This window comes from Acartia tonsa, chromosome 10 (assembly GCF_053477335.1).
Source record: "Acartia tonsa isolate MP-2025a chromosome 10, ASM5347733v1, whole genome shotgun sequence".
NCBI classification, from domain to species: Eukaryota; Metazoa; Arthropoda; class Copepoda; order Calanoida; family Acartiidae; genus Acartia; species Acartia tonsa.
Window position 1 is genome coordinate 43,694,042 of NC_137269.1, and position 288,358 is coordinate 43,982,399.

Here is a 288,358-nt window from a genome sequence, read left to right on the forward strand (position 1 = left end):
CTTTGCCCCAAGAGGTTTAATCAAACCAATTTGTAGTGGGTCTTACTTGAGATACTTGTAAAATAAGCAGAATGGCATTTTCGTGATCCTAAACGAGTGGACAGATTTTTATGAAATTAGTACCATTTTAAAGCGTTAATTTTTCTCTATTGATTTTTCTTTTATTTGAATTTTTAAGCCCACAAATGACGGATCTCGAGTTTTAATTATGAAACATTTGTACTTATTATATTCTGTTAAAATCTTGTGATATCTCATATGAGGCCATATTTTTCCAAGAAATTAATATACATATAATGCTCCGCATTTATATGTATATTTGACCTTTCTATCATCTACGCGTGTAGGTTTTAGGCGATATTTAACTTATGTACTTTTGTAGAAGAGAGCTCCAGTTATCCAGGGATTTGGCATCCTCAATGCATCACGGAGATTTCCCCTGCACAACTGAACGTGACTAAACGGGAAACTCAACATACACTCCGGCCTGCTGATATATCCTACGCAGACCTACGTGTATCCCTTGCCATCCCTGTATGATCAGAAACGCCCCCTCAATACTTCAATACTCTCTGTAATTTTCCTATATGTATATTGATATAATATGTATTCATTAATTTTGTGTAAACTATACTTGTCTATTGAAAATACATCAGTTCCGCACAAACAGTTGTTAGTAGAGTATCAACTCCAATTTGTGGGCAGCTAATCCTAGCTGCAATTAATTATCCAGAAACATATAAAATCCCCTGTGGGTACTTGCGTGTAGTATTCGTTATTTAACTTAGCGGAGACGTACAAACGAAGGGAACGAGTTGCTTCGCTCTTGAATCGCTTCAGCCACAACGTTACCATTCCAACGTGAAGTGCCGCCACACCGCTCGAGGCGGGCTTTAATAGTTTTTAAAAAAGCTATCTATTACGTCCGATCCGTTACAGTCAAACTGGTGACAGCTGTGCTTGGATAAACCGCAGTGCTCAACAGGAGATTTACGAGGAAATTACCCCGAGGAACTACGGTAATTTCGGACGATTGTGTACATCCAGACGAGTTTTATGAGAACTGAGATCAGAAAGGACGAAGACCCCTGTGTTTGGAGACCAGTGTGGGACCATTCTGACGTCTGGGACATCAACTTGGTAAAGTTTTCTTTAAATTTTGAAGAAATTCCGTTAAGTTTCAAAGATGGCGCAAGCTCAGCAGGCTGCTGATCTAGAACAGTTGAATTTACAGCGTGCCATTCAAGAGGCACAGGCAGAAGGAGCGCCGAATGAGAACGCTCAACTCATTGCGCTAGGCAATACCTGGTTGGAGAACCAGCGCCGGAAGCTTAACAAGCAGAATTTTCCCCGGTTTTGCAACCGAGCCGGAGAAGATTGGGACGGCCACAAGACAAAGATGGCCAATGCGTTTAGAATTGCCCGTCATCACCCATCGGATCAAGAGGGCAGGAAAGGCCAATACATCATGAGTCTCGACGGAGAAGCGTTCCAGATGGCCCGAGAAGTCGCCGACAACCAAGATGCGCTCACCCTTGAGCAGGTAATGGATAGGCTGGATGCCATATTCCTAGCACCATCAGATTCAGACATCAACAAGGACGCGTATAAGCAGTTGTCACAGGGCAAGAACGAGATTCCGCAGACGTACCTTGCCAAGAAAGAGCAGATGTGGTTGAAGGCCTACTCCCCAGACAACCGTGATCCAGGTCAATTCCGAAAAGAGGTAACCCTTGGTCTACGCCATCGAGAGGTACGGAAAAGAGTTTTCTGTCAGCTACCTAGCATTACCAGCATGGGTGTCCTACGGAATGTCATTATGAACGAGATTGCCACGCAGCGCCAACTTATTCACCATGGAGATGCTGAAGATACCTCCATGGATGGCCTCGCCACGTCCAACCGTGTCATCTATCGCAACGACGGCACCGAGGATATGGAGGTCAACGCTGTCGGAGATGGAACCAGTAGCGTCAAGTGCTACAATTGTAACCAGACTGGCCATTATTCGCGTAATTGCCCCAAGAAGAAACAGCAAGCGAGTAAGGGTACGGGCGGTGCCACCAAAGACAAACCGAAAGGCAATTGTCGGAGGTGTGGCACGCCTGGCCATTGGCAGAAGACGTGTACTATTCCTGAGGACAAGCTGGCGAACGTGCGCAAGAGAAACCAGGAGAAGAACGCCAACAGCGGCGGACGTGGCCGACAATATCAAGATCGTGGCCGCCACGCTGTGCGAGAGATGCGTACCAACGAACCTGGAGACGCCGACAGTGGCGTAGGAGATGATGACCAGGCGCAGTTCTATGGAGATGTCAACTGTCTGGAAGCAGTTGGCCACAGAAACAAGACTTCAAAAAATGTGAGAGAGGGCTCCCGTCGGTAGGTCGGAGTCCCTCAGCAGCTGTAGACCCTACCACCCTCAATCAGATGCAAGGACGGAGAGGCGCCCGGGCCATGGTTAAGATCAGCCTGCGTGCAGAGGGACCGACTGTGCGGACCTATGGTCTCATCGATACCGGTAACAAGTTGCACGAAGGAGTCGCCGTAAATGAGGAGTTAGCCCGGAAACTACAGTTGCCGATCGTTCCTTGCGAGTTATCCGTGGGAACAGCGGCGAATGGCGGCGATATGGACGTCATCGGCCGTGTGTACAACATCAGCGTCATCTTGGGAGACGACTGTCCTAGCTACATTCGAGAGGCCTTGGTCATACCTGAGCTTCGCACCCCCATCAATCTTGGGTGCAAGTGGGTCGAGGAGATTCGTGGAGTTCTAGATTACTCATCACCGGTGCAGGCGGCGTTGGTTGTGAAGCAGACGAGAGTTCCGCTTGTGCAGTCCATCGACTACGAGGTTCCAAGTACCTCAGAAGACGAAGAGCGGTCTGGAAAACCGCCGGGGGAGCACTCGCCCCCCAATCCTCAGATAAGTGTTTCATTACGAGCCTTCGAGGAGCTGAATGCAGAAATAAGTAGCTATAGTAGTGCCTTAAATGTTTGTACACCCACTTTTAAAGATTTATGTAAAGCAGAAGATAATTTTGCGAATGGTAATGTGCACCATTCACGTGAGTTTTTAGCACTTAAACCGGATTCCGTCGAATCATATGTTGCGCAACTTTCTTTTAAGCACAAAGCAAAAGCAGATTTTGAGCGCAAAAACGTTTGGACACGTAATGTCAAGGGACCGCTTCGTAATTCCCAAGGGCCGGCCGTTCGTTTGAAAACCGTCGCAGTAGGTAAGCGGCCGCGTCCTGTCCGTTTGTCCGTCCAAGCGACTAGGATTCTCGCGCCAGAGTCAGTGTCTGTCGTTAATTTTCTTCCTAGCCGAGAACTCCGACCGCAAGCGATTGTCATGGTAGAAGAGACCGTTTTAGATGATAGTCCAGTGCGTGTGTTGGAAGGAGTATACCGAGCCCAGCAAAATGGGATAGTCCGCATCCCTGTCGTCAATTTGCAGGAGGCGCCGTGCATTGCATCGGCCGGGTGTGTGTTCACCGCCGAGATTTGTGAGGACAGCAGTATGGTAATCAACACCGAAAGCTTGGTGTTGAGAGAGCCCCATGAAGTTATTCAGTCAATGTCCGAGAGCAAGACGAGCGACGCCACCAAGCCCATGACGAAGGAGCAGATGGAGAACCCCACGTTCAAGGAAGTTTGGGAGGACCTGGAGATGGAGGACAACGAGCTACTGAACGAGCACCCCGACGTCAAGAAGCAAGTCAAGGAGCTCATTTATGAATACAGAGACATATTCAGTCGAGAGGCCCCTGGGCACACAGACCTGGTAACAATGAAGTTGAAGCTCAAGCCAGGGACGGAGCCCATCAGGCAGAGATACAGGGAGTTGAACCCTAAGATGTTGAAGGATCTGGAGGCACAGATGGCCGACTGGCTCAACCAAGGAGTGATCGAGCCGAGTTCATCGCCATGGGCGAGCCCCCTTGTTCCCGTGCGCAAGAAGGATGGAAAGATCAGATGGGCAGTGGACTTCCGCAGGTTAAACAGTTGCTTAGAGCAAGATAGTTACCCGCTGCCGAGGATACAAACCCTATTGGACCGCGCAGGAGGACATCGTGTATATTCAACATTAGATGCCACAGCCGCCTACTTCAACATCTCCATCGATCCAGCATCCAGGGAGCTGACGGCTTTTGCCACGCCAACGGGTTTGTGGCAATTCCGCCGCATGCCCTTCGGCATCAGCACAGCACCAGCGGTGTACAGCAGATTCATCAGTACCGCCATGAACCCGCTGGGAAGCGAGGTAGCGCAATGCTACCTCGATGATGTAATATCTTATAACCTGAGAGTTGCGGATCATGTACCACAGATGCGACAGGTTTTTGAGGCCCACCGCAAGGCTGGAATCAAGCTGAAGGCCAAGAAGAGCAAGTTGTTCCAGAAGAAGATCCAGTATCTTGGCCACATGCTGAGTCATGAGGGTATCGGTATGGTGCCAGGGTATGTGGAGCGTATCAAGAACTGGCCGCCGCCCTCAACTGTCGCCGAGTTGAATAGTGTCCTTGGTTTTTACGGGTACTACCGGACCTTCATACCGGAGTACGCCGACTTGACGTGTGAGATGAATGCACAGAAGAAAGCCACGAAGCTAGAGTGGACCCCAGGGATGGATGAGCAGTTCCAGCAGTTGAAGGACAAGTTCCAGAATGCCCCCATCCGCGCTGTGCCTGATTTTGAAGCGGATACCCCATTTCAACTGACCACCGACTACTCCGGAAGAGCAATCAGTGCGATCCTGAGTCAGGTTCAGAATGGCGCCGAAAGGTTGATCGCCGCCATGGGACGTAAGACGACTGGCGCGGAGCAGAGATATCCCTCATGGAAAGGAGAAGCCTCCGCAGTCATCTATGGCATCAGAAAGTTTCGGACAATCCTGAGCTTCAAGCCGTTCCAAATTAATACGGATAACAGCGCCCTCAAGCAGTTGAAGTCACTGAAGAAGAACACTGGCATGATGGCCAGGTGGACTGAGGAGCTGGCTGGTTACGAATTCCGTGTGATTCATCGGCCGGGGAGACTCAATACCAACGCCGACGCGTTAAGCCGGCGTACCGATGCTGACATGCCAGACCCCACAGCCGAGGAAGAGGCTGAGCAGGAAGAGTACGTCGGAGCTGTAGATGATCCTGCCGACGAGCTTCCTGACCGCAGAGAACGGTACCGAGACCGAGTGTACCGACACCAATTAGACGACCCTATTTTAGAAAAGGTTCGTAGATGGATTGGCGTTGACCGGCGTGCACCAGACAAGGCAACCCTGCGTGGAGAAAGTAGGGACGTGCACCGGCTGGCTGAGATTTTTGACACTCTGCGCATTGCAGAAGATGGAGTTATTGAGCAGGAGATCAACACCTTCACCGGGAAGCGACGCAGAATCATGGTCCCTTTGTCCCTGAGAGAAGAGGTGTTCACTCACTGCCACAGAACTACCACAGGAGCGCATTTTGGCATGCACTCCACCATATCGAAGTTTTTGAGGAATTTTTATTATGTGGGACATCAAGCAGACATCCGCCTGAGGATCGCCGTCTGTCACGACTGCGTTCAGAAGAACATCAAGGCCAACATCAAGATAGGAGCGCACGTACCCATCCAAAACGGGTACCCGCTCCAGACGATCTACATGGATGTGGTAGGCAAGTTCGATACGACCACAGAAGGATACAATTTTATCCTGACACTACAGGACGGATGGTCACGCTTCGTTCAGGCGTACCCCTTGAAACAGAAGACCGCCGACGAGGTCGCCACGACGATTATGGACAAATTCATTTGTACCTTTGGATGCCCGCAGGCATTCCACAGTGACCAGGGAAAGGAGTTCTGCAACACCATCATGAAGAAACTCTTGCAGAAGCTTGGTGTTAAGCACGAGCTAGGCCCTGTGGCGAACCCCCAGAGCAACCTTATAGAGAGGTGGCACCGGACCATGGAAGAGACGCTGAGAACCGTGATCCAAGGACGGGAGACTCTATGGCCAGAGTACTTACCTGGAGTTGTCCTGGCGTACAACACGAGGATCCACAGCAGCACCGGCGTGACCCCCTTTCTTGCCTTCCAGGGTAGAGAGGCTACTCTACCCGCGGATTTGATTTTGCGGTTACCAAACCCTGACGATGACAAGGATATTCCCACAGCCGTGAGAAATTTATTGGACAGATACACGACCATGTATGAAGCCATGGCGAAGAGTCAAGCAAGCACCATTCGAAGAAATGCTTTGCAGTATCACGGAAATCGCAAATTTCGAGTAGGCGATAAAGTTTTCTATTTGGCACCCAACCATGGTAAAGCAAAGAAGAAGATGACCAAACATTGGAGTGGACCATACTTAATTACCGAGAAGTGTGCCGACGTTTTATACAAGATTCAGACAATACCAGCAGGAGAAAAGGAGGACTTGGTTGTGCATGTTGGTCGGTTAAAACCATATTACCCCCCAGCAATGACAGATGGAGACCCAACTTCTCCCCCAGAACCATTTGAAGAAGACGGAGATGAGGCAGGGGAGCAAATTCCCTTGAATCCAGAAAGGCAGGCGAAGCCGCCTAATCCAAGAGTTGATTTCTCAAATGGGGATGACAGCGATGACGAGGGAGGACCCCCCAATAGACCGGGAGGAGCACCACCACCACCGCCCAACATTGACCCCCTCAACCTTCCCCTACCGGATACACCACCGCCCAGATCACCAGCGATGCAGCGCACACCGCGCAGAGAGCAGAGTGAGAAGAGAGGGAGAGAGAGAGATCAATCTTGCGAACCGTCCGGTTCGGGCACTCAACGGAGAGATGCCAAGCGAACCCCCGATAGAGAGAGAAGCCCGAGAAGAAGCTCGCCCCCACAGACACCGCGCCGAGATAGAGAGCGCGAGCGAGCTACGTACACATACCCTTCCGCACCCCGGGTAGAGAAGCGCGCTCTGAGCGACAATGAAGAGCCGTCCACGGACTCACCCGAAAAAGGGGAGAGGGTTAAATCCGGAGGAAAGAAGCAGAGGAGTGGGACACTTTGGCAACAGCAAGTGGAAGAGAGCAAAGAGGTGCTAGACAGCTCGGACGAGGATATGGACCCGCCTGCAGTGGCTACACTTGCGCGGACAATCAGGATCCCCGTCAAACGCGGAGCAAAGCTGCCGTACAAGGGTACGAAAGAGAGTGCGGGCCATGACATATACTGCCCCGCCCACACAATCCTTCCCCCTGGACAACAAACTTGCGTCCCTCTCAAGCTACACACCCGTGTACCCCCCGGATATTTTCTTAAACTCTTTGGCCGTTCAAGCATAGAACGGGAGGGAGTAATTTTACTGGCAGGATTAGTGGACAGCGACTACACCGGCGAGATACAAGCAGTCTTCTGGAACTTGAGTACCGAAGCAGTGGAGTTCAACAAGAATCAACGAGTGTGTCAAGCGGTGATCCTAGAGACTCGCGAGGTGGAATTTTATCATGTCGATAATCTTCCTCCCACTGATCGCGGTGCTAACGGCTTCGGTAGCACCAACCAGTGAGGCATATTCATTAGACATAGTAGATTGCACAAACCCTTCCACCATCAAGAAATTCAACAAGGAAACAATATGCAGAGCAGAGGAACCTACACAAGAAGTTCCAGTGAAGGAGCGCTACACAATTCTACAGAGGCCAACCCTGACTAAGGTACACGGATACTCCTGCGAAGTGAGGGTATCCTTGTACCATTTCAAGTGCGGAGTTTGGGGCCACCTCAAGTTACAACAGGTACCCCAGACTATGAGGCACGAGGAAATTACTGCAGAAAATTGCCGCCGCATGTCACTGGTTCAGGAATATCAAATTTCTGGCTACGGTGACCCGATCAAAGTGAAACTTAACCGCCCAACCTACGTTTCGGCAACCCTAGCCGGATCCCTGAAGATGGAAGATGATAAGATCACCTGCATTGGGCAGACCATCCGCATGGGCGACACCATCCACTACAACACCCTGAAGTTAGCTGAGTACCAGATTCTACTTAAAGAAGAAACTTTTCTGGTTAGCAACAACAAGGTAGAGAGTGAAACGGATCATCTATCTCTACCATGTCCATATCATAAAGGGGAGTGCATCACTGGCGCTGCGACATTCGTCTGGAACATCAACGACAGTTCCTGCACTCTACAGATGGTCAATACCATCAACCCCCTCACCACCATGGACACCTACCTAGTGGACCATCAGCAACAAGTTTTACTCAACACTACAGGCGCAATGAAATTAATGCATTGCCCCTTTAATGTCATCACCACGGACCACGACGGCATCTACCTGGGCAAGACCAGCGAACTCAGCAGACTCGCCACCATCGACCCCGGACAAATAGATGTAAACCTTCAAGCTGCAGTACATTTAAATTATTTAGCCTACAGTATGCGCCAGACCTTCAGCCAACTAGATGTAACACTACGGAAGACCATATGCGAAACCCATTACCATGGAAAGTCAGACCAACCAGTGCTGCTACATGAGCAGACTTACGGACTCTTGAAGGGAGACCTGTTGATGACCTTCCAGTGCACCAAGAGGACTCAGAAGATCAAGGACGACATCAACTGCTATCAGGATATACCTTTAGACCCTGATGGCTATGCAGATGCTGCAACTAAACATTATAAGTTGCATTCTACAAGGGTAACGTGTTCAGCGACTTTCCCCCTAACTGTCAAGTCTAAGGAAGGCTGGATTCAACTGACTCCCGCCATCATCAAGACGCAGGCCCCCATGGAGATGACCATCGACACCCCTCTAGTTAACTGGACGGATTTCAGCCACGGAGGAATCTACACGGAAAGAGAGAGAGCTGAATGGTTACACACCCTCACCTTCCCCTCCTACACCGAGGCAAGCCTGAAGGAGATCACCTACGGACTATGCATTGGAGATGGAAATTGTAACCAACTTTCCACCAACAACCTACCCCTGTATACCCTTGAGAACCTAGTGCCGGACATGGAACGCAAACTTGATTTGTGGAGCAGCGTCAAGAGCTGGCTCCATGAATATGGCGACCTAATGGCATTCGCATGCCTGGTCATCCTAGGGCTAAAATTTATAACTGATCTGATATGCATTATCCTCACATTTCTACGTGTAGGACCTGGAGCCGCCATCGCCTTAATTGCCCACCTTTATCTTTATAACAAGCATTCCTACCAGAAGCTTATGAGAAAGAAGAAGGCCGATACCAGAACTGAGAGGCGAGAACCTACGACAACAGCAGAGACAACGTCGCTATTACCAACGACATCAACCCCGAAGATCCAGATGACAGAGATACAGCCCATCATGTTAGATCCTGCATCCTTGCCATCATACAACACTGCGACTAAAACATCTAGGCTATCAACCTTAATACCATGACATCGCGATAGGTAATATTGGCCGACCAGTCTATTGTCTTTGCCAATTTGAGCGTTATGTTATCTGGCACGCCTGTTCGCCAGATAAAAAGGGGAGAAAATGTAGTGGGTCTTACTTGAGATACTTGTAAAATAAGCAGAATGGCATTTTCGTGATCCTAAACGAGTGGACAGATTTTTATGAAATTAGTACCATTTTAAAGCGTTAATTTTTCTCTATTGATTTTTCTTTTATTTGAATTTTTAAGCCCACAAATGACGGATCTCGAGTTTTAATTATGAAACATTTGTACTTATTATATTCTGTTAAAATCTTGTGATATCTCATATGAGGCCATATTTTTCCAAGAAATTAATATACATATAATGCTCCGCATTTATATGTATATTTGACCTTTCTATCATCTACGCGTGTAGGTTTTAGGCGATATTTAACTTATGTACTTTTGTAGAAGAGAGCTCCAGTTATCCAGGGATTTGGCATCCTCAATGCATCACGGAGATTTCCCCTGCACAACTGAACGTGACTAAACGGGAAACTCAACATACACTCCGGCCTGCTGATATATCCTACGCAGACCTACGTGTATCCCTTGCCATCCCTGTATGATCAGAAACGCCCCCTCAATACTTCAATACTCTCTGTAATTTTCCTATATGTATATTGATATAATATGTATTCATTAATTTTGTGTAAACTATACTTGTCTATTGAAAATACATCAGTTCCGCACAAACAGTTGTTAGTAGAGTATCAACTCCAATTTGTGGGCAGCTAATCCTAGCTGCAATTAATTATCCAGAAACATATAAAATCCCCTGTGGGTACTTGCGTGTAGTATTCGTTATTTAACTTAGCGGAGACGTACAAACGAAGGGAACGAGTTGCTTCGCTCTTGAATCGCTTCAGCCACAACGTTACCATTCCAACGTGAAGTGCCGCCACACCGCTCGAGGCGGGCTTTAATAGTTTTTAAAAAAGCTATCTATTACGTCCGATCCGTTACACAATTAATCATATTTTAGATTTAAAAGAAAAAAAGAAAATTTTTATTTTTTTGGGGGGGTATTTTTTATTTTTGGGGGGGTTGGGGGTGTCCCACCCCCCAAGAAAATAGTTATAAACCTTCCCCGGACCTATGAGAAGCTACCCTGTAAAGGAGAACCCGATCGGTTCAGCGGTTAGCGAGATCCTTCACTACAAACAAACAGACAAACAAACACACAAACAAACAAACAGACAGACATCGTTCTACTTTGTATTATATAGATATGGAAAAAAATATACTATAAATATACTATATTTTTTTGTTTTGGAGTGGTCGCCCTGCATAAGTAAGATACTAGAAAAGACTAGAGCTCTGTATCTAAAATGGCTTAGCTGTAGTACTCCGGCAAAGTGAAACGTGGCAGATTTAGAGATGTCAAAAACGTCCAAAATCGTGAAAATTTCTTGGTTCTCGACGTTAGAGACCCATATGGAACTTAAAAACTCATTTTAGACTATGGATTGCGCTGACAACCCTAGCTGAATCTTCATGCCATTTCTAAAAAGGTATAGAACATCGTTCAAGCTCAACTGTGGTCCAAATGTGAGCCTCTATGTCAAAGGGTAGCTTGAAAGTTGGGTGAATTTGGATCCTGCGGTAACTCACGTTCCTAAGGAAATGGGGCCTCCCTTCAGCCCAATCTTAATTCAATGGACTTTTTGGCCTGGTGCTACTTTGAAGCATGCATCTATAGACGTGCCAATACCACAAAGACCTCCCTCATTGCCACTATCAAGGAGAACTTTGCCAGCTTGGACAGGTACATTTTGACTTGCCTGCCGGCGGTTGAGGAGGCGGTGATAGAGACTGGCAGCCATTTTTTAAAAATAATCTAATAGTCATATACCTATTCTGCTTCCAAGTTTTTAAAATCTTTAAAATTGACGATTTTATGTTCATTTGTTCGCAAATTAGAAAAAGTCCGGTTATATGTGGTGCACTCTTTATGTTTAAGAAGTTATACAACAAATTAACTTACAATTTTGTTGACTTTTATACATTCATATTCTTATAATTCAGTTCTATGCTGTACTTTTATGGATGTTGCCATCCTTGTTAAATTAAATTTGTTAAAAGCTTTAATAGGGTAGTATCAAATTTAAAATCAATAAGAATATTTTTAAATCTTTTATTTAAACATTATATATGAAACCTAAAACTGAACTCCAACCTCTTATCTTAGGAGTATATTTAACAACAAAAAATAACCTAAGAAAAAATTCAGTTTTAGGCTACTAGGTTTACAAGAAAGTGACTTAATCACAGATTAATAGACACATTGTATAGATAGGTTTTAGGATGAAATTTTCATTTGTAACATGGTTTTCATCATCCTTGTTACATTTTAAAATTTCAACCATGCATATTATTAAGAATACAGATTACATGAAAAAATAGTTAAAAACCAGCAAGGCAGAGGATTTCAACAGCAGCTTGTCAATAGTATCAACATTAAGTATAATAAAGTATAAATTTGATCATTCAGATTGTTTTTGGGTCCAATAAGCTCATTTCAGGTCCTTATTCTTCATCCTTAATATAAAAAGATAACATAAGTAAATAACAGAGACTTTGGAGCTATTTTGGATGCTAATGGGCAGTTTGTTTGTAAATATAAACCCCACATTGACTTATCATTGGAATTTTAGAATTACTAGGCATAAACATACTCTGGAATGGGTAAGAACTAAAATTGCATCAAAAAAGACTGCTAGAGTAAATGCCCCTAAAACGCCGTTTCTGTTCATCATTTGATCTAATTTACAAACTTGATTGAACTACCATAATAAATATGGAAAGTCAATGTCTTCTTATCTAACCTGTTCATGCTCAAAATCAGCTGATTTCTTGCCTCTGACTGCCCAAAAGTCGTCGTCCTTCTTACCTCTGACAGCCCAAAAGTCATCGTCCTTCTTACCACGAACAGCCCAGAATCCTTTGTCTTTCTTGATCATTAGATCCTTCAACATGGCATCGTCACCGTCCAAATCAATGGTTGTATCTGCTGACCGCTTGTAAGTGTTAAACAGACCGTTAGGCTTGAGACCTCCCCGCTTAATTGCTGTAAACAGTCCATTGGGCTTGAAAACTCTTTTCAGGACAAAAAGACCATTGGGCTTCAGTGACCTTTTGTTTGCCAGATTAAAAAGGCTGTTGGGCTTAAACTGAGACCTCTTGCCAGCAATATTAAACAGGCTGTTAGGCTTGAAATTTCCTCCTCTCTTGCCAAATAAACCATTTGGCTTCAGAGTAAACCTTTTGTGGGATAAAGCAAACAGACCATTTGGCTTAAGACTGCGTTTCATTAAGGTTGTAAACATTCCATTAGGCTTCATGATTGCTCGCTTACCAGCCCCACCCAGGGTGTTGAAAAGACCATTAGGCTTAATAAACCCACGCTTGTCCTGATGCATGTGTTGATCATCCAACTCTGGGTGGTAAGCATCGTGTTGGAGCATAATGTAGTACAGCATCTCCAAGGCCTCGTGTTCATCTACATCATTCACAGATTGGATCTCCTGAACAAGAGCAATTATCTGTAACACAAACCTCATTTAAAGAAGAATGTTGTATATTTTTTTAATTAAGGTAAGACCGTAACGTTCAGCTCTTGTAATTAATTTAGACATGTTATAATTGGCCTATCGATTTCAAACTTTGCAAGATGATTTTTATAACAGCTAGGTACAATTTTGAAAGTATAGCAACTATATAATTGTTACCAGAAAGTTTGTACATTCATTTAAAACATGATGATTTTGAAACCAAAAGCTTATGATATAATTATCCTATTCATCTGATTTTTGAGTATTGATTCTTAGCGAGGCATCTATAAAATAGATCCTAAAAATGCAAGTATGTCCACTAACTGAATCCTGTATTTATGCAATCTGTAACAATTTTATGTTCAATTTTGTTTGCACTTGCGAATTAATGTTTTTTTTTATAAAGTTATTGTTTGTTTATGGATGTTGTCATTGCAAGATAGCAAACTGCCATTTTATCAAATTGTTTGGGTCATGTGAAGTAAACGATGTTGCGGGTTTCGTCATATATTCACAGTAGTTTTTCTCCTATTTTTAGTCTCTGTGGGGGTCTAACCCTGTGGGGCAATCACTTAAGATAACCTTTCAAAACCTACTGTGAAAATACGACGAAACCTGCAACTTCGTTCCATCACATGATCAAATTGTTTTGATTACCTGAATCAGATTCTTCATGGCCACATAGTAGAGTTGTTCCTCTTGTGAGAGGTCCATCTGTTCAGCCTCGTCCAGCACAGAGAGGTCATGTTCCACCATGTCATCTACACTCTGCATGGGCTCTCCAATGTTGACAGATCTTTTACCTCTAACAGCCCAGAAGCCTTCCTTGTCGCCCCTAAACAAAATTATCATTATCAGGGACAAGAAAGGTTAATCAATGGATATAGAATACGTGGATAATTACATAGTCATTAAATAATTTGTCATCAATTTGTTGCTAAATTGGACCTCATTTAAAGGTCAGCTCATTCATCCAGAAGGTAAAGGGGGGTGGATGGGGTTATCATTATTTTATTTTTAAGTATCCCTTTATTAGAGTACAAGAAAATCTGGTGCAACATCCAAGTATTTATACATCAATTGGTTCAGATTTGGAAATAGTTTTTAGAAATTTATAAAATCATAGATTTTAAACTTTTGTATAGACAGATAAAATATTTTTTGAAGGATGTATTTTTTAAATTCCAAGTCTATTCTCTGCAAGTGTTTTGTCATATTTTTTCTGTTTCTATTTCCAAACTATTCTAATCTATGCTTTCTTTTGTTCTTGAGATAATTGCATTTTTTTAATGTAAAGTAAACAGTTAATTAGTATAATAAAAGTTTAATAAGGAGAAACAAAAATAGTTTTATAAAAACTAATCTTCATAAACTGTTTTACAACATATTTAAAATTTAGTTTTTGTTACATTAAATACAAAGTATTTAATTACCTAAATAAAGTTATCCTAAAAACATATTAGGACTTTGAAATTTTTAAAGGCAATTAGTGTATTTTTGACCTTACCAAAATAATTAATTATCAGAAATAAAGTTTATCAATGTCGTGCTTTTAGTTTTAGTCTATTTCGTTATCTTACCCTAGAGGTGAGGGGGAAAGCAACTAGTTTATAAAAATAGATGACTCTTTTGAAAAATTATATAAAGGACCACCCTCAACGTCACAAAAAATGGTTTTTGATATTATAGCCCCCATAGTGCCTATATGAAAAATTAAAGACCATTTTTCCATACAATTTGGGGTCGGAGATTCCGAATCTGGCGTCCATTTTTATATAGCTGACCTCCTTCATGCCGAAAAACGGCGCCAAAGTTGACTACCCTTCGAAAAATCCGCGAATGACAATTTTAGCAAAATAAAAATCCACCAAATTATTTTGATCATAAGATAGATAGATAGTTAGATTTAAATAAACATAATTAACTTTTTTCTTTCTTAAACGTTGAGAGAGAGAGAGAGTGAGAAAAGGAGATAGAAAGAAAGAAAAAAGGAGACAATTATAAAGGGAGAGAAAGAAAAGTTTTTTTTTGATAAAATGTATAATATGATATATAAAGATAGAGAGGGAAAGGGAAAGAAAAGGTAAGAGAGAGATGGAGAGAGAAAAGGAGAAAGAAAGAGAGAGGAGAGAGAAAAGAGAAAGAAAGACAAAGAGAGAGAGAGAGAGAGAGAAAAGGAGAGAGAGAGAGAGAAAGAGAGAGATAGAGAGAGAAAGAGATAGAGAAAGGAAGAGAGAGAGAGAGATGGAGAGAGAAGAGAGAAGGAGAGAGAAAGAGAGAGAGAGAGAAAGAATGAAAGTGAGAGGAATAGAATGAAAGAGAGAGAGAGCGAATGAGAGAAAAAGAGAAAGTGAAAGAAAAAGATAAGGTAAGAAACACATAGAGATAGAGTATAGGAGAAAGAGAGAGAGACAGAGAGACAGAGAAAGAGAGAGAGAAGAGAGAGAGAGATAGAGAGAGAGAGACAGACGGAGACAGAGAGAGAGAGAGAGAAAGAAAGCGAGTAAAGGAGAAAGAAAGATAAGAAAAGAGAAAGAGAGATAAGGAGAGAGAGAGAAGATGAAAAAGAGAGCGAATGAGAGAAAAAAAGAGAGAAAAAATAATACATAAAGTGAGAGAGAAAGAGTGAGATAGATAAAGAAAAAAGAGAGAGAGAAAGAGAAGGAGAGAGAGATAATGAGATGGAGAGAAAAAGAGATAATACGAGGGAGAGAAAGATAAAGAAAACGTAATAAAAAGATCAAATAAAAGGGATCTAAAGGGACAAGACAATGGCTAATATATTGAAATACATTCCCAATGATGATAAACTTCTGTAGATTACAATCAGTGGTTGTAATGTTTTTTTACATGCGGATAAATATCCTATTAATCTGATTTTTGAATAATGATGTCTATGACAACAAAGTACAATATCATAAGCGAGGAAACTTTTTAATCAAGTTTTTTTTACCCCCCCCAAAGTTTTTACCCCGGGGGTAAAATTTGCTTGGGGGGGGGTAATTACCCCCCCTGAAATCTGTTGGCAGGGGTAAATTTAGTTTACCCCCCCCAAATTTACCCCCTGGGTAAAATTTTTGGGGGGGGTAATTTAAATTTTATTAAATATATAGTATTAAAAATGCGCGCGAAGCGCACAAAATTTTTTTTTATTAGAGATTTTTTATTTTGGGGGGGGGGGTAAATACCCCCTTCTAAATGGTTGGGGGTGCCTACGGCACCCCCAGGGTAGTGGTAAATTTTGAATGGGGGGGGGGTAATCGCCCCATTACCCCCCCCCCTTGGACGCCTATGGTGCTAGATCATTTCTAGATTTTCGTGAATTTCTCTATTCCTTTTCATGATTAACTTAAGTTACAAACAGAAAAATATCATTGAATGGACAAACAGACAAAGTGAGTTATGGGGCAGATGTTCAGTTCTTTAAAAATTAAAAAATAAAAGTAAATCACGAAACCTTAAAAAATAATGTTTGCTTTGAAGTATGACCGACAGACAGACTGACAAAACAATGTATTGATTAGATGTGCATATGCCATTAAAATCTTCACTTAAAATTTGAGATGTCTATCTTCAATAGCAACCGAGAAAATTTTATTTCACATGACGGACAGACAGACAGAAAAAGCTTAAAGAACCTGGATCGATATACCCAGCAATACTTGTTGATATTCTATAGATATGCAATTTCAAGAGTTTATATTTACTTAAATAAAATCAGTTGTGGCTGATATAATATTGTCATTTATAACATTAAAACTACATATTTATGTTTACAAGATAACAACATATTTTTTTTTGGAGCGAAGCTACTCTACAATTCCAAATGTCTGTCCGTCTGTCTGCCTGTTCATCCGACATGAAGTGATTTTTTCGGCTTTTCAAGATTTTGTTTGTGCTTCGCTACTTATGGATGTTGTCATCCTTGTTACTAAGTAGATCCTAAACCTGGATATATTATTACTTGTAATCACCAGATCGTTAAATATTTTTTTCTAATACAAAACTCCCCAACCCAATGAAGAAAATAAGATATAGTTCATTAATTTATGTCAATAGTAAGTGGGTTAAATTAAGCAATATTTTTGTCCTATTAAAAGATCACCCAGTAATAACATCTTAACCGATATGGTTCTACTTTACATTGTAGGTTTATAACTATTTTGGGGGAGGGAACATCACCCTCAGAAGAGAAATTGCCACTAGAATAAATTACCACCCACCCCCCAATTATTTTTTAAATTATCTATTAAAAACTTAATTTATAACAGGGGGTGATCGACTTTAATCCTTCATCCACCTCAAGTGCCCCCAGATGCATAGAGGCGTAGTCGCTAGTATTTTCTATTATATAAGTAGTAAGGTTATTTGTCTGTAGCGAAGGATATCGCTAACCGCTGAACCGATATGGTTCTCCTTTACAGTGATGCTTCTTATATGTCCAAGGAGTGTTTATAACTATTTTGGGGTGGTTATCTACATCCTCCTAAGAGAAATAGTTCCTAGGAAAAATAATACCCCCCCCCCCAAAAAAAAAAAAAAAAATTATATTTTTTACTTTGTCTGAAGTCAATTAACGTTAAAATTACTAGTCTGTATAGATTGTACTTTACAGGGAAGCTTTACAAATATCTTTGGGTAGTTTTAGGCTATTTTCCTGTCCTTCTACCAGAGGCTGGGGTTGAAGCAATTAGTAGTAGTAATTATAATATCAACTTATTTATTTAAACCTTTTAAAGGATTCCTGTAGCTATGAATACAGTTTAATATAAAATACGGGAATAAAATGTTTCTCTCCGCTGGCTAGTATACTATAATCCCAATCACCTCCTATGACTTTATCTCATCTCTTTCCATAACCATGGAGGAAGGTATTGACTTATTTCTGAGAACTATATATTAGCAACCTAAGTTGACGACAAAATTCCTCTGTAACAATAGACATGTATTCTATATCCATTTCTGTAGCAGATAGGCAGAAGGGATAAGACAATGGAATAAATTAATGTACAACGTCATAAATAAATATACAGACACCTCCCCCCCTCCCCAATTATTAAACATATAATTTCCCTGTCGGTAGATTAAAATTTAAATCAATCATAATTTCTAACAGTACCTCAAGCTTTTGTGCCAATGAACAAGATAATTATTTAAAAGAACTTTTGGTACCAGTAAATTTTCCGCTGTATGTCTCCTCCATTCCTAGCTGTCACTTTACAATGCCACACATTTTGTTAAGCATTTATGGATGTTATCATCCTTGTTCACTAAATATTTTACCTGAGTTGATTCTCAATATATTTCAATTCCCAGAACTTATGAGAAGATACCCTGTAAAGGAGAACCATAACGGTTCAGCGTTTAGCGAGATCCTTCAGTACAGACAGACAAACAGACAGACAAACATACAGACAAACATACAGACAAACAGACAAACAAACTGACAAACAGACAGACAAACAGATAGACAACAAAAACAGACAAACAAGACAGACAAACTTTATTATCAGTCTCTTCCTGTTCTCTCTCTCTCTCTCTCTCTCTCTCTCTCTCTCTCTCTCTCTCTCTCTCTCTCTCTCTCTATCATCTCTCTCTCTCTCTCTCTCTCTCTCTCTCTCTCTCTCTCTCTCTCTCTATCATCTCTCTCTCTCTCTCTCTCTCTCTCTCTCTCTCTCTCTCTCTCTCTCTCTGTCCCTCTCTCGCTCTCTCTCTCTGTCTTTCTTTCTCTCTTTCTCTCCTTCTCACTCTTTCTCTCTTCTTCTCTCTCTTTCTTTCTTTCTCTAATTCTCTCTTAGTCTCTCTCTTTCTCTCTCTCTTTTCTCTCTCTCTTCTCTCTCTCTTCTCTCTCTCTTCTTCTCTCTGTCTCTCTCTTTCTCTCCTTCTCTCTGTCTCTGTCTCTCTCTCTGTCTTTCTTTATCCTTTTTCTCTCTCTCTCTCTCTGTCTTTCTTTCTCTTTTTCTCTTTCTCTTCTCTCTGTCTCTCTGTCTCTGTCTCTCTGTCCCTCTCTCGCTCTCTCTCTCTGTCTTTCTTTCTCTCTCTCTCTCCTTCTCACTCTTTCTCTCTTCTTCTCTCTCTCTCTTTCTTTCTTTCTCTAATTCTCTCTTGGTCTCTCTCTTTCTCTCTCCCTCTCTTTCTCCTTTTCTATCTCTCTCTCCCTCTCTCTCTCTCTTTCTCCTTTTCTCTCTCTCTCTCTCTCCCTCTTTCTCCTTTCTCTCTCCCTCTCCCTCTTTCTCCTTTGCTCTCTCTCTCTCTCTCCCGATCTCTCTCTCGTTGTCTTTCTTTCTCTTTTCTCTCTCCTCTCTCTTTCTTTCTCCTTTTCTCTCTCCCTCTCTCTCTCTCTATCTTTATATATTATATTATACATTTTATCAAAAAAAAACTTTTCTTTCTCTCCCTTTATAATTGTCTCCTTTTTTCTTTCTTTCTATCTCCTTTTCTCACTCTCTCTCAGTCTCAACGTTTAAGAAAGAAAAAAGTTAATTATGTTTATTTAAATCTAACTATCTATCTATCTTATGATCAAAATAATTTGGTAGATTTTTTTTTGCTAAAATTGTCATTCGCGGATTTTTCGAAGGGTAGTCAACTTTGGCGCCGTTTTTCGGCATGAAGGAGGTCAGCTACATAAAAATGGACGCCAGATTCGGAATCTCCGACCCCAAATTGTATGGAATAATGGTCTTTAATTTTTCATATAGGCACTATGGGGGCTATAATATCAAAAACCATTTTTTGTGACGTTGAGGGTGGTCCTTTAAGACAAGATTTAAAACTTAAAACCCTTTGAATAATTTTATTTCTAATATTGATTAGAAACTGATTAATATCCGGTGGATTAGAACTGGTTCTCAGCCATACTAAAAAATTATGTATAGGTAGCATCGTATTATATCCAGTTTTCTACGAATATAAAAATGTACAATCTCGAGTGAAAAAAACTCGTTTTAATCTTATGATTGTACTTTTTTATATCCACTGAAAGCTGTTTATAATAAGATGCGATAAAAAACTATTCCGAGCATATGAAACAATACCTGAGGGGCCTCTTGTTTGTGAAGCCCAGAGCATCCCACCAATTTGGTTCATCCTAAACATTAACAATTTTAGATCATAGATCAAGAAAACAAAGTAGCTGGTTTCGTCATATTTTCAAAGGATTGCCGCCATTGGTCAATAACGGCCTCTCATTGGCTAATTTTTTTTGTTACGTCATATTTTTTGCACCAATTCCCACAGCATCTTTTCAAAGTAGCTTTACATAGTGTCTAAAAAAACGGCCATGTGACGTCATAAAAATGTGGGAGATGTGAGGAGAAGTGGGAAAGAAAACCCCTAAAAAAGAGATGGATAATCCCTCATTTTAATGACGTCACATGGCTTATTTTTTTAGACACTTCAAGAATTTGATTGTTAATGATTGCCCCGCAGGGGCAAGAAATAGGAGAAAACTACTAGAATACGACGCAACCCGCTACTTTATTTCCTTTCCATAATCCAGAATTTTTCAGATAAGAATGATATTATCCACAAATATTTTAGTAACAAAGCTGCTCTATAATTCACTATGTACGTCAATTAACCCGCGACCGTGGCTCAACACGTAGCGCATCCGCTCGTCGTCGGGAAGGTGATAGGTTCGAATCTCGGTCCGACACCGCGTCATAACTAAAGACGTTAAAAATTGTTCCCACTGCTACTATGTCAGATGCGCGACGTAAATAGTTAGAGTGGGGGGAATGCCTTGGCCCAAAACAGGCGCAACTCGCTACCGTGCACAGTTGGGACTTCTCAGACAAAGGTCGTGCATCTCAGAGAGTTGGTTGTCTGATGGGTGAATGGACGCTTTACACCGCAATCATTGCAATTGCAAGTATGTTCCAAGGTGCGTGGAGATATAGGTCTAGTACCCGAAGCGACACCTAGCCCCCTAGAGTCTTAACTCTTTTTTTATGTACGTCAGTAGTGTTTTTGGGTAAATATGATTTTTAGAGCTACTATTGAAAATATACAGCTGAAATTTTAGGTTATCATTCTCTGTACCAATCAGCATCCAGTTTAAAATCGGTCTGTCTTTTAAGCTTCAAAAGACAGTGAAACGTTATGTTTTGAAGGTTTCACGAATTAAGATAGTTTCTTTTTCATGACAACTAAAGCTTTGCTACTTATTGATGTTGCCATGCTTGTTTTTTTGTCAATTGTCAATAACATTTGTAAAAATTCTTCGCATAGCAGTACAACCAAGAAATCTAATGTGATAAGACAATGGCCGATAAAAGGATGTACAACCCCAATGATAATACACAAAATTACCTGTGGGGCAGTATGAGGCTGTTCTTGTCCTATACTATACTGGATACATAAACATAATAGTACACCCAACAAACTATTAACCATATCTGAACAAGAATAAATTAATTATTGCGTAGCTGGACAAAGTGTCTCTAAAACCAGCCATGTGCCGTCATAAAAATGAGGGAGATGAGAGGAGAAGGGGAAAGTAAACACCTAAAAAAGAGATGGATAATCCCTCATTTATACAAGGCAGATTTTTTTTAGACACTTGGTCTCGCTACATTATTGTTTTGTAATTTATAATTTTCTAAAAATTTTCACACAAAAAAATCTGGATCATGGAAAGAAAACGAAGTAGCGGGTTTCGTTGTATTTTAACAGTAGCTTTTAATAGGTATGGTAAGGTTAGGTAAATGTTAATGATTCTCCCGTAGGGGCTAGAAATAGGAGTAAAGCTACTGTGAATATAAAACGAAATCCGCTACTTCGTTTTCTTTCCATGATCCAAAAACCTGCCAATCAATAAAACTAGCTGTTTTCAGGATCTTACTAGACAATGGACACACAGACATTCAATTACATTACTATAGCACTTACGGCTACGCCACTAGAGGCCTCTAGGGAAATTTGAGGGAATTGAGCTGTGGGAAAGTCGACAATTCACTTTAAATTTTAGTTTTGAAAAGGAAAACGATTTTTTGGGAGGGGGGTTTATTTTTCTAGTGGCAATTTACCTTAGTAGGGTAGAGATACTCTTCCCTCAAATAGTTGTAAACCTTTCCTAAACCTATAGGAAGCTTCACTTTAAAGAAGAACAGTATCGGTTTAGTGGTTAGCAAGATCCTTCGCAACAAACAAAAAAGCTACGACTTTATATGATAGGATTTAAATCAATGTGTAAATTATTAGCTACCCATAGATGTTTTCTGTACCACTTACCTTGAAAGTCTGTCCGTCAAAACCGCTGGGACGGCATATTTAAACATTTTCCTATTCTATTCTATACATACACGGGGGGGGGGGGGGGGCAGAGGTTAGCCTTAATTAAGAGCAGTTGGGTAGATTTGTGCTGGGTAACGGAGGGTTGGTTGGTTTCAGATATTTGGAGAATAGAAATAGAAGAGTAGAAGAATATTCTGAACCCTTTTTTCGTCAAATCTAAGAGAGAACATTCCTAGCAGACAAAAGTATTGTTTACTTTCGACTCAAGCTGATGTGGATTCTTAAAAAATGATAGACTCGCTATTCAATAGTGAGGCAAAATTATTTTTGTAAAAAATCATCCAAAAGCACATTAAAAATCTACAAAAATTAAACAAAATCATATGTTAATAACCCTCTTAAGATTTTATTTCATTTTTGTAAATTTTTTTATTCGATTTTGGAGGATTTTTCACAAAAATAATTTTGCCTCACCAGCGAGTTGCCAGCCTAACTTTTTTTTAGGAATCCAACTTTGTTTCAAGCTTTCAAATTGTAAACGAAATTTTTGGGCAATTAATTCTGATTCCGCAAAGCTTTCTACTAAGAAAATATACTGTTAACAGCTGACTTTTATGTATGTATGAAATGAAAAAAAACATGCCTTCGTAGGAAAATGTGTACATAATTTCAACCAATGAGATCCAATGTAAATTCCGATGCGATTCTCCTATTGGCTCAATCAGACATTCCCTCTCTTTCTTAGTACCTTTATTATTTGGAGGAACAGAAACAATTGGGGAGATAAAAAGTTTATCCAGGGATCTAAAGGGATAACATTGGCCGTTAAATTGATGTTCATTAGCAATGATGATACAAATTGTAGATTACAATTAGTGGTTGAAACGTTTGGACACTTAACTCAATCAACCAATAAAAATTCAAGAAAAGTCAAAAAGTTGTAAAGCTAACGAATAAGAAATCGTTATTATGAAACTTTGGGGACCAGTGTAATAATCAGCGTCCCTCTCTGCTTTGTCGGTTATGGTTTACGAAGGGACAATATAATATAATATATATCCCTTTCATAACCACTTCCCCCTGGTTACATCTTAAAACCAGATTTATCCCGGCCTAAGTTCACCCTGACAAGGTATTTTAACTTTTGGAAATTTTAACTTGATTATTTTTTAAGGAATAATTTATTCAACAATCCCCATAAAATTAGCTTAAATAAAAGGGAATTACTTTTTATTTTATTACTTTAGGTCAGGTTAGGTAAAGTTATATTTAGCAGGGCTAGACAAAGGAAAAAATAAACCACCTCTGTTACTTAATAATAATTTTATAAGTAAGGGGTTGAGTTGGGTGGAAGGGGGCCCTTTGTGGTAAAACGCCAATCTTTTTAAAAGCGTCTGTAACAGAAAGCTTTTTTCGTTTATTTAGGCATGTTAGAATTTTCCTGTCGATTTCAACTTTGCCTGGTAATTCCTGTAGCAGTTAGGTACGATTTAGAAAGAGTAGCAACCCAGTAATCGTTACCAGAATGTACGTAGGTCCATTTTAAACATGTTGATTTTTAACTTTTTAACATCAAATTTTTATGTGATACAATTTTCCGATTGATCTGATTTTTGAAATACTGATTCCTAGGACAACCAAGTACAATGTTATAAGCGAAGCATCTCTATAATTAAGATCTAAAAATGTAGGTAAGTCCTTAAACATTATCCTGTATTTAATCAGTTTTCAACGAATTTATTTACAATTTTTTCGACTTTTATACATTCATATTCTGATTTTTCAACTCTACATGTGATAATGTTTGTTTGTCCTACCGTTTCAAAGCTTCGCTTTTATGGATGTTGTCATCCTTGTTTTTTTTATAAATTTGCTGTACAAATTTAAGTATTTTTTATATGTTTGTGGGTCTTAAAATTAACTTTAAATTTCTCTCATGTTTTTTATCACGCGCCTGACATACAGAATAATATTTAATATTTTACATCTGAAAATGACTAACAAACATTAATTAGTTGTTCAAACTTTAGCAGAATACACAAAATGACAAGAACATTTAAATTAAAAGCAAAACAAAGAAATAAATTTATTTTGTATTTTTTGATAAATTAAAAGTTATGAAAAGTATTTTGATGTGTGGCTGTTTATGAAAACAAGGATGACAACATCCATAAGCGAAGCTCTGAAACAGTAGGATAAACGAACATTAACACTTGTAGTGTGTCAAAACTGAATTAGCAGAATATATTTATGCATAAGTCTAAACAAAATTGTAAGTAACTTTGTTGCAAAACTTCTCAAATACAGGATACTGTTTAAGGACATACTTACGATTTTAGAACATGATTATAGAGATGATTTGCCTATAACATTGTACCTTGTCACCTTGTGGTAATAGGAATCAGTATAGTATCCCAAAAATCATACGAATATTTATAAAAAAAAATTATATCGTTTATAACCTTGCTTAACCTAATCTTTATTTATTCAATTGTAACATGTTTTTTTCTTTTTGAATACTAAAAAATATACGCTGCTTTTTTGAAATGATGTTTTAATAGGGGGAAGAGTTGGTAAATTTCTAGCTCCTGCGTGTGGCTCTGACCCCCGCGGGGCCAATATCCTAACTGCTGCGAGGCAATCATAAACATTTAGTTAACCTAACTTAAAGTAAACTATCAAAAGCTACTGTGAAAATACGACAAAACCTGCTACTTCGTTCTCTTTCCATGATCTAACAAATCTAATCATATGATTTTTTTCAGAGTTTTTTTTTTAATGGATCAAGTTTGTTATATTATACCCTAATTCCCTGAATAGTTGTACGTCAGAACCTTAGACTGTACGTCGCAATTGATGGGGGGGGGGGGGTAATCATCCCCACAACTCTAAGATCCATACAGGTATCTATAAATAACTACCCTTAAACCTAACTCTATAATTGACATGTATACAGGGATGGAACAATGGACGTTTAACAAATATTTCCCAGAAGTTCTGACTCTTAAAAATTATACATCGTTTGGTTCTAGGGAGAAAATAGAGTTGTTGATTAATTTTAGTGCTATTGTCTACTCCATTCCTCCGTGATAATTGAGCAAAAATGAATTGTTTGAATTAGTGTCGGGATAATTGACAGATATTGATATAATTTATCCAGGAGAGATAGATTAGTTCCCAGGGATATAAAGGGATAAGACAATGGCCAATAAGTTGATATACAACACCAATGATGATACTCCAATTTGGACACTCAACTTAACGAACCAACCAATCAAAATTCACTATAGTCCCCAAAGTTATTAACCCAACGAATAAGAAAACGTTATCTTAAACATTGGGGACTAGTGTAAACAGCCCAATGTCCCCTCCCTCCCTGATTAGTTCCAATTAGAGGCTATTTTTAAGGTATTTATTTATCTTTACCACGGGAGCATTTTTTCACGGATAGGAACAGAAAATCATCTATTTTGATCAGGGCTCGGCAGCCGCGCGTCAGCCATATTAGTAGGAAAAGGTTGGTTTAAATACCGCCTACCTTACTTAATTATAGTCCAATCATAAACGATTAAAATTGATCAAAATCAGATCTCGCCAGCCGCGCGTCAGCCGCCTGTACGCCTCAAGGAAATCAACCTTTTCCATTTAGAAAATTAAAATTAGCTGAAAGTCTAAACCTGACCTAGATATTATAATACCTATTTTCAAAAAAAAATCCAAGCATCCAAACGGGTTTAAGGGGCGAAGTCGTTAGTATATAATAAAATAAAATAAAAATAATATTATGCATTATCTTTAGCTAATAACTCCTCCATAATTTTGGAACACTTAAGATAATTTTGGTGTTACGACCAACACCTAAAGACGTTTGTCTTTTATTAATTATTCAATTTATTAGATAGCTTTAATCAAAATATGTAACTTTTAGTTGGTACACTTTTAGACACTAAAGATTTAAATAGAAATTTGAGCATCTTCTTCCTTAAAATCTTAGATTTTCAAAAGGCTAAGGTATGATAGACACACGAATTTCATTTTTTTGGGGTGGGGTGGGGCAAAATTAACTCTCGTTGACTGTAAAACATATTGTAACAATTATTTAAATGGGTTGATTTAAATTGATGAAAATCTATCCATGTTCTATAGCTTGGTTAAATGCTGAATGAATGGTTTTAAAAAGCCTTATTTCCCTAGTCAATTAATAATTGTTTCTCGCATCGTATTATAAACAGCTTTTGCGGGTATAAAAATCTACAACCATAAGATTAAAACCCGAGATGCCAAAGTCACGGGCTAAAAAACTTGTTATGATCTTATGACTACATTTTTATATACGTAGAAAACTGGATATAATATGATGCTATACATAATTTTTCAGTATGGCTGAGAACAACGAGCTGTAGACACTCGAGTTTTTTGTCAGAAGCTTAGGATCTCAATAACTACTGAACCGATTGGGTTCTCCTTTTTAGGTAATCATGACGTAGGTTATGCGATAAATTTAGGCTATTTCATTTTCAGATTTAAGTCTTAGGATGGTTTTAAGCTATTTTTTCTAGCTCCTCTATGCCCCTTCGAATACAGAGCCCCTACATGCGTAGTCGCTGGTGAATTTTCATTAAAAAAAAAAATTAAATTATTTAGGCCAACTTCTGCTGCGCTACTTATAATTGAACTTTTTATAGGTCTTAACGGACAGACAAACATCTTACTACTTAGTATTATAGAAAATTTTATGAAGGGTAAAAACTAAAACAAAGATGTAAAAGTTTTTGGTCTGACAAAATTTGATATCAGTATTTATAGTAGAGATTATGGTTGAAACTTTTTAATAGCCAAGATACTCTGGAATTTAAAATGTCCGCCTGTCCGTTTGAATAAAACAGTAAGGAAGAAATGTAATTTCTCTCAGCTGCTTTGGAATATTGAATTTTTATTATTGGAATTTTTTGCGAAGTTTTTAATTATCAATGAGCATAAAGTATAAACAAAGGGAGGGAGGGGACAATGGGCTGTTTATTACACTAGTCCCTAGATTTTCTTCGTTGGCCTAACAACTTTGGGAACTTTATCAAATTTGATTATTAGTTTTTTAAGTTTTGGGTCCAAACGTTACAACCATTAATTGTAATATATAGAAGGGGTAATTTTGTGTATCATTATTGGAGATGTTCATCAATTTATCTGCTATTATCTTATCCCTTTAGATCCCTGATAAACAATTTATCTTTTCCATCCGCCATGTTGGGAAACGAAAAAGTTTTTCACTTCATGTAGATATTTGAATTACATTGAATTATTTAATCCTTATTTCATAAATAAAAAATATACGTTCATAATAGAGTAAATCTAAGAAAACTGTACCTATTTTAAGAGAATTCGATTGTGGCGACACTTCCTTTGTGTTAAAATATCAAAACTAAAATTTTAATCATATTAACCCTTTGGTGATGGTAATGTGAAAAAAATATAATTGAAAAAATCTTTTTAAAATCATTTAAATTAATAAATATTTACTTCTTTCTTTTAGATAGTAATGGCGGGGGATGAAAATTGATTTATTGAGAAATAGATAAATAGATATGTACTTATAGAAAACTAGCTAATAGCGATATAGTTATATTGAGCCAACACTAGTATTGTAATAGAAATCAGTACTCTAAAAATCAGATCAATCGGATGGTTGTATCACTTTAAAAATTGTTGTTACAAAAGTTAAAAATCAGCATATTTAAAATGGATATTTATAGAGCTGCTACGCTTTCTGAATCGCACCTAACTATTACAGGAATCATCATACAAAGTTTCAAATCGATAGGATAATTCAACATGCCTAGATTAACGTAAAAAGCTATCCGTTACGTACGGACGCACAGACCAACCTTAATTATAGAAAAGCTTCGCTTTTAATAAGAATATGTCCATAAATAGTTCAGCAGTAAAAATATTTGGTTGTAGATTGGACATTTCATCACAAACATTAAGTGTTCTTTAATGCAAGTATAAGGTATAACCAACATGTTAAATAAATCTAAAATAATATTTTGAGAGCAAATTGAGAGGTCGTCAATTTACGATGTGTTGCCCCCCAACGACAGCTGAAAAAACACGTTTAGGTTTCATGATTGTTTTCCGAGTTAATTTCTTTGTTGGTATAACATTGATACATTAGCTCGATTTTTTATTAAATATTCTTGTGCTGTGCAGCAAATCTTGCTTGTAAATGACGCAGATATTTCACAGATGAAGGCACTCTAAAATAATGGATATAGGAATACGTGGATATACTGTCAGGGGAAATTTTTCATCAATTTTGCTTGTTAATATGACCCTCAATAATTGGTCAGTTTGTTCATTCAGCAGAAGAGCAGAGGATAGGGTAAAGGGGGTATCGTTGTTTTAGCCAACTGCGACCATTAGAGTAAATGAAAATCTGATGCAACATCCAAGTAATAATATATAGATTTTTAAATTTATTTTATTAGCTTAAAGAATACAGAAGAACAGAAAGATGAATTCATTAAATTATGACGTTTAAATTTAAATCTTCTTATATCAGAAAGGCGTAGTATTTTCTTATTTTTGGTTAAATTAATTTAAATCAGGCCTTGTATGAATATGGCAACACAGGGTTTAGAAATAATTTGTTAAAAATTGAAAATAAGCGGGAGGGGGGGGGGGGGGGCTCAAGTGGTTTCATAGACAAAGAAATATCTTTGAATAAAATGAACGATAACTATCAATATGAAAAATATTTCAGTAATGAAATCTTTAAAAATCATCTTACTTAACTTTGACATTCCGATTTCTACATACACTAATTTAAATCGACAGAAGGGGTAATTTGTGTATCATCATTGGGTATGTACATCAATTTATCAGCCATTGTCTTTATCCCTTTAGATCCCTGGATCACATTACCTATGAATTGTACTATGTAGCAAAGGCGTGCAAGGTTGGGGGTAATTGGGTGTTTATTTGATACCTCCCATTTTACCCCCTATTTTTTTTATAGAATTCCATGACATTACCCCTTCAAAGCTTTAAAATCCAGGGATCTAAAGGGATAAGACAATGGCCAATAAATTGATGTACTTCCGTAATAATGATGCACAAAATTACCCCTTCTGCAGATAACAATTAGTAATTGAAACCTTTGAACACTGAACTTAATGAACCAACCAATTAAAATTCAATAAAAAGTCTCCAAAGTTGTTAAGCCAACGAAAAAGAAACGTTATTATAAAACTTTGGGGACTAGTGTAATAAACGGCCTAATGTCTCCATCCTCCCTGTTTAAAATCTCTCTTTTAACCCCCTCAAAATAAAAAGCTTAGACATCTTTGCTATATGTAGTATGATTTTAATTTTCTATATTGAAGTAGGGATTATTGTTTAAAATATTGATATAGAAATAATATCGAATATGGAATAAAGAACTAGAAAATCTATAATCTTTTTAAAAGCGAAGCTTTTCTATTATTAGGGTCGGTCCGTCAGTCCATAACGGTTAGCACTTTACATTAATTTAGACATATTAGAATTGTCCTATCGATTTCAAACTTTGCATGATTATTTCAATAATGTGTAGGTAAGTATGTATGTCCTTAAACAGTATCTTGTATTTAAGAAGTTTTGCAACAAATTTAGGTACAATTTTGTTGAAAGCTATACATTTATATTTTGCTCATTCAGTTCTGACAGTCTACAAGAGTTAATGTTCGTTTGTCCTACCGTTTCAGAGCTTCGCTTTAATGGATGTTGTCATCCCTGTTTAAGAATATTTAAATCATATCAATAGATATGTAAAAATTTTTGTTCCTTAAGAATTTTCAAACTATTTGATAATAGCTTACAAGTGGCTGCTTGAACACTTATATCCCATCCAATATTTTTTTTAATGTTGAAAATAATGTGGAGGGGGAGTTCTTTCCGTGCTCTAACCTAGCGGGACTACTCAATAATCAATATGACCAAACCTGACATGATATAATAATCAAACTAACAAAAAACTTCCCTCCTCCCCTTATCTTTAATTTATTTCAATATAATGTGAGGGGAAGGTTATTAATGCTCAAAAAGGTATAAATAGCCCTCAAATACGGACGCATAAACATATTTTATTATTAAAAAGTAGTTGTACTAAAAAACAATGAAAATGACAATGAAAAATAGAGAAATACAGATCCTTGAGGGCTTTTTCAGTAAGTTATAGACTTTGGCATTTTCGTAGACAAAATAATGATTTAGAGAGTTTTTTTGTTTAACTCATTTATATGAACTTTGAAATTCAAGGCTGGGTCCAGAAAAATACCCAAAAATTTTATAGCTGGAATATCACTTTCATGGTTGACAAAGTCAATTCTATGTCTAAGTAAAGGGTTAGGGTAAAGGGTATTTGGTTCATTATCATCAAAATAGAGATTGATTTCATTCCAAGGAATAAGAGAGGGGGTAGGATAAAATATAGTGAATTTTGTTTTGTTGGGATGTAATGACATTTGATTAGCCCTGCAATTATATAATATAATATTTATAGAATGTATTGTACATGAAACTAATTTTTAATTGTTTTTTATTGAAAATTTATGTTTGTTTAAAACTTCATACTATTGGAACTTTAAATTATATTATTTTACATAAAAAAAGAAAATAATTTAAATAACAACAAAATATATTTAAAATTCATATTTTCTTCAACTTAACCTTTAAAATTTGAAGATAAAAAATATGAAATATTGAAGTAAAACATTAAGGATTGATAATATTTTTTAAAGGAATAAAAAACATTAAATGTCGCAATATTGGCTAAAAATATTCTGAATTATTTATACTTTAAATAAAACCAATGTTTTTCTAACAAAGTTCTAAAATTAAATAAGAAATGGAAAAAAATGTAGGAATCTATTCTCTCTTCTCAAAAATGTATCTATTCTTATAATAAAAGTAACAGGATGTCTATCTGTTTGTCTGTATGTTTGCACTGAAGAATCTCGCTAATCGCTATACCTATGTGGTTCTCCTTTACAGGATAGTTTTTATAGGTCCTGGGAAGGTTTTTAACTATTTTGGAGGAGGGTACCACCACCCTCCTAAGAGAAATCGCCAATAGAAAATAATTCCCCCTCCCCTCAAAAAAAAATAAAATACTACTATTATCTTTTTAACTCTCATTGGTCGGAAACTGGACCCTTGACTTTGAAAAAAGCCAAAATTCTAAAATATACTTTATTAGTACAAAATGAAGGTGTTCAGTCCGATTCCAGAAATAATCCTGTAGTTCCAAATCCTCCATATCTCCAGCAATTTTTACTGGATTCTTACCTTGAATACTAAATTTGAATACTTGACAATAACTACTTTGATGAATGGGTATAAAATGAATGTTTAGGCAAATGTTATGTACAGTAAGATTTTTTAAAACCAATAACAGTACAGATATTTTTCTCTCTTTCCAGTATAGATTCCAAACTGATTGATATCCAATGGTTTAGAACCGTTTCTCAGGCAATTTGAAAAATCATTAATAGCATCGTATTAAAGACAATTTTCCACGAATATTAAAAGAAAAATCTTATTATCATATTTTTTAGATCCATTCCTAGCGAGGAATTTTTTTACGAGATAATTTCAGGAATTTTTCTAAGTATTTAAAGCTGATATTTGTAGATGAATAAAAATTATTGCCCTATCGTATAAAAATGTGTATATGATATAACTAAAAATATAGCTGAGGTGGATTCTCAAAAAAATTTGCCCCACTAATCGCTTATTGGGGCAAAATTGTTTTCGTGAAAAATCCACCAAAATCACATCAAAAATCTACAAAAATTAAACAAAATCATATGTTAATAACCCTTCTATGATTTTGTTTAATTTTTGTAGATTTTTAATGTGATTTTGGTGGATTTTTCACGAAAACAATTTTGCCCCACTAAGCGATTAGTGGTGCAATTTTTTTTTAAAGAATCCACCTCTGGATTGATCCTTCAATGTGCTCTCTTATGTACAATAGGAATCTAGAACTACTAAATTTATTCTAATATCTATACTAACAAATGATATACCAGTCTTATAAAAAGGTTTCCCTATATCTAAATAGTTAAACTTATCTTTTAAGTTAATCTATCTTCGCAAAGATTTTTTGCAAAAAGTTTAAGCAACTTTACTAAATATCTGATATTGCTAATCATGGTAGAATCTTCAGATTTATATAAAACTTTCATCTATTTTTTAATTAGGTGAAAATGTTTGGTCATTACGGGTTGTTTATACTACTAATGGTTTCTTTGTAAGTATGTTATTATTTTTAGATTGTTTATTTGAAAAGTTAAAACTTAAATATAAGAGGAGATGTACATTTCAGGAAGGGTAGGGACATTGAGCTGTTTATTACACTAGTCCCCAAAGTTTTATAATGATTATTTCATTTTCGTTGCCCTAAAATCTTTGGGATTTAATTTTTGATTGGTTTGTTCATTAAATTGAGTGTCAAAACGTTTCAACGACTAATAATAATCTAATTTTGTCTATAATGATTTGGGGTGTACATTAATTTATCGGCCATTGTCTTATCCCTGGGTAAATTTGTATTAACTGCACGTTTTTTAAAATTTGAAGTATTGATTTTATATTGTCATTTAAAAATGAAATTGAAATTGTAAAGGAATAAATATAAGTGCTTTAATACAAAGAACCTGTTGAGCATTTACAACTTCCCCCTCCACCCAATATTTTAAACATAAATTAAATATAAGGTAAGGGGTAGTTTTATTTCTATCCCCCCCCCCCCCCCAACTTTTTTTCAATCATGATCAATAAGCGCCTAATTATGAGCAGTTTGACATCACAAAAGCATTTGATAGTTGCATAAATAAACTAAATTTTAACACATTATTTAATTAGGTAATAAAATTTAAATAGATAGTTTTACATTATTATACAGTTAGCGATATTCTTACAAATTTGAAAAATTTAGGTTTTATAACGTTGATGGTAGTCCAATAGACGTTTATTTCCTAAACAAAGGATTTGACCTAAGGTAGGTGGAGTTGGTATTTTTATTCATTAAATCTACTGTTACTACTCGGTCTCTGTATAATGCTTGCTTACATGTAACACGTTTATTGGTCAGTTAGTTCATCCAGTAGGAGGGGAGGGGAAAGGGTAAAAAGATTCTTTTCCCAGTAGCTTTTCTCCTTTTTCTATCCCTTGCGGGGGCTCTAACTCTGCGTGGCCTATTTCATAACCCTGCGGGCAATCTTTAACATTTACCTAAATTAAAATACCCTATCAAACCTGCTACTTCGTCTTTTTTTTCCATGATCCAAAATTCTTATTTCATATGTATTATTAAATGGTTTTCTTACATTATATTCTACTTATTTAGAACTCAAAAGAATTATGACAATCCTGTGCTCGAATGTGTAAGAACTGATTATGGACAGTCCTTTAAGTTTCAACCAGCTATGACAATTTGTAACAGGTAAATTTCTATATGACAGTCCTTTTATTTTCAACCAGCTACTTTCAACTTTTTAAACAGGTATTTCTACTATGACAATTTCCAACAGGTATATATTTATATTGACAGACAGTTTAAAACCTTCATCTGACCATTACTATTTGTAACAGTTAAATTTTTAAATGGATAGTCCTTTTAGCCTTAACCATCAAAGTTTGCAACAGATTTTTTTTATATGGAGAGTCCTTCAGATCAAAATAATTAATTTTCATACGAACAGTCCTATGATTTGAGTTCAACAAGACTATCTACATTTGTTTAATTTTTATATGGACAGTCCTTTCTGTTCAAATTAGAATAAACATTTGCAGCAGTTAAATTTTGTGTGAACAATCCTTTTAATATAAATCTATGACTATTTGTAAAAGATAAATTTCATATGGACAGTTCTTTCAGTCTAAATTAACTAAGAGTAAGACTTTTCAAAAAAGATAAATTTTCTTATGGACAGTTCTTTTGATTAAGCATATTTAATTTTAATTTCATTGATTTTAGGGCACTACCTTTGGTGTATCAGAAACCATCACATAGATATGCCACCGGCTTTTCATTAGGTAAAAATTACATATACAATTGAGAAAAAAAATAGAATATTTTGGGATAATTAAATCTCCGCTTTTAGTCAGAGTTACCCCCCCCCCCCTCCCCCACCCCCCAGATGAGACTTAGCCATAAGTGGATTGAATTATAGCTGATTTTACATTATATTCTTTTTATCAAATACATTATTACAGGTCGCCTTAAAAAGGATAAGACAAACTTCGAGGTAAATACTTTTTTTGTTAGAAACGCGAGACATAGAGCAAATATCAAAATCTTTAAATTGAATTGAATTTAAACAAGGATGACAACATTCAAATGTAGCGAAGCATAAATTAATTATTGATAAGAACACGGACAAGGAGATTTCATGAGAATTTGTTGAAATCAATAATAGATTTTCAGATAAAAATAATCATGAAACCTCTCTCAAGTTTTTATATTTTGTATGATCATTGACAAACTGACAGTCAAAGTAAATTACACACTGGATTCTCAGGACAACTAAAAATTTTATTTTGATATTACTATTCTTAATTATTTTGAAAATCGAGCCTTCTATCTTAAAAAGCAGCCGAGAAAATCACAATATATCGTTACGGACTGACGGACGGACTTACAAATAGTATATTATACACTAACTTCATTACTAAGAAACATATTTCTAAAAAATATATATTTAAATTTAAACTTTAACTTTAAACATTACAATATCAATTACTGATTATATGTTGTATGTGATGCGCTGTTTATGGACATTAATTGTGCTTGTTAAGGAAGCAATTGTGTATGGAATGTGGAAAACTGGACCTTGGATTGGATATGGATCTAAGTAATATTTACACCAAAGACAATAATGTCCAAAAGAAGCGCTATAACAACAAGCTAACATTGTTTTTTGATTGTACAAAATCGACATGGAGCAATATATAGCTGGTTGCATTTTTGCCATAGAAAAAAATAAGTCCACACTTGTTTTACTTATTTGAAAGTTATTTTATCCAAAAATTACTGTTCATTTTTTTATTTTTCAAATATTTAAATAACAGCTTGGTATAATGGATGTAATAAAACTTGTTTTAGTGGATCTGACGTCCTGGATTGGTTGGCCCTGGGTACACATGCCCTGAACCTACAGACTTGGGAGCATTCTTGTGTCAGCATTAACATGTCCTCCGGCATAGTCAAGGTAAACAGTAGGGTAGGGCTGGATTCCGGATATCCGGCTGATTTCTAATACCGGATATCCTGAAATGGGTACAAATTCACTGAACCTACAGACCTGGGAGCATTCCTGTATCAGCATTAACATGTCCTCTGGTATAGTCAAGGTAAACAGTAGGGTTGGGCTGATTTCTAATACTGGATATCCTGAAATGGGTACACATTCACTGAACCTACAAACTTGGGAGCATTCTTGTGTCAGTATTAACATGTCCTTGGGAATTGTGAAGGTAAACAGTAGGGTTGGGTCGGATAACGGATATCCGGCTGATTACTAATACTGGATATCCGGTCTTGGGTCCACATTCACTGAACCTACAAACATGGGAGCATTCTTGTATCAGGATTAACATGTCCTTGGGAATTGTGAAGGTAAACAGTAGGGTTGGGTCGGATACCAGATATACGGCTTATTTCTAATACTGGATACCGGGTCATGGGTACACATTCACTGAACCTACAAACTTGGGAGCATTCATGTGTCAGTATTAACATGTCCTCCGGTATTGTCAAGGTAAACAGTAGGGTTGGGCCAGATATCCGGCTGATTTCTAATACCTGATATCTGGCCATGGGTACAAATTCACTGAACCTTCAAACTTGGAAGCATTCTTGTGTCAGCATTAACATGTCCTCCGGTATGGTCAAGGTAAACAGTAGGGTTGGGTCGGATATCCGGCTGATTACTAATACTGGATACCCAGTCTTGGGTACACATTTACTGAACCTACAAACTTGGGAGCATTCTTGTGTCAGCATTAACATATCCTCCGGTATAGTCAAGGTAAACAGTTGGGTTGGGCCCGATAATGAATATCCGGCTGATTACTAATACTGGATACCCGGCCATGGGTACACATTACAGAACCTACAAACTTGGGAGCATTCTTGTGTCAACATTAACATGTCCTCCGGTATTTTCAAGGTAAACAGTAGGGTTGGGCCGGATATCCGGCCATGGGTACAAATTCACTGAAACTACAAACTTGGGAGAATTCCTGTGTCAGTATTAACATGTCCTCTTGTAAAGTACAGGTAAACACCCAGCTGTTATATTTTACATTGAAATTCCAAGCTTCAGATGAAAACGTTGTCCGATACAGACAATAAATTACATTGTAGACAAATTTCCGATAAGAATATCGATCATACCAAACAATTATATTTTTTATTTTAATATTCGTAAAAAATTGTCTGTAATATGATGCTGTACATGATTTTTCAAAGCGACTGAGAACCGGATTCAATATTAATCGGTTTCCAAGCAATACTTGAAAATAGTTTTTTCTGTTAAGTTGGCACAAAACGGAGAGATAGTGTTCACTGGTTATGATGAAAAAGCTCAGACACTGTATCAAAGACTCAGTGAAAGGTAAACTATTATTCAGGATCTAATGGGATAAGACAATGGCCGATAAATTGATGTACATCCCCCAATGATAATAAACTAAATTACTGTTTCTGTAGATTACAATTAGTGGTTGAGGCGTTTGGACACTTAACTTTTAAACCGACCAATTAAAAAAATTCTATATTACAAAGTAGAACGATGTGCATCCGTTTTTCATCTTGCTGTGCTATCTGGGAATATATCTACTTGTCATATAAAGGCAAGGACGTTTTAAGAACAATTAATGTAAATTATTTCATTAACTTCCCCATTCCCTTCTTAGTATGTTGACAAAAAATGTCTGATTTCATTATTCAGGTGGATACCATTTTAGCATCTAGCGGCTCTGTATTCAAAGATTTAAAAAATAGTCTAAAACTATGATAAGACTCAAATAAAAATTAAATAGCCTAAAATCGGTTCCTATATAAATCGATTCAGAAGTAAATAAAATCTTAAGTTTCAGAAAAAGCTTCGGGGTTAACTAAACTGGATTCAATCTAATAATTTTTCATTTTAATATCCACGGTAAGGTGTCCATAATACGATGCGATAAATAACTGTTTTTCAATTTTCTAGTTTCAATGTTGCATCGCCCAGTTGTATTTGGAGACCTGATGGTTCTGGTTACATGTCTATTTATGGAAAGGTATGTGTGTGCTTTACCTTAAAGTACCTAAGTACCTAACAGACAAAAAAAGCCCTCCCTCCTTACTTTTTTTCTTCAAAAGAATTATGATGATAGGATATGTGCTCAAAACACATCTGAGAGAAGAGGCATGGTATTTTACATACCAAAATTTAAAACATTTTTGAGGGTTTAATATATCTGACCCCCCCCCCCCCCCCCAATAAAAAAAGGGAGATATGTAACTAAGTTTTTCTAAGATCGACTTCGACTATACCATTGAACATTGTAAAACTTGTTTAATTCATGTGTAGGTTACTGATTTCAATGTATATGGAAGAATATTAACAGATCAAGAGATGGTAGAAATAACAGGTTAAAGAGAAGCTACCTATAAAAAATGACGTCATACGATAAAAATTACCAATGATAGGCCAACAAACATACTAGATTACCAATGGCAGGCCGGCATACATTTTCATTGACTAATGTTAGACCAGTATGATGTCATTTTTATAGGTACTATAGGCACTTCGTTAAAAAGCTTACAACTTTTAAATAAGGGAAATTCCTTAAAATATAGGTATGCCATGCAGATATCAATCTCTTTTGATAAGTATACCAGACAATGTATATTTTTGAAGTTTACCATTGACATCAGAGACAATTTGTAATGTCAAATTTACATGTAAAATCATATTATGTTTGTGATTTAACCTCTTATATCTTGGAAATTCCTGAAAAAAGAGAACATTTGCATCCAATAATCTAAACAATAATTGCATATTAGAGAGAGAATGAGAAAAAGATAAATTTATAACTATTACAGACTATACAGACAGGCAAGTTTTTTTTAGTGTGGTTTCATAGTTGTTAAGGGGGTAATTTAATGCATTTATTAAAAATTTTGAGTGGAGTAAAATAAGAGATTTTAAAGTTTAAGTGGGGTAAACACACCTATATAAACCCCCTCCTCCCCTAACGTCTATTTAGACAGGGTAATAATTTTTATTTTCACGCACCTTGCTTGTAGCTAGTATTCATGTATAGGATGTAATAGAAGAATACCAGGAGACATCCTAGAATAGGATACTACTAAGTATTCATGTATAGGATGTAAGAGAAGAATACCAGGAGATATCCTAGACTAGGACACTACTAAGTATTCATGTATAGGATGTAAGACAATAATACCAGGAAATATCCTAGACTGGGACACTACTAAGTATTCATGTATAGGATGTAAGAGAAGAATACCAGGAGACATCCTAGACTAGGACACTACTAAGTATTCATGTATAGGATGTAAGACAATAATACCAGGAAATATCCTAGACTGGGACACTACTAAGTATTCATGTATAGGATGTAAGAGAAGAATACCAGGAGACATCCTAGACTGGGACACTACTAAGTATTCATGTATAGGATGTAAGACAATAATACCAGGAAATATCCTAGACTGGGACACTACTAAGTATTCATGTATAGGATGTAAGAGAAGAATACCAGGAGACATCCTAGACTGGGACACTACTAAGTATTCATGTATAGGATGTAAGAGAAGAATACCAGGAGATATCCTAGACTGGGACACTACTAAGTATTCATGTATAGGATGTAAGAAAAGAATACCAGGAGACATCCTAGACTGGGACACTACTAAGAATTCATGTATAGGATGTAAGAAAAGAATACCAGGAGACATCCTAGACTGGGACACTACTAAGTATTCATGTATAGGATGTAAGAGAAGAATACCAGGAGACATCCTAGACTGGGACACTACTAAGTATTCATGTATAGGATGTAAGAGAAGAATACCAGGAGATATCCTAGACTGGGACACTACTAAGTATTCATGTATAGGATGTAAGAAAAGAATACCAGGAGACATCCTAGACTGGGACACTACTAAGAATTCATGTATAGGATGTAAGAAAAGAATACCAGGAGACATCCTAGACTGGGACACTACTAAGTATTCATGTATAGGATGTAAGAGAAGAATATAAGGAGACATCCTAGACTGGGACACTACTAAGTATTCATGTATAGGATGTAAGAGAAGAATACCAGGAGACATCCTAGACTGGGACACTACTAAGTATTCATGTATAGGATGTAAGAAAAGAATACCAGGAGACATCCTAGACTGGGACACTACTAAGTATTCATGTATAGGATGTAAGAGAAGAATACCAGGAGACATCCTAGACTGGGACACTACTAAGTATTCATGTATAGGATGTAAGAGAAGAATACCAGGAGATATCCTTAGACTGGGACACTACTAAGTATTCATGTATAGGATGTAAGAGAAGAATACCAGGAGACATCCTAGACTGGGACACTACTAAGTATTCATGTATAGGATGTAAGAGAAGAATATAAGGAGACATCCTAGACTGGGACACTACTAAGTATTCATGTATAGGATGTAAGAGAAGAATACCAGGAGACATCCTAGACTGGGACACTACTAAGTATTCATGTATAGGATGTAAGAAAAGAATACCAGGAGACATCCTAGACTGGGACACTACTAAGTATTCATGTATAGGATGTAAGAGAAGAATACCAGGAGACATCCTAGACTGGGACACTACTAAGTATTCATGTATAGGATGTAAGAAAAGAATACCAGGAGACATCCTAGACTGGGACACTACTAAGTATTCATGTATAGGATGTAAGAGAAGAATATAAGGAGACATCCTAGACTGGGACACTACTAAGTATTCATGTATAGGATGTAAGACAATAATACCAGGAAATATCCTAGACTGGGACACTACTAAGTATTCATGTATAGGATGTAAGAAAAGAATACCAGGAGACATCCTAGACTGGGACACTACTAAGTATTCATGTATAGGATGTAAGAGAAGAATACCAGGAGACATCCTAGACTGGGACACTACTAAGTATTCATGTATAGGATGTAAGAGAAGAATACCAGGAGATATCCTAGACTGGGACACTACTAAGTATTCATGTATAGGATGTAAGAGAAGAATACCAGGAGACATCCTAGACTGGGACACTACTAAGTATTCATGTATAGGATGTAAGAGAAGAATACCAGGAGATATCCTAGACTAGGACACTACTAAGTATTCATGTATAGGATGTAAGACAATAATACCAGGAAATATCCTAGACTGGGACACTACTAAGTATTCATGTATAGGATGTAAGAGAAGAATACCAGGAGACATCCTAGACTAGGACACTACTAAGTATTCATGTATAGGATGTAAGACAATAATACCAGGAAATATCCTAGACTGGGACACTACTAAGTATTCATGTATAGGATGTAAGAGAAGAATACCAGGAGACATCCTAGACTGGGACACTACTAAGTATTCATGTATAGGATGTAAGACAATAATACCAGGAAATATCCTAGACTGGGACACTACTAAGTATTCATGTATAGGATGTAAGAGAAGAATACCAGGAGACATCCTAGACTGGGACACTACTAAGTATTCATGTATAGGATGTAAGAGAAGAATACCAGGAGATATCCTAGACTGGGACACTACTAAGTATTCATGTATAGGATGTAAGAAAAGAATACCAGGAGACATCCTAGACTGGGACACTACTAAGAATTCATGTATAGGATGTAAGAAAAGAATACCAGGAGACATCCTAGACTGGGACACTACTAAGTATTCATGTATAGGATGTAAGAGAAGAATATAAGGAGACATCCTAGACTGGGACACTACTAAGTATTCATGTATAGGATGTAAGAGAAGAATACCAGGAGACATCCTAGACTGGGACACTACTAAGTATTCATGTATAGGATGTAAGAAAAGAATACCAGGAGACATCCTAGACTGGGACACTACTAAGTATTCATGTATAGGATGTAAGAGAAGAATATAAGGAGACATCCTAGACTGGGACACTACTAAGTATTCATGTATAGGATGTAAGAGAAGAATACCAGGAGACATCCTAGACTGGGACACTACTAAGTATTCATGTATAGGATGTAAGAAAAGAATACCAGGAGACATCCTAGACTGGGACACTACTAAGTATTCATGTATAGGATGTAAGAGAAGAATACCAGGAGACATCCTAGACTGGGACACTACTAAGTATTCATGTATAGGATGTAAGAGAAGAATACCAGGAGATATCCTAGACTAGGACACTACTAAGTATTCATGTATAGGATGTAAGAGAAGAATACCAGGAGACATCCTAGACTGGGACACTACTAAGTATTCATGTATAGGATGTAAGAAAAGAATACCAGGAGACATCCTAGACTGGGACACTACTAAGTATTCATGTATAGGATGTAAGAGAAGAATACCAGGAGACATCCTAGACTGGGACACTACTAAGTATTCATGTATAGGATGTAAGAGAAGAATACCAGGAGACATCCTAGACTGGGACACTACTAAGTATTCATGTATAGGATGTAAGAGAAGAATACCAGGAGATATCCTAGACTGGGACACTACTAAGTGGATTTGGGAGGTCAACAAAATTTCGAAAAAAGAGGTATATCAAATTGTTTATAGCAGCGAAGCTACTCTATTGTTCGTCTGTTTATCTGTAAGAAATATAATGGGGCAAACATGAAATTCTCGCCTGCTGTTAAAGATAGACGGCTAAAAACTTTTTCTGTAAATTGTCTTCTTACCAATGAGCATCCAAAATATAATTTACTTGACGGTTTTCGGTTATGATACAAAAGACCATTTCATATTTCTTTTATTTGCATATATCTATTATTAGGTTCTTGACTTTGAAAGAGAAGTTTGTCCCATAAGAAATACAAGTATTCATCTTATTCCCCTGGCGAGGGTATATCACCCATTTATAGACAATGTTTGCAAGTAAGTTTGTCCCATAAAGAGATGGATTTAGACATTTTTTATGACGTCACATGTGACACTTTCCGTATCTTCAATGCATACAAGTATTCACCTCATACCCCTAGCGAGTGTATATCAATCATTTATAGACAATGTTTGCAAGTAAGTTTTATATTTTAAATTAAAAAATTAAGGCAGTGGGGGGTCATGCTCGCCAGGATTTTGAGGGAAACCACAAAATGTTTTTATTTCATTTTAAAGGAACAGCATATAGTGAGTTTATATATATTTTTAAAAGCGAAGCTTTTCTATAATTAGGGTCGGTCCGTCCGTACGTCCGTCCGTCCGTCCGTCCGTACGTCCGTACGTCCGTACGTCCGTAACGGATAGCTTTTTTCGTTAATTTAGGCATGTTAGAATTGTCCTATCGATTTCAAATTTTGCAAGGTGATTCCTTTAGAAGTTAGGTACGATTTAGAAAGCGTAGCAACTCTATAATCATTACCAAAATGTCCGTACGTCCATTTTAAACATGTTGATTTTTTTACTTTTTTAACAACAAATTTTTATGTTTTCTAATCATCCGATTGATCTGATTTTTGGTATATTGATTCCTGGGACAATAAAGTATAATGTTATAAGCGAAGCAACTCTATAATCAAGTCCTAAATATGTAAGTATGTCCATAAACATTATCCTGTATAAAGCAATTTTTCAACAAATTTACTTACAATTTTGCTTCAAATCTTTTACATTTATATTCTGATTATTCAGTTTTGACACTATATAAGTGTTCATGTCCGTTTGTCCTACCGTTTCAGTGCTTCGCTTTTATGGATGTTGTCATCCTTGTTTCTACATATATGTATACATACTTAATAATGTGATATTTTGCATTTAAGAAAACTTACTGGCCGACCTGCAACGTATGATAACAAGGAAGAATTTGACCAAATAGTCAGACACCTATCTGCTCCAAAAATAAGGTATATCTTTTTTCTTAACAAGCTAAAGCGAAGCTATAAAGAAGTAAGGCTTTTTTTTGTCTAAATCTTAAGATTTCTTTAATTGAGTTCTTAATTTGAGGAAAGCTTTACATAGGTCCTGTGATGGTTTTGGAATATTTAAATATAAACCCAGCCAAGTCGCTACTAAAGAACAGAAAGCAATTTGCAAGCAGGCAAAAACAGTCCCCACTACTTAAGCGAGGAAGTTGTCTTATTATACATGTAATACTTACAAATACAACTATTCCACACCCTAGGAGCGCAGCAGGCAATATTTATTTTAAATATAATTCAAGGGGGTCAGCAGAATGCATAACAGCCTTAGAAGACAACCAATTTGTTTTGAAGTAAGTCCTCTTTTTAAAGCAGAGCTTTTCTATAATTAAGCCCAGTCCGTCCTTCTTTTCGTTCAGTTAGTATGCATGTAAGTATGTCTTACTACCCCCCCCCCCTCTCTCCAAACGAAAATTGGGTGTGCCTATGAAATAGATTTTTTGGGGGGAGAGGGTAAAATCTAATATATTTCCAAAATTTGTTTGGAAGGTTATAAGGACATTGGGCTGTTTATTACACTAGTCGCCAATGTTTTATAATAACGTTTACATATTCATAGGCTTAACAACAATATTGATTGGTTGGTTCATTAAGATGAGGGTCCGAACATTTCAACCACTAATTGTAACATACAGAGGGTTAGTTTTGTGTATCATTATTGGGGATGTTATTGTTCATCAATTATACGACCATTGTCTTTAGATCCTTTTATTATTAATGTTTATGTCTAGGAGCTGGCTAGGCTCAACAGATGAGACAGAAGAAGGTGTATGGAGACATTGGCATAATAACCAAACTGTAATATTTTTTCTCTTAATTGCATCGTATTAGAGACAGTTTTTATAGGATAGTAAAATTAAAAAGCATAGGATTAATTCCAATTTTGTTGGCCTAGCAAAACAGGGGTTATTGTATGGTTATATGATTTTCAGTATGGCCTGGAACATTTTATTAATCCATAATTGAATCAGATCCTGATTCATACTGCTATTCTATAAACTTAAATTTTGTTAGAAAATTGGTGAAATGGTTATGCAATTATTTAAGAATTATGTCAATGAAAAATAAATAAATCTTTCTCAAAATATTTATGGAATTTATTAATTAAAGTTAAAATTAAAACTTTATCCTTTATTAATATTATGGCAGGTGTCCTATCTCCCCTGGTTACCTTCTCGCCCCTGGGTTGGAGCTACTAAATATAATTGTTTGACTACAGGTATCAAAAACTGATAATAATACTGTATTAAAGTTTATTATATCAAATTATAATCTTGGAAATATTAGACTTAAAAAGTTAAACTTGTTATGCCAGCTTGTAACTTTGGGGGATAATATTAAATATTAAATCTTGATTGCTATAAGTTTTTGTCAATAATTTTAATCTATGCTAAAGTTAATTTTGATTTTAATAATTAGTTTTGTTATAGACCATTGTCCCATCAGTCAGTAGTTTTTACACACTCCTTTGTATAGGGGTTTGAGTGACTTTTTATTTTTAATAACTTTTTTTTTAGAAATCTTGTTCAATGCTACAAATGATACACAAGTAGTCGTCAGGTTGTATAACAATATTTATATTTATTTATGTATAGCAGTTTTAAATCCATCTAGTTATGTAATCATTGATAAATTTCGAGCCTTAACCGTACACATATACAAACAGGGCTAGGGAAGTTTAGCTCAATAGAAAACTTGTTGCGTGCTTATTGACTTTTAAACTGTACACCCATTGCAACTACCTCCTATACAAAAAAATTTAGGTAAGTTTAGCTTAATAGAAAACTTGTTGCGTGATTACTAAAGGAGTAATTTTGTTGTGTATTTTCTCTAAAGTTACCGTTTAGTCAAATGCGCTTATTAAGTCAAACTGTTCTTAATTGTGACCATATGTAAATATATATATGTAATTGTCATAATTAAAAAACAGTAACACACAGAAAATACGCGAAAGAAATTATTTTTTGTATTTTGGTAGTGGTAATATTGCTGACGAGGAGTGTGCTACAAATCGTGTCTGTGGATTATGTCATGTTGATTCCTCGGTAAGGTAAGGTATATTTCAATTTTAAGCGGCTACGGTACTCCTTAATGCTCTAATGATTTTAAAGTAGGACCCACATCCTATTAGTCTTTTATAAGGATAACCCATTTAACAGGAAGGGAGGGGATATTGAGCTGTTAATTACACTAGTTTCCAAAGTTTTATAATAATGTTTTCTTATTCGTTTTCTTAACAACTATAGGAACTTTTACCGAAGTTAGATTATTTGGTTTAAAATGTTGAGTGTTCAAACGTTTCAACCAATAATTTTTATGTATAGAAGGGGAAATTTTAAGTGCCATCATTAGGGATGTACATTAATTTATCGGCCATTGTCTTATCCCTATATAAAAGTACTTTAGCTGTCGTCAGATGTTTTTTTTTTAATTTTTTCATAAATGCCTTTAGGAATTTTTAAAAATAATCTTTACTAAAAAGATATTTTTCAAAGATATGCGTCTGAACCAATATTCAAATTTTCCAATTAAGAATCATAATTAGGATTGCAAACTGCTTAGTGGCTACATCTAGATCTATTTAAATACGTGCGGCTCAATTTTATTATCTGGCCATTTTGTTTTTGTTGTTTTCAGGAAAGTTTATGTTCGAGGATTGTGTTCTGAAAGTATATTTGATACCATCTATTATCTCAATATTGGGGATAAAGGAGAAATTTTATATTTTGGTGAACTCTCTTCTATCGTCTTTTATGATAAGGTATTTGTTGCGCGATCTAGTGAAATGCGAATATGCAATTTATAGTAAAACACTAAACAATTAAGAAAAATAAAACCAATTCAAAATTTAGATAATTTATTACAGTAAAAAATATATATGAAATCACAAAATGAAATAGTATAGATGGTATAAATATAGATAAGATAAATAAAGATAAAATTCCCCTTCCAGGACTGGTTTTGAACTCCAGGTGTGTTAAAACTAAAAATAAACCAATTAAAATGCTAAAAAATGACTATTGTGATAAAATATAAAACATTGACCAGTAAAATCTTTAGGATGAAACCATAAAATAAGATAAAAACTGGACTAAAACTGGCATAAGACTTAAACATGCTTAATGACCAGATAAAAGAATAATATAATATCACTAAAAAGATGCGCCAGAATAGCAAGTGAAAATAGGTTAAAATTAGATAAAAACAATATTAGAGTCAAAATAAAAATCTGCATAAAATGGAACAAAATCCTACCTACAGATGCCTGATTTGGGTAAAAGAAACTAGAACACTAGACACTGGACTGCACTGTAAATCTCAGGAACGGCAGATACACTATGCCTAGGTTGCTAAATTATAAAAAGTAAAATTGTTCTAGATTATTCTATGTACTTAATATAAAAGAAAGATAAATAAAAATACATTAAGCAATCAAATCCATTTAATTACAACGAATATTGAATGTTTAATGCATATAAAAGAGATAAAATGATTAAAGTACATAAAATAACTAAAACTATAAAATAAAAGTAAAATAATAATTAAAATAAGATTAAAAGAGCTTGATCTCAATTGAAATCGATCAAGGAATAAAAAAAAATAAAGTAAAAGAAATAATCAACATGACATGATATAGTCAAGTGACTAAAATGATAAAAAGAAGAGAAGTGATCAAAATGACCAAGAATGATCAAGTGATTAAAAGCAAGTAAATCAATAAAAGAAGTGATCAAATTGACCAAGAATGATCAACTGATAAAGTATTCAATGGTACATTACTATTTATAGGCGAAAGAAATGTTATTGTTTTGAATTTAAAACTAGTTTTGATAATAAAGTTATTTACTGTACATGTGTACAGCGGTTTTCAAAGTTTAATTAAAATAATAAAATGATAAAATTAGATTAAAATATGATTAAAATAACCCATATAAATAGATAAAAAGTCGTTGGTATTTTAAAATAATAATTAAGAGAAAAAGGAATATCATATAAAAAAAATAGTTGAACTCTTTGTATAATTTAACATAAGTTGAGCTCTTTGTATAATTATAATAAGAAATAAGGTATTTTGATGAATTTCGGCAAATATAAAGACTATTGAATTTAATTCCAATGAAATAATAAAATTAAGCAATATTTATTTTGCATATCTTATTTTTTCACACAACATTGGCCCCAAAAAGGGATGCAAAATATATTGCTTTACCTGTTCTTTTCAGCAGATATAGCATCAGACGAATCCATAACATCAGAGAGCAAGTTCATCATGCATAAACTAACCATTGACAACAGTAATTTCAATATGAGGAATGGCAAACCTATCAAGACTATCTTGAAGATTAAGAGCAGCCAAGATAAATGAATAGAAACACATAAATCAATCAATTAAGGCAGTAATATCAATAAAAAGATCAGCAATACAATCAGGAGTGTTTCAGAGAATTTGATTAAGACATGACAAATAGAATGAAACAAAGAACACAAACAAGATTTAAGAGAATATACAACACATATCAATGAGAGTAAAGAACTAAAATGTTGATATAAACCTACAGTTGAATATTCAATTAATAAAAACTATAATTTTCAAGGCAAACCTAACAAATCTATTTCCTTGATAAGACTTGTTTATGCTAAAAAATAATTTTAAGTAAGAGAAAATACACATTTAAAAAAACATTTGATTAACTCCTATTATTCTTTGAATTTAAGAGTCAAATAAAATACTAAACAAAAGTAACAATTGCTTTGGTTAAATTCATTTTGAAACATTATATCACTCACTTCCTATAAATTTTGGGTAAATACAACAAGTATGTAAAACATATTACTTTAAATTGACATCCTTATGTTTGTGAACACATTTATTTTTATATCAATACCTTAAAATCCAAATCTTATTGATATAAATCCTTCTTTTCAGTAATAAGAATTAAGTATGAACAAGGGACTTTTAAAAATGACACAACAAGATAAGAACATTTCTGACATTAAAAGAGAAAATATCCAAAGTCTAAATATATGTACTATTTTATTTTATATTTTGAAATTGTTACATTTTTTTGACAATTCAAGGATAAAATAAATATCCAATGTCAAGGATAAAAGTAATATCCTTATTCATTTTTTCATTATTTGATTAAATCTTTTCGACACTTAAAGGATAAAATAAATATCCAATGTCAAGGATAAAAGTAATACCCTTTTAAATTAATATTGTTCATTATTAGTATTTATATGTTGACAACTTTGGAATAGGAAATTTAATATCTTTGCTCTGAATTAAAGAAATGTTCAAAAATATTGTAAAACCATAGAAAGCAAATTATTTCAATTAACTAAATTTCATACTTTAATTAAGATAAGTATTGTCTAAGGCAATCAATCTAACCCATCAAAATAAAATAAATATATTCACATTTTAAATATTTGTAAAGGAAAGCATTAAGTATGATAAATTATACTTATATAAGATATTAACACTGGGCTAGTTTAAGCAAAAATATGATAAAATGATTTGAAATTTAAAAAAAAAACATTCTCATTTTCTGTATTTATTATGACAGAACTGAAAAAAGAGCATTAAGAGAAAGGAATTAATATTGGTATGAAAATGATACCTATATAAGATATTAACACTGAGTTAGAATAAAAAAAATGTTAAAATAGATTTGAATATTAATTAGTTACAAATAAACATTTTCATTATCTGTGCTTATTATGACAGAACTAAAAAAATGAGTATAAATTGGTGCAGTTGCAATAGCAACATGATCAGGACAAGTAAGCTTCTCAATACCACTTTCTGACTTAAGTGAGGAAGCATAATCAAATTAGATATCATTCATTACTTGATATTCTATGCGCAGAATATTTTGAAAACAGAAATCTTTTTTTTTGGAAAAAAATCAAATAAAAAGTAATTAATTTGTTTTATTAAGTAAGCAAGACATTTTTAATGCAATCATTCTAACTTATTGAATGAGGTATAGAATGTAAAAATTATATTAATATTTGATTTGTCAGAGATAAGAATGATAATCTATGCTATTACAAGCTTTAGCTTATTAATACAATTTTTAAAAACTTTATTAGCAATATCTAAAAATGTGTTTGATAATTGTGCTGAATATGATAGAAAATAACCATGACATCAGATTACTGATATCAAGATCTTGAAATAATTTTAGCTTCTCATTAGCTTTAACAAAATCACTTTCTATTTTGATAAGTGAATTAAATAGACATCATTATTCATTTCTTGACATTCCACATGATCAATATTTTTGATAATATATAGATAATGTTGAATATTCTCCAAACCTTTTGTAAGGAGACTATTTGCAGTAAAACACATTTTACTGAATTTCAAAATGAAAAGGCAAATATTCTCATTTGCTAAGAGATTCGAGTCTGTAATTACAGACTTACCACTGGCCTCAAAGGAAGAGCAAAACAATAGACAATTAGTTCTATCTCTTATGAAGATAATTTCTGTATTTACATCTCCATTATCAATCAAAGGAAAGTCAAAATTGTTTACATGTGATTGATTTTCCAATTTTGAATCAATTTCCTTATTACTTTTTTCATGAGCAGAACCAATAATACAAGCAAAATCATTTTCAAGTACAACATTGCATGAAGAGTATAGAGAAATATCTAAACTAGCATTTAAAGAAGCTTCACTATCAGCAGAATCATTTTCAAGTACAACATTGCATGAATAGTATAGAGAAATATCTAAACTAGCATTTGAAGAAGCTTCACTATCAGCAGAATCATTTTCAAGTACAACATTGCATGAAGAGTATAGAGAAATATCTAAACTAGCATTTGAAGAAGCTGCACTATCAGCAGAATCATTTTCAAGTACAAAATTGCATGAAGAGTTTAGAGGAATATCTAAACTAGCATTTGAAGAAGCTTCACTATAATCATGGGAAATAATAAACAAATCATCATTTTTACTTTGGTCAGATATTTGGGGAATAAGACCCTCAAATATGTAATCATCAGAATTATTTGGTACATCAGAGGATTCTTGAATATTATTTGAATCAATATGTTTGCAATCAGAAGCAAAAAGTGGATCATTATTTAGACATTCAGAAGAAATAAAACCTGACTCATCTATCATGCAATCAAATGGGTAATCATTACCACAATTAGAAGTATTAATAGTACAATCAACTATCTTAGTAGCATTTGTATCATTTAAATCTAAATTATTGGCTGGTGTATTAATACCAGTATCAGCCTTATCACTAACTTCCTCAATATTTAGCATATCAACAAGCATTTTAAAATTACTTTTTAAAGAAGCCTTAACATCAATATGTATTGATTTATATATGTTATCATGGTCATCATATTGACGTGCTAGAGTAGTAAGTTGTATGGAAATATTTAGTAATTCTTCAAGGTCAGATTCACAAATTTTATCATACTTTTCATTAGCAATCATATCATTTATGAATTTTATGTGTACATTTAATTTTTCCTTTAACTTAAGAACAATGGTATGCGTCTTAAATGGAAATTGTCTGTTCATACCCCTACTGGGATCAGTAATAGAAGCTTTAATTGTATATGCTTCAATTTTACTTTTCATAAGTGTAAGGAAATGAGAAATTCCTTTTGAAAATTCATAATTTAATGACTGTAATACATCCATTTTGAATATTAGATTTTTCTTAATGTATATTTGTCAAACTATAAAATTGCATTTTATTTAAAAATTTACACAAAGGATAATAGTAACTGTAGTTTTAATGTTGTAAGATCATAAACGATCTGTAGTTTTAATGTTGCGCGATCTAGTGAAATGCGAATATGCAATTTATAGTAAAACACTAAACAATTAAGAAAAATAAAACCAATTCAAAATTTAGATAATTTATTACAGTAAAAAATATATATGAAATCACAAAATGAAATAGTATAGATGGTATAAATATAGATAAGATAAATAAAGATAAAATTCCCCTTCCAGGACTGGTTTTGAACTCCAGGTGTGTTAAAACTAAAAATAAACCAATTAAAATGCTAAAAAATGACTATTGTGATAAAATATAAAACATTGACCAGTAAAATCTTTAGGATGAAACCATAAAATAAGATAAAAACTGGACTAAAACTGGCATAAGACTTAAACATGCTTAATGACCAGATAAAAGAATAATATAATATCACTAAAAAGATGCGCCAGAATAGCAAGTGAAAATAGGTTAAAATTAGATAAAAACAATATTAGAGTCAAAATAAAAATCTGCATAAAATGGAACAAAATCCTACCTACAGATGCCTGATTTGGGTAAAAGAAACTAGAACACTAGACACTGGACTGCACTGTAAATCTCAGGAACGGCAGATACACTATGCCTAGGTTGCTAAATTATAAAAAGTAAAATTGTTCTAGATTATTCTATGTACTTAATATAAAAGAAAGATAAATAAAAATACATTAAGCAATCAAATCCATTTAATTACAACGAATATTGAATGTTTAATGCATATAAAAGAGATAAAATGATTAAAGTACATAAAATAACTAAAACTATAAAATAAAAGTAAAATAATAATTAAAATAAGATTAAAAGAGCTTGATCTCAATTGAAATCGATCAAGGAATAAAAAAAAATAAAGTAAAAGAAATAATCAACATGACATGATATAGTCAAGTGACTAAAATGATAAAAAGAAGAGAAGTGATCAAAATGACCAAGAATGATCAAGTGATTAAAAGCAAGTAAATCAATAAAAGAAGTGATCAAATTGACCAAGAATGATCAACTGATAAAGTATTCAATGGTACATTACTATTTATAGGCGAAAGAAATGTTATTGTTTTGAATTTAAAACTAGTTTTGATAATAAAGTTATTTACTGTACATGTGTACAGCGGTTTTCAAAGTTTAATTAAAATAATAAAATGATAAAATTAGATTAAAATATGATTAAAATAACCCATATAAATAGATAAAAAGTCGTTGGTATTTTAAAATAATAATTAAGAGAAAAAGGAATATCATATAAAAAAAATAGTTGAACTCTTTGTATAATTTAACATAAGTTGAGCTCTTTGTATAATTATAATAAGAAATAAGGTATTTTGATGAATTTCGGCAAATATAAAGACTATTGAATTTAATTCCAATGAAATAATAAAATTAAGCAATATTTATTTTGCATATCTTATTTTTTCACACAACAGTATTTATTATTTAATGTTAAACTGCGTCTGTTGGTTCATCATTGCATTAATTTAAAATCTCATGTAAAATGTTCCTTTAACGAATATCTCCAAAAAATTATGAACTTTAAAGGCTACCAAAGGCCAAATAGAAGATCGAATAGATTATGCTCGCACAAAAATTAAACCGACAAAAAAAGGCTTACAAATAATCTGGAATAGTCCATACTCGATTATGCACAGTTGTCTCGCGATGCTCATAAATGCGCCAAAATGACTTAAATGTGCGTTTTCATCAATAATGCTTTCCCTTCGCATCATTGGTTATATTATGTATTATTTATAGGCCTTCTTATGCTACTTAACACAGTGTGTAGACATTGCATGTAAGTTTAACCGTTTGGCATCTAGCAGCCTTTAAAGTTTGTAGATTTTTTGAGGTAATCGTTACCAGGAACTGCACTAGATTGTACTTACTGTAAATACCGGCAAGCTGTTTAAAAATTAGGTGGATGAAATCACTCATATTTTTAATATAAAAATTTAAAAGGAGAGAAGTGGTTATTTTATAAATACTAGCTTATTTTTTTTATGTCAGAGTAGATTAGGTTATATTAGATACTAGGTAAACCCTGCATATGCCACTCATTATTTTCAATTTACTTTAAAAATAAAGGGGGAGTTGGTATCAGTCCTCAACAGGCACTTTAAGAGAAAGCACTAATGTCCCATGTTTTGTCAGGTTAGTGATAGCTGGCATTGGTATGACCGAAAGGATAATACTAGCGTGGCTGTGTCGGTATCCCCTAGGGACTCTCTACTTCTGGGCGTCAATAACTTTCAATTCAAGTAAGAAATTCTTTTTAAACATAGAGATACTCTAGAGACATAGTCTCTAAATCATCCAATAGGATACCAGTAAAGGTACATTCCAGATATGTCATTGGTTGAGACTTTTTACAGATTTTGGTATAATTTTTTACTTACTGAGCTATGATAAGCATCATGTGTTTCTCAGCTGCTATTTAAAATAGGTGGATAAAAATTTTCCATAGGCTTACTATGATCTGACCACTAAGCATCGTCAATAATTCAGCTTATACCAACACATGCTACATGCATGATTTTTCACATGATGACTAACAACCGGTTCTAGTACAGTGAATATAAATTGGATTCGAAGCCATATGATTATCATTTATTTTCTTCAGAGGTGTAACTCAGGACAAATGTTTCAAAGAGGGGGATTCAACAGTGAAGAAAATTAAGTTCACAACATGTTTTCATAATCAGTTTACTTGTGATGACGGGGAGTGCATTGATATTGAACAAAGGTAAAATAGTTATTTATTGCATCGTATTATAGTCAGCTTTCCACGGATATTAAAATAAAAAATTATACGATTGAAACCAGTTTTGTTAGCCCAAGAGGCTGAAGGCCAGGGTTTACAAAAGTTATATTAATTTTATGATTCTTATTTTCATATTCATGGAAAATTGTTTGTGATATGAGGCTATACATGATTTTTTAGTAGTAGATTCTAAAATTATTAAAATGTATACTGGCATTGGTAATTTAGTCGGTGTATTGTATCATTGGTCATTTGTATTGTATGATGTAATTTTTTTTAATAGGCACTATTAATATCCTGACAGAATATTTGAAATTTTGTATTTTATCAAAAACAAAGGGGTTTGGTGTTCAAAGGGAAAAGATATCCATTTCCAGCTCAACTTCAAACCTTAAATATTTTCTGCAAGTATTATAAAAATAAATACTATTTTTGTTAACCTTCGGCCTCTTGGAGCTAACAGAACTAGTTTAATCATAAATATTTTCATTTCAATATCTGTGTAAAGCTGTCTATAATATGATGAGATAAATAATTATTCCAGATGTTCTGAATATTTTCTTTGAAACAGAATATTTATTTGCAGGTGTGACCAGACATCGAATTGCAGAGATGAATCAGATGAAGATAATTGCAGGAATAGTTACCATAATTTATATAGATAGATATTATTAAAACTAACATGAATTGATTTTGACGAAAAATCTATTCCCACAAAATTACTATCCCTACGAAATTACTACCCTTGACCATAGATATGTAATTAAACATAACAATACAAAAGGATAATATTATTTCACATATTTACATAATTTAGGCATGGTTTGGTACTTTCATAACCTGGCTTAATATCCACTCTTAATATTCTATCGTAACTATTTGCAATCAGGATGATTTACCAAAAGGATAACTACAAGAAAACTATACCTCCTTTCAGGTATATACAGGGTGTCCCAAATTAACTTTTTTAAAACACTTATAACTCTCTGCTTTTTAAAATTCTTGTCAAAATTACACTGAGCAAAGGAATGCTAACATGTATATCTGTTGAAACTTCTTGACTACATTTGCATTATTATAAAGCATAATGAAGCAAAAATTATCCATGGTAGTCACACTGCTTTTTAGCATGTTTTTTTTTATTTTCTTTACATTTTTCGCCATAACTTTGTTTTTTTGTTTTTCGAATTTTGTGTTTATCAATGAAAGGACAGGTACCTTATTTTAATTTCAAAAGGTATCAGTTTTTATGAAAACCATTTTTGTTAATTTTAGTTATGATGAAGATTTGGACAGCACAATTCCTGTGAAAGTGAATATTTCTGTGTCAATCAAAGATATTCTTAAAATTGAAGAGATTAATCATGTTTTCACTGTGAAGGTATTATGTATTTACTTTACTTTATTCACCCTTCAATCCCTGAAGGCAATACAAAAAATTAGCAATAGGATAATCATGGTACTAATAGTATCACTGTCCACCATTACTATATAAACACCCCCTAAATTTTTTATTAAGAATTTTCCCTTTCTCTCCCGTACATAGGGCCCTAGTAATTTCATTCAAATATACATTCCTTGCCATGGTAATCTATAATACAAAGTAGCTTGATGTCTGTCCGTCCGTCCGTCTGTCCGTCTGTCTGTCCGTCCGTTTGAAGCTTAAGATCTCGGTAACCACTGAACCGATTGGATTCTACTATTCAGGGTATATACCTATCGGTCCTGTGGTGGTTTTAAGCTATTTTCTTGGGGGGTGGGACACCCCAAACCCCCCCAAAAATGAAAATTTCCCCCTAAAAAATTTTTTTTCGTATTTTTTTCTAATTTTAATGTTTTTTAAGTTTTTGTATAATTTTATATATGTTTTAAATTTTTTATATCTTTTTATATTGTTTTAATTTTTTTTATACTTTTTTATATTTTTAATTTTTTTTCTTCTTTTTAAATTTCTTTTCTTCTTTTAAACTTTGTTTTTTCAAATTCAAAAAGATTGTGAAACCTTCCTTCTCGTATAGGGGCGAAGCCCCAAAAAGGCTAATGGCAAAGAAATTTTTAAAAACATGTAAAAAGAGAAAAAATTCGAAGGGTTTAGAAAATATAAATTAGTATAAATAAATATAAACAGTTATAACAAGTTATAAAGAGTTATAAAAAGTTATAAAATACAGAAAATATCTAAAAAATGTTTAAAAAAATTTTTAATTCTCCCCTGAACCTTTAGGGAAAAAGAGGCTAGGGGCGAAGCCGCTAGTGGTTAGAAATAATACATGACTTCTTACACTATTAAATAAACTAAATAAAATTTTTTTCTTTAACTCCTGCCTTTCTTCCTTTCCAGTAGAAAAAACATATGACAAAGGTAAAAAAATCATCAGATAAACAGAAAATGATAAGTTACATGATTAGCCTTAGCAACTTTAGCCCAAGCTAACCTTGTCCGCATAGCTAGTCTGGCAAATGTAATGATCGAAGCAGCTTTTTATGTATTGAAAATATGTGGACAAATGTTCTAGCGTTTGGCCGAACTATGCCAATTGACGTCATATTTCTTTCAGTATGCTATGATAATGGAATGGTATGATGCTAGACTTACTTACTATAATCTAAAGACAGTCAGGTAAAAAATCTTAAGAAGCAAATCTACCAAGCAATTTATTCTATCTATTTATTCGTCTTATTTGTCTGTCTATCATGATAATTTACAGAAACTTGATTTAACTGTCCCCATCTCAAAGTAGGTAAATGTGGCAAACTGTCTTCAATATACATATGTATTTTTTTAATGGATCTCTGTCTGTCTGTGCGTGTGTGTGTGTACTAAAGGATCTCGCTAACCGCTAAAACCGATATGATTCTTCTTTACAATGTAGCTTCTCATAGGCCCTGGGAAGGTTTATAACAATTTTGGATTTATTTTTCGGTGAGGGAAGGGGGAATTTTTTACCTTTTCTTTTTAAAACTGAAAGGAAAAATCTTCAATTTAAGCAGATTTACTAAGCAGTAAGCAACTTATTTTTCTAATAACTTTCTATTCTCAAATAACTATAAATATTGTATTGTTGTTATTGCTGTACTAGTTGCTAATGGACATAATTGTACTTGGTATAAAGATGCCTTTTTAAATAATCTGCTATTGGATATACATAAATATTAATCATTTGTTTGTTTACAGATCTGCAAATTCTTTGGCAACCACAGAGATTGAGAGGATTTGGATTCCTTTCATTGTCTTTGAAAATACAGAAGACAATGAAGCAACAGTGTAAAGTTTTTTTCCGGTGTTGTTGACCAATTTCTCCCCCCCCCCCTAACTGTTGAATTTTTTTGTATGCATAGAACACCCCCTCCATTTTTTCAGTTTATGTTGAAAGTATGATGAGGGTGGCAGTGCTCAACAGTCATTTCTGAGAGACCACCTTTTTTAATTATCTTTTGGATGAACGTGATTATATCATATTTTTTTTTGTCAGTAATAGTTAGGATTGGTGCATTTTTTAAGGTGCAAATCTAAATTTTTTACTCTCATATTCAATTGTGACTCAATTGTAAGTTATTTTATTGGATTTTTGCTGCTGCTCCCAAAATAAAGTACTGAAACCCTCCCCTTTTATTATTTGAAATAAACTAAAACTTAAATTTAGGGAATAGTTTTTTTTTTAAATGGCTAACCCCTGCAAGGGGCGAAATAAACCACTGCGGTGCTACCCATTACCCAATATAACCTAACCTAATTTTTAGTTCATTTTAAAAAAATTATGTAATGTAATAATAGTATTTGATATTTTTGCAAGTGGAAGTAAGAAAACTGAAGTTACAATTACAAGAGAAGGAGATTTTGAAATTAGCCCAAAAGAAATTGCCGAAGAGATAAACATGTTTAAAGGTATTTCTAAAATTAATATTTATCCATAATAAGTAACTGGACAAAGTATCTAAAAAAATCAGCCATGTGACGTCATAAAAATGAGGATTTATCCATCTCTTTATTAGGGTTTTCTTTCCAACTTCTTCTCTCATCTCCCTCATTTCTATGACGTCACATGGCTATTTTAGAGACACTTTGTCCAGTTACCATAATAGGACAATGGACATAGGATATACGTGGATATATTGACAGTTTGTAGTCAAATTTAGGTTGCTAATATGTACTTCATCTATTGGTCAGTTCGTTTATCCAGTATAAGGGGAGGTGATAGGGTAAAAGTGGTGTCGTTATTTTAGCCAGTTGTTGCAAGTATCACTTTATCAGAGTACAAGAAACTCTGGTGCAACATCCATTAATAATATATCGATTAATAAGATACCATTTAGCTGTATAAAAGTTTCGGGTATAGTCCCTTTCGTGGAAATTCCTCTTAAGGGGCGTTTCGTAGTATTTTCACAGTAGCTTTTTCCCTATTTAACTTAACCTAACCTAAAATACCCTATAAAACTAATGTGAAAATACGACGAAACGCCCCTTAAGAGGCGTTGCCACGAAAGGGGCTATACCCAAGTTTCTCTAGATTAAGTAAATAAGAGTTGTACACCAAAACTTTTACATAAAAGTAATTCTATTAGAGGAAAATACCAAAATTATAGTAAACTCCATAGAGAAAGTATATAAGAGTTTTACACTATAATTTTTGATTTGTAGGAAAAGACAATAGAATAAGATTCCAAGAGGTGTAAGTACACCCAAACTTTCACATTAGAGTTATTATATTAGAGGTGTACACCTAAACTTTACTTCAGAGTAATTATATTAGAAGCATATACTAACATTATAAGTAAAGTCCGTAGAGTAAGTATATAAGAGTTTAACACTAAACTTTTTTATTTGTAAATAAAGACAATAGAGTAAGTATATAAGAAATGTACACCATAACTTTACATTAAAGTTATTATTATACAGAAGCATACATAGATTATAAGTAAAGTCCATAGAGTAAGTATATAAGAGGTGTAAAAAAAACTTTAATTTCAGGAAAAGACAATAGAGTAAGTTTCCAAGAGGTGTACACCAAAACATTCAAATGCGAATATCAGCTTCAACTTTATCCTTTTGATACGCAGGTAATAATAAAGGACAAGGACGTCTATGCTTTTTTTATTTGGGGGGGGGGGGGTAAGCAATTGAAAAATTAATTTTTTTTTTTGGGGGGGGGGTTATCTTTATATCATAGAGACAAGGACGTCAAAGCTTTTTTATTTGGGAGGAGGGGTGGGGGAAATAATAATCAAATTAGTTTAAAACTTGAAGTGAAAAATTGCAAAAGCTTATACTCTGTAACTTGCTAATTATGGATGTTGTCAAACTTGTTAATAAAGAGGGTAATTTCTTTCATGTATTTTCCGTAAAGATGTGTGTTAGTGTTTAGTCAAATGCGCTTATTAGGTCAAACTGTTCTTAATTTTGTCCGAATGTATATACGTATGTATATGTTCATAAATAAGAACAGTTAAACTCAATTTGTGCATTTTACCAAACGCTAACACACAACTTTACGAAAAAATACGCGAAAAAAATGACCCTATTTTAGGCATTATTATTATTTAGACTTGTAGTATGAATATGATGGTTCGAGAGTTGGAAAGATCAGATATGAAAATAATTCCAGGAATTCCATTTTTTTTTAATTAGTTCATGGTTCCCACTAAAAGTAATGCTGCTACAAGGGCCTTGCATAAGCCCTGTGCAGGGGTATTCTAAACCTCACTTAACAGTAGATATAGAATATACTTGGATATTATGAAAGGGGGAAAAAGTCTTGAATTTAGGTTGCTAACATGGAGGACATTAATTATTGGTCAGTGGAAATGTTATGGGGTAAAATAGTAGATTTTTTTAGGGGGGGGGGGGTATTATTTTAGGAAACTACAATTGTGGGAGGTTTGACCTCGCTCCCCAACCCCCTCTGTTACCTCCCACCGCAAGGGGCGTAGCCTCTAGTGGCAAATAAGATGGCAATAAATTTGCAGATACAATTCTGATGGAGGGGAAGACTGTACTGACACAGTACATTGTACCCTACTGGTCACTCAGCTATATTAATGAAAGTAAGTTTATGTTCTTGTTTAATTTGAATTAAATAATGAAATAATTTTAATTTATATGTTTAAAGGGCGGTTTCTCCAAAAGTGCCAATTCCAACACAACCCCACCCACCTTATTTTCGTTAGTTTCTTATGATTCTTACGAGCGTCTACGCCCCTAGAGGACGATTTCTCTATACCTTCCCAGGACCTAAGAGAAGCTACCTTACTTTATTATTAGGATTACACAGGGGTGGAGCAACTAAAAAAATAAACCATTTTTCCTTACTGTATGATAAGGGGGGGGGGGTGGGGGTCGGTGTTTAATTAGTAACTTTGGGGAAACCGCTATTTTTGTTTGCTAAGGCAACCCAGACCAGGGTATCAACGTGAAAATCATCCTAAAGCGAAGATTAATCAACGAGCTGATGACAACGTACCTGCCAACCACTCTAATCCTCATCATTGTCTATGCAACCAACTTCTTCAAGCCATTTTTCTTTGAGGCCGTGGTTACGGTCAACCTGACCTCGCTGCTTGTATTGACCACGTTGTTTATCAGCGTGTCAGGTTAGTTTTTATTCAGGGATCTTAAGGGATAAGACAATGGCCGATAAATTGATGTACATCACCATTGGTAACACACAAAATTCCTCTTTTGTAGATCACAATTAGTGGTTGAAACGTTTGGACACTGTTCTTAACAAACCAACCAATCAAGATGCTGTGAGTATTGGTGCAAAAAATATGACGTAACAAAAAAAATTAGCCAATGAGAGGCCGTTATTGACCAATGGTAAAATTTATAGTGGACTCTCATTGGCTAATTTTTTTTGTTACGTCATATTTTTTGCACCAATACTCACAGCATCACCAATCAAAATTCAACAAAAGTCCCCAAGGTTGTTTAGACAACAAATAAGAAAACGTTATCTAAACAGCCCATTGCCCCCTTCCCTTCCTGGGATGGAGAGGACATATTATTCTGGTCTCCAAAGTTTTCTAGAAACATTTCCTTAAATAATACCAATGTTCAAACTTTTACACCAACAATTCTTTGGGATGTACACTGTACATGAATGCATCGTTTATTGTACTTCTACTTAAGACTCAAGCATTTATTTAAACATGAAGAAAATTTTGAATTTTTTTATTACTGGTTATTTACCTCAAAATGCCTAGGCGGGCACAGAGCCCCCTCCCTTATTTTAACTGAGCGGGGGATTTGTACTTCTAAGAAAAATACGATTGTCTCTAACAAAAACTATTTTATAGGCTCCCTGCCACCGACAGCTTACGTAAAAATGATAGACTTTTGGCTCATCTTTGCTCAAAGCATTCCATTCTTTGAGGTAAAGTTTTATTTATTTTGATTTTAATATCTACTTGGCACAGTATAAATAAATTTATTGTTCTGCAAGCTGCACAATTTAAATTTAAAAGAGGATGAAAACATCCATAAAGCTCTGAAACAATAGGACAAACGAACATCAACAATTATAGAGTGTCAGAATATAAATATTTAAGTAAAATTGTAAGAAATTCTTTTTGCAAAACTTATTAAATACAGGATACCGTAAAAGGAAGTACTTTTATTTTTAGGATTTGATTATAGAGATGATTATAATATTGTACCTTGTTGTCCTAGGAATAATTATTCCAAAAATCGATGAATAGGATAATCATATCAAATAAAATTTGTTCGTTCTGTTATAGAGATCATCTAAAAGGGCTAACCTTTACTGAAAGACGTTTGGTCTTACCGACCGTAATTATAGTATGTTTTTTTTTGCACACCCGTTATTTAGGTGTTACTGCACACCCTGATGGACTCGCAAAGGAAGGAGGGAGATAGAGATATTAATCATCATGGACAAACTATTAAGGTCAGTTTTGGGTCATTAATCAGCAACCCTTTCTTTCCCCATTAATTACAGTTAAGATATTACAAGTAATAATTGGAAGGAAAATTTTGAGGGGTGGGTCTTTTTCTTCTAGGGGAGATTTCTCCTCGGAGGTTGGTGGTACCCTCCCCAAAAATAGTAATAAACCACCTTAGGACCAATGAATAGCTTCATTGCAAAGGAGAAACAAATCGATATACATTCTGTTACTCAAAAAAATGTCAAGTAAATGAAAAAGGGGAAAAGGGAAGACGTATAAACATATATAAGTTTGATTTTTTTTTATATATCTTTAGAAAAAAAGATTTTTATCAAGTTATAGTTAATAGGCTAAAAATAATATTTTTTCTTATAGGTTGGATCAAATAATAGCCAAGAAAATATGCAAGACAATTTTGGATATTCCGCGGTAAAGTATTAATCATAAATTAAATACAAAAAAATTGTAAATACATATAATATATATGTAGGACTAGGGGCTTTTATCTTACTAGTTAGACCTAATTAAACCTTATTATTTCATTAAATATTTTACTTAACTCATGAAATTTTTTTCTCATATCTAAAATTAATTAAAATTCCCTAAAAATACTCCAAATTATTTGATTAAGCTCAGTTTTAAATAAGCTAAAAATTTTGGAGTTTTTTTTCATTGTTCTAAAATTTCTTTAACAAAATATCTCATATACTAGTTATATAATGTCGTCGGAAAAGTGACAGGAAAAAATAATGGTTTCTTCAAGAAGGTAAATATTTACTGAGGAAAGTGCTAAAAATAAATCAAGGATTAAATCTTAGCTTACTATACCTAACCTAACCATACCTTACTTATGGCAGGGAGGAGGGCCAATAAATTCATAAAAATAGATGTAAAACCAGACAACTACCTGGACCACTAATGGGGACCTTTTTGTCTGCTAACAAATTGCGTTCTGCTCTTTTGTAGCAAAAAGGCTGTTCACGATGCTATTAGTTGATTTTCAAAGACTGAGGGCCATTAGTATTGTAAATTACACAGCAACCTTGGGGTATAAACTTTATGAACTTTTATTGAATCTTGATTGGGTGGTACAAACCTTCAATTTCTAAACCTATTTATCAATGTTTTTAATCTTCAGAAAGTGTAATAATTTTGTTCCTCATAATTGGGGGTTAATATAAACTTATCGTCCAATGCCAATAGAAAGATTTGATATTGCTCAGGATGGGAAGATAGGAGTCAGTGATCGTGCCTTTGTGGATTCTAAACTTATTGCAAGGTAAAATTGTGCTTTCCCTAAAAAGTGCCTTTCGAGCAATGTATCCCACCCCCATAATTTTTGAAGACAAGGTAGGAGAGAGGGATGCTAGGTTTTTCCTTTGGCTAATCCCTGCAGGAGGCCCTAAGACAACCCAGTACCCAATATAACCTAACCTAACCTGAAGTTATGTAATAAGTGTAGGGGGGGGGGGGGCGGGGGGGGGGGCTGTTTCGATGCTCTTTATAATACAAAATGGGTATTTTTTTTTACGTATTTTCCATAAATATAATTTTTTAGTTAAATGCTCTTATTTAGAACAGTTTGACTTAATAAAAGCATTTAATAAAGGTTACAACCAAATTCACTCAAAAAAATTACCCACTTTAATCTGTTTTACTTTACCTGCACAGGAATGAAGAGTTAGAAGTAGAGGCAAGGAGAGAGTTCTATAATAACACAGATAATGACGAATATTGGCTAAGGATTGGGGAGATAACAGGTAAAAAGTGACATTATTGTTATCTTCTAAAAAAGAAATGTTAGCAGACAAACACCTTTGTTTATTTTTGCAATATACGACCCATTGATATAAGCGAAAGATTTTTTTGCCAATATAATTTCTAGAAAGCTAACTTTATCCTAAGGAAGTCAACTATTCATAGCTAACTTTTTATATGTTTTGTCATGTTCATCATAAACTAGGAAATAAATTTTTACATGATATAATTTACCCTAGAATAGGATTATTTTAAGAAATGCGACTGTAAATAGCTGACTTATTATGCGAACAAACTGAAAAAATTCTGCCCTTTCCCACCAAAATCTGGACACAATTTCAACCAATACCATGGCCCTGTTGTTACTCCACTGTTATGCTATTGGCTGATTAAGAGAATATTTACATAATTTGTATATTATATTTTTTTCAGCAAAGATAATGATTCCTTGCGTTGTGTTGACCTTCTCAGCTATCTACTGGTCATATGGACTTACTCAATATCTTACTAATTAATTGTGAACAAAATAAAACAGAAATAAAATAATATTAAAGGATTTTTTGTTGGTTAAATTAGAGTTAGTGTTATAAATACATGGTAAAACATCCATAAAAGCAAATCTCTAAAACGGTAGGACAAATTAAAATTAAATTTAAAATACAGAAAACTGTTTAAGGACATACTTACAGTGCCTTGTTGTTAAAGGAGTCAGTATTCCAAGAATCAGGAAATAGGGTAATTTTATCCTTTTAAAAAGGTTAAAAATCAACATTTTTAAACGTACTGACATTCTTGTAACAATTATAGAGTGATCATCATGCGAAGTTTGAAATCGATAGGACAATTCTAAAACATATGTTTTGAATATCGCCTGATTACATATAAAAAGTACTATTACCAATGACTAATAAATGCATAAAATTCAATTAATATCTGTTTTAACCTTTAGTATGTACATAGATATTTAGTATAATAGCTATTCTATAACTATGTAACGTATGTCGGAATGTACGAGCATGTAAATATTATTAAACACAAGACATACAGGAACGTCCAAGGGGGCGGGGTTAAGTGATGTTCCCCCCGCAAAAAAGCTTGGATTTCCTTGAACACATATTTATGAATTTAATAGATAAAGCAAATTCCTGCCAATTACTCGGTAAAGAAACTTTGTTATTACTGAGCTAAAACATTATTTTATTACTGCATAAAGTGTTTATTGTTGTGCTTCTTATGGAAAACATATATTCTTGTTCAGTCAGTATTGGTATTAACGTTAAGTGTTTGTTCTTCGGTTCAATTAATAAGAAAATTAATATTAAATGTTGACTTTTGTGTGTTAAATTCAGGCCTTTACAACCGCGACAAGCGAACTGTGCGGATCTAGTGCAATTCACGGTAAAATGTTCTTGGGATTGATAATCTCAAAAAGCATTGGATCTTGGCTATTACAGATTATTTGTAGGCCTTCTCATGCCGCTCACAATAATATGCGTGAATATACTGTACATTAAGCCATTATTGGCAGCCAGTTGCCCTATTCTGCAGCCGCCGTGGCTACATATATCGGTTGGTGGTGTCTGAAAATTGAAAATAATAAAAACCAAGCTGCCTTTTTTTCTGCAGCCGTTTTCAAACGCTGACCAAAGCTGCCATGAAAAATACGCGTCTGTTGAGCATTGATATACTGTACACTCTGATATTAGTCGAAATAATTTTCAGGTTCTTTCCCTCAAAGTTGCTGACAAGCACTGAAAACCCCCTATATTAGCAAAATGAGGGAGGAGGTTGATATTATTTCTCGATCATCAGGGTACTTTGTGTATAAGCTCCTTTTTATACAACACAATACCTAACAAAAAATAATTTATTTTTATTTTAAATAAAAAATAAGGGGGGGAGGTATCAGTGCTTACTAAGGTACTTTGTGAGAAACCGCCTTTTTATGCAACAAACGTACTTGCTCAAATTTCCACATTTATGACGTTTTATTTACACAACCAGTAAAATCAGGTAAAAATTCAACCCATTACAAGAATTTTTTTGTTCCATAAATTTTCATATACAATTATAAAAAAGATAATTTTTGTCTGTCTGTCTGTTTAATTGTGCCAAAACATTTCGCCGTTAGATCAATTGCATTGAACTTTTGATAAATAGAAGGGTTTTTATTTAGTGTATCATCGCCCTCCCAAAACTAAAAAAATATATTTTTATAATTACTATTCCCCCATTTTCTTCTATAATTGCATCAAGGAAGACTTTTAAGGATGATTATTTTTACTACCCCATATAACGATTTTTAGTAGCGAAGCTACTCTATAATTCACCATCGTCATCATGCAAAATAAAACAAGGTTTCATGTTTATTTTATCCAATAAATCTATTCTTGATTTTAGTAAAAACCTTTTAAATCTACGTATTCCAATCGACGATTTTTTGTGCTTCGCTACTTATGAATGTTGTCATCCTTGTTTTAAATAAAAGGGGTGGTAGTCTTATGTATTTATTCCTTACTCCTGTGGGGGGCTCTAACCCTGTGGGGCTACCCTGTACCATTATACAATCAAACCTAACCTAAGATAAAACAATAACACTGTTTTTTTTTAGTAGCGAAGCTACTCTATAATTCACTTTGTCCGTCAGTCCGTCCGTCCGTAACGCTATGGGGGAAATGGGATTTACTCAGCTCCTATAAAAGATAGAAGGCTGAATTTTTTGACAACATTCCAATTATTAAGGAGCACAATTAACTATAAAACATCAATTGCAGTCGGACGGCTTTTTAGCAGGTTTTAGGCTTTTTTTTATTTTTCACATTTTTCCTCATATCTTTGGTGTTTATGGTCCTATTTTCAAAATTTTTTCAGGTAGAGATATCAAAATTAAATTTTCCGTCGTTTGGAGAACCAACAATGTCGGCCAGACTGCCTTTTTGCAGGTTTTTGGCTATTTTTATATTTTTTACACTTTCCCTCATATCTTTGGTGTTTATGGTCCGATTTTCAAAATTTTTTCAGTTAAAGATATCAAAATTAAATTTCCCGTCATTTGAAGAAATCAACAATGACGGTCAGACTGCATTTTTGCTGTTTTTTGGCTATTTTTTTATATTTTTTACATTTTCCCCCATATCTTTGGTGTTTATAAATCGATTTCCAAATTTTTTTTAGATAAAGATATCAAAATTTAATATCTCGTCGTTTGAAGAAAACAACAATGACCGTCAGTTCCATCCACGAATTTTTGTGCTTCGCTACTTATGGATGTTGTCATCTTTGTTTAATTCTAGTTTTTTTTTAAAATCCATAAATAAACCAAAAATAATTAGTCATGTTTCTCAACTTGCTCTGATATTAACGTTGTGACAGAGCGACGTACAGAATTCCCATGTTATAGTTTAGCTAGCTTCGCTTCTAAGGAGGAAAATTAGAAATTATTTCCAGTATTGCTTAAAAACCGATAAATATCTGCGGGATTATAACTGGTTCTGTGCCATACTAAAAAATTATGTATTGTATCGAATTGCACCTCGGGGCAAACAAAACTTATTTTAATCTTATTATTTTTCCTTTTACAGGTCGCTGAAAGCTGTCTATAATACGATGCGATAAATAACTATTTAAAAGATGCTTTAAAAACAAAATGATATATAAAAATCATAATTTTAAACATAATAATAAATAATTTGATTTGTAAATCAACTGCATGAAGTATATAAAGGTGGTGGAGTATGCTTTGTTTGAATGATGAAAATCCCTGACTATAGTATTGTGTTGGATCGATTACCCCAGGTTAAGGTTGGACAAGTATTACCAAGTAAAACTTAGTTTAGTGTGTCCCACTGCCTGGGACAGAGGAGAAGTTATTCCCTCTTTTTATATTATGAAGTTTAACCTTTTATATACATAGATAGATATTGTTAAACATTATTATATTGGTTTATTTGCAAATATTATAATAATTAATAAACTGTGTTTTAGTATTATTTTAATAATAGTACTTAGTGTAATGATATTTGTTTTTTTTATTACTTTGTTGTATTATTTAAGTAGAGCAAATGATTTTATTACTTGTTTGTCTTGAAATAACTTAATTCTCAAGTATGGCTTCGAAACCGATTAATATCCACTGATTTAGAAGTCATACTGAAAATTCATGTATCGTATCGTATTACAGACAATTTTCAACAACAATTAAAATGATAATCATAAAATTAATACCAGTTTTTTTCAGCCCGGGTCTTTGGCCACTCAGAGCTAACATTTTTTTTTTACATATCCGCGGAAAGCTGTCTAAAATACGATGGGATAAATAACTATTATTATAAGACGACGGAAGTCTACATACACCCTCCTTAAAAAGCATGTTTTGTGCTATTTTGTAGAAGGTTAAAATCATCCCTTTGAAAATTTTAATGGTTGAAAGTAATTTTATACTTTTCCGTGGTTTCGCCATTTTAAAATCCTAACATAAAACTAATCCTCATATAAAACTAACAGGAAGTTTAGTGTCTGTCTTTTGAAGCTTATGATCTCGCTAACCGCTGGATCGATATGATTCTACTTATTTTATAACAATTTCATTGAAAATCACCCCTGGAAAAAAGTCCCTTCACAAAATTTCCCTCCCCCTCCTTACCTTTTCTTGAGTACCCCTAGAGGTTTCTATGGGGCGTATCCCCTAGTAAATAGATTGTACTGCATTTTTATCTGCATTTTTTTTATAGAAATTTCAAAAATGATAATAAAATAGAAAATAAAATACAACAAGTGATTTTCAAAACTGGTAAAAAGTTAATAACCTAACTTTTCCTAAAGTGTACAATAAAACGGCTTGGAAATGTGAACGCCTCATATTTTAGTTTTAAATAAGTAGTAATTAGTGATTTATTATTTAGTTTTTTAATAGAAAAAAATACAAAAATTAACCAATAGAATTAAATTTTAATCAAAAATTAAAATGAGCTGCGAAAGGAATCTTGCAGAGGAAGAAAATTCTCCTACAGAAGGAATGGTTTTCATATTTCAACAAATTTCATCACACGAATAAATAAATAGGAATAGATGTATAATCCAATCATCTACCTGCCCCAAGTGACAGAGACCCTTTTCGTCTGCTGGCAAATTGATTTTTGTTTTTTGAAACTTGGCTGTGTTTATATTTCCGACGTTATTAGCTTATTTCAAAGACCCAACACAAAATCTGGACAGGGTTCCTGCCCTAAGGGTAGAGTTACACAAAGCTAATGTCCCCTCTTTTGTACTTTGATCATATAAAGCAGGAATTTTTTTTCCATTTTTTGTGATGCGATTTTTTAGGGGGATTCATATTTTTTTTTTTTTGGAAGGGGGGGGGGGGGGGTTGAAGTCACCCTCATTTTTAATTTTAATACCAAAATAATTTTTTTTTTTGGGGGGGGGTAATTTTTTTCCAGGGGCGACTTCTCTTCCCATGATTTATGCAAAGCTACATTGTAAAGAAGGACCATATCGGTTCAGCCGTAAGCGAGATCCTTACAAACAAACATACACAGATCCTGTTACTTTTATTGTAAAAGGATATGAAATATGAGCCAATTATTTACGTTTCTGCAGGCATTTTACCATCAATCAAAGCAAAAGGGTGGACCAAAATAGCAAAGAAAATTGAAAAGAAGGGTTCAGGTATGCATTTTACAGTTTTAAAATAAATTCGTGTATTCAAAATATAATACCGGCCTTTATTTGATTATATTATTGTTTGTTTGAAATAAAGTAAGCAGGGTGTGTCAGCCGCCATTAAGCTTCAGGAAACTCAACCTTTAAGAACCTTTAAAAATCAATTGGAAGTCTAAACCTTACCAAAATATGTCAAACCCTTTTCAAAAAATTTTTTTTTAAAGCATTCAAACGGGTTTAAATTTGTGACTTTGCAGCTGCCGAGCCCTTATTTTAAGTCTGCTGGTATTTAAGCAATTCTTATTTATAGAATAAGTAGCCCCAGCGGGTGTGGGGTTCTTTGCTCGCTAAGCATATTGAGGGGAAAGTACAAAAATGAATGACCAGACATAAAATACAATTTTTTTAAATGTTAAAATTTATTGCATGTACTTCATCGTTAATTTTGACAAGACATTATAGTTAACAAAAAAATAAATGCTAATAAAACAATGTACTTTAAAATTAATTTTTAAAAGCAGACGACATATGTATATGTATGCTATTTTTGTGTAAAATGTGTAAAATCTGACAATAATCTTTTTTTTAATTATGGCAGCAGCCAGCGACCAAATGGCAAACATTAGTTAGAGCAGGTTTTACCAAAAGTAGTAATAATCGCTTCGTTTTGGGGTATTCTCAGGGAAGAAGGTGATATAAGACTCTAGTTATTTTGGTCCCCAAAAGTTAAAGCTTTGAAGGGTTAAATCTTTATAATTTTAACCCACAAAAGGGATAGTTTATCATGATCGAGGGTGTTCTTCTGTACATTACTTTATTGGCCAATGTCTTCTCATCGAAAGAATTTTGTCAGGCCAGTTTAAGTTTTATTTATATTTGGACGCTAGCAGCAGTCAAATTTGTAAAAAAAAATTAATTTATATTTTTTATACTTTATAACCTATTTTTATAAAGTTTAAGCTAAAGTCACAAATTAGATTGATGCCTTAAAATTAACTTATTCGAGTAAAATAATGCAAATATATCGTCATACAAGTATGTATATGATTTTTATTTTTATGGGTTATTTGAAATAATTTATTTTGTGATTCTAGCTTAAAATTATGATAAATGTACAACTTAAAAATATAATTATTTCAGCATATTTTCGTAAATTGGGTAGGTCAATTTTTAGAATAGACTCTCACAATTTACTTACATTAGTAGATTTAGACTTAGATTGGAGCTTTCACGTCAAGTGCCCGTTGAGCATTGATAACCACCCCTTTAACTCTGCAGAGGGTCCTACTCCTGAGGGGTGCCCGTTCCTGCGATTCCATAACCTTGCGAGAGCTACCCAATACAACTTAACTAGAAAACAAATGAAAAATAACACCCTCTTATATTTTGAATTTAAAAAAAGGTTGGGGGTTATCATTGTTCAACGAGGTACTTTGTGGTAAAGCACCTTTAGATTTAACTAGTGGTTTTTACTTGTTTTAAACGGGCAGATTTTTGGTGATTTTGTTAAATTTCCATACCTAATGTTATAGTGCATTTATATTCTTCCTTTCAGGGACGTCCAAATGACGGGGAGGGTAAAGAGTGTTTGACTCCAACCCGACCCCCCCCCCCCCCCCCGTCAGGATTTTTGTACATAGACCCTTCCCCCCCTCAAAAAACTGATTGCAATAAATTGATGACATAAATTAATTAAAATCACTGTTTTTCAGTCACTGTAATGTTTTTAGTTAGACTGCCATATAGTTTTATAGATTTTGTAGCTAGATCTGAAATAAAGCAGCAACAAAGCTACTCTATAACTTAATTTGTCTTGTCAATACGTCCGTAACGATATTGGGAAAATTACACTTACTTAGTTGTTTTTTCAGATACACATTTATTTTTTTTCGAAAAGATTTCATTCAGTTTTCTGCACTACTTATTAACAATGAACATAATTATTCATTTAGTCACATTATGCACTTTCAAATTTAAATTTTAATATTTATATATATAAATTTGAATCGACGTAGTTTTCAGATAAATTAGCGCTAACAACAGCATGTCAGTCTTTATCACTTAGATAAAAACCTATCATCGACATCATTGAAATGTAACTAAATGTCAACAAATACTTCCAGGTTTAACAGGCTGGTTTAATTTTTGTTTCCCTGTTACAAATGCAATTATGATTATGTTTTTCTAGTAAAGTTATTATAAAGTTTTCAATGTAAATTCTAAAAAAAGTGGTAAAATCATAACTATAAATGTTTTAGTAGCGAAGATACTTAATAATTTCCTTGTTTAGTCGGTCTGTGCATCTGAAAAGTATTTTTTAAAGATTTTTAAAGGGAGGGGTCAATGGGGTGTTTATTACAAACTCCCCAATGTTTAATATTTATTCTTATTCGTTGGCCAAAAAACTTTAGGGAATTTTAATTAATTTTGATTGGTTAGTTCATTAATTTGAGTGTTCTTACGTTTCAACCACTAATTTTAATCTACAAAAGAGGTTTTTTTGTGTATCATCATTGGGGATGTACAGCATTTTCTTATCCTTTTAGATCTCTGGTCAAAACTTGTCCACTAGTTGTTGGAAAATTTATGTTATTTTATTAAAATTTAAAATTAGTATCAATATTATAATTTTTTATTTTAATATTCGTAGAAAATTGTTTTTAATACGACGCTACACATAATTTTTTTAGTATCGCTGAAATCCAGTAATAATCCAGCGGATATTAACTGGTTCAGAAGCCATAATATAAAATGTATTCAACTGTGCAAGGCAAAACTAAAAGTCTAAATTGTTTTAATCTCCAATTTTATCGCAATATTTTGTATTTTAATAGAAATTATTGTCCTTGTTATTTTGAAAAGCAATTAAAGCTGCGAGTTTTGTTTTGCAGTTTTTTTAATGCAAATTAAAAATAGCATTTTACTTGCACTTCATCTTGTAGTTAAACAAAAAGTTATTCACCCTTTTCTAGAAGCGTAGCTATTCACTAACTTGTGCTTTCTTTTTGTCTGTACGTCTACCATAAGCACGTCTGTTAAATATAAATAAAAAGGATGATAATATCCATAATAGCGAAGCACAAATAATTATGGAATGGACAAACAGACAAAGCGAGTAAAAGATGTTCATAGGAAAAGGGAATATGCAAAATCAAAAAAATCACGAAATTTTAAAAGAATAAAGTTTACATAATTTAAAGCGTAACCTACTGAAAGACGGACAAAAACAATGTATAGATTATATATGTGTGTAATCATGTATGTGCATATGTCATAGGAATCTTCACTGAAAAATTTCAGCTGCCTATGTTTAATAGTATCCGAGAAAATCACATTTCTCCCATACCGTTACGGACTGACAGACTGAATGACTGAGTGTCGTAAAGACAAAGTGATTTATAGAGTGCCTTCGCTCTAAAAAATGAGCTATTGGTAATGGGTATTTCAGATTACTTCTTGACTTGATAAAAAACACAAGTCTTTTGATCCCTAAAACTGAGTCAAAGCGTGAATTAAATATTAAATTAATTTAATAATTTTTTTATTTTGTTTAATTGTAAAATTGTGATTATCTTGTTATTGCTGCGCTAAAAATCTTTCTAAATGTCCTTGTTTTTTTTATGCATATTCTAGCCCACCTTAAAGCATTACTTTAATGGATTTAAGATTACATGGATGTTACACCAGATTATCATGTATTCTAATAAAGTGAACCTTGTAGCAGGCTTAAATAATGAATCCCCCTATACACCCACATTACCCCATCCCTTCCCCTCCCAACGAACTGACAAATAATTGATGTCTATGTTAGAGACAATTTTTCCCGTGTCATAATATCCACGTGTATTCTATATCCATTATTACTTTACCTCCTCTCTTATATATCCACTAGCGGCTTCGCCCCTAGCCTCTAGGGGCTTCGCCCTATATAGTTTTGGGAAGTCAACCCTCCTTAATAGAAATATTCAAAAAATTATTCTTTGTTTAATTACTCTGTGGTAAAATTAAACCCAGGTTGTGCGCTTTAAGCACAAAAATTTTAATTTGTACAAATTAAACCCAGGTTGTTTGCCGTATACACAAAAATTTCAACTCGTAAAAATTAGACCTAGGTTGTTCGCATACACAAAAATTAAAATTAAAAAAAAATATTTTGATTTTTTTTTGGGGGGGGGGATTCATGGGGGCTTTGCCCCATGTTGCAGTGGGGTTCCCCCACCCCAATTACTGGTTTTTGTTTTAAAAAAATTAAAAAAATAAAAATTTTGGAAGTGGGGATTTTTTATTTTTGGGGGGGTTGGGGTGTCCCACCCCCCAAGAAAATAGCTTAAAACCACCAGAGGACCAGTAGGTATATTCCCAGAAGGGTAGAGCCCAATTTGATCAGCAGTTACTGAGATTTTACAAAAAATGTAATAAAAAAAATTTTGGGGGTTGGATTTTTTTTATTTTTGGGGGGGTTGGGGGTGTCCCACCCCCCAAGAAAATAGCCTAAAACCACCACAGGACCAGTAGGTATATTCCCTGAAGAGTAGAATCCGATCGGTTCAGTGGTTACCGAGATCTTAAGGGACAGACAGACAGACGGACAGACAGACGGACAGACGGTCAGACGGACAGACGGACAGACATCAAGCTACTTTGTATTATAGATACAAAATCTTAGAATGGGAATAAGAATGTTAAAAGACTAATTTAAAAACGAAGCTTTCTTATAAATGGAGTCTTCGTTCCGTAACGTTTAGCACTTTTCGTTTATTTAGACCTGTTAGAGTTGATATAATTATCATATTTATCTGGTTTTTGATTTCTAGGACAACATAGGACAATTTATATCCGAAGCGTCTCTATAATCACATCCTAAAAATATAAGTATTTCCTTAATCATTATCTTGTATTTAAGCAGTTTTGCAACAAATTTAGTCACAATTTTGTTTAGACTTTCTACATTAACTACTTTTATATTCTGCTTATTCAGTTCTGACACTGTACAAGTCTTAATGTTCGTTTGTCCTACCATTACAGAGTTTTTATGGATGTTATCATCCATGTTTAAGTAAAGGGATTTAAAAGAGGTAGATTATGACGTGTCTGTATCATCAAAATCTCAATAACCACTTGACAAACCTTGAAACTTTATATTTGCCAGTATGGCTACGAAGCCGATTAATATCCGCAGGCTTAGAACCGATTGTCATACGGATAAATCATGTATTGCATTTTACTAAAGACAATTTTCCATGAATATTAAAATAGAAATGATAAAATCATTACCAGTTTTGTTAGGCCGGGCATTCGGCCAAACTTTGAATTTCAGAATTTCTGAATTTGTCGCTCATTTTCATTTAGCGTTGTGTCATCTGAACTCTTTCTACATATATATGTGAGAGTAGTGTTTGTTAATTGTATTTTCAGGCAGGGATCTAAAGGGATAAGACAATGGCCGATAAATTGATGTACATTTCCAATGATGCTACACAAAATTACACCATCTATAGATAACAATTAGTGGATTGATAATCTCAAAAAGCATTGGATCTTGGCTATTACAGATTATTTGTAGGCCTTCTCATGCCGCTCACAATAATATGCGTGAATATACTGTACATTAAGCCATTATTGGCAGCCAGTTGCCCTATTCTGCAGCCGCCGTGGCTACATATATCGGTTGGTGGTGTCTGAAAATTGAAAATAATAAAAACCAAGCTGCCTTTTTTTCTGCAGCCGTTTTCAAACGCTGACCAAAGCTGCCATGAAAAATACGCGTCTGTTGAGCATTGATATACTGTACACTCTGATATTAGTCGAAATAATTTTCAGGTTCTTTCCCTCAAAGTTGCTGACAAGCACTGAAAACCCCCTATATTAGCAAAATGAGGGAGGAGGTTGATATTATTTCTCGATCATCAGGGTACTTTGTGTATAAGCTCCTTTTTATACAACACAATACCTAACAAAAAATAATTTATTTTTATTTTAAATAAAAAATAAGGGGGGGAGGTATCAGTGCTTACTAAGGTACTTTGTGAGAAACCGCCTTTTTATGCAACAAACGTACTTGCTCAAATTTCCACATTTATGACGTTTTATTTACACAACCAGTAAAATCAGGTAAAAATTCAACCCATTACAAGAATTTTTTTGTTCCATAAATTTTCATATACAATTATAAAAAAGATAATTTTTGTCTGTCTGTCTGTTTAATTGTGCCAAAACATTTCGCCGTTAGATCAATTGCATTGAACTTTTGATAAATAGAAGGGTTTTTATTTAGTGTATCATCGCCCTCCCAAAACTAAAAAAATATATTTTTATAATTACTATTCCCCCATTTTCTTCTATAATTGCATCAAGGAAGACTTTTAAGGATGATTATTTTTACTACCCCATATAACGATTTTTAGTAGCGAAGCTACTCTATAATTCACCATCGTCATCATGCAAAATAAAACAAGGTTTCATGTTTATTTTATCCAATAAATCTATTCTTGATTTTAGTAAAAACCTTTTAAATCTACGTATTCCAATCGACGATTTTTTGTGCTTCGCTACTTATGAATGTTGTCATCCTTGTTTTAAATAAAAGGGGTGGTAGTCTTATGTATTTATTCCTTACTCCTGTGGGGGGCTCTAACCCTGTGGGGCTACCCTGTACCATTATACAATCAAACCTAACCTAAGATAAAACAATAACACTGTTTTTTTTTAGTAGCGAAGCTACTCTATAATTCACTTTGTCCGTCAGTCCGTCCGTCCGTAACGCTATGGGGGAAATGGGATTTACTCAGCTCCTATAAAAGATAGAAGGCTGAATTTTTTGACAACATTCCAATTATTAAGGAGCACAATTAACTATAAAACATCAATTGCAGTCGGACGGCTTTTTAGCAGGTTTTAGGCTTTTTTTTATTTTTCACATTTTTCCTCATATCTTTGGTGTTTATGGTCCTATTTTCAAAATTTTTTCAGGTAGAGATATCAAAATTAAATTTTCCGTCGTTTGGAGAACCAACAATGTCGGCCAGACTGCCTTTTTGCAGGTTTTTGGCTATTTTTATATTTTTTACACTTTCCCTCATATCTTTGGTGTTTATGGTCCGATTTTCAAAATTTTTTCAGTTAAAGATATCAAAATTAAATTTCCCGTCATTTGAAGAAATCAACAATGACGGTCAGACTGCATTTTTGCTGTTTTTTGGCTATTTTTTTATATTTTTTACATTTTCCCCCATATCTTTGGTGTTTATAAATCGATTTCCAAATTTTTTTTAGATAAAGATATCAAAATTTAATATCTCGTCGTTTGAAGAAAACAACAATGACCGTCAGTTCCATCCACGAATTTTTGTGCTTCGCTACTTATGGATGTTGTCATCTTTGTTTAATTCTAGTTTTTTTTTTAAAATCCATAAATAAACCAAAAATAATTAGTCATGTTTCTCAACTTGCTCTGATATTAACGTTGTGACAGAGCGACGTACAGAATTCCCATGTTATAGTTTAGCTAGCTTCGCTTCTAAGGAGGAAAATTAGAAATTATTTCCAGTATTGCTTAAAAACCGATAAATATCTGCGGGATTATAACTGGTTCTGTGCCATACTAAAAAATTATGTATTGTATCGAATTGCACCTCGGGGCAAACAAAACTTATTTTAATCTTATTATTTTTCCTTTTACAGGTCGCTGAAAGCTGTCTATAATACGATGCGATAAATAACTATTTAAAAGATGCTTTAAAAACAAAATGATATATAAAAATCATAATTTTAAACATAATAATAAATAATTTGATTTGTAAATCAACTGCATGAAGTATATAAAGGTGGTGGAGTATGCTTTGTTTGAATGATGAAAATCCCTGACTATAGTATTGTGTTGGATCGATTACCCCAGGTTAAGGTTGGACAAGTATTACCAAGTAAAACTTAGTTTAGTGTGTCCCACTGCCTGGGACAGAGGAGAAGTTATTCCCTCTTTTTATATTATGAAGTTTAACCTTTTATATACATAGATAGATATTGTTAAACATTATTATATTGGTTTATTTGCAAATATTATAATAATTAATAAACTGTGTTTTAGTATTATTTTAATAATAGTACTTAGTGTAATGATATTTGTTTTTTTTATTACTTTGTTGTATTATTTAAGTAGAGCAAATGATTTTATTACTTGTTTGTCTTGAAATAACTTAATTCTCAAGTATGGCTTCGAAACCGATTAATATCCACTGATTTAGAAGTCATACTGAAAATTCATGTATCGTATCGTATTACAGACAATTTTCAACAACAATTAAAATGATAATCATAAAATTAATACCAGTTTTTTTCAGCCCGGGTCTTTGGCCACTCAGAGCTAACATTTTTTTTTTACATATCCGCGGAAAGCTGTCTAAAATACGATGGGATAAATAACTATTATTATAAGACGACGGAAGTCTACATACACCCTCCTTAAAAAGCATGTTTTGTGCTATTTTGTAGAAGGTTAAAATCATCCCTTTGAAAATTTTAATGGTTGAAAGTAATTTTATACTTTTCCGTGGTTTCGCCATTTTAAAATCCTAACATAAAACTAATCCTCATATAAAACTAACAGGAAGTTTAGTGTCTGTCTTTTGAAGCTTATGATCTCGCTAACCGCTGGATCGATATGATTCTACTTATTTTATAACAATTTCATTGAAAATCACCCCTGGAAAAAAGTCCCTTCACAAAATTTCCCTCCCCCTCCTTACCTTTTCTTGAGTACCCCTAGAGGTTTCTATGGGGCGTATCCCCTAGTAAATAGATTGTACTGCATTTTTATCTGCATTTTTTTTATAGAAATTTCAAAAATGATAATAAAATAGAAAATAAAATACAACAAGTGATTTTCAAAACTGGTAAAAAGTTAATAACCTAACTTTTCCTAAAGTGTACAATAAAACGGCTTGGAAATGTGAACGCCTCATATTTTAGTTTTAAATAAGTAGTAATTAGTGATTTATTATTTAGTTTTTTAATAGAAAAAAATACAAAAATTAACCAATAGAATTAAATTTTAATCAAAAATTAAAATGAGCTGCGAAAGGAATCTTGCAGAGGAAGAAAATTCTCCTACAGAAGGAATGGTTTTCATATTTCAACAAATTTCATCACACGAATAAATAAATAGGAATAGATGTATAATCCAATCATCTACCTGCCCCAAGTGACAGAGACCCTTTTCGTCTGCTGGCAAATTGATTTTTGTTTTTTGAAACTTGGCTGTGTTTATATTTCCGACGTTATTAGCTTATTTCAAAGACCCAACACAAAATCTGGACAGGGTTCCTGCCCTAAGGGTAGAGTTACACAAAGCTAATGTCCCCTCTTTTGTACTTTGATCATATAAAGCAGGAATTTTTTTTCCATTTTTTGTGATGCGATTTTTTAGGGGGATTCATATTTTTTTTTTTTTGGAAGGGGGGGGGGGGGGTTGAAGTCACCCTCATTTTTAATTTTAATACCAAAATAATTTTTTTTTTTGGGGGGGGGTAATTTTTTTCCAGGGGCGACTTCTCTTCCCATGATTTATGCAAAGCTACATTGTAAAGAAGGACCATATCGGTTCAGCCGTAAGCGAGATCCTTACAAACAAACATACACAGATCCTGTTACTTTTATTGTAAAAGGATATGAAATATGAGCCAATTATTTACGTTTCTGCAGGCATTTTACCATCAATCAAAGCAAAAGGGTGGACCAAAATAGCAAAGAAAATTGAAAAGAAGGGTTCAGGTATGCATTTTACAGTTTTAAAATAAATTCGTGTATTCAAAATATAATACCGGCCTTTATTTGATTATATTATTGTTTGTTTGAAATAAAGTAAGCAGGGTGTGTCAGCCGCCATTAAGCTTCAGGAAACTCAACCTTTAAGAACCTTTAAAAATCAATTGGAAGTCTAAACCTTACCAAAATATGTCAAACCCTTTTCAAAAAATTTTTTTTTAAAGCATTCAAACGGGTTTAAATTTGTGACTTTGCAGCTGCCGAGCCCTTATTTTAAGTCTGCTGGTATTTAAGCAATTCTTATTTATAGAATAAGTAGCCCCAGCGGGTGTGGGGTTCTTTGCTCGCTAAGCATATTGAGGGGAAAGTACAAAAATGAATGACCAGACATAAAATACAATTTTTTTAAATGTTAAAATTTATTGCATGTACTTCATCGTTAATTTTGACAAGACATTATAGTTAACAAAAAAATAAATGCTAATAAAACAATGTACTTTAAAATTAATTTTTAAAAGCAGACGACATATGTATATGTATGCTATTTTTGTGTAAAATGTGTAAAATCTGACAATAATCTTTTTTTTAATTATGGCAGCAGCCAGCGACCAAATGGCAAACATTAGTTAGAGCAGGTTTTACCAAAAGTAGTAATAATCGCTTCGTTTTGGGGTATTCTCAGGGAAGAAGGTGATATAAGACTCTAGTTATTTTGGTCCCCAAAAGTTAAAGCTTTGAAGGGTTAAATCTTTATAATTTTAACCCACAAAAGGGATAGTTTATCATGATCGAGGGTGTTCTTCTGTACATTACTTTATTGGCCAATGTCTTCTCATCGAAAGAATTTTGTCAGGCCAGTTTAAGTTTTATTTATATTTGGACGCTAGCAGCAGTCAAATTTGTAAAAAAAAATTAATTTATATTTTTTATACTTTATAACCTATTTTTATAAAGTTTAAGCTAAAGTCACAAATTAGATTGATGCCTTAAAATTAACTTATTCGAGTAAAATAATGCAAATATATCGTCATACAAGTATGTATATGATTTTTATTTTTATGGGTTATTTGAAATAATTTATTTTGTGATTCTAGCTTAAAATTATGATAAATGTACAACTTAAAAATATAATTATTTCAGCATATTTTCGTAAATTGGGTAGGTCAATTTTTAGAATAGACTCTCACAATTTACTTACATTAGTAGATTTAGACTTAGATTGGAGCTTTCACGTCAAGTGCCCGTTGAGCATTGATAACCACCCCTTTAACTCTGCAGAGGGTCCTACTCCTGAGGGGTGCCCGTTCCTGCGATTCCATAACCTTGCGAGAGCTACCCAATACAACTTAACTAGAAAACAAATGAAAAATAACACCCTCTTATATTTTGAATTTAAAAAAAGGTTGGGGGTTATCATTGTTCAACGAGGTACTTTGTGGTAAAGCACCTTTAGATTTAACTAGTGGTTTTTACTTGTTTTAAACGGGCAGATTTTTGGTGATTTTGTTAAATTTCCATACCTAATGTTATAGTGCATTTATATTCTTCCTTTCAGGGACGTCCAAATGACGGGGAGGGTAAAGAGTGTTTGACTCCAACCCGACCCCCCCCCCCCCCCGTCAGGATTTTTGTACATAGACCCTTCCCCCCCTCAAAAAACTGATTGCAATAAATTGATGACATAAATTAATTAAAATCACTGTTTTTCAGTCACTGTAATGTTTTTAGTTAGACTGCCATATAGTTTTATAGATTTTGTAGCTAGATCTGAAATAAAGCAGCAACAAAGCTACTCTATAACTTAATTTGTCTTGTCAATACGTCCGTAACGATATTGGGAAAATTACACTTACTTAGTTGTTTTTTCAGTTTTTTTTTCGTGAAGATTTCCTTCAGTTTTCTTCATTACTTATAAACAATGAACATAATTAATCATTTAGTCACATTATGCACTTTCAAATTTTAATTTTAATTTTTATGTATATAAATTTGAATCGACGTAGTCATCCGATTTATTAGCGTTTACAACAGCATGTCAGTCCTTATCACTTAGATAAAAACCTATCATCGACATCATTGAAATGTAACTAAATGTCAACAAATACGTCCAGGTTTAACAGGCTGGTTTAATTTTTGTTTCCCTGTTACAAATGCAATTATGATTATGTTTTTCTAGTAAAGTTATTATAAAGTTTTCAATGTAAATTCTAAAAAAAAGTGGTAAAATCATAACTATAAATGTTTTAGTAGCGAAGCTACTTAATAATTTCCTTGTTTAGTCGGTCTGTCCATCTGCAAGTGATATTTTTTGTTTCCCTTTCTTAGTTTATTCGTCTGAGTCATAACTCAAAGGGAGGGGACTGTTGGCTGTTTATTACACTAGCTCCCAATGTTTTATGATAACGTTTTCTTATTCGTTGGCCAAAAAACTTTTAATTTTGATTATTTTTGATTCAACCACTAATTGTAATTTTACGAAAGGGGTATTTTTGTGTATCATCATTGGGGATGTACAGCATTTTCTTATCCCTTTAGATCCCTGGTCAAAACTTGTCCACTAGTTGTTGGAAAATTTATGTTATCTAATTAAAATTTAAAATTAGTATCAATATTTTGATTTTTCATTTTAATATTCGTAGAAAATTGTTTTTAATACGACGCTACACATAATTTTTTCAGTATCGCTGAAATCCAGTTATAATCCAGCGGATATTAACTGGTTTAGAAGCCATAATATAAAATGTATTCAACTGTTGCAAGGCCAAACTAAAAGTCTAAATTGTTTTAATCTCTAATTTTAGCGCAATATTTTGTATTTTAATATAAATTATTGTCCTTGTTATTTTGAAAAGCAATTAAAGCTGCGAGTTTTGTTTTGCAGTTTTTTTTAATGCAAATTAAAAATAGCATTTTACTTGCACTTCATCTTGTAGTTAAACAAAAAGTTATTCACCCTTTTCTAGAAGCGTAGCTATTCACTAACTTGTGCTTTCTTTTGTCTGTACGTCTACCATAAGCACGTCTGTTGAATATAAATAAAAAGGATGACAATATCCATAATAGCGAAGCACAAAAAATTATGGAATAGACAAACAGACAAAGCGAGTAAAAGATGTTCATAGAAAAAGACAATATGCAAAATCAAGAAAATCACGAAATTTTAAAAGAATAAAGTTTACATAATTTAAAGCGTAACCTACTGAAAGACGGACAAAACAATGTATTGATTATATGTACAGCATATGTCATAGGAATCTTCACTAAAAAATTTCAGCTGCCTATCTTTAATAGTATCCGAGAAAATCACATTTCTCCCATACTGTTACGGACTGAGAGACTGAATGACTGAGTGTCGGAAAGACAAAGTGATTTATAGAGTGCCTTCGCTCTAAAAAATGAGCTATGGGTAATGGGTATTTCAGATTACTTCTTGACTTGATATAAAACACAAGTCTTTTGATCCCTAAAACTGAGTCAAAGCGTGAATTAAAATCTTAATAATTTTTTTATTTTGATTAATTGAAAAATTGGGAATATCTTGTTATTGCTGCGCTACAAATCCTTCTAAATGTCCTTGTTTTTTTTATGCATATACTAGCCCACCTTAAAGCATTACTTTAATGGAGTTAAGATTACATGGATGTTACACCAGATTATCATGTATTCTAATAAAGTGAACCTTGTAGTAGGCTAAAACAATGAATCCCCCTATACAACCACATTACCCCATCCCTTCCCCTCCCAACGAACTGACAAATAATTAATGTCTATGTTAGCGACAATTTTTATCCAGACATAATATCCACGTGTGTTCTATATCCATTATTACTTTACCTCCTCTCCTATATATCCATACAAAATCTTAGAATGGGAATAAGAATGTTAAAAGACTAATTTAAAAACGAAGCTTTCTTATAAATGGAGTCGTAACGATTAGCACTTTTCGTTAATTTAGACCTGTTAGAGTTGATATAATTATCCTATTTATCTGCTTTTTGATTTCTAGGACAACATAGGACAATTTATATCCGAAGCGTCTCTATAATTATGTCCTAAAAATGTAAGTATTTCCTTAATCATTATCTTGTATTGTTTAGACTTTCTACATTTAATACTTTTATATTCTGCTTATTCAGTTCTGACACTGAACAGGTTTTAATGTTAGTTTGTCCTACCATTACAGAGTTTCGCTTTTATGGATGTTATCATCCATGTTTAAAAGAGGTAGATTATGACGTGTCTGTGTCATTAAAATCTCAATAACCACTAGAAAAACCTTGAAACTTTTTATTTATGGCTTCGAAACCGATTGATATCCGCAGGCTTAGAACCGATTGTCATACGGATAAATAATTTATTGCATCGTACTAAAGACAATTTTCCATGAATATTAAAATATAAATTATAAAATCAAAACCTGTTTTGTTAGCCCGGGCATTCGGCCAAACTTTGAATTTCTGAATTCGTCGCTCATTTTCATTTAGCGTTGTGTCATCTGAACTCTTTCTACATATAAACATATGTGAGAGTAGCGTATGTTAGTTGTATTTTAAGGCAGGGATCTAAAGGGATAAGACAATGACCGATAAATTGATGTACATTCCCAATGATGCTACACAAAATTACACCTTATATATAACAATAAGATAACAATTAGTGGTTGAAATTTTAGGACACTCAACTTAATGAACCAACCCATCAAAATTCATAAGTTTTTAAGTCAACGAATAAGAAAACGATATTATAAAACTTTGGGGACTAGTGTAATAAACAGCTTATTGTCCCCTTCCTTCCTGGTTTTAAAGGTGCATAAAGTGAAAAATGTTGCGCTGTTTATCTAAAACAACAAATAAACCTGTTTCCTTACTCATTAAAAATAAAAATATTTATTTAAAACAGCGTAAAGTGCCTACAAAAATGACGTCATACAATACAAAGTACCAATGATAGGCCATTATAAATTGTAATTGACCAATGGTAAAATTTATACTGGCCTCTAATTGGTAACTTGTATTGTATGACGTCAGATTTTGGCGGCACTATACGCTGTTTCTATTTATTTCAGTTAACATATTAAAAATGATAGGAACAGAATATTTATACATAGATATATTATTTATATAGTTCTTTTTTATGCAAAACATTTTGCTATAATTAAACTGAAAAAAGTTAGCGGATTTTTAAGAGCATCTCTAATAGTATGTGTGTGCGTTACACATTGTTACATGCATGGTTAAAAACTATAGCAATCGATATATTATTACTTGGATGTTGCACCAGATTTTCATGTAATTGATAAAGTAATACTCCTAGCTGGCTATAATAATGATATCCTTATCTACCCTCTACCCTCTTACTGGGTGAAAGAACTGACTTATAAATGAGGTCCATATTAGCAACCTATATTGACGACAAATTTTTACCTGTCAATATATCCACGTATACTATATCCATTACTATAGCACATAGTACAAGGAGGGACGGGTCAATAGCAATTAAAAAGTAATCTACATAATTTTCATAAGGTAGCACGTAAAGCCAAAACTTTAAAATTCGGAAGAAGATTACTTTTTTTCTCAATTGTCCTTTCCCTGTATCAATGCGAGTACGGTGTTTCAAACAGGGCCTAAACTTCACGTTCACATTGCAAATAATTTGGCTAAATCGTAGAGGCTGCATTGCTATTATTTTATAAGTGTTTTGAAGGTTTTGCATACGAATAAGATGTATGATTGTCAGTTTGTCTCTCATGATATTTCGTACTGTTGAACTTCAACTTCTTATTGGTCTTGGTTACGTTTTCGTTTTTTGCAGTAAGTAGTAACTAGCCAACAAATTAACAAATTAATCGCCAATAGATTAACTTGAAATATTCTAAGACTAAATTCTAGGGCCAATTTCTCTTCGAAGAGTGATTGTTCGCTCCTTCAAGATAGTAATAAAACTTCCCTGGACCTATGAGAAGCTATATTGTAAAGAAGAACCATATCGGTTCAGCGATTAGCAATATTCGTCGGTACAGACAGGCACACACAAACAGACATCTTGTTACTTTTACAAAAGGAGGGAAAAGTGAGACAAATATTGGTATGCTTCTAGCCATGCATGAAACTTAGGTATTTTTCAGGGTTCTAAAGAGATAAGACAAATTGATATACATCCCAATTGAAAATTCACAAAATTCCCCCTTTTTTTGACAATCTTTTAATAAATCAACCAATAATAATTTAATAAAAGTCAGGCAACGATCAAGAAAAATGTTATTAAGATACTTTGGGGACTAGTATAACAAACAGCCCAATGTCCCCTCTCTCCCTGGTTATTTTAACCCATGACTCAAAAAGAATTCCTTTGATAAAGACAAATAATGACCAATATATGGAACTAATCATTTGTTTTCTATTCAATTATTAGAGTAAAACACTAATGAGAGAAAGGGTTAAATAACTGTATTTTCCTATAGCAATGACATTGTGCCGACTCTCAATTGGGTCTTTGAAAATCAGCCAATGGTTATATTAACACAGTCAAGTAGCAGAAAACAATTTGCTAGCAGACGAAAAGGGTCATTGAAAAGGGGGAGGAGGTATTTATCTGTATAAACATCTATACTATAGATCTGTAATTAGAATAAAAGTACAAGCTTTTAAAATGGATTAAATGTACACATTGCCAGTGTCAATAATTGCTCCTCAGACTAATTTGTTCCCTTTAGCTTTGCAATAAGTTTTAAAATTCCTCTATACAATGACAGAGAGGGAGGGAGGGGACATTGGATTTAATAACGTTTTTTTATTTGTTGGCTTAACAACATTGGAGACTTTTATTGAATTTTGATAAATTGGTTCATTAAGTTGAGTGTATAAATGTTTCAACCACTAATTATTAATTGACTTTGTGTATCATCACAGGGGGATGTGCATCAATTTATCGGCAATTGTCTTATCCCTCTAATTCCCTGATGCAATGTAGTAAAGATACATTCCTTTTATTTGTTTGAAAATTGTCAATAGTTATTTATCGCATCGTATTATAGATAGACAGCTTTCCGCGGCTTCTCGGGGATAACTTACCTGTGCAGAATAGGTAAAAATAAGGACAATTTTGTTCATAAGTAGCGGAGCAACAAAAAAATGAATTCTATGAAAATTAAGCTATTTTTACTAAATTGTGAATACTGCAAAAGTGTGTGTGTATGTTTGTGTATCAGTATGTAGGGGTAGTGTACATGCGGATCATTCCGGCAGTGTGTAATGATAATGGATATATTATTACTTGAATATCACACTAGATTTAAAGTTCTCTAAAATGTGAAATACGCAGCGGGCTAAAATAACTCTCTTTACCCCCATCCTACTGGATGTACGAACTTACAACAAACATGTTATCAAGTCAAATTTACGACAAATTTTCCCTGTCATGATATCCACATATATTCTACATCCATTGTTATAATGTAAAAATAAAGATGTACTTTGTAAACTAAGAAATGACTCGAGCCCAAATAGTAAGGAATGTACTAGCGGACGGAAAGTAGTTATAGAGCAGCTGGCCTATTAAAAACAAGTTGGTATATTAGGTAAAATCTAATGCATATTCAATATACATTATGCATATATATATATGTACATCATATATCTACTCAAAGACTTTAATCATTTGTACTTTGCCTTAAAACACAGGGATCTAAAGGGATAAGACAACGGACGATAAATTAATGTACATCCTCAATAATAATAACCCCTTCAGTATTGGTGGCTATAACGTTTGAACACTCAACTTAATGAAACAACAAATCAAAATTTATTTACGTCCCTAAAGTTGTTGAGCCAGGGAACAAAAAAGCTACTATAAAACTTTGGGGACTAGTAAAAAAACAGCCCATTGTCCCTTCTTTTCTGATTAAAACTATTCTTAGAATTCTCGCGTTTAAATAAAACTTTCATATTGAATATGATCTCTTATTAATCTCATGTATGTAATGTTAATTATTTATAAAATGTCTGTGTGTTTGTTTGTACTAAAAGATCTCGCTAACAACTGAACCGATTTGGTTCAATCTCAAAAGAAGCTTTTGTTAAAGTCAGGAAAACGTTGACCCTTCCCTCACCCCCAATCACCAAATGATATGTTTTGAAAAACTAAAATTTTACAGGCCCTAGGGGGACAGCCTCCCCTCTCATTCATCCTCTTTTCAAGACATACACGCTAGTACTTCTTGAAATTGATTATTGTATATAGACACTATCGGATTCACCCCTAGCCCATAGCTAATGAACCCAATGTTTTGTATTTTGATTTTCAAAAAAGTAATTTTTTTTTGGGGGGGGGGGGGCACACAGGACCAATGTATATTTTCTTGAGAGTAGAGCCAAATCGGTTCAGTGGTTAAAGATATCTTAAGCTTCAGACAGACAGACATTGTTCTATTTTGTATTATATAAAGACAGACTTTTTGAAATTATATAATAGTAAAGTAATTATGATATAACCATGCACATATTGTTGTATATATGCACAATGTATGCAGGGATCAAAAGGGATAAGACAATGGCCAAAAATTTGATGCACTGTACATCCTAATTGTTGATACTAAAAATTACCCCTTCTTTAGATTACAATTGGTGGTTGAAACGTATGGACACTCAACTTAATGAACAAAGTTTTTGGGCCAACGAATAGTAAAACGTTAGAAAAAATTTGGGGACTAGTGTAATAAACAGCCCTATGTCCGCTCCTTCCATGCTATGTATGTATGTTTGTATGTATATGATACTTTGTTATCATGCAATGGGAATATTTTTATGCTCTTCGGGAATAAAAGGACAATCAAATCAATTAAAAAATGGAAGAATTTTACTCTTTACATATCCTCTATTTGTAAATCTGGCAAAGTACTTTTAGCTTAACCACTTTTTTTTATAAAATACATTTGTTGATAAAATTTTCCCAAAGTATAAAAAAAAAATTCTAATCAATTTACGGCTTCAGGACAAACGCAGTAGTGACAAACTTTGGAGTGTCTAAAACATAGAGTTAATTACGTATTTCTTTGCAGGTTAGGTTAGGTAAAGATATTAATATACAAATTAGCCCCCGTTGGGGTTAGATATGCAAAACCTATTAGATAGTTTTAAATAGGTTAGGTTAGGTTAAGTGTCCACTCCGACGTTTGTCACTTCTGCGTTTGTCCTAGGACCAAATTGACCTAACCCTTTACCTATGGTGTTGACACTCTTTCTTTGTGTGTGCTCTTTGCTGTGTTTTTCTTTTTTGTCCGTCTGTCCGTCCGTCTGTCCGCTCTCATGCACACAACAACACTTTTCCTTTTCCATGCCTTTTTTAAAAGGTGCCACAGTGACATAGGATTAATCCAGCAAAATTAAAAATAGCATTGTTCAAATTGCATTTTTGGGGATTTTAAAAAGAAGTAGTTTTTTGCACATTTTCTGTAAAGTTGTGTGCAATTATTTAGTCAATTGCTCTTATTAAGTCAAACTGTTCTTAATTATGACCAAATGTATATATACATGAAATGGTCATAATAAAGAACAGTTTAACTTAGTAAGAGCATTTGACTAAAAGGTTAAACCCATCTTACATAGAAAATACGCGAAAAAATGACCCCCTTTTATTAAAATACAATTATATGTAAAATAAAGATTTTTAGTAATACTTCTCAAAGTTTGATATTAAATGAACTAAATAAGTTGTCAGCTAAGCAAACTTTTGTTAGTCGAAGTCATAGAGGGAGAAGACATTGGGCTATTTATTAAATTAATCACCAAAGTGTTATAATAACATTTTCTTATTCGTTTTCATAAAAAGCTTAGGGGACTTTTATTAAATTTTAATTGGTTGGTTAATCAAGTTGAGCATCCAAACATTTCAACCACTAATTGTAATCTACAAAAGGCTTTATTTTGTGTTTCTTTCATTTGGGATGTGAATCAATTAATCGGCCATTGTCTTATCCCTTTAGATCCCTGAGTCTAAGTCTAATTGCTTTTTTCAATTTTTATATTTGACCTAATGCTATTTTAATTTTGCTAGGCTGACCCCAAACTTATTGTATAGTTACAAATATACACATAAACATATATTATATATACACACAAATAAACATATACAATATATATATTATATACTTTGTAAATATACTCTATAGTGTTCAGTTTCTATGCAAACTGGTGCGGGAGCTATGAAAGTGAAAATACGAAGAAACTGTGATAAGAAAGGTGTGTGTGTTTATGTGTGTGTGTGTGTGTGTGTGTGTTTGTGGGGCTAGCTGTGTGTGTCAAATTTTTGACATGAAAAAAATATCAACAATCTTGTGATCAATACACAAATATTTGTTAGCAGCGCAGCTACTCTATACCTAGGGGTTTGTCCAACCGCCTATCCGAACATAAAAAGACACTTTCTATAGCTAGAACTTTCTTGTTTATTGGCAAAATTAAAATTGTACAGTGGTAAAATTTTAAGGATTTAGTGATTGATTGGATTAATATACCTGCTGAAAATTACTGCCAATTTTATGGGACATAAAGGGATAAGACAATGGCCGATAAATTGATGTACATCCCTAATGATGATACACAAAGTTACTCCTTCTGTATATTTTAATTAGTGGTGGAAATGTTTGGACACCCAACTTAATGCACCAACCAATTAAAATCCATTAAACGTCCCAAAAGTTGTTAAGCAAAGGAATAAGGAAACGTTACTATAACACCTTGGGGACTAGTGTAATGAACAGCCCATTGCCCCCCATCCCTCTGATTAAAACTATCCTTAAAACTAATAAGAAAACATTATTTAAAACTTTGGGGAGTAGAGAAATAAAGAGCCCAATGTCCCCTCCCTCCCTGGCCAATTTTTCCTTGAATTTATATTTATTGGTTTTTACAGATGCTTTACAAATGGAAATAATCGTCCTTGTATATTTTGATGTTTTAATAAGAGCCAGAGAGGGAGAGGATAATAGACTGTAAATTACACTAGTACCCAAAGTTTTATAAGCACAATAAATTGTTCATTGGCTAAAATCTTTGGATACTTTTATTGAATTTTTATTGGTTGGTTACAAACTATTAGTGGACAAACAAAAAATTTTAATCTACTGAACGGGTAATTTTGTTTATCATTGGGTACGTACATAAATTTTTCGCCAATTGTCTTATCCCTTAAGATCCCTAAATAAAAATATTCTTCTATTTACTTTGTTTGTTTGTCTCTAGTTTGTGCTTTTATCCTCCCATTTCAAATGTTTGGATCTACTGCAGTTCACGGTAAAATATTGCTGGTAACGAATATTGCCAAAAATCTATGAATTTTAAAGGCTGCTAGCTGCCAAACGGCTGAACGTACAGATCATGCCTGCACACTGTTTTAAGCGGCATAAGAAAGCCTACAACTAATCTAAAATAGCCATAAATCAATAATGCATAATTATCTCACAGTGCAGAGAAATGCACAAAAAAGGCCTTATTTACGCGTTTTTTCTTCAGTGAAGCTTTCCCTGTGCATCATTGGATCTTTGCTATCAGATTATTTGTAGGCCTTCTTATATCGCTCAAAATGGTGTGCGTGTATGATCTGTAGGTTCAGCTGTTTGGCAGCTATCAGCCTTTAAAATTCATAGATTTTTGGCAATATTCGTTACCAGCAATATTTTACCGTGAACTACAGTAGATCCAAATGTTTTCTTGTTCTTAAAGCTTTTAAGATGAAAATGTTAAAACAGCTTTCTTAAGTTTAGTTTTAAACACTGCATGATTGAAATTGATAAAATTGCTTTTAGCAACTATAAAAATATAAAAAATTTTCATTTCTCATTTATGTGCTTTTGAATTTGAGAATGTGTGATTTAATTTTCAATAAAAAAATCCGCAATGTAACTAGTGGCTTTGTCCCTTTCATTCAGAGATTTGTGGGACCCTCTCCAACACCACTTACCGATAGCCTAAAACCTTCCTTGAACCATTGTTAAACTTTCTCCACAAAAATGTTTAAAGTTAAGTTCGGTTTAGTCGTTTAAAAGATCTTTTACGACATATACACACAACTTACTACTTAATATCATGATTTATTGCTATCCTATGAAAAAAGTATTCTTGTTAATTTTAAGAAAGTACTTTTTGTATTAACTTAAACATTTTGTCTTAAAGATCGAATCCAAAATTCGTTCGAGGTTAATTTTGAATAAAAAATTTAAAATTGAGATTATTGTTATAATTTATAAGGCAGTCTATTTATTTTTTTTCATTAATGTACTTTTTTACATATTAATTTGTTTTGAAGTATATACAATACATATATACTAGCGTCTATGCCCCTAGAATCTAAGGGCTCTATCGAAGAGATATGGAATTGTAGAAAAATAGCCTGATACCATCTCTGGACCTATATGAAGCTTCACTGTAAAGGAGAACCATATCGGTTAAGCGGTTAGCGAGATCCTTCGCTACAGATAAAAAAGCTTACCACGTTGTTTAAAAACCCAAGGGACTTTTAATGAATTTTAATTAGTTAATTCATTAAGTTGAGTAATTAAACGTTTCAACTACTAATTGTAATCTACAGTAGGGGTAATTTTGTGTAACAAAATTAGAGATATATATATATTATTTATCAGCCTTTGTCTTACTTTTTTGGATTCCTGCATTTCTCAAGTCAAAGACATTCTTTTGTTGCGCTAATTATGAACCAAATTCTCCTTGTTTTAGAGTGCATATTGTTAAAAAGTTATTTCTTCTATAGACCAAATAATAACAATAAAAATAATGTGGTTAATAATTAGATCCGTAGTAACTTGGTTGTGTATGCATGTAGTAAAAATATATTCTCTGTTCTCAGTGAAAAGCGCAGGCAGGCCTAGAAAATGTCCTTTGCTAAAAGTACATTTGTTTTGCTAATTTATTTTTTCTTTGAGTAATGCTTTTCTATAGTTAGAATGCGTTTGTTTGTTCATAACAAATTGTTCTGTTTATTTTAAGACATTGTGATATAAACTTTACACTTGGAATGAGGATTCCTGTAACAAATACAGTAATCCTATTATTGATACCAAAAATTTTCTTAGATTTTTTTATGTATTTTTTTTGTCATATAGCTAAGAAATCTTAAAAGTTATTTTTCACAACCCGGGTTTGTAAAATTGTTATTTCTGGCACAATAAGGAATAATGCACCAAGAAAGTAGACCAATATGTTCATGGACGTTCAAGCTTTTTTATTTTGAGGGGGGTAAAATAAGGAGTTTTAAATGTTTGAGGAAGAAAAAAGATGAATTTTAAAATTTTTTAGGGGTGCTTGATAGGTTTGAGGGTGGCAAATACCCCTTAACCTCCCTCCCCCTCTTGAACGTCGATGCATATATCCGTAAAAGCAATCCTGAATTTTATTCGAATTTTTGACAGATTTTTGTGTTTTTTTTTATGTGTTGAATCTCAATAATAGGCTGTCACCCGTCTATATTGTTTATTGAGCTTCGCTTTTATGGATATTGTCATCCTTGTTTTTGTTATTTTTAAGTGCTTCTTTAATTTTGAGAAAATTAGCACTAAACACTTAAAACGTTTACATTAGATAGTCTTGAACATTTTTACAAAATTTTTACTGCTTTTCATATTTTTTATCATGTACATTTTTTGTTTTTGTATAATATCTAAATAAGTTTAATAAAATGTAGAAATAAGTCTCCCAAAATTAAACAAAGCTTATGGAAGAAGAAAAAACATCGGGCTGTCTATTACACTAGTCCCTAAAGTTTTAATTTAGAGTTTTCTTGTTCGTTGGCTTAATATCTTTGGGGACTTTTATTGAATTTTGATTGGTTTGTTCATTAAGCTAAGTGTCTAAACTAATTGTAATCTACAGAAGGGGTAATAAAGTGTAAAGTGTACATTAATTTGTCGGCCATTGTCTTATCCCTTTAATACCCTGGACAATTTACAATTGTCACATAAGAGTCACCACAAACGTCTTTTTTTATTTTATCAAACAAGTAATTGATATCAAAATGTCAGAAACCTACATTTGATTTATGTCTTTGCATTACTAAGTCAGTAGGTATTTTGTACAAAAAAAAATTTTTTTCTGTACTTTTGAAGACAAATAATTATGAATTAATAATTCCCCAGGGTAAAATTTCCCTGAAAGTTTTTGGAAAGGTAGTAGAGCATTGTTCGCGGGCATAGACAAATTTTGTAAAAAAAGAAAACAAATTTATCAATTTTACATCAAACTAAAATTATACTTATCCCACCTTATTTAACCTTAGGGTTCTAAAGGGATGAGGCAATGACCGATAAATTGATGTGCAACCCCAATTATGATACACAAAATCACACCTTCTGTAGATTAGAATTAGTGGTCAAAACGTTTGAACACTCAACTTAATGAACTATTCATTTCAAATTCAATAAAAGTCCCTAAAGTTGTTAAGCCAATGAATATGAAAACGTTATTATAAAACTTTGGGGACTAGAAAAACAGTCCAATGTCCCCTCCCTCCCTAACATTGGAGTGTTTAGTACACGATTCCTTAAAGTTTTATAATAACATTTTCTTATTCCTTGACTTGGGGTACTATTGAACTTTGAATGGTTGGTTCATTAAGTTGAGTGTCCACACGTTTCAAACACTTATTTTTGTCTACAGCAATGGTATCTGTAATTAATTATTTGATTGATGTGTTCTAAATATATATTATTTTCCGTAAGACTAGTCCCTATCTCTGGGGAAAAAATAAAACTTTCCATTAATTGCCTTCCTTGCTTATTTTACATTAGTATAATGGATTTAATATTACTTGGATCTTACACCAAATTTAAAATTCTCTTATAAAGTAAAATTTGCAGCAGGCTAAGAAAACAATTTCCACTTCCAACCCCTTAACCACATACCTTTCACTCCTACTGGATGAACGAACTGACCAATAATTCATAATAGGGGAGGTTTACATTTCATCACTCTAAAAGATATGGCGTTAAGGAAAAATATTAACCTCCCCCCCCCCAAAAAAAAAGGGAAAAGATGAAGATTAAAAAAAATGATTCTAGAAAAATCTCTGATATCAAATATATACCTTTTTGGTTTAAAAAATGTCTACTACTTTTTTCAAAACGAAGCTTTTCTATAATTATATCTTTCCTTACGTCCGTCCGTATATAATTAACAGTTAGCTCTTTTCGTTAATCTAAGCATGTAAGAATTGTTCTATCGACTTCAAACTTTGCATGATGATTCCTGTTAGTTCTAACACTCTTCAAGTGTTTATGTTCGTTTGTCATACCACATAATTGTAGAGATTTTATGGATGTTGTCAATGTCATTTTTGTTTTCTAATATGAATAAATATTTGACAAGTTATATCAGCTTGATAGATTTGATGTTTCTTTACAAAATAAGGATTGATGGTTATTCCCCTTTTTGACAGCTAAGCTTTTTATATTCTCGGGGCGTGTCCGTCAGTAGCTATAAGTTATTTATTTTTAATAGTTCAAATGGTAGTTCCTTGAACGAATAGGCATATTATCATTTGTTTAGCATCTTTATAATCAAGACTTTAAATATAATATTTAAGGGTTTAAGCAATTTACAATAGATCTTTAAAAAATTCTTTATTACTAGCTTTACTAAAATATACTTACAATTTTGTTTAGACTTTTTACATTTATATTCTGCTTATTTAGTTCAGTTGTTAATGTTCCTTTGTCCTATTGTTTCAGAACTTTTATGGATGTTGTCATTCTTGTTTATTAATGTTTATCAACAAAGCGTGTTCAGTTAATTTGAAAGCTTGTTAAAAATGTGTCTTTTTTATGATTGGGAGGTTGAAATAATATTCCCCCCTCACATCAAACCCCATAAATGATTTTTTGAAATATTTTTTTCTTCAAATAGATCACCTTACAAAGCAACTCATTAACAATGTTGACAACATTCATAAAAGCGAAGCTCTAAGATCAGAAGGAAGGACAAATGAACAATAACACTTGTAGACCATAGAGTGTCAAAACTTAAAACTCAGAAAATTAATTTGTAAGTCTAAACAAAATTGTACATTTGTTGCAAAGTTGAGCAAATACAGTCAAATGATAGTTTCTAGAACTTGATTATTGAGATGCCTCACTTAAATATTGTGTCTTGTTGTCCCAGAATCATTATTCCAAAAATCAGATGAACAGAATAATAATATCTAAACTTGTCTAACTTAACAAAAAGAGCTTACCGTTACGTACAGACGGACCGACCATAATTATGGAAAAGCTTCGCATTCAAAAAGATTAAAAAGGAAAGGATATAAAAAAAGTATTTTCGTTCTTTCAACTTTTTTATACCTTTGTCAAATAAATATAAAATTTTAGTAAAACTTATTTTGTTTAAATCAAAATAGTCTGGAAAAAGACAGATCTATAATTAGCAAGTATAAATGGTTTTTATAATGCAAAATTTAATGTTAACATAAAAAGAAAATAGTTTAGAATTTTAGTTGATAGAGTTTTTCTCTTTTTTCGTATATTTTTGTGTTATTTTTTTTCTTTATAACACTGTATATCTTTTACAATCTTTAGCTTTTTCAATTACCTCCAAAACTTTAAAAATTTTACCTGTCAGTTGTATTTATTTGCATTTCTTAAATGAGCCTCAGCCATTCAAATAATTCAAATGTTACTTTAAATCTCTCAATAACCGTTCGCTACCATTGGACATTGTCATCCTTGTCTTGTATCAGTAGGAAAGCGGAGTGAGCGGACACTATTCTCTAATTGTTTTATAATGACGTTTTTTCATTCGTTGGCTCAACAACTTTGGGGAATATTATTGAATATTGATTAGTTGGTTCATCAAGTTGATTTATAAACATTTTAATTGTAATCTACAGAAGTGGTAATTTGTGTATCATCTATGGGGATGTATATCAATTCATCATCTATTGTCTTATTCCTTTAGATCCCTGGTAAGAAAGACAAAACGGCAATAAGAAAGAAAATTGCCAAACAATTGATGAACATAAGCAGAAATTCTACAGTTTCCATTTAAAATATTTTACAGTATGACTTCGAAACCAATTATTATCTGCTGGAGTAGAACCGGTTCTTAACTATACTAAAAAATTATGTATAGCATAGTATTACAAATTAATTATTACAACGTGTATTAAAAGAATATCCACTGAAAGCTGTCTATAATACGATGCGATAAATAACTATTATTGCAGAACACAGTAAAAGTGTCGGACTGATTATGACGTAAAGAAAAATTAGCCAATGAGAGACCATTGTTGACCAATGGTAAAATTTATAGTGGCCTCTCATTAGCTAATTTTTTTTACGTCATAATCAGTCCGACACTTTTACTGTGTTCATTATTGCATCTAAATTGATTTAAATTACTGATCACAAATCTCTGCTTTTGGTTCTAGACTTGTTGATTACCTCAAACAAATAGAGATAATACAGATTTGCACTGGTATATTTTTTTCCATTTTTTTCGCATAAAAAATTCAGCTATAAAAGGCGTATTTCTAGATAAAGTTTGTTTTAAAAAATAACTTTTTCACTCGTATTACTTGAATAGATCGTATATAACAAAATTAAACAAAGATTTGTCTGCTAGAATTTCTTCTTTTAGTATGACGGATTATGGGGTCGATTTGATCATCTAGAGAATAGATAGAGGCCTCTAGGGGCATGTTGAAAGTTTTCTTTTCAATTTATGTTAGGATTAACTGTTTGTCAAAATATATTTTTTCAACGCTAAATATTTTTTTTGCGATTTCTCTTGGGAAGAGTGGTGGTACCCTCTTTCAAACTAGTTGTAAACCTTCCCTGGGCCTACAAGAAGCTACACTGTAAGGGATAATCATATCGGTTCAAGATCCTTCGGTACAGACAAGCAAACACCTGTTACATTATAATGAGTTATAATAATTTTGATTCTTTCATATTTGTGATAAAATTTGTCTCTGTTCTATAAGAGTCTGACCAAAGCTCTAAAAATCTTATATAATATGTCTATTGTATTATATAATTGTTACAATATTATATTTTTCTGATTTTTTTCATACTTTTTCAAACAAAAATGATTGATACTATCCCCAGTTTTTAAAAAGAGCGTAGCTACTCTTTAATTACGTATGTCTATACGTCCCTAATAGTACGTTTAGAAATTATGTGAGCTCAATTGAGATCTATTTAGCTTCTATGTTAGATAGGGATTTGAAATTTTTTCGTAGATTCTCATAACATACGTATTTGTGGTGTAAATGTGAGATTTTGTTTTAGCCTTTGGTTGTATTTAGGACTCTAAAGGGATAAGACAATGGACGATAAATTGATGTACATTCCTAATGATGATACACAAAATTACCCCTTCAATAGATTATAATTAGTGGTTGATTTGTTTGAAATGTTAAAAATAGAATATTACAGTATAACTTAATAAAAATCTAGTATTTAAAAAATAGATGAAACTAAGCCGACTAGGTTGTGCTAAATCACTAAGCTGGAGAAGGAATAGGGGGGGGGGGGGGGCACGACCCACCTGAATTCTTAAATTAAAAAATGCAGCAGCTACAAGTTGTGATATAAAATAGAGACATTTATGATTGATTTCTAACAAGGTTAAGTGGGTTTCATCGAGCGTATTATTAAAGTACATTAATCATTTTTGCAGTATGATTATTTTTCTTTTTTCATTGCATTTCAAAACAATTAATGGTTAAGGCGCGCAAACAATTCCTTAGAATAAAATGTTAATTGTTTAATTTCAAAAAACAAAATAATTATTAGCAGTTAGGTTACTCTATAAGCCTTCTGTCCGTAGGTTGATAATTAAATGCTTCAAAAAATGGAGGGGAATTTCTGAAGGAAAGCAGCTATTCTTGTTTTCATATTATAATTCTTTAAATTTAAGTTCTTATAAAATGTAATAAAAAGGACATGGTTGAAATTATTTGGAAAATTTGTCTGATATTTACGTTGCCATTTAAACCAACACAAGCATAATTGATAGTAATAGTATACTAAATATTCAATATAAGGCTTTTTTAATAATATAAAATAAATAAGATTCAAGACACACAAGCACGCAACGAATTTAGTAGAATAAAATTGCCTAAACTTTTCCAGTATGGCTTCGAAGCAGAGTAATATCCAGTGGATTAGAACCGGTTCTAAACCACACTGAAAAATCATGTATCGTATCGTATTATATCCAATTTTCTACGAATATTATAATGTACAATAATAATATTAAAACCAGTTTTGTTAGCCCGTGCCTTCGGAATCTCGGGGTTAACAATACTAGTTTTGATCTTGTAATTGTACATTTTTGTATCCGCGGAAAGCTGTTTATAATACGATGCGATAATTAACTATTAATACCTTTATAATTTTCTTTATTTCAAACACACTTCGCTACCATTAGTTAGACGTTCTTGTTCATTAGATAATAATTATTTATCGCCTAGTATTTTAGACAGCTTTCCGCCGATATGAAAATGTATAATAATAAGAATGAAATTAGCTTTTTTTTGCCAGAGATGCCGTAGGCACGGGCTAACAAAAAAAGTTTTAATATTATGATTTTATATTTTTATATTTGTAGACAACTGGATTTAATACGATTTTTTTAGTATGACTTAGAACCGGTTGTAATTCGGTTGAAATTAAGATAAAGAGTAATAGTCAGTGTTGCTTTGATTCGTAGGCAACTTCAAACAAAAGTTTCAGCTTGGTCCAGTTATAAATAGATTTTAATTTTGCAAAAAAAAATGCGAGGGGAAAAGGATAGTGGATTTGGTCTTAAAAGATTCAGTTTTTCCATTTTTCTATCAACAATAATTTTCAATTTATAAAAGACTAGTGGCTATGCCCCTAGAGTCTATTAGTGGTACTTGAAGGGGGGGGGGGGGGGGGTTTAATATATTAATTTTTAGCAAAACCTAACATAAAAAAGGCTTTTAATATTAACGCAGAATTTTTGCATATACAATCTTCAAATAGATAAAAAAATTTATCCTATATGGGAGGTCAATTTCATGGCGAACCAATTTGAATGGCGGAATAATTTGTTGCAAATTGATTTTAAAGTGTTATATCCCTTTCATCCCTGGACAAAAAGTACTCAACAAACTGAAACAACTCAGCTTTTAAACTTTTTTATAAACAATTTTTGCAAAAAATTTATTTTTTAATTACAAGTTTTAACTTAAGAATATTCATAAAGCACTATAAAAAACCACTTTCCAGTATGGCTTCGAATCCTATTAATATCCGCTGTATTTGAACCGGTCCTCAACCATCCTGAAAAATTATGTATAGCATCTTATGAATAAAAATCATAAAATTAATACCAGTTTTTGTTAGATCGGGCTTTAGGTCGGGTCTAATAAAACTGGTTTTAATCATAAATATTTTTAGTTCAATATCCGCGGAAAGCTGTCTATAATACGATGAAATAAATAGATAACTATTCTTAATCTTTATGAATGCTTTATTCTTATAAATAGATATAATTCTAAATATAAGTCTTTAGAATTTTGATGTTTAATTTTGTATTAGAATATTTTTAGATATTTTTTGGATCTTGGAAAGAAAACGAAGAAGCGGGTTTAGTCATATTTTCACAGTAGCTTCTCTCATATTTCAAGCCCCTGTGAGGCAATCAATTACATTTACCTAACCTAACCTAAAATAGCCTTTAAAAATCTACTGTGAAAATATGACGAAATCCTCTTCTTTTTCTTTCCATGAGCTTAGTTTTTATATAATTTTTTTGTGGTTCGATATATCTTTTTAGAAGTATGTATATCGATACAGCGATTATTAAAAAATTCTCATATAAATCATTTTTTTAGATCGAGATAGATTAGCGTCAGCAATAAACGAGTTTACAGTCAGATGGCCAATAGAATCACAGGTAGGATGGAGGCATTCGTCGCGTAAAAGATATGGTGAATTTTTCAACAAGTATTGGTGATTTGCCATTTAACATTGTAAAATTGTATGCTTAGAAAATTACACATTTTCAGACAACCATCCCTTTTATTGTACAAACCTTGTATTGAAGTTACAATTGTTCAAATACATTCTCACTACTCTTAATACAAGTGCCATGTATCAGACAAAGCAGCCGGTAGTCAAAATCCAAACCAAATACTTCCCGGCTAGCAAGCAGGTTCATAATCATACAATTTGAACAGTAATCGTCAAATGCTTTGTTAAGTTCAAACCTACACTAAATTAGAAATTTAGGATCTACTGCAGTTCACGGTAAAATATTGCTGGTAACGAATAATGCCAAAAATCTATGAAGTTTAAAGGCTGCTAGCTGTCAAACGGCGGAACGTAAAGATCATACCCGCACACCATTTTAAGCGGTAAGGATGAAAAAATGCTTAAAATAGGCCTTTTTCGCGCATTTTTCTGCACTGCGAGATAATTATGCATTATTGATTTAAGGCTATTCCAAATTATTTGTAGGCCTTCTTATGCCGCTTAAAACAGTGAGCGGGCAATATCTGTACGTTCCAGACAGAATAAAGCATATCAAAGGACTGTACACATTATATTTAGGTTATTCCAGACAGAAATAAGCATATCAAAGGACTGTACATATTATATTTAGGTTATTCTAGACAGAATTAAGCATATCAAAGGATTGTACATACTATGTTTATGTTATTCCAGGAAGAATAAAGCATATAAAAGGACTGTACATATTATATTTAAGTTATTCCATACATAATAAATCATATCAAAGTACTGTACATATTATATTTAGTTTATTCCAGACAGAATAAAGCATATCAAAGGACTGTACATATTATATTTATATTATTCCAGACAGAATAAAGCATATCAAAGGACTGTACATATTATATTCAGATTATACCTGACAGAATTAAGCATATCAAAGGACTGTATACATTATATTTAGGTTATTCCAGGCAGAATAAAGCATATCAAAGGACTGTATACATTATATTTAGGTTATTCCAGGCAGAATAAAGCATATCAAAGGTCTGTACATATTATATTTAGGTTATTCCTGACAGAATAAAGCATATCAAAGGACTGTACATATTATATTCAGATTATACCATACAGAATAAGGCATATCAAAGGACTGTACATATTATATTTAGTTTATTCCAGACAGAATAAAGCATATCAAAGGACTGTACATATTATATTTAGTTTATTCCAGACAGAATAAAGCATATCAAAGGACTGTACATATTATATTCAGATTATACCATACAGAATAAAGCATATCAAAGGACTGTACATATTATATTTAGTTTATTCCAGACAGAATAAAGCATATCAAAGGACTGTACATATTATATTCAGATTATACCATACAGAATAAAGCATATCAAAGGACTGTACATATTATATTTAGTTTATTCCAGACAGAATAAAGCATATCAAAGGACTGTACATATTATATTTAGATTATTACAGACAGAATTTAGCATATCATAGGACTGTACATATTATATTTAGGTTATTCCAGACAGAATAAAGCATATCAAAGGACTGCCAACGACACCTGAAATTTTCTATGAAATAAACGGTAACTTTTATTTTTATCTTTAATTTAACATCTGTTTAACAATGTAATGCGTTTAAAAAGTGACTTTATTTTGGACACCTGCCATACTTGGAAAGTGTTAGGTAATAAGAAGCTCCTATGAGAGCATGTAAAGTAATTGAACGTGGAGCTTGAGCTGGCCTTAGTGGCTATATAAAAGTGTCTCACTCTCGTCCTACTCCAAGACTACTTAGGTCTAAACACAAAGAAACTATAGCGAAGCTCTTTATAGTGCCTATAAAATAATGACGTCATACAATACAAATGACCAATGATAGGTTAATTTTTAGGCAATATAAAAAACTTCAACTAAATCTACACAAGATTAAAAGTAAACTGAACAAAAACTAACAAACATTACTTGATTCAAATCAATTAAAATCGTTGTTCAGTGCAAAGTTATCAGTTCAACAAACTGACTTTAAAAAAGATTTGATTATATTATTTCATTACTTTACAGGGTACAAACTTTACTGCAAACTATCAATGCTTGGGATAGGAATTCAGCAGTTTTAATTATCCTTATCATATTAAAGGAAGTAGTAAGGTTTTTTAGCTACGATTGAGTTATCTTTTTAAAAAGCTTCACATAGGTACTGTGTTTGTTTTAGGCTATTTATTTTCATATTTAAATCTTTCTATGCTTGTTTTAAGCTATTTTATAGCTCTTCTCTATCCTTTCTAATACATGTAAGGGGCGTAGCCGCTAGTTTGTTTATGAATTTCTGAGCTTGATCTTGATCGTTTTAGGGGTGCACTGAATCGGGGCGATTCAGAGGTAAACCGGAGGTGCGCTGATGGTGCGCCACAGCCACTGCTATAAAACATGGATCTTTAAAAGGTTTTCGGCGCGGTGTTGCTAGATCGCTGGCGACACTCAATATACGAGCCAGGACAACTTTGTTACTTAAGCCGGGTCAGTATGGTATTTTATATAAAACAAAATATAATTTATTTTAAAAATAACTATAAAAATGTTTTCACGATAGTTTTGCCAAAAATATTAAAATAATTTTAAAAAATATTTATTTATTAACCCTTACAGATCGGGCCCCAATTCCCACCTTAATAGATCGGGGGGGGGGGGGGGGGGGCTCTTTGAGCCCCCCCCTCTATCTCGGCTCCTGGTACAGATAAAGACGTAAAATTTTTTTCTGGTGGTTCATGTGTATTTTTAGAGAAAATTACTTTTTCTAGTCATAGCAGTCAGACCGCTCTTTAGCCGCTTTTTAGCGGCCAGCCGCTAAATTTTAAAACAGCTGTAGAGAGGCCAATTTTGCAGCTAGGATGACCAAATTTTAGGACGAACTTTTATTTTTCATAACAAAAAAAATACTTTTTCTGATCATCACCAAAAAACGGCAAATAACGGAAACCGCCATTTTCGGCGGTTACGGCGATAAAACGGCGGTTGGCGGCGCAAAAAATGTTTTTATCTGTTTATTGTTGCTCAAGGATTTACCAAAAAAAATTATAGGTCTCTAGCTGTAATAGAAGCCACGATATTCATGATATATGTCTGTAGTAAAAGCCAGACAAAAATCGGTCATAAAGTCGGTCAGGGAGCGGTCAAACGGTCATAACACCACTTTTCTCAGATGGTCATTGATATCTAAGTATTCACCAAAAAAATTTTGGGTTTCTACCTTATACACAAAAGTCATAATGTAGAAATTAAGATTTATTTAGAATTTTTTCTAATTTTTTTTTCTACCCAACCGACTTTGACCGGACACCACGACCGACACAGACCAGATATCCTAATAAAATCAACTCTTGCCGACGTATAATTACTAAACTTAAAAAGTCATGAAGTTACAGCTCTCCATCTTACCTACAAAAAAAATGAGATTGAAAAAACTAAAGGGGGGGGGCTCTCTGAGCCCCCCCCCCCCCCGATCTGTAAGGGTTAAATACAGTTCACCCCAGTTTGGCCCGGCAATGGTACTCGATGATTCGCCCATGCCATTTCGATTTAAAGATTCATATATAATAATCCAATGGTGCGCTGAACTGGATTGCCCAGATTCAGCGCACCTCTAAACAATTTTAAGATCCAGCTCTGTAGAAAAAAATAGTAAAAAATAATCGCAAAGACGGTTTGACAATCAAGCATAATGTTTATTGTAACTATTGTAAAGTGGTTAAATTATTGAATATTCTCACAAACATATCATAATTGAAAGTTATTAAATTTCTAATTTCTATCTTTGTACCTTGGAATGATTGAAACTGAGGTTATTTCCTTGATTCCATGATTGAACCACAAAGTCCCCCATCCCCATTACTATTAACTTTCAAATTGAAGTGACCAGTAAACTCTGATTTCTTAAACACCGAACCCCAAACCCCCTCATTTTTAGCATTTTTTCCCCTAGCCACTGCACTGCAGGTGATTCTAACCTACGGGAAACTGTCCCTGCTATATAACCGTTACTTAACCTAAACCTGCCAAAAAATAAGCATAACATACGATTTTTATATTATACAACTAAAAATGGATCATGGATAATAGCGGGTTTCGTCGTATTTTCACAGTAGATTTTGATTAGAGCCCCCCACAGGGGCTAGAAATAGGAGAAAAGCTACCTTGAAAATACGACGAAACCCGCTACTTTGTTTTCTTTCCATGATCTAGGAAACTGCCAATGGAATGTTTCTAGCCGTTTCTTTGCGGGGTTAAAGCCAAGTCAACCAACTGCTAAACCTAATAAAAAAGCTTTATTATTACGGTTTTATCTTTAAAAAGAGTTGTTTAAGGTCCAGATTCAGTAAAAAGTAAATGATCAAGTTTCTACAAGGAAAGAATAAAGTTTTTTGACAATAAAATGCACAACTTTACAATTTTTCAATGTAAATATTAATCAGTAAAACATTTTACAAAAGTACAATTTGAACTTGGTAATTTTCAGAAAGAGAGAGTTGACAATGGGCTGTTATTACACTAGTCCCAAAAGTTTTATGATAATGTTATTTTTTGAGACTTTAGTGAATTTTGATTGGTTGATTCATTAAGTTGATTGTTCAAACGTTTCAACCATTAATTTTCATAAGGGGTAAAATTGTGTTTCATCATTGAGGATGTACATCAATATATCGGCCATTTTCTTATTCCTTTAGATCCCTGGTTATTTAAAAGGTTTGGCAGACTCAGCCGCAGCTGCAGATACATTCTGTAAATAAAACAGCCAACAAAAAACAGAAAAACTGCTGCAGCAAGCTAGTCGCTCCAATTTTAACAAAGCAGCCAAAGCAGCAAAACTGGCAGAAATAATTGAATCATGTTATGTTTTTGTGTTTCTAGTAATTATATTATTATTTCAATATTTATTATTGAAAAAAATTAAGTTTAAATAAAAATTAATACCATTTGCAAAACTTGTATACTATTATAACAGAAGGGAAGCTATCTTAAAAGGGATAGTGATATAAGCGGTGGCCTGCACAGAGTAATGTTAGGTTGATGAAAAGGGGAGCGTAGGACTTCCTTATTTCAGTTTTTAGGGGGTGTAAACACCCCTCTACAATACAATTTTGCACGCTAATGGATGTCAGTAAACCATTTGAAATATTCCTTATTTCATCCCTTATTATGTAGTACCATTCCTGTTTCGGTTCAAAATCAAATGATTACTTTTGATTCTTCAACATAAATAAAAAAATGCAAAATAATTCTGAAATTCTAGTTTCTTCAGAAATCCCAAATAAAAAAAATGTATTTTATATGGTTTCAGGAATAGGTTGAAGGGTAAAAATAAATTTTCTATATATGAAATAAAAAATATTAAATTTAACAAATGGATTTAGCCTTCTATTTAGAATAATAGTTGAGATATTCTTGTTTCTACGATAACGTTTCTTTCTGACGGACGTACATATTAACATATTGATATTTCTATTTATAGAGTTGCTTTGTTACTTAAAAAATATATATATAGTGTTTCTACCAATGCAATGACTTAAGTTAATTCTGGTAATTTCGAAAACGCAAACATAATTTTTTTGGTACGATATTAAATAAATTGAAAGGTGGGGGGGGGGGGGGGTAGAACTTAGTAATTTAAGAAGATCAACAATTATCTTGTATTGACCTATCACTGTCATCCTTCATTCTTATTCAGGACGGGAGCCGAAGCCACGACCAATAGGAGATGAACATGGACATACCGTCTACCTTTACAAAATCATCAGGAAACATAAATTATCTGAATATAAAATATATAAGTATAGATGTATATCCTAGACAACCACCTGGCCCAAATGGTGGGGACCTTTTTCGTCTGCTAGCAGAAGATGATTAAAGTCCCTCAACAGATACTGACGTCATACGATAAAATAACCAATAAGAGGTCAGCATAAATTTTACCATTGGTCAATTACAGTGTATACTTTCCTCTCATTGGCTATTCTATCGTATGCCGTCATAATCTGTTGAGGGACTTTAATCATCATCCTGCTAGCAAATTGCTTTCTGTTCTTTGGTAGCGTCTTGGCTGTGTTGATATTTCCGACGCTATTGGTTGATATACAAAGGCTTAATTGAAAGTCGGCACAGGAACCCCAACCTGTGATCTGAATGACGTTATGACAAGGAAATAAACATTTCTTAAAATAGATTGTGAAAAATCCATAAATAGCAAGAAAAAAACAAGATAGTTGGTTTTAAATAACATATAATTTACGTGGAAACTCTAGTAATGTATTTCTAAATGGTTTCCATGAAATAAGATAGGGTGACGTACGTAAGATACGTTCAGAATATTCGGAACAATCCATTTTTTTGTTAGTGGACCATAAATGGATATAGAATATACTGACATAAGAAAAATTTTTGAGGTTGCTATTATAGACCTCATTAATTAATCAGTTCATTTTTCCAGTAGAATGGGATAATAGGGGGTAAAGGGGGTGGATGGGGGGGGGGGTATCGTTATTTTAGCCAGCTGTGAGTAACACTTTATTGGAGTACTAGCGGCTACGCCCCTAGAGGCCTCTAGTGGCACTTTAAATGTTTTTGTTTGTTAAAGTTAATTTTTATGACGATACCTCTTTATTTGACGTTGAAGTCTCCCCTAATTTTTTTAAAATTTCGATTTTTTGTCATTTCTCTTGGGAGGGTGGTGGTACCCTCCCCCAAAATAGTTATAAACCTTCCCGGGACTTATGAGAAGCTACCCTGTTAAGGAGAACCCGATCGGTTCAGCGGTTAGCGAGATCCTTCGGTACACACAGACACACAGACAGACACACAGACAGACACACAGACATCCTGTTACTTTAGTATAAGGATTTGAAAATCTTGTGCAAGATCCAAGTAATTATATTTCTATTGGACCATATAAACCTGCTTCTTTTCGCAGTTTTAAAAGGATATTTATTAGTACCTACTTATAAGTTAGGATACTTAAGGCAAATTAGTAGACGTTTCCCGTGAAGGTTAAAGATCCCTGCAGGGTTAAAAGAATTTTTTGAAAACATTTAGAGGGAGTAGGGTATGGGGGGATGGGTGGATTACAGACACTATGTAAGGTATTCTACTAAATGTTTACTTATATATTTGTTCTCGGAAATGTACTGGTAAACCACCGAGGGATTTCCTATTTAGTGGGTAATATGTACCTCCCCCCCCCCCCACAATCTTTATATATATAACACAAGGATGACAACATCCATAAGTAAAGAAGCTCTTGATGTAGAATAAAAGACCTAGACTGACGGACAAAAACTAATTTATATATTTCAATGATCATTGATAAATTACTGTTACCCGGGGATGGAGGTGACATTGGGCTTTTTATTACACTAGTCTTTATGATAACTTTTTCTAATTTGTTGGCGTACCCCCTTTTGGGACTTTTATGGAATTTTGATTGGTTGGTTTATTTAGATAAGTGTCCAAACGTTTCAACCAATAATTGTAAATTATAGAAAGGGTAATTTTGTGTATCATCGGGGATGTTTATAAAGGTAAAGGTAAGTTGCGGGTTAAATCCGTAAAAGTGTGTGTTTTAAGGCTTAACAAGGATGACAACATCCATAAAAGCGAAGCACTTAAACAGTAGGACAAACGGACATTAACACTTATATAGTGTCAGAACTGAATAATCATAATATAAATGTATAAGAGTCAAAGCAAAATTGTAAGTAAAATGTGTTGAAAAACTGCTTGATTCAGGATAATGTTTATGGACAAACTTACATTTCTAGGACTTGATTATAGAGTTGCTTCGCTTATTACATTATACTTTGTTGTCCCAGGAATCAATATACCAAAAATCAGATCAATCGGATGATTAGATCACATAAAAATTTGTTGTTAAAAAAGTAAAAAAATCAACATGTTTAAAATGGACGTACGGACATTTTGGTGATGATTATAGAGTTGCTACGCTTTCTAAATCGTACCTAACTATTAAAGGAATCACCATGCAAAATTTGAAATCGATAGGACAATTCTAACATGCCTAAATTAACGAAAAAAGCTATCCGTTACGGACGTACGGACGTACGGACGTACGGACGGACGGACGGACGGACGTACGGACGTACGGACGGACCGACCCTAATTATAGAAAAGCTTCGCTTTTAAAAATAGTAGTAGAACGATAATTTTCACTATGTGTATTTCTTATTGAAAAGAACTATAGACAACAATTTTATTAAAAAGTTAACATAAATTTTTATCGCTCTACTACTGTTTTTAACTTAAAACACATAACCTTTACGGATTTTACCCGCAACCTACCTATCGGCCATTGTCTTTTTCCTTTAGGTCCCTGACTGTTACTAAGCAATTTCTAAGGTCAGCTGAATTTGAGTTTCCGATTGTGTACATAGCACCCTCATCCTATCTCAATATTTACTACTAGCTAAAAAAGCTTCAAACTTCCAAAAAAAGATAATCAAAATTTTAAAGATTAAAATTTTGAATGTATATTGTATAATGTATAAATCGTTTATACATTATATCGTTTTTCCCTTTGACCGGAGTAGCTGAAAATAGCTTTTGCAATAGTTTGGTTGGTTATCTGCTGTACAACTTCGGAAATTAGAGAAGAAATGGTCAATCAATTTTCAGTTGATCATTTCTAATGTTGTCATCCTAGTTAAACTAAATGTACACATTATCTAACCTAAGAAATATTTAAGTTTAAAAGGTTAAACAAGGGTAAATACATGCATAAAAACAGAGTTTAACAAATCAATTATCAATAGTTTGAAAGCTTTTAAAGTTATTTAATGTTAATATTTATAAATTTGAGAAAATACGAACGTACATTTAGACGTAGTTATAGAGATACTATGCTTGTAATAGTATTACCAATAGTCTTAGGATTCACCAGTGCAATAATCTGGGTAACAGTACAGTTATTTCATGTTAAAATTGTATCAAAACATATAAAAAATACAGAATGGACGTACTTACTTATTGTCAAACACTATAAGTGTGGAACAGCTTCGCTTTAAAAAAAAAACAAGGATGACAACATCAATAAAAGCGAAGCTCTGAAACGGTAGGACAAAAGGGCATTAACAGTTGTATAGTGTCAGAATAATCAGAATAAATGAATAAGAGTCAAAGCAAAATTGTGAGTAAATTTGTTGAAAAACTTTTTCATACAGGATAATGTTTATAACATACTTACATTTTAAAGACTTGATTATAGAGTTGCTTTTATTGAACTATGTTGTCCCAGGAATCGGTATACCAAAAATCAGAACAATCAGATAACTAGATCACATAAAAATTTGTTGTTAAAAAAGTAAAAAATCAGCATGTTTAAAATGCTCTTACGGACATTCTGGTAACGATTATAGAATTGCTACGCTTTCTAAATCGTACCTAATTACTACAGGAATCACCATGCAAAGTTTAAAATCGATAGGACAATTCTAACATGCTCAAATTAACGAAAAAAGCTATCCGTCTCGGACGGACGTACAGACCGACCCTAATTATAGAAAAACTTTGCTATCAAAAAGTGCAATGTTAGGTAATTAGAGATTTATTTATATCAATTGAAATTCCCTCTTTGTTGTATTTATTTATTGTTGTTTCACATTCTTTTTATAGACAAATGTATGCGATAGAATAAGATTGACTTTTTCGTTTTGTACTCTACACTTGCGGTTGTGCCGAATGGGACTAGGAAGTAAAAAATATCCTAAAACCATCCCAAGTCTCACGTAAAAAATAAATATCTTAAATCATACTGGAACCTACCTAAAAATGTAAAATGTGTTCAGTAGTAATCTAAATCTTAAGCTATAGACAAAAAAACTTACTACTTAATATACTAGGACTAGCGGCTACGCCCCTAGATACCTCTAGGGACACTTGATGAGGGGAGAGTCGAAATTGATAACCTAATTTCTTATTTTAGATTTTAAAAGAAAAAGTAATTTTTTTTTTTTTTTGGGGGGGGGAAGGGAAATTTTTTTCTAGGGGCGATTTCTCTTGGGCTGGTGGTGGTACCCTTCCCCAAAATAGTTATAAACCTTCCCAGGACCTTTAGAAGCTACCCTGTAAAGGAGAACCTGATAGGTTCAGCGGTTAGCGAGATTCTTCGGTACAAACACACAGACATCCTGTTACTTTATTATAATTATTGAGGTGCCCAGTATTGTATAGCCTAAAACTAAGGGCGCTGAACGATAATTTGATGTACATCCCCAATGATGATAAACAAAATTACTACCTAAATTACCCAAAGTGATTAAGCTTAAGATAACATTGTTATAAAACTTTGGGTACCAGGTAATTTTACAGTCCAATGTCACCTCCCTCCCTGAGTTTTCGTAATGTTTTTAGTAAAGTGTGTGTGTGTCACCTTGTATGCAGGGAGGGAGGGGACATTGGGCTTTTTATTACAAAAGTCCCCAACAAATTGTTTCTTATTCGTTGGAAACTTCTGTGGAAACGTTTCAACTATTAATTGTAATCTACAGAATGCGTAATTTTGTAGATGTACATCAATTAATCGGCCATTGTCTTTTCCCTTTAGATGCCTGCCCTGTATGCGCACAAGTAAATAGAAAAAAATTGCGTTTTTTTGTCCAGGGATAAAGGATAATTAACGCCCTAAATTATAATTAAATGGCATTGTTACCAGGGAGACTGTGAATTATACTGATACCCAAAATTTATTGGTTAAAAATGTTGGGGACAATTATCAAACAAATTAACCCAACATGTTTAAGATGTGTTTTAGTCAACGACGGGACACCGGAAAGTGTCATGTGTGACGTCATGAAAATACGTCTAAAAAGGAAGGATAAGAGGAGAAGTGATAAAGAAAAAACATAAAAAAAGATATGGATAATATACGTATTTTTATGACGTCACACATGCCCCTTTCATAGAATCTCTAGATAACATAGACCATGATTACACTCACTAGCATGTTAAAGAGGGTTCAACACTCCCCTTAAAATTGAAACTGGGAAAAACCTGCCTTCCCCTGTTTTCACCTTCTATGGTGAATTGCTGTGCACATCACTGTTTACAAACTACAGAGTTTATACTGCGTAGAAACTGTTAAGTTTATTAATTTTAGATCTAGTCAGGGATAAGGGATAGGAAACCTGGCCATTAATTAGGTCCCGGCCTAGATTCTAAAAGGATATTGCAACTATTATTAATTACTATCAAACTGGCGGACGCTCCCAAGTAGCTATAGCTCTAAACCAATAAGAATCGGCCTGTTTTTGTCAACCAATCACCAATTGGGGGAAGTTTTAGAAGCAGACAATCTTAGAAAAAATAATGATTCGTCTGCTATTAAAAAATAAATATAAATGGTGTTAGATCACATTAGCTTAATCTGCTTAGAGTTAAACATTAAAAAAGGGCCATATAGAAAAAACAAAAATAACGGGATTATTTTTTAGGAAGTGCGTAGCTAAGAATATTCAATTGGCAGTTTATAAATGAAGTGTTGTATTTCAAATTTTAAAAATTCTATACGGAATGGATAAAACACATTAACCTTAATTTTTGTACTATTAGTCAATTTGAACACAGTACAAATCTATAATTACCTAATAGTATCCATAGAAGTTGATAGAATGTTACCCATTGCTTATTTATTAATTTATTCATTTTCGATTTTAATTAGCAATGATATTTTCAAATAAAATGTTTACTCATAAATAAAATTAAAAATAACACAACCTAAAATCTGTCAGCGACAAACCCAATGATAGCTTTCTGAAAAATTCAAATTACTAGAGTAAAAGATAAAAAAAATTATGGGAGAAAAAAAATCAAAACATAATTTTAACAAACGCCATTTATATATTGGGTAAAAAAAATATATTTTTACTTGAGGCTAGCTACCTGAATTTATTCTATTATCTTCTTTGAACTTATTTAGCTATTTCATTATTCTAGTTGATAGTTAATTGTCAATACTAACTACTGCAGCATCCCGAAACTGGTTTTTTAGGCCTAGTTGGAAAATAGGCCTGGAATAATATTTTCTTACGTTTCCCATCCCTTATCCCTGGATCTAGTGCAGTTCACGGTAAAATTGCCTGGTATCGATTACTCCATTAGAGTAAAACACTAGAGGGAGAAAGGGTTAAATAACTGAATCTCCCCATCGCAACCGCCTTGTCCAAATTTTCTATTGGGTTATTGAAAATTGTCGCTTATATTAGCACAGCCAAGAAGCAGAAAATAATTTGGAAGCAGACGAAAGAGGTCTTTGAAAAAGGAAGGGAGGTAGTTTTCTTTATATACATCTATACTATAGATCTGTTATTACTCCAAATAATCTGGAATAGCCATAATAGGTTCGAGATAATCGATCCCAGGAACAGTTTACCTTAAACTGTACTAGATCCTCATTCCCAATTCCTTTTTCCTTTAACCCTGAGAGTTATTTCTTTATTTACCTTGTTTAAAATAGATTTTCTAATAATGCAACAATAAAGTTAAAACAGGAATAACTATATCCATAATTAGCGTAGCAACAACAAGGTAAGAGAGAGAGAGAGGGGACAATGGTCTAGTTATTACACTAGTCCCCAAAGTTTTATAATAACATTTTCTTATTCGTTGGCTTAATACATTGTGAACTTTAGGGAATTTGATTGTTTTTTTTTATTAAGATAAGTATTCAAACGTTTCAACTACTAATTTCAATTTAAAGTAGGGGTAATTATCAGTATCATCATTGGGGATGTAGTGATAGGAAAAGTAGAAAAAATATCCTAAATAATCCCCCAAGAATATGATTGTATAAAATTTGAAACAAAATTGAAAGCAAATTTGTTGAAAAACTGCTTACTTACCTGATAATGTTTAAGTACATATACATATACTTACATTTTTATGACTTGATTACAGAGAGATGATTCGCCTGTAACTTGTATATTGTTGTCCTATTCCATAAAATAAAAATAATCAAAAAAAAATGTTAAACCCAAGGGTAAAAAAATCATGTAGTCTATGTTTTTTTCAAGATTTTCATTGTATCTTAATATTTTTAGGTGTGTTTTTTTTCAATATTACTCAAGATTTTTTTAATGTTTTTATTTCAATGTGTAATTTTTCTCCCACTGAAGCTGCTAACCCTAAATTTTAAAGGTTTATGTTAAGTTGGTTTGATTTGTGATTTGTTTGATTAAATTGCAAAGCCAAAGTGAATAAAGGTTGAATAACAAAAGTACAAAAAACTGTTTTCAATGGCATTGTGATATAGTTAAGAATAGGTACAGATATTCACCGATTTAAATTTACTAAAATCTCGCAATGTTTGTTATTATTTTTTCATTTTAATAAAGCAGCTGCTCTTTTTTTAAATTTTGCTCGGCTGGGGCTGAAAAGGTTGCTCATCTGACGGTACGGACTATGTTGAATTTTAGAATCTCTCGGAAGAATTAATAGCATAAATAAGTAGCTAAGCAAAATACACAATGAAATGGACCAACGGAAAGTTGTAGAGCAGCTGTTCAGTTCTTCTAAAGACCGACAGACAGACAAACAAAACAACGTATAGATTAGATCTTTATATGTCATATGAATCTTCTCCAAAAAATTCAGCTGTCTATCTTTAATTTCAGCCGAGAAAACCACATTTCTCCCATGACGGAGGGTCAGAAAAAAGTAAATTGTGGATTAGCTTTGCCAAAAAAACAGTGCCTTGGAATATAAAAATCAAATAAATACTAAATATTAGTCTCCAATCCTTGATTATTACGAAGTATTGTAATAAAATTCAAACCAAAGAAAGAGGGGAAGGCTGTAAAAATGAGAAACTAAAAAAGAGTTAAGGCAAAAGGAAAAGTGTGCTTGCAAAAATGCAAAAAAAATACACTTAAAAAATTTATATTTTTCAAATCTGGTGTTGTGATGCTTGGTTAGTGATGAAGAGCATGTCATATTCAGTGATTTATTGACATTTCATTTCAGCAAGATATTTTTACTGTGCTTACAATACCTTTTTTTATTCTTTTTTGTGTGTAAATTTTGGTGTAATGAAGTAACACCAAAGTAAAGTAAAAGTAAACAGAAGCAATGTCGTCAAAACAATCAAATTAAAAGTGGGGAGAAAATTAAACAGAAAAAGAAAGGGGTGGGAGGGGGGGGGGGAGTTGGGCAATAAAGAAAAATGGATTAAACTTCTAGGTTATTTCTTTTTAAAAAAGTATTCTGTCATTTTCCATTAAAATTGTGGACCTGAGTTAAATTAAAAAAAACGCAATGATATTTTTGTCTAAAAACTAAATTAAAGCTAATTGCTTTGATTTCTAAAACAGACTTATTAATTTTTTTGGTTTTCTGTATATTTACCATTTTAGCCATTTTCTGGCGGTTTTGCAAGGTGATCTCTAAGTAATAATAATAGAAAAAGAATGGATATATTATTACTTGGATCTTACATCAGATTTTCTCATAAAGTGAAACATGCAGCGGTCTAAAATAACGATTCCCCTCTTCCACGCTCCTTTACCCGATTCCCTCTCCTCCTACGGGATGAACGGACTGAATAATTGAGTTCCATGGTAGCAACCTAAATTGACGACAATTTTTCCCCTGTCTTAATATCCACGTATATTTTATATCCATTATGCTAAGAAAGTCAAGGTAATTTCAAAACTACTTCATGACTGTCTCAAGGTGATAAAAATAGAATAGTTTTGTAGCAAAGTATCCTCAACAATTCTTCTTATCAGTCTGACCGTTTGACAGTTTGAATGTAATGCCATTAATAGCTACCGGGGATCTAAAGGAATAAGACAATGACTTATAAATCAATTTACATCCCCAATGACGACACAAAATTATCCCTTCCTTACACTAAAATGTAAAATTAACCGATATGGTTCTCCTTTACAGTGAATCTTTTTCTAGGTCCAGAAAAGATTTTTTATCTATTTTTGAGGAGGATATCTCTGTACTCCCAGTAAAAAGACCCTCCAAGAATTTTTTTTTACCTTTTCTTTTTAATACTCAAATTGAATATGGTTGGGGGTCAACTTTTCCCCCTCCTACCTTTAGTATTTTTTATAAAGAACCATTTCAACAATAAAATCAGATTTTGAAGTACTATGCTTCGCTACTTCTAATATTAATTGTTCTTATTTGTTTGTTCTTGTTGACAACTAGGTAAAACTTTATTAACAGAAGTCATGGAACTCTTAGGACAGAAAAAAAAACAAGGATGACAACATCCATAAGTTAAGAGCAGATGTTCAGTTTTCATAACAAAGAAAAGAAAGAGAAAAAGGAAATCACAAAATCTTAAGGATTAAGTCTTTTGAACTTGACTGAAAGACAAACGGAAAAAATGTATAGAAAGTTGCAATTGCGCATATGTCATGGGAATCTTCATGATAAATTTTAGTTGTATATTTTCAATTGTAGCTGAGAAAATCATTTTCCCTCATAGCGTTGCGGACTAACTGACTAAAGGACAGATAAAGTGAATTATAGAGTTAGGCACCCAGGATATATGACATTAAAATTTCTGTTTTGTGTCTTATAGGCCGCGATATTTTTGTATTTAACGTACTGAAAAGTTTATTTTTTGAAAAAAGAAACACTAATGATATTAATTATAATTTTTCATGATAATTATAGCAACAAAAAATCAAGGAATTGCCAAAACTTATGTAATCAAACAGTATTAACAAAAAGTGTCATTGATAATTACTTTTCCAGTATGGCCTCGAAACCAATCAATATCCGCATCGTATTACAGACAATTTTTCACAAATATTGAAATAAAAATCGTAATATCAATTCCAGTTTTGTTTTTGGCAAACAAGACTCGTCTTAATCTTATAATTTTTCATTTTAATATCCGTAGAAAACTCATTTAATAGTCAACATTAGTTAAAAGTTTAAACAAAAAAATCCGTAAAATTCTATCCCACAATTTCTTAGGATGCTTAAATTGGACATACATAAAAACAGATTAAATCCAGTTTTGTAAGCCCCGAGGGGCTATAGGACCGAGTTATGAAAACTGGCAGGGGCGTCCAAGCTTTTTTTTGGAGGGGGGATAATCACCACTATACCCCCCCCCCCTTGGACGTTCTCGAAACTGGTATTAATTTTATGATTTTCTACAATACGTAGCTATACATGATTTTTCAGAGAACCGGTTCTCATCTAGCGGATATTAACCGGTTTCGAAGCCATACTGGAATAGTTATTTCTTTCATCGTATTATAAACGGCTTTCCGCGGAAATAGAATGTACAATTATAAGATTAAAACCAGTTTTTTAGCCCCGTGGTGCCGAAGGCACGGGCTAAAAAAACTGGTTTTAATATTATGATTGTACATTTTTATATTCGTAGAAAGCTGGATATAATACGATGATAGACATAGTTTTTTCGTATGGATGAGAACCGGTTCCTATCCACCGGATTCGAATTAATACGAGAAAATCCCTTCCTTTGTTTCCGACCAAGGAAATAAAAAAGAATAGAAATAAGATAGATTTAAGTAGTAAGTTTTTTTTTGTCTCCAGCTAACCGCTAAACCTTCTTTGCAGTGAATCTTTTTATAGGTCCAGGGAGGGTTTTTAACTATTTTGGGGAAAAGTATCTCCACCAAACATTGAGGAGGGGGTCTCTTTTCACCTACTGCCTTAAGTGCCCCTAGAGTTTTCTAGGGGCGTAGCCATTAATACACTATAAAGATGCCATGCATCTCATACATTAAATGAAAAAGGTTGATAACTGTTTTTGTTTTTGAACTTTAATGCTTTTGATTACGGATTAGCTATATTTAAATTGAATTGAAAAAATAAATGTTTACACTTCTCAAAAGGTCAAATATTTCACACCCATTCTTTGAAGAAAAAAGTTAAAGAAAAAGAAGGGTGGGGAATAATGAATACACTTTTTAAGCCAGGACCTTATTGTTCGTATATCGAATCGAAAATTTACTATTTTTATAAACTTTACAGAATTTGAGAAATTGTATGTTAAGCAGTTCTGTATAATTTCCACGAAAAAATACATTAGAATTGACCCCTGTATTGCTGGCTCTGGCCTTCAACCCTGCGGGTCTAAAGTGTTGAAATATTTGAAGATAATTTATGTTTTTTGTTGGATGTAGTCCTGGCCCCTGCCTTACAAAATCTGTTCCAGGTAAAAGTTTTGTTATCATACACCATCCCCCCCGCCCTAATTAAAAAAGCGTTTCCATATCGCTATTTTACAGAAATATTTGTTATTTTAGAATGTTGCAATGTTCTTTTTACATACTTAAAGACTTTCTGTGGTAGATGTTAGTTGTTAGTAGTAATAACAAATCAATTATAGGATAAAGGGAGCATATCATTGTGACAGAAGAGATTCATTCCAAATTTCAGCCTTAAAATCTCAAACTTCAAGTATTAGAATGCAAATAAATGTCAGGGAACTTAAGGGATAAGACAATGGATGATACATTTATGTAAATCTCAAATAATGATAAATAAATTAGAAATTAACCCAAGCCATCAAGATTTTCAAAAGGTACCCAAAGTTTTAAAGTCAACAAATGAGGGAACATGGATACATTAAAATTAATAAAGTCGAATGTCCCCTCCCTCCCTATAATGATTTAAATTTACCCTAAGAAAGGAGAATAGTTATTTCACGCAACGTATTATAAACGGCTTTCCGTGGATATAGAATGTAAAATTATAAGATTAAAACTAGTTTTTTTTTAGACCCGAGGTGCCGAAGGCACTTTTCTAAAAAAACTGGTTTTAATCTTATGATTGTACATTTTTATATTCGTAGAAAGCTGGATATAATACGATGCTAGACATAGTTTTTTCGTATGGATGAGAACCGGTTCCTATCCACCGGATTCGAATGAATACGAAAAATGTTTTTATCCTCAAAACTGATGAATGTGTTATCAATAGTATTTTCTACTAATGTACAACAATATAAATACATCAATAATAGATATACATGGATATATTGACAGGGGAAAATTTGTCGTCAATTAATGTTTCTAACATGCATCTCATTTATTGGTCAGTTCGTTCAGTCAGAAGGAGGGGATGGGGTAAAGTTGTTGCATACGGGGGTATTGTTATTCTAGCCTGTTGCAAGTATCACTTTTTTAGAGTACATGAAAATCTGGTGCAACATCCAAGTAATAATATATCGAGTACATATATTCAGTTCTTAAGATATTTACGTCAATAGAAGATTGTATTTATTTGAAAATAAGAGGACCAATGCATATACGATATGACTCCAGGGATATAAAGGGATAAGACAAAGGGGGTAAATTAATGTAAATCTCTAATGATGATACACAAAATTATCCCTAGTGTAGATTACAATCAGTGGATGAAACGTTTAAACACTCAACTTAATGAACCAAAAATCAAAAGTTGTTGAGGAAACGCATAAAAAAACGTTATTATAAAACTTTGGGGACTAGTGTAATAAATAACCCAATGTCTCCTTTCCTGATTTGACTCTCGGCCTAAAAAAATGTTTAACAGAAGGTGTAAATCAATTTATGATCCCTAATCTTATCTCCGAAGATCTTTCATTAAACTAGAATAATAAAAAAAAATAATCTTAGAGAATTCATAAATCCGTATATTATATATACCTGATAAATACGTATACGTTCATGGTAATATTCATTTCTTTAAAAATACAGATATACACTTTCCAGAACCGTTCTTTTAGATTATAGACGACTTACTGTATATCATAGAGGAAGGGGACATTGGGCTGTTTATTACACTAGTCCCCTAAGTTTTATATTTTTTTATTCGCTGCCTTAACATCTTTGAGGACTTTTGCTGAATTTTAATTGGTTGGTTCATTAATTAATTTTTAATCTTTTTCCAGTATCGCTTCGAAACTGATTAATATCCGGTGGATTAGAACTGGTTCTCAGCCACACTGAAAAAACATATGTCGTATCGTATTTTATTCAGTTTTCTACAAATATAAATGATTAAAACGTGTTTTTCAAACCTGTGCCTTCGGCATCTCAGGGCTAAAAATCCGCGGAGAGTTGTTTATAATACGATGCGATAAATAACTATTCTTTTTTTCCAATCATGAAAATGAGAAGGTCGCCATTACAAAAATCAAATCCCAAGTTTCTTTAGAAATACTTGGTAAATAAGATTATGATAAAAAAATATGAATAATTTTCATTGAAATAAAGCCTCAGGATCTAAAGGCAGATAAATTGATTTATATCCACAATGAGGATACACAAAATTACCTCTTCTGTAGATTACAATCAGTGATTAAAATGTTTGTACATACAACTAATGGACCAACCAATCAAAATTCAATAAAAGTTCCCAAAGTTTTTAGGCCAACAAAGAAAACGTTGTTTTAAGACTTTGGGGACTAGTGTAATAAACAGTCGAATGTCCCCTCCCTCCCTGATAAAGCCTAGTACATTTTGTCGTCATAAGTCTTGCTGTCAGCTAAATATCGTATTTTTATTTTCTTTGAGTATTTTGTCATTTGATAAATTAATATTCATTTTTTTAAAGGTAGAATAATAAATGTATAACCCAGACAACTAACTGGTTCCAGTGGTGGAGACCTTGTCTGCATGCTAGTAATTTGCTATCTGCTTCTTTGTAGCGGCCTTGCTGTGTTAATATTTCCGACTCTATTGGCTGATATTTAAAGATCTAATTGAAAGTCGGCACAATAATTTAACCTATTTCTCCTCTATTCATTTATTTTAATGGTAAAATAAAGACTTAAATTTACATTATGGTCGAAACATGATTAAAAATTATCCGCTTGATATAATCATGAGAATTTAATGAAGTTTATTTTTTTAATGAAGAAATTATGCATACCGATAAAGATTATGCAATTAAAGGGGTTCTTGAAAGCTGACTCAACTAACCGAGAATAGATTCAAAGTTTAATAACCATCGTACATTGTATTTTAATAATAGCTATGTGACCTCCACTAGTTTATCAGAAGATTGAGAGGATATAATGTTATTTCTCGCATCGTATTATAAACGGCTTTCCGCGGATATAAGATGTACAATTATAAGATTAAAACCATTTTTTTAGCCCCAAGATGCCGAAGGTTTTAATCTTATGATTGTACATTTTTATATTCGTAGAAAGCAATTTATAATACGATGCTAGACATAGTTTTTCGCATGGATGAGAACCGGTTCTAATCCACCGGATGAGAATGAATACGAGAAAAACAAAACTTTTTTCCCCCTAAAATAATTTAAGTCAAAACTTGAATTACAATTTGAAAGAATATAAACTTATTAGCCACTGTCCTCTGCATGTACCCTTGGAATGAAGGACAATAATTTGTTCTATCAATGAATTGGTATAAAAATATTTACTCCATCTCCTCTTACTAAGATTGTAACATGAACACTTTACCAGAGAGTGAGGGGACATTGGGTAGTTTATTACACTAGTCCCGAAAGTTTTATAATAATGTTTTCTTATTTGTTGGCTTAACAATTTGCTGACTTTTGATGTATTGTGTCATTAAGTTGAGTGTTCAAACGTTTCAACCACTGATTGTAATCTATTGAAGAAAATATTCTGTGTATTATCATAGGTGATGATTTGAAGATTCCATAAAATGGAGAACTTAATCAGTTCAGTGGATAGTTGGATCTTAATGGACAAATAAAAAATATTACTACGATAATTGCTAAATGTCAGGGATTTAAAGGGATAAGACAATGTCCGATAAATTAATGTAAATCTTCATTAATTGTATAAAAAAATTACCCCTTCTGTAGATTACAATTGATGAAAGGATACTAAACTTAATGAATCTATTAATCAAATTCAGTCAAAGTCCCCAAAGTTATTAAACTAACGAATAAGAAAACGTTATTATAAAACTTTGGGGACTAGACTAAAGTCTGGGTGTTGAAACCTTACCAATGAATACGTCATTGCCATACAATTTGACGTTCTTCCCTTTCCAGCAAATCAAAATCACATAAATTAGCATCTGAATGATTAACTTAATATATATTACTTAAAAAAACTTACCTTTTTTATTGTTATTTTTGATGATATGTAGCACTTTTCGGCTAGGGTTTTCTTTAAAATATTTATTTGCATTCGTAATAATTTTGGGAAAACAAACGAACACCCTAAATTTTCTCGATAAATAGTTTTTCAAATATCAAAAGAAAAACGATGAATTATTGTCAATCGGGCCTGTAAGGGAGAGTGCATCTCAATAATCATTATTGCATCAAAATGTTTTGTTTTTGTGCATTTCTTGGTTAATTTGTAATTTACAAACAATATGTTTTTAGTAATATTTTTATAAAACAAGGATGACAACATCTATAAGAGCGAAAGGGAAGGTTATACGAACATTAAAACTTGTAGAACATTTTTAGGACTTGATTATAGAGATCCTTCGCTCCTGTCTTTGTACTATATTGTATTTCAAAAATAATGAAGAGACTAATTATATCACATAAAAAATGTTGTAATTTCATTTTATTTGCCTGAACTTAAACTTAATTTTATTCTACTTTTTATTGTTGATTCAATAATAGTTATTCATCGAATTGTATCATAAACAGCTTTCTGCGGATATAAAAATAAAAAAATAAAAGCTGAAAACCAGTTTTGTTACCCCAAAGGGACCAGAGTCCCAGGCTATCAAAACTGGTATTAATTTTATAATCTCATCTTAATATTCGTGGATAATTGGCTGTGGATATTAATCGGTTTAGAAGGCTTACTTGAAACATTATACCTTCTATTCTTTATGCCAACTTTATCTAGATATCGAATTTTTGTTCGGAAATTTTCCAAAACATGAATCACAGCTAAAGTATTTGTTGGTATTTAGTTATAAAAATAAGGATAACAACATTCATAAAACCAGAAATACAAAATAAGCTAGACGGGTAATACTGAACTCCGACAGTTTATTTTTTTTTTGGGAGGGGGGGGGGGGGTAGTGTAACCACCAAGTAAAATTACAGTTAAAAATTTCATGGGGCAAAGTTGAAGATAAATAATTTTGATTATTTATGGCCTAATTATTTAAATTATAATAAAACTTGAGTACCCAAAAATATGAATAAACGGACAATTTGAGTTATAGAGAATATGTTAAGTCGTCATAACAAAATCCAGTTGTCCAGTGACAAATCTTAATATCTTTCTAAAATAAATCCCCCATATCAATACGGACGGACAAACAAAATGAATAATATAGTAGCTTCGCTGATGAAAATAATGAATATTTACATGCCATGAAGAAATTATGATAAAATTATATAAATAGAATTAACCAAAATTGCCAAATTACCAAAGAAAATCAATGGGAATTTTTGCAGTAAAAAGTTAAGTACTAGCAAGGTTTTTTAAACATATAACAGTTAAGGGCATGGAACCATTTAAATATACAGTATGACCCTCGAAAAAGTATTTTTAAGCATCTGCAGCCCTTATTTCTCAATGAATAATTAAAAAATGCATATGTCCTTGTTCTCCATAGTATTCCACGTAAGTAGATATAATAATATTTTTTTTACCTCCATTAACACCGGAGATTTTTAGAGCTAAAGTTTTGAAAAAGTGACTGAGAAAAAGAATTTTTTTTTGTTTCTCTTATTTTTTGGATGGTTATATTATGTTTTTCTGGCAAATGAATAATGAGACACAAAGAAAAACAAGTTAACTAAATATTTCTTTTTTATTCCACAAAAAAATTTAAATTTTTAATGGCAAAAAATACTACTGAATGAATTGATTATTTGCAAATTTTAAGTTATTTATTAACCCTTATTTATAGAAAAGGATTAATTATGACAGTTGCTCCGCCTACTTTTCTGACATCTCAATTATTTAATAGGGGGTAAATTAAGCTTTTTAGACTAAAAAATCATTATGTTTTATTTTTATTTTCTTTATAACTTTTTTGTTATTAAAGTTAGGATTGTGAAACAAAAACAATTTTCCTGCTATATTCATAGAGATTTATTTGTTTTTTTAATCTTAAACAATTTTGCCTAATAAGTAAGTTTTTCAAAATATCATTAAACTAAAAAGACTCAAAAAATATGTGTAAAAAAATGCTTTTAACTCAAAAACTAAATTTTTTATTTCATTTTTGTATAAAGTTTCTGCTAGTAACAAAAATAAAAGGATTTCTAGCTTAATTTTGCTAAAAAAATCGTTTCATGTTAAAAGTTACTTTTTCCTCAGTCACTTTTTCAAAACTTTAGCACTAAAAATCTCCGGTGTTAATGGAGGTAAAAAAAATATTTTTATATCTACTTACGTGGAATACTATGGAGAACAAGGACATATCCATTTTTTAATAATTCATTGAGAAATAAGGGCTGCAGATGCTTAAAAATACTTTTTCGAGGGTCATACTGTATATATATATATATATATATATGTACATAATCTAAGATTATAGCATTGGTCCTGATTGGAGTCTTAAAAGAAGGGAATATGACGTCAACCGGTTCAGTTCGGCCAAACGTTGTAAAATTTGTCCTCTTTTTTGGAGACACCATAAGCTGCTTCTCAAAAACTCTGATGAAAATAATGAAGGCAGAATTTTACACATAAACATTGATTAATTATTCCAGTATGGCTTCGAAACCGATCAATATCTGGTGGATAAGAACAAGTTCTCAGACACACTAAAAAATTATATATAGCATCGTATTATAATATTTAAATGTACAATCATAATGCCCGTGTCTTCGACATCTCAAGATAAAAAAAACTGGTTTTAATCTTATAATTATATATTTTTATCTGCGGAAAGCTGTTTATAATAGAATGCGATAAATAATTTTTCCTTTAAATTTGTAGGCGGTTCTGCTCCAGAAGACATCATCCAAGTTAAGGAAGAAAATACACTTTTATTTGAAAGCAGGTAAAATTCATAATTTTTAAGTTTACACAACATTAAGTAGAGAGGGGACATTGGGCTGTTTATTTTTCTAGTGCCCAAAGTTTTATAATTTGGTAGTCTGGTAAGCCGAGCGTTCTCGGCCCACGGGGTAACGAGTTCGGATTCAATGAGCCCTAGCCTTTAATTATTCTACCAAACAAACAAGCAGGATTCAATCATACAGAAATTATATATTTAAACTGAATAATATTTACAAGTTATGTTTACTATATATATACAACAAAATATAACAATGGTTAGGTTTGAAGGGGGTGTGGGGCGCTAGGGCTTAGCGCCCGACGGTAGACAGACTGTGGGGGCAGCGGTGGTAAAAGGGGAGGCAGCGCCTCCCGATTATATAAGCGCGTGAGGGACTCGTGATAGTTGCATGTTTGAGTCCCCTCCCCACATTTAGGCAGGCTAGTTTGACCGCTGGGTGCGGGGTCAACAGCGGTCATGAGATGGATGGTGATATAATAGGATTAGTGCAGGGGGTTTGTTATCATAAGTCACAGCGAAGCAACTCTGTAAACGGCCTGTCCGTCTGGGTGTCGTATTACCACAACCTCCCCTTCAAGGGTTGCGTGGCTCCTGAGCCACCAGGCCTTGAACCTGGGGATACGACAGCCTATGCCTGCGCCGGACAGGCAGTTCTTGGGGTACAGCTCGATGGAGGACAGCTCGGGCTACACAGGCTCCCTGGGACACTCGTTGCTCGGTCTGACTGTGGTTGGTAATCAGCATTGTCAGCTCCTGGTTGGCTTCTAGGCATGGGTTGGCGACGGCCAAGCCTCGCCGCTGGAAATTTTGCCTCGTCTGCAGGATCAGTTCCGTCGCGGCTGGTAGCTGGACACGGAGGCCTAGGCAGACTCTGGTGGTTCCTAAGGGTGGAATGGTGATGGCAAAGGGTGCATAGAACTCCATGGGGGCGCCTGCTTGATTCAGGTTGCTTGGTCTCCTAGCTCCTACCCGGATGGGGATGGCTGTCATCAGCAGGGGGCACATGGCTTCTTCTTCTTCTTCTGGGGCGGCCTCTTCCATCGCAGTGGCTGGCTCTTCTCCTACAGGCTCGCTGCTGGCTGGCAGGTTCTCCATGTCCGCGTCAGGGTTCCAGATGGCATCTCTGAGTGGCTCTGGAGCGGGCGGCGGCGGCGGTGGTTCGTTGGGCTGCTCCTGCAGGTTCTCCTCCACTGGGTCACGATCTTGGCCGCTAGGCTGTGGGGCGGCTGCGGCTGGCTGGTGCACTGGGAGCTCTCCTGGGTTGCTAGCTGCGGGCGCCGCCGCTCCAACTGGCAGCTCGGTGGCATCCTCGTCGCCGTCCATGTCAACTTGGATGTCTTCTGGGATCTGGTGGGCAGTCACATCTCCAGTATATTTGCGCAGTCGGCCTACATGCGCGGTAACTTCTGAGATCCTGGCTACTGGAGAGGCAGGTTTAATGACATAATGGACTTCTGTAGCTTTCCTCACTACTTTCCAGGGGCCAGTCCATCTCTTGGTAATCTTGGCTGCCTTCCCTGGCACCAGGCGGGGGGCCAGGTACCAGACCAAGTCCCCAACCTCATACTTGGCCGTGCCTTCGTAAGCTGCCGCGCTCCTCCTGATGGCTCCCTCCTCCTTCTGCTGGATGGCATCATACACTGCATAGTAGCGCTGCAAGAGAGCTTGGACGTTGGCTGGAACTGAAGCATATTCGGTCTCTGGCAGCCGTAGCACCATGTCCACCGGGAGTTTGGCCTCTCTCCCAAAGAAGGCCAGGAACGGGGTCACGCCAGTGGATCTGCAGGCCTTGGTGTTGTAGGCAAAGGCGATGGCAGGCAGGTGTGGCTCCCAGTTGTTATCGTCTCTGTCTAGGAACAGGCGCATGCCTGTGTTGAGCGTCCTATGAAACCTCTCCACTCGGTTGGACTGCGGGTTGTAGGGTGGTGGATGTGTCAGGCCAATCTCAAGCCTGGAGGCCAGTTCCTGGAATACCTGGCCGGTAAATTCCATTCCATTGTCGGAATGGATCTTCAGGGGGCATCCGAACGTGGCCAGGTGGCGGTGCAACAGGGCTTCAGCCACCGTGAGGGTGCGCTTGTTGGGGATGGCGTAGAGGCTGACAAACCGGCTGAATCCATCTTGGCAGGTGAGGATGTAGCGGTTCCCAGCTGGGGTCTCTGGCAGTGGCCCCACCAGGTCGATGAATAGGACTTGCTGTGGATACCCCTGGCGGGAGGGCACGTGGATCCCCTGCTTCAGCCTCTCCTTGGTAACTTTCTGGACACACTCAGGGCAGGTTTGTACCATCAGGCGGACGTCACGGGCCAGGTTGGGCCACCAGAAGTGCATGGCAACGCGGGCGATAGTTGCGTCCATCCCAAAGTGCCCAGCCATGGGGGTCCCATGGGCTAGAAAGAACGCGTCCTGCTGGAGGGCTGAAGGCAGCAGGTATCTTGTCCTCTCTCCTGTCAGAGTCTGGTCAGTGGTGGTGAGGCAGCCGTGCTCGTCAAGCCCCAGGGCTGGGAAGCGGCTGGCGTACTGCTGCTCGTCTCGTTCCTTGCCACGCAGCTCAGCCTTGGTTGGGGCTTTGCCATCAGCCACCCATTGGCGGACACGGAGCAGGAGGGGGTCCTGTGTCTGGGCCTCCAATACTCTAGCTGAATCCAGTCGGGCGGCAGGAGGCCGGCTAGCTGCGGCCTCCCCTAGCTGGCAAAGGTTGTGGATATACTCAGCCTGTTCTGCTAATTCTTCGGCGCTAGCCGTTGGCATGTTGGCATCTTCCCGGCGGCTGAGGGCGTCGGCGTTGGTATTCTGGGTGCCAGGCCTGTGGCAGACGGTAAAGTCTAAGGCCGCTAGCTCCTCCTGCCAGCGGGCCACCATCCCTGTGGATGTGTTCAGTGATTTCATCTGTAGCAAGGCAGAGGAATCAGTGTTGATCTGGAAGCTGCGGTAGGACAAGATGCCGTGGAATTTTCGGATCCCATACATAATGGCGGCCATCTCTCCCTTCCAGGACGGGTAGCGCGTCTCAGGGTCGGTTGTCTTGCGCCCCACGGCGGCAATCAGCCTCTCCTTGCCCTCCTGGCATTGACTCAGTATGGCAGAGATGGCGCGGCTGCTGAAATCTGTGGTGAGCTGGAACACCGCTGGCAAATCAAACCTGGGCGGCGCTCGGATGGGGGCCTTGCGGAACTTGTCCTTGAGTTGCAGCAGCTGGGCTTCCATCTCAGGCGTCCAGGTTAGGGCCTTGGCCGTCTTCTGCCGATTCATCTCGTAGGTGAGGTCTGCATACTCTGGAATGAACAGGCGGTAGTATCCAAAGAACCCCAGCAACGCCAGCAAATCCTTGGGGGTGCTAGGGGCTGGCCAGTCCAAGATACGGTCAATATAGTCCTCTTGCATGGCTATCCCCTCACGGCTGAGGGTGTGGCCCAGATAATCCACCTTGGATCGGAACAACTTGGTCTTGGCTGGCTTGAGGCGGATCCCTCCCCTACGGTGGGCTTCCAAGACCTCTCGGAGCCTGGCCAGGTGGGCCCAGGTATCCTGGTGGAAGGTCAGGACGTCGTCAAGGTATGACTGGAGGTTGGCTGTGCCTAGTGGGTTTAGGACCCCTGCAATAAACCTGGAATAGACAGACGGTGCCGTAGCCAGGCCAAAGGGCATCCTTTTCCATTGATACAAGCCCCTGGGGGTGGTGAAGGCGGTGCAGGGCCGGCTGTCCTCGGACACACGGATGGTGTAGTATGCGGCCACCGCGTCTAAAGCACTGTAGACACGGTGCCCGCCAGCTCGTTCCACCAACTGCTGGATCCTAGGCAGGGGGTAGCTGTCCAGCTCCAGACACTTGTTGAGGGCTCTGTAGTCGACGGCCCAGCGGGTGCTCCCGTCCTTCTTCTTGATGGGCACCAGGGGGCTGCTCCAGGCGGAGTCTGACGGCTCTATAACTCCCTCCTGTAGCCAGGTGTCCAGTTGTTTCTCCAGTTCAGCCTCTTGCCGCGGGTTCAGATCCCTAAATCTCTGGCGGATCGGCTGGGTCCCTGGCTTGAGGCGCAGCTGCAACTCAACCACATCTGTGCAGCCGGGGGTAGAATTGGAGAAGACGTCCCTGTACTCTGACAACATAGTCCAGACCTCCTTCTTGAGCAAGGGGTCCTTGCGTAGGAACTCATTGTCTTCCATCTCCAGGGCCTCCCACAACTCCTGCATGTCTATAGGCTCAGCAGGTTCTTGGAACGAGTGGAGACGCGGGGGAGGCGTATCAGATACCTCTAAAATGTCAGGTTTGACCAGCTCCCCTGCCACTGGGAGGCCAGCATCCAGCAAGAGGGGCACCTCCCCCTCATTGACCACCAGTACTCTAAACACAGTGGCAGAGCCAGGCCTGTGGGCATACAGGCCCTCTGGAATAACAAGATCCTCCCCAAACCTCTGTTCTGGGGCAGCTAGTTGAATGGCATCCTTGGTGCGATGACCTACTAGCTCAACAGGGACCGCCATAACACCGCGGCCAGGCAGGACCACCCGCTTGGCTGTGCGGAGCTGGGGTGGCTGGCCATCAGTTGGAGTGACAGCGCTTAGCCTATACGTGGCTGGTGCGGGGTCAGCTTTGGCTCCGGGACCCACCGGCCGCGACTTGACGGGCTCGGCTTCTGGAGGGGCTGACGTGTCGGAGCCAGGTGTGGCTCCGGGGGCGTCCGGCCACGATTTGACGGGCTCGGCGCTGGGAGAGGCCAAAGTGCTGGGTCCAGCTTTGGCTCCGTGGGCGTCCGGCCGCGACTTGACGGGCACGGCGCCGGGAGAGGCTGGGGCCTGAGAGTTGAGTGTGGCTCCGGGTACATCAGACCGCGACTTGACGGGTCTGGACTCGGGCTTGGCTGGTGGACTGGCTGGAGGTCCCAGGTAGAGGGGGCCAGGTGGACACGGCTGGCCGTTGATAAAGGTGTCGGCGGAGAAGATTGGTTCTGGAGGGCTGGCAATCTCAGGAAACGTTGTTGGCAGGCTCTCCCTTGGCACCTTGGGCACTGGGGGCAACCCCATGGCTAGCAGGTTAGCTCCCTTGTGTGCGTTGAGCTCAGCGTCCACCCAGTGTGTGCCTTTCTCAACCACACGCGGCTGCTCAGGCAGGGGGCCTGGCAGAGGCCCCTCATAGCTTAGCTCTCTCTCGGCTGTCTCCCGGTCAATGGGGACGCCACGGAGTGGGATAAACTCCCCACGCACCCACAAGCAAGGTGGTTGCATGTCGAAACAGAGCCTAGTTCCGAACTCCTTGAGAAAATACCCTCCTAGGTTCAGAGGGTGTGAGAGATTCCGGACCACAGTCACGTGGTATAGATGGAGTATAAGAGTGTGTGAGACTGCCATATATAACTCTTTTAATTTTCCGATTACCTGGAGGGGCTGGCCTTCCTCATTAGCAGTCAGGATCTGGGTGTTGTCCGGAATCAACATGCGTTGCACGCCCATCGCGTGCATGAGGTGCTCAGAAATTACAGCAGACCCTGGTACACGGTTGCCAGAATCAATCATGGCATCAACCTGTACATGCTGGGCAGGGTCAGGAGTAGGAAACCTCACCCTGACATGGCAGGGGAAGTGGAGGTCCTGCCCTTGAGACAAGGGGGCCTCTCGTTCGGCTGGGGTTGGCAGAAACTTTGGTGGTGGCCGCACCGCAGCTATGGTGGTATCGCTTACCATGGTGGCTTAGACTGTAGCTTCGAATCACTAGAGCTTATTAATTATCACTTGGTCAACAATTTTATATTTATTTTTTTATCACTTGGTTGACATTTATACACACTTATGTGTTGTTATCACTGGGAGCTCTAGGTGTGATTCTGGAAGCACTGGCAGCAGGGAATGTCCGTCCTGCAAGGTTCAGAGGGGTGACGGCGGTAGGGAATGACCCGTCCTACAGCGCCGCTGGTTCGAATCCCGAAAATGGCGGCAGGGAATGGCCCGTCCTGCAGCGCCTCGGGTTCGAATCCTGGGAGGCAGCGGCAGGGAATGTCCCGTCCTGCCGTGCCTGTGGCTCAAAATCTGCTATCCGTCGCAGTGGTAGGGCTTACTTGTGTGCTGAAGCTTCGCAGCCACACATTGCCTTCTTAGGGAGACCAGCACCCAGCTGTCTGTCTCGTAGGTTTGGCCTGGGTGTCCTGGGGCTTGTCCCAGCTACACTTGCCACTGTGGGCTAGAATTGAATCAAGACAAAAGTAAGTGCCGAGCCCTGGGACCTATGTATGGTGAAAATAGACATATAACCATGATGATTCCAGGTAAAACCAAAATATTTCAGCGGGGTCTTTTTGTTTTATTTCAATTTTAAGTTCTGAAAAAAAATTGAAAAAAATATGAAAATCTTTAATAAAAAACAAACAAAAACTGTTTTTCTAAATTTTTTTTCACTAAAAGATACAAACAACTTATATTCATACTATAAGCTTTAAAAAAATCAAAATTTTTAAATTTAGGACTGCCTTTCCAAGGTTAGAAGAAAAATCCTAACAACGAATTCTAACATATTTCTGATCAACATAGCAATAAAACATCTTTTGCTAAATCTTTAACATCAAAATTAAATAGCACTTACTAAAGACTTTTTTTCATTTAAACTTATACTTTTTACATTATTTAACTTTTAAGATTGTGTTTTTTTAAAAGAAAGGTTGCGTGATTTTTTTTCTCATAATTAATTTATCTTAATATGCTGCATTATAAGTGACTGACATTGTAGGCTGTGATGGCTTAGAAAACTCAATACCAGTTTTGTTAGCCCAGGCTATCGGCCCCTCGGGGCCTACAAAACTAGTTTTAATCTTTTTATTTTTATTTTACTATCTGCTAAAAGCTGTCTATAATCCCATACAATAAATAACTATTAAACATACCAATTAAAGTGAAACAGGGATCTTAAGGGATAAGACAAAGGATGATAAATTGATTACTCCTTCTGTAGATTAATATTATTGGTTAAAAAGTTTGGACTTTGCATGTTTGAACCATCAAATCATTAATCAATTCATAAATTATCAATAAAACATACCAAGACTAATAGTATAAACCAAACAATCAAGATGAAAAATAAAGTTCCCAAAGTTTTTAAACCAATGAATGAGAAAATATTTATAAAGAACTTTGGGTACCAGCAAATTTTACATTCCAATGTCCCCTTGATCCATATTAAATCTACCATTTCATAAATTGAAGGATTTATTTATCAGTATAATTTAATTGTAAACAACAAAACAACAGGGAAGAAGGGGACATAAGAACTGTAAAGATTCTTAGAAATAGGAAAAGTTTTCTTTTGTGTGGACACTGCTAGTTTGAACCATCCAATTAAGATTTAATAAAAGACCAGTTAACTAATTAGATAACGTGTCTATAAAAACTTTTGGTACCAGTATAATTTATAGTCACATGCCATACCCGGCGAGGGTGAGGTAATGAAGAGTAGCTCACTATGACAGCGGGTCAAGGTATAATATACTTAAGCGTGGAGCTTAATAGCCCTAGTGGCTAAACAAAAGTGTTTCATCCTTCTTCATTACTACTTAGGTCCAAACACTAAGAAACAATGGCTACACAAACAAATAAACAGTCACATTTTTCCTCCCTTCTTGCCGATTTGCATGTATTTATCATATATAAAATCAATTATTAATCATACATTGGGAGGTAAAGGGCTTTGGACTGTTTATAACACTAGTCTAAAAAGTTCTATAATAATAATTTATTATTCGTTGGCTTATATTTTAGTAAAAATATTTTGTTTTGTTTATTCTAGGTTTTTTTAAAATGAAACTTATATGGAATGTGTCCCAGAAATAGAGAGGACAATTGACTGTTTAATACACTAGTCTCCAAACTTTATAAAGACATTTCTTATTCTTTGACTTAACAACTATGGGTACTTTTGAATAGTTTTGTTTTTGTCTGTTTTCAGGGGAAATTTAATTTGTATAGCAGCTATTCAAGACAGACGGCTGCATTTTTTGTGAAGATTCCCTAAACAATTTACTTTGTATATCAGTCAAGGTCTATAAATATTAAAATTATAAAATACGCAAGAAAGGTTTCAGGATTTAAAGAAATTCTTTTTAAACTGCTTGTCCATATTCCCATCTCATCCATGTTATTGATGTTGTCATCCTTGTTTCTTTCTTTCAGGGATCTTAAGGGATAAGACAAAGGACAATAAAGTGATACATGTAGATTTCCACAAATTATGACAAGGAAACTAACCATTTCTTATGTAAAATTAAATTATTGGTTGATTGTATGTTTGTAGAATACTAGTTTGAAACCATACCATCAATTTTAGTAAAAGTACACAAATTTTTTTGAGCTAACGTGGGTACTGGTGTGATTTACATCCCAATGTCCCCTCCCTCTTATAATTAGCAAAATAAATTTTAAAACGGCATTCTGCTTTTCAAAACAGGATATTTAAATAATTTGTATGATAGAACAAAAGATACTAAAACTCTAGACAAAAAGTAACAGGATGTCTTTCTGTCTATATATAAGTGTATGTTTAACAAAGGAGGGAGGGAGTGAACTGGACATAGAATTGTAAATCATATCCAAAGTTTTATAAACACATTTTCTCATCCTTTTGATAATTTATGAATTGATTAATGATTTGATGGTTCAAACATGCAAAGTCCAAACTTTTAACCAATAATATTAATCTACAGAAGGAGTAATCAATTTATCATCCTTTGTCTTATCCCTTAAGATCCCTGTTTCACTTTAATTGGTATGTTTAATAGTTATTTATTGTATGGGATTATAGACAGCTTTTAGCAGATAGTAAAATAAAAATAAAAAGATTAAAACTAGTTTTGTAGGCCCCGAGGGGCCGATGGCCTGGCTAACAAAACTGGTATTGAGTTTTCTAAGCCATCACAGCCTACAATGCCAGTCACTTATAATGCAGCATATTAAGATAAATTAATTATGAGAAAAAAATCACGCAACCTTTCTTTTAAAAAAACACAATCTTAAAAGTTAAATAATGTAAAAAGTATAAGTTTAAATGAAAAAAAGTCTTTAGTAAGTGCTATTTAATTTTGATGTTAAAGATTTAGCAAAAGACGTTTTATTGCTATGTTGATCAGAAATATGTTAGAATTCGTTGTTAGGATTTTTCTTCTAACCTTGGAAAGGCAGTCCTAAATTTGAAAATTTTGATTTTTTTAAAGCTTATAGTATGAATATAAGTTGTTTGTATCTTTTAGTGAAAAAAAATTTAGAAAAACAGTTTTTGTTTGTTTTTTATTAAAGATTTTCATATTTTTTTCAATTTTTTTTCAGAACTTTAAATTGAAATAAAACAAAAAGACCCCGCTGAAATATTTTAGTTTTACCTGGAATCATCATGGTTTTATGTCTATTTTCACCATACATAGGTCCCTTGGCTCGGCACTTACTTTTGTCTTGATTCAATTCTAGCCCACAGTGTTGCCAATTTAGACTCAGTTCTGTAGCCGTCTGAGCTAAATTATCCGATTGCCGTGGCTGCGCACCTAGCGCTACTCCTACACGACACGGAAAAAGCGTCTTAACTGGCGCTTTTAGCAGGCTAAATCTGCTTGCCGTAGGCCAGAGGCCCACATATTGCGTTCAAAATGATGGAAATTCGACCTAAAAAGGCCGTCTCACGGGTCAGTTGGCGGCTGATTGTCCCCTTACTTGCCAAAGGGTCCAATCAGAGGTAGAATAGGCTAGTTTCTGTAAGGCTCGATTGAAACACGCTGACACCAAGTTCTGGTAAGCCGAGCGTTCTCGGCCCACGGGGTAACGAGTTCGGATTCAATGAGCCCTAGCCTTTAATTATTCTACCAAACAAACAAGCAGGATTCAATCATACAGAAATTATATATTTAAACTGAATAATATTTACAAGTTATGTTTACTATGTATATACAACAAAATATAACAATGGTTAGGTTTGAAGGGGGTGTGGGGCGCTAGGGCTTAGCGCCCGACGGTAGACAGACTGTGGGGGCAGCGGTGGTAAAAGGGGAGGCAGCGCCTCCCGATTATATAAGCGCGTGAGGGACTCGTGATAGTTGCATGTTTGAGTCCCCTCCCCACATTTAGGCAGGCTAGTTTGACCGCTGGGTGCGGGGTCAACAGCGGTCATGAGATGGATGGTGATATAATAGGATTAGTGCAGGGGGTTTGTTATCATAAGTCACAGCGAAGCAACTCTGTAAACGGCCTGTCCGTCTGGGTGTCGTATTACCACAGTAGCACGTTGGCTCATCAATTTTAGGGACTTTTATTGAATTTGGATTTGCTTATTTTATACCCACTGAATTTTTAAAAAATTACCCCCCTTAGCTGTTTTAACAACCCCCATCTTGTGGGCAGAATTAAGTTTTTTTAAGGGAAAAAGCTTGTCTATAATTCGAAATGGCCACCTGTCTAAAACATTTTTTTGGAAATGAGATTTTCTCAGTATCTATTTAAGATTGACTGTCAAAATTTGTTGTGAATATTCCGGAATAAACCTATGAGCATCCAGTATATTGTTTACTCTGTCCGTTGGTCTGTCATTCATGCTACATCAGATAGATATATTTTAGATTATAAAAGTTTTGTTATTTTCTTCAAATTATCTTTCTGTGTGTCTTTTTCTCACTACTTAAATTATGCTCTATAACTCTCTTTGTCCATTTGTATATCAATGACTTTTGTGCTTCGCTACTTATGGATATTTGCAATAGACATGATTATCCTTGTTTATTTAAGGTTTGAATCTGGAAACTTAGAACGAGCTGTCAAAATTACAGATACTTATTACGAACTACATCTTAGGTAAATACAATATTTTCCAAACCGATTAGTATCCGCTGGAATTAGAACCGTTACTACAAATAATTTTGAAAAAAAAATAATCAAAATAATAAAACTAATACTAGTTTTTTACATTGAATAAAGTGTTCAATGCGAACATAATTATAGTCATATTAAATTATGATTATATTGATAAAATAACTACACAATTTTTTTTACAGGTTTAGTTTATCATTTTTATCCCAAAAGGTTTGTACCTTTGGGTATAGTCCCTTTCGTAACATCGCACCTTATGGGGCGATTATTCGTATTTTTCACAGTAGCTTTTCTCCTATTTCTAGCCCCTCCGGGGGGCTCTAACCCTGCGGGGCCAATTACCTAACTCTGTGGGGGCAATCACCTAACCCAATATAACCTAACCTAACCTAAAATAACCTATAAAAAGCCATTTTAAAAATACGACGAATGATACGAAAGGGACTATTCCCGTACAATAATAAAAGTAAAAACAAGGAAAAAATGAACTAAAACTAAAAGTATGTAGACAGAAATTGACTTTTATGTTAAAGGAAAGTTAAAGAAAAACAACTTTTTTGATCGAGGTATAACTATTTATTCTTAAAAAATATTTGTTCAAATTATGACAAAATTGTGACATTTGATTATTTCTCTCTCTTTCTTTCTCTCATTTTCTCTTTCTTTCTTTCTCTCTCTCTCTCTCTTTTTTTTTCTCTCTCCTTTTTTCTGTCTCTCTGTCTCTAACTCTCTAACTGCCTCTTTCTCTTTCTCTTTTTTTTTCTCTCTCCTTTTTTCTGTCTCTCTGTCTCTAACTCTCTAACTGCCTCTTTCTCTTTCTCTCTCTCATTTTCTTTTTGTCTCTCTTTTTTTCTGTCTCTCTGTCTCTAACTCCTCCCTGCCTCTTTCTCTCTCTCATTTTCTTTTTGTCTGTCTCTTTCTGTCTTTTTCTGTCTATGTCTGTCTGTATCTGTCTCTGTCTGTCTCTGTCTGTCTCTGTCTGTCTCTGTCTGTCTCTGTCTGTCTCTGTCTGTCTCTGTCTAGCTCTGTCTAGCTCTGTCTAACTCTGTCTGTCTCTGTCTGTCTCTGTCTGTCTCTGTCTGTCTCTGTCTGTCTCTGTCTGTCTCTGTCTGTCTCTGTCTGTCTCTGTCTGTCTCTGTCTGTCTCTGTCTGTCTCTGTCTGTCTCTGTCTGTCTCTGTCTGTCTCTGTCTGTCTCTGTCTGTCTCTGTCTGTCTCTCTTTTCCAATCTTACAAACAGGCTCCGCAGATTTTTAAAAATCGTGATTGGTTGTTACAAACTAGCAGTTTCCTAACTTTTCTACAAATAATTTTAATTATTTATTATCACAATTATGAGTCTTTATAATTTTATTATCAATTGTCTTATCCCCCAAGATCACTGAAATAAATGCAGTTTCAAGTGCAATTTTACTTTCTTAAAATGCAAGTTTATAAAAGAAAAGGATTTTAACGAGAAACAAGGAAGAAATTTTCCACAATTGAAAGAGAAAATAATAGTTATTTATTTCATCGTGTTATAGAAAGCTTTCCGCGGATAAAAAAAATATATGATAAAAACTAGTTTTGTTAGCCCCGAGGGCCCGAAGTCCCATGCTAAAAAATGGATTATTTGTCTGAAATATGATACGATACATGCTTGTTTAGTTTGACTCAGAACCGGTTCTCATCCAGCGGATATTAATCGGTTACGAAGACATACAATGTTATATATGTCGACATAAACCATTGATACAGAAGATGGATACAAACTAACAATAATGAATGTAGAATATATTTACGTGGATATTATGACAAGGGAAAAGTTGTCGTCAATTTAGGTTGTTATTTCCCCTGGCACTTATAGGTCCGTTCGTTCAAGTGAAGGGGTTAGGGTAAAGTGGGGGATGGGAAAATCGTTTTTTAGCCCGCTACAAGATTCACTTTATTAGAGTACATGATAATTGGGTGTAAGATCCAAGTAATAATAAATCTATTCTATCAGATTTGACAGATATAATTGTAGAGATGCAACGCAACTATACAAAATGTCAGGTGAACTGAAAATAGTTGCCGAATGTGTACGCAGTTTCCTGGGTGTTTCCTCATCCTAGCTCAATATTTACTACTAGCTACAAATCTTCAAACTTCCCTTAAAAAAATCTAAATTTGAATTATAAACGATTTATACATTATACATTTGAATTTTTAAAATTTTGATTTTTTTTTAAGTTTGAAGCTTTTTTAGCTAGTAGTAAATATTGAGCTAGGATGAGGAAACACTCAGGAAACTGCGTACACATTCGGCAACTATTTTCAGTTCATCAAATGTCAATGTTGAAAAATAATGGAGGGGGCGTCATTTTCACAGAATAAAGGAAACAAAATGATTAATTCTCAGAGAGGGAAGTGACTAGTCCCCAAAGTTTTATAATAATGTTTTCTTATTCCTTAACACCTTTGGTTTATACTTTTATTGAATTATGTTTTTTTGGTTTATTGTGTTGATTGTGTCTAAACGTTTTAGCCATTCATTGTAACGTACAAAAGGTATAAATTAGTGTATCATCTTTAGGAATGTACATCAATTTATCGGCAATTGTCATATCCCTTTAGAATTTAGATCCCTGTTAATTCTATTTATCTAAGGTGATAGTAAACCGGCTTTCAAGGATGAAAACATGCATAAAAGCAAATCTCTAAATTAAGACTTTAAAAAGTTAAAAAATAGCGTATGTACGAACTTTCTGGTAACGATTATAGAGTTACTACACTTTCTAAATTGTACCTAACTCTTAGAGGAATCACCATGCAAAGTTTAAAATCGACAAGGACAATTTTAACATGCCTTGTAGGCATAAAGATAGAAATTGCGAACCTGTAAATTAAAAGTAAATAATTAATTGGAACTTGTAAAATACTTCTTTTATTTTTTTTAAACCTAAATTTTTTTACAAAATAAATAATTTTGTTTCAGGAATGATTATTACACATCTCGCCACTGCCAATGGTTTTACTTTCAAGTTCAGGTACCTTTTTAAATACATATATGTAGAGTAGTTGCGCTTCAAATAATTTGTCCCCTATATAAATTGTGATTGTCGGGAGGAAGACGACATTGGCCAGTAAATTAACAGGGTGGGAGGGAACATTAGTCTGTTTATTACACTAGTCCCCAAAGTTTTATAATTATGTTTTCTTATTCGTTGGTTTAACAACTTTGGGGGCTATAATCATTTTGGATTGGTTGGTTCATTCAGTTAAGAGTCAAACGTTTCAACCACTAATTGTAATCTTAAATTGAAGGGGTAATTTGGTGTTTTATTCCTGGGGATGTACATCAATAATAGGACTTTGTCTATCCCTTTAGATCCCTAGTGAATTACACAGGCAGGTACACAAAGTTATGTGAAAAATGAAAAACTTTAGGCACTTTTACTGATTGGTTTGTACAAACTAGCAGTGTTTAAACTTTCCCACTAATAATTATAATCTAATTTTTTTTTCAAATTGGTGGTGCTTTATGTTTATAAATTTATTTAAAATACGAAATTAGGTCTTTAAAACAATTAAGTTTAAAGACCCGCAGGGTTTAGTAGGCTTGGTTGTACATTTTTAGGTTTCAGTGAAAGCAAACATTTTAATTAGGAAAGTCCCTGGTAATCTTTTTTTCTTTACTTTATTTGTTTTTACTATAGGATATAATCGTCCTTTTTTATTATAAAACTTGATTTTTTTTATTTCCAGTATGTCCTCGAAACTGATTAATATCCGCTGGATTAGGACCGGTTATAATACATACGGAAAAATTATGTAGAGCATCGTGTTACATACATTTTTCCACGAAAAATTTAATTGATCTTAAAGTTAACACCCGTTTATTAGCCCTTTACTTCGGCCCTTAGAAGACTTATTTTAATCCTTTAATGTTTCATTTTGATATCCGCGGAAAGCTGTCTATGATACAATGCGATAAATTACTGTTATATAATTTTATTTCAGAATATGAAAACAGATATAAAATATCGGTTCTCAATTGTAAACTTTACAAAGCCCGACTCCCTCTACACTTGTGGTATGAAGCCTGTCCTGTACTCAAAGATAGAGGCTAACCGTCATTTTGTCAGCTGGACCAGGGTGGGAGATTCTATACGATACTACAGGTAGTTTATTCAGGGATCTAGAGGGATAAGACAATGGCCGATATACTGATATACATTCCCATTGATTATACACAAAATTACCCCTTCTGTTGATCCCACTTAGTGGTTGAAACGTTTGTACAATCAACTAAATGAACCAACGAATCAAAATTCAATAAAAACTAAATTTGATAGGATTTTAATCCGACCAATTGATGTTAAATTGAAGTTAAATGATCTAAATTGGAAACTATTTTTTCAACATACATTCGATTCATTTTCTCTTTTTTAAAGCGGTCTTTTCTGTAACTATGGTTAGCTCTTCTCGTTAAATTAAACAGGTTATAATTATCAAGCCGAAAAAATGTAAGTATGTCCTTAAAAAGTATAATATACTTAAAATATAGTTTCGACTTATGCATTAATATTCTGCTTATTTAGTTCTGACACTATACAAGAGTTATTGTTCGTTTATCCTTCCTTTTGATTTAAGAGCTTCGCTTTCATGGATGTTGTCATTCTTGTTCTCTTACAATTGCAGCAACTCTTAAAAAGGTCTGAATGTTAAATTTTTTTAGAAATGAGGCCTCTGGGGAAGATGATGATGACCCAACTACCTACACACTCACATTCACTATTTCATTTCCACATGTTAAAGATACATGCTACATAGCCCATTGTTTTCCATACAGGTAAAGTAACAAATTTATTAAAAATATAATACTAGTGTCTACGCCCATAGAGGCCTCTAGGGGCACTTGAGGTGGGTGGGAGATGGTTTAATTCGACCTCCCATTTTCCATTTCTCATGAGAGGGTGGTGTTACTCTCCCTAAAAATAGGTATATACCATTTCGGTCCAGCTGTTATCAAGAGCCTTTGGTACAGACACACAGATAGACATCCTGTTACTGTTATATAAGGATTTCGCTTGAAAATAAATATAAAGATCTGAATCAACAAAGTTTTTTCATTGAATGATATCTTAAATTTACTTTGATGATATACGTATTAAGTGTTTTGTGTATCTATGACGTCAGAAAACCAACTTGTAAAAGTATCTTTTTAACTGTATACAATTTTATTGACATCATTTTAGAATTAAAGTTTAAAACAATTTAATCCTTCTTTTTGCATTGCGATTTTTAATTTCGTTACTCCAATTCTGTGCCTTTTTCTGCTTGTCCCCTCTATTTTCTAACTAGTGAAGTTACTTTTTTCCCTAACTAGCGACTGAACCACTAGCTTCTAGTGGCTATGTATTTAGAGGGGTAGAAGTAGGCAGAAAATGGCCAAAAATAAACCCAAGTCTTAAAAATAATAATAGAATAGCCTAAATCCATCCTTGGACCCAAGGGAAGCTTTCCTTTAAAGGGCAACTCAATCAGTTTAAAAAACCTTATCACTTTATATAATAGGACGAGGATTCAAAATTGGTTTGTCTTGGATTTTGGTTTTAATAAAATTCAAAAGGTTTCATAGGTTGTACAATGTACATATGTTCTCACTTCTTTGAGAGAAAAACATCAATGCCCATTGCTGTGGTTTTTTTTATTAGCTTGTTATTGCTGCGCTACTATCGACAGATATTACCCTCTTTTTCTAATTTATAAGTGTAAAAAGTAAATAAGGTTAAGGTTATTACACAAACAGCATAAAAACTGAAAATATTGGTTGCATTAATCAGTTGGGAGGTTGAAAACCAATGCCTGAAGTTTCAAATGTTTTTCTATAGGATTAATTAATAACCTAATATTCAGTGAGAGAGAGGGTACAATGGGCTGTTTAATACACAAGTTCCCAAAGTTTTCTTATTCGTTGGCTCAACAACTTCAGGGACTTATTTTTATTTGTTGGGTAATTAAGTTTAGTGTTTAAATGTTTCAACCAATAATTTTAATCTTCAGAAGGGGTAATTTTTTGATTGTCAATTTATCGGCCTTTGTCTTATCCCTGTAAATCCTTGCTTACATTAGATGATTAGACACATCAAAATATAGTATTCTATTAAATGCTATGTTAAATTCAAACCTACATAAATTGTTAAATATTTCCGATATTTTTTTTACTTGGATGTAGCACCAGATTTGCATGTACTCCGATAAAGGCCCGGGCCATCATAACTTTATTTTAATATTTGTATAAAAGTATGCTATACTTGATTTTTCATTATTGCTGAGAACCGGCTCAAGTCTAGTGGATATTAATCGGTTTCAAAGCCATACTGAAAAATTATGTATAGACATCTAGTTTTCTACACAAATGAAAATGTACAATCATAAGATTAAAATCAGTTTTATATCTGTGGAAGCTGTAAATAATACGATGCGATAAATAACTATTCCATCCTTCCTACTGTTAATTTATAGTTATCCGAGTAATAACCAAAGTAGGACATCAAATATTAATTATAGACTTTTCAGTAGAAAAAATACAAAAACTAATTTCATTAAAACAAACAATTCTAAATTCATTTTAAAATGACATTTCTTTTTAGTTGTGCGGGCGATCTATAAATAATGTCTGTAGGTATTATTGAGTCACGATTTTTTACTGTTTTTTACAAATATTTTTAAGAGCGAAACTTATTATCCGATTGGAACACTGATTCCTAGGATAACAAGGTACAATGTTATAAGCGAAGCACTCTAAAATCAAGTCCTAAAAACGTCAGTATGTCTTTAAACAGTATCATGCATTTAATCAGTTTTGCAACAAATTTACTTGCAATTTTGTACACATAAGCTTATACATTAATATTCAGTTTATTCAGTTCTGACTTTCTACTAGTGTTAATGTTCGTTTGTCCTTCCATTTTTGAGCTTTGATTTTATGGATGTTGTCATCCTTGTTTTCTTATGAACGGGTGTCACTAAAAATTTAACTTTTAGTTAGGATATTTTGACTTGGTACGATGATACTTATAGACATTTGGATATTTCCTTGATTTTTTTAAAAATTAAAAAATCTTTACATAAACTTTAAGATTTTAATTTTATTTTTCTATTTTATTCTCCGCGGAAAGCTGTCTATAAATACTATAAAATACATAAAACATTTTTTAAAAATTTAGATTTATGATTTCAAAAATATGAATTCGTACTATTCGAAAAGTAGACATTCTAAAATTAGGACTTTTTAAGTTTAAGAAAGTTTGATTAAACTTATTTCTTCTTTGCATCATTACATATATATCTCATTACATTTTTAGAAAAGATTTATAAAAAAAAGGGGGTTTGTACCCCCTCTAGATTCGATTTCAATTAAAGAAGTTTAAAAATATTTCAAAAAATTCATTACTATATATTTGTGCTGTTAAAATCAGTTGAGAAAATCACGAAAACATGAAAATCTAGGAATCGATCTAGCACCCCAAATAAAAAACAGATGGACAAAACAATGTGTAGATTAGATGGGCATATGTTATAAGAATCTTTAGTAAAAATTTCAGGAGCCGAAAAAATCATTTATCCCCCACTTTGTCTCAGACGGATGGAAAGACGAAAGAACGGGCATTTCAAATTATAGAGTTGCTTTGCTACTAAAAAAGAAAAGGAAGTTGTTATTATTTTATATGTTCTTGTCATGTACTTGGCCATAACTCATATGCAAAATGCATACCAAACAGACCTTTTCAACTCAAGATACTGAACCAGATTCTTCATACAAGCCCAAGTAATCAGTTTTTATCTTTTTCCTGATTTTATGGTATCCATACACATAAAAATTTACATTCAAATTAGCATATCTTATTCATTACATTCAAATTATCATTATGTTAACAGTTATCGAAATCTTAAGATAGAGACAAAACAAGTATGACAACATCCATAAAAACGAAGCACTGAAACGGTAGGACAAACGGACATTAACACTTATATAGTGTCAGAACTGAATAATCAGAATATAAATGTATAAGAGTTGAAGCAAAATTGTAAGTAAATTGGTTGAAAACTGCTTGATTCAGGATAATGTTTATGGACATACTTACATTTTTATGACTTGATAATATAGTTGCTTCGCTTATAACATTATACTTTGTTGTCCCAGGAATCAGCATACCAAAAATCAGATCAATCGGAAGATTAGATCACATAAAAATTTGTTGTTAAAAAAGTAAAAAAAATCAATATGTTTAAAATGGATGTACGGACATTCTTGTAATGATTATAGAGTTGCTATGCTTTATAAATCGTACCTAATTACTAAAGGAATCACCATGCAAAGTTTGAAATCGATATGACATCTCTAACATGCCTAAATTAACGAAAAAAGCTATCCGTTTGTGAAGGACATAAGGACGGACATACCCTAATTATAGAAAAGCTTCGCTTTTAAAAATACTGTCAGAATTGCATTACAACATATTTACTGTTATTAAAAACGAAGCTTTTCTATAATTATGGTCCGTCCGTACGTCCGTCAGTAAAAGTTAGATTTGAAGGTGGAAATGTTAGCTTTTTTAGTGGAACGGTTAGCTTTTTTCTGTTAATTTAGAATTTTCCTATCGATTTCAAACTTTGCAAGGTTATTCCTGTAGTGTTTAGATACGACTTAGAAAGTGTAGCTACTCTAAAATCGTTACCAGAATTTCCGAACGCCCAATTTAAACTGTTGATTTTTAAAAATTTTAAAACAACATATTCTTATGTGATAAAATTATACGATTGAACTGAATTTTAGAATACTGATTCCTAGGACAACAAAGTACATTGTTATAAGCGATGCATCTTTTTATCAAGTCCTAAAAATGTAATTATGTCCTTAAACATTAACTTGTAATTAAACAGTTTTTAAAAAATTTACTCATAATTTTGTTTAGACTTCAATAAATTTATATTCTGATTATTCAGTTCTGAAACTTTACAATTAATAATGTTCGTTTGTCCTACGGTTTCATAGCTTGGTTTTATGGATGTTTTCATCCTTGTTTATATAGAAACAATAAGCAATTTAACACTCGAATTTTGTATGAAAGACACAATAGTATAAGTTATCAAACACATAAACAATAGATTGTTGAAGAAATTAGGCATTTAATTGATTATATCAAAGGAAAGTTATTAATAAGTATAGTCTAATTAGTTAAAAACTGAATAGTTCATTTTACATTAAATAGTTTTACTATTACGTAAATTTGTTGCAAAATACAACATACTGTTTAAGGACATTCCTACATTTTTAGGACTTTATTATAAATGTGCCTCGTTTATAACGTTGTACCTTGTTGTAGTATTTATTACAAAAAGGTTTAAAACTTTTTTGTAGAATTGCTATGCTTTCTTAATCGTACCTTACTACTAAAGGAATAACCATGCCAAGTATGAAATCAATAGGACAATTATAAAAGGCCTAAATTAATGATAAGAGCTATCCGTTATGGACAGACAGACCAACCCTTAATAAAGAAAAGCTTTACTATTAAAATCAAGCATCAGAAAAAGTATTGTTTTTTAAATTATAATTATAGATCTACAACGACCAAAATCTTTGATCTATGTAGATTATGATCACATTTGAAAAAGGTTTTGCCCTGTCTTAAATAAGATACAAAATTAAATAAAAAAATTTTCAATTGCTAAATAATCTTTAATACACCAGACATTAATTTGATGTTAAATTAAAATATACTATATATATCTCTATATAACAAAAATAGCGATTGTGCCCCTAGCATCTAGTTGGTCTGTTTTCTAAGGGGTAAGGCATAAAATCATCCAGAGACTTAAATCTAAAAATCAAATAGCCTGAACCCATCCTGGGTCCTATGTACGTGAAGCTTTCCTAGAGTGTAGAACTAAATCAGCTATCGAAATCTTAAGCTACAGATAAAATACATACTGTTTACATACAAAACATATCAGATGATCATTATCAAATTTTTGTCAACTTTAATGCAATTAAAATTAAAAAACATTTACTTTACCTAGTAACTATTAAGTAAATATAAAATGGTAAATGAAGTGTATTCAAGTATATCTTTTAAAGTAATGTTTTTAAATGAACCTTTCGTGTCATATATTAACCTACTTACTGTTTCATTATATCAAAATTTTATCCATATAAAATTTAAAATGGTTTAGAACAGAAAAGATAGACTTTTGTGTAATAAACGGCTAAGTATATAATCAATTAGGATTAGTGCTTTTTATATGACTTTTTATATCACTAATAATGCATAAAATAACCACTGTTATACATCCTAAATGTAAAGTGTTGAATTGTCTATAAAAATATTGTTTTAAAGCCTCAACAAATATGACAAAATTATATTTACAAGCTTTAAACTATAAACTGATTTTTGATTAAAGGTTATTTTAAAGTCAAATAATCACATATTTTTATTAAAAATCTTTGAAATACTATAGACACGAAGAAGGAGCAGATACAATTTAGGTGAAACCAGTTTTGATTCAGCAAACGTGTATATTTATAGGATCCATTGACCGCTTGATGCGTGTTGGTTTTAAATCCGCTAAACTGTTGAGGAAAAGCGTGTAGCTTAAATCGTCGAAATATTTTATCAAATTTTCGTCGCCTGTATCTATTATATAACAAAATATACACAAAGGTTTTTTGTATGTTAAATATCTCTTTTTAAGTTTGACAAAAACGGGGCCATCTAGATAATTATATATTATGTTTATTCAACCAAGTTTAGAACCAAAAACTTATTCACATTTAAATGTGTTCTTTTTTCCCTCTTTCAAAAATCCTTAACACGTCCTTGAGCTCATTATAAAAGTTTTTCTTTCTAAAAATACTAAATCTATGACGACATGAACATAATCAAATAATCTATGAATAGATATTTTTATATTTAAAGAAAGGGTAGCAACTCTATGTCATGGACAAATCTTTAACTAAATAGAGATGAGTATTGCAGACAGCTTTCCGCGGGTATTAAAATGAGATATCATTAATTTTATGATTTTATTCTATTATTCGTGGATAATTGTTTGTAATATGATGCTAAAGATGATTTTTCAGTATGGCAAAGAACCGGTCCTAATACAGTGAATATTATAATAGCTATATTCGGATTCAAAAGGGAGGAGGTGTTTACCCATTATGCCCCCCCCCCCCCCCTCTAGACTCCTTTGATTCCAACGATAACTTTTACGATCAAATATAATAAACAGATAGTGTATAATAAACAATTATATGACCAAACACAATTTAACAAGGATGACAACATCCATAAAAGCGAAGCACTGAAATGGTATGACAAACAGACATTAACACTTGTATAGTGTCAGAACTGAATAATCAGAATATAAATATATAAGATTCGAAGCAAAATTGTAAGTAAATTTCAGGGATCGGAAGCCTAACGTAAGCCGCGCATAAGCCTCAGTTTTAAACCTGCTTGTGAGCAGAAAAAAAAATTTAAGAAAGAAGGATTGTCTGCTAAAGAGCCGTTTTATACATCCAGCTGAATTTTATGGTGATAAAATCACGATTTCACTGAGGCTTACACGCGGCTTACGTGAGGCTTCCGATCCCTGGTAAATTTGTTAAAAAACTGCTTGTACAAAATAATGTTTATGGACATACTTACATTTTTAGGACTTGATTATAGAGTTGCTTTTCTTATAATATTGTACTTTGTTGTTCCAGGAATCAGTATACCAAAAATCAGATTAAACGGATAATTAGATCACATAATCATTTGTTGTTAAAAAAGAAAATAAATATTTTTAAAATGGCCGTACGGACATTCTGGTAATGATTATAGAGTTGCTACGCTTTCTAAATCGTACCTAACTACTACATGAATCATCATTCAAAGTTTGAAATCGATAGGACAATTCTAACATGCCTAAATTAACGAATAAAAGTAAATCTATCTCGGACGGACGTACGGACGGATCAACCCTAATTATAGAAAAGCTTCGCTTTAAAAACATATGTGAAAAAGGACTTTTATAATAATTTTTATCTTATTTTTTTAGATATTCTGATTTAATAGAAGATTTAGTTAATATACAGGAATGGTTTAATATATCTTGAATTAAAACAAAGAAAAAATTAAAGCAAATTAAATAAAATTCTGGACACAAATTCTTAATATTAACTAGCTAGATGTAAAACCTATAATGTCAAGGTGCATAATTATAATCCTTACATTCAATTCATTTTTCAGATAAAGGAAGGTGAGAGGGGGTTCTGTGCTCGCATTACACTTAGAGGGATAGGGTTTAGAAGGCATAAACTAACAGTTTGAGAGAAAGAATAAATATGATTATGTTATTAACCAAAAAACTGCAGAACAACGAGCAGCGGTCACTAGTGTGCCAGCAACGAGTTTTGTGCAGAACTTTAGCCGGCAACGCTGTCCATATTCTTACTGTTACAAACCCAGCACCTGAGGTAAGTTAGAGTTGGCAACCGAGTGTGTCAGCAACGTGTTTTTTGTGCAGAACTTTAGCTGGCAACGCTGTCCATATTCTCACTGTAACAAACCCATAACCTTTATGGCAAAGTATTTTAATATAATCTTTTTTTTTGCAGGAAGACCTAAAGAATAGAAATATAATAGTTTTAACTGGTCGAGTTCATCCCGGGGAATCTCCTAGCTCCTGGATTATGAGAGGAATAATAGAACACGTCACAGGTAATAGTTTTATGGAAATCCATCTACTCCTGCACACTAGGATGTGATAGGTTCGAATCTCGGCCTAACACTGCTTCTTAACTAAAGACGTTAAAAATGGTTCCTACTGCTACTAAGTCAGCACCCGTGACATTAATAGTTAGAGAAGGGGGAAAACCTTGGCATAAAAAAAACATGCGCAGCTCATGACCATGCACAGTTAGGGCTGATCAGACAAAGGTCATGCAATCAAAGAGTTGGTTGTCTGATAGGTGTTACTTAACCTAATACCCCAGGTGTTTGTATAGAAAAGGAGCCACACAGGTTCAAAGCCTTCTTTAGGCACCTGTAATACAAAATGCTGTTTAGGTACAACGCAAGCCGCGGAAAATCTGCGAAACAAGTTTATATTCAAAATAGTGCCTATGCTGAACCCTGACGGTGTTATTGTGGGAAATACTAGGTAACTTTTATACAGCAGCTACGCTACAGTATGTATGTGTTGGTCTAGGATTTGAATATTGCATGGATCTGAATAAATAAGACAATGGCCGATAATTTGTTGTACATCCCCAATGATTATACAAAAAATTATCCCTTTTTGTAGATTACGATTGGTTGTTGAGACTAAACTTAAAGAACCAACCAATAAAAATTAAATAAAAGTCCCCAAAGTTATTTAGCCAACAAATAAGAAAACTTTGGGGACTAGTGCACTAAACAGCCCAATATCAACTCCCTCCCTAGTATTTTGGTCGTTTATAGATATGGTATTTTTGTTATGAAAAGAGGAAATTGAAAATGGAATATTAATTAATCTTTCCCCAAAACTAATTTTTGTCTTTGGTAGCTAACATTATTGTAAAATGCTGTTTTTTTGGTTTTTTTGTCTACTAACACCCTTTAATTACAACAATCTAACAAAGTCAAAAACTAGTTTTCTAAGTTCTAGTGGAACCGATATACTATTACTTGGATGTTGTGTGGTAACCGCCTCGGTTTAATGGCCGTTACCCAAGTTCAAATGATTACGGCAGTGCGAACAGACGTGGACACGTATAATTATAGAGAAGCTGGGCTTCTCTAGCTATCACCAAATAACAAACAGAATCTATTCAGATGTTACTTTATTCAGAGTCTAAAGGTTACTGATTTATGATACAACAAACAATAAATACACAGATTGGAATAATTAACTCTAAATCAAAAGTGCAATATAAATATACATGAATTAATCAAAATGGGCAACAATTATCCCCCATCCCTGGAAAGGGGTGGGGAACCAAACAATGCAGATTAGCCATAATGCGGCTGTCAAATCTATAATCAATTTTAAGCATGGGGAGGGGTCAGGTGGACCCATTCCCCCGTTACTCGGGGGAGGGCCCTCGGCCCTCCTCCGAATCGAGGTCAGGGTTGCCATACAGCATGGCTCAGGGTCGCCGAATACCACAGTTGCACCAGATTTTCAAGTACTTTTTTAAAGTTAAACTCCAAGCTTGCTAATGTAATACCTCAATCCACCCTTTTACGCCATCTCCTCCCTACCTACTGGAAAAACAAACTGACCAATAAATGAGGTTCATATCAGCAACAATAATTAACGACAACTTTTATGTTTCTGGAGGGAAGATTCATTTATTGTCCATTGTCCCTTCCCTCTTCTAGTTAAACCTACTTTTTTCTCTTTTTTAGAAAAGCTATTGATATCATACAAGAGCAAAAAAAAAAAAATTTTTCAAATCTTTTATAAATAAATCTTAAAGAAATACAATAATCAATAAAAGTTTTGTTTTAAACGCAAAAATAAAAAAAATATACTTTCATAAAAAGTCAAAAAAAATTTTTATAAATAAATCTTAAAGAAATACAATAAAAACGTTTTGTTTTAAACGCAAAAATGAAAAAGTATACTTTCATAAAAAGTCAAAAATATCTTTTTCTGAAATTGATACGGTTAGCATTATTTATTATACGTGTACCGTACATCAATTGTTACCTAAATTCAGAAAAAGGGAATGTGATTCTGACAAACAATTCTAAAGGAAAATTTCCCCACAATCCCCTTCCCCTTCTTACCCACCCCTCTTTAATTACACGAAAAAAAAATATCCTTCAACTTTAAAAGGTTTCGAGATTTCTTTTTTTTAAATTGATTGTTAGAATAGCTACCCCTGACTTAATTTCAATGTTAAAAACACTTTTGACACCCAAAGTTTTTAAGCCAGCGAATGAGAGATCGTGTTTATGGAACTTTTGGGAAAAGTATAATTTACCCTTCAATGTCCCCTCCTTCCCTGTTTAGACCAAAGTTTTTCCAGGAAGGGAGGGGACATTGATCTGTATATTAAAATGGTCCCCAAAGTTTTATAATAACGTTTTCTTATTCGTTGGATTAACAATTTTGGGGACTTTTATGGAATTTTGGTTGGTTAAATAATTAAGTTGAGTGTCCAAACGTTTACAAAATGAGTAATTTTGTGTATTTTCATTGGGAATACACATAAACTTATCGGCCATTGTCTTATCCCTTTAAAACACTGAATATTTCACAACAGATATTTCAAAATTTTAGATCTTACAAAAATTGAATTGAATAATTTCTACATGGTTTTCATAATAATGCTAACACAGCTATTTTGAAAAATAATTATGTATTTTATTCAAGAGAGAGAGGGGACAATAGGCTGTTTATTACACTGGTCTACAAAGTTTTATAAGAACGTTTTCGTATTCGTTGGCTTAACAACTTTGGAGACTTGGGTGAATTTTGATTGGTTGGCAATTTAAGTGTTTAAACGTTTCAACCAATAATCTTAATCTAAAGAAGGAATAATTTTGTGTATCATCAAAGGGAATATACATTACTTTCTCGGCCTTTGTCTTATCCCTTTAGATCCCTGATTTTATTCAAATATAAAAGTCATTGAATATCAATTTGGTTGCACCAGGGATTTAAAGGGATAAGACAATGGTTGATAAATTGATTTACATCTCTAATGATAATACACAAAATTACACCATTTCAAGTCTTTGAATAATTACTATTAAATTATCTCTATGTATGTAGTTTATTGAGGGAGGGGACATTGGGATGTTCTTTATAAGACCAATTTCTTATTTATAGCCTTAATAACTTTTAGCACTTTTATTGAATATTGATTGGTTGGTTCATTAAGTAAAGTGTCCAAACCTTTCAACTAATAAGTATAATCTATAAAAGGGTTATTTTGTGTATCTAGTTAATACCAACCCATCAAGATTTTTAAAAGTACCCAAAGATTTAAAGAGAGTTTTTGGGTACTAGTACGATTTACTTTTTAATGTCACCGCCCTCCCTGATATTTTATAAAGCCTTTTAAAATGCCTATAAAAAATGACGCCATACTGGCCTACCATTGGTCAATAAAAAATGTATAAATGCCTACCATTGGTAATTTAGTCTGTGTATTTGTCTATCATTGGTCATTTGTATGGTATGACGTCATTTTTTAATTGTCACTATAAGCAGCTACATTCTTTTCAGGTGTAATTTGACTGGTAGAGATTTGAACCGACAGTATAAAGTAGTTAATAAGGAAAAAAACACAATCTTCATTAATATTACAAACAGTTTTTGGGGTATTTTTTTTTGTAGCGTAGCTACTTTATAACTGGGGACTTCCATGCGTCAGTTACAAGTATAACTTAATAGTTATTTAATATCGCATCGTACTATAAACAGCTTTCCGCGGATGTTAAAATATACAATTATAAGGTTAAAAGTAGTTTTGTTCGCCCCGAGATGCTGAAGGCATGGGCTAACAAAACTGGTTTTAATATCATGATTCTACATATTTAAATTCGTAGAAAACTGGATATAATACGATACGATACATGATTTTTCTGGGTCTAATTCATTGGATATTAATCGGTTTCGAAGCCATAGTGGAAAAGTACTTTAGTTAGCCTACAAGGTTTCGTGATGTTTAGTATGTATATTCGTATTTTATTAAGCAGTTACAGCTTAAAAGGCCAGTATACATTTTACCATTGGTCAAGTACAATGTATACTGGCCTATCATTGGTCATTTGTATTGTTTGACGTCCTTTTTTATTAGGCACTATTAGCTACTTTATATTTTATTTACTAGCGGCTTCGCCTAGCTTTTAGGGGCTTTGCCCCATGAGGTAATATAAAAAAATTAAAAATTAAATTTTCGGGTGCTGCCAATTTATGTGAAGTAGTTTCCCCAGAGAACAAATTTATTTTTTTTTTTAGGGGGGGATTTTAATTTTTTGGGGGGTTGGGGGTGCCCCACCTTCCAAGAAAATAGCCTAAAACCACCACAGGATCAGCTGGTATATTCCCTGAAGAGTGGAATCTGATCGGTTCAGTAGTTACCGAGATCTTAAGGGACAGACGGACAGACATCATTCTAATTTGTATTGTAGATATAATAACAGTTTACTTTTTTTCATACTAGCGGCTTCGCCTCTAGCCTCTAGGGGCTTTGCCCCAAGAGGTGATAAAAAAATTAAGGCGAAATTCGTTAAAGGACCAAGGAAATCTTCTACAAAACATAAAGGACCAAGGAAATCTTCAGCAAAAAAAAAGAAGAGTAGAATTCGATCAGTTCAGTAGTTACCAAGATCTTAAGGGACAGACAGACGGACAGATAGACATCGTTCTACTTTGTATTATAGATATACTATTATTAACTTTTAAAACTGTTATTAGTACTTTAAAAATACGTAGTTTAAAGAGGATAAATATTAGGGAAAATCCAAAATAACTATTTTATTAACTTAAATCTAATTAGGTAAATGTTTCAAATTTGAAATATAATTAAACAACAAGGGGTGATATCCATAAGTAGCGAAGTTTAATTTTTTTGTAAAAAAATGGACAAGAGTAACTTTACAACTTTGGAGACTTTCATTAATTTGATCGGTTGGTTCATTAAGTTGAGTGTTCAAACGTTAAACCACTAATTGTAATCTACAAGAATTGTAATTTTGTGTTTTGTGTATTTGGATGTACATCTATTTAACGGCCAATGTCTTATCCCTTTAGAACTCTAATTTTTTGCAGTAAATGTGAAAAGAGTCCAACGGTCTTATATGTGCAGTAAGATATATAAGTTAGAAAGAATTTTAATGTTAGAGGGAGATTTGAAATCTGCATCAAATTTTAAGGATTTTTTATAAAATTCGTTTTTTGTATAATTCTTTATCTAAAAGCGGAAATACAATTAGAGTTAATTAATTTTGACATCTGTGATTGGTGGATTGAAAATTATCTTCGCTCTGATACGAGAAGCTTAAGTGTCGCACATCATTTAACCAATTAGAGCGCAGGTAGTTTCCAATCCACCTATCCTATTGGTCAAAATTTATGAACTTAAATTGTATTTCCGCTTTTAGATAAATAATTATACAAAAAATGAATTTTATAAAAAAAATCCTTAAAATTTGATGCAGATATCAAATCTCCCTCTAACATAAAATTCTTTCCAACTTATATATCCTAATGTGCAGCCATTTAATTTCTAACAAATTCAATGTTTTTAACAATAAAACAGACCATAATTTACATACATATGAAATGACAAACCTAACAATATATGAAGCAGCTACGCTCCTAATTTGTGGAGGAAAATATGAAATTGTGTTTGACGTACAGGATAACTTCCCACCAGTTTATCACACAAAGGAATTCAACAATTTTAGATATTAATTCAATTTCCATCCGTTGGATTAGAACGGTTCTCAGCCATACTGAAAAATCGTGTATTACATCATATTTTCTAAGAATATTAAAATTGTAAAATTAATACCAGTTATGTTAGCTAGGCTCCTCGCCTAACAAAACTAGTATTTATCTTATAATTTCTCATTTTAATATCCGCGGAAAGCTTTCTATGATACGATGCGATAAATAACTACAACTAACTTTTAATTTTATTAAAATAATTAAATAGTACGGATCTGTGGCGTGGACAGGGTTACAGGGGGTACAGCGAAAAAACTATGAGCTTTATGGAAGGGGGGGATTACAGACACCAATAGTGGTGCTATATCATAGTCAAGAGAGTTGTGAGCATTAGAGTTAGTCATTTAGTGGGGGTCGTAAAAAACATCAAATACGTTAAAGGAATAATATTTTTCACGGAATAACGGTATCCGAATTATGAAAAAGTTTGATTTTTTAGAAATTTTATGATATGGACAAGTACTAGAGTCCAAGGGGGATATAATAAAAGGGTAAAAAATTAAATATGCACCCTTAAAAAGAAAATCTTGGACGTCCTTTGTTTGTAGTCTAGTATTTATCTAGCTGTTTAAAGATTTTAAAATGTTGAAACTCGCTGCAGGCAATGATAAAGAAATTACTGGAGGAGGGGATAGTTGCCATGTATTGTGATCTGCATGCACATTCTAGGTGAGTTTAATTAAATTAAATGACAAAGCCCAAATTGTGTTAAAATCGTGTTAAAATGATCCATTTGGGGTAGTAAAAATAAGTAATTATCCATCTGTTTTTTAGGGGTTTTCTTTCCCACTTCTCCTCTTATCTCTCTCATTTTATTACGTAATGTGGATTATTTTTGACACAAATTTAACACAATTTGGGCTTTGTCCAGTTAAATTCACAAGAAGCTTCACCAGAGTCAAGTCCAACCCTTGCGGTGGACTACAGCCATTTAGTCCATACCTGTAAAAAAATTTGTGAAAAATCCTAAAAAATCTACAAAAATGAAACAAAATCTTATTTTAAAAACCCTTTTATGATTTTATTTAATTTTTGTGGATTTTTCATGCGATTTTGGAGGGTTTTTTTACAAAATTTTTCAGCGAGCCTCACTGATTTTTGTGAGCCAGTTAGCAGTAGGGCTGCTGCCACTTCTACCACTAGCATAAAAACAGTACATGTGTTTTGACAAAAAGTGAGTGTGTTTTTGACAATTTCTTTTTTTGCCGTATTTTGGCAATATTTTTTTCCACTGTCAAAATTACATCTTTACAAATGTCATAAACACAGTTTTATTGTCAACTGCAGTGCTCTAACCCAGCGGGGCTATTCAGTATCTAATACAAGCTAACCTAACCTATATAACTTATTTATAGTCACCTTGACTTCAGAATAGCATTTGACTCAATCATGGTTTTTTTTTCAGGGATCTAAAGGAATAAGACAATAGCTGATAAATTAATGTGCATCCCCAATGATGTTACACAAAATTACCCTACACTAGATTACAATTAGTTGTAAAATGTTTAAATAACCAACTTACTTAATCAACCAATCAAAATTCAATAAAAGTCCCCAAAGTTTCAAGCTAGCGAATAAGAAAACATTATTATAAAACTTTGGGGACTAGTGTAATAAACAGCCCAATGTCCCCTCCCTCCCTGGTTTTATTTACACAAAATTAATTCTAAGTAAAAATCAAATTCAGAAATTTTTAGTAAACATCAAATATTTTTTTAGAAAAAAATCATTCATGAAAAAAGAGAGAATCATTTTTTATTATAGCAGCTCAGCAATAATAGTAACTTTATTGATAATTAAGTTTCGTGACAAAGCCTCTTATGGAGCGTTTCGTTGTATTTCCACAGTATTTTTTCTCCTGTTTCTAGCCAATGTTCTAATCCTGCGGGGCCAATTGTCTAAACCAGCGGAAATAATCATCTAACCTAGCCTAAAATAAACTATCAAAAGCTACTGTGAAAATACAACAAAAAATACGAAAGGAATATATCCATTAGTTTTTGTTTATTAATAATAGCACTATAATATGTGTTTATTATTTAATGGCTAAGATTGGAATATTGATAATATGTAAGTGCATATTATTAAATTTCTATGAATTAAAAAAATCAACTAATAAATATGAAAGATATTTAGGACAATAGATAGACAGAGTAACGTACTAGAGAAAGAGGGGACAATGGGCTGTTTATTACACTAGTCCCCAAAATTTTATAATAATGTTTTCTTATTCGTTGTTACTTTGGGGGCTGTTACTGAATTTTAATTGGTTGCTTCATTAAGTTGAGTGTTCAAATATTTCAACCACTAATTGTAATCTACATAAGAGGTGACTTTTTGTATCATCATTGGGGATGTATCAACTATTTCTTATTTTTTTAAAATGTACTTTACTTTATTTTTTTGTTTAGGAAATTTAATATTTTTATGTATGGCTGTGAAAATCGTCGACATAGTGATAGATATCTCAAGGTAAGTACGTACAGACTTTCTGGTAAAGATTATAGAGTTGCTACGCTTCCTAAATTGTGACTCAGTGGTATAGGAATCACCATGCAAAGTTTAAAATTGATCGAACAATTCTAAACTGTTTAAATTAAAGAAAAAAGATAACTACTACATGACAAAAGTTAACTGTCCCGGACGGACGTACGGACAAACAGACCATAATTATAGAAAAGGTTCGCCTTTAAAAATACGGTTTCCGATAAAAAGAAAGGAAGAATATGTAATAATCACATAATATTATAGACAGCTTTCCGCGTATATTTTAATAAAAATGATATGGTAAAATACAGTTCTGTCAGTTTTATTATTTTTTATATTCTTGGAAAATTGACTGTAATACGATGTTATACACGACTTTTCAGTATGACTGAGAACCGGTTCTAATCCAGCGGATATTAATCGGTTTCGAAGCAATACTGGAAAAAAGAAAAAAACACATAAACAAGAAAAATGAAATATGAGAAAAATTGTATGGCATATTAAAGAAACATGAAACAAAAAATTAAGAGAGAGATTGATGAGAGTATTCTAAAATTAAACTTTCAACACTCACTTTTTCAAAAAAGACTGGCTAGCAGACAGTATTATAAACTGCTTCGCTCATATAAAGATTTTATTTATATGTTTAGGAACAGATTTTCCCGTTGATGTTACATAAAAACTCTTCAAACAAGTTCAGGTACAAAACTTTGGATCCTGCTCAAATCTGTATCATGCTACTGAATTTAAAAAAATCACATCCTGCACTCATTTCCCTCCCCTCACGAATGAAAATTTGAGACGAATAGATATAAAAAAAACAGAAATTTATTACACTAGTCCCAAAAGTCTTTTATAACGTCTTCTTAACCGTTGATTAATCAATAATCAACCTTGGAGACTTTTATTGAATTTCGATTGGCTGGTTCCTGGAATCGAGTGCCCGTTTCAACCACTAAAAGTAATCTTTAGAAGGGGTAAATTTGTGTATCATCATTTGGGATGTACATTAATTTATCAGACATTTTCTTATCCCTTTAGATCCCTAAAATATTACAATGTTAAAAATGATTTTACTCTTTCAAACAGACTTCTCGGATATTTTCATCTCATTCGCATTTTATTGATTTTCTCTGATTCATATTTCGGCCGTTCCAAACTCTTTATTATTTTACAAATTTTGGATTAGAATAACAATTTGGATCATAGATATTTAGCCAAGCGCCACCGAAAATTTTAACACTTCATTTACGATTTTTATTGGGCGTAGTAGGTTGTATTACAGTAATTAGGTGGGTGTATTTGGGTTATAGGGGGTGGATACCCCCTCATGGGTGTCCACTTACTTACCAAAAGTTAAAAAAAGTGTCCATGAATTGAAAATTTATGTTTACACCCAAATTTAAGAAACTGTAGCTTTTTGACCTCGACACCCATCTTTGCTATGGTGTAGACCCTACTGTAGGGGGGTAAAGAAGGGTTTATCCACTCCCTTAATTTTTACAGGGGGGGGGATTTAACCCCCATCTGCACGTCTCTGTTTTTAAAAATCTCTGAAAAACTTTCTCTGTTTCTGTGTAGAAATGAATGTTTTATTATATAACAAAATTGGTTTCCAAATTTCTAAAGAAAAAAAGGATTCAGCTAAATTTGTAATCATAAAAAATGAATGAAATATATATTTTTTATTTCATCTAAAATGCATTTAATATTTGTTATCTGTATTAAATGATGAATTTAAAATATATTAAAAATTAAATAAAATATTCCAATATGTAGCATATTAATGAAAAGCTAACAGCTGGGAGTGAGGGAGGTGACATTGGGATGTTTATTACACTAGTCCCCAAAGTTTAAGAATAACGTTTTCTGATTTGTTGGCTTAACAACTATGGGGACTTCTACTGAATTTTGATTGGTTGTTTAATCAAGTTGGGTGTCCAAACATTTCAACCACTAATTGTAATCTACAGAAGAGAATTTTGTGTGTCATAATTGGGAATGTACATCAATATATAGGCCATTGTCTTATCCCTTATATCCCTGAACATCTTTTTTTTAAATTTTGACAGGTGTTATTTATAAATCACAAAAGATTGTTAAAATGTAAAAATATGCACTTTGATTTGTGTTGCTATAAGATAATGAACAAAAAATGAGGTAGCAAATTATGATCATCGACAAAAATACTCTGTAGATTGAAATTGTTGGTTGAAAAGTTTGTACACTTTTAGGAATTTACCAATCAACATTTGATAAAGGTTCACAAAGATATTAAGCCATCGAATATAAAAACAAGATAATAAAAGTTTGGGTACCATTATAATTAACATTACAATGTCCCCTCCCTCGCTGCTTTGTCATTATTAAAAACGAAGCTTTTCTATAATTAGGGTCGGTCCGTCCGTAACGGATAGCTTTTTTCGTTAATTTAGGCATGTTAGAATTGTCCTATTGATTTCAAACTTTGCATGGTGATTCCTGTAGCAGTTAGGAATGACTTAGAAAGCGTAACACTCTATAATCATTACCAGAATGTCCGTACGTCCATGTTAAACATGTTGATTTTTTTACTTTTTTAACAACAAATTTTTATGTGATCTAATAATCCGATTGGTCTGATTTTTGGTATACTGATTCCTGGGAAAACAAAGTACAACATTATAAGCGAAGCAACTATATAGTCAAGTCCTAAAAATGTAAGTATGTCCATAAACATTATTCTGTTTAAAGCAGTTTTTCAACAAATTTACTTACAATTTTGCTTCGACTCTTATACATTTATATTCTGATTATTCAGTTCTGACACTATATAAGTGTTCGTGTCCGTTTGTCCTAACATTTCAGTGCTTCGCTTTTATGGAAGTTGTCATTATTTTTAATTATATATTGTTTTGTTTTTTAGTTTTGAAGATTGTAAATTTGTAGTGCAGAGATCCAAAGAGGCCACAGGTAATAGTTTTTTTATTTACTTGAAGAAGGAAGGGATGTGTGGATGGTAGACCCTCGACTTTTAATTTCAAAATGAGAAAAAAGTTGGGGGTACATCTTTGTACGGGACGAATTCTCTTGGAAAGGTATTCGAAAAAGCTTTATTGCTAAGGTGAACAATATCAGGGATAAGGGATAGGAAACCTGGCCATTAATTAGGTCCCGGCCTAGATTCTAAAGGGATATTGCAACTATTACAAATTACTATCAAACTGGCGGACGCTCCCAAGTAGCTATAGCTCTAAACCAATAAGAATCGGCCTGTTTTTAACAACCAATCACCAATTGGCAAAAATTTTAGAAGCAGACAATTCTCGAAAAAATAATGATTTTGTCTGCTACTAAAAAATAAATATAAATGGTGTTAGATCACATTAGCTTAATTATTAAATCTGCTTAGAGTTAAACATTAAAAAAGGGCCATATAGAAAAAACAAAAATAACGGGATTATTTTTTGGAAAGGAGGTAGCTACGAATTTTCATTTGGTAGTTTATAAATTAGATGTTGTATTTTGAATTTTAAAAATTTAATACGGAATTGATACAACATCTTAACCCTAATATATGTACAATACAACACAGTACAAATATATCACTACATAATAGACTAATAGTATCCAAAGAATACTTGATAGAATGTTACCCAAGTGCATATTAATTTATTTATTTTGAATTTTAATAAGCAATGAAATTTTCAAATAAAATTTTTACTCATTAATAAAAATGCAAATAATACAAACTAAAATCTGTCTGAGGGAAACCCAACAATAGCTTTCTGACAGTTCAAATTACCAAAGTAAAAGATAAAAAAATTTTGGGAGAGAAAAAACTTCATTTTAACAAAAGCCATTAATATATAGGTTTATAAAAAGTTATATTTTTTACTTTAAACTAGCTACCTGAATTTGATTCTATACTTTATCTACACACACACACACAGCTTTTTTATTAGCGTTTTATACGAACGACTGCGCCACCCCAAAACTGGTTTATTAGGCTAGAAATAGGCCTAGGCTTGAAATAGGCCTGAAATAATATTTTCCTATGTTTCCCATCCCTTATCCCTGAACAATATTGGTTCAGCGTTTAACGAGATCCTTCGATATAAACAGACATATAGACAGACATCCTGTTACTTTTACATAATGATTCATTATCTCAATTATAATATTAACGTTTTTTTGTAATACGATAGTTTTCCTGATATATGTTGTTATATATCATATCTTGTCCATGATTCCAACATTGATTACTGCCATGAATTTTGATTGGTTGGATCATTTAGTTGTGTATCCAATCGTTTTAACCACTAATTGTAATCTACAAAAGAAGTAATTGTGTGGATCATTATTGGCCGGATGTGTATATCAATGTATCGGTCATTGCCTTATCCCCATTGATCCCTGGATAGGCGATTAAAAATATTTCTTAGACGATATTACCATAATTCAAATTCAGAGTAGCAGCGTTTCAAAATAGTAAAAACTAATTTCTGGACTAATTATGTTGTATAAGAGGTAAATAATAATGTAAAGGTGGTTTTATCAGGGAGGAAGGGGACAATGGGCTTTTTATTACAATAGTCCCCAAAGTTTTTCTTATTCGTTGGCCTAATCAACTTTGGGGACTATTATTGAATTTTGATTGTTTAGTTCAGACATTAAGGTAATGTTCAAACGTTTCAACCACTAATTGTAATCTACAGAAAGGTTAATTTTGCACATCATCATAGGGGATTTACATCAGTTTATCGGAAATTAACTCATACCTTTAGATCCATGTGGTTTTATATTTGATACGTATTTTGTTATGATGTAGAAATACCCCTCCACCTTTTTTTTTATATGGTATCAAATATTAAAAAAAATATATCAATATGGTCGTGGCTGACATATTATCGACATTTCGCTTTTCTTAAACCAATATTAATGTCGACTTTATAGTATTAAATGAAAGTTCTTGTTGATTACATATTATCAACACGCTCTGTTTTTTAATGTCAATATAAATGTCAATTATATAGTATTACATGTAAGTAAGTGTTCATTGCTGATATATATTGCTGTTTTTTCACTTTTGATATTAATGTCAGTTTGGCCCCGGCTCTCATTTATTAGTTATCTTCTTTTAATTAATACGCCAACCTTCCCATAGAAGTCTAAGGGTAGGCGTAAAGGGTTGTTTCCTCCCCTCAAACTTTGAAACTCCACTATTTTACACCCTTTAGAGTTTGAAAAAAAGTACATTAGAATATCCCCCTAAATCCTTTACAACCCTTCATTTTAGTCCCTCTCAAAAAAAAAGCTTGGACGTCTCTAAACCTACCCCCTTGAGAATTTTTTTTTTTTTTTTGGGGGGGGAGGGGGTTGGGGGTCATGAAATAAGAGGATAATGGATCTTGACGCTGGTTAATTGACGTCACTGGCAGCATAATGAAAATCTAGAATTACAGACAACTTTATTAAACTTTTAGAAAAACAAGGATAGTTCTTGCTTGTAAAAAATAATGTTGGATAGCTTTTTTCCTACGCCTAACCCATACGTGGAAAAGGGGGGTTATACCTGTGGGGCTACCAACTGCCCAATATAACCTAACCTAGCCTGATCTAAAGTAATAAACAAACAAACTATAAACTACTCCCCCCACCCATTATCAATTTATTTCAAAAGAGGGGGAGGGAGATTTTGTTCGAAAGCGCCATATTTTCTTAAAATTGTTATTCAAACCCTCTAAAAAAATAAGATTTAAAAGTTTTATTTGTTGGTTGGAATTGACGTACATGTCCAACCATTATGTAGAATAGCTTCGCTTTTGATGATAAACCAGTAAACAAAAGTTTCTTTTTTAGTAGCATAAAACCATAGAAATCATCCTTGACACAATAAAAATTAGTTTAAAAAGTGCAGCTACTCTATAAATATTAAAACAATGGCCGAAAAATTGGTGTACATCAGCAATGATGATACACAAAACTACCAACTCTGTAGATTAAAATAAGTTGTTGAAACGATGGACTCTCAACTTAATGAACCAACCAATAAAAAATTTATAAAATTCACCAAAGTTCCTAAGCCAACGAATAAAAAAAAACATTATTATAAAACCTTGGGGAATAGTGTAATTAACAGCCAAATGTCCCCTCCCTCCATGGTCACTGTTAAACGTTAGCATTGCTATTATATCAATATTTGACTGTAATATATGTACATTGCACTATTGATGTCGTATTATCTAAAGCAGTAAGGTTTTTGTTTGTCTATTAAAATCTCGCTAACCACTAAACAAACTGAGTTTTCCTACTTCAGGAGAGTTTCTTATTGGATTTAGAATGGTTTTAGGCTATTTTCTTTCTTTCAAGACCCTGAAAACAGATATCCCAAATGCTAGTTGCTATTATTATAAAAGGCAAAAAGTTTGGTTTGTCCCTCAAGATCTCGTTAACCACTGAACCAAATGAGTTCTTCATTTTAGAAAATTCTACAATACTTAAGATTAGTGTTAGTTTAACTAGTGGAAATATTGGAGACAAAACAGTATTAATTTGAACGAAAAAATGTTTTCTTCATTTTTCTTTTTTTATTTCCTCATTATTAAGTTTTATAAGATTCTGATTAAAGGTAATCTATGATTAATTTCTTTCTATCCCAGTTTTTTTTCTGGAATCACAAAAAAATAACACTTCCCTAATTCGTCTTTAATAAAAAAAAAGCCTACTAAAACCATCCTAAGACATTTGTAAAGCTTTTCACTTAATCTAGTGGTAAACGAGATCTTAACAAACAAACATAAAAACCTTACTACCATGTATACTAGAACTAGCGGCTGCGCTAGTATCATCTAATTCCTTTGTAGTTGAGGGAGTAAGAGAAGTAGGAAAATAGCCTAAAACCAAACTTATATATTAAAACTAAATAGTCTAAAACCATCTGGAGACCTACAAGAATCTTACTTAAAATGAAAAAAATAATCGGTTTAATAGTTATCGAAATCTTAATTAAGCTAAAGATAAAAAAAACCTTACTACTTTGTAAAATGTATACGTATTTTCAAAAAAGAAATAAAGTTGAATTTTTGTGTTAAAAAAGTTGGATGCAATTTGTATGAATGAATGAAGAATATCTCGAGGCTGCTCTCCACAGGGTTTTAGGGATAGATAATTGTACATGAAAAAACAAAGACAACAATATGTCGATTTTGGTTACAGTTTTGCAGGGACTTCCTGGGGGGGGGGAAGGGGGGGGGGTGGTTGTAGCTATCTATAGTGCCCTAGCAAAATGGGGATATACATATGTCACTGCTTTTGGCCTACCTATTTTATTGACGTCAGGAAATACCCTATGGCCTATACCCCCTCTTTTTTCTAGGAGGTTTCTTTCCCCCTTCCCTTTCACTTTCCTTCTACTATGACGCGAATAGAATAGGTAGGCCAAAGGCGGTGACATTTATCCCAATTTTCCTAGGTCACTAAACACAGGTACGGGGTTGGGGAGGGGGGGGGGGTAAAGGGATGTTTGATTATTTTTTCTTGTGAATTTTTTTTTATTACACTCCTTTCTTAAAAAAATTCCCCCACTAAAATTTTTGAAGGAAATGATTACTTCACTCTACAGATTTTAAGGGGGTTAAACGCCCCTTCGTTTTCAGGGTATAATTTTGAGGGTGGTAAAATATGTTTTTATGGCGAGTTTTGCGCTCAATGTTACCTCCGTTTTAGGATAAAATGTAACTTTTCCGATCCTTACATTCGGGATTATCTCTCTCTTTTCTCTCTCTCTGTCTCTCTCTCTCTCTCTCTCTCTCTCTCTGTCTCTCTCTCTCTCTCTCCCTCTCTCTCTCTCTCTCTCTCTCTCTCTCTCTCTCTCTCTCTCTCTCTCTCTCTCTCTCTCTCTCTCTCTCTCTCTCTCTCTTCTTCTCTTTATACTTTTGAGAAATGTTTAAATCTAAAACCTGATGATTAAGTGGTTATATAAAATAACTGGGACAATAATGTTCATTAGTAGTGCAATAATATTTTAGATAAGAACAGTAAATTGTGATACAGACTAATTTATCCTTAAATAAAAGATAAAAGAAACCAGCGATTTAAAGGGCCGACTAATTGATGAACATTCCCAATGCTAATACACAAAGTTGCCTCTTCTGTAGATTACAATTAGTGGTTAAACTTATATGGACACTCAATGAAATAAACTAACCAATCAATTTTCATTAAAAGTCCCCAAAGTTGTTAAGTCAACTAATAAGAAAACGTTATTATAAAAACTTTGGGGAATTGTGTAATAAATAGCCTCTCTTTCTCTAAAAATAGACTGTCTGTTTGTACTGGGTTATCAAGCTAACCGCTAAAAAGATATGACTCTCCTTTACAGAAGAGCTTTTGATTGGAAGATTTTATTATTTATTTAGAGAGAGAGTTCCTACACGATCAAAAGATAATTAGTTCTTAGAAAAAAATTTTCCCTTATCCTAAAATTAATTTTTCTTCCAAAAAAAAATTTGGGTATTGTTAGTTTCATGTACTCTAATAAAGCAAAAGTTCTAGCTGGGTAAAATAGCGATCAACCTTCTTTACCCCATCCCCTCTTTTCTACTGGGTTAACGAACTGACCAATAAATGATGTCCACAACTTGACGGAAAATTTTTCATCTGTCATTATATCCACGTATATCCTATATCCATTTGTTTGTCGGACGTACGGATGTAGCCTAGTTGTATAGTAGCTGCGCTACTTTCAAATAATTCCTTCAAATACAGGCGTACGTACCTCTAAATTGTGTAAATAATAAAATATCAAATATGAATAATATTAAGGAGTATCAAAATTTCAGCAAGAACAATAATGTTCTATATCATAGCCGAGGTGTTATCAATTTGATCATTGTTTAATGGTTCAGTTTTAAGACAACTTATTTAAATATATTTGTGATTTAGATTTGTAGCCGCAACCGCAACCCCCTCCCCCCCCCCCCCACTCCTTCCCTCATATTTTCTAATCGAGCATAGAATCCCTCCCCCTTCTTTGCGCATTTGCTTGTCAACGGGTTCGAATTTCGGCCCAGTCAGAGTAAAAACTACAAGGGATCTAAGGGGATAAGACAATGACCTATGTACATACTCTATGATAATAAACAAAATTACCCCTTCTGTAGATTATTATTATAGGTTAAAACGTTTAGACACTCAACTAAATGAACCAAACAATCAAAATTCTGCAAAAGTCCCCAAAGTTAATAAGCCAAGGAATAAGAAAACGTTATTTTAAATTTTTTTGTAATAAACAGCCCAATGTCCCCTCCCTCCTAGAATTTGTTAAAAATTAGGAAGGATTCCTTGACCCCCAAAACGGGCAACTTATTAAATTCAAAGACAAAGGTCATGTAATCAAAGAGTTAATTTTCTCTAATAGTTAGTATTTTAGGGCCTTCTATTTGGGTCCTCACAGGTATAGACAGACGAACAAACACATAAGAAGTGGAGATTACCTTCTTTTCAAAAAAATGTCATAAAATACAATATTCCTAAAAAATGAATTCGATAAAATGTTTTAGAGGTCATTGAAAAAGTCTTATACAACACCAAATTTTATTTAATGACACATTGCCAATTCTGATGTATCAAATATAAAAAGATATTTAAATTCTTTTTTTTTTTTGTTCATTCATTCTTTTTTAACTAGTGGATTTTATAAAAGTGGGGAGTGTCGGATCTCCCCCCCCCCCCTTCCTTCCAATAAAACCTCTCTAGTGCCAATGTAAGACGTCTCTGAAAAATTTGGAACTTATCGGTCAGCCATTTAGGTGGTCTTGGCAGATATACATACAGAACTTCTGTTATCTTTAGATAATGAAATATTGATTTTTATTTGGGTAATTTGTGTTAGTTTGACTTAAGCAAAATATTTGATAATAAATGTATATAAGTTATACGTTTAAAACCCATGAAAAGTAATTTAACTTTACAAAAAAGCTTCTTGGGCCTCACTTTTTTGTATGTTAAACATTTATTTCTTATAATTCATAAATATGAAAAAGCCACTTTAGTTTTGTTTTGGGGAGGGAGGGGACATTGTGATGTTTATTACACTAGTCCCCAAAATTTTATATTATTGTTTTATTATTTGTTGGCATAACAACTTTGGGGACTTTTAATAAATTTTAGTTCATTAAATGAGTGTCCAAACGTTTTAACCACTAATTTTAAAGTATAGAATGGGTAATTTTGTGTATTATTATTGGAAATGTATATCTGTTTATTAGCCATTGTCTTATCCCTTAAGATCCCTGTTTTAAATGCATTCATAGTTCTTGGCATGACACGTGACTTATAAAACATCAATATTTTATCATGCATTGAGGATTAACCAACTTCTATGCTAAAATCTTTTTTTGGTAAGTGAAAGTTACCCTCCCACCTACTTTCTGATATAAAAAAAACTTCATTTGTTGGAAGTTTGGTTGAAAAAAGGTCCCGTGAATTTTAACGGTAAAAAGTTTTCCCTCAGTTGTTAAAAAAAACAAGGATGATAACATCTATAAAAGCAAAGCTATAAAATCGGTAGAACAAACGAACAGGAACACTTAAATAGTATTTAAAGTTATTAAGTAGAATAATAAGACATAAGTATAAACAAAATTGTATGTATACTTGTTGCAAAATTGCCTACATACAGGATACTTATTAATAACATACTTAAATTTTTTTGGACTTGATAAAGGACACATGGACTTTCTAGTAACAATAAGTTACACTTTCTAAATCGTTACAGGAATCATATAAAAAGTTTGAAATCGATAGAAAAATTACAACATGTCTAAGTTAACTATAAAAGCTACCAATTATGGACAGACGGAAGGACGGATTAACGTAATATATATAAAATTTTCGCTTTTAACCAGTAGTATAGGGGAAAGAAGGGGTGCTAATGTTCGTTCCGAAAATAAAGGGACTTTGCTCTAACTTCTCTTTCAATCTAACAAGCATTTCCAGGGATAAATGGATATGGTTTGGAATAAAAAAAATATAGCATGGAAAGAAAACGAAGTAGCGGGTTTCGTCATGTTTTCACAGTAGCTTTAGATTATTTTAAATTAGATTAATGATTGCCCCGCAGGGTTAGAGCCCCTGCAGGGGGTAGAAATAGGAAGAAAACCTATTTTGAAAATACGACGAAACTCGCTACTTCGTCTTCTTTCCATGATCAAATAAATCTATCTATACTTAATCTTTTATTTTGTCGAATTTGACTTTAAGTAGCTGGTTGAAATTAAGGCGATAAAATGGTTGTAGGTTAATTTTACTACTATTGTCCTCCCCCTTCCGAAATATTTTTTCTCTAGGCGCTAATCTCAGGGATATATAGGGATAAGATAAAGTTATGTACACGACCAAAAATAATATACAAAATTACTCCACGTGTAGATTACAATTAGTGGTTGATACGTTTGGACACAACTTAATAAACCAACACAAATCAGAATTCAATAAATGACCCTAAAGTTGTTGTGCCAACGATTAAGAAAACGTTATTATAAAACTTTGGGGACTAGTATAAAAAAAAACAGCCCTATGTCCCCTCCCTCCCTGTTCTAATTCAATGTGACTTCTGTCCTATTCTCTCTGCGCTTATTCATTCATTCAAACTTTAGAAAACCAGTTCTAAAAAAAAATATTTCTTCTCACTTAAATTGTTTTTTATAAGAAGATAATCATTTCACGCCTGTTTGTCTGTCAGTTTTGAATTGACATCTTTTACTTTAAACTGCGTCAATAGCATCTAAGAGCTCTGTACAAAAAAAGACACAAAAATATAGCCTAAAACCATACCGGGATCTGAGTAAAACTTAACCTTGAGAATCAGACAAAATAACTTATTACTTCGTATCTTTTACTTTAAACTGCGTCAATAGCATCTAAGAGCTCTGTACAAAAAAAGACACAAAAATATAGCCTAAAACCATACCGGGATCTGAGTAAAACTTAACCTTGAGAATCAGACAAAATAACTTATTACTTCGTATAATAATAGAATACGTAACAGAATAAGTAACAAACCACCCAATATCATTATTATTAACTTGATTTTAGAATAATAATTGCTTTAGAATAATATATTTGTATTTTTTCAAATCATTGTTTAATGCTCCGTTGCCCTTGGATATAAATGTATTTGTTTTATTTTTTGACGTCTAAGTGTTCTATGGAATATAGCAAAAAAGTATAATTGATTTTTTAAAGAAATGCTGATTATAATTAAAAAGAATAGATTATTGTTGTTAACTGAATTTATAAAACCCTAAATTATTTTTATTTTTTTAAATGAATAAAACTCAATTAGTTTTTATCTATACAAATATTTTTATTACCAAAAGAATCATGTAAATAGGCAGAACATCAATATTTTTTTCATAAAAAAAATTTTGTGGACAGATATGTCAATAAATGACTAAATATGTGTGTATTCTGTAACTATATTTTGGACTTGCTTTGAAGTTGCTGCGCCAATAAATTTAGTTTAAACCAAAAAATAGTTTTATATTTGTAAAGATCTTAGACGGATTAGGTATACAACTAAAGAGAGATAGATAGAGAGTAAGAGAGAGAGAGTGAGAGAGAGTGAGAGAGAGAGAGAGAGAGAGAGAGAGAGAGAGAGAGATAATGAAAGACAGACGCCATTACTGATAGAGTAGCTTCTGATTTTTATATTTTTTAATCACTTATGATTAGCAATGTCAATATTGAAATATTTTCTACTGCATTTCTTGTACTGCTTTGAAAAACAGATGCGATTTCCATATTTTTAAAAGTGGACCATGATAGCCCCACCCCTTTCCCCCTACTGTCCCTCATATCATTTTGTAATAACCCTAATGAAATGGAAGGAAAACATCCCATTTATTAATTTCTATCTTTGAAAACCAGGATCTAAAGGGATTAGCCATTAGTAAATAAATTTATATACATAATCAATTTTCATAAATAAAATTATTCCTTAACAATTTATTTGTGTGGAAAAGTTTGGACATTTTCATAAATAAAATTGTTCCTTAACAATTTATTTGTGTGGAAAAGTTTGGACATTATGTAACAACTAATCAAAATTAAAAAGTAACAAAAGTAAGTTGTTTAGTATAATGTACAGTCCAATGTCCCTTTCTTTCCTGGTGATATCATAAAAGACTCCTGTCTGCGACAGGATGCAAGCAAACTTTTTTGGTAGACGAAACAAAAACTAAAAGCCAAATATATTCAGGGACAAGGGATAGGAAACCTAGCCATTAATTAGGTCCCGGCCTAGATTCTAAATGGATATTGCAACTTTTACAAATTCCTAACAAACTGGCGGACTCTTCCAAGTAGCTATCGCTCTAAACCAATAAGAATCGGCCTGTTTTGTATCAACCAATCACCAATTGGCGGATGAGAATATAATAAAACGGGGCAATGAAAAAAATTTATCTTGTCTGCTTCTTAATAAAAATGAGAATTAATAAGAAAAGGTGTTCGATCACTTCAACTTAAATATCAAATCTGCCCAGAGTTTACATTAAAAAATACCTTATATAAAAAACAAAAATAGAGTGATTATTGAAATGAGTAGGTAGCTACGAATTTATTTATTTGGTAGTTTATAAATAAAATGTTGTATTTTAAATTTTAAAACTTTATACAGAATTGAATGAAACAACTAATGTACTATTAAATGCTAAAACGTACAAAAAACATTATTCTACTAACATAGAACAAGATTATTGATAGAAGGTTAACCAAGTACTTATTTGCTTATTGTACTAAATTTATTTATTTATTTCGAATTTTAATAAGAAATGATAAAATAATATTTTTAAATAAAATTTTTACTCTTTAATAAAAATGCAAGGGACAAAAAACATCATAACGTGATTTTAACAAAAGCCATTAATATATAGACTAGCTACATGAATTTTATTCTATACTTTATCTATACACACACACACAGCTATTTCATTACTGTTTATAACCAGCTCATACCAATAACGAAATTAATTTGGAAGAAAATCACGAAACCTATATGTGTTTTCAGCTGTCGTTAGGGGGCAACACATCGTAAAATTGACGACCTCTCCATTTGCCCCCCAAATATTATTTTAGATTTATTTTGCTTGTTGGTTATACCTTATTCCTGGTTTATAACGAACTACTGCGCCATCCCAAAACTAGTTTTTTAGGCCTAGGCTTGAAATAGGCCTGAAATAATATTTTCCTACGTTTCCTATCCCTTATCCCTGAATATATTGTTTTGGCTAAAAATAAGTTTTGAAGAGGCGTGTTTGGGGTAGATACACCCCCCTTGACAAGGTTCTAAACCTCCTGATACTTCCCCCTAATACAGCCAAGGCAGTTGTTAAGGTTAAAAAAGCCACACCTCTTAAAATTTAAGAGAAGTGTTAAAAAAATTAACAATTAACAATTCGGGGAAACTTTCTTGACTTTTGAGTGAGTGGGTGGTCCCCTAAGGTGAGTGGATCCAACCCCCTAACATTAAAGCCACACTCTCATGCTGTCTGTATTACATCCTCCTCGATTTGGATTTAAGGTGGCTGTCTACAATTATTTGGCGGTTGTTAAAATTATTGGGATTACTTCTCGACCCCCCCCTCCTTGCAAAACCTTCTGCACGCCACATTCTAGTCATGATCCTCTCCTGTTAACTGATAAATTGCAGGGTGGGTTAAGATTGCAGTTGCAATTGTTGCTCAACCAGGATTTTTGTTGCAAAATAAGTTGCATGCTCTGGTCACAGTTTTATTTGCAAACAATCTATTTTCAGCTTATTTGCCATGATTCATCAAAACCCAGTGTCCACTCAATTCTGCGTGTTATAACATTGTTGCAGGGATGGAGGGGGCATTGGGCTCTTCATTAAACTTGTTCCCAAAGTTTTATTATAAATTTTTCTTATTCGTGTCTCAACAACTTTGGGGACTATTATTAAATTTTGATTAGTAATTGTAATCTACAGAAGGGGTTGTTTTGTGTATCATCATTGGAGATGTCCATTAATTCATCGGCCATTGTGTTATTCCTTTAGATCCCTGGCTATAGTAATACTTTGCGATTCTGATTATTTGATACATTTACGGATGTGAACGCACAGCATAAATCTATTACTTTACACATATACAGTGTGTTTTTTTTTATGAGAACTTTTTTGAAAGCAATTTTACCCCACTTATAGTTATCAGAATTTAATGATTAATGGCTTATTTTCTTTGTTTTTTAAGGCAATTAATAGAACAACAAAAAAATATTTAAGTCTTTATTTAAAAAGTACAGTAAAATCTAAATTTCAAAACTTAGGTGTCAACATATAACAATGGTGTTAGCGCATTTTTCTTTAAAAAATGGATTTTCTGTAGTCGACTTTGGGGGGCCAGTACTTCCTCCCTGGTTGAGATATGACCTTCAAACTTTGATATGTTCTAGTACATGTCCCTAATAGTATCTGTATACATATTTAGCTCTATATCTCAACTTTGAAGTGTTTAGCAGCCATTCTTGCAAAAGTTTGATTATTTGAGCATAAGAAAAATGCGCTAAACAATTTTTAGATATTGACACCTAAGTTTTGAATTTTAGATTTTACTGTACTTTTTAAATAAAAACTGAAATATTTTTTTGTTGTTCTATTAATTGCCTTAAAAACGAAGAAAATGAGCCATTAATCATTAAATTCTGATAACTATAAGTGGGGTAAAATTGCTTTCAAAAAAGTTCTCATAAAAAAACACACTGTATAAAGTAAACTAAGCAAGTTTGGTTATAAGTAGCGCATCAACAACAAGCTAATATTATTTTTCAAGAAATCCTTAGAAAAAAGTACCAGGATCTGTGTGTGTTGTTGTTACGAAGTATCTAGCTAACCGCGCGACCTATATGATTCTCCTTTACAATGTAGATTCTCATAGGTTATAACTATTTTAAGGGAGGGTACAATCACCCTCCAAATATCTAACAGAAAAAAATTACACTCCTCCCCAAAAACTTTTACTTTTTAGAACTAAATTGAATATGGTGTAAGGGGTCGAATTCTCCCCCACCCCCTCCTAACGTGCCTTTAGGGTAGTAGACGCTGGCTACAGTTAGCACTTTTCGTTTATATAGCTAGAATTGTACGTTAGATTTTAAACTTTGCATGATAATAACTTTAAGAATTAGGTACGATTTAGGTAGCGTAGCAACTCCATAATCGTAATTAAAAAATCAGTACGTCCATTTAAAATATGCTGATGTTTTACTTTTTTGAAGAAAATTTTTTTTTTTCATAATTATCCTATTTATCGGATTTTTTACATACTGATTCCTATTACTACAAAGTACAATGTTATAATCGTAAGTATGACCTTAAACATTATCCTGTATTCAAGAAGTTTTGCTACAAATTTACTTACAATTTTGTTTAGACTTATAAATTGATATTCTGCTTATTCAGTTCTGACAATCTATAAGTTTTAATGTGCGTTTGTACTACCATTTCAGAGCTTCGTTTTTTTATGGATGTTTTCATCCTTGTTTCTCCTTCATTAAATGGAAAAGTTTTAAAATTAAAATCTTTGTAAATATTATATTTTTAGAATTGTTATTGATGAAACTTTCTAAAAAGAAATTCATCAATTCATAAAACTAAATATTAATTTTGTTTTGTGAAAATTTAATCTTTTTCTGAAGAATTTTAAGATCAAATATGATTAGAATGAATTAAATGCTAAATTAAGGAAAAGCTTTATTTATTGCAGAATTGCAAATATAAAGGTTAAAGGATTAGGACAATTGGCAGTAAATTAATCTTTCTTGGTTATCTTTTAGTCGCTAGTAAATATTATGGGATGTTTTGTTTGAAAAATATGTTACAGTCATACTTTTTTGACATTTTATCTAATATTAGATGTCAATTTTTAAAGGAAGCGAAGTAAGTGGACTGTGAGTTTCACTGGTCCCCAAATTTTTATAACCACATTCTTATTCTTTAACTTAAAATCTCTATAGAATTTTAAATAATTAGTCTAGTTTGGTTAGAACAAACAAGCAGTGTCCAAACTTTTCCTTCAATAATTTTAATTCACTGAAGGTTTTTTTTGATTATCAACAAAACACCTTGAAATAACAACAAATAACAAAAACGGGGGGAGGGGGCTATAATAGATTTCTTCCCATCCCCTCACCTCCTACTTGTTAAACGAACTGACCAATAAGTGATGTCCATTGTTAATGTTTGTTAGCAACCTAAATTGACGAAAATTGTTCCCCTATTATAATATCCACGTTTCCATTGTATGTCAGGAAACTAAAGGGATAATACAAAGGCCAATAAATTGATGTACATTCCCAATGATAATACACAAAATTACCTTGTTCTGTATATTAAGATTAATGGCTAAAACGTTTGAACAATTAACTTAATAAACTAACCAATCAAAAATCAGTTCACCTTCCCAAAGTTGTTAAGCCAACGAACAAGAAAACTTTATTATAAAATTTTGGGAACTAGTGTAATAAACTCCAATTGTCTCCTCTCTCTCTCTCTGGTTGTATGTACATATATTTTTGTTGAGGACAAGGGCAAAGTATGTAGGACAAGGCTGATTTATCAATTTCTGCCCCAGAATACAATATGTATGTAGTTTTACATCATTCATTCGGATTAATATCAGGGAAATAAGGGATACGACAATGGCCGATAAATGATGATAAACAAAATTACCCCATCTGTAGATTACAATCAGTGGATGAGACGTTTGGACACTCAACTCAATGAAACAACTGCAATCAAAAATCAAGTATCTAAAGTTTTTAAGCCAACAAATAAAAAAACATGATTATAAAACTTTGGGGACTGTTGTAATAAACAGCCCAATGTTCCCTCCCTCCCTGAATTAATGGAATATTTTCCTGTTTCATTTTTCATATTTGTCTTTAAGGTCTTCATAATTTTTAAGTAGTAAGGTTTTTTTGTCTGAAGCTTATGATCTAAATAATTACTGAACCTATTGGGTTGTCTATTTCATAAGCCATGTGATGGTATTAGACTATTTCATTCTCAGATTAAAGACTTAAGAATGATTATAAGCTACTTTTCAACCCCTTTTTTAGGATCTAATTAAAGACCGCAATATTTTCGTAGATGACAAGTCGATTTCGACATTAGATAAGCTACGACACGACACGTTTTTAGACCCTTTTTAGACTGACCAAACCGTATTATGATAATTTATGTCGTTGCATTTGGATTATGCCATGAACGCAATATTCAAAGTAATTGTAGAAAGAATTCCGCTGTCCATAAACAGGTTAAACTTTATATTTGCCAAAGAAAACATCAAAAATACCTGTATATCAACGAGATTAGTGACTGAGGTAAAAAACTTAAGTTTCGCCTTACTATGCAAGGTTTGTAAAAAAAATACATGATATTTAAGTTGATTTAAGAAAAAATATACATGATTTTTTACAAAAATGTTTTACTTCTAGCTAAACACTAGAGGGAGAAAGGGTTAAATAACTGTATCTCCCCATCGCAACCGCGTTGTGCAGCCTTTCTATTGGGTCATTGAAAATCAACTAATGGTGTCGCTTATATTAACACAGCCAAATAGCAAAATAAATTACAAGCAGACGAAAAAGGTCACTGAAATATACTATTGGTCTGTTATGTCAAAGAAGAGTATTGAGAAATTAACTTGTATTTGTGTACTTTGGTATCTAGGTCATCATGAATGAATTTCCAGCCTAGGACAGACCATTCCGGATGGTTCTACAGACCATTTTCATCCAAAGTGTAACACTACGATAAAGAATGTCCGCAGTAGATATTCTAGTGTTATATTATGGTATAGGCCTGAGATGGACTAGATATGCCAGAGCATAAAATGGTTACTACTCAATTTAACCAATTTTTATATTATAAAACAGCTTTATGTATCATTTCAATAAGATTTCGTAAACGGTTAGTACCATTGGTCAGCACTAATCTCGGGTAGGTTTAAAGCTATTTAGCACGGATTAATTGATCATTGGATCAACCTATTTAATCATGTATACAAAATTAGGGGGACAAAGTGACTCAAAATTCAGCCATGTGACGTCATAAAAATGAGGGAGATGAGACGAGAAGTGGGGAAGAAAACCCCTAAAAAGAGATGGATAATCCTTCATCTTTATGACGTCACATAGCTGATTTTTGAGACACTTTGTCAAGCTACTTTTTTATCCATTTTTTTAAAGTTCTTCCCCAAAATATGTAAAGTAAACCCTTAGAGGCAAGAAGTGTATAATATAAAAATAAATTTAAAAGCATTGGTGATTATAAAATGTATTTGGTCATTTGGTATTAACTCTAAAAGCATGAATCATTTCTCTATCTAATTCTCTCTCTTTCATAATAACAACCACACACTTTCAGAGAGAGAGAGAGAGAGAGAGAGAGAGAGAGAGAGAGAGAGAGAGAGAGAAAGAGAAATAGAATATATATAGTTTCTCTTAACACCCAGGGAATGGGGGATGGAGCAAAGGAAACAAAACTAATCTTCCCCCATTTTGTTTGTTCCATATCCTGCCTACAGTAGCTTATAAACATTGAGAGATCAAGAGGAAAATTTTTTATTTGACTGCATATGTCCTATCAATCCTAGCCTTACATCAAATATTACATTCTCTTAGTAAAATCTATTTTTAGCTAGAGAAATGGAATTTTATTATGTAAAGATTAATAATTCTATTTTACAAGAAATTTTATCCACAATTAGCGCATTTACTTCCAAATTTAGATGATTGATTGAAAAATAGTAATGATTATAGAGTTGCTACGCTTTCTAAATCGTACCTAACTACTATAGAAATCACCATGCAAAGTTTGAAATCGATAGGGCAATTCTAACTTTCCCAAATTAACGAAAAAAGCTATACGTTCCGGTTGGACGGACTTACCCTAATTAAAGAAAAGCTTCGCTTTAAAAATATATACTTAAAGTTTTCCACCAGAAACTTCGCAACTTTTCCAATATTTTGTACTTGTTTTGTAGTAATGGTAACCTTGGTCTGAAAGGTTTATGATCCAATATATTACATCTTTGAAAGATAGAGATATAGTTTGGCCTAGTTTTCTGCAATACAAAGTAGAACGTTGTTTGTCTGTTTGTTTGTACCGAAGGATCTCGCTAACCGCTGAACCGATTGGGTTCTCCTTTTCAGGGTAGCTTCTCATAGGTCCCGGGAAGGTATTTTCTTGGGAGGTGGGACACTCCCAACCCCCCCAAAAAAATGAAAAATACCCACCACCCAAAAAAATTTTTCTTTTCTTTTAAATCTAAAATACGAAAAATTCGGTTGATCAAAACTATTGGGGCAACGCCCCAAGTGGCTAGTGGCGAAGCAGCTAGTAGGTATACACACTAACAAATTATCCTATCTTATGTACAAAATGTATTCTAGCCCTTCAAAAGAAGAAAAATGTAACAGATCGACAATTAAAGTTTTACGTTTTAGGGAAGCCTCTTTTGTATTATTTTTTCTAGGTTTAAGTCGTTGGGTGGTTTTAGGCTATGTTTCTCCCTTTTTCTTAATCTCTACGAATACAAAGCCTCTAGATGGTTGGGGCACAGTCCTTTAGATCCCTGATGTGAACCTGTGATGATGCAATTATTTAAACTTCAGGTAGAGTTGTGTTCTGGAACATGGGCATCACAAATTCCTTCACCCTGGAGGCCTCGTATGGAGGATCTAACATGGGTAAGTTCCGGAGCTGAGTTTAGGGCCCTAGGAAAATGGGGATAGATGTTACAGCTTATGGCCTACCCATTCTATTGACGTCATAGTAGAGGGAAAGAGAAAGAAAAGGGGGGAAAACCCCATAGAATAGGTAGGCCAAAAGCAATGATTTATATCCCCATTTTGCTAGGGCACTATAGACAGCTACGTAAGTTACAATTCAGTTATAGTAGCATAGTTTCTCTATATTTTGATATGTTTGTCTGTCCGTCCGTTCGTCTGTAAGAAACAGATTGGTGTATTGGGGAGGGGGGGAGGGATTTCTCAACTGCTAATCATAGTCAGCTGAAAATAGCTGCTTTTCATGATAGTTAGCTGTAATTTTATGTGAAGACTCACTGTACTAACTAGCATCTAGTATAATTTACTGGGGCCGTCGGTCTCTAGTTTTAGAGATTTATAAAAGTGATTCAATATTTTTTTAATCTATGAACGAAAAAATATTAAAATTAACATGGAATAAAAACCCTCCAAAGAAAAATCCAATAATCTTAATGCTAATTTTTCACTGTTTCATGTGAAAATGTTTTACATTGAAATATCTCAAAAATGGCTAAAATATTCTTGTGATTTTCAGAGAAGCTGGAAATAATGATACATTCATTACCAGTATGGATTAGAAATCGATTAATATCCGCTGAATTAGAAACTATATTAAAAAATCATGTAAAGCATCGTATTACCGACAATTTTTCACGACTATTAAAATAAAAATCATTAAATAGTATTCTATTTTTGTTAGTACCCTAATTAAATTTTTATATTTTTTCTATTTTAATATCCGCGGAAAGCTGTGTATAATACGATGCGATATAAATAACTATTCAAGGTGCACGAGCTTACACACATTTTTCAACTGGAGATTATGAAAGCCTTGGTAAATATTTCTGTGAAACATTACTAGGTAACTTTTTAAAAGCAGAGCTATTCTATAACTAGGGTCGGTCCGTACGTTCGTAACGGTTAACTCTTTTAGTTAATTTAGGCATGTTTGAATTTTTCTATCGATTTCAAACTTTGCATGGTGATTCCTGTAGTAGCAACTCTATAATGGTTACCAGAATGTCCCGTAAGTCCATTTTAAACATGTTGATTTTTAACTTTTTAAAAACAAATTTTTATGCATTATAATTATCTGAATTATCTGATTTTTGAAATACTGATTCCTAGATAAACAATGTACAATGTTATAAGCGAATCATCTCTATAATAAGTCTTGAAAATGTACGTATGTCCTTAAACATTATCCTGCATGTACGCAGTTTTTCAACCTATTTACTTACAATTTTGTTTAGAATTTTATACATTTATATTCTGATTGTTAAGTTCTGAAACTCTACAAGTGTTAATGTTCGTTTGTACTACTGTTTTAGATCTTAGCTTTTTTGGATCTTTTTATCCTTGATCAAAAGCAAAACTATTTTATAATAAAAGTCAATATGTCCGTAGGTCTGTAACATTTAGCTTTAGTTGTTGAAAAATAATTTCAACAGACTATAATTTTGCACTAAAACGTCCTGGATTTTTTTTTGTGTGGGATGTTCTTCAAAGTTTATGTTTCCAAGAGCAAAATATTATTTTTTTATTTATGAAAAAGATATTATATACTTGTTTTTTTAAAAGAGCTTTTCAATTTATTCAAAACCCAGATCTTTGAAAACAAACCCAAATCTTTTATTTGAATATTGGTAATTTCCATTCACTTTTGAATATGTTTTTAAAGGGCTTCTTTGATATTTCAATCTTTTTAATAGCACAGTTACTACTTAATTATAATTTGCCCGTAAGTCAATTTTTCTAACCAAATAACTTAAAAATGCCGTTTATGAAAGCAAAGATTTTGATGTGTGATGTGATGATTTCTGTCAAAGTTAGATTTGAATTAGAATAATCGTTACATAAACGTATAAGTCTCGTACGTCTATTTAAAACGTAATGATTTTTTATTTTTTCATATATCCTATTCATCTGATTTCTGAGACAACAATGCCAATATCATAAGTGAGCTCTATAGTTAAATTCTATAAATGGAAGTATGTCCATTGTCCACATGTAATATCCTGTATTTATGTTTAATTTTGTTTAGACTTACAAATTAATGTTCTGCTTAAGTTTTGACAAGTTCTGACACTCTAAAAGGGTTATTGTATGTCTGTCATTTTTTTATGGATTGTCATATATCTAATTTTTGGTTCCTTTTCAGCAATATCTTATTAACAATCAAATCTCTAAAATCATTTCGATTTGTTACTGTGCGTCTTAAGAACAAAATTCTCCTTATTTTGCTTAACTACTAAGAACCAAAAACAGTCTAAAGCGAAAGAAGAAGAGTAGTTTTTTTTTATTAAATTCAAGCAACAAAAAGTTCTTTATTTCCTAAATTTAAAGAAAACGGTAATGTTACAAAAGTCCTCTCTGTTGACAAGTCCATAGACAGGCTTTTTTTCGTAAAGTTTGGAAGACAAAGAAAGTATCTAAATAAATCAGCACGTGACGTCATAAAAAAGAGGGATTATCCATCTCTTTTTTAAGGGGTTTTCCTCCTCTCCTAGTCCCTCATTTTTATAAAGTCAGATTTATTTTGAGGGACTTTCTTCGTCTTCAAAGTTGGTTGCAAGCTTCCAGTTAAATGCGCTTAATAGGTCAAATTGTTCTTGATTATGACAAAACGCATGGTATAACTAAATGCATAATTAAACAGTTTGACAGTTTGAATAAGCTTGCACCCAATTTTACGGAATATCGCAAAAAATTCCCTCAAGGTGCTTAGTGAGCACAGGAATCATCCTTCCTAACTCCTTCCGAGGGCCCAGAAACCTTACGGGGCCTATACCTGAACTAACCCAGTACCCAGTTAAACCTAACCTAAAGTAAAACATAAACACATGAAAAACTCTCCCCCTCCTCCCCTTACTTTCAATTTATTTCAAAATAAGTTGTAGGGATTTCTTTGCTCGGTATATACATAAAAGGAAATCGTCAATTTTTATAATTTGCTTGCAGACTTTTGTGATCCTAGCCCGCCAAACGAACAACTTCGCACAAAAATCCTTACAAGATTAAACAGGTAACATAATATTTTGTCAGGGCTTGGCAGCCGCGTGGCGGCCGCCTGTAAGCCTCAAGGAAATCAACCTTCTTTTATTTCAAAAATCAGCTAGAAGTCTAAACCTTACAAAATCCCTCTTTTCAAAACAATATTTTCAAATCATTCAAACGGGTTTCCTATTACAAGGCGTGTAAAACGCAGAAGTGTCTTTCATTTTGATTATAAGACAAAATATCTTCCAAATAAAATAAAAAAATCTTTTAATTTATAATAAATTTTAGTTCAAAGATTTTTTCATTATAAAATATTACATCTTATTAAAATATTCAGAAAAAAATCTTCTAACTAAAACTTGTTAACATAATCCAAGAGGGCGTCAATACAAAGCGTCCCAAAAATCCTGCGTTTGTCCACTCCGACGTTTGGGACTCCTGCAGTTGTCCTGGAACCCTTAAAGAATAAATTGAGTAAAATCTTTCCAATACCCATACCCATTTATAAGATCTTAATCAACACATATTTGCAACACATATTACAGAGAGGAGTCAACTGCCCACGAGCCTGCCAATATAACTCTGTCCGAGTACTCTAGCCTCTCCAGTAGTGGGGAGAGCGAGAATGATGAAAACAATGAAAACTGTGATGGAGACTCTATTACGTAAGATTTTTCCCTTCCAGTATGGCTTCAAAACCGGATTAATATTAATATGGATTAGGACCGGTTACCAGACAGGTTAATGAAAATTCAATTCACGAATGTTAAATAAAAATCTTAAGATTAAAACCAGTTTTGTTAGACCGAGTCTTTGGCCCCTAGTGGCTAACAAAACTGGTTTGATCTTATAATTTTTATTTGATATCCGTGGAAAGCTGTCTATAATACGATGCGATTAATAATTAATCAATCAAGCTGGAATCACTAAAAATATATAACAATAGATTAGGTATATTATTATTCTTTGGCTTAAAAAGTGTTAAAACCTTTTCATTTTCATTGTCTTATACCTTAATATCCATAATTTTGCACTAAGGGTAACAACTAGGCCTTTCTCTGTGCTATGACATTCTTCTTAATATAACTATTATTGTTCGATTTTTAAATTACAATCATGGTAAAGAAAAAGAAAAAAGACAAAAAAATATTTTTCCCCAAAGGGCCTTGTTGAACAACGAAGCCTCTCCCTTATTATATTAAGAAATTGGGTGGGGGGTGGGGTTTAGTGTTCGACAGTCACTTTGAGAGAAAGCACCCAGAGAGAGAGAGGGGACTAGTTCCCAAAGTTTTATTTTAACGTTATCTTATTTGTTGGCTCAAAAACTTTGAGTACTAGACTAAATTTTGATTGGTTTATTCATTAAGAACGTTTCAACCACTAATTTTAATTTAGAAAAGGGGTAATTTTGTGTATCATCATTTCGGATATACAACAATTTATCGGCCATTGTCTTTTCCCCTAGATTTCTGGAAAGCAACAATTTTTATTTAGTGCTATTCGTGCCAGTATGAAGATTCAAAACCGACGGCGTAGGAAACAGAAATTGTTGGGGCTTGACAATAACTCCTCCTCCTTCTATACCACCAACTATTCGGAATACCTCCGACCAGAAAATTATTCCTCATCCAAGTCAGGTACGAGATCATTTATTACCTATATTTGCGTCAATTTTTACTACACAGAAAATCCCAATTTTTTACATCAACAAAACCCCCGTCCCTCTCACAGAACATCGAACTCATGACATATGGATCAAGTAACCAACATTCTGTAAATGAGCTATGAAGGCAACCAATTAGTCAGGTAGGAGATCATATGATAATAGGATGTATGTTTGCTCATCAAAACATTAATTATGGTATATTTCTGTATATTTTGTTATTGGATATATTAACAGGGGAAAATTTGTCGTCAATTTATATTGCTAATACGGATCATTTATTGGTCAGTTCATTTATCATTAGTAGAGAAGTGGATGGGATAGAGAGGGTGGATGGGGGGTATCGCTATTTTAGCCAGCTGTGAGCATCACTTTATCAGAGTATCTGAAAATCTGGTGCAACATCCAAGTAATAATGTATATATTATTATGTTGCTAGTGGGGAAAAAACACAAGGTGGCTAAAAACTTTTATTTAATCTTAACTAGTTGATACAACAAAAAGTTTTTAGGAAGACGAATAAAGTTCCTCAATGACGTCATAAAAATGAGAGATGAGGAGAAAAGGAGTGGGAAAGAAAACCCCTAAAAAAGAGATGGATTATCACTCGTTTTTATGACGTAACGTGCTGATGGTTTGAGGGACTTTCTTCATCTTCAGAATTAATTCCAGTTCTGTTAGCCCGGGCCTTATATAAGGACAATAATAGAATAGATTTTAGAAATATATAAAATAAATAAGGAAATTAAAAAACAAACTTATTTACTTTTCAGGAAAGCCTGGGTCTTTAAAACAATCGAAGGAGGCTAGAATAAGGTATTATTTACAATATATTGATAAAATTCAACAAGTTTACTCAAGCTCAACAGAATCCAATCTTAGTGACAACAAAATTAGCATTTTGTTTAAAAGCGAGCCTTTTCTTTAATTAGGATAGGTCCGTCCGTAACGGATAACTTTTCCATTCATTTAACCCTTACAGATCGGGCCCCAATTCCCACCTTAATAGATCTCTATCTCGGCTCCTGGTACAGATAAAGACGTAAAATTTTTTTCTGGTGGTTCATGTGTATTTTTTTAATTTTGCAGCTAGGATGACCAAATTTTAGGACGAACTTTTATTTTTCAAAACAAAAAAAATATTTTTTCTGATCATCGCCGAAAAACGGAAAATAACGGAAACCGCCATTTTCGGCGATTACGGCGGTAAAACGGCGGTTGGCGGCGCAAATTAATATTTTATCTGTTTATTATTGCTGAAGGATTTACCAAAAAAAATTATAGGTCTCTAGCTGTAATAGAAGCTACGATATTCATGATATACAGCATGACCCTCGAAAAAGTATTTTTAAGCATCTGCAGCCCTTATTTCTCAATGAATTATTAAAAAATGCATATGTCCTTGTTCTCTATAGTATTCCACGTAAGTAGATATAAAAATATTTTTTTTACCTCCATTAACACCGGAGATTTTTAGTGCTAAAGTTTTGAAAAAGTGACTGAGGAAAAAGTAACTTTTAACATGATACGACTTTTTTAGCAAAATTAAGCTAGAAATCCTTTTATTTTTGTTACTAGCAGAAACTTTATACAAAAATGAAATAAAAAATTTAGTTTTTGAGTAAAAAGCATTTTTTTACACATATTTTTTGAGTCTTTTTAGTTTAATGATATTTTGACAAACTTACTTATTTGGCAAAAGTGTTTAAGATTAAAAAACCAAATAAATCTCTATGAATATAGCAGGAAAATTGTTTTTGTTTCACAATCCTAACTTTAATAACAAAAAAGTTATAAAGAAAATAAAAATAAAACAATGATTTTTTAGTCTAAAAAGCTTAATTTACCCCTTATTAAATAATTGAGATGTCAGAAAAGTAGGCGGAGCAACTGTCATAATTAATCCTTTTCTATAAATAAGGGTTAATAAATAACCTAAAATTTGCAAATAATCAATTCATTCAGTAGTATTTTTTGCCATTAAAAATTTATATTTTTTTGTGGAATAAAAAAGAAATATTTAGTTAACTTGTTTTTCTTTGTGTCTCATTATTCAGTTGCCAGAAAAACATAATATAACTATCCAAAAAATAAGAGAAACAAAAAAAAATTCTTTTTCTCAGTCACTTTTTCAAAACTTTAGCTCTAAAAATCTCCGGTGTTAATGGAGGTAAAAAAAATATTTTTATATCTACTTACGTGGAATACTATGGAGAACAAGGACATATGCATTTTTTAATAATTCATTGAGAAATAAGGGTTGCAGATGCTTAAAAATACTTTTTCGAGGGTCATGCTGTATGTATGTAGTAAAAGCCGGACAAAAATCGGTCATAAAGTCGGTCAGGGAGCGGTCAAACGGTCATAACACCACTTTTCTCAGAAGGTCATTTATATCTAAGTATTCACCAAACAAATTTTAGGTTTCTACATTTTACACAAAAGTCATAATGTAGAAATTAAGATTTATTTAGAATTTTTTCAATTTTTTTTTGCTACCCAACCGACTTTGACTGGACATCACGACCGACACAGACCAGATATCCTAATAAAATCAACTCTTGCCGACGTATAATTACTAAACTTAAAAAGTCATGAAGTTACACCTCTCCATAATACCTACAAAAAAATGAGATTGAAAAAACTAGAGGGTTAAAACATGTCAATTATTAACTTTTTGATCAAAAATTTTGTTTTATATAATTACCCTATTCTTTTGATTCCTATGACAACAATGCACAATATTATAAGCAAAGCATCTCTAAAATCAAATCCTAACAGTATCCTTTATTTATGCAATTCTGTAACAAGTTTAAGCACATTTTTTAGACTAACAAATTGATGATCTGCTTATTAATTTCTACAAGTGTTGATTTTCGTTTGTCTTTCCTTTTAATTTTAGACCTTTGATTGTTAGATGGATGTTGTCATCCTTGTTTTTTTTAAAGTTTACCTATCTATTTATAAAAGTATTCCGTAGCCCCATCCTAGGAAGCTGTACTAGACAATTAATTTTCAGCTAATTTTCAGCCGCCTCGGCTGGATAGAGCTGCCAAACTTTCTTTTTGAACTAAAATTCTTTATCAGGAATTTGATGCGTAGCCAAGAAAATCTTCCACAATCTGTGTTTATAGATTTTGATTATGGTAAGTTTTTATTATTTCACTATTACTTTACCTCGTAAGGGTGGGATTCTCATCCACTTGTAATGGGATGCGATACTCTAACATTCAAGGATATTAGGTTAAGTAACATCAAACAGACAGCCAACCCTTTGATTGCACGACCTTTGTCTGAGTAGTCCTAACTGTGCATGGTAATGAGTTGCGCCTGAGTGTTTATGGGCCAAGATATTACCTCTACTCTTACTATTTGATATTATGTGGTAAACATAACCTTTTTTTAATGTCATATCTATAATACAAAGTAGAATTATGTCTGTCTTTTTGTTTGTTTGTACTAAAGGATCTTGCTAACCGCTATACCAATCGGTTTCTCCTTAACAGGGTAGCTTCTCATAGGTCTCGGGAAGGTTTATAATTATTTTGGGAAGCCTCCCAAGCGAAATCGCCCGCAGAAAAAAAATCCCCCCCCCAAAAAAAAAAAAAATATTTAAATTTTTTAAAAATACAAAAAAATATATATAAGAATTGGGGTTATCTTAAATCAAAAATTGTACTTGGTAATCAACTACTCCCTCCTCAAGAGCCCCTAGAGACCTCTTGAAAATGCGTTAGTACATGCTTTACTAGATTCTTCTTATAGACAGCTTTCCGCGGATAGAAAAATAAAACAATTCTTTCCAGTTTTATTGGCACTGAAGGGTCAGTGAGGCATATCATTTATTTAGCCAGCTGCAAGCATAACTTTATAAGAAGACAGGAAAATGTAGTGCAACATCCATGTAATGATATATCCGTTGTTTTAGGTGATGAGAAAGAGGACAGTGGTATCTCAGAAACTGTTCAGGTTAATATCGAAATATTTGGATAACAACATCAATAAGTTGTGAAACACAACAAAATCATAAATGGGAATACAGATAAGGAAATTTAAAGAGCATTTGCTCAAATTAAGGATAGAGATAAATCAGAATGTATATGTATATGGTGGGTATTTGTATTTTTTAGCATTGAATTTGTAATGACATTGTTTCACTATTTGTTCTTTCGTGTAAATTTTTGTTAAATATTCTCTCAGGTAATATATTATACAGATTCTTTGTAGACATGTATGATAAAATGCGTCCAGTTTCTTGAAATTTTGATCATTTTCTCCCCAACATTCAGAACCATACATTAGTGTTGATTTAACATTTCTATTGCATATTCTAATTTTAGCTAGTTCACTATATTTGTTGGATTTCCAAACTGGTTTTCAGATAGCAAAAGTTGCACTTGCTTTAATCATTCTTTATTTAATAACAGATTTATAGTATAGATGTATATACAGGTAAATACCTCAATTCCTTTTTCAATGACATTATTCGTCTGCTACCAAATTATTTTCTGCTACTTGGCTGTGTTAATACACACCACACCATTGGTTGATTTTCAATTACCCAATTGAAAGTGGGCCCAAGGGCAGTGCGATGGGGAGAAACAGTTATTTAACCCTTTTCCTCTCTAGTGTTTTACTCTAATGATTTAACATCTGGTTTTTCAGGATTTGTCCCTGGACTCTGATAGTTCCACAGATCAAGAAAATGAAGAGGAACATAATCCAAACTCTGATCCAGGTTTTTATTTCATAATCCAGGGAGGGGGGGGACATTGGGCTGTTTATTACACTAGTCCCGAAAGTCTTAAAATAACGTTTTCCTATCTGTTGGCTTAACAACTTTGGGGACTTGTATTGAATTTTGATTGGTTGATTAATTAAGTTGAGTGTTCAAACGTTTCAACTACTAGTATTCTATAGAAGGGGTGATTTTAAATTTCATCATTTGGGATGTTTTTATTTCATAATTAATATCCAGGGTGGGAGGGGACATTGGGCTGTTTATAACACTAGTCCCCAAAGTCTTAAAATAACGTTTTCCTATCTGTTGGCTTAACAACTTTAGGGACTTGTATTGAATTTTGATTGGTTGATTCATTAAGTTGAGTGTCCAAACGTTTCAACTACTAGTAATCTATAGAAGGGGTAATTTTATGTATCATCATTTGAGAGGTTTTTATTTCATAACTAATATCCAAGGAGGGAGAGGACATTGGGCTGTTTGTTACACTAGTCCCCAAAGTAAAAATATAAGGGTGATTATGTCCAATGACAGCACAAATTTTAAAAAGATTATTAAAAATTATGTAAATAAATATTAGTTATTTTCTTTCTAAAGTTAGTCTCTTAAAACAATAATGTCTTGTTGAAAACTTGTTGTAAAATAGTTTCCAGTATGGCTTCCAAACCGATTAATATCCACTGGATTAGAACCGGTTCTCTGCTATATTGAGAAATCGTGTATGGCATCGTATAACACACAATTTTCCAAAAATACAAGGGGCTAACAAAACTGGTTTCAATATCTGTAGAAAGTTGTCCATAATACGATGCGAAGCCTTTATTTGAGGTCACCCCCCCCCCCCTGTTCCTGCAAAGTATGGGATCACATTATTTTTGGATAGTTTTGGGGCTATTTTATTTACAGATTTAAGTCTTTGGGTAGTCATAGGCTATTATATGTTATTCATCCCCCCCCCCCTCCTTTAATAAACAGAGCCTATGGAATCATGATAGGGGCAGTCAATAGTTTAAAAAACTAAATTAGATTTAAATAATTGCATCATATATAAGTCGTTGTACCTAAACTTTCTATACTTGAGGTGGATTCTTTAAAAAAAATATTAGGGTCACTTAGTAAGGCAAAAATATTTGTGAGGCAAAATTATTTTTGTGAAAAATCCTTCAAAATCGCATAAAAATCTACAAAAATTAAATAAAATCAAAAAACCTAAGATTTTCTTTAATATTTGTAGATTTTTATGTGATATTGGAAAAAATTTTATAAAATCAATTTTGCCTCACTAAGCGACCCTAATTTTTTTTAAGAATCCACCTCTGTATATTTAAAAAACACAAATATATATTTAAGAGCTGAGTCCAATCCCCAAACTAATGGCTGGAGGTCCAGATTTTTCTGGAAAACTTACCAGGTATGAGTTTTAGCATGGAATCCTAAACAAGTTGGATATCTTATCTTTACAAATATTCTTCTTCATTAAACAACAAGTATTAATTCATTTAATTAAAGCAAGGCTTATTGAGAATCACTTTTTTTGTCATAGGGTTTTTTTTGAGGGGAGAGGGGATATCAAATTACTAAAGAACTAGGAAAATAAATAAGGAACAGCTGTGGAAAGTCTTATCTGACTTGTGAAGTAGTTTTGCAACTAAACAGACGTAGATTAATTGCTCTGACGTCCAAGCTTTTAATTTATGGGGGTGAAATGAAGGGTTTTAATTGATTTTCTTTTAAAGGGTAATCTAATGTAATCTTATTTTTTTGAGTAGGGTAAGATTTAGGGTTTCGAAAGTTTGAGGGGGGTAATCTAATGATTTTTAGAATTTTGAGAGGGGTAAAATGAGGGGTTTCAAAGGTTTCAGGGGGGTTAACATCCTCCCCCCCCCCCCCCACCTTTGGACGTCTATGATTACATTGTTCTAGGAAAAATTTTAATTATCCAACTTATTAATTGATATTATATGTTTTTTTCTCTAAGTTTTATTTTATTAAAAATGAGTGATATGATGTGTGTTTTATTTGATTAAATTTACATTTTAATAAACATATAATTATAACTGTTAGAATGACAAAAAAATGGAAAGGGTTTATTTACTAATACCAAAATTCTGAATAGGTTTTTTTTAATAAAAAAATGTTTTAATTATTAAAGTGTGTGAAAAAAGAGTGTTTTAAATTGATTTAGTTTGATGTCTAAATAGATTTTAACAATCATACCTACATAATATAAATGATAAAAGTGTTATTGTCCTTTGATTTTAGAAATATGTTATTAAAATTCAATCATGGAAAATAATTAGAATGTTTTATGAAAAAAAGTTTAAAACTTTCTTTTGTTTACATTCTTAAAATTGGTATATTTAATTTTTAAAAATAATGTTAAATTTTCCATTAAACTAGATTATGACAATACAAATAAAAAACAAATGCAGACATGATTGTTAAAATAATACAAAAAATTCAAACATTGCATTTAATTTTTAATTAGAAATTTTAGGAAGCTTTTTATAGTGGCTATAAAAAATGTTGTCATTCTGGCCTACCATTGGTCAATTAAAATGTATACTGGCCTGCCATTGGTAAATTATAATGTGTATTGGCCTATCATTAGTCTTTTGTAATGTGTGACGTCCTTTTTTTATAGTCACTCTAATGAGCTTCAAATTTTAGGTGATTAAATGCTATGTTTTAGTCAATCTTACATATTAAACTAATTGTTTAACTAACCCATTGCTAACATTGTATCAACGTCCTGCTCACATATGTCCAGGTCAGGATCATTCCAGAGCCCTTTTCACCTGACGCCCAACAGTTTATCAGCAGTGAGCTGCCAGCAGGGATACTCGGATATTCTGGCCTCTGTCAAGAGAATAAAGCAAGTTTATCCCCATAGCAACAAAAGGTGCTCGTGGTATTTCCGGACTCTGCCATTTTCTATAAATTTACATTTTTCATTTTTAAATATTAATTATATTAGTATTTTTTTAAATTTTAACACAGCAATTTTTTATATTTCTACAGATCAAAACATTTTCTTTCAAATATAATAGTTTTCACATACAGCTTTATTTTCTAGCTTTTTTTTATTGGTAGACACTCACGGAGATATCAGATCCGCGGCATCTGTAATGTCGTCTTTGTATAATTGGATCAATGTCTTTATACTAAAGCTTACCTTATGACCATACTGCATGTGAAACATATGAAACAAGTATTTAGAATTAAGCTTATATGCCAAGACTATTAAGCTTCATGTACATTGAAATTAGCCTGCCCTCTTAAACCTTGATTAATTAAAGATTTAATAATTTAATGCCATCCCTCGAAATAGACGGACCAAACCTAATTTTAAAAAAGCTTCGCTTTTAACAAGGGTCGAAATATAAAGCAATGATGGCAGCAGGACTGCAATACCCGTCAAATATCGCCATAAAACGTACTAAAACATCGTTTTTGTTTTTTTAACTGAAAATTTGGATCATGGTTAGAAAACAAAGTAGCGGGTTTTTCGTATTTTTACAGTAGCTTTTGATAGTTTATTTTAGGTTAGGTTATAATTTAAACATCTATTTAAAATAGTCTTATCCCTTAGAAGATTGGGAAGGGGTGATTTTCATTATATGTATTCTTTAAGAATTACTAGCGGCTTCGCCCCTAGCCTCTAGGGGCTTTGCTAGGTTTGATCAACTTAATTTTTCGTATTTTAGATTTAAAAAGAAAAAGTAAAAGAAAAATTTTTTTTGGGGGGGGGTATTTTCATTTTTTGGGAGGGTTGGGGGTGTCCCACCCCCCCCAAGAAAATAGCTTAAAACCATCACAGGACCAGTAGGTATATTCCCTGAAGAGTAGAGCCCAATCGGTTCAGTGGTTACTGAGATCTTAAGCTTCAGACGGACAGACATCGTTCTACTTTGTATTATAGATTTAATAAAATTCATATTATATATAGTGTAATATTTCTCCGCGAGATGTCTCTTTTACAATAAGATATGTTTAACTATATATAATCATATTGATGAAAAAGAAAAATTTTCTTTCTTTTTAAAATTCATGTAACATTTTCAAATAGTCAAAATAATTTAAATGTAGCTAAAACATTTATTTTAAATAAAACCAATATGTTTTTTGAAGTATTAAAATAATTATTATAAATTGTAAATCTTATGATACATTTTATCAATTAAGTCAATTTTTTCAGTTTTTTAAGGCTATTAATAATATAGTCTAATGTTTTGTTAAAGATTTTAAAATAACAATAGTAATTTTGATTCAAAGTCATGGGTGTACTGGTGTAAATCTATTCAACTTAAAAATTTATCAATTCAAATGCTAATTTTGTTTTTCATAATTGGAAATTTTACTGTTTATTTATTGAAATTTATCTAATATTTGCGCTACTATCACCTCGGGGCTTCATATTTGAAAGTGAAGGAATGAAGAAAATAGCATAAAACCATCACCAAAAAATAAAAAATCAGCATGTTTTAAAGGAAACGTGGCGTTTCTACAACCTGCAGAAATACAGTTTGGTGATTTTTTTTGTCAAAAATACAGGCATAACTACCATAAATACATATAATAATAGCATTTTACCATTCAAAATTGTCAACTAAAAAAAACTATCATAATTATTACTACATACATATATGTATATTAACAATTTCACCACTAATACAGTTCAATATGTGAGTAAAATATTGTACAAATTGTTGTTATGTGGTGGTGAAATTTTGTTAATAAATATCTAACAGTTTAATATTGTTTAATAATAATTAAAATTAACAAGATGTATTACTGACATATTAAAATGTTTAGATGTGTATTTGGCAAGATATAGACGTATAATTTGACAATTTTGGATGTGTAAATGCTATTGTTAGATGTATATTTGTCAGCATACCTACGATATTTAGCAAATTATTGTAATTTTGACAAAAAAAAACATTCACTGTATTTCTGCCAGCATGCAGCTGTAGAAACAGCAACATCCCTTTTTTAATGGAGGTACGGACTTTCTGGTAACGAATATCGAGTTGCTGCGCTTTCTAAGTCATACCTAACTGTTATAGGAATCATAATGTAAAAGTTTGAATTCGATGGGACAATTGTAACCTGCATGTATTAACGAAAAAGCGAACCGTTACGGATGTACGGACCCAATTATAGAAAAGCTTCGCTTTTAAAAGGCAGTTTATCAGTCATTTGAAATTTTGTTAGGAATTTAGTTTAAAGAAAAGGTAATATACAAGAACTATTTTGGGGAAAAAAGAAATATATAAAGAGATAAGAATAGTTATTTCTTTCTAGACATAGTTTTCTTTGTATGGATGAGAACTGGTTCCTATCCACCGGATTCGAATGAATACGAGAAAACAATTTAAATTATCTGAATTTATAAAATTTGTGATGCCATTTTAAATTTATTTCAATATTTTTTTTTTAAAATGCAAATTCCACTTTGAGAAATAACTGAAAATATTGACATATTATGCACATTTTTCATATTGTTATGTCATATTCAGGGACAGGGAAAACATTCTCCGCTTATAATTGATTAATTGATTTTTAATTGGATTTTGTACCACATTTTCTAGTTCATAAATGAAGTGAAACTTGCAGCGGGCTAAAAACTATTCCTTCCATCCATCCCATTGACCCCATTCCCTCACCTTTTACTGGATGAACGAACTCACCATTAAGGGAGTGCCATGTTAGCAACCTAGATTTCTCTGTCATAATTTTTACAATACAGAAACTGTCAATTTTCAACAAAAGAATTCCTCCTCTCGGGTAGGTTAATAATTGTGAAACATGTAATCCAGCATTCTATGGTCGAGGTATGAGAGATACAAGCAATCATATGAATAAGAGGATTAATTATTTTATCTTTCATAGTGATTGTTAGAACATATCCTCCTTTCAGTCTCTATTCCATCCTTTTGTAATCAAGTACAATGTACATACATGGTACACAAACATTTATAATTATAATTGATTTTGTAGAGTATCTTTCCCTGTTATAAGAAGATTAATATTATAACAGCTAAACATTCTTTCATGATGATATAACAATCTTTAATGTTATGGTATAGTCTGTAAAATGTTCCTAGTAATAATTATCTCCAAAAATCTATAAACTTTAAAGGCTGCTAGTGCTAACTGCCAAATGGCTGAATGTACATTCCCGCACATCTTGCTAATGCACAAGAAGGCCTATAAATAATCTGGAATAGCCAATGAACAGGACAATGTAAAATCATTTTTTTTTTCACTTAATAAGTGGCACTTTAAGAAAATTGTGCATTATTGAGTAATGTCAATTCCAGATTATATGTAAGCCTTCTTTTGTTGATAAAATATTTTGTGCGAGCATAATCTATACACTGTTAGGTTGTTGGTAGCTTTTAAAGTTTTTGGAGATAATCGTTACCAGGAACATTATACTGTGAACTGCACTAGATCTGTATTTTCAAATAAAATCATATTAATTGCATGTTTACACATATCTAACTTTTTAAATTTTGAATTTTTTGTTTAAAATAATTATTTTGCATGAATTAAAAACTATTGTATGTATCTCATTTGTTAATTGATAATTCTATACAGAAATAGAAAATTATGAAAAGTACATATCATATATTTTTAAATAACTTTTAAATTTCTTCTCTGTAAAAAAATTATTTTCATATTTTATTTTTTATCACCTTGAAACCGATTAATATCCAGTGGATTAGAATTGGTTCTCAGCCATACTGAAAAATTATGTATAGCATCGTATTATATCCAGTTTTCCACAAATATAAAAATGTAAAAAATGCCTGTGCCCTTGGCATCTCGGGCCTTAAAACTAGTTTTAATCTTGTACTTTTATATTTTATATCTGCAGAAAGCTGTTTTTAATACAATGCGATAAATAACTATTATTGAATTGTAAAATAACAGCATTGTAATTTTAGGACTTTTTATATTTGAAAATTTTTACAGTGCAGTGTAATTTGAACAAAAACTTAAATTTTGAATAACATGAATATTCTGTAAAACTTTAAATTTGACTTTTTAATTTTAAAAAGCTAAATTGTACTATTGTTTCGAATTTTTTTTTACTAATAATGAAATTTTATTTAAAATGAATTTCTTCTTGAAATTCCAAAGTTTCATTCAGTAAAAATATTGGCAATGACAGACCTATCCCAACATTCCTGAACATTACAAAAAAAAAATCTTTAATTTCATAATTTTTTCCCAGGTCGACCTACATGGCTAGGGGAGTGTTTATGTCTCGGGTGAAAGCCAAGTCTGAGGGCGCGGGCTCCACTGAAGATTTAGATAAAAATGACGGTTTGTTTTTATGTGTTATATTGTTAGAGCAGCTACTCTTAAATTAGTAATGTTCCTCTGTTTGTCAAGATGTTGTACAAGAGAAATATTAGATTCTCAGCTGTTGTTAAATATAGATGTCTCAATTTATTGATGAACATACATATTACTAATGGAAATCTACCTACAGATCTGTTTAATCTGTTTAAATCAAGTTAAGAGTATAAACTGTTTGGTTGTTTGTTCTCTGTACTTCAATTACATGTATATGTGCTATGCTACATATTGATGTTATCATCCTTGTTATTTGATTACTGATTATATTATACTTAAATTTACTATTATTCAGGTAGGGAGGTGACTTTGGGCTATTTATTCCACTAGTCCCCAAAGTTTAATAATGACATTTTCTTATTCATTGGCTTGACAACTTTGGGGACTTTTATTGAATTTTGATTGGTTCGTTCATTAAGTTGAGTGTTCAAACGTTTCAACCACTAATTACAATTATTTACAGACAGGGTAATTTTGTGTATCAAAATTGGTCTTTGTCTTATCCCTTTAGATCCCTGAGTATTAATAGTTTTTGGCAGGATATTAATATGAAACCCGATCCTATAAAGATATTGCTACCAGCTTATTCATGTAATTACAGGAATGGAGGGAGGGAACAATGGCTAATTTTTGCTATTAATTTTACTTTCACCAAAAGGCATAATTTAAAAATGCGCGCAAAGCGCGGCAAATTTTTTTTGTTAAAAATTTTTTTGGGGGGGTGTAATTTCCCCCAAAAAAAAACGTTTTGGGGGGTACTACTAAATATGAAATTTTTATATACATGCATTTGGTCAAAATTAAGAACAGATTGACTAATTGAGCACATTCGACTAAACAGTTATATACAACTTTACAGAAAATATATGAAAAAAAAAAAATTACTCTTTTTTGTTCTGTAAAAATGTCTTTTTTCTATATTATTGTTCTTTATAATGATTTTCTTTTTTCCAAAAACATTTTTGTTATTGCTACTGTGCTTATGATTATAATTTTCATTTTTAGTAGCGAAACCATTCAAAAATTTACTTTGTCTGTCCTTCAGTTCGTATTAGAAAATATATAATAGATATAAGAATTTATAAGTGTTATGATGTGTTAAAAGATTTTATAATTCTTGATTTTCATAAATGTTTTTAAAATCTCTTTGTCCGTATTCCGATCCATGATTTTTTGTGCTTCACTACTTATGGATGTTGTCATCCTTGTTATTTAATACCTATATTTGTGACAACTTTTACTACACAGAAATTCCAATTTTTAAGATTACAAAAGGGACTGCTTCTTTGTTTCAAGATCCATGTTAGATCTAAATAAGAAATAAACGTCTATGGGTGAGCTCGAGTTCTCCGAACATGAAGTATTTAAAACTCATACTGGTTAAATTTTAGACGTGGGCGGAGACTTTAGCTCCATCATAGAGAAAACCCTGGAAGAGGAGAGTGTGGAGTATACAGCTAGCAGTACATCACCTAAAAAATTAAAATCTAGAAAAAAGACAAAGAAAACAACTTCAATTTCAGGTCATTTTTGACAGATTTTTATTGACTACATAACATTTCTTACTCTTTAAACACGCACAATATGTTCTATAAAGCTGATAATTAATCAAACTATCTGGGTATATCTTTAATTAAATTGTTCAAAATCGCACAATTTATAAAGAAGATCATAAAAACTGATTTTATGCCCCTTAAATCCATTAATTTAAATTTGCTATCTTGACAATTACAATAATTATTAATCAATAAATAAAATTTTAGTTTGGCTTAGAAACCGTTAAATATACACAGGATTAGAGCCGGTTCTCAGCCATACTGAAAGATTTTTATATCATATAACCAATTTTCTACAAAAAATAAAATAAATATCATAAAAATAATACCAGTTTAGTTATTCTGAGTCATCCGCCACTCGAGGGTAACAAAATTGGAATAATTTTTACTTTTACTATCTGCAGAACGCTGTCTATAATACGATAAATAATATTAATTTTGTAGTAAGCTATGAGGAAACAAGAAAAGTGAAAAAGGTACAAAAATCCGAGAAGAAAAGTTTGAAGAAGAAAAAAGAAACCTCCCTGGACAACAAATCTTCAATAAGGAAAGGAACAACCATATACAAGTAGGATTTAGGAGATACGCAACAAAAAATCGAAAACAATAGTTATAACCTGCTGAAAAGTTACTTAAAAGATTTCTTTGAGATGCCATATATCCCCTTCTGCGCTAATTGATAAAGACAACGACATTTAAATCGATTAATTTTCTCTACAATTTTTTTTCCTGTACACAATAAATTGTGATAACATAGTATAACAACATATTAAAAGGAGGTCCTTACCAATTACGTCAGACCATTAAATCAATTATTCTCCAAGATTTTTCATTTATATTATTGTTCCTAGAAAATGAAAATGAAAAAGAATTTATTTTTCAGGAAAGCTGGAACACTGACCAAACTTGAGGTTTTTATTAATCCAGATAACAGAAAAAAAGTTCGACGAAAGAGCTGTGATGAAAAAATGCTCTGATTTTAAATATATGTTTTATTTTTAATTCTTTAAGTAGCTGCCTGTAGTGCCCTAGCAAAATGGGGATAGATGTCACTGCTTTTTGCCTACCTATTCTATTGACGCCATTAAATACCCTATACCCCATCATTTTTCTAGGGGGTTTCTTTATCCCTTCCCTTTCTCTTTCCCTCTACTATGACGTCAATAAAATAGGTAGGCCAAAAGCATTGACATCTATTCCCATTTTCCTAGGGCACTAAACAAAACTACATTCTTTAATCAATACCAAGTCTTTTTTTAAAGCTTTGACAGCAGACAGCTGGCGTTCAAACGGCTGCCAATTTAGCAACCAATAATTCAACGTTGGAATATTTTTGTTTGGCTATTTAATATTGTGTGCGGCAAGCTGTTTTGCCGCCAGCTGCCGCCGTTTTTTCCTTTAACTTACTTTCTTTCTCTGTCTTTCTTTTCCCCCTCTGTTTACTAAAATCTTAATTAAAATGAATTTTTTCTAATGTTCAATGATAAAAATTTTGAAAAACTAAATTTAAAATTCTTATTTATTCTATCGTATTATAGACAGCTTTCACTGGATATTGAAATGAAAAATTATAAGATTTAGGCCAGTTTTGTTCGTCCAACTTGGGCAAAGGCTCGAGCTAACAAACAGGAATTAATTTTATGATTTGATTTTATTATTTGTGGAAAATTGTTTGTAATATGATGCTATACATGAATTTTTAGTATAGCTAAGCCATAATAGGAAAAGAATCAATTAGAGTTTTAGCTTTCCAAAGACTTTTATCTTTGTCATTTTTTCTTGTTTGTCAGTATTTTAATTACAATATAAGTGGAATCATAAAAAAAGATAGGCATATATAATCTACATAAAGGTGAACCTATCTTCCAAAGAGGTATTTAAGTTAACCTATCTATATATAGGATAATTTTACCTAACTGTTTAGAGATTTCACTTAAAATCTTTAGTTCAAATAAAAATAAATTTTGTTACAAAAAAATCCAATAATGAACTGATTAATAAAGTACAGTTAGAAAAATGTTGAAATTTTTAACAAGTATAAATGAGAAGGGGCGATAATTAAGTATTTAAATATTAAAAGAACTTAAAAGAGGTATTCCTTTATGAAAATCTTGTTATTGATTATAAACTGAAATCCTCTTTGAATGATAAAAAGTAAATTAAATAAAAAATCAGCTAATATTAAAATTTCAATATTCATCTTGTTAAGGCCTAAAACGCACAAAAAAATAATAAAAAACCGCCCAATTTCTATTTATTTTAAAAGTTTAATTCTCTTTTATTGATGATCAATAGTAAGTTTTGATTTTTTGCACATATTAGTTTTTCCTTATTATGTGAAAAAATTTGTTCCAATATTGATCAAATTAAATTTTAACTGCCAATAAAAATGTTAATGTAAAGTAAAAGAAGTCTAAGCTCAATTGTAAAAAAATGTAACCCCGACGTTTTAAAATTAATTTTCGTTTATATATAGTTACATCAATTTTATGTTTAATATACGGTAACTGGAGTATTTAACAGCCAAAATTAATTAAATTAATCAAAATGATAATCATTTGCTTTTTTGATGCTTTCTACCTTGTTTCATTGAAAGATAGGGTCTCCCTCTGACTTTTATAAATAATCCCCAATCAGTTGTTTGTTTAAAATTTAATCAAGGTGGTCAATTTTTGACGAACCCCACTGTCCCACTTTGAGAAAGACGATTCCAGTGACGTCATATACGTTTCGGGAAAGAAAAAGGGAAGGGGGGAAGAAAATCTCTTCAAAAGAGACGGGAGAAAAAGGAAGAGATTTTCTTCCCCCCTTCCCTAAACGTATATGACGTCACTGGAATCGTCTTTCTCAAAGTGGGACAGTTTGGGGTTCGTCTCAATTTTTCATATTTGTAGTAAAGTTGTGTGTTACCATTTAGTCAAAGGCGCTTTTTAAGTCAAATTGCTCTAATGACCATATATATATAAATGAAATGGTCATAATTTAGAATAATTTGACTTAATAGGCGCATTTGACTAAATAGTAACACACAACCTAACGGAAAATGCGCAAAAAATTACCCCTTTAAATTTTTCATTGTCATTTTGTTATTTGTAAACATACAAACATTCTTTTTTGTACATCATATTCAAACTGTACAGCTAATCCTAATGTTTTAGTATAATATTTTTTGAGTAACGAAGCTACCATACAAGTCTTGTGTGATGGGAATAATGAAAATATATTAAATTTACCAAAGAAGTAAGAATAGATATTTTATACTTCCAGCGGATTTTTAAAATTGTAAACGGTTGATTTTCGAAGACGAAGAAAGTCCCTCAAAAAAAATTCTGACATCATAAAAATGAGGGATGAGGAGAGGAGGAGTGGGAAAGGAAACCCCTAAAAAAGAGATGGATAATCCCTTATTTTTATGACGTCACATTGAGCGAATTTCTTCGTCTTCTGATTTTCCTGAGGCTTACAGGTGGCGACTAACGTGCGGCTGCCGAGCCCTAGATTATTGAAAATTTTTAATTTGACATCCCCATGGCAGTGTACGAGGGGGAATTGGGACCTAAATAAATACTTACACCCATCGAAATTACGTTTTGGGGGGTGTAGACCTTCAACCCCGTCTGTACGCCTTTGTATGTTGTACATAAAAGTAAAGAATTCATGTTAAAAACCAGTCATTGATAGTAAAAATTATTAAAACAATACAATTTAAAATTATTTAAAAATGTGTTTTGTATAAAAAATTAGGAAATTATTTTGTTTTATGCATTTTCTGTGCCGGCATCTGATAATCATTAGGAAAATGAATATAAATAAAGTCTTAAATCGGATATCCTGCTGTTATTTTGATGTATTCCAATCAGCTAAATGAAAAAGAATAGGGATAGAAACAATTTTTAAAAAGAATTAATTAATTGAATTCATAGAATGGAAGTTTTTAAATTCTATTATATAAAGTAGTTTTTTTGGTCTGTAGAGAAGGAATTCGTCAACTGCGTAATATATATGAATCTCCTTTACAGTGATGCTATTTATAGGCCCAGGGAAGGTTTTTAACTATTTTTTGGTGTGGGTAACACCCAGGTATAAGGTATAACCAACAAGGGAAATAGATCTAAAATAATATCTGGGGGGCAAATGGAGGGGTCATCAATTATAATATATGTTGCCCCCCAACAACAGCTGGAAACCACGTATAAGTTTCGTGATTTTTTTCGAATTAAATTCGTTATTTGTATAAGATGGGTAACACCACCCTTCAAAGAGGAATCATCCCTTGAAAATGATACCCCAACCAAAAAATTACTTTTATTTTAAACTGAAAATTGGGGACAGGGTCCACTACCCTTTCACCCTACAACCTCAGAGGCCTCAAGGGACGTAGCCACTTGTAATATACTAACTCTGCTATAGACAAAAAATAACAATCCGTAGTAAACTAAAAAATTGGTAACGAAGCGGTAGAATTAATAAAGATTGGACTAGCAGTGTTAAATTTTCAATCAATAATTTTAATCTATAGAAGGGGTAATTTTGCTAATAATCATTAAGTATGTACATTAATCTTTGTCATGTCAACACGTAGTAGAATTGACCATCTTTACATATTATTTTATATTTATTTCGCTTGTTTTTTTTATACCTTATTCTTGGATTCTTAAAATGGAAACTAAATTCTGACTTTTCAACAAGTTTAGGCTGGACTTTTAGGATATTTTACATAAATCTTTGATTTATCACAGGAATAAGGTATAACCAACAAGCAAAATAAATCTAAAATAATATTTGGGGGGCAAATGGAGAGGTCGTCAATTATACGATGTGTTGCCCCCCAAGGACAGCTGAAAAACACGTATAGGTTTCGTGATTTTCTTCCGAATTAATTTCGTTATTGGTATGAGCTGGATTTATCAGAAACTTGTTTCTTAATTAGATAAAATTCATATAAACTATTATTAACTAATGCTTCACAGAGAACTAAAATACAATGCCATTTCTAGTTAATTAAAACATTATTCTTAAAGTTATCCTGTTTAGAATAACTATAATACAAAGTAGCTTGATGTCAGTCCTACTGTCCGTCTGAAGCTTAAGATATCAGTAAACACTTAACCGATTGGATTTTACTCTTCAGGAAATGTACCCACTGGTCCTAAGATATTTTAAAGCTATTTTCTTTGGGTGGTGGGAAACCCCCAACTCTCCCAAAAAGACAACAATGAAGAAACCATTCATAAGAAGCGTAAAAGTTTTAAATACACTTCATATAATAGGATAAGATTGTCTTTAGTATGACGTAGTAAATGATTATTAGACGCGTTACACTTGACGCTACAGTTTCACCATCGAGTTTACTTTTGATCATCCAAATTATAGACACCATTCCGTGGATACTAATATATTTTCTTTATTTTAATATTTGTCAAAAAAAAATATTATTCATGATTTTACATTATGACTGAGAACCGGTTTAAATCAAGCGGATCTAAATCGGTTTCGAAGCCATAGTGTAAAAACAACTTTCTAGTGTTTTTAATGACTAATGCAATTTTAGGTATTTCCCTTATATTTGCAACAACCCCTATGCCCTATATATGAAATTAAATTATCTTTAATATGACTAATTGTACTTTTAGATGTAACAAGGATAATTACATCCAATGGTGGTAATATTCGGAGGAAATCAGTGATTTGAAGGGATAAGTCAACGGCCGATAAATTATGATGTACAAAATTATTCGTTCTGTAGATAACAATTAGTGCTTGAAATATTAGACACTTTATTACTAATTACTGGTCCCCAAAGTTGTTAAGTCAATAAATGAGAAAACGTTAGTATGTAAAACAAGAATGACAACATCCATAAGTAGCAAAGCATACAAATATATGGATCAAAACTGGGCTAAGATGCATGGTAAAATCCTAAAATTATTATGTCTATTGTTCCGTGACCGAAAGAACAACGAAGCACGTGATTTGTATTCTTGATGCTCTTTGAAAAACAGGATATTTACAAAAAATCACATGTTCCTGACAGCTTTACGGGCTGACAGAAATGTGCATTTTTTAGTAGCTTCGCTAAAAAAAATAATATTTCTCAATGCAGTGTAATGTAAAAATTTCTCATACTACGACTATATCATCTTTATATCAACAAGGATACAACTTTTAATGATTTGTAAGTAATTGATTTTTATTGACTGGCGACCGTGGCTCAACACGTTGTCGGGGAGGTGATAGGTTTGAATCTCGGTCCGACACCGCGTCATAGATAAAGACCTTAAAAATGGTTCCTACTTCTGCTAAGTCAGGTGCGCGACAAAATTAGTTAGAGTAGGGGAAATGCCTTGGCCCAAAACAGGAACAACTCATAACCATGCACAGTTAGCATTTCTCAGACAAAGATTGTGCAATCAAAGAGTTGGTTGTCTGTTGAAGTATCACCCTAGGTTATCTAGATGATCACTTGAAATCAAAGGAATATCCCGCCCCTATTAGGTAATAGGTAATAAAAATTGATTTTTATTGAGAAATAAATATTAGATATGTTATAGTTATATCATTGGTATAGCCAAAGCTATGCAAACAAGCAACCTTGTTCCTTATCCTTTTGACAAAAAATGGATATAGAATAAATGTGGATAATTTCGTCAATTTAGGTTGCTAACATGGACCTCATTTATTATTCTGTTTGTTCATCCAGAAGGAAGGTAGGGGACGGGTTAAAGTGGGTGAAATTGTTATTTTAGCCAGCTGATAGTTTCATTTCCTTATGGTACATGAAAATCTGGTGCAACATCCAAGTAATGATACATCAATTGATGAAAATAGGATAAGTCATATATCTATAGATATATATATATAATACAAAGTAGAACGATGTCTGTCTGTCCGTCCGTCCGTCTGTCTGTCTGTCTGTCCGTCCGTCCGTCCGTCCCTTAAGATCTCGGTAACCACTGAACCGATCAGATTATACTCTTCGGGGTATATACTAATTGGTCCTGTGGTGGGCTATTTTCTTTGGAGGTGGGCCACCCCATGCCCCCCCAAAAACAAAAAAAAATTCCACCCCATTTTTTTTGTTTATGGGGAAGTTGGTTCACATAAACTTTGGGCAGCAGCAGTAGTACCTACTCAATTTGATTTAATTCTTTTTAAAATTTCCTCATGGGGCAAAGCCCTTAGAGGCTAGGGGCGAAGCTGCTAGTATAAATAATATGACAATTGTACATTTGTTTTTTTTGCCAGTCATTTTCTAGAAAATTCCGTACATACTTATGAATGTGGTCATAGTAAGACTCACAGTTTTTGTAATTGTGTATATAGAATTAGGGATCTACGCTCAATTATAAAAAAAAACTTCTTTGTAGATAATTGGTGGAAAATGTTAGACACTACTAAGTCTCAAGCGTTTTTAAGCCTAAATTATATACTGACATCCGAAGTTTGTTGGATTGAAAACTTTGAGTACTTTTATCCTACAGAGTGGGTAATTTTGAATCTTTATATTTCATTTTATTTTTGTTATTTAAACAAAAAATGTCTTTCTAGTAAATTAAATGTATATCCACATGCGTAAATGATTTATCAAGAAGGAAGGGGACATTGTCCTTTTTATTACACTAGTCACCAAAGTTTTATAATAACGTTTTCTTACTCGTTGGATTAACAACTTTGGGGATTTCGTGATATTAAAATTTGTTTGGTTGGCTCGTTAAGTTGAGTGGCCAAAAGTTTTAACCACAAATTGTAATCCAGTAATTTTGTTTGTCATCATTGGGGATCTACATCAATTCATGGGCCATTGTCTTATCCCTTTAAATCCCTGATGATTTATTGTTAAGTATCTGTGTACACTATAAATCACTATACAAACCAATGGTGAAATATATTTTATATATGATTCATATAATTTATATGTAAACATTAATACACTCATACAAGTTTATCCAGGGATCGAAAGGGATAAGACAATCATAGGGGCGTCCAAGCTTTTTTTTTGGGGGGGGGTAAAAAATTTTAGTGGGGGGGGGTAATTCGTGTTTGGGGGGGGTAAAATGGCATGCGAAGCGCGCCGAAATTTTTTTTTACCCCCCCCAAAATTTTTACCCCGGGGGTAAAATTTGATTGGGGGGGTAATTACCCCCCTAAAGTCTGTTGGGGGGGGGGGGTAAATACTCCCCCCAAATCTGTTGGGGGGGGTAATTACCCCCTATTAAGTCTAATCTATTAAGTTAATAAGTACTATCCTATAACATAAAGTAGTAAGTAAGGTTTATTTGACTATAGCTTCAGATTTCATTACTTTTAATACTGAGTTCTCCTTTTTAGGAAAGCTTCACATAGATCCCATGATGGTTCCACACTATTATAGGTCAATCCTTTGAGTGGTTTTAGGCTATTTTTCTCCTCCCTTTTTACCCTTTAGAAAACACGAGTTCTTAGATGCTAAGGGCGCCACTACTATTCAAATATATAGTAGTATCTCATTCTATAGGTCCTGGTAAGTTTTATAACTAGTTTTGAGACACCCTGACATCCTCCCAAAAGAAATCGCCTATAGAAATTCTTTTTCATTATTTAATGAAATATTTAATTTAGTTAGGTATCTATTTTATGGAATCTTAAGTGCTTTACAATTACATCATAGATCCCCGGGATGGTTTTAGCCCTTATAAAGGCCCAAGCAAATAAAACATGATCAAACTATTAAATTTTTTGTTATCATGGTTAAGAACTGTTTTAACTGGTTGGACTATATTGGGGTATAGTCCCTTTTGTGGCAACGCTCTTTAAGGGGCGTTTCTTCGTTTTTTTCACACAAGCTTCTCTCCTATTTCTAGCCCCTGCGGGGGGCCAATTGCTTAACCATGTGGGGCAATCACCTAAACCAATATAACCTATCCTAAAATAAACTATCAAAAGCCATTTTAACAATACGACGAATTGCCCCTTAAGGGGCGTTGCCACGATGCAAATTATGTAAAAGACAATAAAAAGAGAGAGAAACAATTTAACAACAAACAACTTATGTTTCATGTAATTTTCTGTCAATCGATTAGAACATGGAGATAAATGTCATTTAATGAAGATATGTCAAAATAATAACGTTTTCGCCTAGCAACTGACTTGGCCCTGCCCTACCCTAAAGATTTTATGACTGACTGACAGTTTGCAATGATATAAAGCTTGACTAATGTACTACTTATTTTATTTTTGGTAACACAGTTCACCAAAATAACTTTAAATCTTTTTTTTCAATTAAAATATAACTTAACTTTTTTATTCTCGTTTAGCGTGTATGATGAAATTTGTAAACAATAACAATCTGTCTGCTATGAACATATTCGTAAGAAACCTGTTTTTTGGAAGCCGGTTTAAATGTCGTCTTCAAGATCTGATTTAATTGAAACATTAGGATATACTTTTCATTAACTATTAGGAGACCAAACGAGGAACATAAAATATATTATTTTCAGTAAAATTTTTTTTTAAGAACATTCAATTTGGGGGGGGTAAATACCCCCCCCCAAAAATTTTTTTTTAAAGAACATTTATTTCGGGGGGGGGGGGTAATTACCCCCACCAAAATGGTTCGGGGGGGGTAAATACCCCCCCCAAAATCGTTGGGGGTACCTATGGCACCCCCAAGGTAGAGGTAATTTTTTTTTGGGGGGGGTATTGTTCAAAAAATTTTGGGGGTGCCAAATGGCCCATTACCCCCCCACCTTGGACGCCTATGAGACAATGGCCGATAAATTGATGTCAATCACCAATCATGAAATATAAAACTACTTCTTCTATAGATTACAATAAGTTTCGACAGTCAACTTAATAAACCAACAAATCATAATTGTATAAAAGTCCCCAAAATTATTAAGCCAACGAATAACTTTGGAGACTAGTGTAATAAACAGCCAATTGTCCCATTCCTTCCTGGATAGACGTTTATCACTTTTAATAATGAGTAATATGTTATCGGTGTAAAAGCTACTCTATAATTATCCACGAACGGCTGTAAGTGCAATGACATGAATTTTATAAGCAGATGAAGTAAAATTAGTATTTAGGATTATTAATTTAATATGCTATAATATTGGAGCGCAGCTACATAAATATAATATCATAATAGTTATTTCTCGTATCGTATTATAAACGGCTTCCCGCGTATATAGAATGTACAATTATAAGATTAAAACTAGTTTTTTTAGCCCCGAGGTGCCAGAGGCACCGGCTAAAAAAACTGGTTTTAATCTTATGATTGTACAGTTCTATATTCGTAGAAAACTGGATATAATACGATGCTAGACATAGTTTTTTCGTATGGATGAGAACCGGTTCCTATCCACCGGATTCGAATGAATACGAGAAATGAAAATATACCACTAATAGAAAATATTTCTTATTATTGAGTAATAAAAAATAGGTCAACTTCACCCAACCTTCCTCCTTCCAAAAGAAGTGCTCCATGAGTAGCCGCAATCCTATTAGAACAGGATGTCTAGCTGTTTATGTCTCATATAACTAATTTGTAGGAGGGTACCTCATCATCCTGAAAGAAATCGCCCCTAGAGAAAAATATAATAATGCATTCTTTTTATAACTAAATTTAAAAGTGGAGTGAGTCGACATCCAACTCCGAATTTGCCTCCATTCCTTTAAAAAGACTCTAATGTCAACTTTAGGAATCATTTACCCAACATTCTCTAAGTTTTTGGGGTTATTAGACCCCTCTAAACCCCCTCAAAACCATGGTCGCAGCCCACTATTCATTATTTCTAGTTTTTTAAATTCGTAGAATTGAAAATATTTCGATGTGATCAGAAATTTTATGTAAAACAAGGATGACAACGTCCATAAAGCAAAGCTCTGATACGGTAGGACAAACGAACATTAAAATTTGAAGCCTGTTAGAACTCAAAAAGCAGTATATAAATATGTAAGTTTAAATAAAATTTTAAGTAAATTTGTTGCAAAACTGCTTAAATACAGGATACTTTTTAAGGCATAATCAAATTTTTTAGACTTGATTATAGAGATACCCCTCTTATAATATTTTCTTTGTTTTCCTAGGAATCAGTATTCCAAAAATCATATATATGGTGTAATTTTATCACATAAAAATGTTTGTGAAAAAGTTAAAAATTTAAATTGACTTTCTGGTAACGATTATAGATCTTATGTATATCTTACCTTATTGATATAAGAATCATAATACAAAATTTGAAATCGATCGAAAACATGTCTAAATTAAGGACAAGAGCATACCGTTCCGGAAGGACGGACCTACCCTAATTAAAGAAAAGCTTTGCCTTTAAAAAGATGAAGATCAAAGGGACGGAAATATATAAGTTCGATTCATACCTTCTTTTTATACACATAAACAGAGAGGGAGGGGACATTGGGCTAATAATTATAGTAGACCCTAAAGTTTTAAAATAACGTTTTCTTAATCGTTGGTATAACAACTTTAAGGACTTTTATTAAATTTTTATTAGTTGGTTCATTTAGTCGAGTGTCCAAGTGTTTCAACCACCAATTGTAATTTACAGAAGGGGTAATTTTGTGTATCATCATAGGGGATGATCATCAATTTATCGGCTATTGTCTTATCCCTTTAGATCCCTGTCTTTTTATACACATTAGAATTAGGACCACACTTCTTGCTCTAATACTCAGGTATTTAAAGGGATAAGACAATAAACGATAAATTTGTTTATATCCCAAATGGTTAAAATACAAAAGTAACCCTTTTGTAGAAAAATTATTAGATGAAAAGTTGAATGCCAATTGTTTTGTAAACAACTAATAGAAATTGAATAAAAAGTACCCAAAGAAGTCAACAAATAAGATAAAGTGGTTATAAATGTTTAGGTACCAGTGTAATTTACAGTCTAATGCCCCCCCCCCCTCTCTGTCTAACACTAGGCTTTGAACTATATGTAAATCTTCTACCCAAAGTTTATAAATTATAAACTGGTTATATTTGAATCATTAGCTTTTAACTTGAAGCTTTCTGTCAGAGAATGTATGTAGGGTTCGATCACACAGTTGCATACTAGAGACGATAAAAATGTAAAATACTTCTGCTTTGTCCATCGCATTAGTTTTAAAACATGTTGCTTTTCACATTTTTTAAAGTAATATAATTATCCTATTCATCTGATTTTTCGAACACGGGTTCCTGTTACAACAAGGTGCAATGTCAAAAGCAAAGCATCTCTTTAATCAAGTACTACATATGTAAGTATGTTCATTTACAGCTTATCCTGTATTTAAGCAGGTTTGTAACGAATCTATTAACAATTTTGTTTAGACATGTACATTTATATACTAATTTTTCAGTTTTGATTCTCTACAAGTGTTAATGTTCATCTAAACTACAGTTTTAGAGCCTTTTATGGATGTTGTCAACCTTGTTAAGCCAACAAACGATAGAAAGATATTTTTGGGACCAGTATAATTTTAAGTACAGTTTTCCACCCTAGCTGGTTCTTATCCGGAAATGTTTGCTACGCTTGAAATATTGCATTGCGCGCATATGAATATTGAATGAATCATCTAATGATGAGTTATAAAAGAACCCCCATGACAAAATATTCTTTGTATACATTTCAAATTTCTGATGAAACATATTTTTGTCCTAGAATTATTCTGAGATTAATTAGTAAATTAGATCAGAAATTTTTTCACGGATTAGGTTATATAATGGGTATCATGCAGGTGATCTGAAATTACATTCCCAAATCAAATGTTATATTTGATTCAATCCTATAATATAAAGTTTATTTTGTCTGTAGCTTAAGATTTCTATAATTACTTAACCGATTGGGGTCTTTATTTCTGGGAAGCTGAAATGGGTCTGGTTTTAAGCTATTTTATTTCACAATGCACATACGGGCAACCAGGGGATTTTATTCACCACCCCCAAATCAAGTTTTAATCATTCTATGAGTATTATTATATCCATATTACATCAGATTTCAAAGGAATCGTAAAATTACGCTTTTTAAGTAAGCTTTCTAATGCCTGGAAGTTAAGAAATGCAAAAAATTTCTTACAGAAAAAGGCATATTTTGTGTGTTTCACCAACAATTTTAAAAGTATTATAAAATCTCTTAGAATTAACGTAATTAGACAAAATAACTTTTGTTGAGTCATGCATTACATGTATATTGAGAATATTAAAGAAAAAAGCACAAATTGAAGATATTAGTCCTACATAATTCTAGTTGAAGTCAAGATTTTAGTTTATTTTTGTTTGTTTTAAAATCAACATTTAAGTAGACAGTATCAGGAAACATGTTTTCACCGGGTGCCACCGGCTAAAAAAGCGATATTTGATTACCAAAAGACATATTATAATCGCCAGTACTGGTTTTTTGTAGGGGTTTTTTGCCTGTTTTCTGAAGGTGGGTGCACAAAAACTTTGTAAGAAAATGCTTTTAAAGGCCCTTTTAAAGTCAAAATTTAATAACATAGTTGTTTTATTTTATTAAATCCCTGCTTTCTTTTACCTCTAAAATATATGGGTTTTTTCAAGTTTGATATTGCTGCGCTAATTTATTAGATAATTCTTCCTGTCAATATTGTAACAACCCGAAATTAGAATCTTAATAAGGGATATATAATTACTTGCATGTTGCACCATATTTTCTCCAACTAAAATGAAATGGTCTTTCCAGCATGCCAATATAACGATATCCCCTCCCCTCATACTAGACGTAAGAACTGGCCAATAAATGAGGACTAAATTAGCAACCTAAATTGACAACAAAATTTACTCAGTTATAATATCCACGTATATTATGTCTATTATTTTAGAGTGTTTAGATAAAAGCTATTCAGTATGTAATTTACTATTAAATTTAAGCATTTGCTCTTTCATTGACCATATTCGCAATTTATCACAGTAGATTTTTTGTGCTTCGTTACTTATGAATTGTATCATCCTTATTGTTTTCCTTAGAGGTTGAGATAGATAGATAGTTGGATGATGGATAGATGGATAGATAGATAGATGGATTGATAGATGGATAAATAGATGGATAGATAGATGGATATATAAATGAATAGATAGATGGATAGATAGATTGATAGATAGATGGATTTTGCAATTTACCACACTAGATAGATGGATAGATGATAGATGATAGATATTGCACTAAATGGTGGGGAGGGGCTAAGCCTAAATCAACACCTCTTTATGTTCGAAGTTTTAATGTAACTAAATAATTGTTTCTAAGGATTATTACCATTATCAATGATCTAAAGGGATAAGACAAAGGTCAATATAATTGATGTACATTCCCAATTATAAAACACAAAATTAACTCTTTTGCAGGTCCCCTGATTGATAATGAATTTCCGACTACAAGTGATTCAAAGTCAATTTTCGCTTACATCGCTCTTTTATTCAACAACCTTTGTTTTTAGGTCCTTTTTTACTTAAAAATTTCAAAAAGCTGTTATTTTCTTTTTTTTTGAAGCTACAAATACAATTTTTTCAGAAAATGTTTATCTTTATGTAAATTTTATATTATAAATCTCAAAACATAAAATTTTGGCGGCTGCAGCTGTATTTGGCAGCTGCCAGCCACCGCAGTCGGCGGGTGGCGGGAAAACGGCGGCGGATCTTTAGGAAATTTTAATACGTTATGTAGACATACAAGAAAAGCTTAAATTTAAAATTTGAAGTCTCTAAGTCAAAAATTGCGGTCTCAGGAGGCTTTTAAAGATTTCTAGAGATCTGGAGGATCAGGACCTTCAAGATCATACCTGGAACCTAAAATTGACTTGAATACCTATATTTTACATAAGGGTTTATGATATTTTAGTAAGATATGAGGCTTTGTTTAAGTCAGAAAAAATGTTTTGCTTTTTATCTGGATGAACCTGTCAGGTTTGCTGGCATGCAGTGCCCGCCAGGCTGGAGATATTCAAAAAATTCCAACTCTCAGTTATGTGGCATAGCCATAGTTAAGAAGTCACTCATTTATAGCCCTCTATCTTTCACACACAGAAAATATGATAGAAAAAAACGGAGGGGAGGAAGGGGGGGGGAAACGACCCCCTCCCCCTAACTGTTAAGGGTTAATATAAAGATAAACAGTAAACAAGAATCATAATTTCATTATAAATATAGATATTAGTTTATAAAAATTGATGTCAATCATGCCTACATTTATAATGGATTTATTATCACTGAACAAACGTGTAGCTGACTAAAATAAGGATTTCCCATCCACCCCCTTTACACCATCCCCTCCCCTTCTACCGAAATAAATTCCCAGGCCCCAACAACCCCTAATTTGACACTTTGAACACTAAAATCGGACTACAATTGACATAGATACACTTTAAAGGGCCCAAAAAGCTAGTGATAGAGTAGCTGCGCTACTGAAAAATTTTCATACTACTCTGATAAGTTAAGAAATGCATTCCCTGACCTCAAACATTCTAATTTGACATTTTGAACAAGAAATTCGGGCTCTAAATAATTAAATCCCCTTTTTGGCTGATATGCCCCAATGTGCAATGTGTAATAGTTCTAGCTATGTGATGGAACTATTAATAAACAAAACAAAAAGACTTTGTTTTTTGACTAATTTTATTTAAGTTTGTTAGAACTAACAATTTTCTACTGTAATAACTATTATAATAATAATAATATTATAAAAAAGTAAATAAAGACAAATCTTTAAATATAGAAAAACAAAATTAAAAAAGAGCCAAATAATTATAAGAATAATAATGCAATACACTCTAGCGTCTATAATATGTACTAAAATTGTTCACTAGTAGCCTATAAATGGATGAAATTATATCTATTTGGTTTCTATTTAAACTTTACACTAATGTCTCTTGGTCAGTTGGTCTATCAATCATGCTCAAGTTGACAATAAAAATCAACAGGGAAAATAATTTAATATTAACCTCCTGGTAGCCATATGATGCAAGGAAATTATTTAAATATGGTGGTCTTTAATTAGAGTCAAGGGTTTCTATTAATTACCTTATGGCCTATGTTTTTTTTATGTGTAATACAAATCTAATTATATTATTCCATTACTATAGCTATGCCAAAAAGTTATGTCAAACACTCCTAAAGACAACCTAATTATATTATAACATAATGATGTGTCATTTTGTAAGATAGGGAGTGAGAGAGAGAAAAAAAGATAAAGATAAATTAATCCTCTTATGTAAAGTAGTAAGGTTCTTTGTCTGTAACTTAAGATTTCAATAACTACTGAACCAATTGAGTTCTCAATTTTAGGAAAGTTTCACATTCCTCAGGATGATTTTGGGCTTTACATTTAGATTCAAGTCTTGGTTTCACAATATTTTTTTATCCATACCCCTTCGAATTCTGATGATATCTAAATTTTTTAATGAAATGAAAGATAGCTGAAAAGGCTAAACAAATTAGATCTTAAATTGAATGGAAGTTTTTGGGTAATTTTAGACTACTCCCCATATTATTGGCTTTAGATATGCCACTATAGGAATAACATATAGGTCTTAGGATGGTTTTAGGCAATTTTTGGTTTTCTTCGATAAGAAATTTAGAATGTTCCTAGATGCTACTAGTAGTGCATACCGTAATTTTAAAAATAGTTGATTATCATTTTTATTGCAATAAAATATTTCTTATCTATGTTAAATTTAAACCATGAATTCTTGTGATGAAATTAGGATATGAGCAATGCAACACCCCTCTCAAGTATCCATTTCTACCCTCACTCCTTTACCCCCTTTAATGGTACAAGGAGCATGATGATAGGTGAATTTATGTTCAGATTTTGTACAGTATATACTTTTGGATAAATGGGTTTCTCGGGTTTTATTTTATAAAATAAACAAAACAAAGATGCATTATAAATAAACTATTAATTTAACTTTCATAAGCTAATGTAATTTTTAAACCTGCGTACATTCTCGGTGTATTAGATATCTGTAATCTGAATCATATGAGACCGTATGAGTCATGCGACCGTTTTTTTTTATGCGAAGCATCTCTATGGTTTTGGGTAGAAAAGAGACATCATATAAAGATTCGGATCATGGAAAGAAATAGAAAACTAGCGGGTTTTGTTGTATTTTCACAGTAGCAATAAGATAATAGTAAGCCTTTAGCAATAACGTATACCCATATTAAACAAAAAATATTTGAATTATGAAATAACCAATTATATTATTTAAATGTGAAGAATAAGATCCCATAAAATGGAGAACTCAATCGGTTCAGCGGTGATCGACTACAGACAAGCTTACTACTTTATATAATAGAAATATTTTTGGGTGTCTCTAAATATTTAACATTGCTTTTATGGATGTTATCATCCTTGTTTTACAAAGAAAAGGGCCGCCTCCATTAGTAACCCTTCGATTTTTGTGCATTTTATAGAAAATTATTTTTATGGATTCATGGATAGATTAATGGAGAAAAAATAATCTTCCCCGAACGAATCAAATTTAAATAACATAATAATAAGAGAAATTAATCAAATCGGTTTTTAACCTGTTCATTTTTAAAACCTACTAGGAAAAAAATGACCTACTTGAAATTTTAAAAACTGTTTATTTTTATCATTAATAGAACTTTAAAAGGATGAATTTTATTATAGTATCACTTTCTAAGAAAGACATTTATATCTTGATATCTTTTTGATTGTTAGCTTTAAGTTAGATCTCGCTAACGAGTTTTTCTACATTTCATGGAAGCTTCACGTAGCTTCTGGGATGGTTTTGAGCTGTTTAATGCCCTAGACTTCCCCTTTGGATTCAAATGTGCATAGAGGCTAGGGGCGAAGTTAGATAGACATTATATTATTACATTTTGCTTTAAGTTTCAATTGGGGAAATTTGGATAAACCAAACAGATATTTCTACCTCATATTATGTTTTGTAATAATCAATGTTTAAATCTTTTTTAAAAATTGTTAATGAACCAGAATCAAAATCTAAATTATGAGAAAAAAATATGTTTTTTAATGGTTTTCTTTTGATTTGCATATTTTTTTGGTTCATTCATTTTTTAAAGTTTTTGCGCTAATATGATATTCATTTTTAGCAAATCAAACAGTGGATACTAGCAGCTAATTTGAAAATTCAGATATACTTATTTATTTGGTTCTCATTGTGTATTTTCTTATTTTAGAGTAGATACGTCATATTAATCAAAATCTATACGCATGTGACTGCCTCTAATTTAGGGGTCTTCAGGGATAAGACAATAGGCAATAAATTAATGTACATCCCTAAGATTAAATTAGATTAAATTATAGGTTGAAAAGTTTGGACACTAGTAGATTGGACCTCTTTAATCACATTTCAATAAAAATACCCAAAGTTTTAGGGCAATCGAATTAAAAATGGCAATTTAAAATTATTGACAAAGTATTCATCTCTTTTACATTAGAAAATGATTTCATCTTAATATTGTTGCGCTATTTATTGTCCTCAATTATCCATGAAGGGAAGGATTAAATAGATTAGCTGATTGATTCTCAATTAACTCAATTATAAAGATATCCCACTTAAATATACAAAACATCTTATTTTTTGTCATTTCAGCGCGACCACTCTATAAACCAGGGCCGGGGTGTGTATAACCATTAGGGGGTAAAGAGAGAAATGCAGGCCTTCCCTATTTCAATTCTAAAGGGGTTGTTGACACACCATTGCAGCTCGTCACTGGTGCTAAGTAGAAAGTTTAATATAGCTTGAAACCTGAGCTGAATCTTTAAATCACTTTAATGGTGACTTAGATATACCTTAATTATACTAGTACCCAAAGTTTTATAAAGAAGTTCTTTAATGAAATTTTTGTTAGTTGGTACAAATTAAAATGTCCAAATTTTTACACCAATAATTTCTACAGAAAGGTGGTTTTCTTCATCATATTTATTTAGAGTTTATATCATTGTCTTATCCCTTAAGATCCCTGCATTTAGCTCTTTTATTTTCTTAGTGAATGAGAGAGTGAGTCTAATTAAATAAAATGAATTGGTTTTTAGCGGCAAAGCTTTTCTAATCTGCAGTGTTTAAATACTTTGGTCGTAAAAGGTGTTTCTCAGAATCAACAAAACGCATTAGGCTAGCACCATGTATTATAATACAGGAAATGTAAAAAACGAAATCCGGACTGTTCCTTCTTTGGAGAAAATGCGGAAAGATTTAATTTGTTTTGTGCGATTAGAGGTATTTTATAAAAGTATGGGCTTGAGTATCGACCCACAAACTGCTCATATGCCAGAAGATGTGTGGCATTATAAGTAAAAGTAGGGTGAATACCTTGGCCCAAAACAGGCACAGGGCTTGTTGTCTGCAATAGTTAAGATATTAGGACCAAGGATAAAGTATAAAGAACTGACTCCACATTATCAATTGTCTCAAGAGGTATTAATTGGCTATGATTTGAAGTTATTCATTTTTTTCAAAGCTCTTTCGCTACCATGGAATCTTGTTTCCCTTGTCTATTTATAATGGTCTTTTATTTCAGGGGGGATATGAGTGAGAGGGGGAGGTTGTGGAATGACGTATTAACAGGGATCCAAAGGGATAAGTCAATGGCTGATAAATTTATCTACCTCCCCAATGTGATACACAAAATTACCCCTTCGTAAAATACAATTAGTTATTTAAACGTTTGGACACCTTTCTTAATGAACCAAACAATCAAAATTCAATAAAAGTTAGCCTAATGCCCCTACTTCCCTGTGTATTCAAGAATATCCTTCATGAATAAAACAAAGAATTTAAACTAAAGGTTTAGTTTTCTTAAAATAGACTATGGACTAATTGACAAATTCATAGACTTTGTAAAATGCAATTGTTTTTTTATTGACTTACAGAATAGTTTTACTTTTAATTGTTATTTATCGCATCATATTATAGAAGCTTTCTGCAAATATTAAAATGAAAATTTTTTAGATGAAACAAGTTTTGTTAGCACCGGGGGGCTGAACGAACGGGCAACCAAACTTGATGTTAATAAGTTTCGGAACCATACTCGAAAAAAGATTAGCAACTTTAACCTATCTTTTTAAATTAAACTTATTTTGAATTTAAAAAGTTTTAAAAACATGTTTGCATATTAATTTAATGAAGAAACTGACCTATGTTTTTCATAAGAAGCCATCAAATTTAATATCTTTTCATGGGATGTTTAATTAAAAATTAATTCTATTGATAAATTGACAGAAAAATACATTTATATTTTCTTTTTCTTGGATAATTAGGAACAAAGCTTCCCTGTAGATAATTCTGGCTGTCTGTAAAAATAGAAAATGTTAGCAAAAAAAGCTTTTTTTGTTTTTTTTTATCTCTTTGATTCTTTATAAAATTGTATGATTTTTTATAGTTAATTTTTTTCAAGCTTAATAAACTTCAAATATTTTAGAAATATTTTTCATATTTCTAGCCCCTGCATAGGGATCTAACCCTGCAGGGCAATCATTAACCTTTATCTAACTTAACCTAACCTAACAAAAGCTTCTGTAAAAATACGACAAAACCTGCTATATCGTTTTCTTAATTTGCCATCTCTTTTCCTCGCCTTTTTGTCCCTTTTTCTCCTTGGATGCGCAATTATAACTTCTATACTTTGTTGTTGAAATGATTTATTCGTTTTACAGAAATAATCATACATCATATAATAAGTAAAATAAGAAAACAAGGATGACAACATCCATAAGTAGCGAAGCACAAAAAAATCGTGGATGGATTTACGTAAAAGTAGATTTAAAGTGTATTTATCCCAAAAAAGTTTGAAAATTGGACCAAAAACACCAAATATATTGGGAAATATTTAAAACATTTAAAAATAGCCAAAAACCTGATAAAAGGCAGTCTGACCGCCATGGTTGTTTTCTTTAAACGACGGGAAATTTAATTTTGATCTATAACTGAAAAAATTTTGAAAATCGGACCATAAACACTGAAGATATGGAGAATAATGTGATAAATACAAAAATAGCCTAAAACCTGCAAAAAGGCAGTCTGGCCGTCATGGATGTTTTCTTTAAACGACGGGAAATTTAATTCTCATATCTATAACTGAAAAAATTTTGAAAATTGGACCGTAAACACTGAAGATATTGTGGAAATGTGAAAAATACAAAAATAGCCTAAAACCTGCAAAATGGCAGTGTGGCCGTCATGGTTGTTTTCTGTAAACGACAGGAAATTTAATTTTGATATCAATAACTGAAAAAATTTTGAAAATCGGACCATAAACACTGAAGATATGGAGAAAAATGTAAAACATACAAAAATAGCCTAAAACCTGCTAAAACGGGGTCCGACCGCCCATGATGTTTTATAGTTAATTGTGCTCCTTAATAATAGGAATGTTGTCAAAAAATTTCAGCTGTCTATCTTTAATAGGAGCCGAGAAAATCACGTTTCCCCTATTCTGTCTTACACGGACGGACAGACGGACGGACAGACGGACGGACAGACGGACGGACGGACGGACATTTCGAATTATAGAGTAGCTTCGCTACTAAAAATGATAAATTAGATACGTGTTAGTAAGTTAAGGGTTATGAAATATTTATAACTAACATAAAAAAAACTAACTACACAATTAAAATGATAATGTTTGAATTGGTTTGGTGTTTGTGTTTCAGTTTGTTAAGAGTTGATTGGTTTCATTGATAGCAAGCATTTTGGGCAGGAGTAGACTGTGGAGTGGGAGGTTTCCAGTTTAAGCTTACTGGGCATTTTTCGGGACTTACAAAATTGAGGAAAGGTCAAAATTGTAAGGTAGCCTACAAAAAAGGCTACAAAAGTTCTTGCCATGGATTTCTAAAAAAAAACTTTGACTGTTATAAAATGTTTTCCTTGGCTCATATTACTATTTTAAATAGATATAAAATTAAATATTCCAGGACTATGTAATAGATGAGGAATCCTTTCATGGATCGAAATGGATAAGACAATGGCCGATAATTAATGTGAATCCCCAATGATTATATATTTTTAAAAAACTAAAAAAAATTTTTTTCTATTAAGGGCCCTTGGCAGTTTTAAGTGGGAGGGGGGCGGAGAAGGACCTATTATCTCAGTTCCTATTAGTGCTAGAGGGCTAAACAAATGTGTGCAAGTCCCCTGTTTGATATTGAATTTTCCACCTTAACTAAGTCAAAGGTAATCTTAGCTTCCTTAGCCCTTTTATTTAACAACCTTTGTTTTTAGGTCATTTTTTACTTAAAAAATTCAAAGTAAGCTTTAGTTTTCCTTTTTTTGAAGCTAGAAGAAATTTTTTTGCAGAAAATGTTTATCTTTATGTAAATTTTATATTAGAAATATCAAAATATAAATTTCAGCGGCCGCAGCTGTACTTGGCAGCTGCCAGCAGCCGCAGTCGGCGGTTGGCGGGAAAACGGCGGCGGATCTTGTAAGAAAAGCTTAAGTTTAAAATTTGAAGTCTCTAAGTAAAAAATTGCGGCCACAGGAGCCTTTTAAAGATTTCTGGAGACCTGGAAGATCAGGACCTGCAGGATCATACCTGAAACCTGAAATTGACTTGAACAGCTATATAAAATATGAGGATGTACTACTCATACTCGTACTACTATATGTTTGCTCTTTACCTGCATGACCCTGCCAGGTTTGCTGGCATCCTGTGCCCGCTAGGATGGAGATATTCCAAAATTCCAACTCTCAGTTATGTGTCATACAGATACTTAAAACGTCACGCAGTTTGGGCTCTTTATCTTTCACACACAGAAAATGAGATAGAGAAAACCGGAGGTTATGGGTTAAATGGGTACACTCCACCAGAATCTCATTAAGTGTATTACTGTTTTTATTTATTTTTTTTAGATTTTTTACGTGATTTTAGAGGATTTTTCACAAAAAAAATTTGCCTCTCCAGCGAGCAGCGACCCTAATTTTTAAAAGCGAAGCTTTTCTATAATTAGGGTCGGTCCGTACGTCCGTCCAAAATAGATAGCTTTTATTCGTTAATTTAGGCATGTTAGAATTGTCCTATCGATTTCAAACTTTGCATGATGATTCCTGTAGTAGTTGGGTACGATTTAGAAAGCGTAGCAACTCTATAATCATTACCAGAATGTCCATACGTCCATTTTAAACATGTTGATTTTTCTACTTTTTTAACAACAAATTTTCAAGTGTTCTAATTATCCGTTTGATCTGATTTTTGGTATATTGATTCCTGGGACAACAAAGAAAAATATTATAAGCGAAGCAACTCTTTAATTAAGTCCAAAAATGTAAGTATGTCCATAAACATTATCCTGCTTCAAGCAGTTTTTCAACAAATTTACTTACAATTTTGCTTCGACTCATATATTTTTAAATTCTGATTATTCAGTTCAGATACTATACAAATGTTAATGTCCGTTTGTCCTACCGTTTCAGTGCTTCGCTTTTATGGATGTTGTCATCCTTGTTTTTTAAAGAATACACCTCTGTATTTTGTGCTTTTTACTAGATGACATGCTTCATAAAAAACCTAAATATAAGAGTTTGTTAAATAATAAGATTTAATTAGAAGAACAATTTAACTTAAAATAAGAGCATAAAATTATATTAAATTTTTCATTAAACTATTCTCTTATTAGAAATTTAATTTAAAAATTGATTTATGAAAATTCACTATGTCGCAGCAAGATTAAATCATTTGAATGAATAGAATAGTACAATTTTAATATTAGATATTCATTATTAAAATAAATTTTAATCTATTTTCAATAGCAAAAGAATATATTAATTATAATTTAGTTTATATTTTCAGAGATTGGGGTATATGTCTAGAACGTTTAATAAAACTGGAACAAAATGTTTTATAAACATGTTTTTTTATTCGTTGGCTTAAAAAAATTAAGGAATAAGCATTTGCTTCTTATTAAAAAACATAATTTCTTATTTAAAAATTGATTTTATTATTAGATTCACGCAACCTAACCTAACCTTACCTTGATACATGGAATAACTTTTGTTTTGTCTTTCTGGTTATATTTTTGTATCAAAATTAAAACCTACTTTAAATTGATTTCAAAGCATAATGTGTTCTTATTTATAACTGTATATAGTTTTCATTGGCGTATTTGATCAATAGAGTTTTGATAGATTTGTTAAAATCTGTAGACCAATTCACAAAGTTTTTTTTCCATAGATAAACCTATACTAGTACAACCAACAAATACCATTAAACAGTCAACTTTAATTACTTTCAAAGGTTGACCTATTTCTTTTGTAATATATACTTATACTTCTCTTTGTACAATCTAGAGGCCTCTAGGAGCTATTAGGATGAGGGGGAACCGAGTTCAACATCGATTGTAGTTTTAAAATGAAAAAGTAAATACAAGTTTTTTTGGGGGGGTTAGGGGTTATTTTTTCTAGGGGCGATATTTCTCTTGGGAGGGTGGTGGTATCCTCCCCAAAAATAGTTATAGATTATCCGAGGACCTATGAGAAGCTACCCTGTTAAGGAGAACCCGATCAGTTCAGCGGTTAGCGAGATCCTTTGGTACAAATAGATAAACAAACATCCTGTTACTTTATCAAAAGAATTATAATACTTAATTGTATCTAAAACTATACATCAAAGACGGTTCAACAAACTATCATTGTCATTGTTTGCAGGGTATAATTAATAAAGAAGACTGCAGATTTTATAATAATTATGGTACAAACAAGGACACACTTTCAGGATAGGACAAACATATTTAGAAAATCTTGTTAAAGCCGTCTGAACAGTATTGGAATAAAAAATATTTATAGATGTATAACGCAGACAACTACCGGTTCCAGTGGTGGGGACATTTTTCGTCTGCTGGCAAATTTATTTCTAGTCTTTTATGGCGACTTGGCTGTGTTATATTTCCGACGCTATTGGCTGATATTTAAATATCCAATTAAAGGTCGGCACAGGATTCCAATGCTATTTAACTCCTGCTCCCTCTATACTACTAATTTAATATTCGGATATAGGTCGTTTGCAGTTAACTAGCTGCTGCCAAATATGGCAAAAAAACAAAAAAAAACTTCAGGTTTATATAAATTCCAACTTTATTAATTATCCTAAAATTACACATTACAAAATTAAACAGGATATAATAATAATAATAATTTTAATTATAATGAGACCATAGTGAACAATTTACAAACAATATTACAGAAATTTTACATCATAGTAACATGGACAAATATGTCCAAACCTAGCGCTGCTTTTTGTAAAGAAATTCTGTTGGGTATTTCAATTACTAAAGAAATTCATTTCAATATAAGAATGTCATGTTTTTAATTTTCAATCAGTAAGGTATTTACTAAGGTTGGGCCGGATATCCGGCCAAATACTGGATATTGAAACTATCTGGATACCGGATATCCGGCTGATTCTTAATGTCGGATATCCGGTAATCTGGCTGAATATCCGGTAATTTTCAAGATATATGGCGTTGGTCAGATATTCAAACGGATATCCGGCATTAGAAATCAGCCGGATATTCGGTATCCGGACAAAAAAAGTATCCTGCCTAAGCCTAGTAATTACCCATTTTAACTTGGGTTAATGACGGACGTTCAAATATACTTTTGTTATAGAGTGGCTGCGCTACTAATAATTTGAATCATAAGACTAAAACATTTTCAGATTAGTTTTTCTCAGTTTTTTTGGACTATTTTCAAATGCTTTGAATTTTTCTAATAAAATAAAATAATAATAATATTGCTTATCTTTCTTTGAAAGCTTTATATGTATCAAAATTTTTAATGCCCAAAAAGTTAACAAAATATTTATTTTTAAATAAAATTTTAAAATCAAGCGTTTTTTATTGAAATAGTCAAAATTTTAGAAAATTTAATAAATAGATTTTAATTAATGAAAAGAAAAATATAAATATATCACTGAGATAATGACTTTAATTAACTGCCTTTGACAAATATGGTGATTTTATATAAAAAGTCTACCAATGTTTACAACATACCTAGAATATTAGCTTATTATTAAAATCTATCATTTTTGATTAATTGGGTAATATGGTTGTTGATTAAATAACTAATTTTTCAGTATCACTACGAAAACAATTAGTATCCGGTGGATTAGAACCAGTTCTTTGCCATACTGAAAAATAATATATAGCCTTGTATTATATAAAATTTTCTAAGAATATAAAAAAGTACTTTGTACAATTTTAAATCCGCGGAAAGCTGTTTATAATAAAGTAACTATTATTATACTCTACATATGTTGTAAATAAAGGTATTAGTATTTAATAAAATCACCAAAAATAAATAAAACATGGTAAAAATGAGGTATTAGCATTCGAAAAAATATACATTGAAAATTATTTTAAAAATTTTAACAACATAATAGCATAAATGCTTTCATTAAAAATTAACTTAAGCAATTAAATTTCTTAAGTTTTTTGCTTCAACGACAGAAATTTTAAGAAGTTTATATTTTCAGCAATTTTAATTGTGTAATATTTGGCTTTAACCATCAAAACAAGCATTACAAATTTAAAATTATTGAATTAAACATATTAAATGACTAATTTAAAATTACATAGAGTATTTTACATTTTAAAATTTTATCTTCTCAAATGTAAAGTGCTCCAAAATTGACATTATCTATCAATGTACACAATTCTTTGGCTATGGCTTTTTTACAAAATAATTTCTATATAAATTCTGTATTCTATCTAAAAAAAACTATTTTAAATTTAAAGTATGTATACAAAATTTGTAAAAGTATTACTATATACCTATACAATATACATATTTGACTTATAGATAGGACTTGAAAATAATTTTTAAAAACATTTATGGCGGTTGAATAGATTTTTCAGTTTAAAGGAGATATAAAAATGATAAAAGATATAGTTTTATTCTACAAGAATATTTACTATTTTATCATAATGTTAATTTAACATATAGTTCTGTAGTTAAATTAAAAAATGTGAATAAAAATTGATTGAGAGTTTTTAAAAATGTCTCGAAAGTGCAAGATTAAGAAAGCTAAGCTTTAGCTGAAATCTAATTATTGAAATATCTCTGGGATCTAAAGGGATAAGACAATAGCCGATAAATTGATATACATCCCCAATGATGATACACAAAAGTAACCCTTCTGTAGATTACAATTAGTGGTTGAAACTTTTAAACACTTAACTTAATGAACTAACCAATCAAAATAAAATAACAGTCCCCAAAGTTATTGAGCAAAAGAATAAGAAAACTTTATTATAAAACTTTGGGGACTTGTGTAATAAACAGCCCAGTGATCTTTCCATCCCTGGAAATATCCAGGTATGGGCCACACAACTCATATTACGCTCACACACACACACACACACACACACACAAACAAACATAAACTTCTGAACCTATATGTTTAGAATGTTTCATATTTAGTAATCTTAGCCTTACAAGCGCTCTCTCTCTTTCTTCCTCCTTTTTTTTTTCTCTCAGAGTAAATAGCTTTTCCTTTCTCCGGGAGTATTCTCTCTCTTTGTATCTAAATCTGTGTTAAAGGTATGACTCATACTTTAGAGGAGCTCCCAGAGATTCACACTGCGCAAATCAAAATTTTTGGTCAATATTTTTTTTTAATTTGAAAAAAAAAAATTGAGATTTTTAAACATCTATAAATAAAGTTAATTTTTTTTCATATGTTAGATTTTTATTTTAAAAAGTTGCTGCAAACTGTGAAATATATTTGTACATTGAAGTAGAATTACATCAGACCTAATACTCCCCCCCCCCCCCTCCTCTAATTTATAGGGCCTCCTTGAACAAGTTAGAAAAGGTTTAGTTAGAGGTTTTAGAATGGTTGTTAAGCTCTATTCTATATGTACATAGAAAGAGAAAGGGGGAAGGTTTAATGGTAGGCCTACCTTTCATTTTCCTTAAATAAGCTTAAAGTAGAGAGAGAAAGAGAGAAATACATAAATGGGAGAAGAAATGCTTTGTGTTTTTGTGGTGGGGGGGGTTAGTTTGGAATATTATGAATGGTGGTTGTACACAGCTCTTGAGAAAGAGGCCCAGTAGTAGGTTCTCATACGGGATTAGATCAGGGAGGGAGGGGACATTGGACTGTTACAATAGTCCCCATAGTATTATAATAATGTTATCTTATTCGTTGGCTTAACAACTATGGGAAATTTTATTGAATTTTGATTGGTGGTCCAAAAGTTTTACCTCTAATTGTAATCTTTAGAAGGGGTAATTTTGTGTATCATCAATAGGGATGTAGATTAACTTATTAGCCATTGTCTTATCCCTTAAGATTCTTGAGATTAGATATTCATTCAATAATAGTTCCAGGTAAGACACAGAGAGAGAGTAACATAAAAAAAAGAGTGCGAGAGCGAGTAATTCTTTTAGGGCTAAAAATAAATAAAAATACTATATTAACCAGTGCGCAAAATATGAAGAAAAAAGTATAGTTGGTTGTATGTATAAATGTTAATGACAGAAAAAAAGAAATAATATCATGATGTAAAGAAGGTATTACAGCTTAAAAACAAAATTAATTGGACCTAAACTTATGTAAAAAAAAACTTTATCATTTTTATATCTCTATCTATTTTTTGTAAAAATATTCATATCTATAATTGTAGGACTCATATAAAAATAAATTCCACAATAACTAATAAACAATCAACATCAAATCTATCCATAATTACAAAAATTTTTTCAGAATATTTAGGATTTGACTGTTTAAATTGCAGCTCAGCTGACTTTAAAATAAATCAAATTTAAATTTAAAATGACTATTAACATGTTGTAAGGTCAAAAAGTTGACCAATTTAATTTTTTTAAAAAGAAGTTACCATTTTACATAGGAACTAATAATAATAAAGGATTCCTGGGACGATTATTACCATTAGTATTACTGCAGCCAGCCAGCCGTGCTATGGCTGATATCCAGCTGTGACACTAGATAATAATACAGGTATAGGAATGACCTAAAACTGTGGGAGAATGTGCGTCAACAACATTCCGCAAGCTCGTCACACAAACAAACAGTAATCGTAACACAGTAGATATAAAAAAAACTCAAACTTTGTTTCATTGACTTTTTTCTCTTTTATATATAGTTTTTTTCTCGTATTCTTTTTTACGGCACCACATAATGTTTTTTTTCTGTACTTTATTTTGATATCAAACAGGGTTAATGATGACTTTGAATGGGAGTTTCAATTATCATATTTGGAATGAAAAGAGGGGGGGGGGGGTTGATATTTTGGATCTAGAGATTGCAGCCTAGCCTGACCTGCTCACCGGGAGCCGACGAGGTGCACTCAGTCCACTGGGTGCTGGCGACAACAGAGGAATTATTTGGGTTCAGTGGAGGGTTTGGGGTAGAATCAAGCTCACAGTTTTCCCGCAGTTTTTTGGCAGATGGCTGTCCTCCATTACTAATATTAATATTGCTAGCGCTGCCAGGTACATGGTGGATGCTGCCGTTGGCTGTTGGGGCTGCCAGACCTTTTTTCAAGCTGCTAACAACAGCCTTTGTGCAGTTGTTCTCCTTCATTTTGATAAGCGACTGCTCAAATTCTAAGAGTTGTCCCATAAAGTTTAGGTTCGGCGAAATTATGGACCGCCGCGACTTGACGAAACGATACGCCTCGATCATAGACATGGGGAAATTCTTTATCAAATACGCCACGGCGATGGTGGGCGATCGGGACACGCCCGCCTGACAATGTATCAACACGGCGCCGCCACGCGCCTTTGCAAGCTCAATAAACTCAAACGCCTCCTCAAAATACTGGCGCAGGTTCTGGTAGCCGTTGTCCGCCACGTGCAGCTGCTTGTACACAATATCCTGCGACGTCTTGTACACCGGCTTCGTGCTGGTCACATTCAGCACGTGGTCAATGCCCAGCCGTTTCAAGACCTCCGGTTCGCCAGCGTCCTTCATGTTGCCGACAAACAGGAATCTGGTCACCTCGCTGGCCGGGTGGTTCTCTATGTCTTTGGTTGGCGACAGGTCTGAGGGGGAGGGTGGGGCGGGTAGGCCAGGCAGGCCGAGGGTGCGTCGGTCTGAGGGCGGGCTGCGCATTAGGTGGTCCTCACATAGGCCCGGCTGGCTTGCCTGAAATTAAATGAGTAAATTAATCCTGAGTAAAAAGATAATAGCACAAAACCATCCTTGGACAAAAAGAACATGAGGAGTTTTTTGCTATAAATTATTTTCAAATCCTTTTTTACGGAAACTTTCGTTTATCGATATATTTTGTTATAAGTTTACAAAGGAATATATGAAATCTTAATATCTTTCTGAAGAAAAATAACACTTTCATGGCTTCAGTATATACAAGAGTAACCAGGGAGGGAGGGGACATTGGGCTGTTTATTACACTAGTCCTCAAAGTTTTATAATGTTTTCTATTCTATGGCCTAACAACGATGGGGACTTTTGTTTGATTGGTTTAGTTTAGTGTCTAAAAGTTTCAATATCTAATTGTTATCTACAGAAGGGGTACTTTTGTATATCATCATTGGGGATGTACATCAAATTGTCAGCCATTGTCTTATCCCTTTAGAGACCTGATTCATATGGAGATAATGTGTTAACATAAAACTTTAATCTGTTGATCATATAAATTATGTTGGTCTTAACTGACATATCATTGATCTAACATCAAATACAAAGTTTAGCATAAAATAAAAATGGAAAAATTCTCAGCTTTCAAAAGGCTTTTTTTTTAATTTTATGGTAGGTAAAACAAAATTATCATAAAATTTAACATTAAATTAAAACAGCAACTATGCAGTCAAAATTTTTTCGATAACGTCAATAAAAAAAAGATTATAAGGAGAGGTGAGGAGAAAACTCCTGTTTTAGAGTAGCTACGCAGCCACAAAATTTTGTATTGGAAATTTTTTCTTTATATATTTTTCCTTTTCAAAAGGTAATATTGAAACTGGCGAGAATGAATAATAGTAATATTTCTTCAAGAATTTTATATTTAAGTAAAGGAATAGATGGAGCATAAGCAATATGTAATTCTCCCCTCAGTTCAGATACCCTATGTTGGGTCTTTGAAATCAGCCAATAGCGTCAGAAATATCAACACAGTCCCTACAAAAGAACAAAAAGCAATTTGCTAGCAGAGAAAAAAGGACTCTGCCACATTGGGCAGGTAGTTTTTTGAATTATACATCTATACTTAAACATGCATTACTTCTAGTATATTTTCCTTAAACCATCATTTTTTATGCTCGCATAAAACTAAAAATGATTCACTTTTGACATTATAATAAAAAAATGCAATTTTGAACAATGGTATATAAGGGGGTAAAATTATGGTATATAGAACCAATTTTCATTGTTTATAAGCACGTTGCAAATTATTTTTTTAAACAAAATTTTTATTGGTGACTATTCTAGCATTGACCAAACCAAGCCAGTGTACTGGGTACTATATTAGTATTGACCAAACCAAACCAGTGTACTGGGTACTATATTAGTATTGACCAAACCAAACCAGTGTAATGGTGACTATATTAGTATTGACCAAACCAGTGTACCGGTGACTATATTAGTATCAACCAAACCAAACCAAGAGCTGTAAGTCCAATTCTGATTACTGGTGACTATATTAGTATTAACCAAACCAAACCAGTGTACTGAGTACTATATTAGTATTGATCAAACCAAACCAGTGTACTGGTCACTATAATAGTATTGACCAAACCAAACCAGTGTACTGAGTACTATAATAGTATTGACCAAACCAAACCAGTGTACTGGTGACTATACTAGTATTGACCAAACCAAACCAGTGTACTGGTGACTATATTAGTATTGACCAAACCAAACCAGTGTACTGGTCACTATATTAGTATTGACCAAACCAAAATAGTTTACTGGTGACTATATTAGTATTGCCCATACCAAACCAGTTTACTTGTCACTATATTAGTATTGACCAAACCAAACCAGTGTACTGGTGACTATATTAGTATTGACCAAACCAAACCAGTGTATTGGTGACTATATTAGTATTGACCAAACCAAACCAGTGTAATGGTCACTATATTAGTATTGACCAAACCAAACCAGTTTACTGGTGACTATATTAGTATTGACCAAACCAAACCAGTGTACTGGTTACTATATTAGTATTGACCAAACCAAACCAGTTTACTGGTGACTATATTAGTATTAACCAAACCAAACCAAGAGCTGTAAGTCCAATTCTGTATACTGGTGACTATATTAGTATTGACCAAACCAAACAATTTCTGCATTAATAGTCATTCTCCACAGGGAGGGAGGGGGCAATGAGCATTTTATTAAACTAGTTCTCAAAGTTTTATAATAAAGGTTTATTATTCGTTGGCGTAAAAACTTTGGGTACTTAAATTGAATTTTGATTGGTTGCTTCATTAAGTTGAGTGTTTAAACGCTTCAACAACTAATTGTAAGTTACATGCAGAAGGGGTACTTTTGTTTATCATCATTGGGGATGTACATCAATTTGTCAGTCATTGTCTTATCCATTTAGATCCTGAGTCATTCCCCCCACCATTTCCTTACCACAAGTGCCCTGTCCTTTCTTATTTTTCTTGGTTCTCTGTTTATTTAGTAGCGAAGCTACTCTATAACCAGGGTATGTCCATACGTCAAACGGTCTAACGACAACTTTTGGGGGGTTCGTTCATGAACCTTAAAGTGAATTGAATTGAGGTATCTCAATAAAATGTGATTTTTAAAAAAGTTTCCTAAGCATGAAAAAAGTTTGCATGTTAAAGCTGCGTCACATATTATTCTTGCTTTGTAAATAAATGGAGGAAATATATAGACAAAATAAAATAATAATTAGGTCATGTTCAGCAGTTGTAGTAGTATATTTAGTCAAGGATCTAAAGGGATAAGACAATGGCCGATAAATTGTTGGACATTCTCAACGATGACACATAAATTACCCCTTCTGTAGATTAGAATTAGTGGTTGAAACGTTTGAACAATCAAATTATTAAATCAACAAATCAAAGTTCAGTAAAAGTCCCCAGAGTTGAATATGTTATTGTAAAACCTTGGGACTAGTGTAATAAACAGCCAAATGTCCCCTCTCTCTCTTATATTGAGTAGTCATTGTGGCCAAACTTAATTTCTATATTTTCGTCATAATTTCTTTTCCTATTGTTTTATGGTTTTTATTGAGAATTGGAGCATTTTGTGTATAGTAAATATTTTCCAGTATGGCTTGAAACCGATTAATACCCGCTGGATTAGGACCAGTCCTTAGTCATACTGAAAAATCATGCATAGCATCATATTACAGACAATTTTCTACGTATATCAAAATTAATAGTTAACCCGAGCCTTCAGGGCTAACAAAACTGGTTTTAATCGTATCATTTTTCATTTTAATATCCGCGGAAAGCTGTCTATAATTAATATTCCTTCTTTTTTTACAGGCATAAACGTTTTTTTTTAAATGATAAAAATGAATCACCAATCTCCAAAACTAGATTTTTTTAAATTGATGACAAATTTCAAATTAAAATGCTAGATTATCTATGGATCTCAAAAATCCACATTTTTTGTACAATTATAGGAAGTAGGATACCACCATTTGTGACCATAAGTTTTTATCAGACACACAAATGATTTACTAAATTAATCTAAAGGGATAAGACATATTTATGAAAATACCTCAATGATGATACATAAAATTACCCCTTTTGTAGATTACTATTAGTGGTTAAAACGTTAGGACACTTAACTTAATGAACCAACATATCATAAGTTAATAAAAGTCTCCAAAGTTGTTAAGGTCTGGGAACCCCAGTCAATATATCCAGTAAGCTTTTTTTGTCTGTAGAGAAGGATCTCGCTAACTGCTAAACCGACATGGTCCTCTTTTACAGTGAAGCTTCTTATAGGTCCCGGGATGGTTTTAGGCTATTTTTCTGCCCTTCCATATATCTTCGAATATAGAGCAGCCGCTAGTATAGTACAAACTAGTAAATTAGGGTCTATGACCATATTTTTTAATCCTGCGGCCATATGAAGGATCCTGAAATTTTGTTTATTTGGCCGAAACACACGCCTACGCCTTCAATTCAAAAGTGGTGCCCAAAGTCATATTATTACATTATTAAAACAGCACTAATGATGGGTAAAATAACTGGTGCTCTACTGTTCAATCTCAGAAAAATGGTAATAATAAGGTGTGTAAATGGAATTCCTATCCCACTTGAGTTTGTTGAAGGGAGGGAGGGAGGGGACATTGGACTGTAAATTAAACAGAAACCTAATAAAGTCACGTTAGTTTATTTGTTGGCTCTAGATTTAATCGAATTTGATTAGTTGTTTCCAACCTTTTCAATCAATAATATTAGTCTACAGAAGGGATAATTTTGTTTATAATTATTGGGGATGTATATCAATTTATCGTCCATTGTCTTATCCCTTAAAATCCCTGCCTCCCACCTTGATATTGTCCATGAGTAAGTTTGTTGGTATGTATTCATAAAAGAGCCTTTAAATTAAGTAAACAAAACATATATTGGTCCTTCCCCTCAAAGTGCATATCAAGCAATGGAACCCCTTCTTTGGTTTTATATGTAGAGAATAAATGGGGGGGGGTGGGATTTTCCCCTATGCCTAACCCCTGCGTGAGTGCATATTGTAACCAATCAAGTTCTTATTCCAATTTTATTATAAAACTTTGGGTACCAGTGTAAATTACAGTCCAATGTCACCTCCCTCCCTGCAACCAGCTGCTTTGTTTAACTTAGAATCTTGTAGCTGCTTTATCAAAGCAGCATCCGATTAAATAAGGCTTTTCGTTTGAGGGAATGTTTTTTATAAATGTTAAATATTATAAATATATGTGTGTTAATAAAGTTTATTTTCAATGCATATAATCGGAGGCCTACAGTTGGTTCTGTTTGGTATGGAAGAGGGGGGGGGGGGGACATTATAAGTAATGACGTAATAAGATTATACTAAAAATAATAATAATAGGATTCTTCCATTCTCTGTATTGTGTAGAATGAAGAGCCTGCTTATTCAGGGAGGGAAGGGATATTGGGCTGTTTATTACACTTGTCCCCAAGGTTTTATAATAGTGTTTTCTTATTCTTTTCCTTAACAACTTTGGGGATTTTGATTTAATTTTGAATGGTTGGTTCATCTAGTTGATTGTCAAAACTTTCAACCACTATATATAGAGGGGGTATTTTTGTTTATCATCAATTTATCGACCATTGTCTTATCCCTTTAGATTCCTGCTTATTATTACTTCCCAAGAACTATGTATAATAATATCTTAAGATAAAGATTTTCTATGAGCTAAGAATATACAATTTTTTATAATTCATTTTCACTAGTGCACTATAGTGTAGAATTACTAGTAATCTTTTAGGTGAAGCTTTTCTATAAATAAGATCTTTCTTTAATAAAGTGGGGAAAGTGGTTAAACTGTACGTCTTCTTCAAGAGGACCCTGTGCCGACTTTCAATTGGGTCTCTAAAAATCAACCAATAGCGTCGGGAATAAAAGCAATTTGTTGACTGGTTAACATCTGTAGACTTATTTTTCATATTAAAGAATTTTACAAAAATGCTTATTTCCACTATTTCTTTAATTTTCAAATATTAATATATGTTTTTATGGATGTTGTCATTCTTGTTTTTACGATTATTACTTAAATTACAAGTTAGATTTAAATTCATGACTTTTCAAATAATGATTAAGATTTGAAACTGCATGATTTAGGTTTCAAATTACTAATATTTATCAGGGATCTAAAGGGATAAAACAATGGCCGATAAATAGATGTACATCCCAATGGCAATGATGATACACAAAATTACCCCTTTTGTATATTACTATTAATGGTTGGAACGTTTGGAAACTCAACTTAATAAACCAACCTATCAAAATTCAGTAAGAAGTCCCCAAAGTTGTTAAGCCAACAAATGATAAAACGTTTTTATAAAATTAGTGATAAACAGCCCAATGTCCCCTCCCTCCCTGATTATTCATACAATAGGGATATTCAAGAATTGGGTTAGTAAGGTTTTTGTAGTGTGCAATCATATCCACACATATATTAAATTAAAATTACAAATTTTCAAAACAGTGCACCCTTCAATTTGCCTAGGTTTCATCAGCTTAAAATAAATTATGGCTTATAATGGATATTGGATATATTAAAATGAGAAAATTTATCGTCAAATTAGCTTGCTCATATGAACCTCATTCATTAGTCAGCTCGTTCATCCAATGGGGAAGGGTTTCGGTAAAGGTGGTGGATCGGATGTATCGCCAGCTGCAGGCATAATTTTATCAGAGGAAATGAAAATCTGGTGAAACATCCAGGTAATAATATATCGATTTTGGCCAATATGGGTGATATTTTACGGAAATGAATGCACACTGTTCTAAATATATGACTCATTTTTCTAGCTAGCTTATCAATCATTGTAACCTTCTTATACTAAGGGATGGGGAAATTAGGTTTTTTTTTACAATAGTCCCCAAAGTTTTACAATAACGTTTTCATGTTCGTTGAGGATTTTTATTGAATTTTTATTTGCTGGTTCCTTTAGTTGAGTATCAAGAAGTTTCAACCACAAATTGTAATTTAGAGAAAGAGTAATTTTGTTTAACATCATTGGGATTTACTTCAATTTATAGGTCATTGTCTTTTCCCCGTAGATCCCTGGAGATACCCCCGAGGGATGCAGGGACAATGGAAAATAAACGTAATATCAGGAATCTAAAGGGATAAAGCAATGCCTGATAAATTCATATACATACATCCCCATTTATGAAAACTATCCTTTGAAACATTTGGAATCTCAATTTAACAACCAATCAAAATTCAACAAAAGTCCCCAAAGTTTTTAAGCCAAACTTTGGGGACTAGTGTAATAAACAGACCATTGGATAAAATTTAAGTGTGTATATTTGTTAATTTATGTTAATTAAATTATATCAACAAAGAATTTTGTATAAAGTTTTTTTTATTGTTTGGAAAAATTAGAAATAATGAAATTTACTAAAATATGAAGACTGGGCTGTTTATTGCTTTAGTTCCCAAGATTTTATCATAACATTTCTTATTCCTTGGCTTAACAACATTAGGGACTTTAATTGAATTTGAATGGTTGGTTTATTTAGTTGAGTATCCAAACATTTCAACCACTAATTATAATCTATCCCTTAAGATCCTGCCTTGTAAAACAAAATTTGTCCACGTGAAAAAGGTCACAAAATTCGATTTATGTATAATTTTATAAGAATTTTTGTTACTTTTTTTATATTGAAACTTGATTAGATAAAATAAACAAATAATAATAATAAATATTGAACTTTGGTCATTAAATCATACAAAGAATTATGAATGATCTAGTTTTTTTTTACAGGGAGGGAGGGGACATTTGGCTGTTTATTACACTAGTCCCCAAATATTTATAATAAAGTTTACTTATTTGTTGGTTTAACAATTTTGGGAACTATTATTCGATTTTGATTGGTTTGTTTATATAGTTGACTTCATATTCAATTTATCCAAAAAATAAAAGAGGAGGTAGGGTGGATCTATGAATCGTTAAATAAACAGTTTTATAACGATATTGCCATAACAGCTTTTAATCTAAAGTTTAAGTAAAAACCTAATAAAAAAAATAAAATCTAATTAAAACATTAACAATTACCTACTGCAGCAAAATTGATTAAATTTCATAAAAATAAACTTGCCCCCATGAAACAGTCATTTTTCGTGGGATTTTTTTATCTTGGCTTATTTGCGTGCTAGAAATTAAGTTTTTACACAAAAATCTAACACACACACACACACAAACATGCACGCACAAATGAACATATGATGACAAATGCAATGGATATATAATACGTGGATATATTGACAGGGAAATATTTGTATTCGATTTAGGTTGCTAATATGAACCTCATTTATTGGTCAGTTTGTTCATTCAGTATGAGGGGAGGGGAATGGGTAAATGGAGTGAATGGAGGGGGTATAGTTATTCTAGTAAGCTGAAAGTATCACTTAATTAAAGTACATGAAAATCTAGTGCAACATCCAAGTAATTATATATCGATTACAAATTGACAAGGATCTAGGAAAAAGCCAATGGGAGATTTATCAACATTTACAAAATATTCAAAATTGTGCCTTAAAAATTGGGACTAGTATAAAACATTTTTCTTACCTATAATTTAAAATTGGGGGGGGGGGGAGGACAAATTAGGGAAGGATTAGTAAAATTGATGGTTGCGCTATGACTTCCGCGTATTGCCATATCAACAAAAGTTCTCATTTACAAAAAAAAACACAATAAAATGAAATATATCCTGTTTTTTTTATAAAGTAGTTTTGTCTAAAGCGCTAAAGATCTTTTTTTAAAAACTGGTCCGAATTTGTTGTATTTTCCAGGGAAGCTTTAGATCTGTGATGGGATGGTTTTAGGCTATTTTAGGCCCCCAACCTCCCCTAGAGGCTAGGGGCAAAGTTGCGATTATGATGGTTTGATAATATACATATGCGCAATTATAGCACATAGTCATATAGGACATTTAATGGGAAAGGAAAAGTAGAAAGGGAATTACAGAGAAAGAGAGAGAAGGAGAGAGATGGCGAGGGAGAGAGAAAGGGAGGAGAGTAAGTTGCCAACATATATTTTCAATTCATGTTTGCACTGATGAGTCATAAAGTATGCGTAATACTAATACTAATAGTCTCACATACAGGGTGTCACATAAAGTATGCGTAATACTAATACTAATAGTCTCACATACAGGGTGTCACATAAAGTATGCGTAATACTAATACTAATAGTCTCACATACAGGGTGTCACATAAAGTATGCATAATACTAATACTAATAGTCTCACATACAGGGTGTCACATAAAGTATGTGTAATACTAATGCTATTAGTCTCACATACAGGGTGTCACATAAAGTATGCGTAATACTAATACTAATAGTCTCACATACAGGGTGTCACATAAAGTATGTGTAATACTAATAGTCTCACATACAGGGTGTCACATGAAGTATGCGTAATACTAATACTCTCACATACAGGGTGTCACATAAAATATTTTCGTAATATTAACTAAATACTCAGCTGTATTTATACCTATTTTAATAATTTTTAAATAAATTATATTAGTCATATTTGACCTTTTAAAATGCTACAAAAAAAACACATTTTTGCTGTTAATAATTTTTTTGGTTCTACAAGAAAATATGTGGATAAAAAACATACAATCTATTAGTCATTCTATTCCATGTGGTTTTTCTAATATTTTGTGACATTATATAATAAAATTTAATCCAATAAAAATAAAAAGATTGAAGCGTTATTAGACTAGCCGATGTATTAAGGAACTACCGAGGGATCAAAAGGGATAATAAGACAATGGCCGATAATTTGATATGTTCATCCCCATGAAGATACACAAAATTACCACTTTTGTAAATTACAATTAGTAGTTAAAACGTTTAGACACTCAACTAAATGAACCAACCAATCAAACTTCAATAAAAGTTATTAAGCCAACAAATAAAATTATTAAACTATGGGGAAAAGTTTAAAAAACAGCCCAATGTCCCCTCCCTCCCTGCAAAGGAACTAACCCATATGCACATATGTACTGTACTTCATTATATGCGCATTTACGCACATTAACAAAATATTCAAACTCCCACACACTCACACACACACTCACGCACTCACGCACACACTCACACACACACGCTCTTATCCTTGGTTTATTTTGGTTATATTTGATTCAATTTAAGTTTGACGTCATAATGAATTAAGAATACAAAATGTTAAATAACAAGGCATACAATGGTCTTAAGTAGCGTAGCTATTTTGATTGAATTAGTAGTTTTTTATATAAAAAAACAAATGGAAAAATTTCCAGGGATCTAAAGGGATAAGACAATCGCCAATAAATGTATATACATACATCCACAATGATGATATACAAAAAAAATATTGGTTAAAACGTTTGAACACTCAACTTAAATTTGAATAAAAGTTGTTAAAGTTAAAGAATAAGAAAACGTTATTATAAAACTTGGGGAACTAATGTAATAAACAGCCCAATGTCCCCTCCCTCACTAATACAAAACAGATTTGATTAACGGAAAAGGTGAAAACTATAAGCCTTTATCCAAAAACTGTTGTTGTTTTGGCTGCTCATAGTCAGTTTCCGGTCCGGGTAGTCATCAGTGGGGTGAGGGGGGGGGGGCGTGGGCTTATGGTGGGGGCTCTGGAGGGGGGCGTTGGAGGGGAGGAAGGCAGGTGAAACTTGGATGGGAGGAGAGGAAGGCAGCTACATGGGTGGGATTTTGCCAGAGGTCCATAGGAGTAAGATTTGTAGGATTATTTGGGCATGAAAAGAGGTGCTGGACTGTTTCTGGGGTAGGATTAACAGGACAGGATGGGCAGTTGGGGGTAAGAGAAGCGTTGATGGAATGGAGGTAGCTTTGGAGTTTAGGACAATAGTTGGATCTTAATTGGGAGAGGATGGTTCTGTAGTGCCTGGGGAGTTGGATTTCGGAGGGGTTGATGTCAGGGGGAGCTTGATTAAGGACAGGATTAGGGGGGTAAGAATTTATGGCTTGGGTGACAGCTGAGGTGTGGAGTCTGGAGATTGTGGATTTGTAGTTTGTGGGAAGGAGGGTGTTGTCGGGGGAAAGAAAAGGTTGGAGAGTAGGAAGGAACATGGATTGAAGGGTGGATTTTTTGGATCTAGGGCCAGGGGGGGTTGTGACGTTGTGGAAGGATGGGTGGGAGGGGCGGAGGGAGGAGGCCAGGTATTGGGAACAAAGAAGGGAAAGGTGGTTCCGTACTGGTAGGATTTTGGTTTCTTGGTGGAGGTGGCTGATGGGAGATTTTTTAGTGGAACCAGTACAGATGCGGAGGGCTTGGTTTTGGAGGACTTGGAGTTTGTCAATGTTGTTTTTGGAGGTGTTAGGGAACCAAACAGGACAGGCATAGGTGGTGATGGGGCGGAGGAGGGTGTTGTAGGTGGTGAGGAGAGTCTCCTTCTGGTGGCCCCATTTGGTGCCAGCCAGACATTTGAGGATTCTAAGGCAGGAGGAAATTTTTGAGGAAATGGTGGAGACATGGGAACTGAAATTGAAAAAGGTGTCAAAGGTAACTCCAAGGATTTTAGGGGTTTTCTCAAGGGGAAGGGTGGAGCCGTTGATTTGGACTTGAGGATGAAGGTTGGATTGGTGCTTGCGGTCAGAAGTGAAGAGGGTGACAGTGGATTTGTTGGGAGCTATGGAGAGGCCGTTGGTGGAGGCCCAGTCAGCGATTGAGGAGAGGTGGGAGTTGATGGATTCAACTGACTGGGGGATGTTAGGGGAGGAGTGGAAGGAGTTAAGGTCGTCGGCATAGGAGGAGGTGTGGGCAGGGGGAATGTGGGGGGCATCTGCTATGTAGAAGTTGAAGAGGACTGGGGAGATAACAGAGCCTTGGGGGACGCCAGTGTGGACAATTTTAGGAGAGGCATTGGTGTTTTGATAGGAACAGAAAGCCATCCTGCCACGCAAGTAGCAGGATAGCCATCTAATGATGTTGGGATGAAGGTTGGAGGAGGAGATTTTTTGGAGAAGGAGGTGGATGGGAATGCAGTCAAATGCTTTGGAAAGGTCGATGGAGGCAACAGTTGTGCGGCTGGGGGGGGGGTTTTGATTGAAGCCATTGGCAATGGTGGTGGAAAGGTTGAGGAGGGAGGAGGTGGTGGAGTGGAGGGGTTTAAAGCCGTGTTGTGAGGGGTGGGTGGAGAGGGATTGTTTAAGGTAGGGGAGGAGTAGGCGTTCAAGGACTTTTGCTGCAGGACAGAGGAGGGAGATTGGGCGGTAGGAGGTGGAAAGGTCAGGGGGTTTACCAGGTTTGAGGAGGGCAATGATTTTGGATAGTTTCCAAATGGCAGGGATGTTGGCAGCGGAGATGGAGAGGTTGAAAAGTTTAGTGAGGTAGGAGATGCCATTTGGACCAAGGTGTTTAAGGTGAAGGATGTTAAGGTTGTCGGGGCCAAGTGCAGAGGAATTGGAGGAATTTTTAATTGCTTCAAGGACAAGGGCAGGGGTAAAAGGTTGGAAGTTTCTGTTGAGGTGGTTGCGGCGGCGGATTTTACGGATAATTTTTCTGGAGAAAGGGTTGGAAGTATGACGGGAGACAGAGGTGAATTGACTGGTGAAGGATTCGGCAATGTGGAGGTGGGAGGTGTGGACTTTGTTGTTGTTGAAGGAAATGGGTTGGTTGGAGGGAGGGGAGTTGTTTTTGCCGGAAAGGGACTTGAGGAGGGACCAGAATTTGGAAGGATTTGTTCTATGGTCGGATTTGAAAAGGGTTTCTTGCCATTTTTTGTTGGAATGTTGGTTTACTATTGCGGAGATTTGGTCATTAAGGATTTGAATTTGAGGATCATGGGGGTTGGTTTCTCTTAAGGAGTCTCTTTGCTGGATAAGGGGTTTAGCAGACTGAGGGAGGGTAGGGTTGGAATTTTTGATGAAGCCAGCAGGAACAGTGTGTTTGGAGGCAGTTTGGAGGATTTGGCGGAAAGTGGCTTCACCTTGGGAGCAGGAGGAAGGGTCAGGAAGGTCTTCAAAAAGGGTTTCAGTTTCTAGGGTAAAGGTGTCCCAGTCTGCTTTATGGAAGTTGTGGAAGGTTTTGACAGGGCGGGGGGTTCTGGTGATTTCGGGAATGGAGAGGAGAATGGGAAGGTGATCAGAACGGAGGGTGGTAAGGGTGTGCCAGGAGAAATCAAGGGCAAGGTGGGCAGAGCATAAGGAAAGGTCAGGGGAGGTAGGTTGGCCATTGGGGGGAAGGCAGGTAGGGGAATCCTCGTTGAGGAGGCAAAGGCTGCTCTCATTGAGAGCTTCCAGCAGAGCCTCCCCACGATTCATGGCAGATTGGTCAAGGGTAATGGAGTTCCAGGCAGGGTTGTGGGCATTGAAGTCACCGACTAGGATAAGGTCATTTGGATTTTCAAAAAGGAGGTTAAAGTCAGGGGTGTATTGTGGGGGGCAGGAGGAGTGTGGGGGGAGGTAAAGGTTGATGATTTGTAGAGGGGAGCCATTGCGGGAAATTTGGATGCCATCAACCTCAAGGGGGCCATTGGAGAGGTGGTTGAGGTTAAGGTGTGTGAAGGGGATGTCTTCGGCAATGAGGAAGGCTATTCCTCCACCAGGTCGGTCTTGTCGATCCTTCCTGATGAAGTTATAGCCAGGGAGGGGTTTAGGATTGGATTTGCAGGAGAGTTTAGTTTCTTGGAGGCAGGTAATTGGGATGTTAAGGGTTGAAATAAGGTTGTGGAGTTCATCTTGGGTGGTAAGGAGACCATTACAGTTGAATTGGAGGATGAAAGGTTTACCAGGAGGTTTGCGGGGGGCAGGGGTGGGGGGAGGAGGGGGCGGGGGTGATTGAGGGTGTGGTGGTGATGGAGGTGTTGTTGGGGAAGGTGGGGGAGACGGGGAGTTGGGTGTGGAGGGTGAGGGAGGGGGGGAATTTTGGGGGGAACAGGAGGGGCATATCCAGAAGGGGGAGTAGTGGGTGGAGGATGGAAGGAGGGAACATTTGGGGTGGACCCATTGGAGGCAGGAGTTACATTGGAAGGAGCCAGTGGATTTAGTAACACCTAAGGAACAGATAGGGCATGGAAATTTGGGGCCACGGGATTTAGGTGGGGGTGTTGATTGTTGGGGGGAAATGGGTGAGAAGGGGGTAGGGGAGGCAGAGATGCAGGGTGGACAGGACCAGTTAGAATTGTATTCGGATTTGGATAAAAACTAAAACTGATATAATCAAGATAAGCAATGACAATCTTTGTTAAAAGAATGAACTAAGAAGTGGCATTTTAGAAGTTTTTTGTCAATTAAATTAAGCTTTTAGCTTTTTATAAGCGTTATCTTTCAACCCCTCCCTTAAAAGAACTTTTTTTTATAAAATTCTTTCTTTTCTGAGAAATTTGAGATCATTAACAAATCTTCACAAGGGGTAGAAGGGTTAAATTCAGAGCTCGGCCTCCGCGCGTAAGCCGTGCATGAGCCTTAGTTAAATCGTCATTTAATAACTTTAAAATTCAGCTGGATGTTTAAACCTGTTCCTAAACATACAATCCATTTTTTAGGAATTTCTGTTTTTGGCACACAAGCGAGTTTAAATTCTAGGTTCGTGCGCGGCTGAGGCGCGGCTGCCGAGCCCTGGTTAAATTAACAATAAAAAGTTAAGAAAGGAAGTTTGTTTACATAAAATCATCAAATTTTCAAAGCAAAATAAATTTGTATTTAGTATATGATATCTTAGTCAAATAGTAGCTTTTCATACATAAAAAAACTGAATTGGTCAAAATTATTCAAGAGCTTTCTAATAGATTAAAAATCCTAAAAATGAGAATTTAAAATGATACCTAAATCTTTGTATGTGTTACAAACAACATAAAAAAAGAATTATCCCAAAATGTAAACCATTTTTGTCTATTATCTATGACCATCTGTCTGATACGGGGTTATACGGCTTTTTTGTAAACGCACCTGCTAATTTTAATACCCTCGATGATTCATAGGAAAGCAATTTTCTGTGTGTGTGTGTGTGTGTGTGTGTGTGTGTGTGTTTGTGTGTGTATTAAAAATGTAAGCTAGAAATGGATATAGAATACGTGGATATATTGACAGGGAAAAATTTATTGTCAATTTTATTTATTGGTCATTTATTAGTCAGTTCGTTCATCTATTAGGAGGGGTTGAGGATGGGGGTATATTCATTTTAGCCAGCTGCTAATCTGGTGCAACATCCAAATAATAATATATCGATTAAGCCAGAGAAATTGAATTCTATGTATAGCATAGCAGGTTAAAAGTTGTTTTACAAAATCAAGTTCTTAAAGAAAATCACATTGCTTGCTATAGATGTCTAAGAACTCCCATTATACATCAAAATTGATTTGCATATTGAAGGTTTATTTTTTCATATTTTTCTAATATTTTAAGCACATTAAAAATACATTTTTTGCCTATCATTTAGTGCAACAGCATTTTTGCAAATGCCGTTGATTTGCAGATTTTTTGACGTAAGCAAAGCACATTATATGCGTAGATATCAACAACCATTGCATGGCTAGAATTAGGTATAAACATTTAGAAATTTTAATTAGTTTGAGTTTTGTATTATTTTTGCTCATTTTTTGTGTAGAAAGAGGCAGGGATCTAAAGGGATAAGACAATGGCCGATAAATTACATACATGATGATACACGAAATTACCCCGTATGTAGATTACAAGTAGTGGTTGAAACGTTTGGACACTCAAATGAGCCATCAAATCAAAATTAAAAATTTAAGTCCCCAACGTTGCTTAGCAAACGAATAAGAAAAACCTTGGGGACTAGTGTAATAAAAAGCCCAATGCCCCTACTTCCATGTAAAAGAGAATCTACTTTATAATTGAGGCATGTCCGTATGTATGTCTGTCTTTCTTTGATTATGCATACATATATTCATTATATAAAGTAGTACGGTTTTTCTGAATGGATTGTAATTTCAAAGAAGCTTTACAAATATCTTAGGAAGGTTTTAGGCTATTAAATTTTAATTTTTCTTTTTTTTTCTTCAAAATGCCTACTATTTTTCACGACATGATTCAAACTGCGTAATATCTGTCCCAATCCTAGTGCACCATGGTAATAAGCTTTTAATCATAATAAAATAAAAAAATTACTTTTAAAAATATCATAATACCATACTGAAAAATTATGTTTAGCATCATATTACAGCCAATTTTCCATGAATATTAAACTAAAAATAATAAAATTATAACCAGTTTTGCTAGCCCGGGCATTCGGCCTCTAGGGGCTAACAAAACTGATTTTAATCATATAAATATTCCCTTTAATATCCGCTGTCTATAAAAGGATGCGAAAATAACTATTTATCTGGTTAAATCATATAAATATTCACTTTAATGTCCGCGGAAAGCTGTCCCTGATAAAGAAGAAGAACTTTAAGAATATTTCTTATGATGAAAAATCCTGAATATTTTTAGGATATCTATGAATATGCAAATAAAAATTAGCTAAAAATAACTTGGAATAAATGAAAATTAAAAATTTAACCTATTAAACTTTAGCAATTGCGTTGACATATTATAACCATGGATTTTGTCGTCATTATGACTACAGTTGTACGTTGATATAATGATAGAATTAAAGTAAAATTAAAGAATGTGTTAAAATCAGGGAGGGAGGGGACATTGGCTGTTTATTGCAGTAGTCCCTAAAGTTTTATAATAACGTTTTCTTATTTGTTGGCTTAAACTTTGAGGACTTTTTATTGCATATTGCATTATTGAACTATCCAAACGTTTCAACCACTAATTGTAACTACCGAAAGGGTAATAATGTACATTGGGGATGTACATAAATTTATCGGCCATTGTCCTATCCCTTTAGATCCCTGGTGAAATGAGCAAAGTCATGCATTAGAAACTTATCAATGACAATCATGGACGGGGCCTCCTTTATAAACAAACAAATTTAACTAATTTCCTTGTAAAAAGTAACAGGATGTCCGTCTGTCTGTTGATTAAAATCTCGCTATGAAGCTTCTTAAATCCAGAAAAGGTTTATTATGTAGGGGGAGAGTAACTTCACAGGTTGCTAAGTAAAATCGCCATGGGGAAAATCCTCCCTTTTCCATAAAGTACCTCCCCCCCAAAAAAAAATATATATAAAAAAGATATAATTTTAATTGATTTGAATGTATTTCCCCATTTCTTTATGGTTTTTTTCTTCCTTTAGTTTGCACCTAGGGAATGGCCCATAAAGTGATGTACATCCCCAATGATGATATACAAAATTACACCTTATATAGATTACAAATTGTAGTTGATAAGTTTAGACACTAATCTTGATGAATTAACCAATTAAAATTCAATCAAAGTTCCCAAAGTTGAAGAGCTAACGCACAAGAAAACATTATTATAAAACTTTGGAGACTAGTGTGATAAAAAGCCCAATTTCCCCTCCCTCCCTGGTTTGCTAGCACCACTATTTTTGCGTGACACTACTTTGTAATATGTTCAAATAAAGGGTGATGCACAATTAATCCATCCTTTAAATTAAAATAGCTACTCAGATGTGTGTCTGTCCAATAAGAGCTCGTAAATGGCTAAACAGGCTTTATGCTATTTTGTGGAGGGGGAAAGATTTTATAAAAGTCTCAAGAGGTAAGGGGTTAATAAACTATTTTCTGATTTTTAAAAAACCTATATTGTTAAAATTCTTTGTTTAAAAATATTGTTTTATGACCTTATCCTTTATCGTGATTAAAATATTGACTCATATCTTTAAAAAACATAAAATACAGTTTATAAAAATCTTTGTGCTTTTCAGAGAATGTTTGTTAAAAGAAGGGTAGGTAGTTGCTAGGAGCGAAGCCACTACCTAATGCATAAAAAATCAATACTTGGGAATTCTAACCGTATTAAAATCATAATAATAAAAAAAAACTTATGCAATTTTTGTAGCAAAATTTTAATGTTTAATACATTATATCTTTTTTGAAAAAGATAAGAGTTCAAAGTACGCTGATTAGTCATTAATTTTACACTAGTTTTAGAAGCGAAGCTACTCTGTAGGTAATTAGTCTGTACGTCATGAGCAATCACATAAACTTTTCGTTATACATAATAGCTTGAGATCAAAAAAGTCATTTCTTAAATAATTTAATATAATTTCTACTATTTCTAAACAGGGATCTAAAGGGATAAGACAATGTTCGATAAATAAATGTACATCCCCACCTCAGTCATGATTTACAAAATTACCTTTTCTGTAGATTACAATTAGTGGTTGAAACGTTAAACTTGAAACGTGGTTAAACTTAATGAACCAACCAATCAAAATTGAGTAAGCTTTCCAAAGTTGTTCAGTTAACGAATAAGAAAACGTTATTATAAGACCTTTCGGACAAGTGTACTAAACAGCCCAATGTCTCATTTAAAATAGTATTAACTTGTTTTTGCTGCGCTTCTTAAAATCAGCAGAAATTCAAGACAATTTATGATATCTTTCAGTTTAGATAAACTTAAAAAAACTTTTTAGCAAATATTTAACTTATATAAAATGTAAATGTTTTTAATAGATACCTAGACATTACATGATTAAAATGAATCACTAAATTGTTGAAATACAACTATTGACCATGCTATTTAACCGGTTCTAATCCAACGGATATTAATCGTTTTCGAAGCTATACTGGAAAGATTTATACCTGGAATGACTGTAGTCCGCCAACGAGGACCACCGGGGACCTGGCGTCCTCTACCAGGCTGTTGATGACCAGAAACAGGGTGTGGGTGGAGGGCAGGCTGGTCAGGTCAGAGCTGCACTCGTCGTACACAATCACCTCCTTCCAGGTCCGCTTCTTCAGCATCTCCTTCGCCTCCTTGGTGGTCGCCAGGTCGGCCAGGCTGGCCTTGCCTTGCTGCAGACGCTTACGGTTAAATCTGGGCAGTTTAAGGATTTGGAATCTTATAGTTTAATTAGATATCATATGGTTTTTAAGTTAAGACTTTGTAAATTTAAAGTTGATTGCTTTAAGTATAATATTTTAATGATTCAAAACCTATGACAAAAATTTTATATTAGATATATGCCTTAAGTAGTATTTTATTTTAGTGATACTGCTTTTTAAAGCAGTATCACTAAAATATCAGTGGATTTTGGTTGTTATTGCACTTGTTTTATAACATTAATTTCATGGTGACTGGTAAAAAGTACATACATACATATCATGTACTTATACTACCTTAAGATGAATCATAATTTTTATGGCAAAAAAAGATAAATATCTCCATAAAAAGGGCAGCAAAAACTAGAAGTTAACAAAAACACAGTAATTTGTAAAATACAGTTTTATAGAACATTACAAACATATGAATAATTGTGAGATAAGATTTGAAATCGGTAAATAAACAAGGAAGACGTAATCAACAGACAGACACCCTTATTAGATTAGCTTCGCTGAAAGAAAATTTGTCTAAAGGCCTCAGCAAAAAGTGATTTAGTTCAGGGAGGGGAGAGAACATTGGGCTTTTTATAACAATACTCTTAGTTTTCTTATTCGTTGGCTTAACAACTTTGAGGACTTTATTGAATTTTGATGATTGGTTGGTTCATTAAGTTAAGTGCCCAAATGTTTCAACCACAATATTTATTCTACAGAAGGAATAATTTGGTATATAATCATTGGGAATGTACATCACTTTATTAGCCATTGTCTTATCCCTTTAGATCCCTAGATTTAGTTTGTTTATACACTGTCTACAGTTATAAACTGTAAATTGCCTCAAATATTTATCTGACCTCCTTAATTTTTATCATCGTAAGTAAAGTAGTAAGGTTTTAATCTTTCTGCAGCTTAAGACTTCGAAAACTACTTAACCAATTGAGTTCTTTATATTACCTATGGAAGATTCTTAGAGATCTCTGGATGGTTTGGTTTTAGGCTATATTCCTATTTTCATTACTCTATCGAATACAGACGGTAGGAAAAAACTGTTATACTTTGTGTTTTGATGACAAAAAAAAACTTTCAATTTTCGTTAGAAAACTTGTATTGTTTAAACAAGGATGACAACATCCATAAGTAGCGAAGTATTTTAATATTCATACTTTGTAGCATGACTGATAGACCAACAGATAAAGTAAATAACATACTGGATGCTTATTGGTATATGAAATCTTCACAAAAAATTCAGCCATCTATCATAAATAGAAGCTGAGAAAATCACATATTCCTACAACATAGCATTATGGACTGACTGACGAACTGACAGACAAAGTGAATTATAGAGTAACTTCGCAAGTAAAACTTATTACGGCATGAAAAATATAAGAATACAGAGTTGACATTGACGCAAAAATTGCAAATTAACCCGTCGACGGCTCAAGCAAAAAAAAACGGGGCTCGGCATCCGCGTTAAAGCCTCAAATTTACACCCGTTTGGATGCTTTGAATTTTTTTTAAAAGAGGCATTGTCATATTTGGGTCAGGTTTTGACTTACATCTGATTTTAAAAATTGTAAGTGGTGGATTTTCCTGAGGAATACATGCGGCTGAAGCGCGGCTGCCGAGCCTTGAAAAAAATGGCCTCAAAGCTTAAAGTTGAAGATTATTGTCGACAGAATTTGATGAACTGTCAAGATAAGAATATCAAGACATTTTTAAAACTTTTGATCAACGTTTTTATAAGCGAAGCTTCTCTATTATTAGGGTTCGTATGCAGGGATCTAAAGGGATAAGAAAATGGCCGACAAATTTATGTACATCCCCAATGTTGATGCACAAAATTACCAGTTCTATAGATTACAGTTAGTAGTTCAAATGTTTGGACACTCAACTCAATAATCTAACCAATCAAATTCACAAAGTCCCCAAAGTTGTGAAGCCAAAGAATAAGAAAACGTTATTATAAAACTTCGGGGACTAGTGTAATAAACATCCCATTGTCCCCTCTGCCTCTGCTTTGAATCTCAGTAAGGTTTCTAGCTATTTTTGGCATGATAGAATTATCAGATTGATTTAAAACTTTGTTCATTGTAATTTGTCAAAATTGGGCATCTAAGATAGATATGTCACATTTTATGTTATTTTTGTCATGATTGGCAAAATTTTATTGATACATTAAATTGCCTGAGCTTCGCTTTTATGGATTTTGTCATCCTTGTTTATTTTTTTTACTTCAATAAGTAGCCCTATATGGACAGTCTACTTTCCGCTCATTGTTTGGTCAAAAGTTGCCTTTTAAGCATTTTGAAAAATAAAATTACAGGGAGGGATGGGACAATGGGTTGTTTATTACACTAGTTCCCAAAGTTTTATAACAACATTTCATCAATCGTTGGGTTGTTAACTTTGGGGACTTTTATTAAATTTTGATTTTGCTTCATTACGTTGAGTGTCCAAACGTTTTTACTACACATTGTAATCTACAGAACGGGTAATTTTGTATATCACCATTAGGGATGTACATCAATTTGTTGGCCATTGTCTTATCCCTTTAGATCCCTGTAAAATTCAATAAACAAATCAAGTTAGAAATATTAAAAACCAAACTTTGATATTAAAAATTGAAATTAAAAGACCTTAATAACAAATGAATGTTTCTTTTTTGTGAAGAATGCAATTAATTTAATGAAAATTAATTATTAATGAGACAATTTTGTCAACTAATTTATGAATGAAATGCAGGGATCTAAAGGGATAAGATAATGGCCGATGACTTGATGTACATGCCCAAAATTACATCTTCTATAGATTGCAATTAGTGATTAAAACGTTTTGGACGCTTAACCTAATGAACCAACCAATCAAAATTAAACAAAAGTACCCAAAAGAAGAAAACGTTATTATAAAACTTTGGGGACTAGTGTAATAAACAGCCAAATGTCCACTCTCTCTCCCTGAAGATATGGAAGGTGGGTAATCTCGTCCGCACGTGTATGGAAGGGAGTAAACAAGGGATGTAAATTATACTGGTACCAAAAGTTTTATATGTAGACTCAAAAATTTTGGGTACTTTAATTAAATCTTGATTTGAAGAATCAAGCTTGCAATGGCCAAACTTTTCAACCAATAATATCAATTTAACAAGGTTTAATTTTGTTTAACACAATTGAGGTTTTTCAATTTATCGTCCATTGCGAATATGAAACATAATGCGAAAGTGAAGGAACACCAAAATAAAACTGTGGCGATGACTCAAATTATTCAGGAAGGGAGGGGACATCGGGCAGTTTATTACACAAGTTACCAAAGTGTTATGATAATGTTTTCTTATTCGTTGGCTTACAACTTTGGAGACTTTCATTGCATTTTGATTGGTCGTTTAATTAAACCACTAATTTTGTGTAGGGGTAAATTTGTGTATCATAATTGGAGATATACATTAATCTATCGGATATTGTCTTATCCCTTTAGTTCCCTGCAAATTATTATTGCAGCTACTCTATAAATTGGGTAAATCTGTACGTCTGTCTGTCACAGTGTCATATAAGCTTTCTATCCTTTTTTTCTGCATTGCTTAGAGACAAAATTGTCTTTGTTAATGACAAATTATCTATTTAATTATTGATTTAGAGGCTGTCAGTATGTTAGTGTACAAATAGACGAAAAATTTATTAAATACTTTTGGTTCTTATTGGATTTGTTTTTTGTTTTTTTGATACATTAAGTTTTATAAGATTTCCAAACATTCCTATCACAGCAGTTCACATTAATAGCTCCAAGAATATGGCTCACATTGTAGGCGATAAACGGCCGGCAGTCGAGCAGCAGGAAGCCGCTGCCGTTTTTCCCATTTTTACCGTTAATCAGCGCCGCCGTGCCGTTGACGGTCGCCTTGTTGGCGAGTCTAGCCGCGAGGCCCTCGGTGCTGATGGTGCCCGTCTTGCTGATGACTAGGTTGCGCTGCATCGAGTTTGATTCGGCGCACGGGGAGTTGGGCAGGCTGATGACGCTGGCCGTCAACTGTGGCAGCAAAAATCCGCCGCTGCCGTTCGACGACACGCCGTTGTTGTTGGAGTGGCCGTTCAGTGACGTCGGCTTCAGGTGGGTTCCGTTAGTCAACAGACTTGTGGGTTTTCTCAGGGGCACGGGGGAGAGGGTAGAGTTATTTTCGCTGTTTTTAACGCCGAAATCGGCCAGCTGCGACGACGGGGCGGTGGGGGTGGAGGGCGAGTGGTCCAGCTTGCACCGCTTTGGCGGGTGAAGGTTGGGCGCCAGCGAGGGCGGTGAGGCGACTAGAGACGGCATCCCTGCGAGTTTACCAGCACTATGTCCAGGCTCTACAATGATATCATTAGTTATTTATCGCATCGTATCATAAACAGTTTTCTGCGAATATAAAAATGTACAATTATAGGATTAAAACCAGTTTTGTTAGCCCCGAAATGCCGAAGGTTAATAGTATCCCTGCAAGGTTCTTCTATCCCACTTAACCTAACCTAAAGAAATAAAAAACGTCCCTTTTTACCCATGTCAAAATTTTACATAAAAATAGGATTTAGTATTATGTATATTCATATATTCATGAACAAAAATAATTATGTTTTAAATTTGCCATTAAATATAAATTTACATCATGGTTCATTTGATATTATTTATATAATTTTCATTTTAACAGAAGATAATGATGAAGGGTTGAAAATTTGTTTAGATTTTAGTCTACTAAAGCGTTCTAAAATATATTGTTGTATTCTATAGACCTTAATTCATGGTAATGAAAAAAAAAAGAATTTTCTTCATTTAGACTTTGGAAAATTAATAAAATAACCCTAACAGTATTCTTTAATAGAGAATTATCAAACTTAAATCGAGGTATTCTATAGTATAAAGTAGTAAGGTATTTTTGTCTGAAGCAAAAGTTCTTGCAAAAAGTCTCAATTGGTTTTACATTTCATGAAAGCTTCTAAAAGATGGTTTTAGGTTTCATGACCTCTATAGCCATCCCCCCGAGGCTAGGGGCGAAGCAACTAGCATTGATAAAAAGTAAGTAACCAAGCACGTACAAATAAACTAAAATCCATTAAAATGCCAAACTAAAATACAATTCATTCATGATTAGGAAAAATACTAAAACAAAGGTTATCAAGTCCATAAGTAGCTCAGCAATAGCATCTTTTTATAACAAGAAAAAGAACTGTAAAGCTTAATACAGTAAAAATAGAGAAATTAATAATTAAAATGTGGAAGCAAGAAATTTTTTTACAATATTTGTATATAAATCACTCAATATCAAATAATTCACTTTATTTGGTGCGTACAAACGGACATTAAGGAAGAGCCAAAAATCTCCCTAATTGCTAAACTGTTATGGTTCTCCTTTACAGTGAAGCTTCCTTATATGTACTGAGATTTATACTTTATTTCTATAAATAAGTCTGTGTATGGTTTAAGGCTTTTTTTCAACCCTATCCAATCGACTTTCTCCCCCCCCCCCCCATCCTCAAGAGCCCCTAAAGGCCTCTAGGGGCGTAGCTACTTGTAGGTTATCAAGTAGTTTCACTACGAGAAATTAAATAATCACCTGATATGCTTCGTGTGAATGTTAATGTTAAATTTTGTCGACTTTTTACAGTTTCACTCAGCATATTACAATAATCAACAATTTTACAACATTAAACAAAATTTTAACATTTTTTGATATTTTGTCACTGATTTCTCTATAGTAACAATAACTTTTTATTAAATATATAAATAACTTTTATATTGTTTTGTAAATTTATATATATTTACACTATAAATGTTTAGTTTTTAATAACAAGTTTAACTTGAATGTTTTTTTTTATATATCTGTCCAATATTTCTGCTTTATCTTACAGAAACTCAGCCAAATATACTTCTTACTCAACTACTAATACAAACACACAATATACTTCACAATGAAGGAGTAGAGGAGGGAAAGGAGAGAGTGAGAGAGAGAGAGAGAGAGAGAGGGAGAGAGAGAGAAAAGAGCAGATGCATGGGGAGAGAGGAGCAAAGGGGAACTTAGGAGGGATTCACTACTCTTGGTATACAGCAGAAGGATAATGAAAAAATTGGATATTTTTGGAATTTTTTCATTTTTAAATAATTATAGAGCCCCCAAAAATTGGGTTTTAATAATAGGATATAGGATATACGTGAGTAAATGAACAGGGGACAATTTGTCATCAATTAAGTTCTAATATTGACCATATTTATTTGTCAATTTGTTCATCCAGTTTAAGAGGAAGGGATAGGGTAGTGGGGGTTGATTTGGGTATTGTTAGTTTAGCCAGCTGCGAGGTTAAATTTTAAGAGTACTAAGTAGGAAAATCAAGCATAACACATAATTTTGGATGGGAAAGTAAAATTTACAAATTTAAGTGGAGTAACAAATTTATTTGCTTCCTAAAATTTATTTTTTTGGTAGAAAATTTACTGACACCTGTTTTTACCATTTACATAAAATCAAAAAGATAAAAATTCTCTTTGCCTCATACTATGCTATGAATAATTAATTTATACATTATTAGGGAGGGTTAAAATCACTAAATAAACATAACTGCTTAAAAAATTAATAAGACACTACCAAATTATTTACTCAGCACATTTTTTCATTCCAACCTAGAATGAATCACACAATCGTTTTTTCAAAATGTGTTCTTGTACAATAACAAGCCAAGCTGCTGGAATGCCGCTGTTATAGCGCATACAAGAGACAACATCTCATTATAATAATAATAATAATAATGTTTATTTGGTGCTGCCAGGTACCCCCCAGCTTAGGAGATAGCACATACAAAATGACCAAAATGGGGATAGTGTATTTGATTCCTGAAGCCCCTTTTTAGGAAATACGAAAAGAAATAAAAAGAATATGAAACATATTAAATGTGAAAGGGAAAATTGAAACTTTAATTTAGTTAAATTGAGTTGTAAGGATGGTAAAAAAAAGAGAAAAAAAAACACAAATAAACATTTATATTATGTAAGAGTAACCAGTAAATAATAAGAAAGATGAAAAAAAATAGATAAAGGAATTTAGAGAAAAACAAAACAAAATAAATCAAGTATGAAAGCAAAGAGAATAAAAAAGGAAAAATAATAAGATAGATCATTGTTGTATATAATTTTAATACCATATTTTAAATTTTAAAATATCATTGAAGATTAATAAGTAAAGATTTTATTTAAAAAAGAAAGGAGAAAGAAAAAAAAACATGAAAAGGATAAAAAAGCAATAATTCTAGTAATTGACATTATGTTATTTTAAAAAAAAAATAATAAATGTTTCTCATTTCAAAATAATATCTTTTTATAGAATGCCACTTTGATCTTTGCCCTATATTTAACCCTGCCCTACCCTCCCCGTCAAAGGACAACCCCCCCCCTTAATAAAAAAAAATCACTAGGTATTTTATGAAATCATTTTTTTAAGATCTGTTTATGCACTCAGTACAGTTTTCTCTATTACAAATAAAATTAAGTTTTTCCAACAAAAAATCTTTTAGTTTCATACAAAATTGTTTTCTTGACATAACTGTGCTAAAAGTATATATAACCTCATCATTATTATTTTCTCCTTACACCAACAAAAACTTCTCACTCAACCTCACCTTTCACAAAAAAAATTTCATCGGAAAACAAACACATATCCACAACAAAGTATAACCCCTAATTGTTGTTTTTCCCCTATGAAAAAAAAAACAATTGCAATTTTTAGTATGCTCTTAGGATTTTTCAGTATAGATTATTATTTGTTATACCAAATCAAATTAAAACAAAATAAAATTATTACAATTCTTTTGATTTAAACAAAAAGTCAACAAAAGAAACATGAAATTGACAAAAATCTACAAAATTCAACAAATCTTCGTTTGTTAACTTTCCGTCACCTCATTTCTCTCTGACAACCTTCCCCATTTACATTACTTACCCCTTACTCTTTAGAAATATTCCCTTCCCTTTGTGATGTCCCTCTTCCTCTTAATACTGACGTCACGTGAAGGGTGAGTCATCTAAACTGGTTTCTAAAGCCCCTTCGACATACAAATTACATGACTAACACAGTGTAAAGTTTATTGTGATACTATTGGATAATTTTCTATAGGAATCTTCCCTACTCTGGTAAGAATATGCTACTCTAACACTACTCCCCAATACATTTTAGACAGTTTTGAGAAATTTGATATTTTTCAGCATTAATTTCATAGTTTTATACTGTACAAGGATGGAGGTGACATTGGCCTGTTTATTACACTAGTCCCCAAAACTTTTATTAACACAACATTTTTGTTGGCTTAACAACTTTGGGGACATTTATAGGATTTTTATGGTAGGATCATTAAAATGAGTGATAAAACGTTTCCATCATTAATTGTAATTTACAGAAGGGAAAATTTTGTGTATCATCATTTGAGATGCACATCAATTTATCGGCCATTGTCTTATCCCTTTAGATCCCTGGTTTTATATATCTTAGTCATTAAACGCTACGTCCCTAGCCTCTAGTGATGGACGAATTGATTTGACAGGAAAATAGCCTAAACCCACCCCAGGACAATCATCACAAAAATACTCATTCGGACCAGATTTTTCCGAGATCTAAGGTACAGACAAAAAAATTATTACTTTATTATAGTATGAAAAATCTTTTATTTTTTAATGAGTACCGTTCTTTTCTCTGTTCTCTCTCTGTGTAAATCCCCCCTCTCCTTCACTCTTGCCCCCCAACTCTTTCCAAAATTGTCTTGGTGAGTCAATGACAATTTTGGCATGACCTCCATTTAATATTTTTCTTTCTTCACGAAAAATTGAATGAAAAATTAAGCAACCAAGTTTGATAGTTACGTCATGGTAAATAATTCTTAACGCTCTATTTCAATCTTTTGATTATTATAGTTTTTTTTACACAATTCTGTTAAGTTTTAGTGGAAAATTTATGCTTTTTTCTACGTCTAAGCGCCTTTTTTTACACCCGTACCCTTTTAGGGCTTTCTCTCTCTCTTTCTCTCCCCCCCTCTCTCTCTCTCTCTCTCTCTCTCTCTCTCCTCTCTCTCTCTCTCTCTCCCTCTCTCTTTCCCTCTTCCTAACACGTAAACAACGGAGAAATTTGTGATGATTCAATCCAATTCAAGTTTTTCTGGAGCGTAGCTATAATTAAATTAGTCCGTCAGTCAGTCCGTAAGGTTATGAAGGAGCTGTGATTTTCTCGGCTGCTATTGATAAAAATAATAAATATGCGCATTTAGTCTACACATTGTTTTGTCCGTCTGTCTGTAGGTGGTCATGTTTTAAAACATATGATCCTCATTCTTTCAAGGTTTCGTGATTTTCTTTGAGTTTTTTCTCTTTCTTTTTTTGTATTGATTATTGAACATCTGAGGTGGATTCTTTAATCCTAATCACTAATCGCTTTGTGGGGCTAAACTGTTTTCGTGAAAAATCCTCCAAAATCACATAAAAAATCTACAAAAATTAAATAAAATCTTATGTTAATACTTAATAACCCTTCTATGATTTTGTTTAATTATTTGTAGATTTTTAATGTGATTTTGGTGATTTTGCCCCACTAAGCGATTAGTGTGGGGCAATTTTTTTTTAAAGAATCTACCTCTACTCTTTAACTTACTTTGTCCGTTTGTCAATTCCATTTTTTGTGTTTCGCTACTTATGGTTGTTATCAACCTTGTTTTTAGGGTATCGTAGCCACTCTACACCTAGCGGGTCTATGTTTACCAGTCTCACTTAAATAAATTAATAATAATAATTTGATAATTTATAAACTTAAATTGCAAAAAATGGCAAAAAAGTGCCAAATTAAAAAGACTTTTGCTGATCTGCTCCAAATTACGTCTTATTTGTTGGCTAAACAACTTTGTTGACTTTTAGGGATTTTGATTGGTTGGTTCTTTGAGTTGACTGTCCAAACGTTTCAACCACTTATTGTAAACTACAGAAGGAGTAATTTTGTGTATCATCATTGGGGATTTAAATTGATATAAATCGGCCATTATCTTATCTCTTTAGAACCCTGAATATGACGTTAATCAGGAATAGTTATTTCTCGCATCGTATTATAAACGGCTTTCCGCGGATATAGAATGTACAATTTAAAGATTAAAACTAGTTCTTTTAGCCCCGAGGTGCCGGAGGCACCGGCTAAAAAAACTGGTTTTAATCTTTTGATTGTACATTTTTATATTCGTAGAAAGTTGTATATAATACGATGCTAGACATGGTTTTTTCGTATGGATGAGAACCGGTTCCTATCCACCGGATTCGAATAAATACGAGAAAAGTTTTTATTTTGTCCCCTTTATATGAGGCACTTTTACCAGCTCCTGTAAAAAAAATCTAGTTTTTATGCATTGCTACTTCTGACTTTATTTGTCCTTGTGATTGTAAGTTTTCGCTTGCATAAAAAAAATGATTACATATCTTTACACGGCTATTTTGGAATTTTTATTGGAAAACCAGTTTACATTCTTAAAAAAAGCCTTCTATAATAAAAAACTTATCCTTATATGTATAAAAGTAACAAGATGTTTGTCTGTATGTACTGAAGGATCTTGCTAACCGCTGAACCGATATGTGTTTCCATTACATTGAATTTTTGATTAATTTATACTGTAAATAATTAAGCATGATAAATTGTTTGTTTATGATTATTTATTTATATTATTATTATTATGTGTCATAAAATAAATATTTATCTTCTCATAGGTTCTGGAAAGGTTTTTAACTATTTTGGGGATAGATACCACCAAAATTTTGTTTCTTTTTAAAAATCTACAATTGAAGATGGGGGTGGGTGCCCCCCCCCCCCTTCCACCTCACGTGCCTCTAGAGGTCTCTAGGGGCTTAGCCGCTAGTAAATTGATTAAGTGAGTTGTATAAGATTCGAAAATTCGAAAATTGGGGTATAGTCCCTTTCGTGTCAACGCATTTTAAGAGGCGTTTCGTCGTATTTTCACAGTAGCTTTTTTCCTCTTTCTAGCCCCTGCGGTTAAGGTGGGAGAGGGAAAAGTCAACCCCCAATAGAAAAAGTATGTCAAAATATTTTTATGGGCGGGTGGAGATACCCTCCCACAAAATCTTTCCTGGACCTATAAGAAGCTTTACTGTAAAGAAGATCCTTGGCTACAGACAAAAAAATCTTAATTCTTTAAATTAAAGGATAACCATACACAACGTAAATGGATGGACGGACAAAAAAAGTCATCGAATAGATGTTCATTAGTCGCAGAAATCTTTACACTTACATAGCCATATCATCATTACCATTGAACTTAACAATACAAAAAAGTTGGATCTAGTGCAGTTCACGGTAAAATGTTCCTGCTAACGATTATGTCCAAGAGTCTATGAACTTCAAATTCCTATAAAATTAAATATTCTAGAATAGCAAAGATCCAAGGATGTACAGGAAAGCTTCACTGAAGAAAAATACGTAAAATAAGTCTTTTTCACTCATTTATGTGACCTGCGTGATAGTTAAAAGCTATTTTAGATTATTTGTTGGCCTTCTTTTGTCAATAAAAATTATGTGCGAGCATAATCTATATTTTCAACCGTTAGGACGTTAGCAGCCTTCGTTCATAGATGTTTAGAGAACAGATCTATAGTATAGATGTATATACAGACAACTACCTCCCTTCCTTTTTCAAATACCTCTTTCGTCTGCTTCTAAATTATTTTCTGCTACTTAGCTGTGTTAATATAAGCGACACCATTGGTTGATTTGCAATGACCCAATATAAAAGTTGCACAAGGCGTTTGCGATGGAGAGTAGTTATTTAACTCTTTCTCCCTCTAATATTTTACTCTAATGTTTAGAAAAAATTTATACCAGGAACTTTTACCGTGAATTTCACCTGATCCAAAAAGTTTTTAAAAATTAAAATTAAACAAGGATAACAACATCCATTTACATTTACAACTTACATTTTTAGGACTTGATTATAGAGTTGCTTCGCTTATAATATTGTACTTTGTTGTCCCAGGAATCAGTATTATCCAAAAATTAGATCAATCGGATTATTAGATCACATAAAAATTTGTTGTTAAAAAAGTAAAAAAATCAACATGTTTAAAATGGACGTACGGACATTCGGGTAATGATTATATAGTTGCTACGCTTTCTAAATCGTACCTAACTACTACAGGAATCACCATGCAAAGTTTGAAAGCAATAAGACAACTCTAACATGCCTAAATTAGCGAAAAAAGCTATCCGATACGGACGGACGGACCGACCCTAATTATAGAAAAGCTTCGCTTTAAAAAATATATATCTCTTTAAATTGTTGCTTTAATTTTTATGCAGACTTATTTTATAGTTGTAAACAGCTATTATCTAGTTTTAGTAGCGAAGCTACTCTATGATTCCAAATGAACGTCCGTCTGTTAGAAACGGAATGGAAAAACGTGGTTTTCTCGGCTCTTATTCAAGATAGACATTAATATTCCCATCATTATGGAACATAATTAACTGTGATAATTATGTAGAATCTAAAAATATTTTTTAAAGTCTATGTTAATATTGGATTCAAGTTCTTGATTCATAAGTGTTTTTATAAAATCCTTTTTATTGACCACCGAAAACCCACAACACCTTATTTTTAATGAAATGTCTAAAAAAATTAGCATGTTTTAAATTATGTGGTAACGATTATAGAATTAAATTAGAGCTTCTAAATTGTACCAACTAATATGTCTAACATGTATAAATTAACGAAATAGCTAACTGTTAAATACAGACGTACGGACCCTAATCATAGAAAAGCTTTCGATAATTATAGAAAAGCTTCGCTTTCAAAAATATCTGATGTGTTGTTGAGGGGCTCGCAGCACAGAAATTTAATAATATTGAAATTAGATTTAAGATTCCAGTAAAGAAAACAAGAAAAACAAGAATGACAATATTCTTAGAGCATAAACTACATCTAACTGTTTATCTGCTATTTAAACTGTAAAGAGTCTTGATGGATATGACAATGGCTGATAAATTGATGTAATCCCCCAATGATGATACTCAAATTTACCCCATCTACAATTTGTGGTTATACACTTAACTTAATAAACAAAAAAAATAAAAATTAAAAACTTTGGAGACTTTTATCAAATCTTGATGGTTGGTAGAAACTAGTAAAGAACAATTTTTTTCTACAAAAGATTTTAAAAAAAACAAAAGGGGTTCTTCAAATCAATTTACGTCCATTGTCTTATCCCTTAAGATCCCTGCAACTACTGAAATGTCCAGAGCCCTTTTAAAAATCGTAGCTTATCTATAATTAGCTCTTTTTGTTTATTTAATTATACATGTTAGAATTGACCTATCGATTTCAAACTTTGCATGATGATTCCTTAAACAGTTAGGTACGAGGTATATTTAGATTGTAGTTAATTGTTTATTTCAATATCTATTAAAGCAAAGCTCTAAAACGGTAGGAAAAACAAAATTTTACACTTGAAGAGTGTCAAAACTGAATAAGCAGATTCTTACTTTGTATAAATCGAAGCAAAAGTGTAAGTAAATATTTTGCAAAAATTCCTAAATTCAGGATACTGTTGAAGAACATACCTACTTTTTCAGGACTTAATTATTGAGAAGCTTAGCTTATAACATAGGACTTTGAACAAAGAATCAGTATCCAAAATCAAATGAATAGGGTTATTATAGCACATAAAGAATTGTTGTCAAAAAGTTAAAAATCGACATGTTTAAAATAGACGTACGGACATTCTGGTAACAACTATAGAGTTGCGATGCTTTCTGTACTGTACACAATATTATTCTAGATTTATTTCGCTTGTTTGCATTACCTCATTCCTAGTTTTCACGTTTTGTTGGGCTTAGATTCGAACCTATCACCTACCCGACAAAAGCAGATGCACCACATGTTATGACATAACTCATGAATGGACTGTCAAATTTTTAAATATAATCTAACCCAATGATAATAATTCTTAGCCAGGTGAACCAAATCTACCATAAAAACATCCTACAATGATCTATGTGTTCTATGGTTCGAATCCTTCACTAAAACCTTTGATCATTCATGGATAAGAGTTGATAATAATATTATAAGAAAAAGGATCTCTATTTGTTTGTCACTGAACCAATATGGTTCTCCTTTACAGGGTAACTTCTCATAGGTGTTGGAAAGGTATACATAGGCGTCCAAGGGGGGGGGTAATGGGCCATTTGGCACCCCCAAACGATTTTGGGGGTGCCGTAGGCACCCCCAAAATTTTTTGAACAATACCCCCCCCAAAAAAAAATTACCCCTACCTTGGGGGTGCCGTAGGCACCCCCAACGATTTTAGGGGGGGTATTTACCCCCCCCCCAAACCATTTTGGGGGGGGTAATTACCCCCCCCAAATTGAATGTTCTTAAAAAAAAATGTTACTGAAATTTTTGTTTTTGGGGGGGGGGAGTAATCCCCGCCCCCCCCCCCCCCCCTTAAACCATCCCGGGGATCTATGATGTAATTGTAAAGCACTGAAGATTCCATAAAATAGATACCTAACTAAATTAAATATTTCATTAAATAATGAAAAAGAATTTCTATAGGCGATTTCTTTTGGGAGGATGTCAGGGTGTCTCAAAACTAGTTATAAAACTTACCAGGACCTATAAGATGCTTCACTTTAAAGTATAATCATATTGGTTCATTGGTTAGTGAGTTAATTATTGTATTTTTATGTTCTAAAGAATGAGATACTACTATATATTTGAATAGTAGTGGCGCCCTTAGCATCTAAGAACTCGTGTTTTCTAAAGGGTAAAAAGGGAGGAGAAAAATAGCCTAAAACCACTCAAAGGATTGACCTATAATAGTGTGGAACCATCATGGGATCTATGTGAAGCTTTCCTAAAAAGGAGAACTCAGTATTAAAAGTAATGAAATCTGAAGCTATATTCAAATAAACCTTACTTACTACTTTATGTTATAGGATAGTACTTATTAACTTAATAGATTAGGTAGCCCTAGTAATCTCTGTCTCAGCAATTTACCTTTTTTTGTGCTTATATAAGCATTTTTGTCAGATTTAAGTAGGACGTGCTCACATCGGGAAAGTCCGCACTTTACAACAAAAGTGGCTTACTTAAATCGGACATGTCGGACTAACGAGCCATTTTCGTAGGTTAATTGCTTACTTGAAGAACTATTATTGCCCTATAAACCCCTAAAAAACCCCAAAAATAAGGGTGGCTGATAAGAATCAGCAAAATCGGACGCTTTTGAGGTAAATGTCTTACAGATTAAGATTTTAATCCGGATTATTTTTCCTCAAAATTTAATCCCTTCTCAGCCATTTAGGCTATATTTGTAGTTGATTGCTTACTTAAACAAGCCATTTTTGTGATTAATGTCCTACTTATATCTTCCATTTTTGCTACAAAATCCTTACTTAAACAAGCAATTTTTGTGATTAATGTCCTACTTATATCATCCATTTTTGCTACAAAATCCTTACTTAAACAAGCCATTTTTGGGGTTGATTGCTTACTTAAATCCTCCATTTTTGCTGCAAAACCCTTACTTAAGTAAGCCATTTTTGGGGTTGATTACTTGCTTAAATCATCCATTTTTGTTGCAAAATTCTTACTTATATAAGCCATTTATGGGGTTGATTACTTATTTAAGTAAGGATTTTGCAACCAAAATGGATGATTTAAGTAAGTAATCAACCCCAAAAATGGCTTATTTAAGTAAGGATTTTGTAGCAAAAATGGATGATTTAAGTAAGCAATCAACCCCAAAAATGGCTTATTTAAGTAAGGATTTTGCAACCAAAATGGATGATTTAAGTAAGCAATCAACCCCAAAAATGGCTTATTTAAGTAAGGATTTTGCAACCAAAATGGATGATTTAAGTAAGTAATCAATCCCAAAAATGGCTTATTTAAGTAAGGTTTTTGCAACCAAAATGGATGATTTAAGTAAGCAATCAACCCCAAAAAAGGCTTATTTAAGTAAGGATTTTGCAACCAAAATGGATGATTTAAGTAAGTAATCAACCCCCAAAATGGCTTATTTAAGTAAGGATTTTGCAACCAAAATGGATGATTTAAGTAATCCATTTTTGGGGTTGATTGCTTACTTAAATCATCCATTTTTGCTACAAAATCCTTACTTAAATAAGCCTTTTTTGGGGTTGATTACTTACTTAAATCATCCATTTTGGTTGCAAAATCCTTACTTAAATAAGCCATTTTTGGGGTTGATTGCTTACTTAAATCATCCATTTTTGCTACAAAATCCTTACTTAAATAATCCATTTTTGGGGTTGATTGCTTACTTAAATCATCCATTTTGGTTGCAAAAACCTTACTTAAATAAGCCATTTTTGGGGTTGATTGCTTACTTAAATCATCCATTTTTGTTGCAAAAACCTTACTGAAATAAGCCATTTTTGGGGTTGATTGCTTACTTAAATCATCCATTTTTGTTGCAAAAACCTTACTGAAATAAGCCATTTTTGGGTTGATTGCTTACTTAAAATCATCCATTTTTGTTGCAAAAACCTTACTGAAATAAGCCATTTTGGGGTTGATTGCTTATTTAAATCTTCCATTTTTGCTGCAAAATCCTTACTTAAACAAGCCATTTTTGTGATTAATGTCCTACTTATATCTTCCATTTTTGCTACAAAATCCTTACTTAAACAAGCTATTTTTGTGATTAATGTCCTACTTATATCATCCATTTTTGCTACAAAATTCTTACTTAAACAAGCAATTTTTGTGATTAATTTCTTAATTAAGCTAGAAACTAATGACAAAAAGGACTTGTAGATATAAGTGACAAAACTGGAGGACATATGTAAGAAATTAATCACAGAACTAGCTAGTAAGGATTGTATAGTAAAGATAGAGGATATTATTAAGAAATGAATCACAAAACTTGCTTGATTAGGTAAAGGTTTTCAATAATAATAATGAAGGAAATAATTAATAAATTAACCAAAAAGATAGCTTGTTTAGTTAAGGGTTTTATAATATAAACAAAGGACATAATTAAAAAATTAACCAAAACATTTGCTTACTTAATTAGAAGCTTGTAGCAAAAGGGGAAAAACTTAGCCAGTAAATAATGATAAAAATTGCTTGTCTCAATAAAGCTTTTTTAGTAAAATTCTAGGATTTTTACTTTAAAATTAATTAAAACTTGAATTTAAAAAAAATCTAGACTCAATTATGGCTTACTAAATTATAAGACCCCTTATTGCTGTTAAAAAATCAATAAAAAAGCTTTTAAAAGTAAAATTATATTAAATTATAAAGTAAAATATTAACAAAATTTAGACTGATGAAAATTAGGTTGAAATTTATACAATTAAATTATATTTCTACTTAAAACTCACTAGTTTTCAGCATAAATCAATCTGATGTTTCTAATTTAATGTTGTTTTATAAAAGGTCCAGCAAAACCACTCCAACAACAGACTGAGACAATCTGCCCTTAAAGTGATCCTAATGTCCTCTAATGATATTTTTGATTGATTTGCTCAGCTCTGTTCTCCACTGAAAAACTCATAAGAATAAATTATTTATATATAATGAATATGATATGATATACATAAAAAACTTCTTAACAAATTTTAGTTAATATTTTTTACATAAATATCAATGAATGATTATGAATTTTTAGAATCAATGAATTCTAGTTAAATATAGAAAATATGACCACAAAATATCCCAATAACTTTTTGCTATTGATAAAACTAAATAAATATTTTAAATAGTATCTTTCATTTAGGGTTAGACTTTCATTTTAAAAATTTCAAAAATATAATACAAGTGCAGTGATGTCCAAAGGGGGGGGGGTACTGGGGTGATTACCCTCCCAATTGAATTTGGGGTTGCCTGTAGGCACCAAAACATTTTTAGAAATGTTTTTTTTATTTTTTAGTCAAGTTATAAAAAATCTTGTTTTGTTTTGAAAAAGTTTTGAAAAAGTGACTAAGGAAAAAGTAACTTAACATGAAAGATTCTTTAAGCAAAATTGAGGTAAAAATAATTTTTTTGTTACTGGCAAAAAAATTTTTACAAAATTGTAATTAAAAATCTAAGTTATAAGCACTTCTTTACACATATTGAGAGATTAAAGATTGATGATATTTTAAAAATATTACTTTGGGGTAATAAAAAAAATTACACCCCCAATAACTACCCCATTTTTAAAAGTGTAGAGCTTTTCCTTACATTGTTTTTTTTAAAGCTAATATACTTTTAGGCAAAATTTTTATCTTTAAATTGCATTAACTACATCTTACAGACTTGCCAACTTTTCTCTCAAGCAATATTCTAGAATTTCAGTTTTTTAAAACTTTAATTTGAACCTGATTTTCTGTTACACAATAACTAATGCATAATACCCTTGATAAATTGGTAATTTTACAGAATCAAAACTTTGAAATGAGAGAAAAGTAACAAAAGTCTTATACTACCTATATACTACAGGGTCATTCAAGAGAAATGATTTAAAAAAAAAACTAAATTAGGCATGGATAATAAAAAATTATATAAAATGCTTTATAGATTTGGAAAACCCATTCTGGGACATTCATGTTTCAAATATTTAAAAATGATTTTTTTGACAAATTATGCCTACAAAAACGGATTTTCTAACAATTGTGTAAAATGCTTTGTATATTTTGAAAACCTATTCTGGGACATAAATGTTTCAAATATTTAAAAATTATTTTTGTGACAAATTATGCCTTCAAAAACGGTTTTTCTAAATGCCTCATTTTTATGATTTTCTGATTTAAACATAATGGAAAAAATGCTCACATTTTAAAAATTCAAATTGCGCAGCTTGCTTTAATAGTAGAAAAACATTATGCATACTGTTAGAATTGTCATAAACTTTAGTTTTTGGATATATAAGAGCCATTCATGTGCTATGTATAGTACAGAAGCTACGTGTTAAAATGTTCCAACTAACTTAAAACTTTTCAACCTTTCCCACACTTTTCAATGTAGCTCCTAAACTACAAATACCACAAAAATAGTACTTATATTTTCAAAAACTAGAGTTTATGACAATTCTAACGGTGTGTATAACGTTTTTCTACTATTAATACAAGCTGTGCAATTTGAATTTTAAAAAGGTAAGCATTTTTCCCCAATCTTTAAATCCATACATCTTCAAAAATAAGGCCTTTGCAAAAACCGGTTTATAAGGCATAATTTGTTGTAAACATCATTGTTAAATATTTGAAACATAAATGTCCGAGGATAGGTTTTCCAAATATACAAAGCATTTTACACAATTGTTTTATTTTCCATGCCTAATTAAGTTTTTTAAAAATCATTTCTCTTGAATGACCCTGTGGAATAACATTTTTAAAAAACTTTTAAAGGATGCCTGCAAGAAATATAACGCTGTAACTGCTGAAAGACTGCCACAAGTAGACCCAATATCCCTAAATTTAAAGCCTTCAGCTTCAATAACAAAAAAATTTTTAGGCATTTCAAACTGACATTTTATGTACAATACTCAATGCTCATGTTAGAAATTAAAGTATGTAACCTAGATTCAAAATTATATTCATATATTCATAAAACAAATTTAGGTTGCCAGTAACTAATTGTATATTTTTCCAATAAAAATACCCCTTTTTATGAAATGAAAATTTTGAAAGATTTCTATTGCTCATAATAGAAATTAAAATATTAAATTATGTGGCATAGACAAAATACTATAACCTTATCTTTTTTCAGTTATTCATAAAATTTTAATATCATGTAGATGCTAAAATGTTCTCAGAAGAACAGGAAATATCATTTTGATACTATTATTTACAAAAAAAAAACTTTGAAAAATGGACTGAAAACACCAAAAATTGGGAAATATGTAAAAAATCAAAAAAGCTACTTGTACTTTCATCTTTAAACACTAAAATTGCTTGGAAATTCCTTGAAAATTTATTTTTAATACTGTAATCTAAAAAGAATTTTTAAATCAGACCATAACACCAAAGATATTTAGAAAATGTAGAAAATAAACAAAAATCTACTAAAAAGCAGTCTGATCACCACAGATGTTTTCTTAGAATGACAGGCAATTTTATTTTGTAAATAGAACCAAGAACATTGAAGATATGGGGGAAAATGTGAAAAATATAAAAATAGCTGGGGAAAAAATCGGACTGAATGGATGTTTTATAGTTGATTATGCTTCTTAACAAGAAGTTTCCGCAGTCTAACTTTTATAAGAGCCAAGAAAAAAAAATATTCAAGGAAATTCAACTCTAAAATTATGTGTTAAATCATATTTCAGGCACAGGAAATAAGAGAAAACAGAGGTGGAGGGGATATAGAATAGTATATTGTTGCTTTCCTACTTATGCTTGATAAAATTAGTATGGTATAATGTTTCTGTGCTACTTATGCATATACCTGTCCTTGTTAAAATCAGAATAAAATAATGTTGCTGTACTACTAATAGATATAACTGTCCTTGTTAGAATTAAAATAATGTTGCTGTGCTACTAATGGATATAACTGTCCTCGTTAGAATTAGATTATTATAATGTTGCTAATCCCCTTGTTAAAATCAGTAATTTACCAAAAAAATACTTAACCACAAGGGGAGAGATTACTAGGGATATTAAGTTATAATACTGCCGCGCTATTTATGAATATACTTAACATTTTTAAAAATCAATATTGTATAATTATGCATACTTGTCCTTGTTAATACCAGCATGATCTCTGGGGCTCGGTGACGCTATTTAATTGCAGTGTAACATGCTTAATCGCCAAGTGTATTTAGTAATGTAACACCTATGTAATAGACAACCAACTCTTTGTTTGCACGACCTTTGTCTAGAAGTCCTAACTGTGCATGGTAATGAGTTGCGCGTTTTAGTCCAAGGCATTTCCCCTACTCTAATTATTAATGTCGAACATCTGAAAAGCATCAGTGCAGTAGGAACCATTTTTAACGTCCTTAGTTTTGACGCAGTGTTGAACCGAGACTTGATCCCATCAATTCCTCGACAATGAGTGGATGCCCTACGTGTTAAGCCATGGTTGCGCGTTAATATCAGTATAGTATAAAGTTTTTTAATAGAATGTTTGTCTTTCTTTAATGAGAACTAATGGCGTGTCATCACTTCCTCCATAATTTATAAAAAAAAAACAAGGATGACAACATACATAAAAGCGAGGCACTGTAACGGTAGGGACAAACGGACATTAACACTTGTATAGTTTCAGAACTGAATAATCCTAATATAAATGTATAAGAGTCAAAGCAAAATTGTAAGTTAATTTGTTAAAAAACTGCTTGATACAGGATAATGTTTATGGACATACTTACATTTTTAGGACTTGATTATAGAGTTGCTTCGTTTATTACATTATACTTTGTTGTCCCAGGAATCAATATACCAAAAATCAGATCAATCCGATGATTAGATCACATAAAAATTTGATGTTAAAAAAGTAAAAAAATCAACATGCTTAAAATGAACGTACGGACATTTTGGTAATGATTATAGAGTTGCTACGCTCTCTAAATCGTACCTAACTGCTAAAGGAATCACCATGCAAAATTTGAAATCGATAGGACGATTCTAACATGCCTAAATTAACGAAAAAAGCTATCCGTTACGGACGGACGGAGTGACAGACGGACGGACGGACGGACCGACCCTAATTATAGAAAAGCTTCGCTTTTAAAAATCAAACCATTAACATCATTACTGCACAAATAAATTTACTAAATAACCTCTCTCTAATATAGATGTTATTGTGTTATTTGGCGAGTATAAGATTGCAAATATGAGAATATGCGGAAGTGAAGACCCAAAAGATTTTTTTTTTTTTATAAAGGATATGAAAATGAATGATTTTTGTACAACCTAATCAATTTTTTCTAAGTATCCAAAGTTTACTTCAACAAATGAGAGATTGTGTTTAAATAACGTGGTAAAATCTTCAGTCCAATGCTCCCTCCCTTTACAAAGCTCCTTTAAATTAATTTTTTTTACAAACAAACTTGAACATTGATTGGTTGGTTACAAACAGAAGTGTCCAAACTTTTAAACCAATAATTTTATCTGCAGAAGGGTTAATTTGATGACATTAAAATATAATATGGAGGGAGAGGACAATAGCAGATAAACTATGCATATAAAGTGATAAATAAATATAATTGCATCGTATCATAGGCAGCTTTCAGCGGACATGAAAATATAAAAATGAAAAATCTAAGATTAAACCCAGTTTTTTTAGACCCTAGATGCCGAAGGTCCGGCCTATCAAAACTGGTAATAATTTTATGATTCTTATTCAAATATTCGTGAATAATTATATGTAATAAGATGCTATACATAATTTTTCAGTATTATTGAGAACATGTTTTACTTCAGCAGATATTATTCGGTTACGAAGCCATACTGGAAACAACTTGTATTTTAAAAAGGGCTCGGAAGCCGTACAGTAGCCTCGAATACGATTCAAGTTTAAACCTGCTATTGTGACAAAAAATCGAACAGAAGGATGGTGTTTTTAGGAACAGGTTAAGACTTCCAGCTATATATTAAAGTTGTAATATGACGATTTCACTGAGGTTTACACGCGGCTGCCGAGCCCTGATCTTAAGCTGTGAGGGACAGGCATTTAAAGGGATACGATAATAGAGAAAAATTGTATTACATCCCTTATGACAATAAACAAGATTACTCCTTAAAAATAAAACAAATAAGATAAAGTTGTTATAAAACTTCGGGTATCAATGTAATTAACAGCCTAATGTCCCCTTTCTACCTGGCAAAAGATTATTTATCAAATAATAAAAATTTCAAAATTATTACAAGATTTATCCCAGACTTGCTGGACCTGAGGGGACCGAAGGCCCTGGCTAACAAAACTGGTAAAAAGGGAGTTATTGTTTGCTCGAATTTTCCGTAGAGGTGTGACTTTAAAAAATTTCTTTTTGACTTTTTAATTGCTAAATTAGACCAATTAAATACAAACGACGAAGCCCAATCTGTCCCACTTTTGAGCAAGACGATTCCCTTTTCTCCCATCTCTTTTGAAGAGATTTTTCTCCCCCCCCCCCCTTCCCTTTTTCTTTTTCTTTTATATGACGTCATATAAGAATCGTCTTGCTCAAAAGTGGGACAGATGGGCTTCGTCAATACAAACTTATTAAGACATCATTTTTATTATTTATTTGACCTGCACTTAAGTTTTTGGATTTTAATACTAAGAAATATTATAATATCATCAGTTGAAAAGTTTGTTAACTAATCTACCAATGATTTAGCCGATAACTAAGATAAAGTTGTTTAAATATAATTTCCTGTCCAATAACACCTTCTTCTTTGTAACTGCTCTATGATATGCATCATATAAAAATGTTTTAAGTAATAATGCCTCCCCCCCCCCCTCCCTACTTATATAACCTAACCTAACCCGACCCAAAATTTTCAGGTTCCATTGCTCAAAAAGGTACTTCAAGTGAAAGAACCAATATTTTTGTTTTAAAGCATTGCTTTTATAGATGATTTTTTTCTTTACTTCAAACTTAATTTTCGTTTATAACAAGAATTGTAAGGAATAAGACAATGGACGATAACAAAAAAGTACCCAAACTGACCAATGAGCGTGCGTTTTTCAGGGAGGGATGGTAAATTGGGCTCTTTGTGAAACAAGTCCCCAAAGTTTATAAACTATAGTTTCGAAACGTTTCTAATTCTAATTGTAATCTATTAATTTTTGTTTACTGGGGATGTAAATTAATTTATCGGCCATTGTCATATCCCTTTAGGTTCGTGCGATTATAAAACTTCGATATAAGTACCGAAAGCTTCTGGGCCAACAAATAAGATAACATAATCCTATTATATAAAGTAGTAAGCGTTTTTTGTCTGTCTCGAAGGATCTCGCTAACCGCTGGACCGATATTGTTATCCTTTACAGTGAAGCTTCTTATAGGTCCTGGGAAGGTTTTAAACTATTTTTGGAGAGGGTGTGGTTCACTCCCCCCCCCCAAAAAAAAATATGTTTAAAATATTTTGAAACTCAAATTTAAAATGGGATGAAGTCGACTTTACCCCCTCCTACCAGTGCCCTTAGAGGCTTCTAGGGGCGTAGACGCTAGTTATTAAATATTGTGTGTAACTCGCAATCGTGGCTCAACACGTAGCGCATCCGCTCATTGTCTGGGAGGTGATAGGTTTGAATCTCGACCCGACATCGTTAAGACGTTAAAAGTGGTCCTTACTGCTGATATGTCAAGTGTTAATGAACATTTACAATTATAGAGTGTCAGAACTAAATTAGCATGATACTGTATAAGGACATAATTAAATTTATGGGACTTCATTAAAGATATGCTTTGCTTATAACATTGTCCCTTGTTGTCATAGGAATCAGTATTCGAAAAATAAGATGATTAAGATCTTTTAACAATTATAGAGTTGCTACGCTTCCTTAATCGTACCTACTTGTTATAATGTAGTGTGTTTTAAATTGATAGGACAATTCTTAAATGTCTAAATTAACGAAAAAAGCTAACCAGTACTGACGGACAGACTGACCCTGACTATAAAAAGGTTTTCTTTTAAAAAGTTACAATCCATTTTCCAGTATGGCTTTGAAACCGATTAACTGCTGGATTAAGACCGGTTCTCAGCCGAGAGATAAGACAATGGGCTTATTACAATAGTCCCCAAAGTTTTATAATAACTTTTCCTATTCTTTGTCTAAACAACTTTGGGGACTTTTGATTTGAATTTTGATTGGTTGATTCACTAAGGAGAGTGTAACGTTTAAACCACTAATTTTAATATACAATAGGGTAATTTTGTGTTTCATCATTAAGGATCAATTTATCGGCTATACTGAATCATGTTTAGCATCAAATTACAGACATTTTTTCATGAATATTAAAATAAAATCATAAAATTAATACCTTCCAGTTTTGTTTTAATTCCTATATTTTTTACTAGCGGCTACGCCCCTAGAGGCCTCTAGTGGCACTTTATATTTGTTAAAGTCTCTTCTACATTACTTCTTTATTTTATGATAATTTTCTATATATTACGTTGAAGTCTCCCATATATTTTTTAAAACTTCGATTTTTTGTCATTTCTCTTGGAAGGGTGGTTGTACCCTCCCCCAAAATAGTTATAAACCTTCCCAGAAACCATGAGAATCTACCCTGATTAGGAGAACCCGATCGGTTCAGCGGTTAGCAAGATACATACACACAGACACACACACAGACAAACAAACATTCTGTTACTTTAGTGTAAGGATTTTACTTTACACTGAAAGTTGTCTATAATACGATGCAATAATAATGTCAAATCCCGGCCTGGTGATGTAATTTCAATAATCTTATTTGTTTATGATAAGGGTCTGTGCGTCCGTCTGTTCATACACTATGTCGATTTAGAATTGTCCTATCAATTTCAAACTGTAGGTGGTGATTCCTGTGTATTATTTAAGAAGCGTAGCAACTCTATGAACAAGAAGTTTGTACGTCCAATTAAAATATGTGGATTTTTTATTTTTTTTGTATGATTTTAAACCAGTTTTGTTAGTCCCGAGATTCAAAAGGCACGCGTAAACAAAACTGGTTTTAATCTTATGTACATTTTTGTATTCATAGAAAACAGGATATAATGTTTTTTCAGTATGCCCTAGAACCGAAAATATTTTTTCCAGTATGGCTTCAAAACCAATTAAAATCCGCTGAATTAGAACCGGTACTAATCCATACTGAAAACAATCATGTATTCAACTTATTACAGACAATTTTCCACGAGTATAAAAACAAAAAATCATAACATTAAAGTCCGTTTTCTTTACCAGGTCCTTCAACCATTAAGAGCTAACAAAACTGGTTTTAATCTTTTAAATTTTTCAATTTAATATCCGCGGAAAACTGACTATAATATGAGGCGATAAATAATTATTATTTTTTGAATCATATACTGTTTTTAAAAAGTAACAGGATCTATGTGTGTCTCTCTGTCTGTTTAAGGGAGTATACCACCATCCATCCAAGAAAAATCACCCCAAACTCCCCCCCCCCCCCTCAAAAAAAACCACAAAATAACTTACAGTTTGGAACTTGCTAGAGTTTTGAGTAAACGAATGAGATAAAGTTGTAATAAAACTTTGGGTACCAGTGTAATTTATAGTCCAATGACACCTCCCTTCTTTACTGCTCAAAGTTATACATCAAACAAAAACGCATACCAAGCATCAACCAATTTTTACTACTATTATCCAAGTTTGTACTCTAAACATTACTATATAAACCCTGCCCATTTAGTATATGCGTTAAGTTAATTAAAATAAGTAAATAACAGAATGCTTAACTCATAAAAACGTTTGTGTCCCAATAGTTTAAAAAATCCATAGATAAAGGACGCAATGATTGACTATACGTACAAGTACATGTGATACGATTTATAAACTTTAAAATAAAAACATAGTCTAACCTTTTATATTATTAGAAAGAACTGCATAGTTTCCTTTCAGCTACACTCAATTTGATGTAATGCGTAGATATTATTTAACATTACAATTGCTACAATTTAAATATTCTTAAAAGTAAAGCTTAATTTTTAGAATATAAATTGTTACAAATGCACTATTAAAAGATATAAAATTAACCAAAGAATTTTTCATTAATTATCAAATAAAATAACTATCACTGTAGAATGTACTTTGCACATACTTATAACACATAAATGTTTCTCCCAAGCTTAACTTTGGTTTACTGACGATGACGCGACACGGGAACTGTGTTGACCCTACTTATGAGCTGGCACGACACGCACACACACGCACATACCCACACTCACACACACACAAACCATTTATACACAGTTTTGTATGGTAAGGGAAAAGATAATTAAACAAAAATTTTACATAAAATATTTAGGAAGCAAATTCTGTCTTTTGTAGATTATTTAAAATATAAGAACCCAAGCTTATTAGCTAATTAATGAGCGAGGGTGGTTTTCAGGTAGATAATGGACATTAGGTTGTTTATTACACTAGTCCCCACTAGTTTTATTAACGTATTCTTATTCGTTGCCTATCAACTTTGGGGACTTTTATTGAATTTTGAATCCTTAAGTATAGTGTCCAAACGTTTCAACCACTAATGGTAAACTAAATAAGGGGTATTTTTGTTTATCATCAACGGGGATGTTTGTCAATTTATCAGCTATTGTCTTATCCCTTTAGATCCCTGGTGGTTAAAAATTCAATTAACGTACTTTTATGCCAACGAATAAGGCAAAGTGATTATGAAACTATGTACATATTTATTAAATTTATTCAGGGATCTTAAGGGATAAGACAATAAACAAATAGATCTACAATGACGACTAATAAAATTGCCCCTGTTGTACATTGTTTTACTGTAAAAATTATTGGTTGTAGTTTTGTCCAATGTCTTTTCACTCCCTGAGTATTTTTAAGATTTACTGTACAATGTTCCCTCACTCTCTGGGAATAGTAAGAGTTGTCTACAGGGAGGAAATAATGAACGAAAAATGTCGGTCTAAATTCTGTCTATAATATCTAGGAAAGACAAGAAAAAGACAGTATGAATATCTGAGAATTTTTTTGGGGTATAGTCTCTTTCGTGGAAACGCCTCTTAAGGGGCGTTTCGTCGTATTTTAATAGTAGCTTTTCTCCTATTTCTATATTTTCTTTCTGGGACTATACTCAAAATAAATTTTCCATTGTATAGTTTCTCTATAACTTTTGTTAATTTATAAATGTTATAGATCTCAAACTTCGGGTAAGGATTCCTGTAACAAAATAAAACTTTGAAGGCATAGTATTTCTATTATCGTTATTAGATAGTCTTTATGTCCATTTAAAACATGTGATGAAGCTCTTTACATTAAAAAAATAGTATAAACTTAGGTCTGCATATCTGGATTGGGTGTCTAAACTTTTCAACCAATTATTATTATCAAAAGTAACAATTTTTAGTCGCAAAGCTACTCTATAATTCGAAATGTCTGTCCGTCCATCCGTTCGTCCGTCCTTCTGTTACAGGCAAAGTGAGGGAAACGTGATTTTCTCGGCTCCTATGAAGGCTAAAGCCTAAAGGTCATATTTTCAAAAAAAAATTAGTTATGGATATCTAATTAAATTTTCCATCTTTTAAGCAGGTTTTTGGCTATCTTTATATTTTTACATATTTCCTAATATCTTTAATGTTTTTTTGGTCCGATTTTCAAACTTTTTTGAGATTTTCTTTTTTTTTCTGAGCATCTAGTATGTAATTTACTTTGACTGTTGGTATGTAAGTCATCATACAAAATAAAATAAGGTTTTGTTTTTATTTTCTCTAATAAATCTATTCTTGATTTTAAAGAATACTCTTTCTTTTTGTACATATTCCTATCCACGATTTTTGTCCTTTGCTACTTATGGATGTTGTCATCCTTGTTTAAATTACTATTGGAAATGTATACCATATGTAAATTTATGATCCGTTTCTTATCCTTTAAGATTCATAAATATAAGACACATAAAAAAACCTTATTGTTTTAAAGCGAAACCTTCTATAAAAAAAAATAAAGGTAGAAAAGTATGTCTGTATGTAAACAGAATCACTCTTATGGTTTGGATGTTTCTATAATTTTGTCTTTGAATTTAAGTATTTTCACTACAAGAAGAATAAGAGTGGGTTTGAATTTCAGCAGTAACCAAAGTTTCATAATCATTTGTTGGCCTACATTTTTTTTTACTTTTATTTAAAATTGTACACTATATTATCCCTTTAGATCCCCGAGCAAAATAAAAAAAATATTTTGAGGACCAATTATTGAAAAATATTTTATTTCACACCCAAGCAGCCAAGATTAGTTATTATCGCAGCATTCTATAATTAGCTTTTTGCGGATAGTCAAACGATAAATTATAAGATTAATTCCGGTTTTGTTAGTCCTGAATGGCCGAAGGCATGGTTCAATGAAACTGGTATTAATATTAGGATTTTAATTTTACTCTTCATAGAAAATGTCTATATTTTGATATGATACATGATTTTGCAGTATGGTTGGGGAATGGTTCTAATCCGGCAGATATTAATTGATTTTGTAGCCATACTGGAATAGTTATTTCTTTCATCGTATTATAAACCGCTTTTCATGGATATAGAATGTACAATTATGAGATTAAAACCATTTTTTTTAGTCCCGAGGTGCCGAAGGCACAGGCTAAAAAAATGGTTTTAATCTTATGATTGTACATTTCTATATTCGTAGAAAGCGGTTTATAATATGATGCTAGACATATTTTTTTCGTATTGATGAGAACCGGTTCCTGTCCACCAGATTGGAATGAATACGAGAAAATCAAATAAAATCAGGACTGAATGATGAGAGGCAGAAAAGAGAATCATAGAGTAGCTTTGCTTTTTATTCTTTCTTGGTTAGTATTTTTTTCCAGAGGGAGAGCGGAGACAATTGGCTGTTTATTTCAATAGTCCCCAAAGTTTTACAATAACGTTTTCTTATTCGTTGGCTTTGGGGAGTTTTACTGTATTTTGAGTTGTTTATTAACCCATTAGTGACGAATCGGGTATTAAAACCTGGTTCCAGAAAATGTTTTAAAAAACCGGTCTCCAGTCTTCAAATTGCATCATTCTCAGTATGAATCCCCCCTCTACTACCCTGGTTTTCATTTCCCCCTGAAGCAGGCAGTTTTGCTTACTTCCGTTTGCCGGTATAGCTAAACAAAATTTGAAAACCATGAAAATATTGGTGAATTCAAAATACCCCTTCTAACTTTTTTGTTTTTATAGTAAAGTTGCTGATTTTTTTTTGAGAAATCTAATGTTTATTGACAAGTACATCTATTTGTGAATTCGTTTTATTCAAATTATTATTTCTTATATGATTTTTTTATCGTTATTTTATGCCCTATTATGACCCGGTTCGGCATGGCCATAAATACCCGGCAGTTTTAAAACCCAGCTCAGCTTTGGTTTTATTACCCGGTTTTAACTTTTAAACCATTAAATATTTGTTTATGATTTATTATTCTTGAGCCACCCTAATAAGTATACCCTAGTAATCTTTTTTGTAGTGTGTGTGTTTTAAAACTTCCAGAAACGGGTTTTTTAAAACCGAAAACGGCGGCACCTATAGCCGAAACACTAAATTGGATATAAATCACTTCGTATATTTCTTGTAGCTCTATAGATTACATGAGGTTGTGTAGTTTTCAATTACGGATCATATCAAAGTTCTAAAAAGTGTTCATCTCACTTTGGGCGTTCAAAAATTATATTTTTTATTTTTTTGTCGAAATAACTGGGTATTTAAAAAAAAAACGGGTTTTAATGCTGGCAGAAACCGCCCAAAACGGGTCAAAATGCCCGTTGTGCATTTATGGCCATGCCGAACTGGTTTTTTTTGCAACTTTCCTGTGCACGGCACTAGAGCAAAACAAAAAAATTGGAATTCCGTTTTGACCATTATAAAGCTTCCCTGAGATTTTCAGCTTGATCGGCCCATAAAAGTGGCGCTCGGCTCTAATGGGTTAAGTTGAGTTTATAAACTTTTCAACCCTTAATTTTAATCTACAGAAGGGGTAATTTTGCGTGTCATATTTAGGGATGTGCATCAATTTATCAACCATTGTCTTATCTCTTTAGATCCCTGATTTGTTTCATAATTTTATTTGTTATCCTTGCTTATGTGTTGTAACTTATAATATAGTCTAATGTTAAACTTATTCTTTGAGGGATAGGACAATGGCTGATTGATTATTATACATTTTTACATAAAAATTAAATGGTTTGGCAAGGATAATTAATATTCCATCGTCCCTCTCCAAAATCCAAATGTTAATTAAATCTACAGACCTTTGAATCTAACTAATTAAGCTAGGTAAATGAAATTTAAAGTTGAAATCTATTTTTTTCCGTTTTAAAGAATAATAAGATAATTTCTCTAATTTAAATGAAAACAATCATTTTTTAATCTTTTGTCCTAATCCCCATATAAAAGTAACAGGATGTCTGCCTGTGTCCCTGTATGTCTTTATGTCTGTCTGCATTGAAAAACTTTGCCAAAAGCTGAACAGATATTGTTTTCCTGTATGGATCTTTAATTGTATCTTCTCATTGGTCCTAGGTAGGTTTATTACTATTTTATAAGGGTACCACACTCCTCAAAATATAAATAGTTCCTAGAAAAATTTTATCCCCCCTCCCTAATTTTTTTTACTTTTTTTCTCTTAAAACTAATTCAGAGAAGGTCATTTTACCCTTTTTTCTGACTTCAAATTCATCTAGTGGCCTCTAGGGTAAGCCAAATAAGCAATAAATGTGATTGATTGATTGTAAGTAATTTGTGAAAAAATAGCATGATCAGGTATATAAGCCAAATAAGCAATAATTTTCATTGATTACTTATAAGTAATTTATAAAAAAAATTGCATGATTTAGTATATAAGCCAAATAAGCAATAATTTTCATTGATTGCTTATTATTAATTTATCAAAAAATTGCATGATTTGGTTTATAAGCCAAATAAGCAAATATTTTCATTGGTTGCTTCTAAGTAATTTATAAAAAAATTACATGATTTGGTATATAAGCCAAATTAGCAGTTTTGTAATTGATTGCTTATATCTAGTTTATAAAAAAATAGCATGATTTGGTATATATTCCAAATAAGCATTTATTGTAGTTGTTTGCTTATTAGTAATTTATGAAAAAAATAGCATGATTTGGTATATAAGCCAAATAAGCAATAAATGTGATTGATTACTTATAAGTAATTTATCAAAAAATAGCATGATTTGGTATATAAGCCAAATAAGCAATAATTTTCATTGATTACTTATAAGTAATTTATCAAAAAATAGCATGATTTGGTATATAAGCCAAATATGCAAAACTTTAGATTAAATAAAAACCATTCTATTTCCAATTTGTAGACCAACAATGCCCATGGAACATTGATCTGTAAATTACATTTATACCCAAGGTGTATATTTGACTGTATTTACACAGGTACCCAAAGTTTCAATACCATCCTTGCTCAATGGTTAGCTGACAAACTTTGGGTACTTTCATTGCATTTGGTTTGTTCCAAACAAGTAGTGCCCAATATTCAATTAATTTAATTAATAATTTTAATCTACAACAGAGGTGATTTTATTTTCAGAATGGCTTCAAAAATGAATTATATCTGCTAGAAGTCATACTGGAAAATCATGTATCATATTATGTTCTAGACAATTTTATACAAATATCAATGCCATATTTGTTAGCCCCTAAATGTTAACAAAACCAGAATTAATCTTATGATTTTTCACTTTACTATCTGTGGAATGCTGTCTATAATATGATGCAATAACATTGGAGATGTAATTCCAATAAACATTCATTGTCTTATCCCAATAAAAAATGTAAAAATTGGTAGTTTCACTCAGGATATTTTGTTGAGCTCTAAAACCTTCCCGTTCCCCTTAATGATAAAATGTATGGAGAAAATCAATTTAATTATGGTAGGGGTTAATTTATTATTTGTTTGTTTATTATCAGATGAGTAGAATAATTATTATATTCAAACCAATTTTATGAAAAAAGTTGAAAGATGTTTGAATTGACTTACAGACTTTCTGGTCAAGATTACAGAGTAGCTATGTTTCTAAGTAATATCTTCTGGTAATATTAAATATATAGTTGATATTCAACTGTAAAGAGTTATTAAACAAGTGGTGATTGCTGGAACTTGGACAAAGTAGCTTTAGACAAAGTAGCCTCTGGACAAAGTAGCCTCTAGGACAAAGCAGAGTGGGGCAATTACTTACGAAAATTAGCCTCCTAAGGAAAATAGCCTCCTACGTAAAGTAGCCTCCACTGTTAATAAAGGTCATGGCTACAGCACTTGGACCACTGGCCTGCCTAGCCATGGGTGCTTATCCTCTAGCATATAACCTAACCTAACCTAACAAATGTATGGAATAAAAAAATATAAAATTAGAAATTAATGTACATTAAACATTCATACATAGGTTAGGTTAGGTTATAGGCTAGGGGGCCAATATTAATCGAGTTTGAAGCCATACTGAAATAGATAATACTCGCATCGTATTATTAACAGTTTCTGCAGATATAAAAATGTAAAGTGTAAGTATATAATCAGTCTTTAATCTCGTAGAAAAATGGATATAATACAAGGCTATATACATTTCTTTCTATGGCTGAGATCCGGTTCTAATCAAACAGATTAAAGAAATTACTAAACTATCAAAGAAATTTAGAAAAGCACAGCTTTTATAAAATTACGCTTGGTCTGTATGTCCGTCCGGAATGGTAAATTATTTTCTTTAATTTAGGCATATTAGAATTTAAAACTTTGCATGATGATTTCTATTACAGTTGGGTACGATTTATATAGTAAGCGTTACCAGAATGTCAGTACGTCCAGTTAAAACATATTCTAGTTCTCTATATTCTTATTTTTCTACAATTAGAGTGTTGGTTTATGGATATTGTCATCCTTGTCTGGGCTAGCAATCGAGCCTTCAAACATAAAAAATACACACTATGAACTAATACTAATATAAGAAGTGTCGTTGTTCAAAAAGGAAAGGGTGAGGGAAAAGAATAAAATCATTTCTAGACTAATCTAACAATCAAATAGAATAAAATGAAGAACTTAGTAGAGAAAAGTGGTTAATGAGATCATAGCCAACATATAAAAAAAACATCCTTGCTTTGTAGCATTTTTTTAGCTATTTTTATATTTTCCCCCATATCTTTGGTCTTTATGGTCCAATTTTCGAAATTTTTGTAGTTAGGAATATCATAATTAAATTATGTAATCCATTCCACAAATATTAGTACTTATAAGAAAACAATTAACCCTTAACGGCGGGGGGGGGGGGGGCGTTGAACAACTGTAAGGGGTTAAAATTATTGCTTCTTTAGCTTATATACCAAATCATGCTATTTTATGATAAATTACTTATAAGCAATCAATGAAAACTTTTGTCTATTTGACTCATATACCAAATCTTGCTTTTTTTAGTAGTGAAGCTACTCCATGGGTCTAAATGTCCGTCAGTCCGTCTGTCCGTCCGCCCCTCCATCTGTCCATCTAAGACAGAAAAAGGGAAACATGATTTTTTTAGTTCCTATAAAAGATGGAGAGCTGAGATTTTAAGGGATGAATTATGTTCTCAGTCTTCATATTTTCACCTAGTTTTATTAGGATTTGTCAGTTGGTTAAGGTGCTAGATTGATTCCTACATTTTAAAGTTTTCATGATTTTCTCAACTCCTATTCAACATAGACGGCTGAAATTTTCAGGGATTGAATCATTTTATATTCTGCATACTTTTATCAAGTTTTGATGAGATTTGCTTATTGGTTGGGTTGCTAACTTGATTCCTAGATTGGTAGATTGCTTATATATTTGATATATTACTTATAAGCAATCAACTACAAAAAATGCTCTTTTGGCTTATATACCATATCATGCAATTTTTTGATAAATTACTTTTAAGTAATCAATGAAAATGATTGCTTATTTGGCTTACATACCAAATCATGCTATTTTTTCATAAATTACTCATAAGCAATCAATCACAATAAATACTTATTTGACTTATATACCAAATCATGCAATTATTTGATAGATTACTTATAAGCAATCAATCACAATAAATGCTTATTTGGCTTGTATACTTAATCATACAATTTTTTGATAAATTACTTACAAGCAATCAATGAAAATGATTGCTTATTTGGCTTATATACCAAATCATGCAATTTTTTGATAAATTACTTATAAGTAATCAATCACAATAAATGCTTATTTGGCTTATATACCAAATCATGCAATTTATTGATAGATTACTTATAAGCAATCAATCACAATAAATGCTTATTTGGCTTATATACCAAATCATGCAATTTTTTGATATATTACATATAATCAATCAATCACATTTATTGCTTATTTGGCTTATATACCTAATCATGCAATTTTTTGATAAATTACTTAAAAGCAATCAATGAAAATGATTGCTTATTTGGCTTATATACCAAATCATGCTATTTTTTCATAAATTACTTATAAGCAATCAATCAAAATGATTGCTTATTTGGCTTGTATACCAAATCATGCTATTTTTTCATAAATTACTTACAAGCATTCAATCACAATAAATGCTTATTTTGCTTATATACAAAATCATCTAATTTTTTGATAAATTACTTATAAGTAATCAATCACAATAAATGCTTATTTGGCTTATATACCAAATCATGCAATTTATTGATAGATTACTTATAAGCAATCAATCACAATAAATGCTTATTTGGCTTATATACCAAATCATACAATTTTTTCATAAATTACTTATAAGCAATCAATGAAAATGATTGCTTATTTGGCTTATATACCAAATCATGCTATTTTTTCATAAATTACTTATAAGCAATCAATGAAAATGATTGCTTATTTGGCTTATATACCAAATCATGCTATTTTTTCATAAATTACTTACAAGCAGTCAATCACAATAAATGCTTATTTTGCTTATATACAAAATTAATTAATCACAATAAATGCTTATTTGGCTTGAATACCAAATCATGCAATTTATTGATAGATTACTTATAAGCAATCAATCACAATAAATCTTTATTTGGCTTGTATACCAAATCATGCAATTTTTTGATAGATTACTTATAAGCAATCAATCACATTTAGTGCTTATTTGGCTTATATACCTAATCATGCAATTTTTTGAAAAATTACTTACAAGCAATCAATTACAATAAATGCTTATTTGGCTTAAATACCAATTCATGCTATTTTTTCATAAATCACTTACAAGCAATCAATCACAATAAATGCTTATTTGGCTTATATACCAAATCATACAATTTTTTGATATATTACTTATAAGCAATCAATGAAAATGCAAATTACTTATAAGTAATCAATCACAATAAATGCTTATTTGGCTTATATACCAAATCATGCAATTTTTTGATAGATTACTTATAAGCAATCAATCACAATAAATGCTTATTTGGCTTATATACCAAATCATCCAATTTGTTAATAAATTACTTACAAGCAATCAATCACAATAAATGCTTATTTGGCTTATATGCCAAATCATGCAATTTTTGGATAAATTACTTATAAGCAATCAATCACATTTGTTGCTTATTTGGCTTATATCAGCCAAATCTTCTCTTTTTTTCATAAACTGCTTACAGGAAGAAAGGGATTAATTATTACTCCTCCTTCTTTTTCTTCACTTCAACTTATATAAGTAACTTTTACTGTAAATGACTGAGTATTTATTTACTCCACCCTCTTTTATCTCACAAGTAAGACCAAATTGTTGTAGAATGCTGATATAAGTAAGCAATTAGTATTCTTTATGGCTTATCAGTAATTTACCACAAAAATGGCACAATGGCACATTTAAGTAAGCAAAAAAAAATGTTAATTGCTTACTTACACGTTTTGAGATTACTAGGGTAGGTGCTTTTTTTACATAATTAAATTACCCCCCCCAAAAATTTTACCCCCGGGGTAAATTAGTTTGGGGGGGGTAATTACCCCCCCCAACAGATTTGGGGGGAGTATTTACCCCCCCCAACAGACTTTAGGGGGGGTAATTACCCCCCCCAATCAAATTTTACCCCCGGGGTAAAAATTTTGGGGGGGGTAAAAAAAAATTTCGGCGCGCTTCGCGCGCCATTTTACCCCCCCCAAACACGAATTACCCCCCCCCCTAAAATTTTTTACCCCCCCCCCAAAAAAAAGCTTGGACGCCCCTGAAGGTATATAACTATTTTTTTTTTGGGAGGGGGGGAGTATCATCACCCTACTAGGAGAAATAACTCCTGGAAAAAATGAACTCCAACAAAAAAAAATTTACTTTTTATTTCAAAACTTAAGTGGAATTTTGGTGTCTATCTCCTTCTCTATCTTACCCTCCCCTAGAGGCCTCTAGGGGCGTAGAGACTAGTACTTTTCATAAAATAATTAAAGTACTGCAAAATTAGAAAAAAATATTTAAAATTGCAGATGCACACATGCAACTAAAAAAAATGTGCTGATTCAGGGCTATCTTTGTTCTAGCTGAGTATAAATAGTGTCTGTCCTGTTTATTCTTCAGTCAGTCTCAGTTGGATTAGACTCAAGATGAGAAGCTCCTCCATTCTCATCCTCCTTATTGGTAACTATTTTATATTCATTTAATACAATATTTTTCACTTTAAAGGAAGCCTGCAAGAAACTGCTGAAAGACTGCCACAAGAAGACCCACTACCCCGAATTTAAAGCCTTCAGATATTAAAATGCTTATTACTTTTTTGTTATTGATTCTGAAGGCTTCAAATTTAAGGTATTGGGTCTATTTGTGGAAGTCTTTCATCAGTTAGATTTGTGTATTTCTTGCAGGTTTCCTTTAAGTGTAGTAATGTACAAATTTATTTCATGAATTTGATTTATTAATCTTATCAGTATAGAAAACTAATCTAAGGTTTGCAAGAAAATTTTAGGTTTCAGAAATTAAAGTTTAATTGTTTGTATATTTCAAGGCCTTTTTACATTAGGGTATTTTTATTATTTAAGTGCATATATTAAACTTATGAAACAATTTTTATTTATATAACAACTAAATTTTTTTTACATTTTCTAGAAAGTTCTTAAATTACAAATGTATAAAATGAAAACTATAGAGAAAAATATCTTAAATATTTTTTACCTTTTGCGTTAGAAAGGCTATTCCTTATGTTACTATTTTTTAATATATGCACTATTTACTTTGTTGTAAAGGTTTTCAAGTTACAATACGTTTATCCCAGATTCTGAAATTTGCAAGGAGGGAGGGGACATTGTGCTATTCATTAAACTAGTCCCCAAAGTTTTATGATAACGATTTCTTATTCATTGGCCTAACAATTTTGGGGACGCTTATTGAATTTTGATTGATTGGTTCAGAGTTTTCAAAAGTTTGATCCACTAATTATAATTTACAGAAGTGGCAATTTTGTATATCATCGTTGAAGATAAATATCAATATATCGGCCTTTGCCTTATCCCTTTAGATCCCTGGAAAATTGTTATTTTTTTCAGGAGCCGTGGCCTGCGAGCCCTTCTTCCAGACTGGAAGAGAACATGAATTTTACTACAAGGTAAGCTTGTATATTAGTTATAGGTGTGGCTAAGATTGGTTTAATCCACTAGATTTAATCAGTTTTGAAGCGATACTGGAAAGAAATCTGTTTTTTTTTCTGTATGCTGCTTTCCTTTATAAACAAAAGTATCTAATTTTGACAACTATTACTTCTGATGAAAAACTTGATATGTTTTATGGTTTATGTCATATTTGTTTCTCAACTAAATACTTTATCTGTTACACTTTAAGTCCAAAAATAATTTTATATTATTAATTCCTACTTACAAGGAAATGACAACATATGATAATTGAATCTTCTTCCCAATTCATAAACTACAAACTTTTCTCTTTAGTATAAGCTTTAAAATATTATGGGATAGAAGAATGATTTTAAATACTTATAATCAATATATAAAACTTTAAAATTATTAAAACTATTTATGATTTTAGGGTAAGATGATGACTGGAATTCCTGAACTGGATGCCCAGTACTCTGGACTTACCATGGAAGGAAAGGTTATCCTTCAGTCCCTTGGAACTCAACAATACAGACTTGCTGTAAGTACCTCTCATAACTATTTTTTACCACAGACTTTTATTCTTTATTCACAAAATTAAAAATTTTAATACAACATAAATTAATTTTTCTTGATTTTCATATATTTGAAATTCTATCATTACATATATATTCAGATGAAGGATGTTAAGTACAGCAAATTCAATGAACGACTTTCTGAGGATAAATCTCTTAACTGGAGAGAACTTCGCACCCCTGAGGCTGCTGAAGTTCCCTCTGAGTACCAGACCTACTTGGAATACCCCATTGAGTTCACCATGGAAGATGGTGAAATCAGGAGTCTCAAGGTCTCCCATGAGGAACCTGTCTGGGCCACCAACCTGAAGAAGTCCCTGGTCTCTTTGATCAAGGTTCAACTTCCCTCCCAGCATGACATCAAGAGCAACACTGTCAGAGGATCCACCACCTTCCCCAGAGTTTGGGAAGTCATGGAGCAAGGTCTTGATGGCAAGTGTGAGAACATTTATCAAGCCCTTGAAATCCCTGAAGCTGAGCTTCCTGAGCTTGTTGAGGCTAAGTACATTGACAGAGAAAGATGCCAAAACAGAAAGATCTTCCAGGTTGTTAAGACCAGAAATGTCAATAAGTGCTCTGAGAGAACTGCCTACCAAGTTAACCAACCTGGTAAAATGCTGTGCCCTACTGGCAACTGTGACAACATGTGGCAGAGAACTTCTTTGACTAGATACTTTGCCTGTGGTACCTCTGAACAAGATATGGAACTGGAAGTTATTATCAATGAGGCTGAACTTCATCAAAACCTGAGAGCTTACAACACTGAAAATGTTGTCTCTGGTATTAAGCAGATCCTGAAGGTTGAAGAGGTCAGAAGTGAACTTACTACTCTGCCTCAGATCCCTACTCCCAGAACTGTTGAAGGCTTGTTCTATGAATACCCTCTGCCCCATGGTGAAAGATCTGAAAGCTTTAGAGATCAACAACAAAAGTTGAGAGAAATGCCTGTTACCTCTGACTTCCTCTCTGCTCTTGGCAACAAGGAAGAACACTCCATTCTTTCTAAGCTTTCTCCCTCTACTCTGAAGCAAAGAATTGTCCAACAACTTGAAAAGTTGACTGAAGATTTGGAAGAAGTTGAGCAATTTGGCAAGAAGCAAGTTTCTGCTAATGTTATGGCTATTTCCAAGGTTTTCTCTCTTTTGGGAACTGAAGATATGAAGTCTCTGTATGAACAGGTCAAGCAACAAAGATCCAATGAGCAACAAAGAGAGCTGATGATCCAACTTCTCCAAGAAATCACTGTTGTCTCTGGAACAAGCCCTGCTATTGTCTTTGCCAAGCATCTGATTGAATCTGGAGAGATGGGAGTTTTCAGAACTGCTATGACTATTTCTATGCTGCCCCATTACATCAGAACCCCTACCATTGAGCTGATCAATGAAATCTTTGAACTAATCAAGTCTCCTGCTGTCCAAGAACATGAATCTGTCAAGATGAATGCCATGCTTGCCTTTGGAACTATTGTCAACAGAGCTTGCCTTGACAGTCACAGAGAACAGAGATTCCCTGTCTTTGTTTATGGTGAATTCTGCAGCTCCAGAAACACTGAAATCACCAACAAGTACATTCCCTACTTGGTTAATCAGCTTGAATCTGCCAGAAACCAGGGTGAAAAGGCTGCTGCTATCCTTGCTCTTGGAAATCTTGGCCATGAATCTGCTCTGCAAATTCTGATGCCTTATATTGAAGGTAGAGATCAAGTTACTCCATTTGAACAAAGAATGGCTATCTATTCTCTTCACAACTTTGGTGAAGATCGCAGACATGAAGTCATTAAGGTCTACTCTTCTCTTGTTTTCAATCCATCTGAGGAAAGAAATACCAGAATTGCTGCTCTCTCTATGATGCTGAACCTTGAACCCTCTACAGTCTTCTTCCAAAAGCTTGCCACCTCTACCTGGTTTGAGAAAGACACTGAATTCCACAAGTTTGTCTATGCTACTCTGAAGAGCCTCAGTGAAATTGAGGAGTCTCAGCAGCCCAATGCTCATACTCCCCTTTACAGAAACTCCCACAAGGCTAGACAAGTCATCAGTATGACCAAGGCTGTCCCTACTGGATTCTCCTATGCACTGAACCACTTTGGAGCTGAATGGCTGAAGAATCTTGAGGTTGGATATCATGTCCATTATGCTCACACTGTTTCCCAAAGACTGCAACACTTCTATGGTAAGATTGAATACTTCTTGCAACAACTTAAGTTTACCCCCATTGAATTCTGCTCTTACATGACTGGTATGGATATCTCCAAGGAGATCAGCAAGGTTTTCAGTTCTGAGGAAAAGAAGTCCAGCCAGGAGTGGGAGGAGATCATCTCCAAGCTGTCTCTGAAGAGCCAAATCAAGGATGAAACTCCCTTCCATGCTGGTGTCTGGGCTAGAATCTTTGATGATGTCCAAGTTATGTATGGTGTTGAACCTGAACACATCAGATCTGTTACTGAAAAGGTCAAGAAGGCCATTGAAAACCCTAAGAGATACAAGGAAGAGATCTGTGGAAAGACTCCTCTTAACTTTGTCAAGGTCAACAACTGGGCTCCTACTGAAGTTGTCATTCCTTCTGACATGGGCTTCCCCATTATTATTGAGCTGCATATGCCTGGAGTTGTGTCTGTCCAAGGAGAACTTGAAGTTGAATGCTCTGGAGTTATTCCCTCCATCACCCTTGAAATGTCCACCAAGGGATCTTCCTCTCTGACTGGCTATGTTGGTACCATTTGCCCCTTCACTATGGAAGTCATTGCTACTGGTGTTGAAGAACAATTTGATTTCAACTACCCCATGAAGATGACCACCCATTTCAAGAATGGTAAGTTGAATATGGTTTTTGCCCACAATGAGAACACCAAGTCCTCTACTCAAGAAATTGATCTGATTTCCTATGTTGTCAGACCTTTCACCACCATCAAGCCTATTGTATACGTTGATGGCCTTCCCCTTTCTTCCCACAAGAACACCAAGACCATTCATTCTGAGGACAAGCCCAAGTCTTTGACCATGCCCTATGGTGAAACTTTTGGCCTTGACCTGAAGGTTAAGATGAACACTGAAACTAATGCTATTGGTGCCCAGGGACTTATGGATTATGCTTCTCTGTACAACTACAACCCCATTAACATGATCCTTTTCAGCTGGACTAGCAGTGCCATGACCACCAACGGCCTTGCCTCTTGCAGAGACCATGAATTTAAGCTTATCTACAACCCAAGCAGATCTCAAACTTCTGAAGTTGAAATTGATCTTTCCTTTGTTTTGGCCCTGAAGTCCAAGGATAATGAGCCCAAGATTGTTAAGATCACAAGCCAACAGCAACAACAACAGCAACAACAACAACAACAACAACAACAACAACAACAGCAACAACAACAACAGCAGCAACAACAACTGAAAATCCGTACTGTTCAAATGCAAGCCTCTAAGGTTGAACATCAAAAGATCCAAAGAGCTATTGAAAAGCTGCAAATTGAGGAAGGATATGGCTTGAACTGCAACTTGGAAATCACTCTGAGAGGAGGCAAGTCAAAGACTTACACCTATGAACTTAGTGCTGCTCATGGAATTAGACATCTCAGCCAAAAGTGGAACCTTCATCTTGAAACCCCCAACTCCATGGATATCTGTGTTGAAGGCAAGTTTACCATGCCTGAATTCTCCCTTAGAGAGGAGCAATCCTCCAAGGTTGAAATTTTCTACCAGAACACCATTGGATTTGGCAAGACCTGTGAAGAGCACAAGATTGAAGTCAGAGGTACCACTGGTGCTTCAAGAGACCAAGAGAAGAGAAGCAAGTCTTCTGAAGAGTCCAGAAAGTGTGAAAAGTACTCCAGAAAGGTTAGCGAGCTTAGAAATATCCTGAGATCTAAGCAACAACAGGCCCAACAGCAACAACAACAACAGGCTCAACAGCAACAAGGTCAACAACAAGCCCAACAACAACAAATCCAAAAGGTCCAAGGAGAGCTTATCCAAGCCCATGAAAAGAAACAGAGATATTGTGAGGAGAAGCGTGATCTTGAAAGAACTCTGGATGAGGTCAAGTTTGAGATCACTCACACTCCTATGCCCACTTATGTCAGACAGTATGTTAGATACCTGGATCTTGTTGTTAAGGGTGCCCTTGCTCCTTACATGACTGAGTATGAATCTTCCCACATTGGAAACAAGATTGAGGTTGAGCTGAATTTTGACAAGGAATCTCACACTGTTAATATGGTTTTGACTACTGGTGAGGAGGAAATCAAGTATGAGGATATCCGTCTTCCTGAACAGCTCAGAAACATTATCCCAATTGTTGCTTCTTCTACTCCCTCCAAAAAGATCTTCTCTGCCATCAAGGGTGCTGAGATCTACCCTAAGTGCAAGGTTGGTGAGGGTGTTGTTGAATCCTTTGACAAGAAGTCATACCAATACCAACTTGATGACTGTTTCCATGTCCTTTCTGCTGAGACTCAACATGACAATGAATATGCTGTTCTTGCCAAGGAATACAGTGGAAAGAAGGAAATGAAGTTCTTTGTCTCTGGATCTAAGCTTACTGTTGAGCCTTCTGAACAATACACCGAATCTAGAAAGGAGTATGAAATTGAGTTTGATGGTGAAAGAATTGAGCTGGAAAGAAATGAAAAGAAAGAGCTGAGAACTAGAGGCCAAGGGCACTACTGCAAGCTGTGGAGGTAAAATTATTTAATCTACTAGTATTAGATTACCTGTTTAAAGCTAATGCTGAATTAAACTTTTCTATAAGAAAATTATATACTTCAATTTGATGTTAGAATATCTTATATTATACATATTCTTATCTAGATCTGCTGATGACGTCATTGTTGTTGAAACTCCCTACAGCAGAGTTGTGTATGATGGTAAGACTATTGAAATTGAAAACACCAGACTGGCCCATTCTGAACTGAAGGGTCTGTGTGGAAACAACAACCAAGACAAGCGTGATGAGACTGTTACTGCTCAAGGTTGCTCCATCAAGTCTTCTCAAGCTGCTGCTCTTTCCTTTAGAGTCCAATCTAGATCTTGCTCTGCTCTGTCCCAACAGCAACAACAAATCCAACAACAACAACAGCAACAACAGTGCAAGACCATCAGGGCCCAACAACAACAACAGAAGAAGACTGTCAAGCTTGCCCAGATTGCCAAAAAGGAATCTGAAGAATGCTCCCAAATGAAGCATGCTCTTGTCAAGCAAGGAAAGACCATTTGCATCTCTCAAGTTCCTGTTGTTGAGTGTGGAAATGGTTGTGAGGCCAGAAGCAACATTGAAAAGGTTGTTCCTTTCACCTGTCTGCCTGCCAACAGACCTAGAGTTGCCAAGCTTTATGAAGAGAAGGTCAGACGTGGAGAGATCCTTCCTGAACTTAGAAACATGGACAATGCTTTCAGATCTGAGATGAAGGTTCCTTCCTCTTGTGCTCACCCTGGACTTTAAGTAATCACCATCAAGACTATGGACCAATATGAATTTAATTTATTTAAATATTTACTTTTAAATTTGTAATTGTAATTTTATGACTTTTGACCTAAATAAAACTTGAACAATTATCCATGTCTTTTATTGTTTAAAACAGAAGTGGACCATGACTAACAAGTACATTTTCCAATTCCTAGGTTAAAAATATTTTTCTTGAATCATTTTAACCATTTGCAATTTTAGGTTTGGAAAAAAAGTAAAATAAAAAAAAACATCTTGTTACTTTTATAGAATGATATACTAATGAATATACAAATGAATTAACTGTAGAGTAGCTACAAAACTGAACAATTTTGAATGATTACCTCATCTTATATCGTAGTAAATATATCATGTGAACGAACATGCATGAAAAGTTAAATTACACACACATATTTTTAGCAGCACAGCTACTCTTTACCTGTCTATTCAGAAATGTTGTATGTCCAACATCTAATATTTGGAATCATAAAAAACAAAAAGCTAAAAAAAAGAAATATTTCATGTCCCTTTTTTTATTTGTGCATATTCATAACTACTCTTT

At 33.3% G+C, this 288,358-nt stretch overlaps 6 protein-coding genes across 8 annotated transcripts; 4 read left to right on the forward strand and 2 right to left on the reverse strand.

Moving 5' to 3' along the window:
• Positions 1 to 11,569: 11,569 nt before the first annotated feature.
• On the reverse strand, positions 11,570 to 22,307 carry LOC145330107 (uncharacterized). Of its 2 annotated transcripts, none has more exons than XM_080174694.1 (6): positions 22,235 to 22,307; positions 21,314 to 21,399; positions 20,038 to 20,090; positions 13,658 to 13,835; positions 12,275 to 12,973; positions 11,570 to 11,987 (listed from the first exon to the last, which is right to left on the reverse strand). In XM_080174694.1, exons 2-6 carry the CDS (start codon positions 21,395 to 21,397, stop codon positions 11,976 to 11,978), a joined length of 1,026 nt encoding a protein of 341 aa, XP_080030820.1. In that variant the 5' UTR covers positions 21,398 to 21,399; positions 22,235 to 22,307; the 3' UTR covers positions 11,570 to 11,975. The 2 variants fall into 2 exon arrangements, with proteins under 2 accessions (XP_080030820.1, XP_080030821.1); XM_080174695.1 differs by having other exon boundaries at positions 12,340 to 12,973; positions 22,235 to 22,257.
• Positions 22,308 to 32,478: 10,171 nt separating this feature from the next.
• Positions 32,479 to 54,791, forward strand: LOC145330830 (uncharacterized). Its single transcript, XM_080175494.1, has 23 exons — positions 32,479 to 32,528; positions 33,216 to 33,278; positions 33,627 to 33,722; positions 34,257 to 34,315; positions 34,496 to 34,527; positions 35,078 to 35,133; positions 35,385 to 35,490; positions 36,133 to 36,309; positions 36,821 to 36,897; positions 37,495 to 37,564; positions 37,858 to 37,918; positions 41,997 to 42,082; positions 42,320 to 42,420; positions 43,302 to 43,385; positions 43,703 to 43,753; positions 44,192 to 44,258; positions 44,610 to 44,679; positions 44,978 to 45,020; positions 45,439 to 45,510; positions 46,098 to 46,221; positions 53,402 to 53,508; positions 53,871 to 53,993; positions 54,598 to 54,791. The coding sequence occupies exons 1-23, from the start codon at positions 32,485 to 32,487 to the stop codon at positions 54,674 to 54,676; spliced, it is 1,848 nt and encodes a 615-aa protein (XP_080031620.1). The 5' UTR covers positions 32,479 to 32,484; the 3' UTR covers positions 54,677 to 54,791.
• A 10-nt stretch (positions 54,792 to 54,801) lies between these two features.
• Positions 54,802 to 64,227, forward strand: LOC145330832 (glutamate-gated chloride channel subunit beta-like). The gene is made up of 16 exons (XM_080175495.1): positions 54,802 to 54,948; positions 55,287 to 55,392; positions 56,570 to 56,631; positions 57,187 to 57,276; positions 57,806 to 57,897; positions 58,981 to 59,069; positions 59,554 to 59,611; positions 59,973 to 60,053; positions 60,396 to 60,599; positions 61,305 to 61,381; positions 61,838 to 61,915; positions 62,289 to 62,342; positions 62,626 to 62,679; positions 63,137 to 63,192; positions 63,585 to 63,673; positions 64,104 to 64,227. Exons 1-16 carry the CDS (start codon positions 54,902 to 54,904, stop codon positions 64,184 to 64,186), a joined length of 1,320 nt encoding a protein of 439 aa, XP_080031621.1. The 5' UTR covers positions 54,802 to 54,901; the 3' UTR covers positions 64,187 to 64,227.
• A 14,752-nt stretch (positions 64,228 to 78,979) lies between these two features.
• Positions 78,980 to 198,866, forward strand: LOC145330108 (cytosolic carboxypeptidase 2-like). Of its 2 annotated transcripts, none has more exons than XM_080174696.1 (35): positions 78,980 to 79,097; positions 99,960 to 100,021; positions 101,614 to 101,683; positions 105,823 to 105,890; positions 117,279 to 117,312; positions 124,012 to 124,075; positions 134,837 to 134,902; positions 137,872 to 137,923; positions 138,897 to 139,057; positions 139,615 to 139,728; positions 146,991 to 147,024; positions 147,304 to 147,408; positions 147,550 to 147,652; positions 148,001 to 148,094; positions 151,158 to 151,207; positions 153,295 to 153,324; positions 153,986 to 154,055; positions 155,798 to 155,858; positions 156,524 to 156,573; positions 158,779 to 158,825; positions 176,553 to 176,627; positions 177,496 to 177,570; positions 179,670 to 179,733; positions 180,254 to 180,373; positions 181,203 to 181,345; positions 182,145 to 182,187; positions 184,459 to 184,517; positions 185,300 to 185,340; positions 186,037 to 186,109; positions 187,463 to 187,523; positions 188,883 to 189,014; positions 193,359 to 193,450; positions 194,875 to 195,006; positions 195,484 to 195,607; positions 195,923 to 198,866. In XM_080174696.1, exons 1-35 carry the CDS (start codon positions 78,995 to 78,997, stop codon positions 196,014 to 196,016), a joined length of 2,766 nt encoding a protein of 921 aa, XP_080030822.1. In that variant the 5' UTR covers positions 78,980 to 78,994; the 3' UTR covers positions 196,017 to 198,866. The 2 variants fall into 2 exon arrangements, with proteins under 2 accessions (XP_080030822.1, XP_080030823.1); XM_080174697.1 differs by lacking the exon at positions 78,980 to 79,097 and adding an exon at positions 89,270 to 89,329.
• A 21,205-nt stretch (positions 198,867 to 220,071) lies between these two features.
• LOC145330110 (dual specificity protein phosphatase 10-like) lies at positions 220,072 to 249,531 on the reverse strand. Its single transcript, XM_080174698.1, has 4 exons — positions 249,136 to 249,531; positions 247,306 to 247,894; positions 243,318 to 243,552; positions 220,072 to 225,127 (listed from the first exon to the last, which is right to left on the reverse strand). The coding sequence occupies exons 1-4, from the start codon at positions 249,197 to 249,199 to the stop codon at positions 224,276 to 224,278; spliced, it is 1,740 nt and encodes a 579-aa protein (XP_080030824.1). The 5' UTR covers positions 249,200 to 249,531; the 3' UTR covers positions 220,072 to 224,275.
• Positions 249,532 to 280,746: 31,215 nt separating this feature from the next.
• Positions 280,747 to 287,906, forward strand: LOC145330112 (vitellogenin-like). The gene is made up of 5 exons (XM_080174701.1): positions 280,747 to 280,820; positions 281,723 to 281,781; positions 282,216 to 282,323; positions 282,459 to 287,032; positions 287,163 to 287,906. Exons 1-5 carry the CDS (start codon positions 280,787 to 280,789, stop codon positions 287,791 to 287,793), a joined length of 5,406 nt encoding a protein of 1,801 aa, XP_080030827.1. The 5' UTR covers positions 280,747 to 280,786; the 3' UTR covers positions 287,794 to 287,906.
• The last annotated feature ends 452 nt before the right edge of the window (positions 287,907 to 288,358 follow it).

Bases quoted from the DNA above. Each gene is read 5' to 3' on its own strand.
- LOC145330107 (XM_080174694.1), bottom strand. From the start codon at position 21,397: ATGGTTAATAGTTTGTTGGGTGTACTATTATGTTTATGTATCCAGTAT. The intron at 20,091-21,313 runs GTAATTTTGTGT...GTTAATGTTTAG, and splicing joins AGCCTCATACTGCCCCACAG to GATGAACCAAATTGGTGGGA. The intron at 12,974-13,657 runs GTAATCAAAACA...GCTCTTGTTCAG, and splicing joins CCATGAAGAATCTGATTCAG to GAGATCCAATCTGTGAATGA.
- LOC145330830 (XM_080175494.1), top strand. From the start codon at position 32,485: ATGTTTGGTCATTACGGGTTGTTTATACTACTAATGGTTTCTTT. The intron at 33,279-33,626 runs GTAGGTGGAGTT...CTACTTATTTAG, and splicing joins AACAAAGGATTTGACCTAAG to AACTCAAAAGAATTATGACA. The intron at 44,259-44,609 runs GTAATATTTTTT...ATATTATGGCAG, and splicing joins ATTGGCATAATAACCAAACT to GTGTCCTATCTCCCCTGGTT.
- LOC145330832 (XM_080175495.1), top strand. From the start codon at position 54,902: ATGATTTACCAAAAGGATAACTACAAGAAAACTATACCTCCTTTCAG. The intron at 60,600-61,304 runs GTTAGTTTTTAT...ACTATTTTATAG, and splicing joins GTTGTTTATCAGCGTGTCAG to GCTCCCTGCCACCGACAGCT. The intron at 63,674-64,103 runs GTAAAAAGTGAC...TATTTTTTTCAG, and splicing joins AAGGATTGGGGAGATAACAG to CAAAGATAATGATTCCTTGC.
- LOC145330108 (XM_080174696.1), top strand. From the start codon at position 78,995: ATGAAATATGAGCCAATTATTTACGTTTCTGCAGGCATTTTACCATCA. The intron at 177,571-179,669 runs GTAACTTTTTAA...ATTTGCTTGCAG, and splicing joins TTTCTGTGAAACATTACTAG to ACTTTTGTGATCCTAGCCCG. The intron at 193,451-194,874 runs GTTTGTTTTTAT...GTTAAATTTTAG, and splicing joins AGATTTAGATAAAAATGACG to ACGTGGGCGGAGACTTTAGC.
- LOC145330110 (XM_080174698.1), bottom strand. From the start codon at position 249,199: ATGCTGAGTGAAACTGTAAAAAGTCGACAAAATTTAACATTAACATTC. The intron at 243,553-247,305 runs GAATGTTTGGAA...TAAACTGCCCAG, and splicing joins AATGTGAACTGCTGTGATAG to ATTTAACCGTAAGCGTCTGC. The intron at 225,128-243,317 runs GTATAAATCTTT...ATTTAATTTCAG, and splicing joins GCGGACTACAGTCATTCCAG to GCAAGCCAGCCGGGCCTATG.
- LOC145330112 (XM_080174701.1), top strand. From the start codon at position 280,787: ATGAGAAGCTCCTCCATTCTCATCCTCCTTATTG. The intron at 280,821-281,722 runs GTAACTATTTTA...TATTTTTTTCAG, and splicing joins CATTCTCATCCTCCTTATTG to GAGCCGTGGCCTGCGAGCCC. The intron at 282,324-282,458 runs GTAAGTACCTCT...ATATATATTCAG, and splicing joins CTCAACAATACAGACTTGCT to ATGAAGGATGTTAAGTACAG.